General features: G+C 45.2%; 1 protein-coding gene across 1 annotated transcript; it reads left to right on the forward strand.

Annotated features, from left to right (window-relative positions):
* The first annotated feature begins 82,693 nt into the window (after positions 1-82,693).
* On the forward strand, positions 82,694-228,797 carry TMEM156 (transmembrane protein 156). Its single transcript, XM_069202097.1, has 7 exons — positions 82,694-82,859; positions 120,702-120,980; positions 147,472-147,729; positions 183,591-183,707; positions 193,551-193,664; positions 213,170-213,265; positions 227,828-228,797. Exons 1-7 carry the CDS (start codon positions 82,760-82,762, stop codon positions 227,890-227,892), a joined length of 1,029 nt encoding a protein of 342 aa, XP_069058198.1. The 5' UTR covers positions 82,694-82,759; the 3' UTR covers positions 227,893-228,797.
* Positions 228,798-243,793: the final 14,996 nt, after the last annotated feature.

Genomic DNA, 243,793 nt, shown 5'->3' on the forward strand with positions numbered 1-243,793 from the left:
CTATAGACTGGACAGGGCCTCAATCACAGAGCTGTGTGCCCAGTTGGAGCCTGACCTAATCTCATCTATCCGTCATCTGACTGGGATCCCCCCTCTTGTGCAAGTGCTATCAGTGCTCCATTTCCTGGCAACAGGTTCTTTTCAAGTGATAGTGGGCTTGGCATCAGGAATGTCACAGCCAGTGTTCTCAACGTGCTGGCAAGAGTGTTGTCTGCCCTGATAAAACACATGTGCAGCCACATTGCTTTCCCCCAGGTGGAAGATTTGGCCACTGTGAAGGCTGGATTCTATGCAATGGGAAATATCCCCAATATTATTAGGGCAATTGACGGTACACATATTGCATTTTAGCCCCCCCCTCCGCCAGGATGTACAGGTGTACAGGAATCGTAAGAGTTTCCACTCACTGAATTTGCAGACAGTGTCCCTAGCACACCAGTACATCTCCCACGTCAATGCTAAGTATCCTGGGTCAGTGCATGATGCCTTTGTTCTGAGGAATAGCAGCATCCCACATGTGATGGCCCAACTACAGAGTCACGGGGTGTGGCTAATAGGTGAGCCTTGCTCCCCACCCACTGTATGTTAGTGTATGCCTCTGGTGTTAACCCCATAGGATTGTGCGTGCCTAAATATTGTCCATAAATACTTGCAGGTGACTATGGCTACCCAAACCTATTGTGGCTGCAGACCCCTGTGAGGAATGCCAGGACAAGGGCTGAAGAACGTTATAATGAGGCACATGGGGAAACCAGACGGATCATCGAGAGGACCTCCGGCCTCCTGATGGCCAGGTTCAGGTGCCTCCATCTGACAGGTGGATCCCTGTGCTACTCACCCGAGAAGGTCTGCCAGATAGTAGTGGCATGCTTCATGTTGCACAATCTGGCCCTCAGACACCATGTACCCTTCTGCAGGAGAAGGAGACAGGAGATGCCCCTGTGGCAGCAGTAGAACCTGATGACAGTGAGGATGAAGAGGCTGAGGATGAGAACAACAGAACATCAGTTATCTGTCAGTACTTCCAATGACACACAGGTGAGACAGTGCAACTTCACATTTCTGTGATTATTGGTGTATTCTTGGTGGCTGTGGCATGATGACATTAACTTCCTTTTACCTCTACTTACTGTCACCTATGGTTTGTCATATTACAGGTGTTGGTGCTATAACAACGGTGTAGAGATGTGCTGGCTACAGCCAGCTACTGGTCATTATTTCTATGCTCTCACAATATACGGTTTATTTGCAATGGATGTAACTGTATCCATAAATACACATTCTCAACACATGACATACAAGTAGTCGAGTTGTGTTCAAGGGTGTTTATTGTAGTGCTAAGAAATTTAGGGGAAGGTGCAATGTAATGTGGTGATGATGGAGGAAAATCCAGGGTGTGGTTCCAGTCTGGTTGTAGCACAGGTCCAGTGTCCAAGGGGCCATAGGAAGGAGAGCAACAGCAGTTCAAAGTGGACAAGGTGACTGAGTGGGTCACAAGGGGGACAATCAGGAGAGTCTCATTTCCTGGCGGGGGTCTTGGCAAGTGTCTCTGGCTTCTGTCTGGGTTGCAGGGAACGTTTGGGGGTGGTTCACCAGGGCGCAGGGATGCTGGTGGCCTGGGGGTCCTGTGGCGGGGCCTCCTGCCAATTTGCGGCAGAGGAAGGGGAGGGCTGGTCAGTGGAATGGCTAGTGGTAGGGGCCCGCTGGTGTGCTGTTGCCTCCCTCATGTTGTTGGCCATGTCTGCCAGCACCCCTGCTATGGAAATCAGGGTGGTGTTAATGGCCTGCAAGTCCTCCCTGATCTCCTGATACTGTCCCTCCTGCAGCACCTGTTCTCCTGCACGTTGTCAAGGATCTGGCCCATCGTGTCCTGGGAATGTTGGTAGACTCCCAGGATCTCGGAGAGTGCCTCCTGGAGAGTCGGTTCCCTGGTCCAGTCCTCCCCCTGGCACACAGCAGTCCTCCCAGTGTCCCTGTTGGCCTGTGCCTCTGTCACCTGAACGGTGTGCCCACTGACACTGACCCCAGGTCCCTGATTGTCTTGGGGGCGAGGTGTGGCCTGGGGTCCCTGTACAGGTGGGCACACTGCTGATTGACGTGTCCTGAGGACAGAGTTGTGGGTTCACTGGGTGGGTGCTGTGGCGTTGGATCTTGATGGGGAGGATCTGTGGTGGTCTGCGATTGGGCTTGGGTGACCGGCTGTTCAGTGGTCCCTGATGGGCCAGGTAGGTCATCCAGATTCAGAAGTCCAGAGTAACTGTCATCACTGGGGGCATCTTCTGTTGGGGGTCTGGATAGTCATGGCACCTTCTCTCCACTGACATTGGCTGGGGTACCTGTGGGGACGTAAGTGATGTATTATGCTTCAAGTGTATGACATTTGTACTTCCCTAGGTTCCCCTCTATGGTTGGTGTTGCCCTGCCAGCTTTTGCTCGTGTATAGTGATGTATTGTGGGATTGTTAGTTTCCCTATGCTGTGCATGCTTTAGTGATGGGTGTCCATGCAGGGCTGGGAGGGGTGTCTATGCATTCGCATGGCATGCAGGGCTTGGCATTGGGGTTAGTGAGATGTGTAGGTGCAGTGTGTGGGATGGAGTGGAGTGATGGGAGTGAGGGTGTGGGTGTGAGATGGCATGCAGGTATTGGGGGGGGGTGATAGGTAATAAATATTGACTTACCAGTGTCCAGTCCTCCGGCTACTCCAGTGAGTCCCTTAGTATTGCCAGTACTTGCTCCTCCCATGCTGTGAGCCGTGGGGGAGGAGGTGGGGGTCCACCGCCAGTTCTCTGTACGGCAAGCTGGTGTCTTGCTGCTATGGAACGTACCTTCCCCCGTAGGTCGTTCCACCTCTTCCTGATGTTGTCCCCTGTTCTTGGATGCTGTCCCACAGCGTTGACCCTGTCCATGATTCTCCGCCGTAGCTCCATCTTCCTTGCAATGGTTATCTGCTATACCTGTGCTCCAAAGAGCTGTGGCTCTACCCTGACAATTTCCTCCACCATGACCCTTAACTCCTCCTCAGTAAAACAGGGGTGCCTTTGTGGTGCCATAGGTGTTGTGTTATGTGTGTTGGTGAGGGTGTGTTGGGTAATGTGGTGGGGTGTTTGATGTGGAGTGCGTGAGGGGTGCATGGGTGGAAGTGATGTGTGTGTCTAGTTGTCTCTGTGCTCTTCTTTTCAGTCTCCTGGTGGCAATTGGTGTTCGTAAGGGGTTGTGAGTAATGTGGGTGTGTGTTTTATAGTGGTGTGGGTGTGGTGTGTGTATGGGTGTCAGGTGTGTGTATTTGGTATTGGCCAATGTTGTGTTGTTTTGTATGTGGGTGTCCATTCTGTGCGCGGCGGTATGTATCGCCAATGGTTTACCGCCATTGAATGTCCACTGTGGTGATTAGTGGGTCATAATGTGATGGGCGTTGTTTTGTCGGCGTAACGGTGTGTGTTTTGGGACCGCCACTTTATCACTGACCTTTGGTCTGGGGGATTTGTGCATGTGGCTGTATTCTGTCGGATTGGTGTGTGTGTGTGTCATAGTATGGGGAACGGATATCCGCCACAGCGGCGGTATGTTGGCAGCTTTCTGCGTGGCGGTAAGTGGCATTTACCACCAATGTCATATTGAGGGCCGATGTTTTGGCAAGTTAAGGAACACAAGTTTACTGTACGTTCTGACAAAAATCAAAGAGATAGACAAACATATTACTATCTCCAATGGATGTTTTTGTGTTACTTATTCACTGTAACCTATTCGGCTCAAAGACAATTCAGAGTCTTTATGAATTCCTTTTGGGTGTAAAGATGATAAACTGAAAGTCTGTTTCACTTCCTTCTAGTGTAATAGCAGTTCTCTTTCTACATGACGTATATGTTCTATGTTCCTCAACTATATGTATTGCAGACATTTTAGACATATGCATCATTTAAAATACAAAGGGTTCTTTATGAGTTCGGCAGATGTTTTTTGCCGTCTGCTGAACTCCCGATGGGAAGGTTGTCCCCACACAAGGTATCTCCCCGCTGGCCCCATTAAGAGTTTCCCGCTAGGTCAGTGGGTGGAAACATGAGTTTCTGCCCCCTGGCCTAACAGGAAACAGGCTACAGCATTGTCTCTGGCTCGTAATCAAGCCGGCGGCAATGCTGTAGCCTGCAAGCTGCAGAAGCACTCTTGCAATGTTGCATTGCGGGGGTGCTGGCCAGGGGGGCCCTGCACTTCCCATGCCAAGTGCATGGGCCGCCTGCACCTGTTCTCCGCAAGCATTTTCATGGCGTGCACAGGAAGGCTTATTATTATTATTTATGATCTCTGGGAGTGGAGAACCCCATACCTCTGTTTGCGTGGTCAAGTGGTCCTCATAGGGAAGTGTAAGCCAAGTTTGCATAGGTTGCATGCCCCGAAGGGCATCTGTTCCCCAGACGTGTCAGCTCTGCTGGAATCCTCCTATCTAAAAATAAACACTAAGGGACCTAACTTATAACATTAGCTTGATACAGTTAAAAACTACTGTGTTATGTCTATAGGAGCCTGGAAACAATTGCTGGGCAGACAGAAAGAAACACCTGGCACTTCTTGTGTCCACTGATCAGTCAGAGAATGTTCAGACAACATCCCAGGAAAGAGGCTGCGCAGCAAGTGAAATTACTGTGTGTTTCAAAACAATGGCACAAAACAAAAGATGTGCAGTGTACAACAATGCAAGGCAAAGCCATAGTGATTTCTAGAGTGCTAAAAAATTAGACGTAGCTATAGTGAGTCCATGCACAGTCTTCATGTCAATATATGCCAGTAAGAAATGCTATCCAATGAACATTGACATCTACATAGGGAGGGGTGAAAGACTCATCATGCTACAAGAGAAATTAGAGAAAAAAATAACCTCAAGAACAGACAGCCCATGTAGTCTAGGAATGATTCATTCTGCACACAACACAACAGGCACCGGGGAAACCAATTAGGAACTGAGTGACCAAGACGTTTCTCATCCAGTCATCAAAACTTGAAAATCTAAACACTGTCAGGAATACAGCTCAGACTAACCAATTAACAAACTGCATTTTGTAGTACCTTTTGGAGTACTACTCCAATAGTGCTACTAAATGTACTAGAAAATGCTGTTCACAAACCTAAGTGCGAAGGTTACTCACACATCGGTATACATTTTGGTAGTGAATGTTGGAGGAGTGTCTGGAAAAGAGGAAATACTTACTACTAAAGGAGAGGTAGTGGAGGTCTAAGGAGGGTTAGTGAAAGGCTTAGGGAGGCACATGCACCCATCCACAAAAGAGTACACCCATACCTTTTCACAAACTGCACTTCTAAAGTTACTGCAGCTAAAAAGGACCCCAAACAGTATTAAGTGTACTCCAGCTCAGAGCTTAAATTATATTGGAGGTAGGGACTTATAATAAAACCCCATATGAAATCATGCTAAATTAAATGATTTAAAATAATTGAAATTATAAATAAGTGTAAATAATGATTAAAACATTTAACATATTTTTAGTTTATTTTTAACATTTCCTGATAACCTTTTTTGGAATTTCAAAATATTTTTTTTATTAAAATATAAATAAATTACTTAGTACTTTTAATGAATTATATACGTCACTGAAAATAATGCTGAATGCATAATAAAAATATAATTTTTAGTTTAGGTGGGAATATACTTTTATAATTTGAACTTTAGAAAAATAATGTTAGTTTTATTTAATATATTCAAAATAATAATTTTTTTAATTTAACTTAAGTTATTAATGCTGCAACTTTTTAATTTTTTTCTACATTTAAAATAAATATATACAATTAATCTACATTAATATTTAACAAGTTTAATGAATGTTTTTACTTTACCATAGGAAGAACTCCACCACACTCCCAATTAGGCCCTAAGTGATTCTTTTGGTTTTGTGGGACTTTAATGGAACTCCATTGCCCACAATACAGCTGAGCCTTGGTAGAGCAGGGGCTCCAACGATCCTGCACTTAAAAGTTCTTGACTTTCCCACGGAACGTGCCCGAGCTAAGACCGGGCCAAGAGTGGGTCTTTCTTCACCTGTCATTGTCCTGAAGAGTCTTGGCTGGGCCACCCCCCTTGTGATTTCAAACATGCCCTGTGGCTTAGTGGGCAGTCCACGCACCAGTTGAGCCAGAATGGGGAAACACAAGACTGTTGGCAACTTGTCTAAACCCCAGATAGGTTCTTCATTGGATGGGTTTCTTCAGCGCGCACTGGGAATTATCAATAAAGCAATTGAACTGGCTGAGCATTGTTTTTCCATTACTCCTACTTTACCCACATATCCTGGTTGCCATATAGCTGAGACACCTGCACTTGGGAGGTTTTACCAACATTGTTGAGATGGAGTATTTTTCTTCTCCCTGGCACATTTGTAATCATTACCTAATGTATGTAGTCCTTTACCAATGGCCAGCCTGCAAAAAGAAAAAAAGTTAAATTGCATGCAAACTCTAAAACCACCTGCCTATCATCAGCAAACCCAAAGGCAGACTCTGGCAGCCAGGGCGAGGCATTAATTGCTGAGGCTGCAGGGTTTTGTGCACTAAAAGAACTGATATTTTGGAGGCTAAACTAAAACTATTTTATGAAAGGTTGGGGTTCATCGAGGAAGAACTTTGCAAGTTGAATCTAGCCGTGTTACCTCAAACTTCAAACCTTTCACTGCCCACTTCCTCTGGTGTAGGTGTAATTTCTTCCACTAATTGCTTTGTCAATGATACTGAGAACATTGGACAGGCGTCTATTCACACCTGTACTAGGATGGGGGCTAGGCCAAAGGTTTTGATTAATCATATCCCTTCGGGCAAAGAGTGGGTTGACTGCCATGTGAGAGGGACAGGAAAGTGGGGGTGGTGGTTTGGGAAATGGAATGCCTCTCTCTCCATGGTAAACTTCCCTCCTGAGGCTAGCCCTTATGTGATAGTACTTTCCAATGTTCCCCGTTTGGCTCCTAACAATGCTGAATCTTTTGCACAGCTAAAAAACAACTTACTCTATTGGTTTCATACAAACGCCAATTTTCTACATTCAGGAGCATATGAAATCCTCATGGTCTGTTGGGTGGGATGGGTGGGCCCTTTGAAAAAGAGTACATTAGGTATGCAATTGTTAATTTTAATCACTCCATCATTAAAAATGATCTGTTGTTTAATCAGCCGCCATTCTGTGGGGCCCAAACTGCTATCACCTTTCTTCTGCTGGGTTATTTCTATCAACACCTGCAGCCGCTACCTGTGCTTTCTGTCCACAAGGTAGGCTCTCTACCAGAAATAGTTTAAGCATAAGCTTCCATTTGGTGTCATCAACTCTAACTGATGTCAATTGACTGAAGCCAGATTGTAACAATATGCAAGGTTTAATTATTACCCCAACCATGGGAACGCCTCTCTAATTGATTAATATCTATAACTGGAGTTTTGGTAACTGGAAGGAGTCGCCATCACTTGGATGAGATCCTAGTTTTCCATTCTAAGCCAGATCATGTTATTCTGGCAGGTGACCTAAATTTAATGTATGAACCGTATGGAACTGCTCGGGATTTGTGCAATGACGAAGATCTTGAATAGAGCAATCCTGCACTAACACCTCCAACGAGGCACCACTTTTCGAAGGATGCCCTCCAAATGATTGGTCTTATTTTAACGTTTGGCATGCATGCCTTTATGGCTGCTTGCCATCTGATGTCTCCCGTATCAACTTTTAAAAGAGGGGCTTATTGCAGCTACATTGATTATATTATTTTAGACCTTAGGATATGGCAGTTGAAGGTTGACATGAACGTCCTAGAGAGGGAAGAGAATGATCATAATCTTTTGGTCCATACTGTGAAGGATCTAATACCCCATGTACCATCACTTCTATCTCAACCTCACAGCCGAATTCTGGAGCAAAATAACCATATGAATATGAAGCTGTGTGCTCTTCTCTTGAGGTGCTAGCAGCTATGTACATTGATGTTGCTTTTCATATGTCGACGATGCATAATACTTGGGGAAGTACTGATATGGTTGTTGCTGAGCTTGGGAGATTCTTTCCTGGTCGTAAAAACCTCTTACTTAAGAATTTTAGGAAGGTTACTGACAAGGCTAGCCTGGCTGGGTGGTTCTCTCAACAGTCCTTTGAAGAAAGGAGTAAGGCATGCGATCAAGGACTGTAGAGTACCATATCAATCTGTTATAAGGCAAGCAAAGGCAAATTGTCAAAGGAATAAATGGGAAGACCTCTTAGAAGCTTCTGCTAGTAATAATCTAACCTAGCTGACCTAAAACAATGTGATATAAATGTAAAATGTTTTGTTGTTGAATTATCATGTCTCTAATGATCCCACACTTCAAGCTCTCTTTTTACTGACTTATCTGCATTAGAGCTTCGGGGTTTATTTTGAGAATGTTTTCGATTTTTGAAATCCACTGAGACATTAGGAAGAACATTAAAATCTCCAGCCAGTTTTATATTTTTAACCTAATAAGAAGACAAATGCATAGCCAAATAAAGGCTGGGTCATTAATGATTATTTAGCCATAAGACCTGGCTATAGTGATAGAAATTATTGCAAATGTGGCACCTACCTGTAACCCAGCAACCTTCTTGATATATCTCTGTAGATAATACTTTGTATTGAAGATAGTAACTAAACTTCCAACCCATTTATGAGATGCTGAAGCAGAGATGGTAAATTCTTATTAAATCCATCCACAATTAATATATTGATATTTTCCTTTCTGTCAGTGAATTTCTTGAAAGAAAATATTGACAGCTCTAAAACGTTTAATTCGTGCCATCACCAACACTTATTTGTTTTGGTTTAGAAAACCATTCAAATGTATTCTGACTATTTTCATTTCAGCCTATGGAGCTTATTTACTATACTTGAATTCGTCCCTACAAATGGTAGAGGTCCTTGGAATTTATCAAACACTTTCAGGCCTATGCATTTTAGTGTATTCATTTTTTTACTATGCACCCCCCGCACCACTTGACTTCCTCCAAAACCATCCCCTCTTTTGGGGAAACCTGGCACCCTTATACAGCTGTACCCGAATCCTCCTCCACACCACCACTCTGTAGTCTTTTTACTTAAGGGATGGCTGAGCAGATAATATCACAGGTTAATCTATTGCCAAATATCACATTACTTTAGCAGAGAACATACAAGTAAAAATTATTTTAATCATTCAGCCAAGTGTCTGGTCTCTGAGTTCTCTCAAAAAGTTGTTTGCTGTCTCTCTGCCAAAATATTTTTAATGTGCATAAATGTAAAACCTTAAGTTGTGACTGCTGAACTATCCTTGCCTGAATTATGCGGTGCTCAAACTGAGAAAAAAACTGTTTCTATTCCCAGCAATGTCTGGATACTTAATTTCTCATACCTGAAACAGCCCTAGTTTAAAATCTATTGTTTACTTCAAACACCTTCGCTTTAATTGCCTTCGACAGACTTTTTTCTTTACTGTGGTAGTCTGCAAAATTTATGGCCATTGTCACAGAGAAACTACCATATTATGGAATGGCAACTGTCATGTGCATAGACCTGGGCAATTGTGAGATCACCTTGAAAGTCGCATAAGGTAATATGAATCAATTGATGAAGGATCTCACATCGCTGTCTTTTCTCCAGCCTGTTGTAGTTCAGGGATCCCTACCAGTCTTAGATTATAGTGGTGTGAGGTATTTTGAAGGTCTACAAGCTTTATTCCTAAAGCTTCTATTTCTTTAGTCAGCTTTGGTTCGGTTACCTTTATTTGTAAGGAAATTGAACTTGTTATGGCTGAAGAGGGGGATAAATGGGAGATTCTTATTTGTAGCTATTGGGCTCAGATTTGGTTGGTGCCCTTGATACTTTGTACATGATGTTATTGTCCTGAGCATTGTTCTGAACCGTTTAAATTTTGATCTAGCATTTTTTGTTGTGAATGCTTCTGAACTCAAACAGCCTCAACAGGAAGCAATTTGTCTACTGTAACCTCAATTGAGACCACGGCTGAAGGGTAAGGGAAAAATGTTTTTTATCAACTCCTGCTATCTATGTTTGTTATATGTGTGAGTGAGATGTTTCCCATTGGGAGGGAGGTGTTTTGGCAAGGTTTTTGCACGCCTTTGTCATACATAGTACAGGTGCTAAGGCCACCAGCAAGCACCTTCATCTGCTCTCTATCAGATTGTTGTGAGTGTGTAACAAACAACAAGCGTTTGATATGAAGATATGTGTATGATGACACGGCATTGAAAGATCTAAATGTACAGAGAGCAGTCAGAAACAAAGACAAATACGTTGTCGATAAAAATGTTTCTTCTTCTTTAAATGATCTAGCCAAATGTAATGATGTACACATGCAAGAAAACAAGTGCCAACTAGCCTCCATGCTGACTCCCACTTACCTTGGCAGGCTATTATTAATAGTGAATTCAGCACCCCAAACCTACCTCTAGTTTCTCCCTTTCAACAGAGAGCAAGTCAAAGTTTTTACTCACTTTTTACTCACTTGAGAGTTGGGTCGGCATGAACACGCCTTCTGTATCCTAAATTTTTTACTGTGGTATTTTCAGAGTTCCAGGGTTCATGAGTGTTGGATATGTCTTGAAGGAATGGAGTTCCAAGAGAAGTTGCTGGCCTCCAGTTACCAAATGAAGACGTCCAGGTTATTCTTGTCAGAAGCGAGGGAGTTCTGATCCCAAAGACAGCACTGATGGGAGACACAGTTCTCTTTCAAGCCTAATTGACGAAGCCAAACAGGGAACTGAGTTTTAAAGCAGTATCTATAACCTGCCATTAGAGTGTTAATCTGGAGCCTTCTTGAAGATTACTAAGCATTTCCTGTCAATTAGAAGACTGGTTCTGGCAGGAGACTGGGCCCAGGGATATAAGGTTGAGTAAACAAACACATCAGACACTGGAGTCTCTTCCTGAATATTACTGAGTGTTTTCTGTCAATTAGAAGGCTGTCTCTGGCAGGAGACTGGGGCGGGAAATGGAGGCTATTAATTAGATAGCAGGGAAGCTGAGCAAAGAACAAATAAGCAAGCAAATCTGGTACCCTTGAGTTTAGCAGGGAACAGGGGCTTTTAACTGATATAGGGCAGGAAATGGAAGACTTAAATTAGATGGCATGTCAGGTAAAAAAAAATAAACACCAAACAAGCTTATGCAGCAACCTTGAGGTCAGCAGTAAATAGAGACTTTAAACTAATCAGCACCACCTGTTTGTTTTTCAAATATAAATTCCAAGCATTTGCATTTAAACAGATCTTGAAACAGTGCACTCAAGCTGACGTCTTCATACCTTGTTGAAAGCTGAGTGTGTGCAAATAAAGGCAGCATTTGCATTTACCAACATGGGCTGCTCCCACATTTTTACAGTGTGGCTTCACATGATTGTAACTTATAGGCACTGCCACCCTGCCCTGATTGCGGTTTGGTATTGGTCACCTTTCTAGTGACTGCTATCCCTTCATCTGGATTGTGTGGTTTCATTTATGTGCATCTGCTCCCCTAGCTGACTGAATGGATAATTGTGCTCTGTAGTGCTGGTATGCTTCTGTGTAGAATTGATGCTACTGAGCGGCTGTGACCATTCTTGGTCATAAACACTGCAGATGGTTTACTGCTTTTGTAATCACATCAGCAAAGTTCTTGAACAAGAAGATTACCAACTGGGAGGTGGTCAATCTTAATTGGAACAATTCTTAAAACCTTGATGTGCCCTCACTTCTTCTGGAGGTCACACTGTCCTGCAACTGCTGGTACGCTATGCACATAGGACAATACCAAAAGGTTTAACAAGATGTACATGCAATCTTCAAGATGGTGAAACCAAAGAACAATGTGCAAGCAGTGCCAAAGCAAGTAGGACTCATAACCGGCCTGCCAGGTGATGATGATGCGGATGCTTGGGGAACTGGACAGCTAGTTAATATGCATGTAGTTTCTCAAGAACCTATTGACAAGTTTGAGGTAAAAGTCACAGCATTTGAGGTAATAGTTGCAGCCTTAGCGGCCTACTTGAGGCACTGGAAATTAAAATTGGTTCTGTGGTTACAGATTTGAACTTTCTTAGGCCTGACCAAATCAAGCTTCCTGAGACAGTAGCAACGGCTGAATCAATGCTAGTTAGCACCAGACTCACAATGCAAGAACCTCAACAACGGATTACTGAATTTAAAAGACTAATGAAAATCCTGGAAGACAGGGCTGAGGATGCTGAAGACCGATGCAGGAGGAACAACATTAGGATTGTAGGACTAATAGGAAAGATAGAGGATCACAGCATGAAGCTCTTTCTGGAAAAAATGGTTGGTAGATCAGGTAGCTCCTTAAGGATTTCAATTTATTTCAGTTGAAAGAAAGAGTGTACAGACTGTCATAACATGACCTAACAAACCAGGCCCTCTCCCCCCACAACAAGGTTGAGTTGCAAAACTCTTGAATTTTAGAGATATAGACAGCATCCTGCAGGAGGCAATAAGAATAGGCCCAGTCTTTTTGAGTATCTGTCAGGTTCCATAAACAGAGAGCTTTGTTCTTTGAAGATAAAAAATACCTGCAGATGGTTGGGCACAAGTTTATACTGCAGTTTCCAGCTAAGCTCAGAAGCAGTGACAATAGGGTATCATACTTTTTTATGTCACCAGAGGAAGCTTTCACCGGGATGGAGAATAAGACCATGAACAGCAAAATCAAACTGGAGCCTCCAAAGGCGCGTGCTTAACATACAAGACGACAGAGCAGTTTGGCAAGATGGTCAGAACATAAATACATAACTAGCCCAAGCCAAGTCGAGCAACTGCAAGTGATACAGGAGTTAATAAAATGAGGGCATATGCATCAAGATTGCCCCAGTGAACAGTCAGATCCGGAGAATTAACCTTCTGGCTCCTGAATGGAATGTTATCCTTTTGAGTCAAATACTAATGGCAGACCAGTTGTAACTCCACAAATGGCAGACAATTTAACTTAAACAAAGATGGGACGACTGGAGGGACAACTAGGAGGGCTGGATGGGGAGTGATATGTTGGCCTGACAATGTGAAATAATGTGGTGGATGAGTGCTCTGAGACATGCAAATGGGATGTTGTTGATGCACTGTGGTGAGTTGCTGTTGAATAATGCTGGAGCTCTGACACACTGGATGGTGCCTTCCCTTCTTATCATATTTATTATATTTTCCTAATTTTTCTGCTCCTGCAGACCCACAAGACATTTAAAGGATGACTGTGCAGTCTGGAAATTATTGGTTCTTATAACAGTTTTGCTCTCTAGGATCAAGTTATAATGTATAACTTTTGCATTTTTTATATACATACTGTCTTTTTGGAAAAGGGCTCTACATATATCTATACCTGTATCTATATCTAAATCTATATGTGTATATATATATATATACATATATATATATATACATATAGATTAAGATATAGATATAGATATTTAATATGTATACCCAAGGCCAGGACCAAGACAAGACTAAATTCAAGGCAGCATAATGCACCAACTCAGGCATTATTATTATTATTATTATCATTAAGCATGCAGCCAATGATCACAATTACCATCTGCTGCAACTTGTTGGCCCAAAAGAAATGACGCGGATGGAAAAATCTGAACCCAGAACTCACTGCTATTAAAGGCTCACAATAGACCACATAATCAGATGATGAAGCAAAAACGTAATAAAGCTTATAGTAGGAAACAAGTTGAAAGGTCTGCAGGTACATAATGCAAAGTACCTGGTGCAGCGCACACCCAGTGGAAAGGCACTAGCCAGAAACAGAAACTGTGATAAATCCTTGCTTCACGGCAGGGACAGAAGCTCCAGGAAGAACGCAGGAGGGGTGTGCAGCCTGCAGTAGGGAGGAGACATGACCAGTATTAAGCTCAGAAACAAGAGTAATGTGGAAGCCAACCAATGGTAAGCATTGGTAAATAATGGGTAGGATCTAAGCCTGTTTTTAAGCTTTTTTTTTTTTTTAAAACCAATATTTTGCTGACAGCGCATGTGTATTGTAGGCATATCCTAAAACAATTGGGAGTGCAGCAAGAGATCGGGAAACAGGATGTAGATGATGAAATATGATAGTTGCCTACCCATGTACGGTTGCGCAAAACTATTAATTTATTGTAATCATAGTACATATTTAATCCGAAACAGACTAAGGGAGAGTGTTCAGGGACTCTGCGAATATGTGTCCTAGATGTTAATCTCCTTGTGCGGATCCCTTACTAATGTTATTTTCATTCCCAAAGCTCCTGATATATCGGACTAAGATCTTCACTTATATTTGCATAATCACTGATCATGAGTCAGCAATGTGCCCAAAGATACCCAGTCTCTGGCTCACTGTTTGGACAAAATATAGAATTTTAAATATTGAGCTGCAGAAATATCGGAAAAAAGATATTTTGATACACAAATATGGTGATGCAGAAATATTATTGCGAAGAATATCGATATTCTAGGTAAGCAAAATCCTTTTCAAGAATATCTTTGTTGTTAATATCATTTTCAATAATGTAGGTGTCTAAAATATTGTCTTTTAATTTTCTGTGTGTTCTAGTTCATATTTAAATTTTGTGTATTATTGTTTGTACAATTGTTAATATTTTTAAATATAGTTTGTAATTTTAAGTGATGTATAATTTTTAATTTAATTGCTAATAGTAATTTATAGTGCTGTAGTGAGTTGCTGGGTTTGTAGGGGTATAGAGTGGAGCATTAAGTAATAATGAATTAACAATTAATTATTTATGTTTAATTATTTAATGAGTATTTATTATGTGAATTGGGTAATTATATTTTTAGTTATACTATAGGTGTGGGTTACTGGGTTTGTAGGGGTATAGAGTGGGAAGTAAATAAATAATAATTAATAATTAATTGTTAATTTTTATTAATTACTTGATCATTCATCATGTAAATTGTGTAATAGCTATTCTTTTTGCATTTTATATTAGTTGTGGGTTGATGTGTTTGTAGGGGGTGGAGGGAGGGAAGTTAAGTAATAATAATTATTTTAAAATGTTTAATTTATTATTGTGTAGATTGTCTAATAATTATATTTTGTAGTTATATATTAGGTGCAGGTTGATGGATTTGTAGGGGTAGGATGGGAAGTTAATTAAGTAATAATTAGTTAACTAATTAATTTATTAACAATTATTTTATTGATAAGTAATTATTTAAATATGTAATAATTATAGTTTTTAAGTTATATAATGGGTGCAGGCTTCTGGGTTTGTAGGGGCATCGGGTGTGACATTATTAAAGTATAAATTAATTAATAATGATTACATTATTAATAACTATTTAATTGATTATTAATTGTGTTAATTGTGTTATACTTATTTATTTAAGTTATATTTTAAGTGTGGTTTGCTAGGTTTGTGGGAGTATAGTGTGGGAAGGTCATTTAGGAAAAAATATTTTTTACTTGCCAATTAATTGTTAAATTGTTTAATTGTGTAAATTGTTTAATTGTTTTTTATTTGTATACATGCTTTATTTATTGGTTAATTATGTTTTTCCTATTACAAGTTTTATATTTGTTGTAAATTAATAGGGCTATTTAGATATGTGTTGTGTTTAAAGTGAAGTACTTTCCCTACTGTTGCATAGACTCGAGTGGTAGTAGTAAATTTTACCCTTCTAATGTTCATTGCTTTCCCTAATGTTACACAAACTGGAGTGACAATAGTACATTTAACCCCTTTGAAGGCTTACGTTTTCTGTACTGTTGCACAGACTATAGATGGAATAGTAAATTTTACCATTCCGAAGTGCAATGCTTTCCCTACTGGTGCAGAGACTGGAGAGGGAATAGTACATTTTATCCTTCCGAAGGCCAACGCTTTTCTTAATGTAGCACAGGGTGAAGTGGGAAGAGTATATTTATTATTGTTAGATTTTTTCTAATATTTTTAAATATATCTGTTAGTTTTATTTGTTTATTTTTTACTTTTAAATTATTTAGATTATCTCTCTATATATATTTATGTACATATACATATGATACATACATAGTATTTTTATAAAAGTTTTTTATGGATTTTACTTTTTTTATTTTTATTAATTTACTCATGTTTGCAATTGATTTGTTAATATTTTTAATATATATATTTATATAAACATATATATTCATATATATATATATGTTTTTATGATAGTGCACTTAAAATGATTTTTAAAAGTGTGATGTAATGCAAAATATATGTTTTTAATAATAGTGTTGCTTTATATATATTTATAGGTATACACATTTGCACATGTGTGTGTACTTCTATATGTATATATTTTATATAGTATTCAGTATTTGTTAAATGTACTTAATTTCATTATATTAAGGTTATATATTGAAATGTTTAAGATTTACTATTTTAAACTATATATTTTTGTATGTTTTTTTAACAATATTAGTATAAAACAATATTTTTGACACAGTATCTTTGTACTTACCATTAAAAGTATAGAAAAGCGATATTTTTGTAATCAATATTTTTTACACAATATTTTGGTCACAATAATGTTGGGTCCCATATTGTGTTAGAATACCCTCTGGCTGTTTGCCCTCCTGCTATTCTCTCAATGCTGAGACCCACTAACCTGGAGTCAGAGTGGAGTTGTAGCCCTATTCTGTCATCACCACCTGCAGGCTAATAAATCCACAAAGTGCCTCCCCAGTGTGATCAGCTTCTGTATCCTCTGTGGACAGAGGGTACTGAGAAACTCAAGTCTGTCCGATTTACGTTGCAAAACCTGAGTACCGAAAAAGTATGAGGTGCTAAGAGAAACCTTATGTGGTCCCCACAAAAGATAAGCAGGAGTGTTTGCAGAGAACTGGATTCACAAAGAGGTCTGTATCAGGTTCTAAGTACTGATTAAGGGATGTGAGACAGCTTGCTTAGGTGATGGGTTTGGTGTCTGGGCATGAGGAAGAGCGCAAGTCACAAGATCAGCTGCACCACAAAAAACACTGCAAACTTCTTCACTGGTGCTGTTGCTGCCACTAATTACCTGGAAGGACATGCCAGTGTCGTAGATGCTGCTCCTGCATCAGTCAACTGAGCGGGGGTGAGGTACAGGTCCTCTGGGCTTCAGGAGCTGTGCCATGCACACCATGTAGAGCAGTGCAGGCCTGCTGAAATTCCAGCCAAATACACTAATTGGGAACTGTGATTCAAGTAGTATCTTATAAGGAGAGGAGCCAAAGCTGTTTACTTCCTTAAATGCTGAAGGGTATCAGTAATGGCCAATTTAATTTGCTGCTTCTGCAATATTAGGTAGGGTTTTGCATTCTGTGTCAATTAAGTAAAATACATTTTCCTTTTCAAAGAGTAAGCACTGGCTTAGCAATGATTTATGGCCTCATTACGAGTCTGTCGGTCTGAAACCCAGACCGCTAGACCCATGGAGAGGAGACCGCTGCGGAACTGGCAGTCTCCGACTCCACCCCCACCCGAATATAAGGATTCCAGTGGGCTGACCGGTGTAAACCTCAGAAATCTGAGGTTTCTGCCAGTCAGCTCAGTGGAAACTCATGGAGCAGAGGCCAATGTCGTTGCACAGAGGGTGCTCCCAAAACCCTCGGAATACACACTGTCTGTCAAAGCACACAGTGTGCATTCTGTGGGTGCTGGGAAGAGGGACCATGTCATGGGCAGTGCAAGGGCTCCCTGTAGCCCCCAGCACTGGCTTTCTGCCAGCCTTTTCATGGCGGAAAGTGAAGTAGTGATCTGCATGGTGGTGCTGCTTTAAGCAACGCCGTGGATGAGCATGACTTTGCCTGCTGCTTTCCCGTCGGGAACCATGTTGCTAGTGGTGGCGGCGGTCTCCTGGCGGTCCGACCGCCAGGGTCATAATTTGGCGGTTGGACCACCACCGTGAGTCTGGTGGTCTTAAGACCGCCAGACTCGTAATCAGGCCCTTAGTAACTTATTATTGACTACCCGAGGGTCAGGTACTGAAGTGGTCTAAATGAAGTTCAGTTTTGGGCTTAATAATACAGTCAAACCTCATTTCTTTGCCTGTCATTGGCAAGAGGCGTAGATTTAAACAGTCTTAGTCCAATAACCTCTGTCTGCCTTGGGACTCTTGAAAAAGTTTCCACAGATATCTATTTAATAATTTCAAGAATTTTTCCCCAAATATCAGTGTCAGTTTATGTAAATGTGCACCAATACACCCTTTACATTTTTTAACAATAAACATGATTCTGTCAAACAAAAGCTTATCTATTCTTGTAATAAATGTTCTGTGCTAAACATATTTTTTTCATTTCTATCAAGTACTCAGATGTACAACTGCCACACTTGGATAAACTACATTATATGCCCATGTATCATCATCTCATGCCATGGCACCTCCCAATATGCCAGGCATTACCACTATTACGATAGGGCCAGTAGTATCCTAATGGTGGCAGAAGGAATGGCCTCAATGTGACAACAACCACTAATACATTAGGGCCAGCATTTTACCGACAGTGCACACCATACTCCCAGGAATAGACACAAAATGACAAGAATTACCTCTGATTTTCCTTCTCTGGTCCCGAATTAGTAGCAGTATACCAGGGACAGTATTTTGTTCAGTGAGAGTACTGCCTACGATGGATAGTGCCAAAATGCTAGGAATTATCACCAATGCACCACAGATTCACTCAAATTGCTATAAACTAATGACCGAATGTCAGGACTGGTACTTTGTTTTAGTGGGAGTAAGAGTATTTTAGAGGTGATCACAGAGGGCCTCATTACGGCTTTGGCAGTCTTTTGGCAAGACCGCCGCTGTGGCAGCCAGCAAAAGACCGCCATGTTGGCGGTAAGCCAACTGCCTTATTCGACTCATGCAGTGAAGTCCTCCAAAATCCAGCCAAAATTCCCAAACCGCCAGGACACTGGATGGCGGGAAAGAGGCAGTCCCACCACCAGCACCCCCAGCCCACCAGAAAACCTCAGGTCCTATTACAACCCACAATTCACAATAGCGGTTCTTCCATGGCGGTGTAAACCATGGCAGTTGGCGGTCACATCAGTAATACACACCACATTGGATAGTTTGAAAACCCCACACCTGACACACATCCATACACTCGACATCCCTACAAACTGCACCATATAACACATTCCTTCCCACCCCACAATCCTTTGCAACCAGAACACCATACACTGCTGGATAGAGCCTGCAAAACAAAATTACTAATCATAGAATAGGCACCCCTACAGACTTCACATAGTACTCATCCCACACCTGCACAACACACCCAACACATACATTAGTACCCTACACATTCGACACCACTGGTCAACAACTCACATCATAGCACCCACACCTCATCACCAATTTATTTTTGTAGATTTTTTTCCACCTCACTGTCTCGTCCATAACTACCATGTCCCCACCAAAACATCTCCATTTCACAGATGATGAATTGCGGGTCATGGTGGACAAAATCATCAGAGTACAGCCACACCTATTTGGAGCACAAGTCCAGCAAACATCTGTGGCCAGGAAAATGGAGCTGTGGCAAAGAATAGTCAACAGGGTGAATCCACGCACAAGGGAGGACATCAAGAAGAGGTGGAACGACCTGAGGGGGAAGGTACGTTCCATGGCCGCCAGGCACCAGCTGGCGGTGGACCCCCCAACCTCCTGCCCCAACTTTCACATCATGGGAGGAGGAGGTCTTGGACATCCTGCATCCTGAGGGCCTGAGAGGAATACCTGGGGGAGTAGAGTCTGGTAAGTCACTACACCAGTGATGTCACCGGAAAGTTTTGTCTTGAATGCTCACTGATCATGGCATCTTAACAGGCAACCCACTCACCACCCCTGTGTCCAACAGTCCAAATATCCCTTTCTGGCATCCCACATGTCAACTAAACTCCCCTGGGGACACAGTGTCTGTTTATGGCATGGGTGGTACAGTGACTGACAGCACTACAACGCCCAGCATGCACTGTTCTATCATTAGGGAAACCAGAACAGTGTACAACAAGCTAAATAGCCTTGCATGTGAAACTAAAATTCAATGCAACCCACCTGACTTCTCCACTATTGTACAGTTCATTGGAATGACATCAGTGTTATGACTATGTGCCAGTACTATTACAAGCAACACACAGCTACAGCTGTGTTACTAAACCTACCTTTAAATCACCATCCACACAATGTCATGTACTCACCTGGGGTGACACCAATATAGGAAGCAGGATGTACTTGGAGTACACCCTTACAGAGGCCGAGGTATAATGGTTATACCTATACTGTTGGCCAGCTCTGTTACCATAGTACACTGTGGAGCTGTTAGTAGACTCAATTATGCTATACACCTAACTTGGAGATAACATGAAAAATGTCATCATTAATCCAACAAGATGTGAGTCAATGAACAGTCATCTAACCACCAAGATATACCAACATCTTGGAGCAAGGTGTATGCAATTGGAAATCTCTGAGTCCTTTTTAGCTCTAACCCAGTTTTAGAAGCAGGTGTCATTGCCATATCAGGGGATCAAGTAAAGGCTTTGTGTGCATGTCACATAGCATGTCTAGCAGTCAAACATTGATATCACTTGTTGCATTACTTTCAGCAAATGTGTGTTCCATTTCTCCTACAGGTAACCTAGCCATTGTCATCTTGGAAAGGACAACAGAGACTGCTGCTACCCCTCTGAATGAAGCCCACAGTGAGGAATACACCCCTGGATGTGTGAACATTGATTACGAAGTTGGCCCATCTGGGACACCTGGTCAGTGTACAACTGTGAGCCTCACCTTGCCCACATCAACACCGCCCAGCCCTGTTGCTTCTTCATTTCATGCAATCATTCACCCCAAGCCTGTGTTCTAAGGACAGTGTCTACCATCTTGTGCCCCCCGGTACAGGTACCTGAGTTTCCTGCCATAAACCCAGACAATGATGGACCTGGCACCAGTGGGAGTGGGCAAACTATGCCAGGGGCACAGGCACGTGGGGGTAGGGTGCATAGGAGGGATGGCGTAGGCCAGAGGATGGAGACTCCTAGGGACACAAGTGGCCAGGACCCCATCTTCCAAATCTTTGGAGCTTTCCAACTATCCGAAGGCGTGATGGGCCAGTTACTTATCATGATGGGGGAGATCAAGCAGCTGCAGAGGGACAACCACCAGGAAGTAATGCAGCAGTGGCAGGCCCAAAATGCCCACTTGGCATCCATTGCAGGGGAGCTGAGAGACATGCATACCACCCTGAGTAGGTTTTGTATACACCAGCTGGCCCCTTCCACTAGCAATGAGACATCAGCTCTTTCAACATATGTGGCTGGTAGTGGAATGGAGGACCTGCCAGGGGAAGGACAGGCCCCAGACACTTCTGCCTCTGTACCTGACGAATCCCCTCAAGCGTGGATGTCCCTTCAAAGATCCAGGAGGAGCAGACGCTAAGGCTTAAACCACTGCCAGGAAGTGAACCGCTACTGATTGTTTCCCCTTGTGTGGCACAGATACAGCCTGTTGACTTTTCTGAAACCTAACTCCATTTGCCTATGGTACAAGGACACTGGACTTGAGTCTCCAAAAGTTGTATCAGCTACCCTGATGATTTCATCCAGCATGACTGAACCCTTTGCGGTTTCCTTTGTATTATATTTGATCCAATTTACTACTTTTGCTGTGCACTCCTCAATAAATACTACGTAATCACAGATCATGTGTGAGAGTCATTTATCAACCATGATTAACTGTCATATATTACACCTCTTACACAAAAGAGTTTTATCTCAATGTATGACATTTGTAATGTTCCATCTCACATGTACTGTTTAATCAGGGTAGATGTTGCATTGAATATTAATGAAAGACATAACTCAAATCAATGTAATTGAACTTTCCCACATATAGGTTGGGAGAATGCCAATGATCACACAGTGGAGTACTGATGCTCACTTCAGTGTTTCAGCATAGGTGTCAATCACTACCACCCCCTAGACTACTGACATTAGGGACATGTCAGTCTTTCACTATCAGAATAGGCAAACATATTAGTTCAAGGTATCATCAGCTAAAGCCTTATCACATAAGGCTATAGCTCCCAAATGACCATACCCCATGATACAGAGAGAGGTCAGTACAAATGTCCCCAGTCAAGGAACCTTCCACTTACCATGGTCAGGTATCAATAGGCATGCCACTCACCTGGGTCAGTGTTGATTCACATGCATAATGGCCTGCAGTGAGGCAGCACAGTGACAGCTACATACAAGTTAGTAAATACCAATACAAACCATTCTGATGGTTAAGGCAATGGACAGCACAGGATGACCTGTGAGAGACAAATGAACACAAACACAGCACCATTTAACCAACCTCCAATGCCAAACATGCCTATTGAGTGGAATAAGAAACTACCATCCTACTGTCCTGACAGTCTAGTCATAAATCTAACACACCACAAATCTAACACCATAGAGTACCTTGATCAATCCATGCTCACTTCACTTGTCAGACTGCAAATCCCACCTGCCTGTGACACTGTCTGATATTACCAAATGAGGATGACCTTGTGAAGTAATCTGCAAATTATAAATGTCAAACATATGGTATAGGCTGTATTGAAACAAAGACATTATACAACCAATTACTATATACAATGTTAACTCTGACTGTGCATTGTAATAAATTTAGACTATGGTGATCAAAAAGCTGCACACTACTCCATGTAATATTCTGCATGCACATCTGAGTAATTGCCCTTTGAAGCTACTTATTACCTGTCTGATGGTCATACTAAGACCCTTAGCAAATATCCCTAACCCTCCAATACCCCACTGAGTTACTTAAATTACAAAACATCACATACCTAAAGACACGTGAAGTACTGATTGATGAGATCCGCCCTGATGTCTCCAGCTTCATCCTCATCATAGTCATCCTCACTTGGCAAATCTGCATTCTCACCGGCTGGACCTGCTGGCTGCCCCTCATCTGGTATAAATGGGATTTGATTTCTCAGGGTGAGGCTGTGGAGCATGCAGCAGACAACAATAATTTGGCGTACTTTGCGGGGTGACTAGGGGAGGGCTCCACCAGACTTGTCAATGCTGCGGAATCTTGCCTTCAGGAGCCCAAAAGTCCGCTCCACAACACGCCTTGTCCTTCCATGGGCCTCACTGAAGCTGACTTCCACTGGCGTGGTTGGGTACCTCACTGGTGTCAACAACCAGGGACAGTTTGGGTAACCTGAGTCCCCTGCAAAGAAGAGTTTAGACAGGCAAACATAAATAACGGACATCCACACATTTGTCAGCAGATAAAAGTTACAGACATACATGACATATGTGACTTACCTACCAGCCAGGCCCTCTCTGTGTATTGTTGTGTCATCGGCAGTGGGATATTGCTGTTTTGCCTGTTGAAGGAATCATGGACTGACCCCGGGTACCTTGCACAAATTTGTGAAATGTAGAGGTCAGACAAACAGACCACTTAGACATTAATGGAGTGGACGTTTTTCCTGTTCCTATACACCTGTTCATTGCCATTTGGGGGAACCAAGGCTACATGGGTGCCAAAGCATAAAAATCAGCCTTTGCATGGGCCAAATCTTCACATTGTGGAAATCTGATGTAGCTATCCAGGTGTTTCAACAATGCAGACATTACAGCTTTTAAGACCAGACTGAACATAGGCTGAGACACCCCAGCAGTTAGTACCACTGTATTTTGAAAGGAGCCTGTGGCCAGGAAGTGCAGGACTGACATAACTTGTACAATGGGTGGTGTGCTATAGGGATTATAAATGGCAGGCATCAGATATGGCTCCAACTGACGACAGAGATCCATGATTGTATGCCTGTCCTTGTGGTAGATCTTAATCATATGTCTCTCCTCCATGGTCTGCAGGTCTGCCAGTGGACAGTACACTGGAGTTTCTCTCACTCTTCTAATGCCAGGGTAACTATGTAGGAGAAAACCAAAATGTATGTGTATCACTCATTCTGTACATCATAAGTATGATCATACCTATGTCACATAAAATGCTCTAAAATGCCACATTAAACTGTTGAAACATTGTACACAAAACATACCTAGGCAAATAATGGCTTACTACTGCATTCACATCTCCTTTCCTCTATCTCTCTCTGACAATAACATTCTTAACATGTTGCACATATATGGGACACATATACCTTATCATATTGCCATTGTTCTGCTGACTATGCTACTACATTTACATTACTCAAAACACATCTATTTTGACTCCTGTATATAATTCCTGCATATTTCTACATGTTTGCTCAAAGACAGCAGTGAACACAGTGTCACAGATATGTTTCTCAGCTTGTGACACAACTTTTAAATTACTTTTTAGCACACATATGGGCCTTAAAATGGCAGCTACCTGACCTACTCTACTGGACATAAGGAAGTGACCTAACTCTACCGGTGGAGATCATCATAGTGGTAGGCGGATACAGCAGCGGTGTTCATTGCTATTGGTTCACATTGCTGCCTTTGGCAGTCTTGGGCCAATGGCGATGTCCGCCAGTGATGGCGGTCTTTTACGTGGCGGACATGACCACCATCTCATACCTCATCTCTCACTTGACTCCTGAAACTGCTGCCAGCAAGACCTCCACGACCTGAGCTGCTGTGTACTGCCTCTGGGAGCAGTCATGCCACGTTGTACAGGAGATAGGGCCCCTGCATTCTCTCTGGAGAACTCTATAGTGCACCAGAGGAACAGGTAATTGCAATGCATTTGCAACGAATGAAGGGTTAAGTGTAAGATGATGTCTAGGAAATGTGGTAGAATTAAGGATTGTGGTACTGTGTTGGTAGATGGGCATGTGCATATGTGTATATATTGATTTTGAGTCCTGAGACATAGTAGAGAGTGTGTGATGTATATACCCTGACCAAACTGCAGACTGCAATAAATGATCATTGAAGGTGGTGTGAAAAGATATTTGGAAAGATATACCATATTTAGAGAGATGCTTGTGGTCTGGTAACATGTCTCAAGCTGACACCTGGTGCCTGATATGCATGTTGTATGCCTATCTCAGCATCTCATATGGCCTGACTGCAGATGGTCATCCCTCATTGAAGGGGATGTTGAAGGCCGTCTGTGTGTGGTGAGTTGCACTAACTTTTATTTTCGCCCTGCTTGTTTTGGTATTTTGGTGTATGTGGACATGATATTTTCTTCTTGTCTGTGTCATTCATGCAGGTCAACCCCCAACAAAAAAAGGGGATTTGGCGTGCCATCGCCAAGAAAGTGCAGACCTTGGGGGTCCACAGCCCGCAGAGCCCCCACTGTAGTAAGTGGTGCGAGGAACTGATACACTGGGCCTGGGAGACCGCAGAGGCCCAGCTAGGGATGTCCTCTCAAGGAGGACGGGATGCCCGTCGGACCTTGACCCCCCTAATGGCCTGCATATTGGCGGTGGCCTACCTGGAGTTGGATGGGCGTTTAAGGGCAGTACTGTAGCCACAAGAGGGTAAGTACAGACTTAACACATTTTCATCCCTTTACAAGGTTAGTGTATGATGTGAAAGATTCTACAATGTGACAATGTGGTAAGTGCAAAGGGTCTAAGATCGCAAAGAAACACATTGATGTACAGTCCCCAACATTGGTACACAGGTGTGCACATACTAATTTGTATAGAGACAAATTACATTCCTATTTTGTCCCCTCTGTACAGAAGCATATGATAATGCACATTTGAATGTGTCATCTGTGTACCACTAAACAGCTTTTCAGACCCTGCTGGTTGTTCCTTTCCACCTGCAGGTCTATACTCCCAACATCCTGATGGTAAGTTGACCAGGTCTTTGCCCTCTGTCCATTCCAATGTCCCTTGAACCATGTCTGTGTGCAATATAGGGTATGACAATGTGAAGTATTTTTACTTTTCAAAAGATTTCTGATGAGTGACAGCATCATGTGAGGCTGTGATGTCCATCTGACATTTCACATGCCATACATTCAAAACTTATTCTGACCTGTTACAAGGTGATCCCAGTTGGTAAGTGAGGGATGTAAATAGGCCTCTGTAAGCTGTTATCTGAGTGGCCATTCTACATGTTGGTAACCATGGTGATATTGCTAGACTCATATTGCTTCACATACATTGGTTTCAGAGAATGTTAGTACCATGTTCATGTTCTGTATTTGGGAACTGGCTACACAGCTATTTCCTTAGCCATAGTGTTGTAGGCATTATAAAAAGGCGAAGACATCCTATTCAAGTTACAACCTTAACTGGTTCTTGCCAACATCATGTGTACATTGAAATGTTCTGTTATGAATGCACATTATCATGAGTTAGAAACATACTTTCTGTTGCTATTTTAGATATGTTTTGAGTCCTTGTATGGAAACCTATTGTTTGTACTGACACCAATGTGGTAAGGTTGCGATAGTTCACATACACATGTGAGTGGTATGGTATGTGTATTTAGGCATTTGGCTTGCATCATGTTGTGTGTACCTGTCATGATAACCTCAGGCTAGGCATGTCTAATGTGTGGATAGTGATGTTGCCACTCAGTCATTGGGCTATAGATGAAATAATTGCATGATACGTTGAACTGAGTGTCACCTTCATGTACATCACAGGTGTCCATTGACTTGTATGAGCAGATATACTACATGTGGTTATGTGTGAGTAAATGCTCTAAACATACTAGGCCCCTATAAGTGTGCTATATTTTGTTTTCAGGAGGACAGTAACTTAGATGACTTGCTCCACATAGTATGTATAATCCTTTCCTACATCACTATTGGTACATGTGTAAGTGACGTGTTCTGACTCTTTCATCTTCGAACATTTGGTTATGCCAGTAAGAGTAGCTGCATGTTTGCAAATTTCCATCATGAAGGGTGTGAACTCAGTGACATGAAGTGGGTATGGCTTATGTGCAACATGCTGTTTTGTGTTTACTTTACAATATGTTTCCTTGCCTGGTAGATGACATCAGGCCAAATTGTTAGTATGTGTTTAGTTTGTGTATGTGATATGTGGAAAACTCTATTTCCTCTAGCTTTGTTGTTGCTTGACTATGTTGCTGGGGATAGGGACCCAGTATCATATGGCCGAGTCACCTTGTCATGGAATGGTTAGCGTGATACTGATCTACCGATATCATGGTATTTTAGGTGTGAAATAGGTAGCCTAGCTGGTGTGTGACTATGTTATTATTGAAGGATGTACATTGTGGCCCTCATTACGACCCTGGCGGATGTTGTTAAAATGGCGGTAATACCGCCAACAGCCTGGCGGTAAGTACTGTCAAATTATGACCATGGCGGAAAGATCTCAAAAGACAGCCAATGTACCACACTGACCGCCAGGGCTGAAACAACAGCCACCATGGCGGTAGCCGCCTACAGCCAGCCAGAAGTCAATGTTCCGCCCACCATATTATGACCCTGCAAATTGCCACCTTTTCCGGGGCGATACCAACGACATCAAAAGCCTGGCGGAAACTGAGCTTAGAAGGGAAAGGACTCACTATTGGAGACTCAGGGAACAACCACGCCGCCATCGAACCTGAAATGCATGTCTTACCCATGATCTTCTATGTTCTGCTTCACTATGAACGCCAACGCCGGCTAAGACGACGACGGTGAGTACCGCTGCCTAGCACACAAGAGGGGGGAGGAAAAAGAGAGTGAAACACACACACACAAAACACACACCCCCAACACCATACACACCACCAGCGGCATTACAAAAACAATTTTAGCCCGTAACTCGGATGAATAAAGCAAGGACAAAACGATTTTGCAAAAGTGAATGTAATGAGATCAACACAGCATGAAAAGTAAGTTAGGCAAGATAATAGATATAAACATATGTACAGAAAAAGGGACACAGCCCAGTCCACTATTTGCGTAGTCCACATGGCCACAGGCCAAAGTCCAAGACAACACATGTCACCTGCTTCAACACGGAGAGATCACTCCAGGGGCATCAGTTGGTAAATAGGCAGGCACCTCAGGTGGACGGGGGGCACCTCAGCCGGGAGATGGAACAAGACCACTGGTTCTGGAGGGGGCAACATGCCCTGTGCTTGGTCCTGTGGAGTGCAAGGTCACAGTCTCTCATGTGGGTGTCTCAACCACTGGTTCTGGAGGAGGCAACCTGCCCTGTGCTTGATTCTGGAGAGTGATGGGCATGTGGGTATGTTACCCACTAGTTCTGGAGGGAGCAACTTGCTCTGTGCTCTTGGTCCTGGGAAGTGATGGGCCACAGTCTCTCAAGTGGGTGTCTTGCCCACTGGTTCTGGAGGGGGCAACATGCCCTGTGCTTGATCCTGGGGAGTGATGGGCATGTGGGTGTCTTACCCACTGGTTCTGGAGGGGGCACCATGCCCTTTGCTTGATCCTGGGGAGTGCAAGGTCACAGTCTCTCAGGTGGGTGTCATACCCACTGGCTTTGGAGGGGGCAGGCCGCACAGCAGCCCATGGAGGCAGGATTACATACCGACCGCCGGTGGTGAAGGCTGCACAGTGTTGGTGGTATTGCTGGTGGGGGGAGGCTCCTGCCTATCCCCTGCAACCCTGGACGGCTGCACAGTGGTGGTGTTGCTGCTGGTGGGTGGAGGCTCCTGCCCATCCCCTGCAACCTCCGAGGGCTGCACTATGGTGGTGTTGCAGCTGGTGCGGGGAGGCTCCTTTCTCTTCTTGCCTGCTGGTGCAGGCTCCTCGGTCTTCCTGGCAGCGGGGGCAGGCTCCTTTCCCTTCTTGCCTGCTGGGGCAGGCTCCTTGGACTTCCTGGCACTGGGGCAGGCTCCTTTCCCTTCTTGCCTACTGGGGCAGGCTCCTTGGTCTTCCTGGCAGCTGGGGCAGGCTCCTTTCCCTTGAGGCTGCCTGGTGCCGTCTTCAGGACATGTGGCCTGGATCCTTTTCCACCTAGAGCGTGTGTGGTGATGACTGGGCCCGTGGACTGTGTGGCTGGGGTGCTTGGCTGGGTTCTTCCTACCCTGACCATACGTGCAGGACAGGGGGAGGGGTAGGAAAGAGGTAAATGGTGGAAAGGGAAAGGGAAAGCTTTTTAGGGACATTGGGGCGGGAAGAGGGAGAAAGAATGGGAATGGAGGAAGAGGGAATGGTTGTTGGAGGTGTCTGTCTGCTGCTTTTGGGTGCATGGCCTGTATGCTGTTGTGAGGTAGATGGCTGTTGGGTGTCTGAGTGCTTGCGTTTGTGTACTTTAGGAGGGGGGGGGCAGATACAGTGGGAGAGAACACAGGTGACGTGTGCATGGCTGTTGTGGAGGTGTCTGCCCGTGAGGTGTGTGTTCTGCTTGGTGTGGTGATGCTGGTAGTGGATGATGATGTAGTCCATGCAGGTGTGAGTGTGGACAGAACTGGGTGGGAGGTGGTGGAGGAGGAGGAGACAGTGGAAATAGTAGATGTTGGTGTGTCTGCAACTGGATGGTGTTTGTATGAGTGCCTGTGGGATGAAGTGTGGTGCTTGTGTTTGTCTGTGACACTCTTGTGTGTTGTCTTGTGTGCATGCTCGGCTGCCTGTGTGCTTGGGATGGGTTGGGGTTGAGGAGAATGGGACTGGGCAGAGGAAGTTGGACAGTAGAAATAGGGACAATGGCTGCCATCAGAGAGGAGGCCAGAGCCTGGATCGATCTCTGTTGGGCCGCCAATCCAGTGTGAATGCCATCCAGGAATGCATTAGATTGTTGCATCTGGGCTGCCAGCACCTGGATGGCATTCACAATGGTTGACTGCCCTACAGAGATGGATCTCATGAGGTCAGTAGCCTCCTCACTCATGGTAGTAGGGCTAACTGGGGCAGGGCCTGAGGTACCTGGGACGAAGGAGATGCCCACACTCCTGGGTGACCTGGCATGGGAAACTCGATGAGGGGCTGCTGGGAGGGCAGTAGGGTGGCAGATGCACCTGTAGCTGGGGTGGTCACAGAAGCGTCCGCCACCACCAGGGAGCTTCCATCGGAGGAGGTATCTGTGTCAGAGCTGTCCCCTCCAGTCGCTGACGTGGTGCTCCCTTCGCCCTCCGTCCCACTGGTGCCCTCAGCGTCAGTGGACTGTGCCTCCTGGGTCCTGTGGGATGCAGCTCCCTCCGTCGTCGTTGCCACTGCTCCTCCGCTATATGATGGTAATGCCCATAAGAACAGGATGACAAAACAAAACGAGGGGGAAGAGACAAAGGATACATTTGGTCAATGGCTGCACCAACACCACTGTTGGCGTACACAGCACCCTCACACACAGGGAACAGGCCTACGCAATATGACATAGCACTACCAGAGAAATAGTTAGCAGCCAAGGCATGGGGAGCGGCACTCACCACCAAATGCAGCACACCTGGGACCCACGCAGCCCTGACCAGTTGTGGATGCCTATGAGCTAGGTAGCAAGATTTTCCCTTCAGAACCCTAGCCACCAGGGGACTACACTGCAATGTCAGGCCTGGCCAGGGGCACCTACTGACACACATCCACCACCTGGATACCATCCTACCATGCGTATGTTGTAATGATAGGCAATGTACTCACCCCCTTGTGGCTGCTGTGATGCCCATAAGCACCCATCCAGTTCAGGAAAGGCCACTGCCAGTATGAGGGCCATCAGAGGGGTCAGGGTCGATGGGCATCACTTCCTCATTGGGAGGCCATCCCCAGCTGGGCCTCCGCCGTCTTCCGTGCCCAGCGTCTCAGGTCCTCCCACTGTTTGCGACAGTGGGTGCTCCGCCAGCCAAAGAACCCCAGGGTCCGCACCTCCTTGGCGATGGCACGCCATATACCCTTCTTTTCATGGGCACTGACCTGCAGAGGCAATACACACAGGAAAATACCATTAGACAAACAGTCCTGCCTGTTACACATATGGACCACCATACCCATTTACATCACCATTGACACACAGATGACCCAGCACACAACCTATATGCCGCCCAAAGGATATCCACCCACCCCCTTACACAAGGCCTTCACACACACCACTTCATGCATTCATGCCACGTGCATCGTGCCCACAGTGTACTCACCTGTTGGTCTGGAGGCCCATAGAGCAGTCCATACTGGGGTAGGACCCCATCCACCAGTCTCTCCAACTCCTCAGAAGTGAAGGCTGGGGCCCTTTCCCAGGTCACACAGTGGATCCCTGTGCTACTCACCCAAGAAGGTCTGCCAGATAGTGGTGGCATGCTGCATGTTGCATAACCTGGCCCTCAGACGCCATGTCCCATTCCTGCAGGAGGAGGAGGCTGGAGATGCCCGTGTGCCAGCAGTGGACCCTGTGGACAGTGAGGATGAGGAGGCAGAGGATGAGGATGAGGATGAGGACAACAGAACATCTGTGATCAGACAATACTTCCAATGACACACAGGAAGGACAGTGTTACTTCACATTTCAATAACATTTGTTTTAATTTCTGTGGCACTGGCATGCTGATATTTCCCACCTCTATTCCCACTTACTGTTCCCTCTGGAAACTCATTTTGCAGATGTTGGTGACTTCACATATACTCCTGGTGTGATCACTGCAGCCAGCTACAGGTCATTTCCTGTACAGTTGATTTGCAATGTTTGTACCTGTTTCAATTAATACATAATTGATATACATGACATACTCCAACTGACAACTTCTTTTTTTGTTTATTTAAGTGTTAAAATATAGAGGGGCAAGTGCAATGGGATGCGTGATGATTCATGAAAGTCTGGGGTATTGTTCCATTCTGTTTGTAGCACAGGTGCATTGTCCAAGGGGATGTAGGAAGGGGAGAAATGGCATCTCAAGGTGGACATGGTGACTGAGTGGGACACAAGGGGGACAATCAGGAGAGTCTCATTTCCTGGTGGGGGTCTTGGCAAATGTCTCTGGCTTCTGTCTGGATTGCAGGGAATGTTTGCGGGGTGGTTCTCCTTCTGCAGGGGGAGGGGTGCTGCTGCCTGTGAGTCCTGTGGTGGGGCCTCCTGGCCACTAGCGGCAGTGGAGGTGGAAGGCTGTTCAGATGTCTGGCTAGTGGCAGGGGCCCGCTGTTGTGTGACTGCCTCCCTCATAATATTGGTCATGTCTGCCAGCACCCCTGCTATGGAGATCAGGGTGTTGTTGATGGCCTGCAAGTCCTCCCTGATCCCCTGGTACTGTCCTGCCTGCATCCGCCTGTTCTCCTGCACATTGTCAAGGATCTGGCCCATCATGTCCTGAGAATGTTGATAGGCTCCCAGGATCTCTGCAAGTGCCTCCTGGAGAGTCGGTTCCCTGGCCCTGTCCTCCCCCTGGCGCACAGCACTCCTCCCAGTTTCCCTGTTGGCTTTTGACTCTGTCCCCTGAACCTTGTGCCAACTGCCACTGACACCAGGTCCCTGATTGTCTTGGGTATGAGGTGTGGCCTGGGGTCCTTATAGAGGTGGACACACTGCTGATTGACGTGTCCCGGGGACAGAAGTGTGGGCACGCTGGGTGGGTGCTGTGGTTGTGTTTCCTGATGGGGGAGACTCTGTGGTGGTGTGTGACTGGGCCTGGGTAACTGGCTGTCCAGAGGTCCCTGATGGGCCAGATAGGTCATCTAGATCCTGAAGACCAGAGTTGCTGTCATTACTGTGGGCTTCTTCAGTTGGGGGACTGGATATTGCTGGCACCTCCTCTCTGCTGACATTGGCTGGGGTACCTGTGGGGATGTAAATGATGTGGTATGGTTTCTGTGTCTGACATATTGTGCATCCGTGGCTTGCCCTCTTTGGTTGAATTTGCCCAGGCAGCTTTCACTTGTATACGTTGGAGTATGGTGGGATGATTAGTTCTCTATAGGTGCATGCTTTAGTGATGAGTGTCCATGCAGGACTGTGAGTGGTGTCCATGCATTGGTAGAGCATGCAGGGCTTGGCACTGGGATGCGTGAGATGGGATGGTGGGGTGTGTGGGAAGTGGTGGAGTGATTGGAGTGAGAGTGAGGGTGGGGGTATGTGATGGCATGCAGGTAGGGGGAGATAGTAGTAGAGAGTTGACTTACCAGAGTCCAGTTCTCCTCCTACTCCGGCCAGGCACTCAGGATTGCCAAGACTTGCTCCTCCCATGCTGTTAGTTGTGGGGGAGGAGGTGGGGTTCCACCACCAGTCCTCTGTTCAGCTAGCTGGTGTCGTGCTGCAATGGAACGTACCTTTCCCCAAGGGTCGTTCCAACTCTTCCTGATGTCATCCATGGTTCTTGGGTGCTGTCCCACAGCGTTGACCCTGTCCACGATTCTCCGCTATAGCTCCATCTTCCTAGCTATTGATATCTGCTGGACCTGTGCTCTAAACAGCTGTGGCTCTACCCTGATGATTTCCTCCACCATGACTCTTAGCTCCTCCTCTGTGAAATGGGGGTGCCTTTGTGGTGCCATGGGTGTTGTGTGAGGTGTGTAGGTGAGGGTGTGTTGGGTAATGTGTTGGGGTGTGTGATGTGGAGTATGTGGGTGGTGTATAGGTGTGTATAGTGTGTGGCTCTGGTTGTGCCTGTGGTCTTAATGTCTCTCTGCTGGCAATGGTTTGGAATGGTAAAGGGTTGTGGGTAATGTGGGTGTGTGTTTTATAGTGATGTGGGTGTGGTGTCTGTATGGGTGTCAGGTGTGTTGTTTGAATTGTCCAATGTGGTGTTGTTTTGTATGTGTGTGTCCATTTTGAGCGTGGCAGTAAATACCACCAATAGTTTACCGCTGTGGTGATTCGTGGGTCATAATGTGATGGGCATTGTTCTGTTGGCGTAATGGTGTGGGGTTGGATACCGCCAGTTTATCACTGACCTTTGGTGTGGCGGATTTGTGTCTGTGGCTGGATACTGACGGATTAGTGTGTGTGTGTCATATTATGGTGAATGGATATTCGCCGCCACCGCTGTAAGTTGGCAGCAGTCCACATGGCGGTAAGTGGGATTTACTGCCAATGTCATAATGAGGGCCTGTGTCTTCTTGTGACATGATGTTGGCACTAAACTGGTACTACCTAGGTGTGTTGTGCAACTAGATATGATGTTACTGATGTGTACAATGCGATGTCAGCGGTATGTAAAGATTGTGATGACCCTACCCCACTTCCTGTTTTGTAGCATCAGCATCGGCAGGCAAAGGAGACGAGGCACATCCGATTGGGGAAGCTTCTGGACACGGGAACTCCAGTCACGAGAACACTGACCCCGAGGGACCCAGTGGCCTGGAGGGCGAGGGGAGTGCCACTGGGGAGACTGGATCAAGTTCATCATCTTCAGAATCCTCCTTCAGTGGACACTCCCTGGTGGTGGCAGACCCATCTGGGACCACCCCAGCACCATCTTTGTCCATCACCCCCCTTTCGATCACCAACCACCCTGTAGCTCCCCACCCACTTGGCCGTGCCTGCTCACCCAAGAGAGTGGGCATCTCCTTTGCCACAGGCACCTCTGCCGCGGCCCCTGTTAGCCCTGCTGCCCTCAGCGAGGAGGCTATTGACCTCCTGAGGTCGATCTCTGTGGATCAGTTGACCATTGTGAATGCCATACAGGGAGTGTCAACTCAGATACAACAGAGTAATGCATTCCTGGAGGGCATTCACAGTGCACAGGATGGCCTACAGAGAACATTTCAGGCTCTGGCCTCCACACTGACAGCAGCCAGTCACTGTTTGTCTACTGCCCCCCCTCCACCTTCCCAAACCCAATCCCCCCTTCCCTGACCCAGCCAAGGGATACAAACAGACAGGCATGGAACCACCTCAATATCCAAGAGTGGCGCAGACAAACATAAGCACCACAAGGCACACCATCGGCATTCACAAAAGCAACATACACCTGCACACACAGCAGCAGTCACAACTTGCCATGACAACCTCACCAGCCCCAGCCTCACAGACACAACACCTGACACACCTGCAGACACCACAACAACATTCATTGATCCAGCCGCCACACCTATCCTAACCGCAGACAGCACCTTAGCAGACCCTCAGACATCCACCGCAGTCACCACACCCGCAGACACCACAACCACTGACACGCCTGCATGCAAATCATCCACCATACCTGCAGTCACCACCCCAGCAGACAGCCACCCACTCACCACAGCATCTCCCTGCACCTCCACCACCCTCAGCCCAAGGCACATAAACACCCTCACTCACCCACCCAACAGACTTCTACCACCCACAAGCATACCTCCCACAAACACACACTTAAGACATCCACACCAACACCTCATACAACCACTCCCTCTTCCTCCACATCCAAGCCTCTTTGTTATTTCCGTCCCCTGTGTGTAAAAAAGCTTTTCTCTTGGAGTTTAGCCTTTTCCCTACTCCCTCCGTGACACCCCTAAACGATCGGTTTCCCTCCCCAAGGCCATCCCTTTCTCCTCCAAGGACTCACCTAGCCCCTTGCCAGTACCCATGCCCCTCCCCCACCAGGAAGTCCACCCCTCCCAAGAAGACCCAACCCTCCCCCAAGCCTGAACCAAACCCCCCGCCAAAGTCAAAACCCCCCTCCCCAGCCTAAGCCTAAACACGCCCCCCACCCCTCAGATCATCCCTGAGGGGCCTGTCTGCCCCCTTGATGCCCCTACCTGTGGAGGTTACATGTCAGTCAGGAGTCAAGTTGGGGCACCATATTGTGCCTTTGGTGCACCACTTTGTTTTTATATTGAACTGGCCAATGGCCTTGAACTTTTCCATTCTTTTAAAAAATATATATATTCAGTCCACCCCTTTGTTGGTTTTCTGGTTACATCTTTGTCCTGCTTTTACATTCCTAGGTTTGAGTTGTTCCTGTCTGATATTGGTTGTATGTGAGTATTTGTGTGTGTGTGTGGTGTTTGTGCTTCCTGTATTGTTTGGGCAGTATGTGAGGGTGTGTGCAGTGCTTTTGTCCCCAAGGGATAGGACGTGTGTTGCGCGATGGGCATGTGTATGTTGCAGACATGTTGTTCTCATGGTCTTGTGTGGTGTTTGTTTTGATGTGCTTGTTGTTTTGGTGTGTGGCTTTGTGTGCTTTGACTGTGTGAATGTGCATGTATCGTGCATGGTATGATAGGTATGATGTGCTGTGTATGTTGATTTCTAAGTTGTATGATTGTGTAATTGTGTGTGTTCGTTCCCTGCTGGTTGTACATTGTGCTGTATCTGTGATAAGTCCCTTGCCAGTGTCTGTTGTGAGCACTTGACAATGTATTTTTGATGGTGCTGTTGTGGTGTTGTTGTGATGTTTTGGTATGTTGTTGGGATTGTGTGAGGCTGAGCTTGTGTTGTGTTGTTGTGTGTGTAAGTGTGTGTTCTTGATGTGTGGTGTGTGTGTGTGCTGGCTGCACTGTTGGTGCTGTGTATGTGTGGGTGTCTTTGTTGTTGTATGTGAGTGTGCATGTCAGTATACTGTTACGTGTGAGTGTTGCTCTCGCAGCCCCCTCCCTATGGTATGTTCTTGAACTGTACAAAATTTTGCGATATACAACTGTAATAGTCGAGTGTGTGTACTTACGTTTGCTGTCAGCAGTGGCGAAGATTCCATTGTCTTTCTGCGAGCAGGAACAGCGGGATGACGTCTGGTTGTGGTTTCATGGCGGCTCTGGACGAATATGGCTTCCTGAAGGTGAGTGTCTCCTTTTATGCAGTTCATTTCCGCTTGGGTTCCTGTGGTGGTCCGACCGTGCCGGAAATGTTGGCGGTTTGCAACTCCATAATAAGTCCTACGGAAACTTGGTGTTTGCTGGCCTGCTGGTGCCTTCATTCATCCGCAGAGGCCTGACCGCACTAGCTGTGCTTTGGCGGGATTCTGTATGCATCACTGCCAAAGTCATAATTTGGCGGTCCTCTCCGCCAGCCTTTTGGCTGTCTGACCACCACCATCAACATGGCCAAACTCGTAATGAGGCCCAGAGTGTTGTTGAGGAATTAAGCACTTTCAGAGGGTTTCAAAATTATTAGAGGAACCCATAGAACATTATCAGGGCAAATCACAAACCACTTTTAACAAAAATTAGAGAGCAAATTTAAAAGTGTTTTTAGGACCAACTAGCCAGCACATTTAGAGTAGGGCGTTTTTTGGGGGACTCATGGAATGTTTTTCTACAATATAAGTGATTGATTTTTGAGGGACTCCAAGAGCACTTTAGTGGAGATTCAGAGAACACATTACAGAAATCTTTTTAAGCATATAAGAGCACTATTAGTGGCAAAGGAGGCACCAAAAGAGGGATTTAATATATTTATGGTGACTCGGATATCAGTTTAAAGAGAACATGAGATTACTTAAATTGACGCATCATGCGTATGCAAAAACCATCTCAGAGACTGGTAAACTCTTGTTTAAGTAAGGGTTCACCAGTCTGACTTATTTAGAAAGCAATAAACTATACAAAAGAGTGATGCTAACTTCGTCTCCCACCGCGACATTCACAATAGCACACAAAGGAGTTTTGCCTCCTCGTCTTTCTCATCCACAGCAGGTGTTGAAGTTTCGGTACAACCCAACTAATCAGTACACTACTGCCTTCAAAATGTAAGCTAGCAGAGAATAGTATTTTAGATTAGCATATGGTGACTTTGGTATCTGAAACAGAAAAGTATTATGCACAACTAGCAGAAATACAATGTTTATTTGAAAATGAAGTGAGGCACCTAGGCCAACTCGGGTCACCTTTTTCACTTAACATCTTTTTATTGACATTTTGCATCTTTACAGCAGTTATGCATCCAAAAGAAGGAAGAGCTAAGTGCTGAACCTCATCAATAGCAGTACAAACAAAGAAACAATGTTACAATGTACAATGTTGGAATGCTAATATTGTTCCAAGTATGTTGGGAGGAGAGAAGGAGGAGGAATTGATGGTAGCAAGTCAGCATTCCAGTGATGCGGCAATAGTATAGTGTTACATATTGAACTTTACACCACGTCTAAGCGTCTTCGCTTATGCACACGGAAGGGGATGCATTGAACAGGGGTAGAACTTACAAGGAAGGAGGGAACCGTAGGGAGAAGGGGGTCTTTGGTTTGCATATGTTCTGGCAAGAGGCATGGGGAACAGCCGGGATCAAAGCCTTGTGACCCTGGGGGTGCAAATTGGCCTGGTGGAAAGGTGGGGGAACTTGTTTTCCTAATCCGGTGGGTCAAAGAGGTGCAGTGCATGGAGTCTAGGGGGTTGGAAACATAGATGGGACATATGATTAATGAGAGGTGTCCAAAGGGGTAGGATCTTCTTATCCGTAAAGGTTAGTTTGTGTGTCATTTGTTTTGTAGCCATGGTGTGCCAGAGCTGCGTGAACCAGGACGTCACCGGTGGAGCGGTAGGAAATTTCCAGGCTCACGCTATAAGCTTCTTAGCCACTACAGTCATGTGGCTTACAAGACACCAGTCTGCATGTGTCATGTCCTCTAAGGAGGTTGGGTGGATTCCCAGTATGATTGTGTGGTAATCTACTGGTATTGGATAGACTAATGTGCTCTTGATGTGACTTAAAATCTCTTTCCAAAAGATGGTCAGAGAGGACCAGGTCCACCAGATATGCTGGAAGTCTCCCTTGTGTGTGCCACAGTGCCAACATAGTGAGGAGGTCATGGGGTAGATAGCGTGAAGGCGGACTGGGGTGTAATGCCATTGCAGTATAATCTTGTATGCTGTGTCTTGTTGGGGACATCTTCTGTGAATGTGCAGGATGTCTCTCCATATTTGTTCCCATTGTGGTTGGGCGATGTCTAGTAGAACATCTTGAGTCCATTTCCACTGGTAAGTGTGGAAGGGCAGAAGGGGTGAACGCTGAAGAACTTCCCAAGTTTTTGATATAAGGCTCTGGGTATCTTCAAAGTTTCTAACAAGTGCCTCAGAGGGGTTGAGGGGTTGGGTGGCTGCTATTGCATTCAGAAGCTGTAGAGCCCAGTGCAGTAACTGGAAATATTGGTGTTGAGCAGAGTCAGGGAATTAAATTTGACTTTCCATTGATTAAATGATTTGAGAGTCTCACCTTGGAATTGGTCTTGAAGAATAATCCATTTGCCCCTTACCCAATCCGGGAAAGAGCCTTGGGTAAGGGCTGGCATAAAATCAGGATTATGGGTGATGGGGGTGTTTGGTGATGGAAATGTGGACAGCCCTCGCGACGTGGCCAGTCTGTCGTATATCTCCAGCATTGTAGGCATGGGAGTGGCTATGTGGGCACTGCGAGGGCGGAGTTGCTTTGAGAGCCATGCTGTGTCCCACAACGGATGGCAGGCAAAGAGCTCTATCCATGTGCATCCAATATTTCACGCTTTCACTTACCACCCACTCACACATATAGGCCCTCGTTATGACACTGGTGACAAATCCCGCTTACCGCCACGCTGACGGCCGCCAATTTTCCACCGCGGTGGCAGATGTCCGTTCACCATATTATGACACACACACCAATTTGACAGAATACAGCCACATACACAAATCCGCCAGACCAAAGGTCAGTGATAAAGTGGCGGTACCAAAAGCCACAGTGCTACGCCAACAGAACAATGCCCATCACATTATGACCCACAAATCACCACAGCGGACATTCAACGGCGGTAAACCATTGGCGGTACATACTGCTGCGCTCACAATGGACACCCACATACAAAACAACACCACATTGGACAATTTAAACAACACACATCTGACACCCATACACACACCACACCCACATACACACACTACTATAAAACACCCACCCACATTACCCACAACCCTTTACGAATACAAAAAATTGGCCTGAGACTGACACCAAGACCACTGTGACAACTAGAGACACACACCACTCACACCCATACACACCTCACGCACTCCACATCACACACCCCATTCACATTACCCAACACACCCTCACCAACACACATCACACAATCCCCATGGCACCACAAAGGCACCCCCGTTTCACTGAGGAGGAGTTAAGGGTCATGGTGGAGGAAATTGTCTGGGTAGAGCCAGAGCTATTTGGAGCACAGGTGCAGCAAATATCAATAGCTAGGAAGATGGAGCGATGGCGGAGAATCGTAGACAGGGTCAACTCGTGGGACAGCACCCCAGAACAAGGGACGACATCAGGAAGAGGTGGAATGACCTATGGGGGAAGGTACGTTCCATAGCAGCAAGACACCAGCTTGCTATACAGAGGACTGGCGGTGAACCCCCACATCTTCCCCCACAACTCACAGCATGGAAGGAGCAAGTCTTGGCAATCCTGCATCCTGAGGGCCTGGCCGAAGTAGGAGGAGCACTGGACTCTGGTAAGTTAACTTAAAACAATTATCACCCCACATACCTGCATGCCATCAAATACCCTCACTCCCATCACTCCACTCCATCCCACACACCCCACCATCACATCGCACTAATCCCAATGCCAAGCCCTGTATGCTGTACGAATGCATGGGCACCCCTCTCAGCCCTGCATGGACACTCATCACTAAAGCATGTACAGCATAGGGAAACTAACAATCCCACCATACACCAACATACACAAGTAAAAGCTGTCAGGGCAACACCAGCCATAGAGGGGAAGCCAGGGATGTACAATATGTCATACACATAAAGTATAATAAATACATCATTTACATCCCCACAAGTACCCCTGCCAATGTCACCGGAGAGGAGGTACCATCACTATCCAGTCCCCCAACAGAAGAGTCCCACAGTGATGATAGTAACTATGACCTTCAGGATCTGGATGATCTAACTGGCCCATCAGGGACCACTGGACAGCCGGTCCCCCAAGCCCAGTCACAGACCACCACAGAGCCTCCCCCATCAGGAACCAACATCAAAGCACCCACCCAGCGTCCCCAAACCTTTGCCCCCAGGACACGTCAATCAGCAGTGTGCCCACCTGTACAGGGACCCCAGGCTATACCCCACACACAAGACAATCAGAGACCTTGGGTCAGTGGCAGTGGGTACCCCTTTCAGGGGCCAGAGGCACAGGCCACCGGGGACATTGGGAAGACTGCTGTGTGCCAGGGGGAGGACAGGACTAGGGACTAGGGAGGTCAGGAGGCACTCTCTGAGATCCTGGGAGCCTACCAACATTCCCAGGACACGATGGGCCAGATCCTAGACAACGTGCAAGAGAACAGGTGGCTGCAGGAGGGACAGTATCAGGGGATCAGGGAGGACTTGCAGGTCATCAACAACATCCGGTCTCCATAGCAGGGGTGCTGGCAGACATGGCCAACAATATGAGGGAGGCAATGTCACACCAGCTGGCCCCTGCCAGTAGCCAGTCAACTGAACATCCATCCACTTCCACTGCCGCTAGTGACTAGGAGGCCCCGCCACAAGACCAACAGGCCACCAGCACCCCTCCTCCTGGAGAAGTTGAACCACGCGTCAAACGTTCCCTGCGATCCAGACAGAAGCCAGAGACCACCACCACAACCACCACAGGCCAGGAAATGAGACTCTCCTGATTGTCACCATTGTGTCCCACCCAGTCACCTTGTCTACCTTGAACTGCCATTGCTCCCCTTCCTATGTCCCCTTGGACAATGCACCTGTGGTACGAATAGACTAGAACATTACCCTGGACTTCCCTCCATCATCACCCCATCCCATTGCACATTCCCCTCTATATATTAGCACCACAATAAACACCCTTTGTTAAAAATCGACTTCAAGTATGTCATGTATTTCAAATATGTTTTGAATGAAACACCTACAACCATTACAAATGAACTGTACATAGAATGAGCATAGAATTAATGACCTGTAGCTGGCTGTTGTGATCTCACCAGGAGTATTTGTCAAATCAACAACATCTGCAAAATTAATATCCAGAGGTAACAGTAAGTGGGCAAAGAAGTGGGAAATGCCAGCATGCCAACGCCACACAGAATACAACCAAAGTCATTGAAATGTAAAGTTGCACTTTCTCACCTGTGTGTCATTGGAAGCACAGACGGATCACAGATGTTCTGTTTTCCACATCTTCATCCTCTGCTTCTTCATCCTCACTGTCCACAGGGCCCACTGCTGCCACTGGTAGATCTCCAGTCTCGTCCTCCTGCAGAAAAGGTACATGTCGTTTGAGGGCCAGGTTGTGCAACAAGCAGCATGCCACTACTATCTGGCAGACCTTCTTGGGTGAGTAGCACAGGGATCCACCTGTCAGATGGAAGCACCTGAACCTGGCCTTCAGGAGGCCAAAGGTCCTTTCTATGATCCTTCTGGTTTGCCCATGTGCCTCATTATAACGTTCTTCTGCCCTAGTCCTGACATTCCTCACAGGGGTCAGCAGCCATGATAGGTTTGGGTAACCAGAGTCACCTGTAAATATTGAGGGACAACATTTAGCCACACACTATCCTATATGGCCAACACCATAGGCGTACACCAACATATTCTGGGTGGGAACCAGGGCTCACCTATTAGCCATACCCTGTGCCTCTGTAGTTGGGACATGACATTTGGGATGCTGCTATTCCTGAGGACAAAGGCATCATACACCGACCCAGGATACTTTGCATTGACGTGGGAGATGTACTGTCTGCCAAGCACACCATCTGCACATTCATGGAGTGGAAACTCCTACGATTCCCAAGCACCTGTTCATTCTGGTGGGGGGGGGGCAAATGCAATATGTGTTCTGTCAATTTCACCAATTATATTGGGGATATGTCCCATTGCATAGAATCCGGCCTTCACAGTGGCCAAATCCTCAACCTGGGGGAATACAATGTTGCTGCACATGTGTTTTATCAGGGCAGACAACACTCTTGTCAGCACTATTAAGAACATTGACTGTGACATTCCTGCTACCAAGCCCACTTTCACTTGGAAAGAACCAGTTGCCAGGGAATGGAGAACTGAGAGCACTTGCAGAAGATGGGGGATCCCACTGGGGTGACAGATAGCAGATATCAGGCCAGGCTCCAATTGAGCACACAGCTCTGTGATTGTTACCCTGTCCTCCAGTGTAGCCAAGTCTACCAGGGTCTGTACACAGGGATATGTCTCCATCTCCTATTCATCTGCAGCAGCAGGTCCCTAATGGACAAAAGAGTGAGGAGGCTGTCACAAACTGAACAAAGGAGCCACAACAGCAGTCTGATATCTGCAACATGTTATGGAACAGTGTAATTTGTCAAGTATGTGCCAATTTATCCTGTGACGCAGCAGTAATCCATAGGCCTGTTCCCCCCCTGTGAAATGGCGTCCGTCTGTCCTGTGTGGAGGAACAGGTGGAAGTGAGGTAATGCCACTGGTATTGTGCACCATGGCGGTAGGCGGTCACGAACCGCTGTGCAACTACTCATTGGTTATAATTGGGCCCTATGGGGTACAGTGGCCAATTGTGATCTATTCCGGCGGTGACGGTATGCACCGCCGCGGACATAGCCACCATTGTCTATCATATTCCTCACTTGTTTCCTGACCTTCCATAGGAGAGGACCTACACTGCATGTGCTTCTGTGACCTGTGTCTTGAACCTACCATGGCCCGTGTGACCGGGGAAAGGGCCCCAGCCTTCACTTCTGAGGAGTTGGAGCGGCTGGTGGATGGGGTCCTACCCCAGTACGGACTGCTGTATGGGCCTCCAGACCAACAGGTGAGTACACTGTGGGCACAATGCATGTGGCATGAATGAATGGAATTGCGTGTGAAGGCATCGTGCAATGGGGTGGGGGGATATCCTCTTGGCGGGGTACACGTTGTGTGTTGGGCTATGTGTGTGCCAATGGTGATGTAAACGGGTATGGTAGGTCATTTGTGTTACTGGCTGGACTGTTTGTCTAATGGTGTTCTCCTGTCTGTATTGCCTCTGCAGGACAGCGCCCATCAAAAGAAGGATAAATGGTGTGCCATCGCCAAGGAGGTGTGGACCCTGGGGGTCTATGGCAGGCAGAGCACCCACTGTCGCAAACGGTGGGAGGACCTGAAATGCTGGGCACGGAAGGCCGTGGGCCCCGAGCTGGGGATGGCATCCCAACAAGGGAGGGCTGCCCGTTGGACCCTGACCCCCCTGATGGCCCGCATACTGGCGGTGGCCTATCCTGAACTGGATGGGCCCTTGAGGGAATCACAGCAGCCACAAGGGGGTGAGTACAGTGGCCATCATTGATGCTTACGGCTGGAGGGGTGGTATCCGGGTGGTGTGTGCGTGTCCGTGGGTGCCCCTAGGCGAGGCCAGACATAGTAGAGTAGGTCCTCTGGTTGCTAAGGGTCTGAAGGGGAAATACTGCTTGCCTAGCTTGTTAGCATTCACTGCTGGTCAGGGCTGCATGGGTCCCAGTTGTGCTGCAGTTTCCTGTGTGTACCCCTCCTCATTCCTTGTTGAGTATCCATTTCACTGGTAGTGCAATGCATAGTGCGTAGGCCTGTTCCCTGTGTGTGAAGGTGCTGTGTACGCCAACGGTGGTGTTGGTGCAGTCATTGACCCTGTGTATCCTTTGTCTCTCTCCCCCACTTTCATGTTTTGTCATCCTGTCCTTATGTGCATTATCATCATCTGGCGGAGGAGCAGAGGCACTGGCGACAGAGGGAGCTGCATCCCACAGGACCCTGGAGACAGAGTCCACCAACGCTGCGGGCACCAGTCGGATGGAGGGTGAGGGGAACACCACAGTGGAGACTGGAGGGGACAATACAGACTCTGATACCTCCTCAGATCCGAGCTCCCTGGTGGTAGCGGATGTAGGAGGCTGGACTGGCTTGTAGTGAGTACCAAGGGGTACTTGCACCTTGCACCAGGCCCAGTTATCCCTTATTAGTGTATAGGGTGTCTAGCAGCTTAGGCTGATAGATAATGGTAGCTTAGCAGAGCAGCTTAGGCTGAACTAGGAGACGTGTGAAGCTACTACAGTACCACTTAGTGTCATATGCACAATATCATAAGAAAACACAATACACAGTTATACTAAAAATAAAGGTACTTTATTTTTATGACAATATGCCAAAGTATCTTAGAGTGTACTCTCAGTGAGAGGATAGGAAATATACACAAGATATATATACACAATAGCAAAAATATGCAGTATAGTCTTAGAAAACAGTGCAAACAATGTATAGTTACAATAGGATGCAATGGGGAAACATAGGGATAGGGGCAACACAAACCATATACTCCAAAAGTGGAATGCGAACCACGAATGGACCCCAAACCTATGTGACCTTGTAGAGGGTCGCTGGGACTATTAGAAAATAGTGAGAGTTAGAAAAATAACCCTCCCCAAGACCCTGAAAAGTGAGTGCAAAGTGCACTAAAGTTCCCCTAAGGACAAAAGAGTCGTGTTAGAGGAATAATGCAGGAAAGACACAAACCAGCAATGCAACAACTGTGGATTTCCAATCTAGGGTACCTGTGGAACAAGGGGACCAAGTCCAAAAGTCACAAGCAAGTCGGAGATGGGCAGATGCCCAGGAAATGCCAGCTGCGGGTGCAAAGAAGCTTCGACTGGACAGAAGAAGCTGAGGTTTCTGCAGGAACGAAAAGGGCTAGAGACTTCCCCTTTGGTGGACGGATCCCTCTCGCCTTGGAGAGTCGTGCAGAAGTGTTTTCCCGCCGGAAGGACGCCAACAAGCCTTGCTAGACGCAAATCGTGCGTTTGGCGTTTTTGGACGCTGCTGGGGCCCAGGAGGGACCAGGAGGTCGCAAATTGGACCTGAAGAGAGAGGGGACGTCGAGCAAGACAAGGAGCCCTCACTGAAGCAGGTAGCACCCGGAGAAGTGCCAGAAACAGGCACTACGAGGATGCGTGAAACGGTGCTCGCCGAAGTTGCACAAAGGAGTCCCATGTCGCCGGAGACCAACTTAGAAAGTCGTGCAATGCAGGTTAGAGTGCCGTGGGCCCAGGCTTGGCTGTGCACAAAGGATTTCCGCCGGAAGTGCACAGGGGCCGGAGTAGCTGCAAAGTCGCGGTTCCCAGCAATGCAGCCCAGCGAGGTGAGGCAAGGACTTACCTCCACCAAACTTGGGCTGAAGAGTCACTGGACTGTGGGGGTCACTTGGACAGAGTCGCTGGATTCGAGGGACCTCGCTCGTCGTGCTGAGAGGAGACCCAAGGGACCGGTAATGCAGCTTTTTGGTGCCTGCGGTTGCAGGGGGAAGATTCCGTCGACCCACGGGAGATTTCTTCGGAGCTTCTGGTGCAGAGAGGAGGCAGACTACCCCCACAGCATGCACAAGCAGGAAAACAGTCGAGAAGGCGGCAGGATCAGCGTTACAGAGTTGCAGTAGTCGTCTTTGCTACTATGTTGCAGGTTTGCAGGCTTCCAGCGCGGTCAGCGGTCGATTCCTTATCAGAAGGTGAAGAGAGAGATGCAGAGGAACTCGGCTGAGCTCATGCATTCGTTATCTCAAGTTTCCCCAGAGACAGAGACCCTAAATAGCCAGAAAAGAGGGTTTGGCTACCTAGGAGAGAGGATAGGCTAGCAACACCTGAAGGAGCCTATCACAAGGAGTCTCTGACGTCACCTGGTGGCACTGGCCACTCAGAGCAGTCCAGTGTGCCAGCAGCACCTCTGTTTCCAAGATGGCAGAGGTCTGGAGCACACTGGAGGAGCTCTGGACACCTCCCAGGGGAGGTGCAGGTCAGGGGAGTGGTCACTCCCCTTTCCTTTGTCCAGTTTCGCGCCAGAGCAGGGGCTAAGGGGTCCCTGAACCGGTGTAGACTGGCTTATGCAGAATTGGGCACATCTGTGCCCAACAAAGCATTTCCAGAGGCTGGGGGAGGCTACTCCTCCCCTGCCTTCACACCATTTTCCAAAGGGAGAGGGTGTCACACCCTCTCTCAGATGAAGTTCTTTGTTCTGCCATCCTGGGCCAGGCCTGGCTGGACCCCAGGAGGGCAGCTGCCTGTCTGAGGGGTTGGCAGCAGCAGCAGCTGCAGTGAAACCCCAGGAAGGGCAGTTTGGCAGTACCAGGGTCTGTGCTACAGACCACTGGGATCATGGGATTGTGCCAACTATGCCAGGATGGCATAGAGGGGGCAATTCCATGATCATAGACATGTTACATGGCCATATTCGGAGTTACCATTGTGAAGCTACATATAGGTAGTGACCTATATGTAGTGCACGCGTGTAATGGTGTCCCCGCACTCACAAAGTTCAGGGAATTGGCTCTGAACAATGTGGGGGCACCTTGGCTAGTGCCAGGGTGCCCTCACACTAAGTAACTTTGCACCTAACCTTTACCAGGTAAAGGTTAGACATATAGGTGACTTATAAGTTACTTAAGTGCAGTGAAAAATGGCTGTGAAATAACGTGGACGTTATTTCACTCAGGCTGCAGTGGCAGGCCTGTGTAAGAATTGTCAGAGCTCCCTATGGGTGGCAAAAGAAATGCTGCAGCCCATAGGGATCTCCTGGAACCCCAATACCCTGGGTACCTCAGTACCATATACTAGGGAATTATAAGGGTGTTCCAGTAAGCCAATGTAAATTGGTAAAAATGGTCACTAGCCTGTTAGTGACAATTTGGAAAGAAATGAGAGAGCATAACCACTGAGGTTCTGATTAGCAGAGCCTCAGTGAGACAGTTAGTCACTACACAGGTAACACATTCAGGCACACTTATGAGCACTGGGGCCCTGGGTTACCAGGGTCCCAGTGACACATACAACTAAAACAACATATATACAGTGAAAAATGGGGGTAACATGCCAGGCAAGATGGTACTTTCCTACAGCGGACACATCTGTGACCACCCCAGCTGCAGGTATAGCCTCCTCCCCTGTACCAGCACCGCACTCCCAGCAGTCCCTCAGCGAGTTGCCCGTGCCCGCTCACCCAGGAGGGTGGGCATCTCCTTTGCCCCAGGCACCTCAGGCCCTGCCCCAGTGAGCCCTGCTGCCCTGAGTGAGGAGGCTATTGACCTCCTGAGAGCCATCTCTGTAGGGCAAACAACCATTGTGAATGCCATGCAAGGGGTGGCTTCCCAGATGCAGCAATCTAATGCATTCCTGGAGGGCATTCACTGTGGATTGGCGGCCCAATAGAGATCGATTCAGGCTCTGGCATCTTCTCTGATGGCAGCCATTGTCCCTGTTTAAACCGTCCACCCTCCAGCTTCCACTTCCCAGTCCAATTCTCCTCAACCCCAACCCATCCCAAGCACACAGCCAGACAAGCATGCACACAAGACAACACCCAAGAGTGTCACAGGCAAACACAAGCATCACACTTCATCCCACAGGCAATCACACAAACATCAATCATTTGCAGACACAACAACATCCACTATTTCCACTGTCTCGCCCTCCTCCTCCTCCCCCACCTCCCTCCCAGTTACGTCCATACTCACACCTGCATGCACTACAACATCATGCACTACCAGCATCATCACCACACCAAGCAGAAAACACACCTCCCTGGCAGACACCTCCACAACATCCATGCACATGTCCCCTGTGTCCTCTCCAACCATGTCTGTCCCCCCCTAAAGTACACAGACGCAAGCACTCAGACACCCAACAGCCATCCACCTCACAACAGCATACCTCCCATGCACCTGCACCCAAATCCAGCAGACCAACACCTACAACAACTACTCCCTCATCCTCCACTCTCATTAGTCCTCCCTCCTCCCGTCCCTAAAAAGCTTTTCCTTGCCCAACTTGACCTCTTCCCTACCCCTCCATCCGTCCTGCATGTATGGGCAGGGTAGCAAGGACCCATCCAAGCACCTCAGCCAAACAGTCCACGGGCCCAGTGGTAGCACCACCTACTTGTGGTGGTCGGGATTCCAAGCCAACAATACTAAAGGGGAAGGAGCCTGTACTAGCCACTAAGAAGGGGAAGGAGCCTGCACCGGCCACATAGAAGGGGAAGGAGCCTGCACCAGCCACAAAAAACGGGAAGGAGCTTGCACCAGCCACAAAGAAGGGGAAGAAGCCTGCACCAGCCACAAAGAAGGGGAAGGAGCAGCTGTCACGGAGCCCCCACTGCCAGCCATGGTCGTGCAGCCATCAGAGAGTGCAGGGGCTGAGCAGAAGCCTCCCACAACCACCACCACAGTGCAGCCATCGGAGGGTGCAGGGGCTGAGCTGGAGCCTCCCACAACCACCACCACATTGCAGCCGTCACTGCCATCGGACACCATATAGTCCAGCCTTCATGGGCTGCTGTGCGGCCTGCCCCCACCAGAACCAGTGGGCAAGCCACCCACCTGAGAGACTGTGGCCTGGGGCTCCCCAGGACCAAGCAATGGGCTTGTTGCCCCCTCAAGAACCAGTGGGCAAGTTACCCACCTGAGAGACTGTGGCCTTGCACTCCCCAGGACCAAGCACAGGGCATGTTGCCCCCTCCAGAAGCAGAGGGCAAATCACCGACATGAGATACTGTGGCCTTGCACTCTCCAGGACCAAGCACATGGCATGTTGCCCCCTCCAGAACCAGTGGGGTATTCACCCACTTGAGAGACTGTGGCCTTGCACACCCAGGACCAAGCACAGGGCATGTTGCCCCCTTCAGAACCAGTGGGCAAGTCACCCACTTGAGAGACTGTGGCCTTGCACTCCCGAAGACCAAGCACAGGGCATGTTGTCCCCTCCAGAACCAGTGGAGTATTCACCCACCTGAGAGACTGTGACCTTGCGTTCCCCAGGACCAAGCACAGGGCATGTTGCTCCCTCCAGAACCAGTGATCTTGTTTCCGCATCTGGCTGAGGTGTCCCCCCCTTCCCCTGAGGTGCCTGCCTATTTGCCAACTGATGCTCCTGAAGTGTTCTCTCCGTATTGGGGCAGGATTCTAGTGGGGCCTTGGGCTTTGTCCTTTGGCCATGTGGGCCCTATGAACTATGGACTGGGCAGTGTCCCTTTTTTGAACATTTGTACATATCTGTTGCATTGCCACATCAACTTATTAAATTTTTTGGTGAACTGATTACAATTACTTTAGTCAATTCTTGTTGTCCTTGCTTTATTCTGACAATTATCGGGACAAATTGTTTTTCTTGTGCAGCTGGTTGTGTGTATGGTATGTGTATGTCGGGTGTGTGTTGTGCGTGTGTGTGTCGCTCTCGTTTTCCTCCCCCCCTTGTGTGCTAGGTGGCTGTACTCACTGTCGTCATCTTCGCCGGCGTTGGTGTTCCAGGTGGAGCATGACATAGAAGATCATCGGGAAAACATGCAGTTCGGTTTCCATGGAGGTGTGGTTCTTACCTGTGTCTCCAATCGTGAGTCCTTTGACTTTTGTGTTCTGTTTCTGCCAGGCTTTTGATGGTGTTGGTACCACCCCAGAAAAGGTGGCAGATTCAAGGGTCAAAATACGGTGGGTGGTACTTTGTTTTCCGTCTGTGGGCGACTACCACTGTGGTGCCTGTTGTTTCCGCCCTGGCGGTCGGTGTGGTACATTGGCTGTCTATCGGAGATATCACCGCCATGGTCATAATTTGGCGGTAATTACCGCCAGCCTGTTGGTGGTATTACCGCCAGGGTCGTAATGAGGGCCATAGTGTAGATGGTGTAGGAAGCTGGCCTGGTGTGTGTTGGACACCTATGGTGTTTGCACCTTATACCAGGTCCAGGCAACCCCTATTAGTGAGTGAGACAGTGTCTAGGAAGCCAGGGCTCTCTAGTGGTAGCTGTGGTGAGCAGCCAAGACTTATCTATGAGATGTGTAAAGCATTTGCAGTACCACAGTAGTCACACCACAACTTATCACACTTGAAAGGAACCACACAGTGTTACAAAATAAAGTTACTTTATTACAGTAGCACTGAACTAGATTACTTATAGGCAGTCCCCCAACTGAAGGTAAGTACACACAACATATATATATATATATATATATATATATATATATATATATATATAGATCAACAAGCATTAGCCAGAATTAGTGAAGAATAGCTAGGGCTCTGGAGGGGGGACCAAACCATACACTAAAACAGTGGAATGCAAAGTGAGGTCCCCTTTCCAAGAATGTGGAGGAGTTTGGAGGGAGCTGGGAGATCTCAGGACCCCAAGAGGTGAGTACCCAGGTGGCACCAGGCGACCAGAAGAGCAGAGATAAGTTACCCGGTCTTCCCAAAGACTAACAAGGGGACTTGGAAAAGTAAGATTGCAAGACCAGAACTAGTCCAGTGGAACCCAACAGTGATTCCAGAAGAAGAGGAACTGCAAAAGAAAGGGACAGAGTCCAGTCCACACAGGAGTGTCCAGGAGGGGCATGAGTCACTACCCACCCTTCTGTGGATGAAGATCCGGGTCGACGAGGGAAGATGCAGATCAGCTGTGAAGCCCAGGAGCTGCAGAGAAGTCCTTGGAGCCATGCACGTGATGCCCTATTTCGGTCGCCGGGTTGCAGATGGTCAGGAAGACCACCAACAAGCCTTGGCAAATACAAATCATGACAGAAAAGGATTTGCAGAGTAGAAGAGGACCAGCAAGGTCCAGGGGACTCGAACCTTGGAGGGGAGTCCAGGCTGACCCTCGGCAGTTGGGAGAGTGAGCTGAAGCAGTCGTAGCCCCCCCAGGCAAACCACTGGCAGCAGGCACAGTAAGATTCAGTGAGGCTCAATCAGCACACCTGAAGAGGAGTCTCACATCGCTGGAACAGCAGCAAAGAGACTGTCCTTGCAAGGATGAAGTGCTGGCGGCCGGGGGCTACTAGGAGCCTGAAGATCCCTTGGGGCAGGAATCAACAAGCCTTGGTTGCTGCAAGAGTCACGGTGGACAGGGGTACTGTCCTGCAAGAAAAGGCAAGGTCTCACCCTCTTCCAAGTTGGACAGCAGGTAGAGACGACAAAGAGGACCACTCCGAACCACCACCTGTGTTGGAGATTCTTACTGGAGCAGGATGGCAGAAGATCTCAGCAGCTTGTTGTCATTGCCCTAGGTGCCTGCGGATGCAGGGGAGTGACTCCTTCACTCCAAGGGAGATTCCTTCTTGCTTCTTTGGTGCAGCTGAAGTCTTGCTGACCCCAGAGGATGTACAGCTGTGGAAATGTTGTAATTGATGGAAGGAGCCAGAGAAACAGTGTTGCAAGGTGAGGTCGTCTTCGGAATTGCAGGCTTGTTTGGTTCCCATGAAGTCCAGTAGTGGTTCTGGGGGCTAGGAGCAGAAGAGGCTGATGCAGAGGAGTCCTGGAGGAGTCTTGCATGCCGAATCTGGGGACCCACCTGCAAGGGAGTCCCTAAATAGCCCGAACAGGGGACTTGGTCACTCTGCAGGGTAACCACCTATCAGAGGGGTTCACTGACGTCAGTCACTGTCCTGACTAACCAGATGCTCCCAGGGGCCTCTGCATATCTTTTTTCCAAGATGGCAGAAACAAGTGGCCACCTGGAGGAGCTCTGGACACCACCCCTGGGGTAGTGATGGACAGAGGAGTGGTCACTCCCCTTTCCTTTGTGTGGTTTCACATCAGAGCAGGGACTTGGGGTCCACTGACTGGTGGAAACTGGATTATGTAAGTAGGGCACCAAATGTGCCCTTCAAAGCAAACTGGTGGCATGGGAGGCTACCCCTCCCCAGACTTGAAACATCTATTTCCAAAGGAGAGGGTGTTGCCTTCCTCTCCCACAGGAAATCCTTTGTTCTGCCGTCCCCTGCTTGAGCTGGTCAAGCAGCAGGAGGACAGAAACCTGTCTGAGGTGCTGCAGCAGCGTGGGCTAACCGCAAACCCTGAAAGACTAATAGGAGCAATACTGGGGGGTCCTCTAAGGAGCCCCCACAGTGCATGGAATCATGCCACCAATGCTGGCATCAGTATTGGGATATTATTCCGACATGTTTGATACCAAACATGCCTTGGTTCAGAGTTACCATTATGTAGCTGGACCACAGGCAGTGGCCAGTACACGGATAAAATGGTTTCCTTGCACTTACAAAGTCCAGTGCATTGGAACTGGGGTTCGTAGTGGCACCTCTGCTCATGCAGGGGTACCCTCACACATTGGGACCTGCACCCTGCCCTCTGGGCTACGAGGGCCTACCATAGGAGTGACTTACAGTGACCTAGTACAGTGACCTGTGAAAAGGTGCACGCACCTTTTCATGCAGGCTGAAATGGCAGGCCTGCAAACACATTTTGCATGGGCCCCCATGGGTGGCATAATAGATGCTGCAGCCCAATGCCCAATGCCCTGGGTAGCTAAGAAACATATACTAGAGACTTACAGGGGTACACCAGTATGCCAAGTGTGAGGTGTAAAGGGTATCAAAGCAACCAAATTTGCAGGTGAGAGCACAATCACTGGGGTCCAAGTTAGCAGGGTCCTAGTGAAAACAGTCCAAACACACTGATAAACAGACAACAAGTGGGGTAACCATGCCAAAAAGAGTGGCTTTCCTACACAACCCTCCCACCCAAAAGAAGGACAATAAGACTAACCTTGCTCAGTTGAGTCTTCATTGTCTAAGTGGAAATATATGGAGAGTCCATCTGCATTGGAGTGGTTACTCCCAGGTCTATGTTCCACTCCACAGTCCATTCCCTGTAGGTAGATTGACCATCTCAACAATTTGGCATTTTCTCCTTTCATCTGTTTAAGCCATAGGTGGGGCTTGTGGTCTGTCTGAACAAGGAAGTGAGTGCCAAACAGGTATGTCCTCCGCGTCTTCAAGGCCCAGATCACAGCAAAGGCCTCCCTCTCAATGGCTGACCAACGCTTCTCTCTAGGGGTCAGTCTGCTACTTTTAAAAGCAACAGGTTGATCCTGACCCTCTTCATTTTGTTGTGAAAGAACTGCCCCTATCCCTACCTCAGAAGCATCTGTTTGGACAATTAATTATTTGGAGCAATCAGGGCTTCTTAGAATGGGAGCAGAGCACATGGCCTGTTAAGGTCCTCAAACCCCTTCTGGCGGCTAGCTGTCTACAAAACTTTCTTGCAAAAACAACAGATGATGGACGGAATGCAGAGCAAATCAAACATTCACTCCCTGTCACAGATCTGGGTTTAATCCATCAGTTTTTGTGCTTGCCATTCCAGTTTGGACCCAGCCATATGCAAATCAGTCTTGACCCTGTTCCCCATGGGAACAGTCCAGCCCGAACTGCTAGGCCAGGTCCTCCCTGGACCAGAAACAAGCATCCTGGGACCGGTTTCATGGGATCACCCTTCATCAGCCAGGCTAGTTTGATTCTGGTGGCATAGCAAGCACGGGACCCACATCTGGGCATACCCTTCCCACTTGCGGCGACAAATGCAAAAACAACAGATGATTGACAGAATACAGAGCAAACCAAACATTCACCCCCAGTCACAGATCTGGGTTTAATCCATCCGTTTTTTTGCTTGCCATGCCATGCCATTCCAGTTTGGACCCAGCCATATGCAAATAAGTCTTGACCCTATTCCCCATGGGAAAAGCCCAGCCCGAACTGCCAGGCCAAAACTTTCCTTGGCATCCGTTTGGATGTAAGGTCATTTAAGGGTGCTACAATGGAACCATACCCTTTAATGAACCTTCTGTAGTACACAATCAGAACCTAAGAAGGCTCTGACTTGCGTTTGAGTAGTAGGGGCATCCCAATCCATGATTGTCTCGATTTTGCCCTGGAGTGGCTGAATTTAGCCTCCACCTACCAGGTGGCCCAAATAAACTACTTTGTCCTGCCCTATCGGGCATTTTGATGCCTTGATAGTGAGGACTGCCATTTTCAAGGCCTTAAGTGCATTTCCAAGGTGGACCAGGTGATCCTCCCAGGTGGAACTGGAGACAGCTTTATCATCTAGATATGCTGCACTAAAGCTTTCCTGGCCTTGGAGATCTTTGTTCACCAGCCTTTGAAATGTTGCAGGGGCATTCGTCAACCCAAAGGTCATCACTGTAAAGTGATAATGCCCACTTGGTGTTGAAAATGCTGTTTTAGGTTTGGCATTCTCTGATAATTTGATCTGCCAGTAGCCAGCAGTCAAAAAAAATGTGCTAAGATACTTATCAGCAGCCAGAGTATCTATTAGCTCATCCGCCCTAGGGATTGGATGAGCATCAGTCCTGATGACTGTATTACCCCTCTGTAGTCAACATAGAACCTCATTTCTCTCTTACCCTTTTGAGAGTGGGGCTCGGGCACTACGACTACAGGACTAGCCCAAGGGCTGTCTGAAAGCTCAATGACTCCTAGGTCAAGCATCCTCTACACTTCTGCTTTGATGCATTCTCTGACATGATCAGGCTGCCTATATATTTTGCTTTGTACAGGCAGACTGTCACCTTTGTGATGGTGTATTCACACCAAGCGGTTTGACCAGGGGTCAGGGAAAACAGTTCATAGAACTGACCCAGGAGATGTCTACAGTCATGCTTTTGCTGGTCAGAGAGGCAGTCAACAAGAACTACTCCCTCTACTGAGCCATCTACTGGGTTGTGGGGGAAGAGGTCAGGGAGAGGGTCACTCTCTTCCTCCTGACCTTCATAAGATGCCATGAGCAAAGTCATGTCAGCCCTGTCGTAGGAAGGCTTAAGACGATTCACATGACCCACCCTACGGGGGCTTCTGGGAATGCCTAGGTCGACCAAGTAGGTGACCTCATCTTTCTTCTCCACAATAGTGAGAGGATCACTCCATTTATCTTAGTGTGCCCTGGGAGCCAAAGTCTCCAGAACCCACACCTTTTGTCCTGGCTGATAAACAGTCAGTACTGCCTTTGTGGTCATGCCAGTGCTTTTGCAGTTTTTGGCTGACCTCAAGGTTATTAGATGCCCTCTTCTTGTACAAAGCCATCTTGGATCTTAGGCCTAGCACATAATCTACTATGTCCTGTTTGGGGGGTTGAAAGGTTGCTCGCAACCTTCCCTCACAAGGGCAAGTGGACCCCTAAGAGGATGTCCAAACAAAAGCTCAAAGGGGCTATAGCCCACTTCCTTTTGTGAAACTTCCCTGTAGGCGAAGAGGAGACAAGGCAATAGTACAGCCCATCTCCTCCTGAGTTTCTCTGAGTCCCATTATCATGCTTTGAGGGTTTTGTTGAATCTCTCAACTAACCCATTTGTCTGTGTGTAATCAGGGGTGGTGAATTTGTATGTTACACCACACTCCTTCCACATGGCTTTACGATATGCAGACATGAAGTTGGCACATCTGCCTGACACCACCTTCTTAGGAAAACCCACCCTGGAAAAGATTCCCAGGAGGGTCCTGCTCACTGCAGGATCTGCAGTAGTCCTAAGGGGAATTGCTTCTGGGTACCTGGTGGCATGGTCCACCACCACCAGTATAAACCTGTTTCCAGAGGCAGTTGGAGGATCCATGGGGCAAACAATGTCCACCCCTACCCTCTCAAAGGGTACCCTAACCACTGGTAGTGAGATTAGGGGGGCCTTGGAGTGCCACCTGTCTTGCCACTAGCTTGACAGGTTACACAGGAGTGGCAAAACTCCTCTATAGCCTCAGACATGTGGGGCAAGTGAAAGTGTGGGAAAAGTCTGTCCCAAGTCTTGCTTTGCCCCAAATGGCCTTCAAGGGGATTGTCATGGGGCCAAGATCAACAAAAGCTCCCTAAACTTATGAGGAATGGTCAACCTACTGGTGGCTCACTGACATCCCCTGTTTCCTGAGCTGCAGCTTGCTACCTCAGACTCTCTAGAGTAGGACAGGACTTGTGCTGTAGGCTACGTTATTCCCTGGTGGGTCCTCCTGCACCTAAGAGCTCAGCTGTATCACCTTTAAGCTCCTTTGTTGTAGGTTCCACCCGAGGGGCAGGTTCCTCTCCCTCAAGAGTAGGATCCTCGTTGGAAATCCGAACAAGGGATAACTTTTTACCCTGCCTGCTTCTCTTTTTGGGAGCTTCCTGGGCCATTTTTCCAGGCTCCAGTGCTCCTTGCTCTCCCTGCTTCTTGGCCTGTGCTCTTATCAAAGCAAATGTCTGCCCAGGGGTACCCAGTCTTGCTTCATGGGCTTCCAACTCCCAAGCTGAAGTCTCCAAATCTTTCCCTAACAGACACTCTACAGGTAGATCAGGGGATATCACAACTTTCTTTGGGCCAATAACCCCCCCACCTAAAGTCAACTACAGCCATGGGGTGGAACCGAGTGTTGTTGTGAACGTCAGTAACTTGGTAAGTGTGACCAAGTAGGCGTTGTTCAGGTGATACCAGTTTTTCAGTCACCATTGTGACACTGACACCTGTGTCCCTGTAGGCCTCAGCCTCAACACCATTTATAAGTGGATGCTGCCTGTACTTATCCATATTAAGGCGACAAGCAGTTGGATGGCAAGTTCAATGCCACCATCAGAGACCAAAACTGCCTCACTGGTCTCTCTGACTAACCCAGAGTCCACTACAGTCCCCATTGCTGTTACTACTGCCAGGGACACTAGGAGTAGAATTTGTAGTGGTAGTGGCAGGCGTGGTGCTGTTTTTAGGACAGGTGCTGTCACCTGCCCTATGTCCTTTTGGTCCACATATGTAGCGCCAAGGTTTCTTGTGGGAAGAGGAAAAGACTTTGACCTACCCTCAGAAGAATTTTGTGGGCCTGATGAAGCCTCTTTCTTGTTTGATTTGTCCCCATCCTTGTCCTGATTTTTGTGGAGCCCCCCCTATGGACATTTTCCTACCCACCCTGGTATGAACCCATTTATTTGCCATCTCACCCAATTCTTGGGGAGTGGTCAGATCTGAGTCCACCAGGTACTGATGCAGTTTATCATACGTGCAATTGTTAAGAGTGTGCTCTCTCACAAGATACACACCCTGACAATCATGAACATTGCTGCCATGTAACCAGTGTTCCAGGTACTTGACAAAGCAGTCCACAAAAGCTACCCAATCTTGAGAGGACTCCTTTCTAGTCTCCTTGAATTTTATTCTGTACTCCTCTGTGGTTAAGCCAAATTGATCAAGGAGTGTATTCTTAAGTGCATCATAGTTATCTGCGTCCTCTTCTCTGACAGTGAGGAGTTTGTCCCTGCCTTTATCAGAAAAAGAAAGCCACAAGATAGCTGCCTACTGTCTTTTAGGGACTCTCTGAACTTTACAGGCCCTCTCCAAGGCAGTGAACCACTTGTGGATATCATCACCAATCTGGTAAAGTGCGGTAATTTTACTTAGGTTCCTGGAGTTATAGGAGTCCTCCCTGACCCTGGTCTCCCTAAATTTGTTGCTGCCACGATGGGGTGTTAGGCCCAGATTCTGCAGTTCCCTTTCTATTGCCAAGGCCTCCCTATCTAGGGCTAATTGTTGCTGCTGCAGCCTCAGTCTGGCCTCCTCTAGCCTCAGTTTGATGAATTGCCTATCTCGGGAGTACACCCTCCTGAGCTAGAGTGGTTAGTCTCATCAGATACTGCTGAGACATGGGTATGGACAGATGAGGAGGACCTATCCCTCCACCTGGAGACTTTTTGCACTAACCCCCAGGAGTAAAAGTGGGCCTACTGGCGTGTCCTCTCTTTGCACTGCCATGAGTGCTCCCTGCAGGACTAGTGTGTTCCCCAGTTTCTTCCTGACCGTCCCCAGTGAAGTCTGGGTTTTATTTAGCTAGGAGTGGGGGGTCAGTCTCTTCCTCCTGTCCCTCCTGGTCTGTAGTGTTCTGGCTATCAACCTGAAGGAGCAATCCTAAGAGGAGAGATTTGTTTGGATTTTTCCCTGTCTTCAGCTTCTTAAAAGCACACATCTCCCTCAATTCCTGACAGGTAAGATTCTCATACCGAGAGTCAGAGACCTGAGCTGTGTTTTCTACTGAATGCATTCTCCTAGAGTAGCGTGGGTGCACCTACCTACTTTAAGTAACTAGACTTTCTACAGAGTTTAGAGAAAGAGCTATGCTAGAACCCCAACTTACCTGAACTAGAAGTCTAGTGATTCTAATTACTAAGTGTAGTGTACCCTATAGACTAGTGATGGCCTTTCCTTTCGAAAGTTACCAGCGACAGAGTGGTAAGGCATTTGCAAGTGTCTTATCCCACTACTTCACCACCAATGTAGGAAGCTGGCCTGGTGTGTGATGGACACCTATGGTGTTTGCACCTTATACCAGGTTGAGGCTACCCCTATTAATGAGTGAGACAGTGTCTAGGAAGTCAGGGCTCTCTAATAGTAGCTGTGGTGAGCAGCCAAGACGTATCTAGGAGGAGTGTACAGCACTTGCAATACAGTAGTCACACAGCAACTTATCACACCTGAAAGGAACTACACAGTGTTACAAAAATAAATGTACTTTATTACAGTAGCACTGAACTATATTACTTAAATAGGAATTATCATATAGAATAACAAGCATTGGCAAGAATTTGTGAAAAAGAGCTAGGGCCATATGGGGAGGGGGGGGCAAACCAGTTACTAAAATAGTGAAATGCAAAATGAGGTAAACCCATCCAAGGATGTGGAGTAGTTAGGAAGGAGCTGGGAGAACTCGGGACCCCGAGAGGTGAGTACCTAGGTGACCCCCAGAAACCAGGAGAGCAGAGGTAAGTTATCTGGTCTACCCAAACACTAACAAAAGGAAGATTACAAGACCAGGACTAGTCCGCTGGAACCCACATGTGGATCCCAGAAGAGGAGGACCTGCAAAAGAAGAGGATAGAGTCCAGTCCACACAGGAGTGTCCAGGAGGGGCAGGAGCCACTACCCAACCTTCTGTGGATGAAGATTCGGGTCGACGAGGGAAGATGCAGATTAACTGTGGAGCCCAGGAGCTGCAGAGAAGTCCTTGGAGCCATGCAGGTGATGTCCCACGTTGGTCGCCGGGCTGTAGATGGTCAGTGGCCAGAAGGACCACCAACAAGCCTTGGCAAATGCAAATTGGGACAGAAAAGAATTTGCAGAGAAGAGGACCAGCAAGGTCTGTGGGACTCAACCCTTGGAGGGGAGACGGAGCTGATCCTCAGCAGTCAGGAGAGCCATAAGAAGCAATAACAGCCCCCACAGACAACCCACTGGCAGCAGGCACAGTAAGTTGCAGTGAGGCTCAATCAGCACACCTGGAGAAGAGTCCCACGTTGTTGGAAGAGCAGAGGAAAGACTGTCCTTGCAAGGATGAAGTGTTGGAGGCTGGGGCTACTTGGAGCATGAAGGTCCCTTGGAGCAGGAGTCAACAAGCCTTGGTTGCTGCAAGTGTTGCTGCAGCACAGGGGTACTGTCCTGCAAGGAGAGGCAAGGGCTCACTGTCTCCCAAGTTGGACAGCAGGTAGAGGGGACCAAGAGGACCACTCCAAACCACCACCTGTGTTGGAGACTCTTTCTGGAGCCGGAGGGCAGAAGATCCCAGCAGCCGGTCTTCATTGCCTTAGGTGCCTGTGGATGCAGGAGAGAGACTCCTTCACTCCAAAGGAGATTCCTTACTGCTTCTTTGGTGCAGCTGAAGTCTTGCTGACCCCAGAGGATGCACAGCTGTGGAAATGTTGCAATTGTTGAAAGGAACCAGAGAAACAATGTTGCAAGGTGAATTTGTCTCAGGAGTTGCATGCGTGTTTGGTTCCTGTGAAGTCCAGTAGTGGTTCCGGTTGCCAGGAGCAGAAGAGGTCAATGCAGAGGAGTCCTGGTGGAGTCTGGGGACTGAAACTGGGGACCCACCGGCAAGGGAGTCCCTAAATAGCCCTAACAGGGGGCATAGTCACTCTGGAGGGTGACTAACTATCTGAGGGGGTCACTGACATCAGTCACCTGTCCTGACTAACCACATGCATCTAGGGGCCCCTGCACATCTTGTTTCCAAGATGGCAGAATCACATGGCCACCTGAAGGAGCTCTAGGCACCACCCCAGAGGTGGTGATGGACAGGGGAGTGGTCACTCCCCTTTCCTTTGTGTGTTTTCGTGCCAGAGCAGGGACCAGTTGTCCCTGGACTGCTGCAGACCACAAGGAGGGCACCAAATGTGCCCATCAAAGCAAACCAGTGGTGTGGGGAGGCTACCCTTCTCCAGCCTTGCAGCACCTATTTCCAAGGGAGAGGGTGTAGCCTCCCTCTTCCCCAGAAAATCCTTTGTTCTGCCTTCTTGAGCTGGCGTACCAATGCTCTGGGTACCTAAGTACTTACAGGGGTACACTAGTGTACCACTTGTGGGATGTAAAGGATACCAAAGCAACCCAATTTAGAGGAGAGAACACAGTCACTGGGGTCCTGTTTAGCAGTATCCCAATGAACACAGTCTAAACACACTGATAAATGGGCAAAAAGTGGGGGGAACCATGCCAAAAAGAGTGACTTTCCTACAGATGGGCTGCCCAGTAATAATCTTGTAAATTAGGGCAGGCTAGGCTGCCCCGATCTTTGGGGAGAATAAGGATTGTTGTGGCTATCCAATGGTTTTGGCCCTTCCAGATGAAAGACCGTAGGTCACCCAGCTTCTTTTTGATGTCCTCAGAAGGGACAGGGGTAGGCAAGGATTGGAAGAGGTGGTGAAGAATATTCATTTTTACAACATTTATGCACCCAAACCAAGAAATCTGGGGAGGCCACCAACGTCGGATATCTTCCAATATTGTTTTGTGGTAGCGTGACCAATTGGAAATGGGTAAGCACCTGTAGGCATTGAAGGTGCGCCAAAGGTAAGGTCAGACTGAGCGCATGGCATTTGGTCAGAAACATTTTGTAACCAGAGACCTGTTCGTAGAGGTGGAGAGCATGGATCACAGCGGGGAGAGAGATGTCTGGTTCTGTTCATGCAAGAAGGAGGTTATTGGCATAGAGAAGAACCTTATGGTCTTGTCTCCCAAATGAGATACCCTTGATGTCCGAAGATGGCCTAAGATATATGCCCAAGGGCTCAATTCCAAGAGCAAAAAAGCAGGGGGTAAAAGGGCACCCCTGTTGGGTGCCCCTACAGAGTGGAAAAGATCAAGTTGTTGGGCCATTAACTCAGATAGAGGCAGTAGGTGTTGTATATGAGGCCATGATCCTGCTGATCATAACAGGTCCTAGCCCCACCTTTAGGAAGACAGATTTCAGGAACGTCCAACTCACCCTGACAAAGGCCTTTTTGACATCAGGGGAGAGGAAGAGTGCAGGGATAGTATGCCTATGTGTCTTCTCAACCAAATGGGCTAGCCAGCAGATGTTGTCTGATCCCTTTTTGTAGGGTCTGAAGCCCACCTGGTCAGGCCCTATACCCAGCCTTGTAGTGTGAAGCTTGGTATCCATTTTTTAATAGTACTATCGGACCATAAGAATAGCAGAGTATAGGATCTTTGCTGGGCTTGGGAATCAATGTGATCTCAGCATTGAACATAGTCAGTGTAGGCCTCTGGAGTGCGAATAAGAGTTATAGAGCTTAAGTAGTGGTCTTGGAGGTGTGGGAGGAATATCATATAAAAGGAGGCTGTGAGGTCTTCAAGGCCAGGTGATTTCCCCTTGGGCTTTTCAGGGCTTTATGGAGTTCTGCCACGGTGAAGGGCTCCTCCAATTCCTCAACCAGGCTGGAGGGCAATGTCTGCCAAGGACAGGTCTTCTCACCCCGAGGTGTAGAGGCCTTGATAGAAGGCCAAGAAGGCATCTTGTTTATCTGATTCTCAAACAGCCCATCCTTCACTGTCCGTTTGAAGTTTGGCGACGTGCCCCCTGCCTGTTTTTGGCGGGGCTTGCACGCAAGGAGGGTGCCCACCTTATACCCCCTCATAGTACCCCTGTTTTAATGTTAGGAGGGATCGCTCTGCTTTATTAATCCTGTGAACTCAAAGTTGTTTTTGCAGAATAGTGAGTTGGCGCTTCACGCTTTTCGTGGGATGGTGTTTATCTGAACGTTCTAGGGTGAGGATTTCGTCTGTAAGCTTTGCCTCAAATAGGCAAGTTTCCCAAGCTTTAGGGATTGAAGAGATAGCACCTCATATGGTGGCTTTGAAGCCATCCCATAGGGTATGAGGAGAGGTATCTGGGAGAACATTTATGTCATAGTGTTCAGTGTTAGCATCTTTTATTTTCTGTCTTTCCACTGAGTCGCACTAAAGCTGGGGAAGAAGGTGCCAGCATGGGGTGGGGCGGTGCTCCAGTTCTTACGTTGGGTCCAAGAAAGCTCTTTGTGTGCGTGGTCTGATATAGAAATATTGGAAATTCGGGCAGATGTTAAAGTGGGCAAGAGGGATGAGGTTACAAAGAGAAATCAATACAAGAGTAGGAATGGTGGACATTTGAATAGAAAGAATTTTCCTTTGTGTTGAGGTGTAAGTAACGCCAAGCATCGACTAGTCCAGAGTCTGACAGCTCCTTCTTAAGCAATTTAGGCTTAGCTCCTGTGCTGTGAGTGTTTGTAGGGTTCCTGTTGAGTTCTGGGTCCCAGACCAGATTAAGATCACCACCCACAATGATATTGCCAGCTGGCGAGCGCAGTTGATACTTGAGAGTCTGTCGCAAAAAAGGCATCTTGCACTTGATTAGGGGCATAAAGATTGAGGAGTTTTAAGGCAGCTCCGCCCCTTTGTATCGTAAAGGAGAGAAAGCGCCCACTAGTGTCCCTAGTTGTATTGATAACCTTTGTGTGAAACCCTTTTTTGCAGAATATGGCAACACCCAGGAGTGTAGAGTCCCTGTAGGCCTAATGTTGATGTGGCTATTTGGGATGGGCCATGCAGAGAGTGTCTAATTTAAGCAAATGTGTTTCCTGCGCAAAGATTACACCTGGGTCTTGCTGTATAAGGTAATGCCAAACTTGATTCCCTTTACTGGGAGAGAAGGCCCAAGCATGTTGTGAAGTAAATTTTGGAAGTACTGAAATCAGCAAAACTGTTTGTTTGGGACTCAATTGCCCAGCCCAATTCTCAGTTGGACTCCTGACAAACAGCATCATACAGTCTTCTCCAGATAGTGCACATAGCAACTGAAAGCTACCCCAAATTGGCCCACTACCCCAGACCTCTTCCCTGCTGCCACTCGATCAATAAAATGCAGGCCCCCGCAAGCATAGTCACAAACCTTGTAATCACTCTTATGAAGATGCTATTCCCTTGAAGTCCCAAGGCCACAAAGTGACAGAACTTGGTTGGAATGTTTTAAAATATTAAACAAGCAGTGGCAAAGCCAAAAGGTCTGGCATTGATCACCGGCCTTTTGGCTTTGTCACTGAGTTTTCTCATGTTTTTTGCCAAATGTTTGTTAGGGAACCTGCCAGGCCCATATAAATCTAAAACAATAATTTTCTACAAACAAACATACTTTAAGTATCAAAAAGCAGACATCTCTACACAAGTCCTTGGCTTTTGTGGGAAATCCTTTGTATGTGGACGTGTTTCTTGTGAAAGGGAAGAATGCTGTCACTCAAAAAGAAATACTTCTCAACGCACTGATATAATCTGATGTACTAAGGTGAATCGGTTTTGCATGTTGATGAAATACAGTTTGTGAATTTTGAAGAGACTTTATCAGACTTTTACTGCAAGATGTCTTTAAAAATGTAGGTGTTTCTAAAGTTTCGCAGTGAAGGGCACCCCTGTCACTTACTTTCTTAAACTTCAAGTAACCTTTAAATAAATTCTTGCTCATTTAACTTTTTTTTTATGTTTGTGCTGCGTCAACTAAACAGCAACCCAGTGATGCTGTTAACAGGGGGGCCCGCATGTAACCCTTGAGCTCTACTGCGAGCATTACTGCATTAGAGGGTTGTGGATGGTAAGTGCATGTAAGGTAGAGGTCCTTTTAGAACTGAGTCTTTAGTTCTTTCCAGAAGTAGAGCAGCACTGGGGTGGTTTTCTCGGATATGGGGATGTTGGTAGAGACATCAGATGTAAAATGGATGCTGTCTTGTTTTTTGTTTTTTACACTTAGTCATTGCATGACCTGTCATTGTTTGCCCTGTCCTTCCCACCCTATTGTCTCCGCAATCCTCACGTTGTTGTTGGCCCTGTCCCTCCCGCCACCCTCCCAAGCTCTTGCTTGCCCTGTCGTTCCCTGCCAATAGGTCTTGCCTATGTTAGTGTTAATGGTTTTATCAATCTTTCGACCATTCTGTGCAGCATGACAGAAGCTTGGAAAAAAAGAAGCTCTGTAGCATGGCCGCTGCTGACTACGTCAAGAAGCTCTCCTGCAAGTTATCTACTCTACGTGTTCACTCACCAGTGCCAGTAGCCAGATGGTCTGGCTGTCTTACCTGGTCACAGGGCTTAGGAGAAGGCGGTGATAGATACCAGCTGTGCCCTGGATCATCAGGCTAATTTAGCTGTGGATTGGTTATTAGGGGTATGATTAAGAGTTTGGCATATGCGGTACTCAATCACAAACATGAGAGATTTCCAGTCTGCGTTTTTACAAGTGTGTTTAATCCTATGCTGCTTGAAATAAGATGGACAGGAAACCTTACTATTTTTAATGCAGTAACCAGTCCACCAAGCTCCTAATTGGGCCCTAAACAGCACCATTCAGCAACTCGCAGTACTACACTGCTGCATCAGCAAAAACTGATAACACTCACAGAACTAATTGTTTATACCATTGACTCCCATCATCCAGTGATACCTGTTGAGGCACTAAACACATGAGATGCAATATCCATGGCCTCCATCACCCGTTCACTGACACTTCACAACACACATTCAGTTGCATGCATAACCAGTCATCCCTTCAGAACACCACCATGGGACACACACTCAGCACGATCTACTGCATGAGTCACCCACTCAACTCTCTAGCCTTCAGGCAGTTGCAACACTACTTTCAGCACCAACCATAAACATAATAACTTGTCCACATAACTACCTGTCATTTCAACCTCTAACTTCACCAGTCACCACCTTACTTTGGCATGTGTATCCCTTGACCATTCATAAAACGACTTTCACTCCGTGCATGTTCAATAGCCATTCACTTCTGCTTCTTTACTACTAAGTCATCACAACACTCCTCAAGAACTCTCATCACTTGCGTACTACCTCAAAGCTTATAACTCCTTTTAATCTAACCACTCTTCTTCAGCTACATGCATCATTCATTCTCCACTATTCACATTCACCAGTCATCCATACCACCCACCAGCAACCATAGGCACAATCACATCCGTTTACTCACACCAGCAATAAGCTGCAGGCACTCACTGTCCAGCTTACTCGCACCATTCACTTACCTCACAGGTAAGTAAACTTCATTTGAGAGTTCCTTAACAGATGCATTGGGGCAAGTGTACACTGGGCTGGTGATTGGAGTTGGCAAAACAGGACCCATTGTGCTGTACATTCAGGTCACTCCAACTAGCTTCCAACACTAGAGAAATGTTATCCTCCCAGGAGAGCACACTTCCATTGTGAATTAACGAACAGAAGTATTTGGACAGGTGTACACTGGGCTTGTGTTTGGAGTTGGAGAGGCATAGCCTCCTGCCCTTAGCAGTCATGTTCATGTCGCTCCCTCTACTTCTGCACTTGAGAAATGTTCCCCCCAGGTGGGTACACTTCTTTTATGATTTCCCAAACAAGAGCCTTTGGAGAAGAGGACACTGGCCTGGGGGTTGGAGTGACAGTAAGAAACCCTCCTGTGAGTTGCAGTCATTTAACCCCCTGTACTACACACACTGTACAAATGATAGCCTCTAAGGTGAGTACACTTCAATAGAGAGTTGAGAAACAGCGGTCCTTGGACAAGAGAACATTGTGTTAGTGTTTGGTTTTCTAGGAACAGGGTCTCCTGGGATTGGCAGTCATGTAATTCCCTGCACTACAAACACTATACAAATGGTATCCTCCCAGGTAAGTACACTTCCATTGGGAGTAGACAAACAGGGGTGTTTGTTGCAGAGGACACTGGGCTGGTTGAGTGGATTAACAGTAACAGAGCATCTTGGCCTTAGCAGTCATGCCAGTTCCTGTAGTACACATAGATTAGAAATGTTATCCTCCCAGGTGAGTACACTTCCATTGGGAGTTGACAAACAGGGGTGTTTGTTGCAGAGGACACTGGGCTGGTTGAGTGGAGTAACAGTAACAGAGCATCTTGGCCTTAGCAGTCATGCCAGTTCCTGTAGTACACATAGATTAGAAATGTTATCCTCTCAGGTGAGTACACTTCAAATGGGAGTTGACGAACAGGGGTCTTTGTGCAGAGGACACTGTGCTGGCTGGGTGAAGTACCAGCAACAGGGCCCCACGGCCTTAACATTGGTGTCAGTCCCTGTACTGCACATAGTATAGAAATGTTATCCTTCCAAGTGAGTACACTTCAATAGAGAGTTGAGACACAGGGGTCCTTGAACAAGAGAACACTGTGTTGGTGTTTTTTTTTTGTAGGGACAGGGCCTCCTGGCATTGGCAGTCATGCAACTCCCTGCACTACACACATGGTACAAATGGTATCCTCCCAGGTGAGTACACTACAATTGGGAGTTGACAAACAGGGATCTTTGTTGCAGAGGACACAGGGGTTCCTGGTGGGGGGTACCAGTAAAAGAGCCTCCTGGCCTTAGCAGTCAGGTCCGTTCCTGTACTACACACAGTATGGAAATGTTATCCTCTCAGGTGACTACACTTGAACAGAGAGTTGAGACACAGGGGTCCTTGGACAAGAAAACACTGTGTTGGTGTTTTATTTTCTGGAAACAGGGCCTCCTGGCTTCGGTAGTCATGTAACTCTCCGTACTACACACACTTTACAAATGGTATCCTCACAGAAGAGTACACTTCAATTAGGAGTTGACAAACAGGGGTCTCTGTTGCAGAGGGCACTGGGCTGGCTGGGTGGAGTACCAGTAACAGTGCCTCCTGGCCTTAGCAGTCATGTCAGTCCCTGTACTACACACAGTGTAGAAATGTTATCCTCCTAGGTGAATACACATCAATTGTGAGTTGACTTACAAGGGTCTTTGGAGCAGAGGATACTGGGCTGGTGAGTGGAGTAACAGTGAAGGTGGCACAAGGTGAGCAGTAAGCATACATGACATAACATTTTGGTGACATTTTTCTTGCTGTGACTTACCAGACTCCACTTCCCCAGGTATTCCTGTCAAGCCCTCAGGATGCAGAATGGCCAAGACCTTCTACTCCCAGGTAAAGAGTTGTAATGGGACACTGGGAGGGCCATCGCTAGTCTTCTTGGCCTGTAGATAGTTCCGGGAGACCAGGGAATGGACCTTGCCCCTGAGGTTGCTCCACCTCTTCCTGATGTCATCCTTTGTGCGCAGGGTGGTGCCAACAGCATTCACTCTGTTGATTATCCTCTCCCACATTTCCATTTTCCTGCTGAGAGGAGTGTGCTGGACTTGAGCTTCGAACAGTTGTGGCTCTACTCTTATGATTTCATCCACCATGACTATTCGCTCTTTATTGATAAAATGAGGATTTTTAATATGTGCCATGTTGGAATTAAAATAAAAATGTATTACAGGTGACAGTGACTTACTAAAGAGGGGTCGTGCAAAAGGGTGTGACTGGACAAAAGTGTGTGCAGGGTGTTGTATGGGATGGTGGAAAAAAGTGGTGCCTAGTATCTGTCCTGTGTGGTAAATATATCACTCTAGTTTGTGTGTTTTGCGTTGTAGGTGCAAAGGATTGTGGTGTGTGAAGGGGTGTGTTTTATTGTGTGATTTGCAGGTATGTTGAGTGTAGCAATGTATGTTAGCTGTGTTTTTTTCAAATCCATCCAATGTGCTGGTGTACATTACTTTGTTGACCGCAGACTGCCGTGGTTCGGACCGCCATTGGCTGACCATTATGGGTGCCCACCACTGTGACTTTGGACTTGTAATACGGTCAGCAGCTGGTCGCGGGACTGTCGGTGCTGGAGTTCGGACCGCCTATTTCTGGGTATCTGTGCCACTGCTGGTCTGCCTTTTTTGATTGGCAGTCGACGGTCCTACCTGTATAACTAGTAATAGGAGGTCTTATTGGGACTGCCAACATGGCGGTCTGGCGGTCCGACCGCCAAACTCTTAATGAAGCCCAAAGAGTGAGATATGCATATGAAGGATTTCAGAAAGATGTGGGAAGAAAAAAAAGGTATTTCTAATGGAAAAACTGCAGAGAAGAGTGGTGTGAAGAGAAAACAGGAGGGTTTGAGACACTCTGAAGACCACTACCTCTTACACAAACCAGTTGCTCATTTATCTGATGCGGCTAACAAACATTGGCAAAGCCAATAGTTCTAGCTTGTTTTAAGTGCATGTCCGTTCATTTATCTGACACTTCTAACAAGCATTTGCAAAGCCAATAGTCGGGCTTGTTTTAGGTATATGTTTGTTATGATGTAATGAATTATATTGGATGCAGTAGCAGCAATCTCACAGAGAGGGACCAAAATTGTGGTTAGGTGGCACACTATGGGGAGCTAAGAATGTTAATGTATTCAACACATGTTTCAAGACATTCCCTCAAATACATAGAACACGTTTCTTAGAAAGGATTCCTAGTGATGCTTATAGGCCATGTCCTTTTTAGAGATCTTCCACTTTTTTCATCCCACTTTAAGCCTTGATCCCCACCTTGGTGAGCAACAGCTTGGTGAAATGGGCCCTTTTCTGTGTGGAAAGAAATCTTTGAGGCAGGGTGAAATGCCACAATCAACTAGAGTCAGCAAAGAAGATGCCTAGAGTACGAGGAAGAAAGTCACTGTGGTTTCACACCCTATGCCGTATTTGCAAGGGAACACCACAATCCAGTAACTAAAAGATCAACTAACATGAAACATTTATAGAGAGCATGCCACCACACACAAGATCAATACATTAAGGGCACCCAAGGCTGTAAATGTGAAAAAATGGCACATGCCAGGAAGGATGCAAGCATTCATAGTCATGTGGTTCTTTGGATGTCCCAATGGGAGAGTAATATCTATTCCATGAAGCAGTGCATGGGAGACCGATAATATTACTTGACACATAATTGTGATAAAGCATAAGGATTTCAATTGCACAACACATCACAGATTTGTAGCACTGTTTTTGGCCAGGGTCCACAGTGCAACTGTCTATAATACACACTGTTACCAATTTGTTTGAAAAAACATAGGCTTAGAGTAGGCTTTGGCTCCACACAGTGAATAGCATTTGTAGGAGGCTGGCTGTCTATATAGTGTACAAAAAGGATGTGCACTGTGCTGAGAGTCCAAGCAACCCCACTTTGGTATCCAGAGGTAAAAAAGTAGACCACCTAATGCTCTGTTTCTTTGGTTCTGTGGGCAAGCAGTTAGGCTTATCTTGGAGATGTGCTAAGCATTTGTTGTACTCACAGTATCAATAAATGTGGACACACACTTGGAAGAATAACTCAAAACTAATTTACAAAAATACTTCAGATTTTTATAAAATATTTAAGACCAAGATCGTCAATTTATGGTAAGTACTTTTTTTGTTATGATTTTTCAAAGTTTGGAAAATATATGCTTTTTGTGCATAATTGCGCACTGTAGAATTGAATGGGAAAATCTTGAAAATGCATATAAAATCAGGCAATGCTCTCACAAGTGTCACCTTCTATTTTAAGGTTGAGGCCATTGAGATGTCCTGTGGGCCAGCTGGAGAAGTGCGGGCAGTTCCTGGTTCAAGCAGGAGCAGTGGCTGAAAGTCTTGGAGATGGTGCGCAATGGAGAAGGGGACCACTTGGACACACACTGCACAGGTGGACTTAAAGGTAAGCCTGGTGGGTTCCCTTGGAGGGTACAGGCCACAAGGCATTAGGGACCCCTAGAGCACAGCTGGTTTGACGATGCTGGGGCCAGGAAGGCTGGGTGCAGTGCAGATAGGTCAGCCAGGAGTCATGCGTCTTTGAGTCCTTGGAGCCAGGATCAGGTCACTGGGAGGGTAGATTGCAGGTCAGCAGGGCCAGTCTGGGGGGTGGTTCTTGGGTGTCCTGAAGTCTCTCGACTGATGCTGGCTTTTGGGTATCTGAAGTGGACTTTGCTTCTGGTTCTCCAACATTGGGGGTCTAGTACCCAGGGCAATGGTACATCTCAGGCCCTGAAAGTCCCACTCCCACCAAGTTTGGCGCACTGGTAGGGTATGTCCTTTGGGTCTGTTGTGTGGATTTTGGTTGGGCTGCTGGGTCCTGTTCGTTGGTCAGTGGTCGGTCAGTGAACTGGACTTCACTGCTTTCTTGCTTGCAGATTGTAGGTGAGTGATACCTTCACACTGAGAGAGGTTTGTGACAATTTTCAGATGGCTGGAAGTGATCTGGGTTTTTGTAGAGTCCTTCAGGTTTCTAGGCAACACCTGAACTGCAATTGTCGAGTACTATGAGCAGCAGGCAGGGGGTGGCACCTTTTTCTTTGTGCAGCATGACTTCTGTTCTCATGCCTTGGGTCTTCTTTGTTCCTGGTCTTCTTGTGTCTGTCGAATCTGATCTGTTGATCTACAGAGGCCCACTAAATACTTTTTATTAAGGGTTGTTAGGGGGAGTATATGATAGAGGCCACTAAGTGTTCACTTCCTGTGGGAAGGGGTCACACACTTACCCTGATAGGATATTTTCCTGCCATCCAAGATGAAGGAAAGTTAAATGGAGTGGTCACCTCGCCTGCCATATCTAAGGGGTGGTGCAGGCTGGGGATGGCTACTCCCCCTGTCCTTACTAGTTTTCCCGATGGTTTTCCCACCCAAAGTGGGGGAAAAACATTGGGCAGCCATCTGAGGTGAGATTTCAAAGGTGGTAAAGCCTTTGAAGCTGACCGTTGGTGCAAGGTGCCTGCCTGGGGGAAGAGGTGTGACACCTTGACCCAGGAACAATTTTGTGTTCTGGCTTCTGAGAGCAAAAGTCTCTCACCTCAGGAGTCCAGACTTGTGTCTGGTGGAGGCAGGCTGGATAGGACCATTCAGCATCCATGCCAGGGCTGTTAGGTTTTGCAGGGGGCACCTCTAAGCAGTGGCGGCCCGTCCTTTAGGGCGGAGGGGCCACGCCCCCCCACCCCATGGAGAGTGTCTGTCAGGCTGAACAAAGGTCAGCCTGACAGACACTCTTCATGTTCAGGTCAGGCAGCCAGGAGCAGACATGCGCGATTTGCGCAGACTCCTGGCTGCCTGAGCTGAACTTTGCTGGGCTGAGGAGATCACGACCCCTATGGGCGTGACCTCCTCGGCCCAGCAAAGGTGCCTCGAGGCCCTCCCCTGGGTGACGAGGAAAGCGTCACCCATTGACACACTCCCTGGGCGCTTCAGGTTTAAGCCCTGAAGTGCCCAGGGCGAGTGTCAATCAGTGACACTTCGTCACAGAGTGGGGTGGGGTCAGCAGTCTCACTGACCCCATTCCACTCTGTGACGAGGCTGGGACTGCTGCCTTCCCTCATTGGCTGACCTAAGGTCAGCCAATGAGGGAAGGCAGCAGTCCCAACCCTCCTGGGACCTGGAGGCTAAAGTTAAGTGTGTGTGTGTATGTATGTATGTATGTGTGTTATGTTTTACATTGAATGTTTGGTGCGCGCGTGCATGTTTGAGTGTGATGATTGTTGTTAATGAATGTGAGTGCGTGCGTGCGTGCGTGTGTGAAAGAATGAATGTGTGTGATCGTGTAAAATGAATTTTTGGTGCGTGCGTGCTTGTTTGAATGGAATGAGTGTTCTTAATGGATGAGCGTGCGTGCATGCGTGTCTGTGTGTGAAAGAATGAGTCTGTGTGTGTGTGCGTGTGTGTTTGTGTGTGTGTGTGTGTGTGCCTCGCCCGCCCCCCTCCCTCCCACAGCTGCCGGCCGCCACTGCCTCTAAGGTGCCCACTAGGTACACTTTATAATAAATCCAACACTGGCATCAGTGTGGGTTTATTATTCTGAGTTGTTTGATACCAAACAACCCAGGGTTCAAAGGGGCCATCATGTAGCTGGGGAACTCATAATGACCAGTGTCCAGCACATGGATTGTCTATGGCTCCCCTGTACACTTAGCATGTCTTAAAGTTTAGAAAAGACACAGCTAGGGCATAGTCACTCATGCACACATGTACCCTCACATGCATTATAGTGCACCCTACCTTAGGGCTGCAAGGCCTGCCAGAGTGGTGGCTTACCTATATTGCATGCAGTGTTAGTGGGCTGGGCACTCTGGTTGAGTATCATGTCGAGTTTGCAACTTTTGAATATGACAATGGCAGTCTGCATGAAGCTGGTGTGGGGCCTCTCAGAGTGGCAGAATTAATACTGCAGCTATGGGGGGCCCTCTTTAGTACCCATGCCCTAGGTACCAGGGGTACCATTTACTAGGGACTTATAATGGTGGCTGAAGTTCCAGGCATAGTACAGTTTTGGGGAAAGAGATCTGGCCTTGAGAACCTGTTTAGCAGGAACCCAGGGCAATTATAGTTTGAAACCACATCATTTTCCAGGCAAAAAGTGGGGGCCCACCATGTCAAAAGAGGCCCTTTCTCACACTACCCTTCCCCTCCCAAACGAAAGGGGGTGAACTTATCCTTCCCCTGGGGATTCTCCATTCTCTGAGTGGAAGGACCTAGAAAAACCATCTTCATTTGCATGGGCAGTCCCAGGTCCATTCCCTGTAGGGATATGGACCACCTGAGCAGTTTGGAGCTTTCACCTTTTATCTGTTGAAGCCACCTGAGAGGCATGTGGGCCTGTGGTCTGTCTGAACTATGAAGTGAGTGCCAAACAAGTTTGGCCTCAGCTTCTTCAAGGCCCAGACCACAGCCAGTGTTGTTCCCTGGGGAATACTCTTCTGCTTATAAAAGCAACAGGCTGCTCATACCCCTTATCATTTGTCTGGGCTATGACTGCTCCTATCCTAAGTTCTGAGACATCTGTTTGACAATAAAGTTCCTTCAGTAATCTGGAGCTTTCAGGACTGGGGCAAAGCACATTGCATCCTTCGGAATGTCAAAAGCCTTTTGACAACTCACTGTCCACTTGATCTTTTTGGGCATTTTCTTAGAGGTAAATTCTGTGAGGGGGGACGCTATGGTGCAATAATCCTTCACAAACCTCCTGCAGTACCCAGTCAAGCCAATGAATGCTCTGACTTGAATCAGGGTGGTTGGAGCTTCCCAATCCAGAATTGTTTGGATCTTGGGCTGTAGTGGCTGAACTTGGCCTCCACCTACTAGGTGACCCAAATATATAAACTTTCCCTGCCCTATATGACACTTACTGGCCTTGATAGTGAGACCTGCCTTTTGCAGGGCCTCAAGGACCTTTCCAAGGTGGATTAGGTGATCCTGCCAGGTGGAGCTGTAGAGAGCAATATAATCTAGTTAAACTGCACTAAATGATTCTACCCAGGACTTGGTTCACCAACCTTTGGAAGGTGGCAGGGGCATGCTTTAATCCAAAGGACATCACAGTGAACTGATAGTGCCCACTTGGGGTGGAGAATGCTGACCTCTCTTTTGTTCCAGGGGTCGGGCCAATCTGCCAGTACCCATGTGTAAGATCAAAGGTACTCATGTATTTGGCTGCCCCTAATCTGTCTATGAGCTCATCAGCTCTTGGAATTGGGTGTACATCAGTTTTTGTTACAGAGTTAAGACCCTGTAGTCCACATAGAACCTAATTTCCTTTTTGTTGCCCTTTGAGTGAAGCTTGCGGACTAAGGGGGTGATTCCAAGCTTGGCGGGCGGCGGGAGCCGCCCGCCAAGCGGGAACTGCCAGAAGACCGTACCGCGGTCAAAAGACCGCGGCGGTCATTCTGGGTTTCCCACTGGGCTGGCGGGCGACCGACAAAAGGTCGCCCGCCAGCCCAGCGGGAAACACCCTTCCACGAGGAAGCCGGCTCCGAATGGAGCCGGCGGAGTGGAAGGGGTGCAACGGGTGCAGTAGCACCCGTCGCGAATTTCAGTGTCTGCTAAGCAGACACTGAAATTCTAAGTGGGGCCCTCTTACGGGGGCCCCTGCAGTGCCCATGCCATTGGCATGGGCACTGCAGGGGGCCCCAGGGGCCCCACGACACCCCATACCGCCATCCTGTTCCTGGCGGCCGAAACCGCCAGGAACAGGATGGTGGTATGGGGGTCGGAATCCCCATGGCGGCGCAGCAAGCTGCGCCGCCATGGAGGATTCCCCTGGGCAGCGGAAAGCCGGTGGTACACCGCCTACTTTCCGTTTCTGGCCGCGGCGGTATGCCCAAAAGAGCACCGCCAGCCTGTTGGCGGTGCTCCCGCGGACCACGGCCCTGGCGGTTTTTACCGCCAGGGTCGTAATCAGGCCCTAAATGTACTAGGCTAGCCCAGGAGCTCTCAGAGGGTTCAATGATACCCACATCCAGCATCTTGTTGACCCCAACTTGGATGCTTTCTCTGACATGTTCTGACTGCCTATACACTTTGTTTTTTACATGGAAGCTGTCTCTAATGTCCACATCATGGGCACACCAGTTAGTCTTACCAGGGATCAGAGAAAATAGTTCAGCATACTGGTTAAGGACTTGTTTGCAATCAGCTTGCTGTTGTCCTGTGAGGGTATTTGACAAGACCACTCCATCCACAGAACCATCTTGTAGGTTGCTGGAGAGGAGATTGGGGTGAGGTTCACTCTCTTCCTCCTGACCTCATCTGTACCAATGAGCATGGTCACATCAGCTCTGTCATAATAAGGCTTCGGGCAGTTGACAGTTATTATCCTTTTGTGAGTTTTTCAACTGCCAAGGTCAACCAAGTAGGTGACCTCCCCTTTTATTTTAGGTATGTAGAAGGTCCAGGCCACTTATCTTGGAGGACCCTAGGAGCCACTGACTCTAATACCCAAACTTTCTGCCCTGGTTGGAACTCCACCATAGCCGCTTTTTGGTCATACCAGTGCTTCTGAAGATCATGGCTGGCCTGGAGATTTTTGCTGGCTTTTTACATATACTCAGCCATCCTGGACCAAAGCCAAGTTCATAATCCACAATATATTGTTCAGGCTCTTTGTGAAGCCTCCTCCAGCCTTCCCTCACAAGACTCAATGGACCCCTAATAGGATGCCCAAACAAAAGTTCAAAGGGGAAAACCCCCACTCCCTGCCATGTAGGCAGAAAGCAGACATGGAAGTAAGACATCCTATCTCCTTCTGAGTTTTTCAGGGAGTCCTCCAATCATGCCTTTCAATGTCTGGTTAAATCTTTCAACCACCCCATTGGTCTGTGGATGGTATAGGGTAGTGAACTTATATGTCACACCACATTCCTGCCACATGTGTTTCAAATATGCAGACATGAAATGTAAACCCTTGTCTGATACTACCTCTTTAGGAAAGCCAACCCTAATAAAATACCCAGGAGGGCCTTGGTCACTGCAGGGGAAATGAAGGTCCTAAGAGGAATGGCCTCAGGATATCTAGTGGCATGATCAACTAGCGCTAGAATATATTTATTTTCTGAAGCTGTTTGATGGTCAAGGAGGACATCAATGTCAACCCTTTCAAATGGCACCCCAACCACAGGTAGTGGGATTAAGGGGGCCTTCAGGTGGCCTTCTGCCTTGCCACTGGCTTCACAGGTAACACAGGACTGACAAAAGCCCTTCACCTTCTGGGACTTTCCAGGTCAGTAAAAGTGATTAGCTAGCGTCCTCCAGGTTTTGTTTTGGCCCAGATGTCCATCTAGGGGAATTTCATGGGCTAGAGAGAGGAGAAATTCTCTGGCCTGCGGGGTACTACCACCCTCCTGGTTGCACGAGGCTAGAGGTCTCTGGCCTCAGTGCACAGGAGTCCATCCTCCCAGTAAACCCTGTGGGTACCAATGACACTACCCTTTTCTTCCTGTGCAGTTTGCTGCGTCAGGCTTTCAAGATTGGGACAGGTTTTTGTCCCTGGCACAGATCCTCCCTAGTGGGGCCCCCTGGTTCCAAGAGCTCTGGGTGATAAGGCCCAAGCTCTTCAGGCTTAGTTCCCTCAGTTCCTGGGAGGAGGGATTCTGACTTGTGGTCTGTTCAGAAGCTGGTCCCCCAGACTTCTTGCCTTTTCCTTTGGAGGGTTGGTCCATTCTTCTGGGGTTGTGTCAATGGAGTTGTGTCAAAACAACAGAGTGCACCTTTTGTTCCCTTTGTTGTTTTGACACAACCCCATTCTGGGAGCCCAAGCATTGCTGCATAAGTCCTCAGTTCAGCTTCAGCCCAGGGAGATTGCTCCAAATCACTTCCAAGCAGACAGACTACAAGGATGGATGGGGACACAGCCACTTCCTTTTGTCCAACTACCCCCCGAGTCAGAAGATACCATTGCCATGGGTAGAGCTTTGTGACATTGTCAGGACTGGTGACAGGATGTGTTTTCCCACTTAGGTACTGATCTGAGTGGACCAGGAGCTGGGTCACCATGGTGACACTAGCCTCAGTGTCCCTCAAGGCTTCTACCTTAGTCTCATAAATCAAAGGGTGTTGCCTGTATTTTTGCATGTTAGTAGGTCATGCAGCACATGATAAATCTACCCCTCCATCAGTAACTACTGCTGCCTCTGTGGGTTCACTCACATGGTCAGGCCACAACTGTGATCCCATCTGGAGTTTTGGAACTGTAGATACTGCAGGTGGACTAGGGGCATTTTTCTTCTTTTTACAGGTAGGGTCTCCAATTTTGTGCCCTCTGTTTTTGCAATCATGACACCAATCCTTGTTGGGATCAAAGTGCCTTCCTTTGTACCCACCCTTAGGCTTTGAGGAGTCTCGGGCCCACCTTCCTGAACAGGTTTTTGGGGGCCTGATCAAGACTCTTTGTTTTTATATTGATTCCCATCTTTCCCTTGGGAGAACTTTTTGGCCTCTTTCTTTTGGTCTCCCCTCCAGGAGTTGTTTTGGTCACCCTTGTCTTAACCCAGTGGCCTGCCTTCTTCTCCAACTCTAGAGGAGAATGTGGACCTAGGTCTACCAGGAGCTGATGTAGTTTCTCATTGTAACAGTTACTCAACAGATGCTCTTTCATAATTAACATATAAAGCCCATCAAAATCTTGTACCTAGTTACATTCTAATCAGCCACCCAGCATTTTTACTGAATATTCCACAAATTCTACCCAGGACTGACTCTGGGTTTTTCGAGTCTCCCTGAATTTAATTCTGTATTCTTCAGTTGTAAGTCCAAAGCCCTCGATCAGGGTAGCCTACATGGCTTAGCATCTGCCTCATTTAATGTCAGAAGTCTATTCCCTGCATTTTCCTGAGAACAGTTCCCACAACAGAGAGCCCCAATGTCTTCTATCCATATCCCTGGCTATGCAGGCTCTATCATAAGGAGAAAACTACCTGGTGATATCATCACCCTATGTGTAAGGTGGGACAACTCCTTTGAGGAGTTTTAGGTTGAAAGACCTCCTTCTACCTAGTTATTTGTATGCTGCCACCAGAGATGGGTCCTAGGCCCAACACTCTTCTTTTATCTCTATTTCCAAAAGTTGAGCTTCTAAAGCCAGCCTTTTGGTCAACCTAGCCAGAGCCACATCCTCCTCTGATGGGGCGCCTACTTCTGAGACAGAAGATCCTACCTGCCCCTCCCCAGCTTCTTCTGAGTTGCCTGGGTTTTCTTTGTCTGAGGTCTCACCCTCCTCTACTGGGTGTGTAGTCTCCTATTCTGCCACAAATCTCCTAAGAGTTTCTGCGGTATTGTGAGCACAAGTGTAAATTTGGTATCCTTTGCAGAGAGCCCTTAGTCTAGGGTATTTCAACCCCAAGCAGGGGGTCAGGTCGTGCTCCTGAGTCAGGTTCTCTGCAGCTGACATTTTTTTCACTATAGTTGGGATCTTTTTAACTTCTGGAAAAACTTTTTAAAATGTTTGCAAACTTTTGAAAACTTTTTTTCTAAGGTCTAACTATAGTAAAGACTAACTATAGGGAAGAACTAACTATGGTAAAGTTACTAATCACTATTTTAGGTACTTAACCAGGGCCCTAGCAATAAACTTAAAAAAAAAAAAAAATAGTCAAATTGCAAAATACAACTAGGCTAAAGACAATTTTTAGAGTTATTTGTATGATCATTTAGTGAAGAAGTGATATCAGCAAATGCAAAGTCTTGTATCCCACTACTGATCCACCAAATGTAGGAGGCTGGTCTCTATATAGTGTCCGGAAATGACGTGCACTGTGCAGAGAGTCCAAGGAACCCCACCTTGGTATCCAGAGGTAAAAAAGCAGACCACCTAATGCTTTGTTTTTGTGGTAGTGTGGGCAGGCAGTTAGGCTTATCTTGGAGATGTGCTTGTCATTTGTTGTACTCACAGTATCAACAAATGTGGACACACACTCAGAAGAATAACTTGACACCAATTTACAAAAATACTTCAGCTTTTTATAACATTTTTAAGACCAAGATCATCAATATACGGTAAGTATTTCTTTTGTTATGATTTTTCATAGTTTAGAAAATATATGCTTTTGTGCTTAATTATGCACCATAGGAATGAATGGGAAAATCTTTAAAAATGCATATAAAATCAGGCAATGCTCTCACAAGTGTCACCTTCTATATTTAGCACGAGGTCATTGAGAGGTCCTATGGGCCAACTGGAGAAGTTCGGTGGTTCCTGGTTCAAGCGGGAGCAGTGGCTAAATGTCTTGGAGCTAGTGCACAACGAAGGAGACCACTTGCAAACACACTGCATAGGTGGACTTAAAGGTAAGCCTTGTGGGTTCCCTTGGATGGTAGGTCACGAGGGGCTAGGGAACCCTAGATTACAGCTGGTTTGATGATGCAGGGGCCAGAGAGGCCGGGTGCACTACAGATAGGACAGCCAGGAGTTGTGCATCTTGGAATCCTTGGAACCAGGAGCAGATCACTTCGAGGGTAGATTGCAAGTCAGCAGGGCCATTCTGGGGGGTGGTTCTTGGGTGTCCTGAAGTCCCTTGACTGGTGCCTGCTTCTGGGCTTTTGGGCATCGAAGTGGACTTTGCTTCTGGGTGTCCGACATTGGGGGTCCAGTACCCAGGGCAATTGTATGTCTCAGGCCCCGAAAGTCCCTGTGCCACCACACTTGGCACACTGGTAGGTTTTGTCCTTCAGGTTTATTGTGTGGATTTTGGTTGGGCTGCTGGGTCCGGTTCATTGGTCAGCAGCCGATCAGTGAACTGGACTTTACTGGTTCCTTGCCTGCAGAATGTACGTGAGTGATACCTTTTTTCTCGGGGATGTTTTTGGCAATTTTCAGAAGGCTGGAGGTGCTCTGGGGTTTTGTAGAGTCCTTCAGGTTTCCATGCGACACTTCAGCATAGATTGTTGAGTGCTAGAACCAACAGGCGGGGTTTGGAGCTTGTTTCTTTGTGCAGCAGGGCTTCTGTTCTCATGCAAGGAGGTCAGCCTTGAAAGGCGGTAAAGCCTTTGAAGCTGACCGCTGGTGCAGGGTGCCTGCCTGGGGAAGGAGGTGTGACAGCTTAACCCAAGAAAGACTTTGGGGGTCATTCTGACCCTGGCGGCCGGTGACCGCCAGGGTCACCGACCACGGGAGCACCGCCAACAGGCTGGCGGTGCTCCCGAGGGCATTCTGACCGGTTCGGTTCAGCCGCGGTCAGAAAGGGTAAACCGGCGGTCTCCCGCCGGTTTACCACTGCCCTACAGAATCCTCCATGGCTGCGGAGCGCGCTCCGCAGCCATGGGGATTCTGACACCCCCTACCGCCATCCTGTTGGAACAGGATGGCGGTAGGGGGTGCCGCGGGGCCCCTGGGGGCCCCTGCAGTGCCCATGCCCATGGCATGGGCACTGCAGGGGCCCCCGTAAGAGGGCCCCGCAAAGTATTTCAGTGTCTGCAAAGCAGACACTGAAATACGCGACGGGTGCAACTGCACCCGTCGCACCCCTGCAACTACGCCGGCTCAATTCTGAGCCGGCGTCCTCGTTGCAGGGGCATTTCCTCTGGGCCGGCAGGCGCTCTTTTGGAGAGCGCCCGCCGGCCCAGAGGAAATGTCTGAATGGCCGCCGCGGTCTTCTGACCGCGGTGCGGTCATTTGGCTGCGGTACCTTGGCGGACGGCCTCCGCCGTCCGCCAAGGTCATAATCAGGGCCTTTGTGCTTTGGCTCCTGAGAGCAAAAGGCTCTCACCCCAGGAGTCCAGACTGGTGGAAGGCTGGATAGGACCATTCAGCAACCATGCCAGGGCTGTTAGGATTTGCAGGAGGTACTTCTAAGGTGCCCACTTGGTACACTTTATAATAAATCCAACACTGGCATCAGTGTGGGTTTATTATTTTGAGCTGTTTGATACAAAACAACCCAGGGTTCAGAGGAGCCATCATGTTACTGGGGAACACGTAATGACCAGTGTCCAGCATAGGCATTAGCTATGGCTCCCCTGTACACTGACCATGTCTTAAAGTTTAGCAAAGACACAGTAGTGGCATATTTGCTCATTTACACATATGCCATCACATACATTATAGTGCACCCACCTATATTGCATGCAATATTAGTGGGCATGGCATTCTGGGTGAGTGTCATATCGAGTTTACAACTTTTGAATATACCTTGTCATACACTTGCAATGGCAGTCTGCATGAGGCGGTGTGGGGCCTCTCAGAGTGGCACATTTGGTGCTTGTGCTCTGGGGACCCCTCTTCAGTACCCATGCCCTAGGTACCAGGGGTACCATTTACAAGGGACTTATACATACCACACATACAAACATAGTACAGTGTTGAGGAAAGAGATATTGCCCTGGGAACTTGTTTATCAGGTGCCCTGGGCAAACACAGTTTGAAACAACATCATATACCAGGCAAAAAGTGGGGGTCTACCATGTCAAAAGAAGCCCTTTCTCACACTATCACTCTTTCACCTTGTACTATTGGCTGTTTAGTGTATAATTCTGCCATCCACTAAGTGCTTCCATTGTAATGCAGCAGCATCACACTGTTCTTTATCAATTCTATATCACCTATATGTATTCTATACAAAATTAATTTTCCGCTACTTTATTCCAGTATTGCCAAAGCCAGTAGGGCAGGCTTTATTGTGATATTTGCACATGCAATGAAGAAAACCTCATTTGTGGAAGCCCCTAATTTTATACGATGGCATTATTAAGCCAGTCCTACTGGCTTTGTCAAAGTTTGTTTTTCACTGTGGCATTTTATTTATAACAGAAAAGCACCCTTTAACCGGTAGTCGTGTATAAACAAGGAACCCCGTGATTAATTCTAACGAGTCACTTTTGACGTAATTGGGCATATTCTAGTTAAGCGGCCCATTTCATAATGAGCCCTTAGCGCCGCTCTGCTCTAAAACTCGTTGCCTTGTGGTGACCATAATTCAAGATTACTTCGTGTGCTCGAATGGAAAGTCTGATACACACCATGATAACACGGAGGTGTGTATGCTTTACCGCTACCGGGTCAAATCGTAATAGCAACTGACAAAACTTCACATTATGTGTTTGGACGTTGGTGCTCTTGGAACAATAATTAGGTCTGCAGTGTTGCTTTCGTTTATAATGATAGTGCAACTGTGCAAAAAACTGCATTGAGTCAGCCAGTCAGTGGAAAAAAACACCAATTGGTACCGGCCGCGTAATGTTGGTTCAACGCAGTTGCAAAACTGCCCAGCACTATTACGAAAGGTCTGCCACTGGTGCATTTTATATAACCTGACACTATATTCATAAATATTTCTTCTATGAGTAGTCGTGACTTACTACTTACACCTGCAAATTTGGCAGGTGTAAACCATATCTATTTATAGGAAAACGTTGTTTTGTGAGTAGGCCGTGATCTTTCACCTCAATGTACGTGTTTAACTTCTACTGCCCCGTTGTTTTTTTTACTATTTAGTGACTGTTCAGCGGAATCAGCGTTCTGTAAGATGTTTTTATTTTATTTGGGACCATGCCTCCAGTAGGACAACGCGCATGATAACCTGTAGTTGGCTATGCAGGAGGCATGCGATGGTGCTTAGACTTTTTTCACTATGCTTCTGATCCTAAAATCATATTTTCATTTCTGTTGCTCAGATAAAAAAAACAAAATGGTTATGAAATTTGGCTATCTTCGTGGAAAATTGATGACGGTAAGAAAGAAACCTTAGCTGATGGAACTCGATGCAAAAAAAAGCTTAGCTGTGGACACAAAAAAAAAGTTTCGCTCAAAAAGGAAATGACTTCGAACAAAGCGGCGGCTTCGACTTCACTTAAGACACTTGCTGAAACAGGAAGCGCCTTACAGTCTCACAGCGTAACATGTGCAGGTCCGGCGCCAAGTCCACGCTCACAAAACTCCTCACTGCAGTAGGCATCATGTTCATCATCTGCCTGCCCGAGCTGTTCAAGACGCACCAAGGTAGGGTTTGATGCCACAGGCCGCCTCTCACTCGAAGATATGTGCTCTGCGTGGCAAGCAGTGGGCAATTTTCCAGTCCGCGCGCCGCGGAGTGCAATGGGGGAACGGGGCGAGCAGGTTTGGAATCTTCTGAAACCGCTATCTTCTTGCAAAATGCCGGCCTTTGTTTTGTTACATTGTGGTTCTTTTCCAGTCACTGGCAGGTGGACCCGCTGGTTGAGCTGACTATTAAATGCAAGCCCATAATATGTACCATACATGCCAATATTTGGGAAGAGATAGATGAGTGGGGAAATTTAGAACAAAAATCAAAGGAAGTTATTTTCTCACTTGGGCTGGTACTGAAGAGGGGGTTCTTTTTAGCAAGGGGAATGTAAACAGTGTGATTGCTGGGTTAAACAGTCTCCCGCCGCAATCGGGAGTGCTGGGATGAAAAAGTGATTCCGTTATTTTACTCTATGCTTTTAACTGTTAACATGCTGCAATAGCCGATCGTATACGGAGTACACGTTAAAAACTTTACAGTTTTATGCCTTAAAAACATTAAGGTTAATAAGGTTGTCGAGACCACAGCCTTGACCTGAGCTGTGGAGAGAGACCGCTTCACACATTAAGATGTGAGGTGAATCCAGCTCAGAGGCAGGGTGTTGCGAAAGAAGGCCCAACGCCCCCCCGGTAGCCCATTACCTGGCCCTCCAGTTGTTTATGTGCTACAATTTATGGTAGAGGGCGGGCGGCACTTTACATCCCTCCCGGCTTTTACTATTGTGAAACAATAACCGGTTATTCACTTGACTGGGATGTAACATGCATGGTCTCTCGTGGTTTTCTGCTTTTCTTGTGCGGCTTGGACGTCACTGACTGCAGAGCTCCAGATGGGCCTAGCCGGGGTGATTTCTCGAGCACATTTCCTCAGGAGCAGGTAAATTGGGGCACACCCTGTGGTGCTGTGTGGGATTTGCCGGTAGACTTTCAGGTACCGGTGCAGGCAGCACTCTAAGGTGGTCATTACGACCCTGGCGGCTGGCGGTACGGAGGCCCTTATTACGACTGCGGCAGTAGAGCCGCGGGGTCACCGCCGGGGCCGGCGGTTTCCCGCCGTTTTAGCCCTGGCGGTGATAATCCGCCAGGGCAGCGCTGCAAGCATCGCTGCCCTGGGGATTATGACCCCCCTACCACCAGCCTGTTTCTGGCGGTTTGCACCGCCAGGAAGAGGCTGGCGGTAAGGGGTGTCCTGGGGCCCCTGGGGGCCCCTGCACTGCCCATGCCCTAACAGGGCCCCGGCCAGCTTTTCACTGTCTGCATAGCAGACAGTGAAAAGCACGACGGGTGCAACTGCACCCGTCGCACGGCCGCAACACCGCTGGCTCCATTAGGAGCCGGCTCCTATGTTGCGGCCTCATTCCCGCTGGGCCGGCGGGCGCAAACTTGGTTTGCGCCTGCCAGCCCAGCGGGAATGTCATAATGAAGGCCGCGTGAGTGCGGCCGCATTGGCGGCCACACGGCCGCCCGCCAAGGTCGTAATGACCCTCTAAGAATTCTCTGCGCTCTACTGCGATCCGTAGTGCTCTGTTCTGGGTGTGTATAAAGCACTCTACATTCCCATTAGCCTGGGGCTGCTGCTGGGTCACCTTTCGATGTCTTATGTTCAAACTGTGGAGATACGACTGTAATTCCTGCCCCTGGAAGAGGGGTACATTGTCTGTTTTTAGGTTGTTGGGAATCCCCAGTAATGCAAATATCTTTTCCAACACAAGCTCTGTTTTTATCTCGTCTGGAATTCTTAGTAATGAAAATATCTTTTCTGGCGCAGGCTTGACAAATGCAAATGCTCTAGATCACACTAGCTCCATCACATGGTGTTTGGTATGGCTGTCTGCCACTACAGCTGCGAGCCTGCTACCAGGAAAACTGCTAAAGTCCACACTAATACACGACCATGGTGTTAGACAGGCTTCTTTGGTAATTACTGGGGCAGCTGGTGGATCCCTACTCATGATGGCTCAGGATTGGCAGCCTCGGACCATCTTATCAACCCATTGTCCCATGCCAGGGAACTACACCTTGTCTCTGAGATGGGCTTTGTTCTTTTCAATGCCTTGGTGTCCCTGGTGTGCCAACTTGACCGCTTTTGCCCACAGGCTTCTCAGCATCACAGTCTGTGGTCCCCAAATTAGTAGACTCTCTTTGTTCATGGTTAGCTCATCTTGTATTCTCCACATTTGGCTGATCGCCGCTTGCTCGTCAGCAGTAAGGGCTTTTGCACTGTCTAGGAAGTTGTGCCTTTGTCATTTGTGGAGTGCCACTTTTGCTTTGGAGATGCTTGTAACGCTTTCAGTGGCTTCTTGGATTTCTTCTAGAGAGAGAGTTCTTGGGCAGTCCTCATGGGCTATCATTCTCACAAATTCTTCAGCACCTTTGTCTTTCTCCGTGGTGCTGCTGCGACTTGGTGTTACTGGGTACCTGGACAGGTAGCCTGCTGGGTTATTTACCCCTGGTCCGTTGGAAATGCATGGCCCATTGCTTGATGCACGGTGGTCCGTTTCTGGCAGTGCCAGCAAAGAGGGGAATCAATGGTTTGTGGCCGGAACTTCTGCCCACAGAGATACAGGTGAAAATGTTGGCAGGCCCATCGAATTGCCAGAACCTCACGATTGATCTGGACATACCGGGTCACTGTGTCAGTGGAGGCCCTGCTGGCATAGGCAATGGGAACCCATGACTCTTCTTGTTTTTCTTGCAGCTTTACAGCACCAACGTTCAAGGGGGACATATTCACCACCAGTTCTGTTCTGTGTCTGTGGTCGAAGTACACCATTGTTGCATCTTCTAGGAGCACCTCTTTCACCATCCTGAACGATGGTCGGTTCTGCTGTCCCACTCCCAGGGACAGTGGTGCTTAGTCAGGGCCCAGAGGGGTTCTAATAGAGCAGCCACATTGGGGATAAACCACCCACAGTAATTGACCATCCCCAGGAAGCTCCTCACCTCCGACGCATTTTGTGGGACAGCCGCTGTTCTAATGATGTCTCCGTTCTTTAGGGCAACCTTCAGTCCATTGCTGGAGAAGTGGTATCTGAAGAATTCAACAATGTTTGTGTAGAATGAGCACTTTTGTGTGTGGAGGAGCAGCCCACAGTCCGCTATTCTCTTTAGTGTATCCCCTAGCCTCATCTAGTGGTCTTCTAAGGTGTCAGAGTATATCAAGATGTCGTCATTCACATTCAGCACGTTGACTAACCCGGACAGGGTTTCCCGGATGACATCCTGAAAGACTTCTGCAATGGATGAAATTCCATATTTGAGGCGTTCATATCTGTGAAGACCTGCATGAGTTGAGAATGTGGTTACCTAAGATCTAGCTTTGAGAACCAACGAGCTCCATTAAGATTCTCCACTCTTTTCACCCTCTACCCATGGTAACGCAGAACCAGGGCCTTTTCAGGATGTCTGTGATGCTATCAGGTACCACTTATCAGTACACTCTCAGTTACAGTCTTTAAAATGCTTTTGTGCTGTCAGACCCTTTTTCTCCCTCCTTCAACACTTCACCAGGTTGGTATGCTGCTTGTGGATCAACTTCACAACAGATCTAGTGCCATGTCCTTACTTCATTACACCTGGCTTCCAGCAACTCAGGCATCTGGAAGTCTCACACAGGTTCCTCCAGGGTGGGCTTTGCCTCGCCCTAACACGCCCTCAGCAGCACCAGCCTGCCTGCATCCTCTGGGCTTCACCACGAGCCATGTGCTTCATCTGTCGACTTCAAGGCTGGGATGCGGTGCAGCTTTCAACTGCCAGGTGGCTCTGCGGTCACTACTGTGGGGCCACAGCAGTCTCCTTGAGGCCCCGGGTTGTGCCGCCCACGTGGGCATTGCAGAATCAAATGCAGAGTGGGGGCATACAATGCAGGCGCAGTCTCGGACCCTGGCTGCACTTCACCCACCTGCGGGTGGGGCGCCATACAAGGGCGGCTGCTCCTCCATAAGGGTGGAGGAGCGTTGCTACCCTGCCAGCAGCAGCAGCTGCAAACCTTTACCCAAAAAACGATCATAAACTGCATTTATGATCGTTTTTTGGGAAAAGGGGCTGGGCCACGCGAGTGACGTGCACTGAGGGGGAGTGTTATACACTTCACCTCAGAGAGCATGTATGTTTGGCTGGCCATCTTGGGCCGGCCAAACACACATGTGCACAGGGCTCTGTTGCTGGGCTGGAGAGAGCCTGCACAGGCTTACAGTCTGCCTGGGAGCGCTCTGGCTGGGCACTCCCAGCCAATCCTGATGCTGCATTGAGCAGTGTCAGAATTGGCCGCAGGGCAGTCTGGGAGACTGTGCCTGCAGTCGACGAGGAACAGAGAGAGGAGCGGTGCGCGACAGAGGAAGTAAGTGTTTGTTTTTTTAAATGATTTTTTATTTAATCTAATTCTCCCCCAGCGCGTGCTGCCCGCCCCTTCAGCTTAGCACGAGCTGCGACTGGCACCATAGCCTCTTGTTGGCAGACGGGTTGTGTGGCGGAGAGGTCCTTGTCGGGCCACAGCACTGATCTTAGTGCACAGCTCAGCCAGGACATCGGCTTGATGCAAAGTCCCCTGCAAATGTGGGTTCCACCGACCTCATTGCCAGTGTAAGGTTGTGCAGCAGGGGCAAAAGGCTGCTCAAGGTATTGCGCGCAGTACCTCTAATCACTGCACACAGACACAATGCACTGAGTATGTCTGAGTAAGTCATATGCGACCACTCAGCATTTATTTATACCTTCGGGTGGCACCTGGCCCTCCGGTTGTGTATGTGCTACTATGTATAATAAAGGCTGGGTGGCACTCTATGTAGGAAGTTGGCTCTGTATGTACTATTTCAAAGTAAGAAATAGCATGCACAGAGTCCAAGGGTTCCCCTTTGAGGTAAGATAGTGGCAAAAAAGAGATAATTCTAATGCTCTATTTTGTGGTAGTGTGGTCGAGCAGTAGGCTTATCAGAGGGTAGTGTTAAGCATTTGTTGTACACACACAGGCAATAAATGAGGAACACACACTCAAAGACAATTCCAGGCCAATAGGTTTTTGTATAGAAAAATATATTTTCTTAGTTTATTTTAAGAATCACAGGTTCAAGATTTACAATCAATACTTCAAATGAAAGGTACTTCACTTAGGTATCATAGGAACTTTGAATCAGCAAAATAGCATGTACAGTTTTGGCAAAAATGGCAATAAGCTATTTTAAAACTAGACACAGTGCACTTTTCAACAGTTCCTGGGGGAGGTAAGTATTTGTTAGTTTTGCAGGTAAGTAAACCACCTACAGGGTTCAAAGTTGGGTCCAAGGTAGCCCACCATTGGGGGTTCAGGGCAACCCCAAAGTTACCACACCAGCAGCTCAGGGCCGGTCAGGTGCAGAGGTCAAAGTGGTGCCCAAAACGCATAGGCTTCAATGGAGAAGGGGGTGCCCCGGTTCCAGTCTGCCAGCAGGTAGGTACCCGCTTCTTCGGAGGGCAGACCAGGGGGGTTTTGTAGGGCACCGGGGGGGACACAAGTCAGCACAAAAAGTACACCCTCAGCGGCACAGGGGCGGCCGGGTGCAGTGTGCAAACAGGCGTCAGGTTTGCAATGGAGTTCCATGGGAGACCCAGGGGTCTCTTCAGCGAAGCAGGCAGGCAAGGGGGGGCTCCTCGGGGTAGCCAATACCTGGGCAAGGGAGAGGGCCACCTGGGGGTCGCTTCTGCACTGGAGGTCGGATCCTTCAGGTCCTGGGGGCTGCGGGTGCAGAGTCTTTACCAGGCGTCGGGTTTTTAGAAGCAGGCAGTCGCAGTCAGGGGGAGCCTCTGGATTCCCTCTGCAGGCGTCGGTGGGGGGGCACAGGGGGGTCAACTCTGGCTACTCACAGGGTCGCAGTCGCCGGGGAGTCCTCCCTGTAGTGTTGTTTCTCCACAGGTCGAGCCGGGGGCGTTGGGTGCAGAGTGGAAAGTCTCACGCTTCCGGTGGGAAACGTGCAGTCCTTTAAAAGTTGTTTCTTTGTTGCACAGTTGTTTCTTCTTTGGAGCAGAGCCGCTGTCCTCGGGAGTTCTTGGTCCTTTTAGATGCATGGTAGTCCTCTGAGGCTTCAGAGGTCGCTGGACCCTGGGGGACGCGTCGCTGGTGCAGTTTTTCTTGAAGTGGGGAGACAGGCCGGTAGGGCTGGGGCCAAAGCAGTTGGTGTCTCCGTCTTCTCTGCAGGGCTTTCAGGTCAGCAGTCCTTCTTCGTCTTCAGGTTGCAGGAATCTATCTTGCTAGGTTCTGGGAGCCCCCCTAAATACTCAATTTAGGGGTGTGTTTAGGTCTGGGGGGTTAGTAGCCAATGGCTACTAGCCCTGAGGGTGGCTACACCCTCTTTGTGCCTCCTCCCTGAGGGGAGGGGGGCACATCCCTAATTCTATTGGAGGAATCCTCCATCTGCAAGATGGAGGATTTCTAAAAGTCAGAGTCACCTCAGCTCAGGACACCTTAGGGGCTGTCCTGACTGGCCAGTGACTCCTTGTTTTTCTCATTATCTCCTCCGGCCTTGCCGCCAAAAGTGGGGCCGTGGCCGGAGGGGGCGGTCATCTCCACTAGCTGGAGTGCCCTGGGGCGCTGTAACAAAGGGGGTGAGCCTTTGAGGCTCACCGCCAGGTGTTACAGTTCCTGCAGGGGGAGGTGAGAAGCACCTCCACCCAGTACAGGCTTTGTTACTAGCCACAGAGTGACAAAGGCACTCTCCCCATGTGGCCAGCCACATGTCTGGTGTGTGGCAGGCTGGAAAAACTAGTCAGCCCACACTGGAAGTCGGGTATGTTTTCAGGGGGCATCTCTAAGATGCCCTCTGGGGTGTATTTCACAATACAATGTACACTGGCATCAGTGTGCATTTATTGTGCTGAGAAGTTTGATACCAAACTTCCCAGTTTTCAGTGTAGCCATTATGGTGCTGTGGAGTTCGTGTAATGCAGACTCCCAGATCATATACTCTTATGGCTACCCTGCACTTACAATGTCTAAGGTTTTGCTTAGACACTGTAGGGGCATAGTGCTCATGCACCTATGCCGTCACCTATGGTATAGTGCACCCTGCCTTAGGGCTGTAAGGCCTGCTAGAGGGGTGACTTATCTATGCCATAGGCAGTGTGAGGTTGGCATGGCACCCTGAGGGGAGTGCCATGTCGACTTAGTCATTTGTCTCCCCACCAGCACACACAAGCTGGCAAGCAGTGTGTCTGTGCTGAGTGAGGGGTCCCCAGGGTGGCATAAGACATGCTGCAGCCATTAGAGACCTTCCCTGGCATCAGGGCCCTTGGTACCAGGGGTACCAGTTACAAGGGACGTACCTGGATGCCAGGGTGTGCCAATTGTGAAAACAAAGGTACAGTTTTAGGGAAAGAACACTGGTGCTGGGGCCTGGTTAGCAGGCCTCAGCACACTTTCAAATCATAACTTGGCATCAGCAAAGGCAAAACGTCAGGGGGTAACCATGCCAATGAGGCATTTCCTTACAACCCCCCCCCCACACACACAAACGAAAGAGGATGAGACTAACCTTTCCCAAGAGAGTCTTCATTTTCTAAGTGGAAGAACCTGGAAAGGCCATCTGCATTGGCATGGGCAGTCCCAGGTCTGTGTTCCACTATAAAGTCCATTCCCTGTAGGGAGATGGACCACCTCAACAGTTTTGGATTTTCACCTTTCATTTGCATTAGCCATCTGAGAGGTCTGTGGTCAGTTTGAACTACAAAGTGAGTACCGAAGAGGTATGGTCTCAGCTTCTTCAGGGTCCAAACCACAGCAAAGGCCTCAATCAATCAATCAATCAATCAGTGAATTTATAAAGCGCGCTATGTACCCGACAGGGTTTCGAGGCGCTGGGGAGGCGTGGGGGTGCTGCTAGCGTTCGAAGAGCCATGTCTTGAGGAGTCTCCTGAAGGTGAGGAGGTCCTGGGTCTGGCGTAGTGAGGTGGGAGAGAGTTCCAGGTCTTGGCGGCGAGGAAGGAGAAGGATCTGCCGCCAGAGGTCTTGCGCTGGATTCGGGGGACGATGGCGAGGGCGAGGTTGGCAGAGCGGAGTTGACGTGTGGGGACGTAGAAGTTGAGTCTGGTGTTCAGGTAGGTGGGTCCGGTGTTGTGTAGTGCCTTGTGTGCGTGGGTGAGGAGTTTGAAGGTGATCCTTTTTTCCACGGGGAGCCAGTGGAGGTCCTTTAGGTGGGGGGAGATGTGACATCGGCGGGGTATGTCGAGGATCAGGCGGGCGGATGCGTTCTGGATGCGTTGGAGTCGTTTGATATCTTTCGTTGGGATGCCTGTGTAGAGTGCGTTGCCGTAGTCAAGTCTGCTACTGACGAGGGCTTGAGTCACCGTCTTCCTGGTTCCTGTTGGAATCCACTTGAAGATCCTGCGGAGCATGCGGAGGGTGTTGAAACAAGAAGAGGAGACGGCATTGATCCCTCTCAATGGCACTCCAACGCTGCTCCCTGGGGAGTAACCTCCTGCTAATGAAAGCAACAGGCTGGTCAAGGCCATCATCATTTGTTTGGGACAAAACTGCCCCTATCCCATGTTCAGAGGCATTAGTCTGTACAATGAACTGCTTGGAGTAATCTGGTGCTTTTAGAAGTGGTGCTGTGCACATAGCTTGTTTCAGGGTGTCAAAGGCCTGTTGGCATTCTACAGTCCACTTTACCTTCTTGGGCATTTTCTTGGAGGTAAGTTCTGTGAGGGGTGTCACTATTGATCCATATCCCTTCACAAACCTCCTGTAGTAGCCAGTCAAGCCAAGGTATGCCCTGACTTGAGTCTGGGTTTTTGGAGCTGCCCAATCCAGAATAGTCTGGATCTTGGGCTGGAGTGGCTGAACTTGGCCTCCACCTACAAGGTGTCCCAAGTAAACCACAGTTCCCTGCCCTATCGGGCATTTGGATGCCTTTATAGAGATGCCTGCTGCTTGCACGGCCTTCAAAAACTTCTTCAGGTGGACCAGGTGATCCTGCCAGCTGGAGCTAAAGACAGCAATATCGTCAAGATAAGCTGCATTAAAGGACTCCAAGCAAGCAAGGACTTGATTCACCAACCTTTGGAAGGTGGCAGGGGCATTCTTTAAACAAAATGGCATAACAGTAAACTGATAGTGCCCATCAGGTATGGAGAATGCTGTCTTTTCTTTTGTTCCTGGTGCCATTTTGATTTGCCAGTACCCTGCTGTTAAGTCAAAGGTACTTAAGTATCTCGCAGCACCTAGTTTATCAATCAATTCATCTGCCCTTGGAATGGTATGGGCATCTGTCTTGGTGACAGAATTAAGTCCTCTGTAGTCCACATAAAACCTCATCCCTCTCTTTCCATCCTTGGTGTGAGGTTTGGGGACTAAGACCACAGGGCTAGCCCAGGGGCTGTCAGAGTGCTCAATGACTCCCAATTCCAGCATCTTGTGGACTTCCACTTTGATGATTTCCGTAACTTGGTCAGACTGTCTGAAAATTTTGTTTTTGACAGGCATGCTGTCTCCTGTGTCAACATCATGGGTACACAGGTGTGTCTGACCAGGGGTTAGGGAAAAGAGCTCAGCAAACTGTTGTAAGACTTTCCTACAGACAGATTGCTGTTGGCCAGAGAGAGTGCTGAATAGATCACTCCATCATCTGAGCCATCTTTAGGGTCTGGAGAGGAGATCAGGGAAAGGTTCACTCTCAGCTTCCTGGTCCTCATCTGTTACCATCAACAGATTCACATCTGCCCTGTCATGAAAGAGTTTGAGACGGTTCACATGGATCACCCCTTTGGGGGTCCTGCTAGTACCTAGGTCTACCAGGTAGGTGACCTGACTCTTTCTCTCTAGCACTGGGTAAGGGCCACTCCATCTGTCCTGAGGTGCCCTGGGAGCCAGAGGCTCCAGAACCCAGACTTTCTGCCCTGGCTGAAATTCAACCATAGCAGCCTTTTGATCATACCACATCTTCTGGAGTTGTTGGCTGGCCTCAAGGTTTTTGTTTGCCTTTTCCATGTACTCTGCCATCCTGGAACGTAGGCCTAGTACATAGTCCACTATATCTTGTTTAGGCTCATGAAGAGGTCTCTCCCAGCCTTCTTTTACAAGAGCTAGTGGTCCCCTGACAGGGTGGCCAAACAGAAGTTCAAAGGGGGAAAACCCTACTCGCTTCTGATCACCTCTCTGTAGGCAAAAAGCAGATATGGCAAGAGGACATCCCATCTCCTTTTGAGCTTTTCAGGGAGCCCCATGATCATGTCATGCCTTTCAGTGTCTTGTTAAATCTTTCTACAAGACCATTGGTTTGTGGATGGTATGGTGTGGTGAATTTGTAATTCACCCTACACTCATTCCACATATGCTTCAGGTATGCTGACATGAAGTTGGTACCCCTGTCAGACACCACCTCCTTAGGAAATCCCACTCTGGTAAAGATACCAATGAGTGCTTTTGCTACTGCAGGGGCAGTAGTGGACCTAAGGGGAATTGCTTCAGGGTACCTAATGGCATGATCCACTACCACTAGGATATACTGGTTCCCTGAGGCTGTGGGAGGTTCAAGTGGACCCACTGTGTCCACACCCACTCTTTCAAAGGGGACCCCCACCACTGGAAGTGGAATGAGGGGGGCCTTTGGGTGTCCACCTGTCTTACCACTTGCTTGACAGGTGGCGCAGGAGACACAAAACTCCTTTACTTTCTGGGACATGTTGGGCCAATAGAAATGGTTAACTAACCTTTCCCAAGTCTTGGTTTGTCCCAAATGCCCAGCAAGTGGAATATCATGAGCTAAGGTTAGAATGAACTCCCTAAACTCCTGAGGCACTACCACTCTCCTAGTGGCACCAGGTTTGGGATCTCTTGCCTCACTGTAGAGTAGCCCATCTTCCCAATAGACTCTATGTGTTCCAATGATCTTTCCTTTGGTCTCTTCAGCAGTTTGCTGCCTAAGGCCTTCAAGAGAGGGACAGGTTCCTTGCCCCTTACACAACTGTTCCCTTGTGGGTCCCCCTGGGCCTAAGAGCTCAACCTGATAAGGTTCGAACTCCATGGGCTCAGTTCCCTCAGAGGGCAGAACTTCTTTCTGGGAAGAGAGGTTCTCTTTCTCTTGTTCTGTTGAAGCTGGTTCCCCAGTCTTCTTTCCTTTTCTCTTGGAGGGTTGGGCCCTTTTTCCAGGCTCCAACACCACTTTTTCACCCTGAGCCTTGCACTGTGCCCTTGTCTTGACACACTCCAGTTCGGGGATACCCAGCATGGCTGCACAGGTTTTGAGTTCTACCTCAGCCCATGCTGAGGACTCCAGGTCATTTCCAAGCAAACAGTCTACAGGGATATTTGAGGAGACCACCACCTGTTTCAGTCCATTGACCCCTCCCCGCTCTAAAGTTACCATAGCCATGGGATGTACTTTAGTCTGATTGTCAGCGCTGGTGACTGGATAAGTTTGTCCAGCCAGGTATTGACCAGGGGAAACCAGTTTTTCTGTCACCATGGTGACACTGGCACCTGTATCCCTCAGGCCTTCTACACTAGTCTCATTAATTAAGAGTTGCTGCCTGTATTTTTGCATATTAGGGGGCCAGGCAGCCAGTGTGGCTAAGTCCACCCCACCCTCAGAGACTAATGTAGCTTCAGTGTGAACCCTGATTTACTCTGGGCACACTGTTGATCCCACCTGGAGACTGGCTATTCCAGTGTTAGCTGGAGTAGAGTTTGAAGTGGAACCTTTCTTGGGACAGGCCTGGTCTCCAGTTTGGTGTCCCTGCTGATTACAGCTACGACACCAGGCCTTTTTGGGATCAAAGTTTTTACCCTTGTACCCAAAATTGGATTGTGAAGAGGCTTTGGACCCTCCCTCCTGAGCAGGTTTTTGGGGCCCTGTAGAAGACTCTTTGCTTTTTCCCTTGGATGTCTCAACACTCTTCCCCTGGGGAGTCTTTGTGACCCCTTTCTTTTGATCACCCCCTGTGGAAGTCTTGGTCACCCTAGTCTTGACCCAATGGTCCGCCTTCTTTCCCAATTCTTGGGGAGAAGTTGGTCCTAGGTCTACCAGATGCTGTTGCAGTTTATCATTGAAACAAAACAATTACTTAACAGGTGTTCTTTCACAAATAAACTGTACAGCCCATCATAATCATTTACACCACTGCCATGAATCCAACCATCCAGTGTTTTGACTGAGAAGTCAACAAAATCAACCCAGGTCTGGCTCGAGGATTTTTGAGCCCCCCTGAACCTAATCCTGTACTCCTCAGTTGAGAATCCAAAGCCCTCAATCAGGGTAGTCTTCATGAGGTCATAGGATTCTGCATCTTTTCCAGAGAGTGTGAGGAGTCTATCCCTACACTTTCCAGTGAACATTTCCCAAAGGGGAGCACCCCAGTGAGATCTGTTTACTTTTCTGGTTGCACAAGCCCTCTCAAAAGCTGTGAACCATTTGGTGATGTCATCACCATCTTCATATTTAGTTACAACCCCTTTAGGGATTTTCAACATGTCAGGAGAATCTCTGACCCTATTTATGTTGCTGCCACCATTGATGGGACCTAGGCCCATCTCTTGTCTTTCCCTTTCTATGGCTAGGATCTGTCTTTCCAAAGCCAATCTTTTTGCCATCCTGGCTAACAGGAGGTCATCTTCATTGAGGCTGCCCTCAATGCTTGCAGAGCTGTTGGACTCTCCTGTGAGAGAATCAGCATCTCTGACTATCACTTGTGAAGACAGGGTTTGAGAAACCCTGGCCTCCCTATCTAGGACTGGAGGTGGGAAATCCTCCACATCACTAGCTTCCCCCTCTGTGAAGATATCACCAGAGGGGTTGTTTTTAGCAAACTCTGCCAAGAGCTCCTGGAGCTGTACTTTGGTAGGGTTTGAACCAGTCTTTATCTTTTTGATTTTGCAGAGAGACCTTAACTCTGACATCCTAAGATGCAGGTAAGGGGTGAGGTTGAGTTCCATCACTATCTCTTCTGCAGCATACATTATGTTTCTAAAAGTTGGAATACTTTTTAAGAACCTAAAACTATCTCTAGAACTTAATTTAAACTTTTACAAAACTTTTAAACTCTAAAACAAATGCTAACAGGGACTAACACAAGGCCCTAGCAGGACTTTTAAAAATGTAGAAAAATAGCTCAAATTTCAAAAATCAGTTTCTAATGACAATTTTTGGAATTTAGTCGTGTGATCAGGTATTGGCTGAGTAGTCCAGCAAATGCAAAGCCTTGTACCCCACCGCTGATCCACCAATGTAGGAAGTTGGCTCTGTATGTACTATTTCAAAGTAAGAAATAGCATGCACAGAGTCCAAGGGTTCCCCTTAGAGGTAAGATAGTGGCAAAAAAGAGATAATTCTAATGCTCTATTTTGTGATAGTGTGGTCGAGCAGTAGGCTTATCAGAGGGTAGTGTTAAGCATTTGTTGTACACACACAGGCAATAAATGAGGAACACACACTCAAAGACAATTCCAGGCCAATAGGTTTTTGTATAGAAAAATATATTTTCTTAGTTTATTTTAAGAATCACAGGTTCAAGATTTACAATCAATACTTCAAATGAAAGGTACTTCACTTAGGTATCATAGGAACTTTGAATCAGCAAAATAGCATGTACAGTTTTGGCAAAAATGGCAATAAGCTATTTTAAAACTAGACAGTGCAATTTTCAACAGTTCCTGGGGAGGTAAGTATTTGTTAGTTTTGCAGATAAGTAAACCACCTACAGGGTTCAAAGTTGGGTCCAAGGTAGCCCACCGTTGGGGGTTCAGGGCAACCCCAAAGTTACCACACCAGCAGCTCAGGGCCGGTCAGGTGCAGAGGTCAAAGTGGTGCCCAAAACGCATAGGCTTCAATGGAGAAGGGGGTGCCCCGGTTCCAGTCTGCCAGCAGGTAGGTACCCGCGCCTTCGGAGGGCAGACCAGGGGAGTTTTGTAGGGCACCGGGGGGGACACAAGTCAGCACAAAAAGTACACCCTCAGCGGCACGGGGCGGCTGGGTGCAGTGTGCAAACAGACGTCGGGTTTGCAATGGAGTTCAATGGGAGACCCAGGGGTCTCATCAGCGAAGCAGGCAGGCAAGAGGGGGGGCTCCTCGGGGTAGCCACCACCTGGGCAAGGGAGAGGGCCACCTGGGGGTCGCTTCTGCACTGGAGGTCGGATCCTTCAGGTCCTGGGGGCTGCGGGTGCAGTGTCTTTACCAGGCGTCGGGTTCTTGGAAGCAGGCAGTCGTGGTCAGGGGGAGCCTCTGGATTCCCTCTGCAGGCGTCACTGGGGGGCTCAGGGGGGTCAACTCTGGCTACTCACAGGGTCGCCGGGGAGTCCTCCCTGTAGTGTTGTTCCTCTGCAGGTCGAGCCGGGGGCGTCGGGTACAGAGTGGAAAGTCCCACGCTTCCGGTGGGAAACGTGCAGTCCTTTAAAAGTTGTTTCTTTGTTGCAAAGTTGTTTCTTCTTTGGAGCAGAGCCGCTGTCCTCGGGAGTTCTTGGTCCTTTTAGATGCAGGGTAGTCCTCTGAGGCTTCAGAGGTCGCTGGACCCTGGGGGATGCGTCGCTAGTGCAGTTTTTCTTGAAGTGGGGAGACAGGTCGGAAGGGATAGGGCCAAAGCAGTTGGTGTCTCCATCTTCTCTGCAGGGCTTTCAGGTCAGCAGTCCTTCTTCATCTTCAGGTTGCAGGAATCTATCTTGCTAGGTTCTGGGAGCCCCCCTAAATACTCAATTTAGGGGTGTGTTTAGGTCTGGGGGGTTAGTAGCCAATGGCTACTAGCCCTGAGGGTGGCTACACCCTCTTTGTGCCTCCTCCCTGAGGGGAGGGGGGCACATCCCTAATCCTATTGGGGGAATCCTCCATCTGCAGAATGGAGGATTTCTAAAAGTCAGAGTCACCTCAGCTCAGGACACCTTAGGGGCTGTCCTGACCGGCCAGTGACTCCTCCTTGTTTTTCTCATTATCTCCTCCGGCCTTGCCGCCAAAAGTGGGGCCGTGGCCAGAGGGGGCGGGCATCTCCACTAGCTGGAGTGCCCTGGGGTGCTGTAACAAAGAGGGTGAGCCTTTGAGGCTCACCACCAGGTGTTACAGTTCCTGCAGGGGTAGGTGAGAAGCACCTCCACCCAGTACAGGCTTTGTTACTAACCACAGAGTGACAAAGGCACTCTCCCCATGTGGCCAGCAACATGTCTGGTGTGTGGCAGGCTGGCAAAACTAGTCAGCCCACACTGGAAGTCGGGTATGTTTTCAGGGGGCATCTCTAAGATGCCCTCTGGGGTGTATTTCACAATAAAATGTACACTGACATCAGTGTGCATTTATTGTGCTGAGAAGTTTGATACCAAACTTCCCAGTTTTCAGTGTAGCCATTATGGTACTGTGGAGTTCGTGTATGACAGACTCTCAGACCATATACTCTTATGGCTACCCTGCACTTACAATGTCTAAGGTTTTGCTTAGACACTGTAGGGGCATAGTGCTCATGCACCTATGCCCACACCTATGGTTTAGTGCACCCTGCCTTAGAGCTGTAAGGCCTGCTAGAGGGGTGACTTATCTATGCCATAGGCAGTGTGAGGTTGGCATGGCACCCTGAGGGGAGTGCCATGTCGACTTAGTCATTTTTCTCCCAACCAGCACACACAAGCTGGCAAGCAGTGTGTCTGTGCTGAGTGAGGGGTCCCCAGGGTGGCATAAGACATGCTGCAGCCATTAGAGACCTTCCCTGGCATCAGGGCTCTTGGTACCAGGGGTACCAGTTACAAGGGACTTACCTGGATGCCAGGGTTTGCCAATTGTGAAAACAAAGGTACAGTTTTAGGGAAAGAACACTGGTGCTGGGGTCTGGTTAGCAGGCCTCAGCACACTTTCAAATCATAACTTGGCATCAGCAAAGACAAAAAGTCAGGGGGTAACCATGCCAAGGAGACATTTCCTTACACTCTACACTTGTCAAAGCAGGCTGCAGCTAGTTGTGTATTGTAGTGGAAGGCAGATTAGTTGAGAATTGAAGAGTACAAGTTCCACATTAGAAGTTTTTTAAGGGTAAATCCTAGCAGTTTGAAAATTAAAAGATGATATGCATCATTGCAACATTAATGCTTGTGTTCAATATTATACTGAAATCGAGGTGTATCATTTGGCTTAAACTGCAGTACTATGCATAAACGTTCTTGTGTCTCAGTGCAAATTGTGAACTGGGTTATTAGAAAAAACTGCAGATTCTCCTAGCCAATTGTGAAGGAGAGTCCTGATTTTATTAAATACAAAGAGGCAAATAGTATTCAGTCTATTGTGTTGCTGTTTATTTTCAGAGACATTTAAAGAACTACAATTCCCATAATCCTGTTCTCAAACAGGAAATGACAATGAGCAAAACAATTAAATCCACACTAGATATAAACAAAACATATAAAAACATAATTCCCAGGGTGGGTACATTGACTGTGATGAGATACTACCAGCCGCTTTGTCTTTAATAAAATCAGGGCTGTCCTTCCCAACAGGCTAGGAGAATCTGCAATTTTATTACAAGAAAGAAACTCATATTATGCATGTTCAAAGGATATTAACTACTGTCATTGCTGCATGTTCAACGGGTTAACAACAAAAGATCTTAAAAGTTATTACCCTAGACCAATCTGTATAATTCAGAATACCCTACATTTTAACTCCAACTAAAAGGTTTAGAGGGCATAGCTTCCCTAGCTGAATAAACTCTAAAGTAAGCCTAACCTGCCTCTGGAAACGCCATTACTCGTTTAACCCATTTTCTCATGCAGGCTTATATACATGGGAGGATACATTGGTCATCTGAAACAGGAGGGTAAAAAGAAATAAATGATGTATAATAAAATTTGTATGCAAGCCTATATGAGTGTGTGCATGTCTGTGCATTAAAAACTAAAATTATATTTACAATTTGGAGTCATTACTGGATTCCTGTCATATTGTTTGGGGATAGTTATGCTCCTGTTGAAAGCCACTTGACTACAGAGGCAACACAATGATGGCCGTAACATGTAGACCGGAATAAAGGATGCAAAGATCATTGATCAAGGTGGCCATCATTAAAAATACTTTATATGATTGCACACTAGATAATTTTATGTCTCTCCATTCCTACAATATCCAAGAGATCCCAGACTTCCTGGTTGAGGCTAGCCAGATGTACTATCATTTTTGGGTGAGAGGACTCAGTGATGAAGCATGCCACAAAGACTGTATGTGAGGACCCCTTTATAACCTTAATTGGTTGGTTATGCAAGGTCACCAAACTAGAGTACTCCTCCGGAATTGGGGCTGAGCTGGGATAACTGAAAGATTCCAAGCCACCAGACCTAACATGCCCTGAATACCAAGACCGTGATTGTTTCCATAAAGGCTTCTCAAAATTTGTGTGAAGAATGGGATTAGAGATGAGCTGGGAACCAGGCTGGCTGCTCCACACCACTCACTGATTGCCTGTGTATCTGGGCCAGACATCTGGAAATCATTGCAAAGGGAGGAAACGCATACTGAATCCCCCATAACTAATCTTGGAGAAAATCGTCCGAAGTAAAAACTTACGGATCTTGTCTCCAGCTGAAAAATCTCTTCAACTGTCTTGTTAGCCTGGAGGCAAAGTGATCTACATTGAACGGTCCACAAATTATTTGTAGTTTTCTGAAGACTTGCACATCTAAACTTTACTAGCTGCTGTTGTAAAGACTCTGCTAGTACCGTTCTAGAACCAGGTACGACTGTCCTATAAGATACTCTGCTTTCAATGAATTTCCCACCTAGAAGCAAAAGCGCCTTGGCTAACTCCACCAATAGTTTTGCTCTTGTGCCTCCTAACTTAATGTCCCTACCAGCAGTCATATTGTCTGTAAAAGGAGGAGTATTACTCATCTTATCCTGCCTTTCACCAGACTTTGTATTACAAAATGAACTGCTGGATGCTCCAAATAATTTATGTGCATTAACAACTTTCTCCTGGACCATCTTCCTGTAGTTCAAAATGTATCACATTTTGCACCCCATCCCTAGAGACTTGCATTTGACTGTAATACTAGATCTAGGTATGATGGCTTGCCCGTTGCATACCTCTGTGTGGCTTAACCACCAACCTGTTTCCCCCTTTGCTACTCTGTCTAACTGAATAATCTGAGAATAAGACAGGCCCTTTTACAAGTGTTTTCTTTTTAACCTCTGCATTGCTCTATAATGGAAAGGCCATGGAAAACTGCCTGGTGAAGAAGGCAGGAAACACACCAATCTTGCTAGGTGTGTGAGGGAAATGTGAGGGTCAGTCAATGTGGCCCTTTGTGATCTTTTGCTAATTTTGACCTTTGAGTTCAGGAGCATCAACACCCCTTTGTCTGAATCCACCAACAAACATAAGAAATTAATTTTCTTTGATGGTACTAGGCCTAACTTCTCCATGTTTATGATGAAGTCCAATTTTTTTATTGTCTATTGCTTTTTGAACCTGTTTCACCAGAAGATTATTCTCCTGACCCAAGAAAAACATATAACCCAGAAAAACTACAATTCTAAGGCCGTTGGGCTTGAGACATGCAGCAATTGGTTTTAACGTGTGTGTGAAGTACCAAGGAGCAGAGGGGAGACCACTAAAGGCAGGGACCTGAACTTATACACTTGATCCTGCCACAGGAATTGGAAATACTTCTGGTGACCCTTAAAAATAGGCACCATTAAATATGCATCCTTTAAATCCAACCTCGTCATCCAGTCCTTGGAAGAAGTATATCCTGATTACTGTTTCCTTCGTAAAATGTCTTTAAAGCACAAATTGATCAAGACCTCTCACGTTTATTACCTGCCTCAATTTCTTGTTCTTCTTTTGCACCAAAAATATATTGCTGATAAAGCCTATAGGATGTCTGCAACAATCTTATATTGCTTCTTTAAAAAAGAGCACACCTACAATTCTATAGAAGTAAATTATATTCCCTCTTGAGAAAACTGCTTTGGAACAGGGAGCTAATCCGGAAATGGAATGGCATAAAAGTCTATGTGAATTCTGCTCACTGTTTCTATTTCTAGTACCCAAGCTGCCACTTCAAAACAAAAAGAGACAACCTGCCCCCAACCTTTTGCTAGGGGAATGGAAGGAACCCTTACCCTGGGCTATCACTCCCCTTTGTTTGTCCTACAAAGAAGCCAAAGCATGTTCCTCTTCTTCTTTGTGGGAAGTACACAGGTCTGGAATAATTAAACTGACAGTTGTCGTAGAGTCTGAAGAAGCTTGACCAAGTAAAGAAGCGACCGCTGCATCCACCAGCCCTGGGGAAAATCCGACTAAATACCCTCATTAATAAGGAGGGCACTTGGTCCAAGGAAGAAAAAGCTTGCCTGTACCAACCCATTTCGCTTATAAATTCATCGGTAAACAGGAAACCCTGAGCAGATAAGCCAACCTCCTATCCAGTCAAGTTTCTCAATTTAGGGTGCTTCCTCAGTAATAGCCCCTTCTGTCTCTCAAGATAATCCTGCGTTGGTGTATTTTAGAAAATACCGCCATCTGGGCTTATTTAGAATTTTGTTCAGGGTATAATATTACCCCTGAATTTGTTCCTGCTCAGCAGAGCAGGGAATCCTAGCTGGAGGACCAAAGGTATCCAGCATTTTATACTGGCAAGAAGACAAGGTCCTGTCCTCTCCTTTCCTGGGGTCATTTCCCCCTCCACCTAGAAAAGTCAGACTTTTTTGATTCAACACTGGAGTTCTGGAGTTAAACCCACCTCCTCAAAATGCTTGTCCTAGGGCACTCTGCCCACATTTTGGTCCTAGTGGCCCTATCAATAGGAGATATTACCCTGGCCTTAATATAATTATCTGTGAAAGACAGAGGAAACTACTCTGCAGAAGTAGGATGTTAAATCAACTGAGGGTTGAACATTGGGTTATCCTGTGTACACAGAATTACATCTCGCAGTTTATCCACCTTTACTTTCTTTGCTACATTTCTAATATTGTCATCTTTATAATATATATGCCATCAAAAAAAATCATCCATACACAAATTATTTGTGTATTTATAACGCCTTTTGGCTTGATCTGCACCTGAATTCATATGAGACTCAACCCAAGGAATGCGGATCCATTTCACCATGCTGAATTAAACCACAACCAGATTCATGCTCCTGCATCTTATGTTGCTCTACCATCTACTTACCTTTTGGCACTTTTTTGCCTCCCTTGGCACAGTGAAGGAGCTAGATATAGCAGATCCCACAGAATGGCAAATATCTGAAACTATTTGTTGAAAGGAGGTTGACACTGCTTCAGAAAGTGCGTTGGACGCTGAAGAGTGCTAAAACTCACAGACGTTTCTTTTAAAAATGTCCTTCTCTGATCCATTAATGCCAGTACCTTCCCCAGTATCAGTTTGATCACTTAATTTCTTCAGGGAATGGAACTCCCACAATTGGGTTAACTAGTGACAACCCCAACTATTGAGGAAATACCTCTTGCCTTTGTTCTGCAATAGAGCATAGCATTCAATAAAGTCAGAACGTCACAGAATAACATAACATGCGTGAAAATATTCATTTGGTTTCTTCTTTTGAATTTCTTTGCAATCAAACCCAAAGACAAAGTGCTTAAAGATGCTAGGCCAGAAAACCCCATGTTTCCTGAGAACAATGTAACATTTTAACATTCAAGTCGGAGGGTTCTCTCCGGCAACAAACAAAGCCGGCGGGATTGCTGTGCCTCCTGTGTGCATCCTGCTGGCAACAATTGCGCAACTCCGTGCTCGTACAGTTCTAAACAGCTGAACTTTAATCAAAAGCAGGACCACTCGTTCACCGTGTCTCCAACAGGAAAGAAAGAAAGTATCAGCCACCAAACACCTACTTACGACAAGAGTTATAATCATCGTTGCACACGACGGCAATGCTACTAAACACACTGCCAACTTGCAAAGTGCCACACTTTATCGCATTAACAGACACTCATTTTTAACAACAACACATGTACAAACATCTCAGTAGCAAGAAAAGAGGGGGTATTTATGCCCTATTTATACTCTGCTTTTAACTGTTGCATGAATTGTCTTCTCCTATGTAAAACAACAGGATTATGGGAATTGTGGCTGGGAAAATAAACAGCAAGAAAAGAGATTGCCATATATAAGCCTCCATCTTGTAATAAAATTGAGTATCTTTAATGTCAGTCTGTAACTTCAAGGTATATGTCATATGAGCTGTGTACACTGGGTCACAGGATGTGAGCTGGGGAACGCCTACTAGCAGGGGGGCATGTTTCTATTAGCAACAGGTATCAATTAAGTGCTTAGGGCTCGGTTTAACCTGATCCCTGGTGTAAATCAAACTTGTGTCTGAAAAAAAGTAATTTACGCGTGGGCAAAATGCACGTGATAGTGCACGGTGAAGGTGCAAGTGCATATTCTGGCATATCAAAGTAAACGATCTGTAATTTACACACATGTGCATTACTTATGTTTATTTCCTACTTTTACATTTGCGGGTTTTACCAGGACTGTGTCAGGGGAGTGGTTAGTGAATTCCTGCATAGATAATGTGACTGAGGTCACAAATATGTGCAAATGCATTTCTCACCCTTTTTTAGCGCATACATGGCACGCTTAATACCCATATGAAGGTGTGTGAAAGTGCATCAATTGCCCATTTTTCACAGTGTGAGGTAATAGATAGAGGGGTATAGTAAGGCTGTACATGTTAGAATAAATATCTAAAAGTGGAATGTAGACAGATTTAAAAAAAATGAAAATCTATTTTGTTGGTGTCTATTCCCGTTCATAAAGCTCAGACCAGTACCAGGACTTAGCCAAGCTTCATCACAGAACTAATATGAAATGACACGTTGCAGCAGATATCAGCATATAATTACACACATATATACAATTAATCACTAAACAAGTACAATATACAAATGCACAAAAACAGTTACAAAATTCAGCAGTAACGTCAGTCATCTACAGTGCACCCCAAAATATGTAGCCTTAGATCAAATGGAGGTCACATTATACAGAGTACTTTTAGACTGACCTGTGTTTTCATGGTCAGTCATCCGAGTTAGTCACATGGTCAAAGCCTCAAGACGTTGTGGTGAATTAACTGCCTTCCTACAGTCACCTACTCTCAGCAAGAAAGGGGGATTACATTAGGCTAGGGTTATACACCAGTATCCTAGCTCAGCAGTACATAAATGAGTTTGAAGGAGAGTGCAATTTTTCCATATCAGCAATATTGAGAAACAGTTTTCAGGTGCTGGGTTCCCCAGATCCATAGTAATTTTATAGACATTCTCTCAGTTTCAAACTGTATTGAGTAGTTATAACAAAGATCAGATTGTCACACATACACAGCTATCAGTTATCAACATATGTGTGCAAATGCAACACACACTCCATCCCTCGTTTTAGTAAAACATGTCCACTATTACCTCGTGATCCATCTGACCTGTCACAGTTCTTACGACTTGAGGATTGTTACAACTTTGAACTTCCTGGACACAGGTCGTTTTACCTGTCTCCAATAGGACGGACATAGCAGGCATATTGGCCCATTTCAACTTTTAGGTTCAAGGCTTAGTCTTACTAAAGCATCCTTAATACACATCACTACTGCCCTAGCAGTGTGCTTTCTCCTCTATCAGTGAGCAGGGAGATATGGCTGGTGCAGGAGTTCATTGGGAGACCATGCTGAGACGCTTCTCCTCTTTGAAGTACAAGTGGATGGAAACGTTTCCATTAAGGTGGTCTACAGCCTGCAGGAGGGCAACAAGGTGGCTTATTTGCCAACTAATTGACCAGTAAGTAAAACTAGAGGGTGTGTAGTAGTATTTACAGCTTTTCATAGCAGGCTTCACTTGTGATCTGCAGTCTCTATGGGAAGACACATGTTCATGGAAGAAAGTACATGCAGACACTGAAGGAGAAGAAATAACAACCTTGTCTCCTGTTGATTTGAATCAAATAATTGATATAGCTCCATGTTCAGCTTCATAAAAAACGAATCAAGAAATGCTGTTGCTAATTGGCCCACTGATGAAGGTAGCACCAACGGGGCAAAGTGATGCATGGTACCCAGCAGACCAAAGTAATTGCCCCATGCAATTCAAAAACATTTACTTTACATGATGCAGTGTAGGATATCCTTCATAAAGCATGGAATGTAATGAAGAAGATGAAATGTCCTACATTCCTTGGCAGAAGGTATCAATTGGATAACTTTAGCACACAACTTTGTCAGCTGGTCAATGTAACCTCATTTTTTGCTAGTATGTCATGTATGCCATCGCCACTAGCCACTGAAGACTGTCTTCTGTCTAATCCAATTGACAAGAAGATATAGGGCCTGATTCTAACTTTGGAGGACGGTGTTAAACCGTCCCAAAAGTGGCGGATATACCACCTACCGTATTACGAGTTCCATAGGATATAATGGACTCGTAATACGGTAGGTGGTATATCCGCCACTTTTGGGACGGTTTAACACCGTCCTCCAAAGTTAGAATCAGGCCCATAGAGAGCTTTGAAGTGGGGCCATGGTGCAACCAACTTTGCTTTCAGGGTCAGTTCTTATGTTGCATATGTAACACAAATGCTATGAAGGGACTTTCAGATCTTATAAGAGGGCTTGCAAAAAAGCAAGATTGAGCTGACATTCTAGTTCTAAAACCAATCATGGGGTTGACAACACAATTTCTTTCAGATACTACTTTTGACATTCTGGGTGCGTGAGCTTTCACCACAAGCAAGTGCAATTACACCTGGAAGAAGAAACCCTTGGCTAGGATCAAGGAAGCTGGGAAGACTTCAAAATGTTCTTATTTTTCATCTCCTTTTAAGTGCATAGAAACAATTTGGTCAAGAGTTGTTAGAGAACATAGTCGAAAGATAAGCTGAGGAAAAGAAGCTGTTTGTGCCCTTGAAGAAACAAACCCGTATGCCATGATCTTTCTTGTTTCCAAAAGGCTAGCAGTTCCTGATGCCACCCCTTCATATGTGGACTTGTGGGTGGCAGGTCACCCCAGCAGGAAAAACCTACCCTTCAGCATCTTTCTTACCTTCTCATCCACCCAATGCTTAGCAATGCCCAAAAATCCTCTCGTCTGGTGGGAGGTCATTTTTGCGGAGCTTTCGAGGATAAAAATGAAGGGGCAATAGAAGTAGTGTTGGAAGGATATGTGGTGGAGCTCAAACAAGCACCTCCACAGTCATGGGTTTGTCCAACCCTGCTACCAAGAGACATTGATTCAGAGGTAAAGATCCTGAAGGAGAAGAAAGCTATAATGGAGGTTCCCCTAGACCAAAGAGGAAAAGGCATATACTTGGTATTTTTTCACTGTGAAAACCTTAAGGATTAACAAGGATGAGATTGGATCCGAAGGGAGTGAATCAGTACTTAGTCTCAGAAACTTACATGATTGTGTTTCTGCAGACAGTAATTCATTCAATTTCATCAGGAAATTTTCTGACCACCCTCGTCCCACAAGATGCTTACTTATGTATAGAAATTCACCCCTTATGCCAGAAGTATCTCCAGCTCGCTCTAGACAAAGATCAGTTCCATTTTACCGATCTACAGTCTGATGTATCACCAACATGAATAGTCTTCACGAAGACTAGCACCAACAGTTACCTATTGACAGTTGCAGAATATTTAAATTTAGCTCTACTTACAAAATGTGATAATTTGTACTAATGCTCTTTTGAAGGCTCAAGCTGAGTGTGCAAAGGACTTCATGAGTTAGAATTTCTTCTCAACCAGACAAAGTCGCATGTCTGCTTAGGATCATGTGTTTTTTAGAAGCTAGTTCCTAAATCTATATGGGGATGTTCTTCTAGAAGAGAGGATAATCACTCTGTAGGATCAGTTCTAGTCTCTATTAAGCAAGGAATTTGCCTCAGCGGGGCACATTCTTTGAGTTGAGGATTACATCTCTGCAACAACAGTATTAGTTTTATGTGTCAGACTGCACCTAACGCCAATAGTATGGTATCTTTTACAATTGTGGGATCCAACAAAGATATGACATACTTGATATCTTCGACAGAAGGATTGAAAGGAAAACTAGCTTTGTGGTTGATCAAGGATCATTTGAGCAAAAATGTCAATTTGTATCTTAGAAACCAACAGTAATAACTGCAGATGCCAGTTCAATAGGCTGTGAGCAGTATTGGGACCTCAAACAGTTCAGAAGAACAGAGGCTCTCATCAAACTGGAAGGAGCTATCTGCAGTTCTCCTAGCCTTTAAAGACTTGTCCCTCGTAATAGTCTTGGGTGAATAGTGTGCTATGCAAATCAATATAACAAAACATAATCTGGGGCAAATGTATTACTACAGATAGATAATCAAGTTGACATAGTGTTACATAAATTGGCATGGAGGCGTGGGGACAAATAGTGTACACATAGCCCAGAGGGTGTGAGATATCTGATGAGCAGAGGCACATTAGTGAGATCTGAGATCCCTGGAATAGATAATATTGTTGCAGAACAAGTCAGTCATAATTTTCTGTCTTTACTGGATCTGCAGCTACATGTGAATATATTTAAAACACAACAAATACCTTGTGGATGACCTTGATAGATCTCTTTACATCAAGGAACAGTGCATTACTTCCAGAGTTTGGCATAAGGAATTCATGTGTAGAGCCCTGGGTAGTGGATGCATTGGCGATCAGTTTGCTGAATGGTACACTTTATACATTCACTCTGATTTCCCTCCTCCCAATGGTGCTCAATAAAATTAGGAGGAGAGCACTCAGGTTCTGCTGATTGCTTATTTCTCATTAAGGAGGAAGTGGATCCTGCTACTAAAACATTTATCTGTGGAATTTCAGATTGTCTCTCTGTCAACCCCAATAATCTGAGGAAGCTGAAATTACCTTATCGTTCTATTCTGCTTCTCAGGCTAATAGCATGCAAAATGAGAAATTAGCCCTAATAAATTTAGATTGGTCAGGTGGAGTGCCTGGAGATATTCAGGGGAGAATGTTTTGTTCAACTTCATACAACTAGGACATCTTAGTCAAGACACTGGAGGAATTGATCTATCTTGTGCAATACTAGAGACCCATACCAAATTGTGGAATTTCTTAGGGATGGATTCTTGAAGAATCTTTCTGTACCAAAATTAAAAGCTCAATAAGAAGCCACTAAATCAGGTAAACAGCACACAAGTCCTTTATCCTTCATTGACTAACTGGGTTCTAGACTACTGAAGAGTTTTATTTTAAGACTGCTTGTAACTCATACTCTTAGAGAAGTGGGTGGACATGGTCCCACAGGATAAATGTCCCAAAGAACACAAGGGCTGTGAAGGCTCACAGTGGAATGGCTCTCAGTTTGGGAGATGGCACAGAACTGAGTAGCTTGCCTTGGAGCCCCCAAAGTGAGGTTTCAGTGAGCTTGAAATTGGAGTTGCCTGAACAGGGGGCCCCATTACAAGCAGGCAAAGCAAACAACAAGCCAGGTGCAATCACCATCTATGTAGCTAGCACTGCTGGAGCTAAAGTCACTATTACGGATTTAAAGAAAGCCACAGGAGAAAAGGGGCAATTGTGGATTCACCCCAGCACACAGGCATCCAATCAAGTGTCAAAAGAGGGACTGAATCTTGTGCTTGATTAGCAAGACAAACCTAGATAGGGATGAGACGCTGGAACAGGTGGTGCTGCCTCAGTTTGTTACTGGCTCATCAGTGGCCAGAGAGATGGAGGAGCTACAGATCGGAGACCTTGCTTGACCGCCAGCAACGGCTTTGGAAGCCACCACCTCTTATTACCAGCATTGGAAAGCAAGTTAGTGATAGCACTATGGCAGTAGTGTGTGTGGCAGCAGATCGGTCCACAGGGGGTCAAGCCTTCGAGGCCACATGTTGCCCGGGAAGCAGTACGGAAGTGCTTTCCGTGGCAAAATCCATCAGTGAGTCCATCAATTGTGAAGGAAAGGAGGCGGCCCAGGGACTAATCAGTGCATCTCCATCTCTACTAGACTCGTAAGCCAGTATTGCATTACCTATGGCAGGGGAAACAGTGGGAGTTCAGAACAGACTGGGTGACCAGCATACAGACTGTAGTCAGTAAACAAGGGAAGGTGGACCTTCTCGGCTAGGAGGGCATCTTTCATCATAGGGGTACCTGCCGGAGTAAAGCTGGTAAAGGAGACCAAAAGAAGAAGGCAGGAAATACTGCTAAGGCTGACTCAGATACTGAGGTCATGGAGTGTTTCTTTTCAATGTCGGGCAGGTCAAATAATAATTCAGATATCTCGGAAGGGAACTGTGGGAGTAGCTTACTTAGTGAGATGAGTGATGCTGCCCAGGTAGGCATAGAGGATGAGTATACCTGGTTAATTGTACAAAAGGCCGGGGGCAGAGATCTGGTATTGAGGAAGGCTTGAAACTGGACTATGCTACCCTACAGCATGCCTTTGACGTGGCTGTTCGAGCAGTAGCAGCACCTCTACCATTCACCCCCCCTCCTCAGCGCCTTGAGACCCTCACAGGTGAGTAGTGCGCTTTACAAATTCCTAATTGATTAATTGATTGAGAGCATACCCGGACCCTGCAGTATCCCAGAGCAGGTACAGGTGAGGATGGATGAGACACCTATCCTCGATGCCATATACAGAGTCATAATGCTACATAGGGAAGAGACTGAGTTTGACAACCGAAGAGCTAGTGCTATGGCAATGGCTAGGAAGCTTCAGGGTGCAGTGCAGAGAATCTCAAAGCATGGTCTGAGATTGCTGAGAGAATCTCTGCAGTGGAGGTCCAGGCCACAGCTCTAGAAACATCAGTCACTTCGATAAGGGACCAGTCTGTTGCACATGAGGCACAACTAGTGGACATTCAGTGGAAACTGAAAGAATTTGAGAATTGACAGTGCCACAATAATCTAAGGATTTTGGACATAGAGGAGGGTGTGGAGAGTAGTGATATAAGGATGCTTGTGGTCACGTTATTTCAGAGTGCCTTCCCAGAACTTGAAGACTTGCCAGTCTGAAAGTCAGGTCTTTTTTGGTAATTTCCTTCTTAGACAGTCGGTGTTCGAAAAGGTGCATCCGGGTTCTAAACGTTGTATAGATGGACATTCTTTTTTCATGAGACCAGACTTTTGACATACAACTGTAGAGAAGCACTTGAGGCTGAAGCAATTTATAAAGTTGTTCCAAGACAAGGGGGCACAAGCCTATTTAATTACGAGAGACAAGTATTTTTGTCAGAGATTAAGACAAAAGAGGACCTTGAGAACGTGCTGAATAGCATGACATGAATGCCATGGGACATGCTAAAGGGTGATGATTCGGATCATTAAATGAGTTTTGTAATATCTGACCTGTGGGGTTTTTCACGTTTTCTTTCTTTTCTTGGCTCAGGGAAAAGTGGGTCACAAACTATCACACAGACTAGCATGAGTCTGATAGCGTCACGTGGGAGGAAATGCGTGGAGGGGTTGGAGGGCGTATGGGGGTGTGGCAATGGGGTGAGGGGGAAAGTCAAAAAAGGGAGCAAAACAAGGAGTTTAAATGCTAGGACGGATGAGGATCTTCCAATTGGCATCATCCAAATAATTGTTCTAAGGAGTAAAGATGATTGGGAAAAACGAGAGGCTAACCCATGTTAAGTACGTTGTGTTATGCAGTATAGTTAGCTCATATTTAAATCAGCTATGGATAATCAGCTAAATTGCAATGAGATTTCTACCCATCTGAATGGCACGAACAAGGAAACTGCATGTATGTACAGTTAATGTCTGTGGTTTACACAATTGGTCTAAGAGGGCTAAGATGGCGGAGGGTTTGAGAACTTTGGGTGCAGACATAGTTTGTCTTCAAGAGACACATACAGAGGGGGAAAAGAGGAACCTGCATTTACAAGGCAGTGCAGCAGCTTATGAGGGATCATGGACTTATTGATGTTTGGGCTAGGTTAAGGGCACCTAGACCAGGTTATACCTTTGTCATACTCCCACAAAAGATTCCCTTGGTTGGATTATGTTTTTGTTTCATCTGGGTTTCTGAGGGAGGTATGCATTGCGAAACACCCAATGATGTTCTCAGGCCACCTGATTGTAGAGTGTCAGGTAAGGGCTATAATCGGGCAGTTTGAAACATGGACTTTTGATAAGGGGTGCTCTTTAATCCAGACTATATTGAACATATGAAGGCATAGCTGACAGAGTTCATGGAAAGTAACAGAAGTTCACCAATAGTTGTAGTCTGGGATTCATTAAAAGCAGCAATTAGGTGGGGAGCTCCTCAGTTTTAGTCTATGCATTCAGAGGATACAGGCTGGCAAGTGAGGGCACTGTATAAGGAACTAGGGGATCTTAAAGCTCTGCTTCTCAAAGCGTTAGTGGAAGGGCATGAAGAGTATGGGATCCTTCAGAAGATTGCTGTGCTCAAAGCTAGCATCAATATCCTTTATTCCAAGAAAATAGCAAAGATGTATCAATTCAGGTAGGTGGACAGATATGAATACAGTCAGAGTGTAGGCAAGCTTCTGGCACAGAGTACATGCCAGAAGGAGGTACATAGTGGGATTAGTGTTATATTGGATAAGGGGGGGGGACTTCCTTAGAACCCTGGAAGCTATTGTTATAGTCTTTAAGGACTTAAGATGAAACACTTTATGAGGAAGATCAGTCACTCCCCCCCCGGTTGATGTTGAGCAGTATTTAGACATAGTGAGAAGAGGGGTCTTAGATGTAGAGGAGCAGGCAGCTTTGAATGCCTTTTACTCTGAGAAAGTTAAACTAGCTCTCAGCTCTTTAGCATTCAGAAAGGCAGTAGGACCAAGCACAATACAGCTCAAATTTGAAAATGTTTTCTATTCTGTATTGGCTGGGGGACTTGGTTAACACATTTCTTGAAGCCCAGTGGGTGTTTTCAGCCCCAGCCTCATGGACAGCCACTAACATTGTGGTATACATGAAAGAAGGGAAGCCCCACTGAATCTAGGCTCATGTAGGCCTATGTCACTAGCCCCTGTGGCCCCCAGCACTGGCTTTCTGCCAGCTTTTTCATGGCAGGGTCCTGCCATGAAAAGGCTGGCAGAAAGTGGGGTTGTAATCAGCCAAGCGGTGCTGAGTTCAGCGCCGCCCTGGCTGGTTACAACACCGACCGCTGTCACCACGACTGAAAATATGTTCCTGGTGGGGATGGCGGTCTCTAGGTGGGTCCGCCCACCAAAGTTGTAATTTGACAGTTGGACCGCCTGGAGTGCAGCGGTCTGACTGCTACTGCGAGGCTGGCGGTCTTTTGTGTTGTTAAAACCCTGCATGGCCTGTAATGATAGATAAAAGGGTTGTAATCAGATGTCATATTAAGTACTGTACAATTGCATAAACCTAATGAAATACAATACATAATGAAGTCGCTCAAGGCATGCAGTCTTAGGTTATCAAATGAAGTTTGAAAAGCCAGATTACAGGTACAGGTTCAGTAAAAACAGTACTGAAAAGAAACAAAACAATAGCTACAAATATACTCATCAAACCCAAACTTCCAAAAGTTGAAACTGTGGAAATATAGCCATAACCAATTAACTTTGACCAGTCACAAGAGCAAAAAAACGCATGAAACATATGTATTCCTATGTTCCTTCTCTATTAATTTCAGGCTCTCTGTATGTATATATGTCTAGTTGTAAGTATATGGTATTTCTGTAGCTCAAACGTAGGCAAAAAAGCACTGCATATGATCAAAGACTAGCTTAAAGTTAGCGAGTAATAGCTGTACATTCAGGAATAGCCATCTTTAAGTGTAGGTCAAGGGCAGGATCAACATTAATTAGGAATAAAATGCCCCAAATATACTCAAAATCAGTTAGCTGATCGTTTAGCTTGTAATTCATCTGATGCCATGACCATTAAGTTGCTCATCATGGATGGGTGGCTTTTTTGTCTTCTCCCACCAAAGTCTGCAGATCTTCACCACTGCCAGAGCTGAGTAACCCACCTTTTCATGAGGTGAAATACCCCCAATTGTCCAGTTTGCCATTTAGGATCACTAGCCAAACAAATTGCCATAAATGGCATAAAGTGGGTGCACAACCAAATAATATGAACCATGTCATCTTCAGATTGCGCGCATCACCAGCAACAAGAATTTTGGGCCAGGTTTGCCCTATGGAGCTATGAGGTGTAGACCACTCTTCCTCTCTGTAATCCTGACATGTTGCCTGCCTTTTGTTACTGGGAAAGCATTCTGTGGGTTTTGAGTACAGTCCTCCAATCATTGTTTCATAGAGACAATTAACTTTTTGTAATTGTCCCATTTCTTCACATACACATGGAGAGTCTCACCGGTTGAACAACACCTTCCAACAACATCTTCCCCAATTTGTTTCAGAAGTAATGACATATTTGCATGTATTACTATTGTCGGATGACGTTGATGTAAAATTCACTGTGTAAGTCTGAGAAAGGATTCAAGAATCCACCAGTAGGAATCTTTACAGTGTTGCTTTGGTAGACCTGTATAAACAACTAAACAGTATACCTGCAGTTGGTAATTCAGTATTATTTCAGAATGGGGTACATAGACGTAGGAAGCCATTCCTGCCCAGTAAATTATATGTTGATGAATATATCTGCGCCATTCCTTGTATTTGTTGGTTAGCAGAACCTCCCACATATTTCTGCCCTCTATATATGACTCGAGCACCTGTGTTATCGTTTTGTAGATACTTTTGAAAAAGCACCCAGTCGGGGATCGTTAGCCCCAAGGTAAAATGGTATACCATTTGTGCGATATGCTGGGCTCTATAATAGGTATTCATGCAAAGCAGATGCTTGCCACCCAAAGTAGTCGAGGCAAACAGGTAGAACATTTTCAACCTTGGGGTGTAGTCCATCCATGTATGTGCCCTGTTAAGTCACTCAATGCTTAAATGACGACAAAGTGAAGTCCTTATGCCAGTCATGGCAAGAACATAGTTGTACTTGGAGCTTTTCCACTTTATATTGTCTGGACACTATGGGGGTCATTCTGACCCTGGCGGTAATTACCGCCAGGATGGCGGTATGGGGTGTCGAGGGGCCCCTCAATGGCATGGGCACTGCAGGGGCCCCCGTAAGAGGGCCCCACAAAGATTTTCACTGTCTGCTTTGCAGACAGTGAAAATCGCGACGGGTGCCACTGCACCCGTCGCACCCCTTCAACTCCGCCGGCTCAATTCTGAGCCGGCTTCCTTGTTGACGGGGCTTTCCCGCTGGGCCGGCCGGCGGTCTTCTGGCAGTCGCCCGCCGGCCCCGCGGGAAAGCCAGAATGACCGCCGTGGTCTTTTGACCGCGGAGCGGTCTTTCGGCGGGAATCGCCGCGGTCAGAATCACCCCCTATATCATATAGACGGTTGCAGAGTTTTCCACATTACAAATTCCTATTTACTCCAATCCATCAGTGCAGTAAATATTGCCTTGCATAATGTGAATTATGTTACCACTCACTACAACAGTATATTGTCAGTGTAATGCATAAGTTGTTTCTCACGCTACAACAGTAATTTCTTTAGAGTGTCTAATTGATATTGCTAGTGGTTCTAGTGCCAGCAGGAAAAGCAACAGGGACAATGGGCAACCCTGTGTGGGGCCCTACTTAATAGTGAGCCAGTCTGAAATTAACCCGTTTCAGTTCACCATTGTAATAGGTATCAGGTACAACCATCAAATCTTGTAAATAACCAACCACCATTCGAAAAAGATATCCCCAATTCACTGATCAAATGTTTTTCCAAGCACTAGCACTAAGGGAAAGAACTACCTTCTCTTCATCATTTTTCATCTCCCACATAAGGTTTAAGAGGATCCTCATATAGTTCTTAGATGATCTCCTCTGCACAATGCCCACCTGATTACAACGTACAAGCAGTGGTACAGTGCTACTTTGCTTCATAGCTATTATTTTGGCCAGTATTTTGACATGAAAATTAAATAGAGAGATGGATTTATGGCTTACACAGGGGAGTGGGTCCTTGTCTAGTGTAGGGATTAAAGAAATATGGGCTATATTGAACTCCCAAGCGGATACCCCCAATTTCTGCACTCTCCTGAAATACCCAAGATTTGATACAATTCCAGCAGAAAGCTCAAATATGTGAGCTTTTTCTTTTCACAACATTCCTATATTGCTGTCTCTTCAGCTTGCACAGTCCAGCTAAAACAGTTTCTAGAGATAAAAATGTTAAAACAGGGTAAGGGTATGAAGCTGAGGGAGAAGGGTAGCAGATCACCAAGGAACAGTAGACTTTGTGAGGACATGCCAGAGAAACAAAGAATGTCTTTGAATTTTTTCTTGAAAGCTGGAGGTGAGGATATGGTCCATATGTGAGGCCCAGATTCTATTTGCACAGCCTAAGAAGGTTTATCTCAGGGTATGCTTTTTCTTAAAGACAGGAAGTACAAGAAAAAGAGAGTTAGTGCCGCGAAGTTGACGAGTACTGCTGCAGAACTTCAGTTTCTTGGCCAGATAATGTGAATGGTCTGTACGTATGGTCTTATAAATGAGGCATGCAATTTTATACCATGATCTGCTTTCAGTCAGAAGCCAGCCAAGGGTTGACAAAATAGGAAAGATGTGATTAAAGCAAACAGATCATTTAGCCAGACGAACAGCAGCGTTCAGAGTGGCTTAGATGGGGGCTAGATGATTTTTAGGAATGCCAGGACGAATGGCAATCCCATAGACAAGAGTTCCAGAGTCTAACCTAGTGTTCACGTCTAATGTTCCATACAAGGCCTATGCATAAACTGAAAAATGACAGTAAAATATGGATTTTTTTTTAACCTCACGCTTGAAAACCAATGAGGTACACAGACACTTCCTAAATACCTATCCACCATTCCTAATCAGGCAAGAAATAAGAAAACTGCTCCTAAACCTTTCTTTCAATCCTTCCAGTAGCATGATACATAAAGTGCAGGTTCATAGCAGATGTATAATCTCTGTGGTTTAGTTTACAAAGTGCTACAAAACGTTTAGCACTTTCCTCATGTTTGATTGCATCTGTTTTTAGAGCAATTTCCAACTATTTAAAACATTACAGTACATCCTGGTGAGTGCCCAGGAGTCTGTCACTATTAAAGCTATCCAAGAGTACCCACTTAGGTAAGAGTTTCCAGTTATGGAAAAGTAACCGGTGTATTTTTCCCCAAAAAATTATTGTAACACAAAAGTGAATCAGTATTTTGAAATTTTTTACTTCCTACTTCGAGGCAATAAATAGTTTTTCCCAGAAGGAGAAACCTTTTGTCCTTAAATTACATACATTTTGGGGATGCCCATCAATTTGCCTCATTTACACCCTGAAAATACTTTAACTCCCTTTTTTGACAGGAGTCATATCTAAACTGTTTTACGATAAGAAACTTCATGTAAGATTTTGATGAATACCCACAAATGTCTGAAATTTTGAATGGTCACCAGCCTTTACAGATGAGTTATCTGATAAATGCCCACAAACCAACCCCTAATAGGACATTTTCTCACTGCAAATTCCACATTTGAGCAGAATATTGGTGTGAGCAAATTCATTTACAACTGTATTGTCGAATACTTTTCCTGACCCTTAAAAACAAAGAATGGAGTTGTAAGAAATTGGATTATTATTTGGGATGGGTGACTACCCACCTCAAGGAACAATCACAATCTTTGTCAGGGTGAACCCTCAAAGTCACTATTAACCTGAGCTCAACCCCCGATAGCTATGGCACAGTGCAGACAGGCTTAACTTACAGTAATTTGTAAAGGGTTTATGCAGGTTCAAAACAGTAATAAAGTTGAAATGCAAAACAATATAAATCTCAAGCCAAACTAAAAAAATAGAGTAAAATTCAGTAAACAAAGTGACATTAGAATGACAAAAATCCAATAAGTAGGATTAGTGCCAACAGAAACAAAGTGCCCATGAAAGTCGGTGATCTGAATAAACTGTGACATAGGTGTAGTTTGATGCTGACCACGATAGAGTGTGCGTTGAATACACCAACCAGGGTCTTCCTGGTCAAAGATTTTACCTTCTGACTTTAGTCCTTAAAGTCCTACTCCACCCAAGTAGGACACTTCTAAAGCTCCCCAGGACCTCAGGGGAGGCACTTATAGACTTATAGGGTATCAGGCAGAGGTCGAGCAGCAGGGTCCAGTCCAAATCCAGTTGCCATTGGTCAGCTGGGTAGCTGCATTAAAAAGCTTCATGTAGCTTGTTGAGTCCCTGTGGCTTTACCAGGAGGCCAACCTTACGACCTTTGGAGTCCACTTATTTGTCCTGGGTATAAAAAAAGACCAAGGTCCATTCTCTTCAGGACTCATCTCAGGTCACAGACTGCAGGTTTAGTTCTTATCTGTTCTTCTTCAGGTCCAGGAGTGTTCTGAAGTGGGTGCTTGGAGATGCCACATTTATGCCTTACACGAGCTAGTAGGTGTAAATAACTCACACGTGCGTGCTAACCAAAGGGGTGAAAGTTCCTGGGGCCAACCCTACCCACTTTGGACTGTTTCAAGATGGCAGAACTCTTTGGCTACAACGATGGCTGGAGTGTGTGTGGGGAGTGCACTATGCTAATCCTAGTGTCCTCCCACATCCAACTCTAAAATCCAGTTTGTGGCAGTCTTTGCACACCTACCAAATGCAGACAGAAATCTGGTAGAACAAAGGAGTTTCCAGCAACCAGACAGTGAATACACAAGAATGATTTTGGCATCCTGGCCCCTCCCTTTGAAGTGTGTCCCAAGTGGTATATGTATAACCTCAGCAGACCTGTCAACCATGATTTGACAGAGCAATGCCAGAAAGGATGCTCAAAGCCCCAGCCTCCATATTCTGTAAGGTTCAGAGGGGTCATCTCTGCCCAGTCAGATCAGCCTATTCGCTTCAGTAAGGCATTTCCCACCCATTAATACCTATTCAAATGCTAATTACTGGCTTGCATGAGTGGGAGAACAAATGGCAATGGGCCTTCAGGGACTTTAGGCAGGTAAGAGGTAACTTTCTAAAAGTCCTATTCATTAATGGTTATCAAAAATCCAACTTCACCATAAAAACAAATTTTAATAACTATTAAAAATAGTAGCTCAGTCATTTTTGTCTGTTTCCTAACCAAAATTAGCATTATAAACTATAATAATGTAGCCAAGTGTTTTCCTTTGGAACAGCCACCCTTGCTACTCTAAAAATAGTTTGCGTGAATTTTTCACTGTAGAGACATTTAACATTAAGTTACCACATGACCTACTTTTAAATACCATACACCATGCCTTATTAACAATAACGCCTACTTTGGGAGAGGTAAATATTTAAAAGGAAGATTTTGACCTGTTAAAAAGGGCAATTTAGTTTAAAACTTCAATAGCCAGTCAATAAATGATGGGTCTGCAGTCATGTTTGCTCTGTCCCTGTAGTAGGTGGCACGGTGCTTGCAGTCCACTAGTGCCATTTACAGGCCCTGGCTACACTCTGTACCATATACCAGGGGCCTATAGGTAAGTTAAATACGCTAGTTAAGGGTACGTCAATTTCACCATGTTGAAAGAGGAACACTGACACTTTATCACTGGTTAGAGGAAGTAAAGTGCACAGAGTTCTACAGCCAGCAAACAAATAAGGTCCAGCAAAAGCCAAAAAGTCCTACAGAATGTTTTCCATTGAGTGTTAGGTTTTGGGTGAACACAAGTCTGTCTGAATTGAACCCTATCTGAGGATTTTAAAAAAAGGACATGATAGACAAAAGTTCTGTAATAAGAGGTGGAAAAATTGCTCCTTCTTTCTCTTACTGCATGATCGTATTTTCTACATATTAGGAATTGCCAAAAAAATCATGGTGTATGTCTGGAAATCTGCAACCCTTGCAGGTGCCCAGGAAAACTCATGTGTGAGTATTTCCCTATACCGAAATGTGACTTGTTCAATTCCATCCATTGAAATGTACTTAAAAAGTGATTTTGCACTTGAAAGCTTTATTTGACTTCTTTCTTTCATAACAAATATTTATCCCCATGGATAAACTATTTCCTGTAAGTCTCTCACAGACCATCTCACGGCTGGCCTAAGGTTATCTCCTCTTCAGCATTAGATTGCTTTATTTCAATGCCAAGTAGTCTGACACTGACCTGCTGGTAACTATATTGACCATCTTGCCCCACAGTGTTAGCAAACATGAACAATTGCATTGGAAAAGCACATTTCTACCACCATATCATTGACCTCCTGCTCATGTTGATGCTATGGTTTGTTTGCAGATGGTGATGCATTTGTGACTTTTGTCTTTCTGCCTGTACGTACAAAATGCTGTATAATTAGAACAGATAGGATTGGCGTCTTCTGCGTGGAGACGGATGGAAGTAGCCTTGTTAAAACATAGACGATTTGTGCCATCATTCTCTGACAGTGCTACGCTTTAGAACCACCTGCTACAAACCAAGGAGGCCTTACAGTTTTGGTGCCAAAGCTAGATTACATCTTACACAATAAAATTATCCTTTCGTCTTTAAAGCTCATTTGCACTTCAAAAGTTGGCTTCAGCTCCTGTACTTGTGAGTATGCTAAGGGCACAGGCACACAGTCACTCAGTGCACACACAGTCATGACCCCAGTAAAATGAAGGGTGAATTCAAGTATTTCAACTTCTGAAGTCACCATGGGATGGGCCAACATTTTGTCACTTAAATAGTTTGAACAGATCAGTGGGAACTTTGGTCAAGGATTTAGAAGCACCGTGAATTGTGCAAGAGGACGAGGGATCTAGCCTCTGACATTGATCTTGGCTTGCTGCTTACTCCAACTTTCTGGATATTGAATCACCAATTTGTTTCTCTCTTCTCACTGTTAATCACAGATGTTAATATTATCATTGAAACACTCCTCTCTTTCTTTTAGGAAGCACAAAGGTTATAATATGCTCAGAAGACTGCAACCAGGATAAGATCTCATACCTGCTCTCTTCAATAAACATTGACTCCTTGGTATGCCTCCTGCAGCAAATACCTCCTGACAAAACGGTGTTTTTGAGAATATATATGAACTACACCTATACTGCTACACACAGGGCTTCTGGTGCATGTGGAAATACAAGCCATGACATACAACCTTCTGACTGGTTTGTCTGCGAGACGGAAGGGAGTGTAAACTCTCTTTACCATCAGCTGAGATCACAAGGTAATGAAACCACTGCAAAAATGATACAACTTAATAAGGGGTGAAGTATCTTTTTTTATCTTAGGGCTATTTAAATTTTACTAGCAAAGCACTAACCTCAGGTGAGCTAAAATCCAAAGCAGACCTAAATGTTCTGCATTAGCAGTTCCATATTGCTGAGACCGGATGAGATGAGATAGTGTGCTATGAAATGGGTGTTTTGTAGAGAGCATACTCACCACTAGTGACTTCTTGATGGTATCAGTTGTGATCAACAATACTTGGTGGCATCACTTGGCCTCATCAACAGCACAAGGTTAGGATGGACAGTCAAAGGTCTTCAGGTTGTCTCTAAGGGCTGGTGGTCTTCAGTATAGCGGGTTGCCATTGACAGCTTATTTCTAAAATGTATTGTGTGGACAATAACATTCCTGTCAACTGATGCAGATTCAAGATGGTATGTATTTAGCCATACACACCAGTATATTTTTAAAAAGGGATGTAAAAATTGCCTCTGTTAATGAGTTTCTGATAGAGCCTGACTGCAAAGAGAAGTTACAAGACCTTTGTAGAATGGACGCAAGTGTTTTAAAGGCTGCTTTAGGTCAAGAGTCTAATAGAGAACCTATGCATTTGTGGTTTTGAAGAAGTAAACTGATTGGGCAGTATTGCAAAGCAATCTAAGGTGGTGATCATGCCACACCATTAATAGCCATGGGCTGCCTGTGCGGTAAGATCGGACCGCCAACTCCGCTAGTTTTCGTCTGCGTGACGGTCTGGCGGTCCTAATCCGCCAAGCCAGCGCTGCAAGCAGCGTCACCCTGAGGATTATGACTCCCTTCTCCGCCAGTGGTTTCATGGCAGTAACCAGACAGTGAACATTGTGACGAGTGCTGGTGCACCCTACGCACTACAGCAGTGCCGCTGGCTCTATTATAAGCCTGAGACAATGCTGTAGGCCGTTTCCAGCTGGGCCAGCGGGCGGAAACTGTTTGTGCCCGCTGACTCACCGGGAAGCTCATAATGGCCCCGGTGGGGAGGCAGCCACAATGGCGGCAGCCTCCCAGTCAGAACTTCGGGGACGGGCTTTTCCGTCCACTGAAGTCATAATTAGAGACTTAGGCCCTCATTTCAACTCTGGCAGTCGGTGATAAAGTGGCGGTAATACCGCCAACAGGCTGGCGGTAACAACCGCCAAAATTATGACCATGGCGGTGAAATCTCCCAAAGACAGCCACTTTACCACACCGACCGCCAGGGCAAAATCAAAAGACAATGTTGCATGACAACCCAATCCGCCACCTTTTCCGGGGTGGTACCAATGCCATCAAAAGCCTGGCGGAAACAGACCTCAGAAAGGAAAGGCCTCACCATTGGAGACACAGGGAAGAACCATGCCGCCATGGAGCCTTAGCTGCTAATATTTCCGATTATATTTTACGTCCTGCTCTACCACGAACACCAATGATGGCGAAGACGACCACGGTGAATACAGCCGCCTAGCACACAAGGGAGGAGGGGAGGAAAACGACAGTGACACACACACACGCAACACACACACACACACACCTCCAACACGATACATACAATCAGGTGCAGTAAGAAAACATATTTACCCTGTACCCCTCAGGAATAATGCAAGTACAACACGAATAGATGAAAGTGAGTGTAATAATATAAATACAGTAGAAATACAAACATCCAATCTAAAAGTATATACATATGTACAATACAAGGGACACTGCCCAGTCCTCAATGTGCATGGGCCGCAGGGCAACATGACAAAGTCCAAGGCCCCACTTGTCTTCTGCACCAACACGGAGAGAACACTGCAGGGAAATCAGTTGGAAAATAGGCAGGCACCTCAGGGGCAGATGGAACAACACCACTGCTCCTGGATGGGGCAACATGCCCATTGCGCTGTCCAGGGGAGTGCAAGGCCACAGCCTCTCAAATGGGTGACTTGTTCACTGGCTCTGGAGGGGGCAACATGCCCTGTGCTTCTGATTTTGGGGAGTGCAAGGCCACAGTCTCTCAAGTGGGTGTCTTCCCCACTTGTTCTGGAGGGGGCATTGTGGCCTGTGATCTTCATCTTGGGGAGGATGGGGTGAGTGTGTGGCTTCCCCACTGGTTCTGGAGTGGGCACCGTGCCCTGTCAACTTCATCCTGGGGAGGATGGGGTGAGTGGGTGGCTTCCCCACTGGTTCTGGAGGGGGCATCGTGCCCCGTGAAGCAGATCTTGGGGAGTGCAAGGTCACAGTCTCTCAGGTGGGTGTCATACTCACTGGATTTGCATGGGGCAGGCCACACAACAGCCCATGGAGGCAGGTCTACAGAATGTCCGCCGGCTGTGACGGCTGCTCATTGGTGGCAGTGGTGCTGCTGTTGGTGCGGGTGGTAGTGGTGGGGGGAGGCTCCAGCCTATCCCCTGCAGCCTTGGACGGCTGCCTACTGCTGGTGCTGCTGCTGCTGGTGGTGGTTGTGGGGGAAGCTCCTGCTCATCCCCTGCAGCCTCAGACGGCTGCCCACTGGTGATACTGCTGCTACTGGTGGTTGTGGGGGGAAGCTCCTGCCCATCCCCTGCAGCCTCGGACGGCTGCCCACTGGTGGTGGTACTGCTGCTGCTGCTGGTTGTGGGGGGAAGCTCCCGCCCATCCCCTGCAGACTCGGACGGCTGCACAACCATGGTTGGTGGTGGGGGCTCCAACTGAGTCCCAGCACTAGGCCCCTTGTCCTTCCTGCCTGCTGGTGCAAGCCCCTTGCCCATCCTGGCAGCAGCTGGGGATGGCTCCTTTCCCTTCCTGGCAGCAGCTGGGGATGGCCCCTTGCCCTTCCTGGCAGTAGCTGGGGTTGGCTCCTTGTCCTTCCTGGCAGCTGCTGGGGGTGGCTCCTTGCCCTTCCTGGCAGCAGCCGGGGTTGGCTCCTGGCCCTTCCTGGCAGCAGCTGGGGATGGCACCTTGCCCTTCAGGGCAGCAGCTGTGGAGGGATCCTTGCCCTTCTGGGCAGCCCTTGGGGCAGGCACCTTTTCAGTGAGGCTGCCTGGTGCTCTGGATCCTTTACCACCAAGAGGTGCTTTGGACATTACTGGGCCCGTGGACTGGATGGCTGAGGTGCTTGTCTGGGTTTTTGCCACCCTGGCCAGTTGTGAAGGATGGGGTTGGGGAGGGGTAGGGAAGAGGTCAAAGGTGGAGAGGAATAGCTTTATTGGGACATTGGGGCGGGAAGAGGGAAAATGTTTGGGAGTGGAGGAAGAGGGAGTGGTTGTGGGAGGTGTTCTGTCTGCTGTCTTTGGGTGCTGGTGCATGGCCTGGATGCTGTTGTGAGGTAGATGGCTGTTGGGTATCTGAGTGCTTGCATTTCTGTATCTTGGGAGGGGGGGACTGACACAGTGGGAGAGGACACAGGAGACGTGTGCATGGCTGTTGGGGTGGTGTCTGCCAGTGAGGTGTGTGTTATGATAGGTGTGCTAGTGATGGCGGTAGTGGATAAGCATGTAGTGCATGCAGGTGTGAGTGTAGATGGAACTGGGTGGAAGGTGGAGGAGGGGGACAGAGTGGAGGCAGTGGATGTTGGTATGTCTGCACCTGGATGGTGTTTGTGTGAGTGCCTGTGGAATGAAGTGTGGTGCTTGTGTTTGCCTGTGACACTCTTGGATGTTGTCCTGTGTGCATGCTGGTCTGCCTGTGTGCTTGTGATAGGTTGGGGTTGAGGGGAATGAGACTGGGAAGAGGAAGTTGGAGGGGGTAGGGTGGAAACAGGGACAATGTCTGCCATCAGAGAGGAGGCGAGGGCCTGGATTGATCTCTGTTGGGCTGCTAAGCCAGTGTGAATGCCCTCCAGAAATGTATTGGTCTGTTGTATTTGGGCTGCCAGTCCCTGGATGGAAATCACAATGGTTGACTGCCCAACAGAGATTTATCGCAGGAGGTCAATAGCCTCCTCACTCAGGGCAGCAGGGCTGACTGGGGCGGGGCCTGAGGTGCCTGGGGTGAAGGAGATGCCCACCCTCCTGGGTGAGTGGGCATGGGCAACTCACTGAAGGGCTGCTGGGAGGGCGGTGCTGGTAAGGGGGTGGCGGCTGTACCTGTAGCTGGGGTGGGCACAGAGATGTCCGGCACCACCAGGGAGCATCCATCGGAGGAGGTATCTGTGTCCGAACTGTCCCCTCCAGTCTCCGCTGTGGTGCTCCCCTCGTCCTCCGTCCCACCGGTGCCCTCAGCGTCGGTGGACTCTGCCTTCTTGGTAAAGTGGGATGCAGCTCCCTCTGTTGCCGGTGCCTCTGCTCCTCCGCCAGAACATGCTAATGCACATAAGGACAAAGTGACAAAACAAAAAGGGGGGGAGAGACAAAAGATACACTGGGTCAATAACTGCACCAACACCACCGTTGGCGTACACAGCACCCTCACACACAGGGAACAGGCCTACTCACAATGCTATGCACTACCAGTAACAATGCTAGTCACCAGGGCATGGGGAGGGACACATACCACCAACTGCAGCATACCTGGGACACACACAGCCCTGCCCAGTAGTGGATGCCTACAAGCTAGGTAGGAGGAATATCACATCAGAACCCTGCACAACATGGGACATACTCTGCTATGTCAGGCCTGGCCTAGGGGCACCCACTGACACACATCTCCCACCCGGATATCACCCCACCAGGCGTAAGTAGTAATGATGGGCACTGTACTCACCCCGTTGTGGCTGCTGTGATGCCCATCCAGCTCAGGATAGGTCACCGCCAGTATGCGGGCCATTAGGGGGGTCAGGGTTCGACGGGCACCCATTCCTCGTTGGGAGGCTATCCCCAGCTGGGCCTCCGCCGTCTTCCGTGCCCTGCGTCTCAGGTCCTCCCACCGTTTACAACAGTGAGTGCTCCGTGTGCCATAGACCCCCAGGGTCCGCTCGTCCTTGGCGATGGCATGCCATATACCCTTTTTTTGATGGGCACTGACCTGCAGAGCAAATACACACAGGGAAAGGTATTAGTCAGACCGTCCTGCCTGTTACACTCATGGCCCACCATACCCCTTCCCATCCCCATTTGCACAGACATGGCCCAGCACACAAGCAGCCCGCCGCCCAGGGAATATCCACCAAGCCCCCCCCCACACGAGGCCTTCACACATACCACTCCATGTATTCATGCCCCATGCATAGTGATCACAGTGTACTCACCTGTTGGTCTGGAGGCCCATACAGCAGTCCGTACTGGGGTAGGACCCCATCCACCAGCCTCTCCAACTCCGCAAGGTGAAGGCAGGGGCCCTTACCCCAGTCACACGCACCATGTTAGGTCCCAGACACAGGTCACAGCAGCACATGCAGTGTAGGTCCTCTCCTGTTGAAGGTCAGGTAGCAAGTGAGTGAACAAATAGAAAATAGCAGTGATGTCCCGTGGCGCTGCATACCGGCACCACCGGCGTACATCACCATTGGCCACTGTACCCCATAGGGCGCAATATTATCCAATGCACAGCGGTTCCCGACCGCCTCCTGCAACGGCGCACAACGTCAGTGGAATTACCTCACTTCCACCTGATCCTCCACACAGGACAGGCAGACGCCATTTCAGGGGAGGGGGGGCAGGCCGTGAAATATAACTGCGTCACAGTTCACATTTGGACATACAGCACAAATGCACTTATACATTTCAAATTATCATCATGCATTGTACTCTTGTGGCTACAATGTACCTTTTGTGACCGGCTCCTCACTCTTTTGCCTCATAGATTGCTCCTGCTGCGGATGAATAGGAGATGGAGACATACCCCTGTGTACAGACCCCTGGTGGACAGGCACATTATCCTCACCTACAGACTTGACAGAGCCACAATCACGGAGCTGTGTGCCCAACTGGAGCATGACCTGATATCTGCTATCCGTCACCCCACTGGGATCCCCCCTCTTGTGAAAGTCCTATCTGTGCTCCATTTCTTAGCAGCTGGCTCTTTCCAAGTGACAGTGGGCTTGGCAGCAGGAATGTCACAGCCAATGTTCTCAATAGTGCTGACCAGAGTGCTGGCTGCCCTGATTAAACACATGTGCAGCTACATTGTTTTCCCCCAGGTGGAGGATTTGGCCACAGTGAAGGCTGACTTCTATACAATGGGAGATATCCCCAACATCATTGGGGCATATTGCATTTGTCCCTCCCCGTCAAAATGAACAGGTGTTCAGAAATCAAAAGAGTTTTCACTCAATGACTGTCCAGATGGTGTGCCTGGCAGACCAGTACATCTCCCATGTCAATGCAAAGTATCCTGGGTCGGTCATGATGCCTTTATCCTGAGGAATAGCAACATTCCAAATGTGATGGGCCAACTACAGATGCACAGGGTGTGGCTAATAGGTGAGCCCTGGTTCCCACCCAGTGGATGTTGGTGTATGGGTATGGTGTGGCCCATATGGCATAGTGTGTGGCTAAATGTTGTCCCTCAATACTTGCAGGTGACTCAGGTTACCCGAACCTATCATGGCTATTGAACCCTGTGAGGAATCCCAGGAAAAGGGCAGAGGAACGTTACAATGAGGCACATGGGTGAACAAGAAGGATAATTGAACGTACCTTCGGCCTCCTGAAGGCCAGGTTTAGGTGCCTCCATCTGACAGGTGGATCCCTGTGCTACTCACCCAAGAATGTCTGCCAGATAATCGTGGTATGCTGCATGTTGCATAACCTTCCCTTGAGATGCCATGTGCCTTTTCTGCAGGAGAAGGAGGCTGGAGATGGCCGTGTGGCAGCAGTGGACCCTTTGGACAGTGAAGATGAGGAGGCAGAGGATGAAGATGAGGACAATAGAACTGCAGTGATTCGATAATACTTCCAATGACACACAGGTAAGACAGTGTAACTTCACATTTAATTGTCATTTTTTTGTTTCATATTGTCACTGGCAGGCTGTGATTTCCCACTTATATGCTCACTCACTGTACCCTTTGGCAACTCTTTTTTCAGATGTTGGTGCCCCACTATCGCTCCTGGTGTGTTCACTGCAGCCAACTACAGGTCTATCTAATGTGAACATTACTGTACATTTGATTTGCAATTTTTGAACCTTATTAAACAAATACATCCTTCAATCATTTCACATACTCCATACTTGTATTTTTTCAAAGAGTGTTTATTGAAGTGCTAAGAAGAGGGGCAAGTGCAATGGGATGGGGTGATAATGGAGGAAAGTCCAGGGTATTGTTCCAGTCTATTTGTAGCACATGTGCATTGTCCAAGGGGACATAAGAAGGGGAGCAATGGCAGTTCAAGGTGGACAGGGTGACAGAGTGGGACACAAGGGTGACAATCAGGAGAGTCTCATTTCCTGGCAGGGGTCTTGGCAATAGTCTCTGGCTTCTGCCTGGATCGCAGGGAACGTTTGTGGGGTGGTCCTCCTTCTGCAGGTGGTAGGGTGCTGGTGGCCTGGTGGTCCTGTGGCGGGCCCTCCTGTCCACTAGCAGCAGCGGAGGTGGAAGGCAGTTCAGATGTCTGGCTAGTGACAGGGGCCCGCTGTTGTGTGACTGCCTCCCTCATAATGTTTGCCATGTCTGCCAGCATCCCTGTAATGGAGACCAGGGCATTGTTAAAGGCCGGAAAGTCCTCCCTGATCCCCTGGTACTGTCCCTTCTGCAGCAGCCTGTTCTCCTGCATGTTGTCCAGGATCTGGCCCAGCGTATCCTGGGAATGTTGGTATGCTCCCAGGATCTCTGTTACTGCCTCCTGGAGATTGGTTCCCTGGGCCTGTCCTCTCCCTGTCGCACAGCAGTCCTCCCAGTTTCCCTGTTGTCCTGTGCCTCTGTCACCTGAACCGTGTGCCCACTGCCACTGACCCAGGTGCCTGATTGTCTTGGGTACGAGGTGTGCCCTGGGGTCCCTATGGTGGTGGACACACTACTGATTGACGTGTCCTGGGACAGAGGTATGGGTACGCTGGGTGGGTGCTGTGGTGGTGTTTCCTGAGGGGGAGGCTCTTTGGTGGTGTGTGAGTGTGCCAGGGTAACTGACTGTCCAAAGGTCCCTGATGGGTCAGGTTTGTCATTCAGATCCAGGCGACCAAAGTTGCTGTCATCACTGTGCGCCTCTTCTGGGGGGGGACTGGATTGTGTTGGCACCTTTTCTTCGCTGACATTGGCTGGGATACCTGTGGGGATGTAAATACAGTGTTATTGTTTCTGTGTGTGACATATTGTGCATGGGCAGGTTGCCCTCTTTGGTTGTATTTGCCCTGGCAGCTTTCACTTGTGTAAGTTGGTGTATGGTGGGATAGCTGATTCTCTCTAGTGTGCATGCTTTAGTGATAGGAGTCAATGAAGGTCTGTGAGTGGTGTCCATGCATTGGTGTGGCATGCAGGGCTTGGCATTGGGATGAGTGAGATGTGATGGTGGGGTGTGTGGGAGTTGGTGGAGTGAGGGTGCGGTGGGGGTATGTGATGGCATGCAGGTAGTGGGGGTGATAGTAATAGAGAGTTGAATTACCAGAGTCCAGTCCTCCTCCTACTCAGGAAAGGCCCTCAGGATGCATGATTGCCAAGACTTGCTCCTCCCATGTTGTTAATTGAGGGAGAGGAGGTTAGGGTCCCCCACGAGTACTCTGTACAGCGAGCTGGTGTCTTGCTGCAATGGAACGTACCTTCCCCCGTAGGTCGTTCCAACTCTTCCCAATGTCATCCCTTATTCTGGGGTGCTGTCCCACGGTGTTGACCCTGTCCACGATCCTCCGCCATAGCTCTATCTTCCTAGCAATGGATATCTGCTGCACCTGTGCTCCAAAAAGCTGAGGCTCTATCCTGAAGATTTCTTCCACCATTACCCTTAGCTCCTTCTCTGTGAATCTGGGGTGTCTTTGTGGCGCCATAAGTGTTGTGTGAGTAGTGTGGGTGAGGGTGTGTAGGGTGATGTGTTGGGGTGTGTGTTGTAAGGTGCGTGGATGGTGTATAGGTGATGGTGGTGTGTGGCTCTGGTCTTGTCTGTGGTTGTGGTGTCTCTCTGGTGGCAACTGTTTGTAGTCGTAAAGGGTTGTGGGTAATGTGGGTGTGTGTTTTATAGTGGTGTGGGTGTGTGGATGTGGTGTGTGTATGGGTGTCAGGTGTGTGTAGTTAGAATTGTCCAATGTGGTGTTGTTTTGTTTGTGTGTGTGTATTTTGAGCACAGCGGTATGTACCGCCAATGGTTTACCGCCGTAGAATGCCCGACCGTGGTGATTAATGGGTCATAATGTGGTAGGCGTTGTTCTGTTGGCGTAACGGTGTGGGTTTGGATATCGCCAGTTTATCACTGACCTTTGGTGTGGCGGACTTGTGTCTGTGGCTGCATAGTGACAGATTTGTGTGTGTGTGTCATAATATTCTGAGTTCTAGCAGAGTACAGAGCTTATTTAAAATACAAAATATTCTTTTTGTGCAGATGACAGATCAAGTATCCCTGTTTCAATTAAACTTGTTTAACACTTTGAATGAGAGTCTTCAAGGATGAAAAATGTCTTAGAGGTTTGAAAATTGGATACCATGTTGTAAGTCCGTCACTAAAAGCATTTCAAACATTTTATTTTCAAACTTTGTCTCTGCTTGACCATGTGACCTTATGATAACCTCTTGTTGGCAGTGTTTTTAGGAGAGGTTGAGCATGTTCCTTTAAACTCGTTTATTGGCTTCTTAGTAATAACATAGGTACATGAGCAGTATCATATCTCTGCAAGGCCTTTAATCGGTGAACAATAAATGTATGTATTACAGTGTAGGTGTAGAAGGTGAATAACCAACAATCACATAATTGCTAGAACAGTCCCATGAAAGTTGAAAGGCATAAAACCCTGCTGGAAAGTAGTAATGCATGTTTTCGGTCCTTCTCTTGAGCACATCCACTAGACCACCCCAGGCAGATTCCTTGTGATGGTGGAAGTTGTATATATCCCATGTGGCCTATAAGACCCTGGGACAGGAGGTAGGGAAGGGGGAAACATGGAAAGTAACCAAAACCGTAAAAGTATCTTCAGCGTCAAAATCCTCTTCAACGTGTGTGGGCTCCAATACCATTCTATGGTGCTCCACTTGGGCCCTCATTAACCACTTTAGATTTCTCATCTGTGTTCAACCCTGCCTCATTCCCCGGTTGCTTCCAAATCTCCAACACTTTTGCCTATAACCCCTCTATGGGACGTTTTCTCACCCCTCAAGCAATCTTCCTTCAGTAACGTCATCTCCTCTGCTCTAGCGCACATAGTAACACCTCTCACCCAGGTCTCCGGAACAGGCCCTGTTGCAGACTTCCATGTCATTGCAATGCATCTCATGGCCAATATGAGGGCCAGATCTAAAAACCTGGAGCCCACCTTCTGAGGTTTGAGTCTTTGGACCGTCCCCAAGAGGCAAGTCTCAATCGAACAGGGAAGCATGCGACCCAGTGAAGTATGTAATATGAGGACCACCGCATTCCAAAATAACTGGAGAATGGGAGATCCCCAAGTCATATGGCAGAAGTCTGCATCCGGATGTCTACACTTGGGTACTGTTCTCCCCCATAAATGACCTGAAGTCTGTGGGGAGTCAAGTACATCATATGGACATAATTAAACAAGATCTATTTCAATCTAATTTTCCTGGAGACTTTCTTCCTCACCATGCCATTCAGGGCTCTGTAAAACCAAGTTACCAGGTGCAGTGCGGATCCCATAGATATCACCAACTGGAGTATTGTGTGGGTCGCTGGCTCTTACTCGGCCATTGCCACAGAGATTCTCAAAAGTCCATGCCGAGGCTGCCTATGTCAGGAACTGGGGGTCGGTTGTGCTGGGCTGCCAGATCCTCCAAGGGGATGAGAGTGCCCAGCTGGTAACAGTCACCGACTGTTGCAAGCTTAGCCTCTGTCCAGTTCAACAGTTGCAGAACTGTAAAAAGGGAGATAGGATCTCCCTGAGGTAATCCCACTAATGGCAGGGCCGGGGTGTAAAGTGGTACACCCTTAGTCTTCACCAGACAATGTTACCAGCATGTGACCACCGCTGTCAGCAAGGTGCCAGGCAGAGTAATACCCACAGCTGGTCAGAGCAGTCATGCCAGCAGCACTACCTGATGCAGTGTCACTTCCATAAGATTTAGCCCATCCTGGGGAGCCTTATCAAGTCACTTGGCGACCCACTGGAGCTGAGCCACCAAGAAATGAATCCCCCCTCATTTGGTGGATGCCATAGTACCTCCAGGGACACTCTCTGTCGGCCCATATCCCAGATCAGTTCTCTGAGTATGGTATCTGATTGCAAGAACCAGGTGGCCAGTACCTTGACGGGGAGATTCACAGAGAAGTACAGTAAGTGAGGAAGCATCGCCATCTTGGAGATGGATATCTGGGTAATAATAGGGAGCCGTAAAGATCTTCAGAAAGGGACACAGGTATTAAGATAGCAGAGCACCCCCGTTCCCTCACACCCCCTAAGGTCACCCTCAGGCAGAGCTTCCAGGGTACACCTGAATAACCAGGTATTTAAAAGACAAAAAAGACCAGGTTGGACCCAGAGGAAAATTAGGTGGCTGTTGTGACCCTTATATTATTGTGAACAAGCAGGTTTTGGCCTAATTAACACAAAGGCCCAAAAGGGTCCCAGACTCCTCCAGCTTGAATTGCATTAGTGGCAGTAGCAGCGCCACCAGCTAAGTAAAGGAGGAGGTCGTCCACATAAAGCGAGATTATATGCTCTTGGCCTTTAACAATTATACCACCACCTCTGCCGTCCCAATGGAACAGTTCTAGCAAAGGCTCGCTGGCTAATGGAAATAGGAGGGGGTGTAAGAGGCAGCCCTGTCCTGTGGCCCTAAAGATACCGTATTGGCAAGAAATTGTGGATCCCATCTGAACTCTGGCTGATGAGTTGAAGTACAGCAATATAACCCATTTGGTTCAACCCTCTCCCAGCCCCATCCTGTGCATGACCACAATTAGGAAAGCCCACCTAACTGTGTCAAAGGCCTTTTCAAGGTCCAGTGACATAAGCATAGCCCTTGGTAAGGACTGCACCGTGGGATTATATTGCATGTGATAGAGCCACCTGAGATTAAGTGAGGTACAGCGGGTTGGGATAAAGCCATTTTGATCCTTGTGGCTCAGCGCTGCATATGGGGAAGCAGTCGAGAGGCCAGAACTTTACTGAGAATATTGAAATCCATGTTGAACAAGGACAAGGGCCAGAATGTGGTTGTAGGTGGACCTGCAATCTTGGTCTTAGAGAGAGGCACCACAATTGCACTTCGTGTTGACTTGGGCAAGGCTCCTAATCATAATGACTCTGCATCGAGCACTCCAGTTTCCCCGCCAATTGGCCTAAAAACACAGAATAAAACTCTGCGCGAAAGGACCTCTGGGCCCGGGGGTTTGCTAGGAGCCATTACTTTAATGGAACGTTGAATCTCTTGTACTGTCACTGGACCACCCAGGCCTTCCCGGGCTGTGAAGTGGTAGTCCATTCAGGAAATCTGCTTGTAGCCCCTCTGGCAGTAACTCCGGGCAACAATGAAGCATTTCATAGTAGTACTGAAACGTGTCAATGATGGCCTCTGGGGAATAGAGTTATGTACCGTCAGCGTTTGGAACTGGGTGATTGGTGCTCTTCTAGTCTCATGGCTGATAAGCCAAGCCAGGAGTCTCCCTGACTTCCCCTGCTTCTTGTGTTCTTGTGCGACATAATTCATATAGTCATGGCTGCGAGACGCTCCAGAGGAGCTTGATAATGCTCTTTCACCTCAAGAAGTCTACGGAGCGCTGTGGGTCCAGTCCCCAGGTCATTATCAAGCTTATGGAGGGTGTCGTCCAGAGTTCATATTTCACCATCCAGTTCCCCTCCTGATTCCCACTGACTGACCCCAGGAGCAATGAGCTGTGATCAGACAAAGTGCGGCCAAGGGACTCAGAGTGTGTTGCATATTGACTCAGCCTGTCGAAGCATACAAACTTGTCCAGTGAGGTATATAGTGCGTGGATGTGGGAGTCGTAGGAGTAATCCTTCTCTACCCCATGCTGGATGCGCCAGATGTCAGCCAACACCCAGTGTTGCAACCAGTCTTGGAGGCCTACAGCCATTCTGTGTGCCTGGGCCCCAGGTAGAGTAGGGTGGAGCAGCCCTACAATACGTCTGTGATACAATTAACCCCCCCCCCCTCAGGAGCAAATCATCAAATGCTAGGTGACCCAGTGGGGCAGAGAGGGAGTGGAAAAAGGCTACCTGGTCCTGGTTCGATGCATAGATACTCCCTGTATTGAGTTCTCTACCCAATAGTCTACCCTTGATCAAGACATATCTCCACCTCTTTATCTATGGAGGAGAACTCCACCTCAAAAGGAGTCCCAGACCTAATCCACACCAAGACCCCTCGGGCATATGCGGATCAGGAGGTGGCATACAGCTGACATTGACATGGGTGCTGAAGGCACCTCTACACCGCTAATATGGGTTTCCTGTAACAAAGCAATGCGTCTAAGGTACCTATGGATGTTGTGTTGCTTGATGTCAGACCCCATCCTCCGGATGTTCCATGTCATAATCGCGAGACCCTGGCAGTGAGTAGCCATCTATATAAATGGTGTATGTGTCCCATGTGCTCGACCCTTAACCATCCCGCATCCACATCCTTTACTATAGCACTCACCGCAATCCCAGAGACAAACAACAAACACCCCAACTTCAAACTCCCCAACCCAAGAGCAGCCCAGCACAGGCTGGCCACCAAAGCACATGATATACGAATATTGTCATAGGTGTGACCCCACCAGCTTCCTGGTAGGGACCAAGTGTTGAGGGGCAGGCAAAAGTAGACTGTCTCCTCCAGACATGCTCCGTGCCAGATAGAATGTGGCGACCAGGAAACAGGTCACAGCTCAGACTAGGTCAGCCTGGTACCCCCCTTCAAGGGGTTCAGATCCAAGCACAATGGTGATCTGCCTGGGCCCCTCACTCGCCGCAAAGGCAGGAGACAGCAAGGTCATCAGTAGACTTGGGATAGGGGCCAGGGCCTCTGCCTTTGTATCTGTACCAGGTGAGGGGGGATCAGGAGGGGAGAAGAACCAAACAGTCAGACCCCAAGACAGTCCCACTTCAGATCAGGTCTTCTGCAATCTGTGGGGTCACCTTCGAGGGACCCCTGTCATCTATTTTTGACCTCTCAGAATATGACTCCATTGACTGGCATTCTGAAAGGGGAGCCTGTCTCAGAGCCAGACCACGTGGCGCTGTGATTTTCTCTGCTGCCCAAAGAGCAGCAGCCTAGTCCTTCTCCGTCTGTGAGCCAGATGCCTCCTCAGAGATCTCCTGCTGGTGGCACCTCGAGTTCACCTCCTGGGTCTGTGCTTCACCTCAGTCCCCAAAGGCCGAGGGATTGGCAGGGCCCATTCCGCTCTGTAGGCATCTAACCACTCCCATGCAGCTTTAGGATTGTCGCAAAAGTGTGTGGTACTATCCAACATGATTTTCAGTTTGGCCGGGAACATTAACGAGTATTGCAGACCTTCTTTCTGGAGCTCATTTTTCACTTCCAAGAGCATGGCAGAAGTGAAATCCGTAACCAATGATACTCTCCCATTGCTATGGTGAGCGGGCCGCTCGCTCGTACCGTCTGCAGAACACATTTCTTTCTCTGAAGTGAAGTAAATGACCCACCACAGGCTGGGGTGGGCAGCCAGGTGCGGCGGCTGAGCAGGAACCCTGTGTGCCATTTCCAGGGCAAAGAAGGGGGACAGGTGATTCAGGGCTGTGGGGGGTCCGCTTAAGCACAGTGATAGCTTAGCTTAGGCTTGTGGCCTGCGGCCTTTTATCTAGTTTTTATGCTCTGTATCCCTGGTTTCCTTTTTGTTCATTTTATTATTGCTTCTTTTAGTAGCATTGTTTTAATTTCAGCCACTTTTCTGCGAAAGTGTCACTATCAGTGCTATGGATAACATACTTTGCATCATGCTCTTTTCCTCAGATTTACGAGAACAGAATGCGGGGCACACAGAATAATGTTTTGTATTGCCGGCCCCAAGACTGCGTAAATAGTCCAGCGCTTAGATACATACTCACGTCAAGCTTCTGTTCATGAACATAAACATGTGCCCTATAAAAACATCTTGTGGGACAAAGGACATTAGAGGGGGCTCCAGACAGAATTTCCATTCGAGCTGCATGTCGGTTTTCAGTCTGCCTCAGCCTCAGACTCGTGTCTCCACGGTTCCTGATCTGGAGACTGGGGACATTACCTTGAACCAAGGTAACATGGGGGGGTGTGCTTCTCATGGACACTATACGGACAGATTTGGCTTACATCGCTACGCTCTTGCTAAGGGGCTAGAGATTAGGCTTTTAGGTATGAATTGTATACTCATATTATGACAATTTGTTGGAGTTGTTCATATTTACATCTCTAATTTTCACAATCCTGATTTTGTTATTCTTCATTATCCTAATCATTGCACCTCATGTAATTTTTTTTGTAGATTGCAGTCTTTTCAATAAAAGTATTGAAAACTGTCCTGCATCTATTTTCTTGTCTTTCTTTGTGCAAGAGACTTCTATATGGAGAGAAAAGGGTAAGGCTTGTCTCACCATGATTTTCTTTGAGGGGTTGTCAGAGTTCCATGCCAGGCTGCCACAAATCACCTTTACTGGTTGCCTTTTGGTGAGGTGCTGTTAGGAAGCCAGGAGGGTTGGGCTGACTGGTGCTGACTGGTGTAGGAGTGACTCATTTGTCAACAATGCAGAGGTGCTGCCGCCCCCAAATCCAGCAGTCTTGTTATAATGCCAGAGTCCATATGACAGGGCTACTTTGGTCCACAACCGCTGTTCAAGATAAGAGCCCATGTCTCCTCCCTCCGCTCCCTCATGGAGCCCCACAAGTCGTACATTGTTCTGGCAGTTGCAGCCCTCAGCATCTTCAGTGCGATGTTCAAGGATGCTTACTCGGTCACTCAGGGCTGTCACCTGCTGGGTCGGAGCCCGATGCTCTGGTTGCAATTCACCCACCACTGGCTATACAACTTTCACCCTGTCTGCCAATTTGTGGTGGTCAGCTCACAATAGCCCCAGGCCAACCAAGACAGCACTAATACCCTGTGAAAGGTAGTTCTATCATCAGCATTGGCTGCAAGGATCTTATCTTGTTGGAGCTGTAGTGTCAGAAGCATAGGCTCGGTCCCATCCATATCAGTTGGCATAGGCTGGGATGGGTCCCCTGCCTTAGGTTGTGTGCCCGGTACTCTGCCAGGTATCTCAGGCTGGTCCACCACAGTATCCAGTCATCCAAGTAGGGACCCTGTGGTAGGCCAGACCAGGCAGCACCACAGACAGAAATCCAGCACCCAGCGGGCTTGGCCCCAGCCACTAGCAGTCAGGAGCGTAATGTGTCTCCGGTGGAATGGTGTCTGGCCAAGACCACCAGTCCTGCAAGGCAGTACAGCTGAACAATCCATAGACGCCAAGTGGCCCACTCAGGGGGGTTTCAGTCCCCAGTGGTTGTTGACGTGCTATAGAGGCTCCGTTCTACAGTCTAAAACATATGAGGCCGAAGAGGGAGACAAGCAGTTCAGGCCCAGCCACAGAATCCTCTGTCATTCGGGTCAAGAGAATGCACCACAGGACCCCTGGGGGCACACTGCCCTCCAGGCCAGCACAGTGACCCCCCATTATCTGTGGCGTGGCCCGCCAAGTGCAGAGTGTCAAGGTTGTGACCTGGGCCCTCACTGGGCACCGGCGCACACTCCGACACCTTAGACCCTGCTCTCCACAATCATCAGGCAGGGCCACAGACCTGCTGCCCATGTCAATGGTCCAGGGGCCACTCAGCCCTCAATTGGCAGAGTCGACACTCAAGAATGTCCAGGAGGGGTAAGCTGCTTCACCCCAGCACCGAGTACCGATATGTACACTGGGAATGCCTGCTCACATGGTGCCAGTCCCTCAGGCAGGGCTCTCGACCCCCACCCCTCACTTTTATTTGTAAGCACAGCAGCAGTGTTCCACAGGAGGGGGGTCCGATCTCAGCCCCCAAACACCTCTGATATAGATGCTCTTTTCAGATGGCTTCCTCACTTCCACAGGGCACTGCCAGCACTCACCGCACCATGTCATTTAAGTCAGGGGAAGCATTTTCACGCTGGGAGGCTGTACCTCTGTTCATTCGGCCGGGTCCAGCAGCACGCCTGCAGGCACCCAGCGGGGCCCCCATCCTGTACCCTGGAAAGGCCCAGGCACTCTAGGCCAGCACGCCACGACAAAATAAGGCAGATATTGTCCCTCATGAGGGCAGTGCTGTGGGAGGGCCGCGCCCTCAGTGTTGATATTGGCTTCCGGGGCTCACCATCCACCGCTAAGCAACATGCGGCGCAGCCTCCGCTTGGCCGGAAGCCGCCCCATCCTTAGGGATCCATCCACCGGGGCCCAGCTCCGGTCTTCAGACACATGGGGAGGTTGCCAGAGAGGGGCCTCCTCCTCAGTAGCACCTCTGCTCCCCCAGGGCCCGCAGCCAACCGCCTCCGGTATTGGTGCATGCTCTGGGGCACAGCCAGAAACTATGCCGGCCCAGCAGCGGTCTCTCTAGGCCTAAGGGTTCCCTGGCGGCCTCTTGAACACCCATCAATACGGGAAAGCCGTCCTCGGGGTTGCTGCTGCCAGAATTCACAGGAGTCAGGGGACCGATGTGGCCCCTAGGCAGTCGATGTCACAGGATAAAGTATGGGCTGAAGTGGAGCCGAAGGATTAAGCATCTACCATCTTCGGCTGTCAAGCCACGCCCCAGGTTGTGCATGTTTTTAGAAGAATAATCTGGCCCATGCCTGAGAGTAGTCTGCTAAAGGGGATTTGGAAGAGGGCTTCATATTCTCTCCTTGACAAAGTTTATAGAAAAATATTGTCACACAGTAAATTCTCATGTTTCTAGATATTTTGGCCAAAAGCCATTGATCGTAGAATTTGTCTATAGAACTTCTAAAATAAATGAATACTTTAAAGTGTGTTAATTACCCGAAATGGGTGTTTGGCTATTGTCCTGCAGCAGCAGCAAATACATGTATGTGTTGACCAACAATGTGATGCTTACAGGAACATGGAATGAATATCCGAATTTTTTTTTTGCCTCAGGATTAACAGTCCTTAGTAAAAATGTGCCCCAACAGAAGAGAGATCTGTTGGAAACCCTGTCGTATTTGTAAATACCTTGTCCCAGAAGATAAAAACATATCATTGCTCATGTGCAAATGGACAGTGCAAAAATGCTACAAGTATTGCTGCTATCCGAGTAAGGACATGCCTTCATTTGACATAGTTCTGATTACTTCTTTCTAGGGGCAAATCACAATATTCACGTTGCTTATGTACATATGATTTGCTATAGCACCACTATACTTAAGAAGGCGTTAAGCGTGCTTTGCAAATATCCAGAGGGATACGGTTGCAATAGAGGAAATCTGGATGAAGTGAAAAGAATCAGATAATAAGACAATAGTGGAAGGGATTTATCCGTGGGCAGATTGTGAGTGAGTTTTAATAGCTTCCTGAAGGATGGCAGATAAGTTTGAGTTCTGAAGGAAGGAGGACGATAATTCCAAAGACTAGGACTGGCACCAGAGAATGTGTATTAGGATTTCTTATCAAACAAAGGGGGTCATTCTGACCCTGGCGGCCGGTGACCGCCAGGGTCACCGACCACGGGAGCACGGCCAACAGGCTGGCGCTGCTCCCGGGGGCATTCTGACTGCGGCGGTTCAGCCGCGGTCAGAAAGGGTAAACCGGCGGTCTCCTGCCGGTTTACCGCTGCCCCAATGAATCCTCCATGGCGGCGGAGCGCGCTCCGCCGCCATGGGGATTCAGACACCCCCTACCGCCATCCTGTTCATGGCGGGAAACCCGCCATGAACAGGATGGCGGTAGGGGGTGCCGCGGGGCCCCTGGGGGCCCCTGCAGTGCCCATGCCAATGGCATGGGGCCCCGTAAGAGGGCCCCGCAAAGTATTTCAGTGTCTGCTTTGCAGACACTGAAATATGCGACGGGTGCAACTGCACCCGTCGCACCCCTGCAACTACGCCGGCTCAATTCTGAGCCGGCGTCCTCGTTGCAGGGGCATTTCTGCTGGGCCGGCGGGCGCTCTCTTGGAGAGTGCCCGCCGGCCCAGCGGAAATGTCTGAATGGCCGCCGCGGTCCGCCAAGGTCTGAATCAGGCCCAAAATGATGATGTTTCGCTATAATGAGGAACTACAATGACCACAATGCATTGTGATCAAACAATTTGACCTATGGAAACATTAAGTTGTGATGTAACAGATGAGCTGTGAAGTATACAGCTACAAGTTCTACAATGCAGTGGAAGATAACGGTCAGGCTGTTAAAGCCAAGTTATAGACCTGGAATACACTGATGCACTTTACCAAGTACAACCATTTCAAATACTATTCTGTGGTCTGTAAATACTCATATCACATAATTGTTATAATCCTTCCATTCACTTCGGTGTTTCAGGTTGTCTACTGAACACGCTAAACAATGCATAAAAAACGAAAACTCAGTCTTATTTAACACCAGATATTAACACATGTGTTTGATAATAGCAGCATTCTATAAAAAAAAGTTCAAATGTCCACACTACAAATTATTCTAGTTACTGAACATCCAGGGAAAGCAGTTCACCATAGTTTAAAAGAAGTGTTGACGTCATCAGATTTATTTTTAGAGTCTATTTGGGTTACATTCTCATAGTATTTATTTTTCGATAGAAACAAAGTAGAAGAGGTTAATGAGTTAGAGGCCCATTGAGATTTCTGAAGAATAAATGTAACCCAGATTTTGATTCCAGTAATTAGATCAAGGGAGGGCGTATGACTGAACACAGTGTATAGTTTATAAGGTTAGCCACTTTAAATGTCTTATGAACTCATACATGCTTTTCTTGTCTTTCACTTGGTATAAAGACACACTTGAACACAGTGCATGTGCTCTGCATTATACAGTGAATTCCAGCAACTTCAGATGTTTAATTACATATAGCATGAATTTGAATAATGTTCACACCTACATCTGCTTCAGAAAGAATATATATTTTTGTTTCATGAATGTCTTACTTGTAAAATTAATTTGTCGTTGAGGGCATGTTGTAGCTTGTGGCCACCTCTTCTCTTTTGGTACTAGCGCTTCGGGTCTTTGGCTGGTACTCATATGAAGGAACCTGCTCACCACCTGAATCTTGGGGCCCTGTGAGTTCAGACCCCATCTCCTGGGTCCTCCACAGTCAGACACGCCACAGCAGAGGAAGATGTAGAGACACGCCGTGCCTGATTTGTAAAAGATCGAGTGCCGGTGTCCAAAACTGTGCTCAAAAGCCCGTGGCCGGTGCTACTAAATGCTGGTTTGATAAATATCAAGGTTGCAGTGGCTTCAATCCACCTGATGCCTCTTTAATCCACTTCGAGTAGCCCCCAACCCTTTTACTTTACTCTTGCATGTGTTCCCACTTTCTCCCTTTTTTTATAGTTTTCCATATTTGAGATAGTAACTCAAAAATTCAACATAAATTGGGTAGCAGGCAATCTGAGGTTTGCTGTTCTAAGAGTATAGACCTGACCCTACAACATAACATGGAAGGCTTGCTATAAGAAATTACTCAATTACTTGTTATTCTGCTGGATGTAAATGCTATTTTTAATAATCTGGATCTGTCCATCATACTTGTAAGATTACAACAATGGATATTTTTCTCTTGAGCAACGGGATGAAACTTTTTCAATCAATTTTTTCAATTTAATCAAATCAGCAGAGTCTATAATCTTAAGAGGAGTGGCACAAACATTGTTACAATTTCCCCTCTTCAACATATATGTTGTACGGCTAGCTAACATTATGTGCTGTTCCATGGTGTCATACCACATGGTAACTATGCTCAGCTGCACAGAACCATCAAAAGAGGTTGCTGTTTACCTCATAATTCACAAATTATCTACTCCATAAGGTGGATGAAAGATCGCTCCAAGTGTTAGAAAGGATCTGGAGGGCTCATAGATGTTCTTCACTAACACTGGTTTGCTATAAATATCTTAGCACATGGGAACAGTATAGACAATTTAGAAACCATTGTTTCTACACATTGGACTTGGCCCTGTCTGTGGCATAATTCCTAAAGTTTTTACCTTAACCCTTCTGTTTTCTTAAACCGCTTTTGTTGTTTGTTAGAGCTTTGTGCACTTTACTGCTGCTAACCACTGCTAAAGTGTTTGTGCTGTCTCCTTTAAACATGGTAAAATTGGCTTACACCCAAGTGGCACATTTAATTTACTTGTAAGTGCCTAGTAAAGTGGTACTGCATGCGCATTAAATGCTACTAGTAGGCCTGCAACATGTATTGTGCCACCCACTTAAGTAGCATGTTTAGACTTGTTTTAGGCCTGCCATTGCAGCCTGTTGATACAGTATAAACTGCCATTTTGATCTTAAAAATAAAAATTTCATCAGGGCTAAACCTTCTTTTTTAATGCATATAAGTCATATAAGTAGGCTCTAAAGAGTCTATAAGGCTGGGTGCATTGCATTTAAACAATCTGACAGTTCTTAAATTCATTTTTCACTACTGGAGGGCCTACCTCTCCCATTTAATAAATGAAAACATTTTCGGGGGGAGTAGGTAGAAAAGTAATGTTTGGTGTCTGAGGAATTGTAATTTAAAACGCTCTTTACCCGTAAAGTTGGATTTTAAGTCACAATTCTGAAAATGGCACTTTTAGAAAGTTGGTATTTTCTTGTCCTAACCATTTGGTGCCGGCAGCCTGTTCCTGGGTCACATGACTAGGTGTAGTTGGCAGTTCTTCTTTGTGAGTTCCTCCCAGACAGCATCACAATAGAGGGTCTGGGTGTTGGCAGGATAAGCTGTCTCTGGCAGAATTGGAGGGGGGAGGGGCAATACTGATACCTCACTTGCACTTCAAAGGCACCGGCCCAGCTCACACACAAAAGACTTGACACTAACCAATTGTGCACCCAGACAGACTGGGACCAGGGCAGGAAGGCAGGAAATTCCAGACACCTCTGTAGGGGGAAACCACAGAAGTTTCTCCCACTTTAAAGTGGGCATCAGGTATAAAAAGGGGAGCCTCAGACCAACTCTTCAGTACACTCCTGGGCCTGGATACTACAGAAGAAGGACACTCTGCTGCTGGAGGCCTGCCCTGCTTGCTGAGTAGGAACACCGGACTTGCACCCTTCATTACAGGCTGAAGCAAATCCATGGACCAGCTAACTTATCTCCTGTTCTGAGGTACAGGGACATAACAAGCTCCAGACTCCTCCCTGCATCTGCCCAGCAGACAAGGTACCTGGACCTGCAGCTCGGATTGCCTGAGCCCTGCTGGAGTGAGTTCCTGATCTCAAAGAGGTGCTCCTCCGCTTGGGTCCTTGGTGGGGCATCATTTGAGCTGCTCCTTGAAGAAAGAAAGAAATCCTGAATTTTTAGTCTCTTTGCAATTGCAAATGAGCTTGTTCATGCCATGATCTTGCCACCAGTGCCCACTCAAAACTCAACTGTTCATGCTACAGAGACTGCCAATGTTGATCGGCAATGCAAGATCTGCACTTCACGCTACAGCATCAACAGCATGCGATGACTGCCAATGCGAACCGCCTGCAACGACCATGTGCGGCGCCTGATAGGATCCTCGCTCTACAGCAATGACCATCTGTGACGGCCGGCCTGTTTTTGTGCTACAACAATGACTATCTGCGATGCTCTCCCTTTTCCTTGCGGCCTCCTCCACCGTGAACGGAACTCTTCATGCTGGTCTGTAGAAGACTAACCTGGTTACTGTATCTGGCCCACACTCCATTGCAGTCAGCCTGAACTTGTGACTTTAACCCAATATCGCATAACCAGAGTAGCGCAAGTGGCACTTTACTTACCTTAAAATTGCATATCTCCGGTTCTACTGATTGGAATTTGTCATTTTGGTGCAAATTGACTCTGTTTTTCTAAATTGGTTTGGGATTCTGCTTGTGTTGTGTATTCACTTTATTACTGTTTGACTGCTTCATTAATTCTTTACACATTGCCTCTAAGTTAAGCCTGACTGCTTTTGTGCCAGGCTAACAGAGGTTTAAGGACCGGTCGATTTAGTGTTTGTTTTTGGTTCCCTTTTTGGTTCCCCCTGACAAGGATTTAGGTTGTTGCTTGAGAAGGACTCACACCCCCCATCAACGAACAACACAATTTCTCACTCTACAGAAATATATTATCACACTATTGTGGTTGTTGCTAGATGTGTTGGTGGACCTAAAGAATAAAACAGTTGTTGTGTAGGTCTTTTATTGGTTCATATGATTAAAAAACAGATCCTTTGAAACCTCTTAAGAAATAGTTTGGAGCTCAACTTAATGAAGATAAGTATTAAGGCCTATTCCATGCAAAAGTTGTGACCATCCTGCTCGTGGCAAGCTGTCTAAAATGTTCCCTTGTTTTTAGCAAAAAGTGTAAGGCACTAAGTTATATGAGAACTAAAAAAATATAGGATCCTTTTTTATCCAAGGTTAATTTAAAAAATATTGTTTGTGCTCTCTTGAATATAGTGATAACAAGACCAAGTTTCTTCAGAACATTGCAGAAAGTCTTGTATTTTTGCTGATATAGTTAATGAGAACATTAAATCTTATATATTTTGAAAAGAGAAGCGTTTTTTGTAATCTACCAGCTAGTAAGCAGCTATGAATTGAGTAACTTGTCTTGGGACCGGAGCAATCCCAATAACAAACATATTTTGCTCTTTTGGTAAAAAAGTGACATACATAATGCTATTTAAGAATATTCAGAGTGTATTTGTTATCTTTGAATATCTTTACAAGTTCCTGTCTTTTCTAAATTCCCCCATCATTGGTTTATTCCAGGGGACTGATAGTAGGAAGACCATTGTCTAGAAGCAGAGCTGCAAGGGCGTTGGAGCCAAAGCTACCCTCGCTGATTAGAATGATCAGTAATTTACTGTTATGGAATTCCAACAAATGGTGGTATTTAAAATGTGCATGTGTGCCCATGCCTTAAAGTGAGAGGTGCTTTTGTCTTCAAAACGCCACCAACAAAGAAAGTCTACATATTTAAATATATTTAGTGGAGAAATTATGTCATTTTGGGAAATGAACGTTTCCGTGAAACATTTAAACAAGAAGTCAGTGCTTAGAGCTTATAAATACTGATGGAACGTGGACTGGAAAATAATGCATGTGCTGTGTACGTAAATGCTCGCTGAAGTGAATACAAAAAATAGTCGGTTGGTGACACTTGTATTGTTCCAATTTATGTTTTTCTTTCTTTTTAACAAGCTTTTTACAACAACGTTTTATTACACTTCCATTTCTTTCAATGTACGGTCTACCTTTCCAGACGGATTGCTTAATAACACCGTTGGAAAGATATTTAGGCGTCTAACTTGCAAGCATCTGCTCAGACCAGTTGGGTATCTTTAAACATGGTAGTCTGGTTCCTAGCATTATTCTTGGTTTAATCTATGTATTTTCACCTTGTCAGGCTTCATCCTCTATAGGATTGCCAGTGAATTATGATGTTCTTGATTCTTTATACGTTTCTCAGGTGAAGTCAATTTATGTTGAATTACAATGTGTTCAAAGCAGCAGTTTTCTCCCGAGTGCAGTCTGGATGTAGAAAACCACCTCACGATTTTATGTTTGTTCCGTGATGATCAATGCCTTCTTTAATCCTGATGGGGTTTACAGTCCCTTATTTTGAGTCACTTACATAGTAAACAACTTGCAAAACTGCAGGGCTGTTGCTTGTGAGAACGGGGCCCTCCCAGTAGACCCACAGTGTGAACACAGAGTAATTCCTCACTCACATGAACAAGGCAGGTTTGGACAGGATACAGACTGAATAATACCTTAAGTATGGTGCCCCACTGCCTGCCTCAACAAGGGTGAGTTGTCAGAACATCTCTCTAAAGCAACTAGGAGCCATCCCTAGAGGGTCAAACTCAAAACCAAAGATAAAGAGCACAGACACCGATGTGGGACTGGGGCACGCGCATTTCTTAGTGTGTGGCTGGGAACCACGGTGGGACTCAAATGTAGGGACTAAGGTGTAGGAGTACTGGGTTATCTCAGCCTTAGACCTGGAGATGCACTCCTGTCCATCTGAGGTCAAATGCAGGTAATAATAGTTCTGCTACACACTGCCACAGAAAGCTGAATAAATCGGATTATCTCAAAGGATGTAGTCAAAGGTAGACTATATGGAATTAGCCAATGATTCTTCTATCAAGCAGAGGTGATGGGCAGGAATGCGGGATCCACTAAAATATGTTTTTACCAAGAAAGGGTGCATTATTGTCTGTCTTTCTATGCAGGAAGGAGCTCTAGATTAGCCGAAAGACCAGGTGGGTAGGAAGGGAGCTTTTAACATTAAGGCCCTTATTTTGAGTTGAGCAGAGTGGAGTTCCCATGCGGCAAGTGTTGCTGCACCGAGGTTTACTGGATGTGGGAACAACGGGCCTGATTTTACTTGGCAGAAAATCTGGTCGGCAAAAAACATCTTGGAAAAAGGGTTGATTTTCAGACTGAATTTCTAATCTGGTCCCTGCCCAACTCCCCGTCAAAGCACGAGGGAACATATAACGCTCCTCTTTGCCAACCAACATTTTCTCCTTTCCTCCTCCCTCAGCCCCATCCTTTTACTCCTCCCATCATCCCATTCCTCACAACAACCCCTGCACACAATCATCACCACCTCAGAGCGGCTGGGAAGAAAAGGAGCTTGGAATGTTAAGTCCCTGATTATGGTTTGAGTTGAGTAGAGTAGGTGGTTAACGTGAGTGTTAAACCTCCTGGAAAAGTGAAGACTGTGCGGAATTCCGGCTGGAAATTCTGGTTGCACACATTTGTTCCATATTGCATTGAGTGTAACTTGTAATATGAGTAAATATGTGCATAGATGCCGGTCGGACACAATAATTGCAGCCACCTAGACTCTGCATATATTTACTCTTCACTTGTAGTTGAGTCCTAAGACAATGTGGGCAAATGATTCAAGATTGTGTATATCATTCTGGGATTTCAATGGTAATTTAAGATCCTCCAGTATCTGGAGGAAGAATCTAAATAGAAGGGCAATACCCCAGCTACATTTCCTCTGTCATTGGGATATAGAGTCGTTGACAAAATTAAGCTTGTGCATTGTATTTAGCATTCAGAGTTTCCTTCTGAAAGTGGGACTTTTTCATTTACCACCAAACTCTACGTGAAAGCCGGAGTTTCTTCTGTGTTGTGTGCAGATGGCTGTGGGAGCTGGACCTCACTTTGTCCTGGATAGGATGCTGCTTTAAGGGATGTGTCTTCAGCTCCTTTGTGCACTGCAGGGGCAACGAGCCAAAGTTCTTTTGTGGAGTGAATTTCTTTTGTCCACACAATGAATTTATGGTAGTTACCTTTAGCTTCCATCTCTCTGGCACCGAACTTGCTAAGGCAAGCAGTAAGGCTGTACCAGGTACATCATGGGTAACTGTTATCCCCACATTTCTTTTTTACAGAATCAAAGTCAAAAGGGTCATTGGAACTAAACAGGAAAAATGCCCTTCCAGTGCTCAAGCATTTCCATTTCACCATGTCTTCTGCTGAAGAAACAATATGTGAATCATCTACTACACTACTGCAAATTGACTTCAGCAATTCAACCAAAAGTGTACAAGCACCCATGGAAAATTCGAGTTTCTCACGGGTGACGACTATGATGGAGGATGGATACGATTGCATAAATATTTCGCTTCACCTAGAAAGCAGCATTTCAGGTAAGCCATGAAAGCAAAGCGGGTAAGGACTATACACACATAAAACAAATCAACAGTTTAGTGTCAGCCGCAGCTTCTAACAGGATTGGTACTCCCATCAGAAGAGCATAGGAGCCTATTTACAAGCCCCTTGCGCCGCCGGTGTTGCACTTTTTCATGTGGGGAAAAAAGAGCCATTACTTATCATGCTGTAAACGCCTTATCTTTAACTTGAACCATTCATTTTGCTGATAATGTGCTGCATTATTATGGTTATCTAATACCTAACTTACATTTTTGTCTACAACAGCACCGTTTATAAGTGCGAATACAATTATTTGATTAATAAAATGCGAATTTGCTCATCCAGTTAAATGTGTACTCCTTCACACAATTACAATAGAGCTGTAATTTAACCCATTGGTGGTTTATGGGTGGTCGGGGCAGGGGCACTTACACAAGGAACAGAATACGCGCAAATTCCAAAGATTGTGGTTTTTAATGCACCTTTAGAGGTAATTTGCCTCTCTGGTAAGGGTTAAGTAGTTTTTCCTGGTAAAATGAAAGATGTTTTCATTATGGAAGAAGTAAGTAAGAGCTTCGACATTGGTGTGGATATAGAGTAAGAGGAAAGAAAAAAAGTTATACAGTGCCAACACAGTAAGGTGCTAAAAACATTACAGTCAGATGGCACAGGGCTATTTCTTGACAGGGTTGGACCTCCCAAAAGCCCACAGTGTGAACACAGAATAATTCCTCACTGATGTGAGTAAATCTCATCACAGGCATAAGTTGTGGGCACCTTAGGTTAGGGTTACCTGCTAAAGTCGTTGAACACCCACAACTGATGCTTACAAAACAAGGATTTCCTAGTAGCTGTCTTGAACTATTAACCTTGTCCTCTGAATTCAACGAAGCAATGCATACTTCCATGTCTCACCACCTCCACAAGGACGACCGATGAGAGCCAGTGAAAGAAGTGTGCAAAAGTGACCAGGGTAAGGGAGATAACAAAAAGCCTGGACTCCACCACTCATTCTCATCGTTTCTACTGCTCAGTGATATCTGCGGACTTTAGTGCATATCAAAGGCAACTAGTTATCTTCGGTCACATGAAAGTTCTGCATTTAAGTGAAATAGTGAATTAGGTACCTTGGCAATATCTCTTTGAAAGCAACTCGCTGTACTCTGGTGTGAAGCTTGTAATTCTGCATTTTCTGTGGAAGATGAACTATAGTTTGTTCTTGGCTCATGTAACAAATGTTAAATATTATGTGATTCATTTTCTAACAATTTGTGGAAACATACAAGAACTTTCCTACCTTTTGCTCTTATATTTATACATAAAATGAGTACATAGTCCTGGTTTAATAGTTTTTCCTTTTTCATCACAGGAAACGTTTAAGTGGAATGCAAAAAACTTACAATCTCATAAGAGTTCCAATACACGTTCACATAGTTTAAAGTTTATTTTTGCTACCTTCACTTCATTACAAGCCAGGAAAGCAACTGGTCTTTAACAAAATAAATTCTGGATCAGTGTATCAAGGCAAGGCTTGTGGCTCCAGCAACATTATATTACAATAGAGTTGCAAAGATGTGTGGGCCACAAGGGAAGCTATTCCCAGGTGACCAAAATGGCTGCCGCGTGGGAGTTCATGGTGTGCTTGGAAATGTAGTTCTTTTTATTGAAGCTGTCACATAGTGTATTTTCCACTCATGTAAAGCCTCAGTCCAGATATTTTCGACACTGCAGGAACCCCTAGCTTTTTAGTCCCTTGGATAGGCTCAGTGTGAGTGGGTTGGAGTCCCTCGTGCTTGCCAAGTTATAAACAGTAACTAATATCTCTAGTGCTGCTTCCTGACAGTACCTATCTGGATACTAATATATCTATAAGCAGTAGGTGCAGATAGACCAAAATTGTCCCCTCACCATTAGATGAGGGAACTATGATCACTTCTGTACCACAATATCCAACACCAACATATTGTTCTGCAATAATAATATAGGAAAAACATTGCACAGAAATATCATTTTTTAGTATGGTCTATTGGTTTTACCATACAATTATCTGCATTTATATTGTATGACATAAAATAATGTTTTGTAAATACAGCCCTAACCCTTAGCTAGCCTTAAACTCTGCCTGAGAACTAATCCTATCTCTGAATCTTACCCCATCTGAGAACCAGACCGTAGACTTAATCCTGACCTAATACTTACCCTACATCTTACCTGATGATATTACTGCAGATGATATTTGACCCTTGATATTTTTGTCCTCACAGTATAGTGCCTACAATCATTTTGTTGCTTATACATGAGGTATAACCTGTCACATGCTGGTGGAGGTGGATTTAAACATGTATTTAAAGGTAAGGAACCTTCCACTCAGCCAAAGATCGGACAGTCCTTTCTTAAGTAGGAAAAAGATGTTGTGATCATGTAGACTCTGGACAGCAAATTGACAGGGATGAGAAGATTAGAATTCACGATACACAAGTACTAGTAGGTGGAACGCAGTCTTCATCAGGAGGCACATTACAATTTTTAGCTGGGGGCCAAGAATCCGTAGTGGCCTGATTGTGGCAAACCTGGGGGTCAGAAGTATACTCATTATCAATCAGTGGCCTTGTTAGAGCAATGGTTCACTGTTCCACTTTCTGCGTGGTGCACCCTTAAATGTGTGGGCCGGGCACAGAGCAGGACAATGTGCTGTATCACAGAAAATGTGCTGTTCCCAGTTCTAGTGCAAACCTGCACTGGGAACAATGCATTAGTGAATGGCGGCCCGGATGTTGGAAGTCAACAGTCTGCTTTTTACTTTGCAAGTAGTAATCTGACCTGCTGAAAAGGGCACAGATTTTCTCCTGCAGGTGGATACAGTGGGTGACTGCACCCATCTGCATAGGGTTCCTGTAGCTTCCAAACCCTGCTTCCAAGAAACGCTCCTGAAAGACACACTGACTATGGGGTGCACAGTGTGCTTCTTGGTGGCCTTTTTGTGTCTGTGCCTACATCTGTAATGGGCAAAAGATTCCTTCATTTACAAAGGGCAGCACACTGATTCACATGAGGTAACACCTCCTTTAGATCATGCTGGTGCAAATTTGTTGCCAGCTCGAGCCATATTCAGAGTCTGCACCCCATCCTGTAATACCAAATTTCCCAGAGGTGCCAAAAGAGAGCACATGCCCAGAATAGCCTGGTTGTAGAGCAGAGTGAAGTCGTGAGTCATAAGGTGAAGTACTTTGAGTGCATGGCACAGTCGGATCAGGAGGCAAATCAGAAATCGTGAGAGGTGTCATGAGGCAGGAAGATCACAGCTCGTAGAATTAGGACACCGGTTGAGTTTTAACAGAAAGCTTTAATCTTGTATGGAATCAGTTTAGGTAAGAACAGAACCTTCTATTATATTACTCACTGTTGTGATGGGAATGTCCCCTGCATGATGTACCTTTGTGTCCTGTTAGAATTGGGGTCTCTAGTTGGCAATCAGTTTGCACCCTGTCCAAGTAGGGACCCTCACTCTAGTCAGGATAAAGGCGATACCCAGCTCAGATAACCCCTGCTCACCCCCTTGGTAGCTTGACACAAGCAGTCAGGCTTATCTCAGAAGCAATGTGTAAAGCATTTGCACATAACACACAGCAACACAGTGAAAACACTACAAAAGGACAACACACCAGTTTTAGAAAAATAGCCAATATGTATCTATATAAAACAAGACCAAAATGAATCAAGATATGAATTTTGCAAGATTTCACTTAAAAATACAGTTCCTTGAAGTTGATAGCTCCATCTGGGGTTATCATGGTGTCTTAATCAACAAAACCAACAGTTCAGGCCGGCCGTGGCGTCACGGGCCAGCTATGGTGTGGGGAAGACCTGCAAACAGTAACTTTGGATTTGCAGGGCGCCGTGATCCTTGCGGTGAGCTCCGGAGAGCAGCGTCGCTGGCGCCGCAGTGTCCGTGCCGGAGTCGGTGCGGGGTCATCGGGTCCTTGAAGTCACATGCGTTGCAGATCGAACTCCAGGCTGATGAAGTCAGGAGCGCTGGCGTGGATGGCGTCGGGGTTGTGTTGCGAAGCGGGATGATGCGACATGTGGTGCCCACAGGTTACGATGCAGGCAGCGGCTTGGTGACGGCATCCAACAGCGTCGGTGAAAAAAGGGCTGCGGTGTGGAGCAGGGCAGTGCAACATGTGGTGTCACCAGGTCACGGTGCAGGCATTGCTAAAGTGCTGTCGTCGATAGGCCCAATTAGGCAGTGCAGCAGGGACAGCTCTGTGCAGCGTCTACGGGTTGTGGTTTAGACAGGGACACCTGTTGATGACACTGGAGTCGATTTTGCTGCCGTCGGTGGGCCGGGACTACGGTGTGGGACGGGATGGCGCTTCGTGTTCCTCACAAGCAGTGTCCACAGGCCACGGTGCATGCAGCGGCGCTGGTGTCAGCAGGAACGTCATCGTCGGGGAAGCCTAGGCTGCGGTGTGAGCAGGTGATGCGGGAGTGCGGGGCCCTTAGGTCGCAGTGCGAGCAGCGGCTCGGTGAAGTCATCCAATGATGGCGTTGGTGATACCAGTGTTGCTGTGCGAAGCGGGGCAGTGTGGCTCCTTGTGGTGTTGGCAGGTTATGGTGCGAGCCAGCGGCTTCATTGACGGCATTGCAGTGGTTTTTGTTATCTTACAGCTCAGAGCACATAGTTCCCAGTGCTGCATGTCGAGGAAACTGAAGTCTTTGATGTCCCTGAGACTTCCAACAGGAGGCAAGCTCTACTACAAGCCCTTGGAGAACTTTCTCAAGCAGGATACACAGCAAAGTTCAGCCATTGCTCCCTTTTAAGGTAGAAGCTGCAACTATAGGCCAATCCAGCAAAACAGCACAGCAAAGGGACAGTACTCCTCTTCCAGCTCTTCAGCTCTTCTCCCTGGCAGAGGTTCCTTTTGATTCCAGAAAGATTCTAAAAGTCTGGGGTTTTGGGTCCAATACTTATGCCCCTTTCTGTCTTTGAAGATGGCAAACTTCAAAGGAAAGTGTCAGTTTTTTTTTTTAAATATATCTTTTATTGCTTTTGTAAAGGAGATAACAAAAAACAAACATCTTAAGATATTCCCGAACTACACAACCCCTCCCTCCCCCCATCGTGCACTAAGTACATCAAATAATGATCTAATTACGACATATCTCTAAAGTCCTAATATAAGGTATTGTTCCTAGATATTTTATACAGCTTTTATGACTATCTGTTCCGGGCCGAGTCCGAAGTTGAGTCATCTTCCCCCTTGGATGAAGCATCGATAGTCTTTAAATTTTCCAGCTACGAGTCCCATTGTGTGGTATTGTCTCTGGGTCTTTGGCCCCGTAATGCTTCCTTTAGTAACACTGTGCCCTCTGTTTCGGCCCATTTTACCAATGCACCGTGCCATCTATTTACTAGCGGACCACCTGGGCCTTCCAGTGTGAAGTTATCTCTCTCTTCACAAGTATCAGCGCCAGGTCTATGAATTTGTTTGAGATTTTATGTGTCGATGGGCGAGGGAAGTCCCCTAAAATTGCTGCTATTGGGGTTGGCGATAGTGGTTTTTCAGTGCAGACAGCTGTTTTCCTGAATACTTCTATCCAGTATGTGCTAATATGGGTCAGTTCCATAGCATGTGCATTAGGTCTGCTGCCAGTTCGGCACATCGCGGGCATCGTGTGTTATTTGTGTTATATATTTTGTTTATCATTTGAGGTGTTAGATAGGCTCTATGATAAATAAACAAGTTTATCAATTTAAATCTTGCATTCCTAGATATTGCCAAAACATGAGAAGTGATTCTGGCCCATTGGGTATCTTCTAATGTAGTGCCAAGATCTGTCTGCCACTTAGCCTTGAGTTTATTTAGTGGAGTGCAAGTACTGTTCTGTATAAATTTATAGATCCCTGAAACTATCCCCCTCTGGTCTCCAATAGAGCAAATGAGGCTGCAACCCCCGTGGATCGGGGGCTCGCAGAGTCCTGCACCCCACAGTTTTTGAATGGTTTTAATAAGAGCACTGTGAGTGAGGAATAATCCGGGTGGGAGGGTGAATTGATCTTGGAGTTCTGCATATGAGCAAAGTTTTCCTTTAAGAAACAAATCACCCAATTTCGTTATATTGTATGGAACTAATTTGTTAACATGTTTGGAGATTTGATTTCCTGGGAAGCGATTCAATGATTTCAAAAGAACTTCCATTGCATAGGCGGTCTTTGTATGCAAGCGTTTTAAGTATTGATCCCAACAGTGTCTAGCCGCTTCCCACTCCAGCGGAAGTGGATCTTTTGGTTTTCTGGGGTTTAGTACTATACGAAAGATCTTTTCTAGTGAACAGTTTAATGGTATCTGTGAATCTTCTGCTGTTGTGGGTCCATTAATCAGCTTCATTAACCATTGTACTTGTCCCGCCCAATAGTAGATCTCCATATTCGGTGCGGCTAATCCTCCCTCCTTGGTAGGTCTTTGAAGAGTGTGGAGTGCTATTCTGTGTCTGCTAGGTCCCCATATAAAGTTTGCAATTATGGAGTCTAAGTTCTTGAATATCGATTTCGGGATTATGAGTGGGAGTGTAGAAAAATAATATAGTAGCCTGGGTAGTACTATCATTTTGAGTAGAGCGACTCTCCCCGAGACTGTGCTCCAGGAGTGCATGCTAGCTTTAATTCCCCTGATTGCTCCGTGTATGTTCCCCTCGAGTAAATCTTCTATTGAGTGATAAATATTGACTCCGAAATATTTAAATGTATTCGGTGACCAGGGTAAACCCCTAGTGTCATAAGGTCTCGGGGTACCCTTGATCACTGGGAAAATGGAGGATTTTCTCCAGTTAATCCGAAGTCTCGAGGCTGTCCCGAAGTTCTCTAGCATCTCTATCGCCCCTGGTAGGTCCATAACTAGGTTCCTAGGAAAAAGTAGCATGTCATCTGCATATAGGGCGATATGGTGCATCCAATCATTGATTAGGATGCCCTCGAAATACTTTTTGGATCTTGCTGTTTGTGCTAGGGGTTCTACCACTATGGCGAATAAGAGAGGGGAGAGTGGGCAGCCTTGTCTTGTTCCTCTTCCCACTGTGAAAGGTTCGGAGATAATGCTGCCTGTGCGTACTCTTGCTGTGGGGTTTGTATATAATAGTTTTGTCCAACGTGTGAAACCGTCCCCTAAACCTAGCTTTAACATAACTTGTTCTAGGTAGTCCCATCTTAGACTATCAAAGGCTTTTTCTATATCTATAGAGATTATTGCTGCCTGAGGTAAAGTAGAAGGCACTGAGTGAAGCACTGAGATTAAGCGTCTAATGTTTTGTGCTGTACTGCGTAGTGGAATGAAACCTTACTGGTCCTGGTGAATCAATGAGGACATGAAGGGTAGGAGTCTATTGGCTAGAATCCGACTTAATATTTTGTTGTCTAGGTTCAACATAGATAGTGGTCGATATGCACGAACATCAGTAGGTTTTTTTTCTGGTTTTAGTAAGGGGATCATTATGGCCTCGTTGGAAGATTGAGGTAGGCTGTTATTGTGCCATGCTTCTGCGTATAGTGTGCAGAGTATTGGAGCTAGTGTGTCCTGATATAATTGGTAAAATTCTGAAGGAAGTCTGTCTGCTCCTGGTACTTTACCCTTCGCCATGCCCTGAATTGCTGTTTTGATTTCGGCTATTGTTATGGGGGCAGCTAGAGTTTCCCTATCTCCGACTCCTAGTTTGGGGAGATCAAGTGCTTCTAACTCCCTAATCTGGGTGATATTGATTGTGTCGGTGGGGGCTGCATATCGGGAGGAGTAATATGCGAAAAAACAATTGTTAATCTCTTTTTGGCCAAGTACTCTGACAGCTGGGCCTTTCTCTATTTCGAGTATGATAGTTTGCTGTTTAGATGGTTTGGCCAGCCATGCTAGAAGGGCACTTGCCTTGTCTCCTTCGGCGTGTTGTCTACTTAGGTAATGTTTATAGTCGAAGCAGGATAGTCTAGTGTTTCCTTCAGTTATTTTCGTTTTATTTTCTTGTAGAAGGGGGGCTAGTTCAGGGTGAGTGGGGAGCCTACGTTCAATGTCTCTGAGGGAGTCCTCAAGTTTTTAAAGTTCAGATTCGATAGATCTACGGACTCCTACACTTTCCCCAATACAATTGCCTTTGGTTACTATTCTAAAGGATTCCCATTCAATTGATCTAGAGGACGCTGTTCCCGTGTTTAGTGTGAAATAGTCCTTAATACTATTGAGCAGGAAATGTTTGAAGGCTTCGTCCTCCAGAGCTTCTGTTCTAAGTCACCAAGTAGGAATCACCGGGTTCTCTCTGTTCCAAGCCAGAGAAACCAGTAAAGGGTTATGATCAGAGATAGTACGGCTCAAGTACTCGGCTGATATCACCGTAGCTTGTATCTCCGGGGACGCTAGAACTGTGGCAAGTCTTACATGAAGGTATGTATTGTTGAATAAAAGGAGTAGTCTCTATTATGTGGGTTAAGGTGTCTCCAGCAATCTCTAATTTGCCAGTGTTGTTGCCATTCTGTAAAGGCTTTTGCAGTTTTTAGAGTTTGTGTTTGTGAAAGGGGAGGGTGTGATCTATCCATATTAATATCAGCTATGCAATTAAAGTCACCACCTAAGATTTTCGGGCTCGTCAGAATTGGGGCTAGTTCTCTGGACAGTCTGTCAAAGTATTTTTTTTATCCTGATTCGGGGCATAGAGGCCTCCTATGGTTATTTCCCTCCCGTCTAGTCTACCAGTGATCATAACATACCTTCCGTCTTTATCTAAGTTTGTGTGTAGGGCCTGGAATGGGACGCCGGGGCGAACCCATACCAGAACTCCTCTTGCAAATGCCGAATAGTTGGTAGCGAATATTTGGCCTCTCCACCTTTTCTTTAATGCTATAACCTCCTGCTCGATTAAGTGTGTTTCTTGCAGTATAGCTATGTGTGCACCTCTCCGTTTGAGGTAGTTATACACCTTGTATCGCTTGGCTATATGTTTAATCCCCTGACATTCCAGGTTATTAATTTATATTTTTAGGCCATAGTTTAGGTTTGATGGTTGTTGGGGATTATTATGGGAGGGTCCTAAGGGCCATTTGCTGTTGCAGCTACTAATCGAGTGTCTGAAACGAGAATCTAATATCACTCTTGGACTCAGTGCACGAAGTTTCCCTAAAACTAACTGAACGAACAATTGTCCCAACTCCCCAACCCCAGGACCGGCTGCTGAAACTCTTCCCTTCCAAACAGTGAAAATTCTTATTGTAATATCCTATAGGTGGGTGGCGCGACAGGGCCGAGAGCACGTGCCCGAGCCGCTCTCGGGGCCCGGCCACTTCATGTTTTTTTTTTTCTTAGTAATATCCGCTTTTGACGCTAATTTTTCAGCAATTTTCCGGTGCGGTAGCCATCCCGGGATCACAGTCAGGTTTAATTACTTTCACTGAAGTACTCACGGACAGTTTAGACTGTTTAACGTAAGATCATATCATTTCTTCGGAGGTTCCAGGTGTTATTTTGGGTAAGCTGGTGGTCGTGTTCCGTGAAAATATCGATGAGCCCCCGCAGCTGGAATCAAGATCCGAGAGACTGCCAGAGGCCCGAGGGTCAGGGCTAGCCCCCCCGCTCATGGCAGCGGCTGCAACCACGGCATCCCGCATCTCCCTGAGGGATTGGTGTTTTGGGGGGGCCACCTCCGTAGTCCTTCTGGAGGATCTGCTGCGTTTCTTTCCCAGTTTGCGGGGGATCTGTGAGAAGGGGCCGAAGCGGACATGTTCATAGAATCCAGCCACTCCCCTACTGCCTGCGGCGATAAGAAGAAATGCGTTTTCCCTTCAAATTCGATTCTGAGCTTGGCTGGGAAGAGCATTGCATACTTTATCCCATCTTCTCACAACGTACGTTTGTGTTAAAAAAAGGAGGCTCTTTGTGTCTGGGTTTCTTTTGTGAAGTCAGGGAAGATCTTAACCCGCTGGTTATTACATAGAGTTTCGCCTAGTAGCCGTGATTGCGAGAGTATATAGTCTCTATCTTTGTAATGCAGCAGTTTTGCAATGATAGGGTGTGCTCTAGCTCCCAGTGGTGGTGCCTTACTGGGTATCCTATGAGCTCTCTCTATTGTGAAGTAGGCCGAGAGGCCCTCGGAGGCCACTGTGTTCCTAATCCAATTTTACAAAAAGGATTCTATGCTGTCTGCTGAGGACTCCGAACCTTCCGGTACCCCAATAAGTCTGATGTTGTTCCTGCGAGCACGATTTTCTGCATCTTCTGCTCTAGTTTCTAATGTTTTGATTCGAGAGGTGATATGCGCTATTTCTTTAGTTGTTGTTTGGTGTGCGAGGAACACTGTGGAAAGAGATTTTTCATTCGTCCCCACTCTCTCTTTCAGTTTACGGTGGTCATCTTGCAACAATGAGAGGTCCGACGATAGCTTGTCGATTTTTTCTTCAAGTGCTTCGCGGGATTCTTTAATGGCTAGGAGGACCATGTCCAGCGTTGTTTCTTGAGGAGTCAGATTGTCTGTGCTGGCTAGGTTAGTGGGTTGAGAGGGGTGTTTTGCATTTGTAGCCTCCGTTTGGCTGTGATCTTCGCGTTTTTTAGGTTTCCCCATGTTTCATTCAGTGCTGTAATTGGGAGGGATGAGTTATATGCCCCAACCACCGAGGAGGTCCGAGGCGCCCGGCCCCGCTCAGCCGGGTCCCAACCGGGGGGTGGTGAGAATCTCCCACCCCACTCTGGGCCCCTCATCACACACCCGGACGAGAAGGGGAGCCCGGGCCGCAGAGCACCGTCACTGGCCCGCTCTCCTTCGGCACAGGTGCTGCGGTATCGACTCTCAGAAATAGGTTCACACGGTTCATGCGCCTCTAAGTTCAGGGTTGTGTATTTTTCATGGCCCACCTGTGGGTCAACCTCAGTTCTCAAGATTGCACCTTAGGGATTCCCTGGTTCTTCGGTGTTTATTCTCCATTTGTTAGTTTGTACTCGCCCTAGCAGGTTGGTGAGCTCTACGCGGCAGGTCTTGTCCGATTCCAATGAAATACAATCCGTCGTGTAGGCAGGGGATGCAATTTATCTTCTTCCTGCGATAGCGGTACTCTGGGTCCAAAAATTCACTGACCGGGGGGGGGGGGGCCCGGGTCAGGAGCGTCTCCGTGGCCTCCGTCCACCGGAGCCCCCGGGACCAGGAGGTCCCGCCTCGCGATCCCCGAGGTGGCATTTCTTCACAGCCTTCCGCTCTCCAGCCAGGAGTGCGCCTGGCCAGCAGTCAAGAGAGGGCCCCCCGTCCTCCAGCAGGCGCGTTTTGTCTCCCCTGGAGGGCTCGCGGGCCAGCTGACTCGAACGACCAGCCCCCCGGGTGCCCGCTCTCCGCTCCGTGCCCGGGTGGGGGTCCACAACCCCTCCCTGCTCGAGCCCCCACACTCACCGGGCTTTCTCCGATCCGCCCGGGGGGGGGGGCGCTCCTTCCGAGCCCTCCAGGCCCCGACACCCCGCTTTCAGCCGCCACGGAGGCTCCGGGCTCACGTCTCTCCGCTCCTCCCTCAGTCGACCGCTTCGGTAGATGCGGCCGCCATTTTGTTTCCCCTGGTCCGACAGGAGAATCCCTTAAAGCAACTGTTACGGGGGTGGGATCCCCAAGGTTGCGATCTCTTCTGCTGCCCGTTATCCGCCAGCATCGATTCCGGCTGCCATCTGGCGGTATAGTAAGCTTTATGCAGTGATATTAAAGGCCGGGCCCCGATCCCAGCCCCGGAGCTCTGCGTTACGCTTGCAGCCTCATCGGCTGCCGGCCGTGCCCCGTGAAAGTCTCAGTTGTTTGCATGATCCTTCCTTGTACAGGTCAGGCCTCAGACACACACCAGGGGGTTGAAGACTGCATTGTGTGAGGGCAGGCACAGTCCTTTCAGGTGTAAGTGACCACACCTCCATCCATTCTAGCTCAGATGGCTCATCAGGATATGCAGGCTACACCCCAGCTCCCTTCGTGTCACTGTCTAGAGGAGAAGTGTAAACAGCCCAACTGTCAAACTGACCCAGACAGGGAATCCACAAACAGGTAGCATCACAGGATGGTTTAAGCAAGAAAATGGCTATTTTCTAAAAGTGGCATTTTCAAACTAACAATCTAAAAAACAACTTCACTAAACAATGTGTTTTTAAATTGTGAGTTCAGAAACCCCAAACTCCATATTTCCTCTGTTCTCAAAGGGAATCTGCACTTTAAAGTTATTTAAAGGCAGTCCCCATGTTAACCTATGAGAGAGATAGGCCATGCAACAATGAGGACTGAATTTAGCAGTATTTAACTGTTAGGACATGTAACACATATCAGTACATGTCCTATCTTTAACATACACTGCACCCTGCCCATGGGGCTACCTAGGCCTACCTTAGGGGTGCCTTATATGTAATAAAGGGGAAGGTTTAGTACTGGCAAGTGGGTACACTTGCCAAGTCGAATTGGCAGTTTAAAGCTGCACACACAGAGTCTGTAGTGGCAGGTCTGACACATGTTTTCAGGGCTAATCGTGGGTGGCACAATCAGTGCTGCAGGCCCACTAGCAGCATTTGATTTACATGCCCTGGGCACCTCCAGTGCACTTTACTAGGGACTTACCAGTAAATCATAAATGCCAATCATGGATAAACCAATCAACAGTACAATTTATAAATTTATATAGGGAGCACTTGCACTTTAGCACTGATTAGTAGTTATAAAGTGCGCAGAGTCAATAAACCAGCAAAAACAGAGTCCAGTACACCATAAAAACAGGGGGTCAGAAGGCAAAAAGACAGGGGAGACACACCAAAAAGCTGCCAGGTCTAACATGTCCACTGCCCTTCATGCCTAAACTGAGAGAATGTTTGTTCCTGGGTTTTAGATTTTGGACTCGCCGCAGACTGATCTAGTGTGTGTGCGAAGGCCTACTTTTTGACTATGATAGGTTCCAGCCTTGTCCTAAACCTGGAGGGGTGCCCTAATACTGACACAAGCACTCCTGTCCCTATCACGGATTGAATGTGTATAGTGCAGTGGTGACAGCATACCGTGTTTTGTAAATGATTATAGTGAGCAGGCCTTTTTACCTGCATCTTGTGAATGCAAGCCTACCGGTCCATTCGACCAAACATTCAGCTGTTCATGGTGAAGTCAGAATCCTTGCACCAAGATCCCTAGCGCTGAACATGTGCTAGTTTGCAGTACATATGTGTCTGAATGAGCCAGGGTGAGAACACCTGGACAGTGACGTAGGAGCTGGAGACAGTCTAATAACAAGGAAGGAGAGTACTGCTGTGGTGCCCACTGTCTTTTTAAAAGCAGGCATGCCTTGCTGGCTGTTTTAAATTAGAGTTAACCCCAAATTCGACTTTGGAATTAAAAGTACTTCCAAAGTCCTAAACGACCTTATTTTTACATGTAAGTCAGCCCTAAGGTGTGCCCTAAGTGCCCCTTTTGCTGGGTGCTATGTAACTATTAGCGGGGACTTCATAAAATATGTTTTATAAGCCCTGGTTATGGAAAAATAACCACATTTGTTTCCCTCATTGTAGTGAATGGGCTCCATGGGCTAACATTGGGAGACTTAATTTTAAAGTAATAAGGTGTCAAAATGAGCTAACTATTTCAAGTTTGATATCAAACGGGTTGTTAAAATAAATCCAACAACTTCTCATTGTTGAATTTAATATAACTAACTCAGGAAACGTTTTAAAACTCTAACTGAAAATTTCCATTTTCAGCACTGTAGTGCCCTTCTGTGATTGGCCAACCTCTGAAAGCCTATCCAGGCTGCCTTGATGAGCTATGAAGTGGCCTGGGCTGAACACAAAGGAAGTGCCTGGGGGAGGAGATCTGCCTCAGCAGATGGCAGAACAAGATGGGGGAGAGCAGCCAAACAAGTATTCAAAGGAGGGAAGTACATTTGTGGCAGCTCTGGACCTCCCCTCCCCCATTTCCTGCAAACTCAGTCAACCAGGTGCCCCTTTAATTAGATTAGGAGAGGGCAGGAAAGGGGTGTACTAAGGAATTTTAGCCACACCAGTGGGTGGGCTCAGCCAGATCTAACCTCTGAGATTGAATTTCTGCCATTTTGGATTTTTGGAGACTGATGCTCCCTGGGATTGATTTTTGCCACACTTCCCAGGAAGTGATCATCTAAGAGGATGAGGCCTGCCTGTGATAAGACAGTTGCCCCCCGCTTTCTACCCTATGAGGAAGAATAAATATGGCAGAGCTGCACCCACACTTCTGATCCTTACAAGGAAGAAGACAAGAAGAATGACTGCCCTGCTGGACCCCTGACCTGCAACTGGACACTGCACTGCGAAGGACTGCACCAGCTACACACTTGGGATTCACCACTAAAATGATTTTGTCTGTCTTCTACTGCTTAAAGAAGGGACTCCCTGTTTGCTACAGGTAGAAAATAGCTGTCCAGAGTCTCCTGCATCGAGCCCTGAAGGAACTGACCAGTGGCTTGTGGTCATTTTTGGATTTGTGCCAGGTACATTCTGGGAGTTGGAGTCCTAACCTTTAAGGAGCAACTCAGAACTTCTGGAACGTTGGGGTGTGTTGTGGACCCCTAAAAGACCTTCAAAGACCTTCTGGAAGAAGATCCACAAGTTTGGAGAATATTGGGGAACTTTTGGGAAAAAAGCTCCATGAGTGAACCGACCCGACGTTGTGAGTCAAGCCAGCTTACTTTGACCACGACCCGGCCTGACTTGCAGGTTTGTCCCGCTGAAAAGCTCTGGAGCCCCAGACTTCCAGAATTTCACCGGGGGCTCGTGGAAAGGCAGTCAGATGACATTGACTCAAAATCGGCTTGCTGTGGAGGGCCGTCTGACATCAGCGAGAAAAAGCTCCAAAAAAGAGACAAAGTCCGAACGTAAAAAGCTGACCGAGGCTTCCCAAGCAGCGGATCTGAAGAGGGCTCCAGGGAAGTTGGCTTTAATATCAAGTTCGTCCCTGGACAAAGATTTCCATCACAAATAATTGACTAAGTCTTGAGGTAGAATTTGTCACCAAGGTCTCCTGCGACTCGTATCCGAAGAAGGCTCCAGGGAGGTCAGATCCGACTTGAGTCCCAGTAAAGAAACTTGTTCTGAAAAAAAGACTAAGTCAGAAGGTAAAACTTTGAATGAGGCCTCCCTCTTGCTGTAACCGAGCAGGACTCCATCGTGGTCGGCCTCAAACTTTGACTTAGCCCCGATCGATGTGCAACCAGATGTCCCAATTGGCACTATTTGTTTCAATGCGCTGAAAAACAGTTATTCATTAAAAATTTGTATCTCCGGTTCGCCTTATCCAATTGTATTCGTTTTAGTGTCAAATTAAAGATAAAAATAGTTCCTAATTTTATAAATTTGATGTGAATTTTTAAACTGTTTCCTGACTTTTATTTTATTACTGCTTTGTGATGTCTGAATGCTTAACACACTTTTGTCTCCTAAATTAAGCCTAACTGCTCGTTGCCAAGCTACCAAGGGTTGAGGTGGGATTAATTTATTGAGACCTAATTGGACCTGGTGGGGTGGAGTGGCCTGTTGCTAAGTGTAGGTTCTTACCTGTCCTTACCAAGAATCCACTTTCCAACATTCAAGGAAACAAACTTTCTGAATCAGGTCTAGGATGTGGCTGTTTTAGAAGCTTTTGTAATAGTGTTAATTGCAGTTGTCCATTCCCCACTGAAAAACAGCAATACGTGGTAGAAAGGGAAGTAAGTGGGTGTCAATGCTCAAGAGAAATGCTGTTGGAAGAAGCATCACAGAAGTCAGATGAGACAGATTACAACTGCTAGAATTTACTTTCTCAATAGTAGCGCTACGAAAGACAAAAGAGTTGTTGGATAAGAATGAATATCCTTCCCAGGGATTTAGCTCAAACTGATAGCAGCAATCTTGACCCCAGAAGGTTACTCATGTGACCACTAAGAAAACATCACTTTTCTGGTTACTTTTGTGGTATATGGATTTAGTCGAATATCATAGATTTCGCAGAAGATACCTGTGTTTGAAGAGCATCTACAGTTCATGTGATTTTTCTAGTCACTTAGGCCCTCATTATATGTAGCTCAGTGTTAAGGGGCAGCAGTACCACACTTGTGTTACTCATACGTGTGTGGGAGACACGTTTTGGTAACACCTGTGAGATCACAACTATACCCCCTGTATATCAGTATGAAAAGGGTAAGGGTTTCCTGTTTATGCACCTCTAAGTCACAGTTTTTACTTTGGACAAAATCTTCCGTGGATGGAACTGGTGGATTTGTCCCCAGTTAATTATATATGCATATTTCCTCCACGTGTGAACACCGGGTGCTGTAGCACTGCAACTTGTAATCCCATTTTGTAAGTTTTCAGTCAACACAACATTACCAGACATTAATAAAGTGGAGGGGGAGATACTTAGAGGTTTGTGGACTGATCTGGCAGTTTTAAAATGTCACCTAAACTCAATTTTTGGATCAAATTTTCAACCAGCAAGATACTAATGCAACACTAGACTCACAACTCTCCTGCCTTTTCACAACACAAGATTCACTCTCTTCAACCTTTTCAATGTATGTAAAAGTAACTTCCTAGACCCGGGGCTGAGACTTATTGAACTGTTTCAAAATCCCTTGTTGAGAATGCCATTTGTTTAACAGTTTCTCAGAATATGCTATTTAGACCAGGGTTCTCCAACCTTGTCAGTTATGAGAACCACTTGTGTTTAATGAAACTGATCCTGAGCTATTACTACTAGTGTTGTAATGGTGACCACTTAAGACAAGACTAGTGGTTACCCTATGCAAGATTACCAGCAGTGATCACACCAGTGCATCAGGAGGGTTGCAAGCAGTAATGCAAAACAGCTTTGTCAATTTGAAATGCCTTCACATGGGTAATACATAACAGTCACAGCTGCAGTGCCTTGTGCATAAAGGTATTACTGTTAGTAATAAGGCCCATATTCATACTTTTTTGTGCCGCATTAGCATAATTTTTTTGACGCAAAAGTGGTGCAAACTTACAAAATACAATTATAATTTGTAAGTTTGCACCGCTTTTGCGTCATAAAATGACGCAGATGCGGTGCAAAAAAAGTATCAATATGGGCCCAAGTTTCCCCATCATCACATGATTTATCACCTAAATATCAACTTTAAATACATTATTAAAGTTCAATCTTTTTTCTCAAGCATTAGCTTATAAGTTCTGAAAATACATTTTCGTTTCAGATATACACTGTAAATTTTGTTATCCATCGATTAATCCAACCAAACAAAAGCGTATAACTTAGAAAGCTGGGCTGTAGACAGGAGAGCTACTTGCAAGTAGTTGGAGGGCTACCAGTAGCTCGTGAGCTACTTGTTGGAGAATCCTGATTTAGAGTGTTTAGGAAATCTCTGCCTCGATTTCACCTCATTACTTTTTCCTGCTATGCAAAGCCTGCACCTGTCCTTGTTTATTAGTGACATCGTAAATAAGCAGATGTAAAAGTGGGTGTGCCCACGCACTTTTCATGCTGTATTTCAGGAGGATCTGGTTTTCTAATTGCAAAAACAAGCAGGTTAAAGACAGATTTAGAATGTTTTACAATGCAGACCGAAGTCACACTGAAGTCAGGGCATGTTTCTAGGAAAAATGGCGACGTCACCTCAAGACTTGTATATTCTTATGTGGTCACTATGGGCTACGTAAGGTGGTTGATGCCTTAAAAGTGTTTCAATAATGTCGGTCTCTCCTGATGAATCTGTATAAGAATCTACCAAAATGCTGCACGGCATCTCCTTCTACTCGCAGGCTTGAGATGCTTGATCATGGCCGATCGGTATGGTGCGGAGAACACCTCGAGTGAAAAACAACGTTACCTGAAGCTGCTACTTGAAACTTGGGTTAACCGAAAACGGAGATATGGGTGTAACTCGGCTGGAGCTCTTAAAATAGACTGAGAAACGAAACGCGTCATCTGGAACACATTTAACCCAAGATTAGCAATTTGCCAAGAATTCCGTTTACCAAACATGTTTTTTAAAGTGGAGCAGCAGACATTGTGAGAATTATTTCCGAGTGTGTTTTGTTTGTTTATGCTTTTTCTTTTTACTGGTCCTGTTTACTATCACGGTGCGTTTCTGTCAACAATTAACATTCTCAGGGCCATATTGTACAACCAAAAATAAGATTGCCTACGAAAGAGATGTGCATTTGAGTTCTGCGTTTAAACTAATGAATACACGGTAAAAGGGCTGTTTTGCAAAATATGAATACAATATATTATGCAAAGTCCACGACTTTATGAAATAAAACGTATGCATTATTTAAAAAAAAAAAACAATCTTCTGGTGCTCGAGGGCTGAGGCCGCCATCTGTAAAATATGCCCCTCCGGAGTGTGTTCACGCACATCAGCACTAGAATTATTTTCTCTGATTTAAATCAAACATCATTATTGCCTGCACCTCTTTCCAAGCCATACCGCCATTCCTCCAGGGCCACATGTACCAAGATCCAGTTTTGTGACTTGCAACTGCAGTTTTTTTCAAATCGCAAAACCAGATGTAGAACAGAGTCAATGACACTGTCTGTGATTCACAATGGGGTCGCAAACCTCATGAATATTCATGAGGTAGGTTGCAATTTGCGACCCCATTGGGAATGGCGGCACTCACAGGGATGGTGGTCTGCTGGTGTCAGCAGACCACCATGTCTGTGACAGCTTTTAAATCAAGCATTTTTTTTTTAAATGCAGCCCGTTTTCCTTAAAGGAAAATGGTATACATTTCAAAAACAAAAATGAAAAATTTTATTTTCATTTTTTCAGAGCAGGCAGTCCGTAGGACCACTGCCTGCTCTGAATTTTTTTTTTTGCATGCATTCACAAAGGGGAAGGGGTCCCATGAGGACCCCTTCCCATTTGTGAATTGGTTAGCACCAATTTGAAATTGGTGCTGAGATTGTTTTGCGACCTCATTTGCGGTCACAAAACAATCATACATACCCATTCGATTCGGTATTAGGAAGGGGCACCCTTGACACGCCCCTTCCTAATACCGAATCGCAAAACCCAAACTGCAATTGAATCGCAGTTTCTGATTCTGCAAATTGGCCCCTTTGTGACTTGAAAAATGCTTTGCACATCTGGCCCCAAACGTACCCCACATTTGCGAGTTAATGTAGGTACACAGCTTAATCAATCCAGTCACTAGACTGTGGGGGGTCGACCATCAGGATTTGGAGGACTTTTTTAGGGTACATTTGAAAGCTGAACGGTTGATAGGAGATTTTTCAGGAAGGTTATGATAGAGGATTAGATAAGGATGGTATTTGCACCTTGTTAACTTGGTGCAAACTGTGAACTCCTCTGTGTCCACCAGGATGGATCTATAACTTGAACTGAGGCTGGAATCACAAAATTATTAACATTGCATTGGCAGTGTGAATCAGAGTTTGCCCCAGAATGACAAAGAGGAGTAACTTACAAACCAAAAGGGTTTATTAGCAAATTAGTAAAGTTATAGTATCCAATCAAATGAATTAGAACTAAATCGAAATTCACCTCAATACAGCATATATGAATATAATTCAAGTAGTTCAGTTAGTAATGCAAACATTGTATTGTTAAAGGCAACATATGTGAAGCAAGGCAAAGTCTTGTTTCCGTAAAGGAAAATGCTAAGATAAGGTTATGTGCAGGTCAGGGAAATCCAGAAGCAGCATTTGTCAGTAAATACAGCATTGAAAGTAGAACCAGGAACATGTTCCCAAAAGAATGAGGAGAAATGTGCTTGCTCCTGAGAGTATCTCTATGAGCAGAGAAATAAGGAGCATTGTTCTCAAGAGGAAGAAAAGGACGCTCTCCTGCAAAGGTCGACAGGGCAAGTGATCTAACTTTCCAACTAGCTTCACACAGTACAAACATCAGTTCCATCCAAATGAAACAATCTTCAGGTTCCCACTGGGCAGGAACTAATCAAACAATGCTCTTTCTGTACTTGGGTGGGTCTCCTTCTCACAGATAATACAATACTAACTTCTTCTATAATTGCGACCTTCACAATGGGCCATATTTATACTTTTCGACGCACAACTGCGCCAACGCAGTTGTGCGTCCAAAAAGTTAATGCCGGCTAACGCCATTCTGAAGCGCCATGCGGGCACCGTATTTATTCAATGACGTTAGCCGGCGTTAGCCGGCGGAGCTGCCTGGTGTGCGTGAAAAAAAATTACTTACACCAGGCAGCGCCGGCGTAGGGGAAAATGGAGCTTGGGCGTCACAAAATGGGGAAAGTCAGGCTGAGGCAAAATTTTCGCCTCAACCCGATTTGCGCCATTTTTTTAGACTCCCAACCCCCATTGAAATGACTCCTGTCTTAGCAAAGACAGGAGTCATGCCCCCTAGCCCAATGGCCATGCCCAGGGGACTTATGTCCCCGGGCATGGTCATTGGGCATAGTGGCATGTAGGGGGGCACAAATCAGGCCCCCCTATGCCACAAAAAAAAACAAAAAAATACTTACCAGCACTTACCTTAATGTCCCAGGGGTGGGTCCCTCCATTCTTGGGCGTCCTCCTGGGGTGGGCAAAGGTGGCAGGGGGTGTCCCTGGGGGCATGGGAGGGCACCTCTGGGCTCCTTCCGAGCCCACAGGTCCCTTAACGCCTGCCCTGACCAGGTGCTAAAAAACGACGCAAATGCGGCTGGACGTCATTTTTTTTGACCCGCCCACTCCCTGGCATCATTTTTGCCCGGGAGTATAAATACGGCGCACATGCCTAGGAGTCATTTTTTAGACGGGAACGCCTACCTTGCATATCATTAACGCAAGGAAGGTGTCCACGCAAAAAAATGACGCAAACTCCATGAACTTTGGCGCTAGATGCGTCTAACGCCAAAGTATAAATATGGAGTTTGTTTTGCGTTGAATTTGCGTAAAAAAAAACGACGCAAATCCGGCGCAAACAGAGTATAAATATGGCCCAATATGTCCCAAAGGAATATTCACCTCCTCAGTTTCTCACCCCATGAAGGTGCTGACGTCACTGTACAGACCAACTTGTTGCTACTTTATGACGCTCAAAATGTAAGCTAACAAATAGTAACATTTCTAAATTAGCACACAGTGACTCCGATATCTGGAACAGAAAAAGTGTAATGCAAAGCAAGCAGAAGTGCGTTTATTTCAAACATAAAGTAAAGCACTAGGGTCACTCGTGTCAGTGTTAAATAACACATACACTAGTGAAAGATCATCAAAATATATGGTTCATTCAGTCTGCTAAACCTAAGTATAAAACAACATGGAAACATGATGTGAAATCATACTCATAAATATTATTATAATAAATCGTGCGTAAATCATGTGGGCTATGGTTATGGGAGTCACAGGTGAACATATTATTTAGCGCAAATAAGTGATGATGACACTGCTTCATCAGTCGCATCGGGGTTTTGGTATTCTAGGTCCTTGCATGTTTTTTCATCAGGATGCTAAACATTCTTCTGGGATATTATTTTGGTCTATGTAGAGCACAGGGACACCTCGAGATTGAATGAGAGTGGAAGATAAATTCAGCAACTGTACTGCAGAGGGAACACAGAATCTGGGGATGCTAAAGTGCAAGGCGAGCAAGGGTACATGATACTGGCATGATGCGAACGTGGCGTGGAACATTGACAACAATATGGAGTAGAGAACAATACTGTATGTACTGAGATGGCTGTAGAGAGCATAGAGTGGACGTGCAAAGAGTTATGATAGAGGGCAGGCAAGAGGTGATTATATGAGACGGGGACACGTATTTTGAAAATGATGGGACATATGCTGCAAACAGCAGAGTTGGAGCATGGAATACTGAAGTAATCATCACAAACTCACATGGCGAATTAAGTTATCTAGTGTTATGCACCACTATCACAACCTTTCCTAATAGTGCCAAGCTCCATCTGTCAAGAGGTTATAATTCTGCAAGGAAACTTCAAGGCTGCACCAAATGTTCTTGTAAACTGGCTATAGGGACTGTACAAAATTACTCTAGTGATTATATGTCTTCCGTACAGAGTAAAACACAGGTAATGGAAACAATGGTAATCTGCATGTGGGATATTGTAATTAGGAAGAAGAGAAGACAAATATAAAACAAACTGAAATTCCATAAAATAAATAAAAATTGTTCCTAGAATAAACAGTGAGAGTGTTATCCTGCTCTAAAACTTTGGTTCTGGCTAAGCCCCTTTTGGTGAGACCATCACAACTAATCAGCCTTTTTTACCACTACATAAGCTCCTCTCACATGAACAGCATCACCTGAAGTTTCCTTCTTCCACCCACCACTAGTTATACTGCCATAGACTCACTATCCCTCTCTATTCCACTTGGCATCAATATTCATACTCTCTTGCTTTTCTTTCCACTTTATGACTAAACTCTGCCTACCTCCATTATCCTCACCTCTGGTCCCACCACACACTCCGCACTAGAACTCCTTCAAAATACCATGGTCAATGATTATACTGCCTAGAGTAAGATATAAATCAAGACTTGATTGCTTTTGCCTACCCAGGCCAAACTGATCCTTTCCTACTAACATGATAACTCATTCTGTAGCCCAGCAGTTTTTTTCCCAACGTCATCATGCCCATGGAAGTGAGTTTTGTAGCATCAAGATGCAAGACACTGGAGAATAGGAGAAAGGAGAAGGTTCGAAAGAGAGACACAAACACTGATGGGAGACCTCAAGAGCACTGGATAAATAAAGTTATATTCTGCAAAGAAAATAAATGGGCTAGCACAAGAACACACAGGCCAGGAGATGGTTTTTTGCCATTGTAACACTTGAGGATTTGTGCAGCAGGAGACCTTTAGAACTCTACCTTAAAGGAAGAGTGCTAACAAATCATGGCTAGACATCAATCTTGTTAGTGATTTACTGACCACTGAAGATGAGAGTTCTATTCTGCAGCATAGTTTGAAATTGCTTTTAGGGTCCTGTGTATGGAGAGTACTTTCTTAATGATTTTTCCAATAAATAAAACTGTTCAAGTTCAGGATGGGAGTCTTTGGGGGGAGAGGGAGGATTTGTTCTGTCTTGAGGTCATGTTTTGAGATCAACTGGGAATCTTCCTTGATGGAGAAAATAATTCCACTTTGATGAAACATGTTCCTAAGTCAACCACCCAGGCCCTCTCCACCTAATAAATATGTTCATTTATTTTCATTATTCCAGTGTGGATATACAGTCCTAATGAAGATAATTACACCCATCACAGGTGTATGTCATCCATCGAATACATCAGGAGTGGCATTAGTGATAGGGGACATGGCTACAATTGCTTTGGTTCATTGTGAAAGCTGTAAAAAAGCAAAAGTTGACAGACAGAAACAATGTTGTAGCTTATCAAAAGTCATGGAATTACATCTTTCAACAAGTGTTGAATAAGTACACTTTCTTTTTTATTCGAATCAGAAACTGTGCAGTTGGCAGTACGAATCAACTTAAGAAACTATGTAGAGGATGACTAACTGCTGTTGCCAATACAGTTAGGAGATTTAATGGAGTTAGAATAGATTCTAGTACTGAAAAGCAAAGGAAGGGAGTGGAGCTCTTGCCAGTTGATCTAGCAATTTTTTCCAAAGGAAGAGAGTTCATCATTTCCAGCTCCTGATCCATCCAACATGGGCTGACCTCCTTGAAGTACCAATGTTGTCGATCGCAAACACCTTTTGAATGAGAGTGTCTACTACCACTTTAGTCCCTGCAATGCAATGACTGATATTGATGAAAGGAGAAGCAACAATTACAGAAGGGTTGATAAGCTGTTCAATTACATTCTGGAGTCAGGAAAGACTGCTATATTCCCCACCCTACTTGTGCCTTGTGCTTATAGGGTACTTGTATCTACTTCATTCATAACTCTGTAGGGACCTGGTGACACAGGGTCTTCCTTCCCTAAACTCACATCCGTCGTCTAGAGAAGGTAGTCCTGAATCTGAAATAGGTTGAACCATCATTTAAGGCTCCAAAGATATTGCCACTTTAAACCTTGGCTACTTTTGAGCCTAAGAAAAAAGTGTCCAGTTGGTCCGTTAACATAACATTGGACTCCAGTTACTGGATTGTGTCCCTTCCTCTGGGCACTGGTAATAAGACACAAGGTCACCCAAGACCTCACCAGAAGTACCCAAGACTTTTCTTTTGGGGGTAGTCAAACTGAAAATCCCACCACACATTTTTGTTTGTGTGGTGGGATTTTCAGTTTGAGAAATTCAGATTTTTTGGGTTTTTTGGTTTGAAGCATTTTTTGATTTTTAGGTGTTTTCCCTTTTATCCAGGTTCCAAGACTAATTATAGCCATGGTATCAGCACTCATACATGTATGTAGTCGTTCTGACCCATCTGTTCTAAAGGAATGAGAGAGCTTCTGTCCAAAGTTCGGTAAGCCTGAAGCATTCCACCCAGATTAACATTGACCATGCATCTCAAATCTAAACAGAATTCTAGTGCCTAGCAGTAAGGAGTATTTGGGCCCAGAAGGTACTGGTACTTCCTGTTTTTTGATGTCGATCATTTTTTAAGTATACTGTTTTATTTACCTTTTTGTTTTGCTTTTCTTTTCATAAAGTAAATAACTGACTAGACTTTGACATTATAAAGGGCTATCTAGGCTATCTAATGCCTTAAACTGTATTCTGAGCTCCAAGACCTTTGCTTTCACCTTGCTCTCTAGGAGTAGGCCTTGGCTCACAACCTCAGAAGCCTGAATCAAGTGCCTATAGTCTTTTGGCTATCCAATTTGGATTTGGATTCTACCAGTATTATAGTCCAGGAACACCTGTGGTTATTGACCAACATAGTGCTTCATTGCTTCAATGCCCCAAAAAACGTTACCACTATGGGCTTTGTCAAGCTCAGCAACAAAAGAATTAGAACATTAGAACAAGGGTCATTGAAGTTTGGCAGTGCATAAGACAGTCTTTATCATTTTTAGGGACTTCAAGATCCCCTCAATTTCCAGCTATCAACTTGCTCTACAGTCTTCTCTGAAAGTGCCTCTCTTAATTGCAAAAAGTATACTATGATAGAATTGGCAAATAAATCCCTTAGTACTAGCTTTTTGTCAACCTCCGCACCAAGCTGGAGTTACCAAATGAATTTTTGGAGCAATGATTATGGATTACACAGGTTTTCATCTGCCAGAACAATGTTGGTGCAAAGGCTCGTTAGTAATGCCATTCAATTTTATAATTGTTTAAACAGTGGCCCAAAATTTTGAATTTGTCATGGAAAAAACCTTGAACTTTGCATGGAAAGGAGCAGGAAACTTGACATCTGCACTTAGCTGTCTCCAACATACTATATGCTGTTTCCATAGACCGTATAAAAAGCACAGGAGATAAAAGGACTTCCTGCTTAGCTCCCTCCAAAATAACCTGTAAAAACTGCCCTTGGAGAAACTCATGGTTTTGGTTCAAAGCCCAGGAGACACACCAAGAATATGAAGTAAAGTCTGATGCCATTCCACTATAACCGTCATAGAAGTTCAACCTACACTATTAAAGACATTTTCTCTGTACCTAAGGCGGTTGATGTCCAAACAGCATTAGATCTTGTGGTGAAACTAGGGAGGCCACAAAATACCTTTTTTTAAAGCAGTGTGCTCCTACTCATGGTGAATAAGGTCTCAGACCACCTTCTACAACCTTGTTGCAAGAATTAAAAGAAAAGCCTAACAAACACTAATAAATACTTATGTAAATATGTAGCTTTTAGATAGCAGTGGCTGTTTACTTGGTATAGGATGCATGGTTACCATAGATCTGTTAAAGGTCCTTGAGCCCCTCTATAATGTACAACTAATGCCATCAGTTCAGGTACTGAAATGGTGCTAAGGGATTTCTAAAACCTCTAGACCAATCGTATGGCCAAGCGCCTTCTCCTTTATTGGAATTGGCTACCTCCCTGCGTACAGAGCCCTCTCACCAAAGAGGCCCCCTGTCATTAAGTTGTCACTTTATTTTATTGAGGCTTTTTAGTATTCAATTTACTTTAGAGTTGTCTAATTTTGCAAATGAGGACCCATTTAGAATGCTTCTGCTCCTTTCTTCCCATCTTCAATATAAGCAAATCTCAAAGAGGTCTAGTAGGATAAATATAATTACTCAGCGCAGCAGCCAGTTATAGCTCCACCTACTGCTAGTTTTCTCCTCATTCCCAATGTTAAATCATTACAACTGAAGCATATGAGATAGACCTCATTCTAAAGAATAGGCTGCTTTGCTAGTTAAGATATAATTAAACAGGGATATACAACAATGCTTTGTGCATAAGGAGGTACCCATGTACACATTGTTACAAATATTCCGCATTTCCTACATATGTGCATTTCTGGCCCAACTGTCCTGCAAGTTTTGTCCGAAGAGAACCTTAGTGGCTGGTGCAGTGCTGGTTGCAGTGACTTTTTTTTATGAGAAAGCTACTATGGACATAAACTCCATTGTGTGCATTGTATTCATACATGTCTATTTTTTATTGCTAAACTTATTTCAGCTAACATACTCATATATCTTAGTCCTGATCTCAGAATAACCCAACATTCAAAAGGTCAATATGAAGAGGGCAGTCTGCCACAGTACCTAAAATGTAGAGAAATGAAAGAATATGTTTATAAAATATACCACTGCAACTAGGAATAGTTATGTGTTGGGTCTCATAGGCTTTAGGGCAGTCCCAAGTTCTGACAAAATCTATGAAAACAGAAGACAGATTTAGGATTAAGATAATAGAGTGAAGAAAAAAGATTGAAGCGAAAGAAAGGAAGAACATAGAAGGCAGACTAGACAGAGACAAGAAACAAGTTTAAATACAGAAGGACTGGGAATGTGTCAATAAGTGGAGAAAGAATTGCATATCGTCCTCAACGCTAAGGAAGACTTTGAAAGACCTGAGAAGAGAACACCCTAACATAAGTTCCAGGTGCAGTGTGAACCTGCAGGAAATTCTAGCAAGGACAAGGATGAGTCCAGTCATTCAGATCAAAGACAGGCCATGAGGATGCGGATTTTGTGAAGGCCGAGGAGACTGATGGCTCTTGGAGTGAAGAGTATGGCACCCTCCCACCAGTTAAAGTCACCCCTCTTGCCACTGTCATAGGACAAATTATGGTCCAACCAGGTATATAACTCAAAAATTGTGTTTTGGTTACTGGTGAGAGAACAGGCTTAAAAGCAAAAAAATTAGATCAGGCGTGTGCCTAAACAGGAATTATGTTGGACAGTGTGTAGTAAGTGGGTTAAAAGCCACAGAACAGGCAACATTTTGTTTTCCCTTCTCTTCTTTTATTTTTTCATTAGAAGATTAACATAGGTTGATAAGGACTCCTAAAGTTCGTAGGAAATGTTTTATTGGCCTCTTTAAAAGACTAGGTAGGAAAATGGTATTCTAACATAATGTTGTGTCAAAATTATTACGAGACACAAATATTGGGTCAAAAATATCATGATGTTGAAAATATCGTAGGGACAAAATATAGAACATAAGAATATTGTTTTTTTAAGCCTTTGCTATTTCTTTTTTAACGTAGTTGTACATAGTGTTGTTTTTAATTATTAAGTTAAGTTTTATCAGTCTTTGTGTTATAGGTTCTTATTATGATGCTAAGTATGTTTAATTATGTTTTACAGTTTTTTTTAAATTTGGCAGTAAATGTTAAGTTTTTTAATGTCACATTTATTGTTTTGGATATGTGTTGGATTTGTAGGGGTGGGAAGTTTTTACAAAAATGTTGACTTCATGATAACATATTTTGTACACTTCAATTTGTTAATTAGGTATTTAAATATACAATGTTATTTAATAGATAATTTTAACAATTAATTTCAATTGGTTAATTGGCTTGGTTAATTATTTAATTTTTTTTAATAATTTGAATTTAATAATTGTATTATGGTTATGTTTGTTTTCCTCATTCCTGCAGGTCAGTAAGGAGGAAATCATGAACACAGCAAAAACCGTGAAATCAAGCTCCCCCTAGGGTCCGGCACCCCTCAAAAGCTATAGGCCCATTTCCCTCCTCCCTGGAGTTAACAAAATCCAGTAAAAAAACCATAGCATCCAACATACAGTTTTCTTAAAATCTCATAATATTTTACACCCCCATTCAAACTGGTTACTGGCCTGAGTGAAGGAACGGACAAGGGTCCCCGACCAATGTGGATCAGCTGCTGTCATTCTGTTTGACCTGAGTGCAGCATTTGACACTGTCTCCTATCTACTGCCTAGATTAAAAGAGGCCAGGATTATGGGGAGTGAGCTAAAATGACTTTCATCCTTAAATAACGGAAGCTTTCAAGTGAGCAAACGGTTATTTCTTTCTGCCACCCATCACCTGATGTGTAGTGTTCCCCAAGGCTCTTCTTTGACCCCAATGTTTTTAAGCTTTATGTTTGTCCACTGTCTGAACACATTTGCAGCTTAGGTTTTGCTATGATGTCTAATGCGACGACACACCGATCACTGTCTCCCTCACTCCCGACACAGGATTAATTTCACAACAACTCAACTCTTGCTTAAAGCAAGTTGCTAACTGGATGGCTGCCAGTTGCCTGGAGTTAAATGGCAACAACCCATCATTCTGGAATTAGCTCAGCTGCCCACCTTCCCTGGGAGAACCCCCATCTCCCAAAACAGAAGTTTAAAGCTTGGGTGTTATACTGGACAGCAAACTCAACATGGAGCTCAGGCCAAAAAGCTGTCATCCAGTTGTTTTAGCCTCTTACGGGCCCTCAGAAACATGCTTAGCTGTCTATCAGTATTTGTTCAGGGAGTAGTTGTTCAGGGCCTGGTACTCTCCCATCTTGATTATGGGAACTCTCTCTATCTGGGAAGCCCACTCTCAGTTATTAAAAGACATCAGGTAATACAGAATACTGCAGCTTGAATGCTTTTAGGCATCCCCAAACTGCAGACTGCTTCCCCTGCACTTTCCACTTTCCACTGGTTACCTGTACACAAGAGGATTCAGTTTAACACTCTTTGCACTGGCCACCACGCTAGGCACACAAAGGGGCCTTGAATCCTTCATCATCTGGTCTGCCCATGCTGCCCCAAAGAGAGCTAAGATCTAGCAGCCTGAGCCTTCTTTCAATCCATTAGGTGAAGAAAGCTAGGTGTGGTGGACGTGCTTTTGCTTACCTTGCCCCCAGAGTGTGGAACGCCTTACCCCTAACCCTTAGAATGACTGACAACCTACTCAGCTTCAGGAAACAACTCAAGACTTATCTGTTTGCTTAACATTATTGTATAGGGGCATGACCTGTCCTCATAACATGGTAGTCGCTCCTTAGATGAGCTCCGGCATCCCGCACTGAATCTATTTTACATCTGAAGGAAATCATTCCGACATGCTGCTGATCTCAGCACGGAGCAGACGTGCACATTGAGAGACAGTGGCTGCCACCTGTTTCTGTCCCCAAAGTGGTGGATTTGCAGAGTGCGACCGGTCTGGCCCATGCTCACGGCCTCGCTGCCTGGTGATTGCTGATGGGACCCACTAGTGGACTCTCCCACAGGCAGTGCATGCGGGCTTGCCCTGCCGTTTCTCTGAGGCCCTTCACCGGAGGTGAGTGCAGAGGGGGCAGCTTCTGTAGTGGACTGCTGCCTGGGATCTGTTGGGCACTTCTGTTTGGCCTGGAGACATCCAACGAGTGCAGGGGCGCGGTGGCGACGGACCTTCACTGCCTTCACAGCAGTGTGGCTGCACCCCTCAGCTGGGGACCACACTCCGCCCCCAATCACTTCCCCTTATCCCTCAGCCCAAGAGCAGCATCTCCTGAGGATCATCGGCTGCATAGGACTGCGGACAACTTTGGCCCCATCTATGATGGCGCAGTTGGATCGGACCAAGAGGGATAGCATGCATTGGGGCAACCAGCACTGACTGGAGTTCTGTTGTGGGGCACTCCTGCCCTGAGCCACCGTGACTAATGCAGGTCTCCCTCTCCCCTGATCAGCTTCCCCCTATTGCAGCCAAATTGGGGTTTCTTCTTTGGGGTGACGTGGAGGACTGGTGATTCGCCCCCACTCCCTCTGCACTCCTGCAATAATCCGCCTACTGGGCCATGGAGCAGCTGGGCCAAAGGTGCTGCAGAATATCTGGCAGCCCATTTCGGGCTGTGGTGCGGGGGTCCTTGGTTTTTAGACTTGCCTTGGTGCTTGGTGGAAGGACAATGCTGGCTTACCTTCCATCGGGTGATGACCCTGCTGGGCAACATGGGGCAAACTGAGGGATGCTGGCACCTACTACCCTCCCCCTCTGCATACAATGAACTTGGCCATATTGGGCCAATCTAGGTATATTACCTGGACAGAGTGGGGGGAACTCCTTGATGTCAGTGGATGGAGGTAATGGCACTGTAGAGTGCCTCCAATGTGGCTCCTTCTCTGTGACCTCCTTTGTGGGTGGGGTGCTATGCCTGGAGTAAAGGCTTTGTTGGATCCTTGTACATACTCAAAGAGAAGCCCCTGAAGTCTCTGTCTGCTCTTGCCTTTTCGATGTGTGGAGGCTGACCTCACTCCTAATTATGGGGAAGGATAACCACCGAGCCCTCCATGCAAGGCAGAAATGACAAGTACACCAAGCCCATGTCTTTTGTGGAGCCAAGGCCATTATCTACTATCACCGGAGGGAGTGTTCTCCTGAACCCGAACAACTCCCCTATCTTACAGGCGATCATGGGCCTTCGAACATCTGTGGAGGGGAAGTATGGGGAGCTCCGGGTGGCTCTCTCCCTGATCCAGTAGGACGTGCGCAATATGGCAGACAAGGTGGCTGACCACAAGACCTGGTTATTCGTCACAGAGGGTTCCCTTCAGTTCTGCCAATCTGTGGTGACGACTTTGCGGCGCACGGTGGCCCTGCCGGAGGCATGGATGGAGGATATGGAGGGGAGCTCTTGAAGAAACAATGTTCATATTGTGGGCGTTCCAAAAGGAGCGGAGAGAGGGGAGGGCCCAAACACGACCACCTTTATCACCAGTTGCTTCAGTCCTGGATACCCCTGGATGCCGTCTCCCAGTGCTTCATTTTGGAGTGTGCCCACAGCCACTGGAGGCCCCACTGCAGCCCATTATTGCCCGCTTATTGATCTATGCCAACTGTGACACCATACCACAGGTTTCCGGCTCCCCCAACTCTTTACTCTATGACTCCACAAGGGTTATGATATACCTGGACTACACTCTGCATGTCCAGCAGCAACGTTGCTCCTTTCAGGGGTGATACAGAAATTCCGGGACTTAGGAGTGCAATACATGTTGGTCTTCCCGGCATGCCTAAAATACTGTTTGGGGGCAAAACCTTGTTTTTCGATACCCCAGAGGTGACCTGGGAGTGGGCGGAGTAGACTCCTTGCATGGACCGGGTAGACACCCCATTTAGGGTGGAGGTCCCCTCAAATCCAGACACTCCTCTGGAGAAGATTGTGGCCTCACTACCAGCGGCTGTGCTATAAGTGTGACTCCTGTTGATTCGAGACAACAGCCGCTCCAACTCATCGAGATGGATTTGGGATTGCCGAACTCTCCTCCCCTGTCTCAGAATCCAAGTCTGACTTGGGCCCACCTGACTCTGTACACTTGACAGGTATTGCGTTTTCTTCATGGCATCTCCTATTGTATCATATTCCACTTTTGTTTGCACATCTGACGGTAATGACGATTGTTGAATAAGTATTGACTTTTCTTTTAGGTTGCTACTAAGCCATCTTGCCTACTCACTTGCCTTATGTGTATTATGTTCACTAATACGTTAACGCTGTTTTCCTTTACAACCATGTTTGTTGGATGCGGGGCGGGTGCATGATATTGTCTGTGGGCTATCTGCTAACATTCCCTACTTTATGGGTCGGGTTTTAGTTGGGTTCAGTTTTGTGCGACAGTCAGAGAGGGACTCGGTCTCCAGTTACCCCTGCTGGCAGGATTCTGATGTTCGTGGATACTGTGGTGCAAGTCTTTTACCCCCCTTTTTTTTAAACTGTGGTCGGTGGCTGGGCTAGCAGTGGAAGTTTTAGTTTTTTGTTAATATGATGCCTGCTTTTTCTCATATGTCAGTTTTTGCAAGATGGTCGATGATGTTTATATTTAGTCATGTGATTAAGCTGGACAACTCTGATATATTAACCATTTTGTGGATATGCCTCTTATTGCATGATTATTATTTTCATTTTATTGCTTTTCTTATTATGGCAAAACTAATAAAAACATTTTAGGAAAATAAAGATTACTGCATAAAGCCTGGTAGTCCTCCCAGCACTGGGAAGCCCATCGGGTAGCAATGCTGTTGTTTAATAATTAATTTTATAGTTTTATTGCGTATTTTAAAAATACGTATTATTACTTTTTTCTGTTATTAGTTAATTTGTTTTGTGGTTGTTGGAAGTTTAGAGTAATAGGGTGGAAGTAATTTTAATCTATTTTTTAAATTTTCTAATTGATATAGTTTTAAAATATTATTTTATGTAGATTTTTTTATATATATATATATATATTTTAGTTTTTAAATACTTTTTTTATATATTATAATGTTATACATTGTTTTTGTAATTTGTTTATAGTAATATATATTTTGTTTTTTTTATTTTGAGTATATGTAATCTGTTTTGTATTAAAATAGGATAGGAAGAATGAAATCTTAGCTTTCTAAAGTTTAATTTTTCCTTGCTGTTGTTTACACTGAAATGGGAATAGTAGTTCTCACCCCTCCAAATTCCAACACTTACCCCTGCTGTTGCTTATGGCATATGGGAACACCAACTCTTACCCTTCCAGAGTCCACAGTTTTCCTTACTGTTGCTCACGTTGGAGCGGGAATTGTAAATCTGATCCTTTCAAAGTACAACGCTTTCCTTGCAGTTGCTGGAGTGTGGTTAGTAAATCTAACCTTACCAATGTCCAGCACTTTCTCTAATGTTGTATATTTTGGAGTGGGAATAGTAAATCTGACCTCACCAAACTTCAACACTTTCTCTACTGTTGCTCAGGCTGAAGTGGGAATAGTAAATGTAACCCCTCGAGAGTCCAACACTTTGCCTACTTTTGCATACATTGGAGTGGCAATAGGAAATCTAACCCCTCTAGAGCCCAACACTGTACATACTGTTGCTTACATTGGAGTGAAAATAATGAATCTGATCTCGCCAAAGTCCAATACTTTTGCTAGTGTTACTCAGATTGGACTAGAGGTAGTGAATTTTACTCCACAAAACCTAATATTTTATCTGGGTTTTTCAAATTTGTTTAAATCTATATTTTGTGTTTTAATTTGAAAAGTTAGTTGAATTCAAATTATTTTTTATTCTTTATTTTTGTAGTAATTTTTCATTAAATTACTGTTTTATTATTATGTTCGTTTATTACATATATTTTTATTTTTTTTACTGTATATTGTTTATTAGTAATGTTTATTTGGGTTTTATTATTTATATTTAAATAATTTCATTTTTAAAAGATTATGGGCCTGATTTATGAAAAGCTAGCACCACCTTTATGTCATTTTTTGATGCAAAAGTGGTGCACACATACAAAATTGAATGATGTTTTGTCAGTTTGTGCCGCTTTTGCATAAAAAAATGACATAAAAGCTGCGCTAACTTTTCATAAATCAGGCCCTATGTATATTGTTTGCAAGTATTTAAAAGTATATATTTTATTTTATTTGTAAGTTATAATTTCATATATTTTTTTAATTATACATGTATGTTTAATGTAACATTTTTAAAGTTAATATATGTTTTAAAGATAATATAGTATGTTTTAGTTCAAATATAAAATACCCCTTTTTTGACAATATTGTAATCTCACATTTTGACTTTTTTCAATATTTTTGGGGCGATATTTTTGTTGCTGATATTTGTTCCAGCTACTTTTCATCATACAACCAGGAAAATATTACGAAGGACAAAATGTAGGAGGATAGGGACCATGAGAATGAAAAAAAGAGAGAGAGAGAGATTGAAAGAAGATTTAAGCTCACAGAGAACAAAACAAGATGAAAAGGAAAGAGAGGATCCAGATATCAGGAAACAAAAACTAGAAAGGAAGGGATAAAGAATGAAGTGAGAATTATTTGTCCGAAAGAAGACTAGCTATCTTGTGCCAGTCGGGTGGAGATTCGTTGTGTTCTTTACTTTGAATTTTTCTTTACATTTTTATTAATACCTCATTGTGTTTCGAGGTGTAATATTCACTGGTGGGATAGAAAAGCCAAAGAGTTTGACCATCCACTAAAGCCCAAGAAGAAATAGAGGAGACCATTTGTGAGAATCTTGTTACCTTTTGACTGAGCAAGAAAGACTATCTAAATACAAAGGCTTTTAAGTAAGAAGGACTTAAATATTTCTAACCCATTTGGTCTTCTGTTGTTTTAAGATGCACATCCCACAATAAGAAACAAATTAACACATACAATGTTTCTGGCTGTAATAGGACATGGCACATGAATGTTTATACACAACATGCAGAAGGTCGGTGTACCAGTAGTAAATAGGTGACATGCAGTGTACATAGCAGAAACTATACCGAGATTGAAACTATATGCTACTATGGGAGTATAGTAGTTAATCCATCACAAAAGTTCCTTTTTATCCATGATATTCTTTGCCCACATCTTCTCTGATCATTTCCTCTGACTCTCTTGCACAAGAAGCATGGGACATGTGGATTGCCTGTGTGTATGTGTTCCCACATCTACGTAGGCATCTTTGAGACTATTTCTACCCTTCACCTAATTTATCAATTAAATGTTCTCTCTATAACTATTGCTGGTGATGTTCACTGTGATTTAGTGCCAAACCTGTGTTACCACTTCGTGCAAATTTTGGGCCTATAAATTGAAATCCTCAGCTGAGACTAGTCAACAATAACATGAAGCACCTTAGGCTCCACAAGGAAGACGGAGAGTATTTACGTTTTCAAACCATAAAGGTTTAGTAAAGGTTAAAGGGTTTGCAAATTCAAAGTCATTATATTAGTGTCAATCAATAATCAATTCATGAATGCATTTAGTAATTATGAATTTCAAGTCAGTCAAAGTCACATAAGTAAGAGGACAATTTAGTATAATGTTGTCTCAAAGGAGAAGGAAAGAAAAGGAAAGGCTCTCCCATAAAGAGTGCACCCTACTCTACTTTGAGCTGTCTTGAAAGTGAATAATAGCAGGTATGGAAAGGTCCCAATTCTGCACTAGCTTAAATCACAGATTTGCAAGATTTACGACACCTAGATATGGTTCCCATAAAAAAGCATACAGCTACAACCTGGAGCGCATTCGTTTCTCAGGTTACTACATAATTCATTTTCTCTAAATGTCCGTCAAACTTAGTCACCTGCAACAAACGAGATGCATTGGGCCAGCCTGGATTCTGCAGGTGTACTGTAGCAACTAATTAGGACATTCTACGGTTATTATGTAAAGGAAACATTTCACATGACAAAGAAAGCAAAGACACTTCACATTTGTTATTTGTAAGTTCAGCTTCTTCTAGAAATAAAACACAGGTGACATGAAGCAAGATGGCTCCCGAAGGTTAGCCATACTGAACACAGGCCTGCATTAGCTATGGTCAGTCTAAACATGAATAACACAGAGTTAATAGCATTTGGGTGTCTACTTGTTAATGTTGGCACAATGCGAAAACATTTAGTACAAAAAAAACTTTTCTCCTGTGTTGCTTTTTCAGATGCAGTTTTGTGCTGCATCGTCTCTCAGTGATGTTGCGCTATTTGTGAGGTGATGTTTTCAGAGAAAAAATGTTTCCTTCTCCTTTGTCTGCCCTTCCGTTTATTTGATTTTTTTCCTTACTCATTAAATATGTACTTATTCTGGTCATTTTTCTTTACCGGCAGGTTCCATTTGTACAGTTTGGGTCGTTTGGTTGGTTCTGATTCTCTTTGTTTTTCTACTGGCACTAAACATCATTACCTACAAAGTGCTGCAAGACAAAGAAAGCCTGACACGTACACGTGAGTTTTTAAGTAACTGTTGGCATGTTTTTAGTTAAGCCCTGTCTGCATTAGTGGCATGACTGCCAAGTGGCCCCATGTCATATGTACCACCATGTGCTTGTCTGGCCCTTTAACCTACAGCACTTTGCGTGTCGAGATCAGTGTGCACTGCGCAGATGTTTACAGTGTTAGAAAATAAACTACAAATCCATGCCTAAAATATGTTGCTAATTAACAAGGCAAGTCTAGTTGAAGGAGGGAACACATGACATGTGCTGCTTGACAGCTAAAATGAAATCTACTTGGACCAAAATACATAAATTGCTCTGGTGCTGGTAGAGTTTGCATTATCAAGCAACATTTTGTTTTGGATTGATAAGATTACGTAGTAATTTACAACCCTTTTCATTTTGCAAAAAGTAGTAACATCTGTCCATTTGCTCAGACTATTCATAGCATATGCTATAAAATTCAGGCATAGCCAGTGCTACATATCCTTTTACACCTGAAGCCATGTTTTGGACGTCAGTTACTTGTCAGGAGGGAGCAGTCTCTGGGCCTGATTATGAGGCCCTTGGTGGTCGGATGAGTAATTCCAGCCCCTAAAGTTACCGTTACTGATACAGTAACTTCGGGTGCCAGAAAAAACGTGTCATTACGGGTTGGACCGTGAAGGCCCTCTAAGAAATAACTGGTGGAATTAGATTAACTGGAACCAGATCAACCGTGTATTCCTCAGTCAAAGTTGCATTTTTGCTCCAAGACTTTGGTTGCTTTGAGCAGTCGGAGTCCCTGGGGGGAAACTGAAGACCTGCGGTGATTCTGCATTATGTATTCAGCCAGGCCCTAGTTAGTTTAAGTTGTCCGATGCAGTCTGCGTTAAACACTGCCTGTTATTCTAAATTGTTTGTGTACAGCAATGCGATGAGTAGAACAAGTATCCTGCTCATGATTTGAGAGATATGCTCTGTAGTTTGTTTCACAAATGGCAAAATCTTAGAACAAGTAACCTGCATTTGTGTTAAAATGGCCTCTTCTTTCAAACATCCTTGATAGTGGGAGATACTGAGGGGGATACAACTGATAGACTGAGAAGAAGTGTAATTTAGCTGGAATAAATATTATTTTTATGGATAGACTAAGTGGCAGATGTATCAAAGGGGTTTGCCCATTTTGTGTCTATGGGAAAAAGCTGTAGTACAAGTTATCTATCAGTCTCTGCCTTTGGTATTTCACCATTAATTATTTACCCTATTGCCCTATTTCTTAGGTATGTATTTAAGTCACAAAAACAGGTGCTTCCATGGAACTACAAGGTAGGCAGAAATCATTTCTCGAGTTAAAGAGATCTAAAAGACTTGACTGTTTGGAAAGAAGGTGGTGTACGGCTGCTGGACAGACAGTGACTGTAATTTACTCACGCATCTGGTTTATGAGATCATTGAAAGCATTGCCATCTTTAGCGTAATTAGATGCAGTGAAGACCAAATTAAGTTCCTATTGAGTCTTTACAAATGGCATTGGCAGGAACAAACCGCATCACAACAGGTGATTTGAATAAAAAATGATTGATCTGAAAAAATGCAAGAAGGCTGAAAGGGCAAATTGATAACCTTTAAGTGTTGCCAAAGCAAGGGCTTGCTGTGCTAGTGAAAAACAAACCAACAGTGTGCCAGACAGCTTTGTAGAGGCGAGATATTTCTGGAGGAACACCAGACAACAAATATATCCCAGTGTCCTGCATAAATACTTTTATTGAAGGAACACCTAGCTGCCAAGATAATACCTACTACTCCAAGAGGAAGGTCAAACTGCATTAACTGTTACTGCTCAATATCCATGCTTGGAAGTGGGGGTTGTGTAGGCTTGGTTGCGGGACCCTGTTTTGCTGCTGCAACAGGACGTTTTTCCCGAAGGGGCAGGCGGATCAGAGGATAGATGCTCATGACCAAATGTTCCAGGTACCACACTCTCCTTACCCAGTCTGAAGCCACTAGGATGACTTTGGCCTGATCTTTCCCAATCTTTTTCAGAATCCTGGCAGGAGAAGTAAAGGCAGACAGGCATACAAGAACCCAGAGCTCCAATCCAAGTGAAAGATATGCCTGAGTAAAATTTGAGTTAGGGATTCCAACATGTAGAAATTTGGACAGTGTGTGATCTCTGCAGTGGGAAAAAATGTAATCCAGGGTTTAAGTCAGCCATTGCTGGGAGATGCCCTGTGCCACCTCCGAGTGCAGCCGCCATTCGTGATATTCTAAGCAACGATGGCTGAGTTCGTCCACCCTGGTGTTTAAAGATCCTGCTTCTGATGAATGATCAGGGAGATGCTCCAACGATGCAGCCACTTCTGAAGGTGCAATGCTTCTTGGCACAGGACCTACATTCCCACTCTGGCCTTTTTCTTGCAGTACCTTATGGCAGTAATGTTACCCGTGAGAATCCTCACCTATTCCCATTTGATGGATGGGAGAAATTATTTCAGTGCCAAGTGAATTGCCCATAGTTCTAACAAGTTGATGTGGAGATGGGCTTTCATTGGAGACCAGAGTTTTCTGCCACCTCTCCCAGATGCCTTGCCAACCCAGCAATGAGACATCCCTCATGACCACTAGCTCTGGGTGAAGAAGGGAGAGGGGTCTGCCACGGGTTTAACTGTGGTCTAGCAGCCAGCCACCACTGCAGGTCTTTTGCAGTCCCACGTGACGCCTGAATGTAATCTGGCAGGGTTCTTTCGTGTTAAGCCCACTAAGACTTCAAATCCTTCTGCACAGCCTGCATGTGCCACATGGCATGGCACATAAGTAAGATGCAGGAGGGCAAGAATCCCCAGAGCCACTCTCACCAAGGTTGAAGGTTGAAATGTCGGGATCATAGCCTGAATATCTTGGACCTGCTGAGTCAGAGAAAAGGCTCAGAAAAGCATTGTGTCCAGAATGGCTCCAATAAAAAGGAGCCTCCTTAAAGGAGTCAGGTGTTACTTCAGCACGTTGATGGAAAATCGCCACAATGTCAACAGGTTGGCTGGCTTCTGGAGGTGGTTCAAGAGTGGGCTAGGTCGTCTTCAGCAACCATTCATCGAGGTGTGGGAAGACCAATATTCCCAGCCTCTAAAGATGTGCAGTGACAACCACCATCACTTTTGTGAGTGCCTGAGGTGCATTGATAAGGCCCAAGGGGAGCACTGAGAACTGAAAGTGCTTGTGTCATGCTCAAACCATAGGCAACACCTGTTGGCCTGTAGGACGGCAATATGGAAATAGGAGTCCGATAGGTCCAACTCTACCATCCAGCCTTCTGGGTCCGGGGCAGACAGACCTAGGACTATAGAGTGGAGTGGCATCTCATAGAGTGGAGTCGCATGATGTAGAGTGGAGTGACGTGTTACTGTAGGAAAGTACCATCTTGCCTGGCATATTACCCCCATTTTCACTGTCTGTTTGTTTGTTTTTGCCCATGTATCACTGGGATCCTGCTAGGCAGGACCCCAGTGCTCATAATGTATGCCCTGTATGTGTTCCCTGTGTGGTGCCTAACTGTATCACTGAGGCTCTGCTATCCAGAACCTCAGTGTTTATGCTCTCTCGGCTTTCTAAATTTGTCACTGCAGGCTAGTGACTAATTTTACCAATTCTCATTGGCACACTGGAACACCCATATAATTCCCTTTTATATGGTACCTAGGTACCCAGCGTATTGGAGTTCCAGGAGATCCCTATGGACTGCAGCATTTCTTTTGCCACCCATAGGGAGCTCAGACAATTCTTACACAGGACAGCCACTGCAGCCTGAGTGAAATAACGTCCACGTTATTTCACAGCCATTTTTCACTGCACATAAGTAACTTATAAGTCACCTATATGTCTAACCCTCACTTGGTGAAGTTTAGGTGCCAAGTTACTTAGTGTGTGGGCACCCTGGCACTAGCCAAGATACCCCCACATTGTTCAGGGCAAATTCCCCTAACTTTGTGAGTGCGGGGACACCATTACACGAGTGCACTACCCATAGGCCACTATCTATGTGTAGCGTCACCATGGTAACTCCGAACATGGCCATGTAACACGTCTAAGATCATGGAATTGTCACCCCAATACCATTCTGTTATTGGGGGGACAATTCCATGATCCCCCAGGTCTCTAGCACAGAACCCGGGTACTGCCAAACTGCCTTTCCTGGGTTTCCACTGCAGCTGCTGCCAACCCCTCAGACAGGTTTCTGTTTTGCTGGTGCTTGTGGTTCTTGCAGAATCCCCTATCACGACTATTCTGCCTTTTTGGGGTAGTAGGGTAACTTTACTCCTACTTTTCAGGGTCTTGGGGTTGGATATTTTGGACACCCTTACTGTTTTCTTATAGTCCCAGCGACCCTCTATAACTTCCCATAGGCCTGGGGTCTATTTGTGATTTGCATTCCACTTTTGGAGTATATGGTTTGTGTTGCCCCTAGGCCTATGTCTACCTATTGCATCCTGTTGTGATTCTACATTGTTTGCACTACTTTTCTTACTGTTACTTACCTGTTTTGGGTTTGTGTACATATAATTTGTGTATATTACTTACCTCCTAAGTGAGGGTATCCTCTGAGATACTTTTGGCATATTGTCACTAAAATAAAGTACCTTTATTTTTAGTAACTCTGAGTATTGTGTTTTCTTGTGATATTGTGCTATATGATATAAGTGGTATAGTAGGAGCTTTGCATGTCTCCTAATTCAGCCTAAGCTGCTTTGCCATAGCTACCTTCTATCAGCCTAAGCTGCTAGAAACACCTCTATTCTACTAATAAGGGATAACTGGACCTGGCACAGGGTGTAAGTACCACAAGGTTCCCACTATAAGCCAGGCCAGCCTCCTACAGTCACAGAGTGCAGTGACGTAGAGTGATGTAGAGTGGAGTGGCGTGTGGTAGGGTGGAGTCACGTGTCATTAAATGGAGTACAGTGGAGTGGCATATAGTTGAGTGGAGTAAAGTGTAATGTCATACAGTGTTGTGTCATCAATTGTCGTGGGATAGAGTGTTGTGGTGTAGAGTGTTGTGGCATAGAGTCCTGTAGTACACTGGAGTGGCGTAGAGTTGAGTGGTGTACAGTTGAATGGCATGTCATAGAGTGGAGTGGCATGTCACAGAGTAGAGTGGCATGTTGTAGAGTGGAGTGGCATGTTAGCGTGGACATCACTCTCATACATAGTTGATCGAATCAAGACTATATGGCAAAGCACCACGCTGGTTTTGTCTGCAATGCTCAAGCAGTCATTAGTGTTCAGGCCAGAGTGAATGACATGCTTCATAGCATCCTAACCATTCTGGACAGCACACTGGCGGTTGCTTCTAAAGTTTTCCGGGACTGCTGGCAAGGTCTTCGCCACCATACCCCTTAACGCTAGTGAGCATATGCTCAAAAGGCAACTGGAGTCAACTGGTGGTAGGGCCAGACTAGCGGAGTAGAAAATTTGTTTGGCAAAAGTTTCAAAATGTTTTGACGCTCTGGCTGGGTGATTAGAATTGCAGTATGGTTAAATCATCTTGTAGATGCCTGAACCACCAAGCATTCTGGTGTGGAAGGAGAAAGAGAGGGTCTTATCGAGCAGGTATGTGTCTTCTCACTATTTGACTGTTTACTGGTGGGCAAGATCCTGGTTTTGCCCAGGTGCTCAGCAGTGTGTCAGTAAGGGGCTGAATAGCAGAGAAGCTCCTGTGACAACTGTTCTGGCTGTAGGACCTCGAAGAGGATGTTAGTTTTAATCTCAGTGTCAAATCAAAGACCACTGCTGCTCTCCTTATTATCATTCCGAAGGAAGCAGAATCTTCTGTAGCTGGTCCTAGAGTGAGTGAAAGGAGGCCAGAATCAGGAGAGGTATTGAGTCCGCTGGCATTCTGTAGGTCTAAAAATAGATGTTCATCATCTTAGACCTGACTATCATTGTCGTTGGCATCATTGTTATCATAGTGCTGTAGTAGCATTTTGGAATTGGAATACGCAGCAGACCAGGGTGGTTGTAGCTTCGGTGGAGGTCTTGGCGGATTTGCCTCTGAGTCCAAAAGGACTTTTGGCTTCCCTCCAGCAGGGTCAGTGCCACTGTTGACGCGTGGGGATACACATCGGTCTCGGCTTAGTGGATGGTAAAAGGCTTGGTGCCAACCCTGGGTTGGGACTGATCCTGGCAAGGGGTTGAGGGGCACATTTGGAAACAGATCTGCTGGTGGTAATCCCACTAAGGCCACTGCAGATCCTCAGGGCCCATAGATGCTCCAGAAGGATCCTGTAGGGTACCAAATATTTACAACATGGTGTCTCTAAACTACTGGATCTGCTATGGCATCAGAAATGGACCCAGCAATGTGGGTTGCATCTGCATGAGGGTCAGAGGCGGTTCATATGACCCGACTCTTAACCTGGATGTACAAGAGACGTTATTGACTCCACGCTGTGGGAGTGAGGAGATAATGGGAAGCCATGTTTGCATTTTTTTGTTCTACTTCTTCTTTGACTTAGCGGATGACTTGGATGTCAAAAAATAATTTTCACGGGATCACCCTCAAAATCAATAATGGGCCTCAACTTCCAGTGGGTCCTGGCCTTCCTGGCCTTCCGTTGTTGTTCTGTGACATATATAGGCTTCGCCATCCCGAATGACCTTCGGATTCATCTTTGCGCACTTTTCACACTAATTCAAATCGCATGATGATCCTAGACAACAGGGACAAACCTCATGTGGGTCCTTTACTGACATCTGCCTGTAACAATCTTTACAGGGTTTGAACCCTTTGATTTTGGGAGGGGACATATCCCTTGCATTCTGGTGAAATCTGGTGGAAAATGTCTGGCAAGCCTGACCAAATTCAAAGGAGTGAGGTCTGGATCCACGTCGGGCAGGCGTGTAAAAAAGAAACTGATGTCTGCGACAGAGGTGGTGACTAAGAAGCGGGCCTAGCATCACATCCAAAATGGGACAGCTCTGACGCAGAGCTGTACAACGCTACCTACCGAATCTAAGGAATTGCTGAGAAAATTCTCCAGATCAAGTCTGAAACCAGCAGGTACTTACAAGTTGAGGAATCTGTGAATACAGGGAGTGCAGAATTATTAGGCAAGTTCTATTTTTGAGGATTAATTTTATTATTGAACAACAACCATGTTCTCAATGAACCCAAAAAACTCATTAATATCAAAGCTGAATATTTTTGGAAGTAGTTTTTAGTTTGTTTTTAGTTTTAGCTATGTTAAGGGGATATCTGTGTGTGTGCAGGTGACTATTACTGTGCATAATTATTAGGCAACTTAACAAAAAAAAAATATATACCCATTTCAATTATTTATTATTACCAGTGAAACCAATATAACATCTCAACATTCACAAATATACCTTTCTGACATTCAAAAACAAAACATAAACAAATCAGTGACCAATATAGCCACGTTTCTTTGCAAGGACACTCAAAAGCCTGCCATCCATGGATTCTGTCAGTGTTTTGATCTGTTCACCATCAACATTGCATGCAGCAGCAACCACAGCCTCCCAGACACTGTTCAGAGAGGTGTACTGTTTTCCCTCCTTGTAAATCTCACATTTGATGATGGACCACAGGTTCTCAATGGGGTTCAGATCAGGTGAACAAGGAGGCCATGTCATTAGATTTCCTTCTTTTATACCCTTTCTTGCCAGCCACGCTGTGGAGTACTTGGACGCGTGTGATGGAGCATTGTCCTGCATGAAAATCATGTTTTTCTTGAAGGATGCAGACTTCTTCCTGTACCACTGCTTGAAGAAGGTTTCTTCCAGGAACTGGCAGTAGGACTGGGAGTTGAGCTTGACTCCATCCTCAACCCGAAAAGGCCCCACAAGCTCATCTTTGATGATACCAGCCCAAACCAGTGCTCCACCTTGCTGGCGTCTGAGTCGGACTGGAGCTCTCTGCCCTTTACCAATCCAGCCACGGGCCCATCCATCTGGCCCATCAAGACTCACTCTCATTTCATCAGTCCATAAAACCTTAGAAAAATCAGTCTTGAGATATTTATTGGCCCAGTCTTGACGTTTCAGCTTGTGTGTCTTGTTCAGTGGTGGTCGTCTTTCAGCCTTTCTTACCTTGGCCATGTCTCTGAGTATTGCACACCTTGTGCTTTTGGGCACTCCAGTGATGTTGCAGCTCTGAAATATGGCCAAACTGGTGGCAAGTGGCATCGTGGCAGCTGCATGCTTGACTTTTCTCAGTTCATGGGCAGTTATTTTGCGCCTTGGTTTTTCCACACGCTTCTTGCGACCCTGTTGACTATTTTGAATGAAACGCTTGATTGTTCGATGATCACGCTTCAGAAGCTTTGCAATTTTAAGAGTGCTGCATCCCCCTGCAAGATATCTCACTATTTTTGACTTTTCGGAGCCTGTCAAGTCCTTCTTTTGACCCATTTTGCCAAAGGAAAGGAAGTTGCCTAATAATTATGCACACCTGATATAGGGTGTTGATGTCATTAGACCACACCCCTTCTCATTACAGAGATGCACATCACCTAATATGCTTAATTGGTAGTAGGCTTTTGAGCCTATACAGCTTGGAGTAAGACAACATGCATAAAGAGGATGATGTGGTCAAAATACTCATTTGCCTAATAATTCTGCACTCCCTGTAGAAGTATCAATCAGAATTGGAGTTTTATTAACTATTAAAATAGTTGTTTAATCATTTTTCTAGCTGGTCCCATTTCCAAGGTAAAGAATTAGAATTTCAATCTACACTCCATAGGACATTGAAGCCTGCCACAGTGAAACCAGCTTTTGGGTGCTAGTCACTGTAAGGACATGTTAACATTAAATATCTACATGTATTAGGCTTAAATGCCATGCACCCTACGAGACTTATTAGTGTTTAAAAGGAAGGTTTTGTCAAAAGCGTTTATTTTGACACGTCAAATTACAGTTTTTACACTGCTAGTCATGCTTGATTGGTAGGTCTGAAACCATGCTTGCCCTGCCACTGTAATGGATTGTACAATAGGTGCTACAGTCCATTAGTGTCACTTATGCTCCAGACAGTGTATACATTTTGTACCATATGCCGGGGACTTATAAGCAAGTTGATTATATCAATTAGGCTTCTGCCAGTTCAACCCTGCTTAAAAGGCGAAGCACACCCACTTTACTACTAGTTAGCAGAGGTTACGTACACATAGTCCTACAGCAAGCAAAAATAAATTGGGCAAAAATATGGGGTTAAACCACACAAAATACTGTAATACCCTCCACTTACTGTCTATCATGGTTAAAGCACTGGACATAGAGAAAGTATAATGGGTCTACTTTTTGTGCCTACTTGTTTGCCCTAGGAAAGGGTGACTTCTCCCAGCTGCCACAGCCCACCCTGCAGTGTGTCAGGATTTCAAGAGAGGATGTCAGATAGGAGGAAAAAACCCAGAAAGGGTTAAAAAATCTTCTTGGCAATTTTGTAGCTCTTGATTGAAAGATGGAAATAAATATAGAAGTTATTATTCTAGCACAAACGACCCCTGATAATGAGGAAGAGAAAAGGGTGCCAGACAGGCTTCTCCTTAATGGCTGCAATCTGTGGTTGCTGTTATGGATGTAGTAATTCTGATGAAAGGCAAGGACTAAGTCATTCACTTATGCAGAAGCCATTTATGCATTTTTATACTTATTTAAGTGACCAAAACAAGGAGCTCAATTATTGAATTTTCACAAAAAGCCTTAATTCACATCATAATGAAAGACCTTGTGACTAGCACCATATGAAAATGATTTCTCCTTTCGTATAAAAGTAACATTGTTCCTTACAAGAATGATTCCAAGGAGGCTTACTTGTTTCCACTATTCTCACTTTGTTCACTGTCTTCTGATTATTTAGAGTATGGACAAAGATTAGAATTGGCAGTGAGACACACAAGTGTCACAACAGACAACACAGAACACAGACCCACAACCGACATTAGGCGTGCAAAAACTATGCAGGTCCTTTCAGGTAGGTTACCTAGTGTGATTTTGATGAAGTAAATCATTTAAACTAAATAAATAAATACATAAATAAGATAAAATGAAATGTGGTCTTTTTAGTTTTTGCATTGAATAAATTGAAAATTATTTAAAACAAATGTCATTCCTGACTAATAACATTTATTTGGAATCTCTGAGCCTCAGATGCTTACATAATTTTCCAGGTGCTGCGACATCTCTCGAACCACTGCACTCTTCAGATGACCATGCCATTCTATTCCATGAAGCACCAGTTTTTCTCAAGTTCCTGCTGCTCTCATTATATTAAAAACAGAAACAGCGTGCACTAGCTGGTCAGAGCACATTCTAACAGCGTATTCCAGCCCTCTGACTTTTAGGTGTTTGTGCATTGTGTGTTTGGCAAATCTTGGTGACTTTTCAACCCATACAAATTAATTTATGACACCCTGAAGATTCCTCAGTGTATTGTATAGTACTGGCAGCAGAGTGACCTGAAAGAGCTAGTAGGCCTGTGTCATGACAATAATTTTGATTGCTGTGAGTCTGCTGCACCGGGAAAGGACTCTAGAATACCAAGTTGGCACATCATGTTGCACCGCATGTAGGAGATGGAAGCAATGAACCAGTCTTATCTGGTCTACTCATAGTGCTCCCATTTTTCATAGTGAGATCGGCATAAGCACCTCTTCTTATTGTGTACATATTGAAATGGGAGGATGATAAGGAGAGGTGGTTATGCCAATCAAAGATTAGATTGCAAAAGCCCTGTGCAGTGAATCCAATTTTGGGATACTACGCAATAGAAGAATGAGAGGGCTTATGGATACAATGTCACCTGAGGGGTATGACATTTGAAGAGTGTGTAGGAACAAAGAATGGGACTTTTGGATCCTGGACCTGTTGGGTACTAAGAGTTATTCCAGAACACATCTATGCCACAATTTGATTGAAGAATAACCAGTCAATACATCTGTTATCCTGATGAAGGCTTAGGAAATAGGCAAGCAGAAATATGAGATCTTCTGCAATATATGGGTAATGGGTGGGAAATTAGGAATCTTTCAAAGAATTATTATTAAAGACTCTACGGATGGTGAAACACATACTGCTGAACTTACTCCCATTATTATGTATTTTTAATGTGAATAATGAATACAAGGATGTATGTTTTTGTGCTTAGGAGGGCAGTTGTGGGAATCTGGTGTGTCAAAATTGTATTTGATTGAAAATATATGTAATAAATTACCTTTGTGAGCCTAGATATAGTCCCATACACTCTGCTTATTTGGTGTTAACCATACCATTGCTGTTTTACTGTGATACTGTTAAGTGCCTAGGTTTAAGGCAGTTATCTGCTTTCAGTTAGGGTAGGTTGGTGCCCGTCAGATATTCTTTTGAAGACTAAATGTTTTTGGTCCTATTGTAGGGCTTATATTTAGCCTTCATATTAGCTTTTGCTTTTAACTTGGATTATTTTTCTAATGGTGGTATGCACATGTTTTTTTCTAGTACGAGAATATGCCCCCAACACACATTTATTTTTGGTAGGTATTGCCACTCTGTAGCCTGCACAATTAGTTTCACGGCTGTACAATTAGAATGTGATGCTCTTGTTAAATTTTGTGTTTGTAGCAGATGACTCTTTCTCCCTAGACCAACTAAAGATGCTGTTCTGAACCTCTGGCACAGTACAATAAGGAAAGTGTTTTATTTTTTTAAACAACGTGTGCTGATCAAGGTGAGAGGTACTTTGTGCCAAGGCTGTCATGGAATTGCTGTGAGTTGTGACTGAGATGCAGCCATGCTGGCCCCGACCTACACCCTGAGAAGGAGGATATCCTTGCAGAGAAGTATGCAGGCCAGCACACCTAGACGAGTGCATTTGTTAATGCATTAAGGCCTGCTTCCTGACACCTAATGCTAAGATATGGGGTTAGAATATTCCAACAAGTGTCCACTATGCTCTCAGTGTTGTAGAGATATTAGTGACAGAGAGGAGTAACCAAAATGTATTTTTGTATATTTTCTTTGTGACACCTTGAGCATGCAAAAGTAACAAATGAAAGGATTAGGTCTGTTTCCACAAATTCCTTGGGAATCAGGGTACTCATGTTTGAGGTTAGCGATGTCTATCATCCTGAGAGGTTAGGGGTTTTTAGATGTGGCTACTGTGAGCTAGCATAGTATACCAACATTTACTAATAATATAAGTTGCCTCAGTCCCTATATTGTAACAGTTTTGTTGACCTAATATACACTCCTACTAAATTTGTAGGAACCATGTAACATAAGGAAACTAATCCAGACCCAATCACTTTAAAAAAGTGTGCCACTCCACTGGTGTTAGAAGCATTCAAAATGTGGTGTACAAGCTCTCCGAAATGCTGTGGGAATTGAGTGCGCAGCAGTGATTCTACCTCACACGAGGAGCAGGCCCCTTGGAGATCAAAAGTTTCTGGGCCAGATGTTAGCGCAACATCATTTTGAAACAATAAGGCTTTCAGTCTTGTCAATTTATCAAAGTTGATTTGTGAAACAGGGACCTCCAGCCACAAATTAATTTCCCCAGTTGAACATGTGGGTGGATATAAGATATTCATACAACAAGTCACAACCTTGGAAACAGTGACTACATAAGGGCCACCTGGTTTCATTCCACAGCACCTCTGATCTTTTAGAATTATTTAATGCTCTCTGGACCCCATACAGGTGATGGATCCAACTACAATCTGAACCTAATACTCTAGCTCTTACAGACTGCTTTAAGTCATGGTTCTTCCGTTCCACTATCGAATTTCCCTCAGGATGATATGGAGTGGAATAATACATGCAACACCTAGGGTGCCCGTAGTATCCCTTACCATGAGTGCTGCTACTGCATAGGTAGGGCTAAAGAGTTGCAAATCTTTAATAACAGTTCGAGCATCAGTCGATCGCTGTGGCCACACCCATAGAAATTGAGAACAAGAATCAAAAGCCACTAAGACACATTTAAAGGCACCATCCTTATGGAGTGGTCCACAAGGATCTAAATAGACACTTTGTAATGGCTCATTTTAAACTAAAAATGGTATTGGTGTGGGCATGCTACAGTGGAGCTTTTAATTTGTTGACAAAAGTCACAGCAAAGAACAGATTTTCTAGTCTGTTTATAAAGACCCTGCCACCAGTAGTGTTTCTGTAATAAAGAAACGGTAGCGACCACACAATCTTGGGCAGGCACCAATCCCTCAGGAGCAGCTATTATCGAATCTAACATGCAGTCCTGGTTCGGATTCACTTGATCACCCACCCCAAAAATGCAGGCAAAAGGAATATTTTGAGGACTCACTAGATAGGAGTTTTTTGCTGAATATCCTTTAATAGGGGCTTGCCACTAGCCAAAGCAGTGACCGCAGCCATGATATCATCATCAATCCTCATATGTAAATGAGTAATTGCAGCTACTAAGACTGTCTGAACAGCCACTTTGGCAGGTTTATCAGCCAACAAATGTCCTGCAGTGTGTACACCAACAAGTTGATGACTCAATGTGTGGCTCACATGAGCCTGTGACAAAGCATCTTTCAGTGCCTCCACCTTCCCCAGAGAAGCTTATGTTTGATAGCGTTAGCTTCAGAATCTCTGAATCCATTCAAGCACTAATAAGGTAAATTATCATTAAAGGGCTTGATGCAGTAATAGGAATCACACACTATATGTGTAGGGAATTATGAATCTTTATTCTGCAGTGCTAGAACCAAAGCTTTCAATTCAGCCACCTGAGCAGTACAGTCACCCAAAGTTTCTGTAAATGTTTTCTGTGCCTAAAATACACCATCTTTCATGGCACTTTTTACTGCAGCATATGCAGCTAAGTACTTGTACTTAGTACCAGCCATGGGCTGGGCTGAACCATCAGTATTGATTGTGAAAGCATACTGACCTAGAGGCAAACACAAGTTTTCCTTCAGCCAATGGATGTTTCTTCGGGACAGCTGTTTGAACTGCAGTCTGTCTTTTCTATTGATGCTAAATAAATTTATTTATTGGAATTAAAATGCAATTAATAAGCAATCTGCACTGTTTACCATTCATTGAATAAAACATGTGTAACCATTGGAACCCACTAATTATGCAGATCACTAATTAGTAGTGTTAACACAAGCATGTAAGTATTTAGACTCAAGCATGTCTGTAAGTTTCTAAGAATATCAGTTTGATCAGTAGTTCAATGTTTATGAGAAACATCAGGACTAATGAAATCGTACAAGGTTTAACCCATTGCGCATAATTTGGTATGTAAGTTCTACAAAACATTAAAAAGCCCAAAAGTGACTGAAGCTTTTCAGGTATTTGGCGGTTACAATAGAGCACACTTCCCTAAGAAATGTGGTGCTAGGCTTTTGACTTCCTTTAATCATTTATATCTGAAAAGCAGGATACTGAGAAAGGCAATTTTAGATGTTGGAAAATTGAATTTATAGCCATGGTCAGCGAATCCCACAGTTATGTGAGACTCTCTGGTCAAATGCGAGTTTAAATCATAATCTGTGAGATAAATGCCATCAACGTAAAACAAAGCTTTCTTGTCAAATTGACGTCACTCAGGCAGCAAACAGACCTGGACTGTTCTTATACCTCTGCGGGAGCAGACAGGACCATTGTTATATTCCTATTGCTATGAATGCTATCAAATTGCGGCTTTTAGGCAGGAGCAGTTCCTTATTAGGGTGCTGGGACATTGACCCTCTTATATTTATTGCCCTGCTAGCCCCTGTATTAAAAAATGTAAACTACTTTTAAATGAGTAAAAGTTGTTTTTTTCCCTAGTCACATGCCAGCAGTGCTTTTATTTCAGCTGCTGCCACAGGATGGGTCAGGTGCTCAGATCACACTGCGTGTGGGCAGGGCAGGGTGTAATTATTGGCAGCTGGCTTGCTGTATCTGCACTTAACTGAAATATGCATGTCGGATTTGGCGGGTGTCTTTCTGTGACTAACCCAACATGCGCACCTGAGGTCTTATCTACCCCGCAATGCTAGTGAGCCAAGGCTCACAAGCACAGTCTCTATGGCCTCTTAGGATGTGCTGGTTTTTGCTGCTCCAGACAATCCTACTACTGCTGTCATGCTGTTTGCTAAAATAAACAGCAAGGCAGCAGAGTCTGGATTGGCTTTAGAGACACTCGTAATAAGCCCAGTCTATACGAACGCGTCACTTTTGGCATGATTATCCCCCCCCTAAGTTTTGCCTGATATTGATGCTGACTTGACTGAGAGTGTGCTGGGATCCTGCTAGCCTGGCCCCAGCACCAGTGTTCTTTCCCTAAACTGTACCATTGTTCCCACAATTTGCACACCCTTAGCACACAGCTACATCCCTTGTAAAAGGTACCAGTGGAACCAAGGACTCTGTGTCCAGGTAGGGTCCGAAAGGCTGCAGCATGTATTGTGCCACCATAAGGGACCCCTCACCGAGCACATGCACACTGTCATTGCAGATTGTGTGTGCTGGTGGGGAGAAAAAGGCAAAGTCAACATGGCATCCCTCTCAGGGTGCCATGCCCACCAACCACTGCCTGTGGCAAAGGTAAGTCACCCCTTTAGCAGGCCTTACAGCCCCAAGGCAGGGTACACTATACCACAGGTGAGAGAATAGCTGCATGCAAAATATGCCCCTACAGTGTCTAAGTTCATTCTTAGACATTGTAAGTGCAGTGTGGCCATATTAAGTACATAGGCTGGAAGTTTGTCATTACAAACTCCACAGCTCCATGATGGCTTCACTGGAGGCTGGGAAGTGTGGCGCCAAACTTCTCAGCACAATAAACCAACACTAATGCCAGTGTTGGATTTATTGTACAATATACCCAGAGGAAATCCTAGAGATGACCCCTGAAATTTAACCAACCATTTAGTATAGGGCTGAACAGTCTGTACTAGCCTGCCACTAAAAGACAAGTTTTTGATCCCATGGGGTGACAGTCTGTGCTTTCTGGAGTCAGAAACAAAGCATGCTGTGGGTGGAGGTGCTTCACACTTCCTCCCTGCATGAACTGCAGCACTTGGCAGCGAGCCTCAAAGGCTCAAGCCTCCTGTCCCAGAGCACTCTAAGTAGTAGAGATCCCCCCCACCACTGGACGAAGCCACATTTTTGGCGGCAAGTCCGGCGGGAACATTAGGTAAAACAGGAAGGAGTGACCACTCCAGCTAGAACCACCCCTAAGGTGTCCAGAGCTGAAGTGACCCCCTCCCTGCAGAATCCTCCATCTTGTTTTGGAGGACAGGGTCCAATAGGGTTAGGAGTGTGCCCCCTTCCCCAAAGGAAGTGGGCACAGGAAGGGTGTAGCCACCCTTAGGGAAAGTAGCCATTGTCTACTGCCCTCTGACCCCCTTGTAATGCCCCTAAATCTAGGATTTAAGGGCACCCCAGAACCTAGCTCACCAGATTCCTGGCGACCTCAAGAAGAAAAGAAGCAAGAAGAAGGTTGACCCCAGCAGAGAAGACTCCAGACACCAATTGACTCCTGCACCAAAAAGGTGATGCATCCTGCAGGATCAGTGACCTCTACAGAGCCCCAGAAGACTGCCTGCCCAGCAGAAGACCAAAACTTCAGAGGGCAGAGGCACTGTTCACAAGACACTCCAATAGGGACTCCAGAACCGCCCTGAATCTACGAGCCCTGCCCACAATACACCTGACATCCACGGCTCGTGTCCAGGTGGCCCACTGGTCCAGAGCACGTCCGCAGGTGATTCCAACCTTGTGTCCACCCTGGGCTGACCACTCATGGAATACACAACAATGCCTGCAGCCTGAAACCAGAGGACCCCCCAGACCACGACCGGATCCGCCGAAGATTCTGGATACCTAAAGGTACCCATGCACCCACAGCCCCCAGGCTTTGGGGACTCCAACCGACAGTCTAGTGACGTTCAGCAGGCAACCCTCGTCCTTGTCCAGCCTGTGGTTTTCCAGGACCAACCCCCTGGATCCAGCCTGCAGCATCTTTTGTGACCCCGGGGTCCCCATATTGAAAAGCATTGGGCACCCAACCTTGTGTTTGCACCTTGCACTCAGCCACCCCTATCCCGCTGAGGGTGTGTGAATGGTGCCTACCTGTGGCCCTCCTGGTGGTCACCTAAACCCCTCAGGTCTGCTCTCCGAAGACATGGGTACTTGCCTGGAAGCAGATATTTTCCAAGCACCCCCAGTTGTCATAGGATTGCATTGCAAACCTGATGCCAAATTTGACCTCTACACCCAGCCGGCCCCATGTTTAATTTTTGGGTCAACCTAAGCGTCGACCTATGGACATCCTAACCTCCGAAGACTGAAGTTGTAAGTCGTGTAATTACCTGTTTTCCATGCTAACACTTTCCCCTCCCAGGGCTCTATGGACTCATATGGAAAATTGCACTGTGTCAACTTTTGAAATAGAAAATTGCTACTTACTTGTAAACTGTTTTATCTGCTAAAAACAAAGTACATTTGATACATATACTTGATACCTACTTACAACTGTACTTACCTGCAACAGAGGTCCTGTCCTAGTAATAAAGTAACAAAATATATTTTTGCTATATAAATACTATTGGCCTGGAGTTAATCATTGAGTGTGTGCCTCATTTCTTGACTGTGTGTGTACAACAAATACTTTGCACTACCCTGTGATAAGCCTAACTGCTCAACCACACTACCACAAAAGAGAGTAATAGTATTATCTACTTTAGCCTCTGTCAAGCCTCTGAGAACCGCTGGGCTCCCTGCACACTATATCTCATTTTGACATAGTATATACAGAGACAGCTACCTACACTGACTACTAGTGAGAGAGCATGTGGGTGGGAGGTTTGTGTTGAAAGAACATGGCCAATCACTGTATAGCTGCTGAGATTGGTCATTTTCTATCTCTTGCTAGTATCTCCTCTTCCCTTTTCAGGCTCAGTGTATGGTGCACAATGTGAGGCATTAGAAAACAGGGATACAAGGGCGAGGCATGACTGAGAGTTATTCGTATTTTACCCCTACACACAGTGTCCCACATATATGCGGAGCGTAGTGGTAAGTACTTCATGGTATTTGTTGCTATTACCTTTTTTCGTAACAACATTCTCTGGGCTGGACTTTCAAAGAACTGGTCACTCCCCAAGACTCCCCCTGGAGTTCCCGACCAAAGAAGCCTCTGGCCCAGGGACAGTGCAAGGTAGGCACCCAGCCAGGTTTAAACCCATGTGCTACTCTGTTTGTATGGATAGCGCTCTGTGTGTGGGAAATGCTTCAGGGTGCGTGTGTGTGTAAACATTCAACAGAGCACAATATTCTGTCCCGTAACATGTGTAAACTGCAAAACGCGTGAACTGCCGATAGCAGTCTTGGTTTGCAGCAGCCCCTTTTGCCGGCTTCTTTTTTCTGGGTGGGTGAGATAAAATATTTGCGTACGGTCACACAGTTTGAGTGGGAAAGCTGCACTTTATCCTGGATTCCTGGCTCCGCTTTGTGCAAAACAGCCACTACAAGTCCCAAAGATCAGTGCCAAACTGGTAGCTCACTTATTCACTAGCCGAATTACAAATGCAACTCCGTGTTGTCACGATGCTTACACTGGTGCTGAGTCATTGTACTGTAAAAACACACACATATTCACTACTGCTACTAAGCAAATGTATCCAAGTTGGAAAACTGACCATGTCGTGCACCAGGCTCTTCCTCGCATTAGGTGAATGTTTTGTCATCTACCCCTCTCTTTTCTGATGGTAGATTGAGACATCTTTCCAATTCTACAGCAAGTCTGATTTGAACACCGTATTGGCTTTTTGTGGAATAAAAGGAGTGCCTCTTTATTTGTCTGCTGACATTCAACAGACTTTGCTTCATCCATTTAGCCTTCCAGGGCCTCTGCCTCTTTACAGGCCAGCCCATGCCTGCATATGTGTGTCATAAAACTGTATTTTTAATGTTACCCTTTGTCAGTGCTTAATTTATGCTTGTTGTTTCCAGAGCTGGGCACCGGCACTTATTTTTGAGGGCCGGCGCTTATTTTTCTGCCTCAAGCATTTAATGCGAGCAAAAGACACATATGGGAAAGACGGAGTTAGAGAAAAACGAAAAAGCGTCACAATGGGAGAAAGTAGAAAGCTGCAGGTGTGAGCTGACGGGGCAAGATATGACTTTAAATGGATTGAAGAGGCCCGATATCGCTTCAGGATTACGGTCAATCAGTCTTCCGTGCTCGCACATTTAATTGCAGCAGCCCGCGTGTTTAAGAGGAGGACTTTGGGCACCGGCACATGTTTATTTACAAATTAAGCACTGCCCTTTGTCCAATGTTATATAGCGCGAACTGGACCTGACGGTATTGGAGCACTTTATGCGTGCACCAGTCACAATTCAAAACGTCAAAATCATTTTTATAGGCACAGTGAGAGTAAGTGATTTATCTAGAATTGTTGAGCAATGCTGAGACTCGAACCAGATGCCCTGATTCCAAAGTTGGCAGTTCTGGCAAGATCTCCACAACGTTGGGGAGAGGGAGAGTTACAGACAGATTAAACCACTTGAAGGCTTGGCTTTGCTTGAGGCTTCAACAAGACCTCAAACTAAGCCCGGCTTCTCGCTTGAGCCTGGCTATAGCTTTTACTGGCTCACCCACCTTTGGAGTATAACCACTGATTTTAAAGGAGCAAGCTGTCCAGTTGAAGAATAGTTTGTGGTATTAAACACATTAGGGCTTGTAATAAAAAAACAAAAACATAAGCTTGTCATTATGAACACTTTCTTGTGAATTAAGAAAGTGTGCAGACCTGGTGGAGTTGAGCCAGAATCCTGCATATCAAGATGGAAAGCAGTTGGGAAAATGACGCTGTGCCTCCTTGGCTCCTCGGGTACCAGCCACTCATAGCATAAGGAGTCCGCCGCTCCCTGTAAACGTGAGAGCAGCAGCATTGCTTACAAATGCCAAATGCACTGTGCTAGCAACAATAATGAACTAAAACGAATGATAGCATTATGTAAGTGGAAATGTAATCTCTCTGACATAGCCCACGTTCCTTTGAAGTTGAATAAGATTTGCGCTGCAAAGAAAACATGCATTTGATTTCAGGAAAGCTGCTGAGCTATGAAGGGCCTACTGGAGATGTATGCCAGTCCAAGATAGCCAACTATAACACATTTCCAGTTGGTTGGTTTACGGGGAGCGTAACCTTGTAAATGATGCAGCTGGTTTTGATGATGTAGTATTCCAGCAAAGGGAGTGAATGGAGTTTCATCAGTACGGGGGTGATGTGATCATATTTCTTCGGGCTCTGGTCCCTGGATAAGATGTCCAGTGACTTGTAGAATGCCCTTTGAGGCCTATCTCTGGCTGTCTCATCATTGTGTCCAGTCAGACAAACCACACATAAGTAGGCCTTGTATTGATTTAATTTGTAAAGGTAATTAAATAAAGAAATATGTGAGGTACTAAGCACATGGGACAGTTTTTAATGTGTTTAAATGTTTCAACACAGCACGTTGACAATTGCTTTATAACCTTCTTACCTTCTCAAATTTGCTTTACAATGCATTATTACTCTAATAGTACGTGGAATGTAACCCTCAATTTGTATATCCAAATCATAACGTCTGTAAGGAGGGCTTAGCCGCTGATCTGGAGTTTCAACCTGTACATAGTCTTAGTCGGTGTCGCCACCAGAACTCTGAAGAGTCTGGTGAACTATTGTGATCTCTGCTGCGCTGTTGAGAAGAGTTCTCACTCACATCTTGTTCAGAAGAAGAGTTCTGAGTATTTGTGGCATATTTACTGGAAATTCCTGCCACTTTCTTCTTTTTAAATTGTGCATTGTGTTGTGGAAATTTCTCTTCCTTTTTTATGATGAGATCAGAGGAGCGCCGTGAGTCAGTTTTCAGTTTCGCATAACTCGTCCTGCCTGCGGTCGCCTTGCCCCCTCTCTCTGACCACTTGTCTGTAGAGACCTGAAAAGAACGATAAGGATGTGTATCAGAAGACTGATACCTGTCAGGCTGTTTAAATGTATCAGAGTTATGTAGATTGCAACGTTGTTCGGAAAACTCTAGTTGTGAAGATCCAGTCTGTGTTTCTAGTTTGAGCTCTGCCTTTATTTTTATCCCTGCACTTTTTAGAAGTCTCAGGTGTCTGCTTGGCTTTATCAAATATCAGATGTTAAGTTGTGGCTCCCAAACTATCATGACCTAGAGATGTATACATTTCTGAAATTATTTTAGGGAGCTCACGTTCCTGAGCCACAGTGGGAACTGACGTGAGCCATTGGTGTATCGCAAAAGAAGCTGCCTCCCCTTTGATATTACTTAAAATTATTGAGGACACTGTGGCAAACTTGCTAAGGTGTTTCATCCCCAAACCCAGGGCAGGGGCCGCTCCATGTTCAGCTTGAATCTGTTTAAGGACTTCAGGTAAAACTGCAATTCAAGGAGTCCCATGCATAATGGTGTAAATTACAGCAAATACAGTGTTCCATGTATTACACTTCTTGACAGGGGGAACCATACCAAGTGGATGACACATAGTGAGAATTCTAAACAACTTATCTTGGGGTCCTGTACAGAGAAACACTGCTTCATACTAATTTGTTTTTTGTGCAATGCAAAATGGAATTTCATCACATTTGGTCGAAATTTTACCCATAATGGCATTAATAGTAACTGGACTAATTGCCGGCACAGCTAACTGTGCCTAATGAGCTTGAAGAGCCCTTGCTGTAGCAGTAGTTAATGTACGCATGATGTACTGCATTAGACACCGATACAGCCTAACCAAAAGATTTAATAGAGCAAGCGTTTCACATTGGTTTAAATTATTTTTATGTGAGTAAGGTGTATAGCCTGCTAAACCTGGCCAGGTTGCCCCTTCATTACAGAGAGGGCCAAGTGTAACATTTTGAACTGCATGTAGGTGGGCAACTTGGAACCAACTGGTAAGTTAAAGGTACCTCTAAATATTCATAAGATGTACATGAATCCAGCACTGCAGCCACAGTGTATGTGAAATGCTTGTGAACTGGCATCGACGGCAGGAAAATTAACCCAGGAATAAAAAAACGTCACAATTATAACTTCTCCACCTCCACTGGTGAGCCCATATTTTGTGAAATGATTAGTGACTGCTTCTCTGCAATTAACAGCAATAACCACTGGTTGCAGCATATTTAATGAATGGAATTCAAAGAAAGGAAACACTATACAGAGGCAATCCTTTGAAAAGATCAAGCTTTCTTAACCTATAGACATAAATACGTTTTTCCTATTAAAGCTGAGGAAAATAAATCCTTATCACCACAGACTTGTCCGAATAGTTGTGAAAAAATAGCCTTGTGCACACAAGCAAACTGCTCAGGAGACCCATTAATTAGGTACCAGACCTAGATCGTTGGAGGTGCCATGTTATACGGTCTCTACGAATTTACTATGACTGCGTAATACATCAACACAACTTTCACAATATAGAGTCTAAGGGCCTAATTTAGAACTCAGGGGACGGGTTACTCCATCACGATGGTGACAGATACCCTGTCCGTCGAAATGTAACTCCAATAGGACATAATGGGATGTAGATTTCAGAAGATGGGATATCTGTCACCTTTGTGACGGAGTAACCTATCCGCCGAGTTCTAAATGAGGCCCTGAGTCTGCTTATATTATCAGTATATGTTGGTTTATTAGACTAGCTCACAGTACTACGTTTAAAAGCCCCTGACCTCACAGGGTGATAGACTTTGTTGGTAACCTCTGATTACTGTAATAGTACCTGGTCACCCTCAATTTGTCCCCTTACTGTCCTTGGCTATGTACTTCTCAGTTATCTCATGGACTTTATTCTTGACATCTTTAAAGCACAATAACACTTCTCTCAGCTTCTAATTGCCCTTCGTCACAGGATCTACCCAATCAAAAAGCATAAAGGAGACCTGGCATGGTCTGACAGTTCTATATGACCAATTTCTGACTGACTGATCATCAACACCAGTGAGTGCGAGACCAAAAGATGATCCAACCTTGCATATACATAGTGAGCTGCCGAAAAGTGGATATAATATATGTCAGTTGGTTTTTGGCTGAGCATATTTTATCCAGACCCACCTCCCAGAGCGACTTGCTCCCCTCTGCCTGCCATGTGCCCTTCGTGTTGAACGAACACTGAGGCTCTCGATCACTAGAGTAAAGCCCCCACCTAAAAGGACCTCTTCTGTTTCTCATGCCCCCTCTGAGGAATGGCTCTTGACTACTGTTAGAGGCAACGAGGCTGGCCGCTGTGAGTTTGACATTACCAATCTGTAGCAACACCAATAAGGACCTGCCCTCCAAGTCAACTTTAATCTGCTGTCTTGGGGTCTCAGGCTATGGCTCTGCTCTCATGCATGACTTTGGCAAGGCATCCAGTGCCGATCCCCTTTTCCCCGACACTCCCTTTCAAAGTCCACCCACCCCCAAGTACCTCCTGACCACCATATCCTGGAGGGCACAGCATTAGAGTCTGATTTAGGTCGACAGATAGATCTCCATATGCCTCACCTTACTGCCATCTTGGCCACCTACAATGGAATGTAATTTACTCAGTAATTATAGAAGAGCAACCAGATTTGTATGGGAAGAACGAAGTACAATCACTAGACATCCATATTGGAGTGGGAGTTATCAGACATGGAGGTCAAAATATATATATATACTATATAGACTGTTGCATACCATGGCCCTAATCATGAGTGTGTTGGAGTGTTCTGTCAGAATACCAAGTTTTCCACACCCGGTAATTACAGGGTGTGATAAAGACCTCACACTTTGTTAAGTTTCAGCAGGTCCAACCAGGGTTCGAGTAGAGTAAGAGTTAGAGTAAGAGTGAGTTATTTACTGTGACATGTGGAGTTTGGTTTGTTAAGCAGCAAAACTGCATGCTATTCCCCAAAACTATGAATAGGAGCGGTTTATCGCACCCAATAAATTCTGTACCCAGAGGAGCCAGATTTTTTGGGATGTGATGAGTAGCACCTACAGCTCTGGGGCACCCGTACTAAGGGCCAAAGGAGACTATTCTCAAAGGCAGTTAAGACTACGTAAATGAGTACTCCTATAGTACTTCTGCCCATACTCATAAGTACTTATGTGAATTGGCCTCTAAATGTGGATGTACGTTTTAGAATATTTTTGTACATAGTTTTATAATTGTTTTATTTGTATTTATTGATCTGGTAGAAAAAGTTCATAGTGGTAATACAAGGATACATCCAGATTCGAAAATCCATAAAATACAGGCAGAAGATTAAACATCCATCAAAACGCTCCTAAACAAAATACGGGAATATAAAATTCCATAAAGTGCAAGACGTCTCATCGCCCCAGCATGATACACAGTACAAACGCAGCTAAGGGGACAGGTGAAACTAAAAAGATTTCCCACTGTTCCTCAAATCGAGTGAATTCTGCCATATGTCCCCATATTTTTTAAGAGTACCCACCTTTTTGAGCGTACTACTCTTCATAACATTTTACCGACTTCATCTTCACCAACCACTGACCAAAGGTAGGGACTTCGTGAGATCTCCACTTATGCAATATTAATGCTTTAGCTGTCAACATAGAAATGAAAAATAATTGTTGTTGCCGTACTGTAGTTTGAATTGACACGGCCCATGCCGAATAAGAGTCCATACTGATCTGGGCCAATCCTAGTTTGCTGCTTACCGCTAATAAAACCGAATATTCTCTGCCAAAAATGATAAAGAGCGGGGCAAGTCAGGCAGATATGGGGCCAGTCGCCCTTCCCATGGCCACACCTGAAGCAAGCTGGTGAAATGGTCGAGACCATTTTTTGCAACCTAAAAGGAATAAAATTTGGCAACAATTTGGAATAAAAGGCCATCCTTTTAAAATATGCACCCCGGACAGCTTTATGGGCCATTTGATTTTTACCAGAGCCATATCTGGCTGTCGATCTTGCATTCTGTAGGGCCTGAATGTTAGTCAAGAAGACAGAGAGCACATCCTCGCTTAACTCCTGCAATGAAAACCGATACCAATTCCCTATCCCCATAAGGCCAGTCGCAAAATAAGCTCAACTGATATCCCTGAATACTGAATTACGAGGTTGTACATAACTCATTAAAAAGTGACTGATACACAAATAAGAGAATACTAGTATGGAAGAAATAGTTGGATTAGTACTAGTGAACTGTTCCCAGGATTTCACAGTCAACATAAAGTCTTGAAGCTGAAAAATCCCACCCTTTCCCATTGTCTTTTGGCTGCGGTCTCTAGTTGCAATCCCAGCCAAGGGCAGTCTCTCAGACGAATGTGGGAATGAAAGAGGGGGATCTGATTTTCCTCTTTGAGTTTCGCAAATGTAAACACAACTATATGAGGCAGCTTGCATCTTGTGCTTTTAAGACATTTTTGTATTTTTAAAAGGATGGGAAGCTGGATGTCGGCCTCACCTAACATCTGCTTGAGGTAGAAGTGATGGGACTGGTTGCTCATATTTGCCGCACAAACAAGCCAGTCAAAGGGCGCAGCCTAATAATATTGCGGCTAGTCCTCTATCCTCACTGTTCAGCTGCAAAGTCGTCAACCTGGTATGTGTTTTCTTCCCCTGCCATAAACAATGGCAAAGCATGGAGTCTAATTGAATGAAAAAGATTGAGGAATTTTAATCATAATATGAGCAAAGATGAAGACAAACAAAGGAAAGACTGCCATCCTAACTAAGGCTACACGTCCTAATATGGTGAGAGGCAACGAGTACCACTGCTGAAACAACCCATACACTTTGTTGAGTGGTGGTATAGTTTAATCTCTACAGATCTGGAAAATCTTGTGTGACATAAATGCCTAAGTGTTTAATAGGGCGAGCGCTGTAATAATGGGTTCTGAAAGTGACAACTAAGACCGCAGGGGAACTATTAAAGAGGAAGGCTTCAGACTTAGGCCCTCATTATGAGTTTCGCGGCCTCCCAAACTCATAATGCCACTACACCGCCATTGCGGGCTAAACCTAGCAGGCCCTATTTTGAGTTTCCTCCTTGGCCGGCCGGCAGAAACAGTGTTTCCACCTGCCAGCCCAGTGGGGAACAGGGTCGTAACATTGCAGCCGGCTCATAATCGAGCTGGCTGCAATGTGGCGGTGTGGTGGGTGTAACAGCACCCATTGCGCATTCCACTGCCCATAACTTGGGCAGTGGAATGCGCAAGGGGGCTGTGCATGGTGGCCCCTGCACTGTCCATGCATGGGCAGTGCAGGGTCCCCCGATGCCCCCATCCCGCCAACCTTTCCATGGTGGTGTGAACCGCCATGGAAAGGCTGGCGGATGGGGACTCGTAATCCCCAGGGCAGCGCTGCCCTGGCAGATTACAGCCGCTGGGACCACCAGGCTGCAGGCTGGCGGCAGCCTGGTGGTGTCAGCGGTTGGACAGTGGCGGCTCCACCACGGTCATAATAGGGCGGTTGGACCACTACTCTCATAATGAGGGCGTAAGTATGATTTATTGTATAGCCCTAAATATCTGTAAACGCCTGAATTTTACCAGTGCTTTGCAGATATTTTGCTCCTCGGCAGCCAAATAAAGGATCATGTCATCTGCAAAAAGTTTTATCTTGGGTGCGCCTTGAATAGGAGCTCTGATCTGTACATCTTGCATTAATGCGGTGGCCATAGGTTCAATTAACAGGGCGAACAAGACAGGTGAAATAGGGCACCCTTGCACCTCTTTTGATGGTAACAAATCTAAATTTGTAAATTGATTATAATCTTTGCCTGAGCCCTCTTGTACAAATTTTCCAGCAGTCCAAGCATTAGCTAAGGGAAACCGAAATTCAATAAATTGGTAAATAGGACCTTGCATTGAACTAAATCGAAGGCCTTTTCGTCATCAAGCATAATAATTGCCGACTTTGTGCAATCATTAGACTAATAGTCTACTGCTTGTATGCAAAAATTGATGTTGGATTAAATAAATCTAGCTGGTAAAAACCAGCATGGTCTTGGTGGGCCAAATATTGCGCTAAGGAAGCTGTCCTGGTCACAGCAGTTCTGCTGAAGATTTTGTAGTCGCAATTCAGCAATGAGGCAATAAGAGCCTGGTTTGTTGGAGGGCTTATCTTTTACAAGAAACTGATAATCACTGCTTCTGTGAATAAACTAGGAAGTTCACACCTTTCAAAGGTCTTATTGAACAAAATAATTACAAACTTAGCCACTTGGACATTAAACACCTCATAGATTTCAGCTGGTAGGCCGTAACATCCACAGGCTTTTTGTATTGGGGAAAGATCTTAAAGCCTCTTGTACTTTGGCTAGACTAGTAGGTGGTGTAGCCATAGCTTGTAGCTCACTGGACAGGGCCGGCAATCGGATCCAGTGTAAACATTCCTCAATATGCGCAGGAGGAAAACTATTAATTGATGCATATAGCCTTGTGTAATGCTCAACATTCACTTTGCCTTTTAATTATGATTGGGTAACCTCTCTGTCTTCTGTTTCATCAAAGATTGACTTAATAACTTGATTATTCCTCTTTTCTGACCAAGCCAAGAAACGTCCTACGAGCTCGCTCTCTTCGTAGAAGTTTTGAAAGAAAGTTTTTTGATTAACAATTTCCTTAGACGTATAATAGTCTTTTAGGTTTTGACATGCCTGTTGGAGCTTGGTGCTAGTACTGAGTGAGGGGACCGTGGAGTGAATGAGCGTGGCCTGATCAAGTTCATATCACAGAATCGCAGCTTGTTTTTTTCTAAGTTTATTGATTTGCGCTCTGAATGATATTGCTTCACCCCGTACACATGCTTTAAAGCCCCCCACACTGTACCTATTTTTTTTTTTTAATTGTCTATACAGATCACATAATCATAACCCAGCTTTCATCAAAACTGAATGATTTGAAAAGGGATGAGCTAATATACCTGAACCTATTCTGCTCCACAGATGGGAGATAAAAAAAAGTCGATTCTTGAAGCTGAGTTGTACCTTTTCGAGAAACACCTTTATTCTTTCCCTTGCATGTCATAAGCCTGATTAGGATCTACATTTTTGTACATAGTTAAAGTGAACTGCATTAGGCATTTTTCTTTATGAAAAAAGGTGAACGGAAAACACACGTATTCTCACTTAAATGTCTCTTTTCTCTCTGCACTTTCAATGTAATATTGAAATAGTAACTCTCTGCATACATATGTCCTTCTTTGCAGTGATTCCATTTCCCAGCCTGTTGTGATTGGTGTGACTTTTGACTGTAAGTTTGTGATTGTTTATTCAGTGAACACATTTAGGTCGTCATTATGACCATGGTGGTCTACAGACCTCCAGGGCCGTGGTCTGACCACCCCCAAAGCGGTGGTCCGACCGCTTTTGCAGCAGTCGTGCTGCCACATTGTGACCATGGCGATACGGCCACGGTCGAACTGCCAGCGGTGCTGGTGGCCCTAATCCTCCAGGGCAGTGCTGCATGTAGCGCCACCCTGGGGATTACAAGCCTCCTCTCCACCAACTTTTACATGGCCATTGCACCGCCATGTAAAATCTGGCGGCAACGGGGTGCAGGGGGCTACATGGGGGCTCCTGCACTGCCCATTCACTTGGCATGGGCAGTACAGGGGCCCCCAATGACATCTCCGTCGGGCTTTTCACTCTTTGCTATGCAGACAGTGAAAAGCACAACGGGTCCTGTTGCACCATATACACTGCAACATTGCTGTCGGCTCCATTATGAGCCGACGTCAATGTTGTGGACTGTTCCCCGCTAGGCCTGTGGGATGAAACAGTTTACTTGTAATGGGGTCTGCGGGAAGGCGGCTGCACTGGTGGCAACCTGACCGCAGGAGTTTGGCGGGTGGGTGGGCGGTCGGACTCTTCCACTTGCCAAGCTCAAAATGATCCCCTTAGACATTTACTGCAAACATGCAAACTGCTGAGAGAAATGTTACATCAATGCAAATTTTCTGTAGTTAGTATTACTTTGATTATAAACATGGAACCATTTATTTGCGCAAAGATGAGAACTGTACTTGGCTATTTACTTAAATTGTGATGCACAATGTTTACGAAACGTTTACTATGATCTGTGGCTAGGGTTATTTCAATGACATCTGAAGGCCTGGTAGGTACGTGCACAGTTGGAAAGTGAACCTCAGTTAGAGCCTTAACCTCTCCTTTTCAATCACATCCCTCGGAGGGGCCCATCCTTCACTGAGACCCTCACAGCTGAAAGGTTCTGACTAAGTGCTTAAAAAATTAGGAAGTCTAATCGAGATTCTCCTTTCTGAGGGACCAGTAAGAAGAAGCCCTTAAATCATAGTGGTCTTGCATTAAAAAAATGGTCCTTAAAGACAATCTGCCTCTAGGATAACAAAATGCACCCTAAGGAGGTAGGAGTTGTAATTTGCCAGAAGTGTTATGTGAATGTGTGGCTGTGATTTTTCCATGAAGTTTCTGTCGAATAGATCATTGTGGGCTACTCTGAGTAGCTGATTATTTCTGTTGATTTTAAAGGTGTTTTGTGTTTGTATAGGAGAGACCCATCGAAGACGATCTTCATCTTTTGCATATTTGAATCACAATCTTGCTCCAATTCCTGAGTGTGAATCTCTTCAATGCATCGAGTCTGGTAAAGTACCTTGGTAAATAGTACCATGCATCAGCAAAGTGAATATGCTCTTTATATTTTTGGTTAACATCAGTTTATCGAATTGTGTTCGAAGGACAATATACCAATGAGCTAATTAATTAGAAATATGTTTCAGCTTGATGAGGCGAAGCACTGGGTAGCCTTCTCCTTCTTCCTAATGCACTTCAAACCCTCCTAATCTTCATTTAATGACTCACTAGGGACATATCAAGACCCCAAACTAGGTGTTAACTTAAAGAATGACAGTCTACTTGAACAATATGGCTCACAAGTAAAAACAAAACAAAAAACTCTACAATACTCTGCAGCAATGACCAGATGTACAAAAGGTAGGAATAGTGATTTCCTAATCACAATTCTTATTAGATGTCAGAAAACTTACATCCTGTAAGTAAAGATTCCTGGAGAGTCACACATTCACCTACCTCATGAATAGTAATGAGGTAGGCTTCAGTTTGCAAACCATTAGGAATTGCAGCCATCACAGGTACGGTGGTACAGGTACGGTGACCTGCTGCATCTCTATGAAATGCTTTTAATAAATCATTTTCTAAATGCAGCCCATTTTCCTTGAAGGAAAACTGGATGCATTTCAAAAAATAAAATTAGACATTTACATTTCCTTTTTTTAAGAGTAGGCAGTGGTTTGTGGGACACTGACTTCTCTTAAAAAGTATTTGTTTCAACATTCGCAAAGGGTAAAGGGTCCCCTGGGGTACCATTGAGATGGTAGCAAGATAACCTACCAGACAGCATAATGATCCAGTGCTTCCCCTTGGTACCTACCACTGAGTACTTCTAGCATTATTAGCTACGGGTTGTGACTTGGGAGATATCATGGGTCCACACTGGCTTTTCTATACCTTCTGTATCTGACACACGACTTGAGAGACCTTAGATGCCAGTCTTTGACACTAAGACATGATGGGTACACTATGCCCGTTGTGGGAACATCTTTTTAATGTATCAACTGGCTTATATTTGTGCCTAGATACGCCTTGTTGACATTATGATATGATGAGCATAAGCTGCCCTTTTGAAGAGCACCTTTTCACATACCTTGTTTGCAACTTGTCTTACCTTGGCACATAGTTTCACATTTACGCTAAGGAGCTGCACACTGCCCTTGTGAAGAATTCAATATAATTAATTATTTTCTCTGTTTTCTTCTTTTGTGCCCTAATACTAATACAAAAGCCTTTTTTGCAAAATTAGGGCTGAAATGTAGATAACACTCCATGCCATTTTTAGATGGCAGCCCCATTGAGGACTATATTTCAATTTAATAAAGGTCTTCACATTTGTGCCATAATTATACGATAGGTACTTGGACAACATGAGGGCATTAGATTTGGTATCCACCCATTGGGCTCCAACATGGTGGCCCTTTTTCCTATTGTAACGTAACCATGTGGGACTAGCCCACTGTCTGCTCCTCTTTTCATTACTTCTTAACTTTTTTAACAAAGACACCCTGCCTCGCACTGCTGCGCTTCTGTGTTGCAGTGAGGGCTGCGGAGTCTGATTCCTAGCTCCTGCGCTTGTTGAGGGGTTCTGATATACTTTGCCTGCACTGATGAGTGCAAGGCTGCCGGCTCCCTCTTCCGGCTTCCACACTTGTTAAGGGGATCAGACATACATTGCCCGCTACCTCAGATGGCGATGGATTTGCCCTCTAAAACGCTCTGGATGGCCGTTTCAACAAACCCCATCCCTTAATCACGCTCACCTGTGAGCCAATAATACCTAGATGTCCAGCATACATGACCTCTGAGTCTGCTCACTCAGTACCTCCAGGGAGCAGAGAGGGGTAGGTCACCACTTACTGAGCGTGCAGGACTCCATGTGTATTTTGGTGCAATTTTTACTCCTGTATTATTTTATGTTAAATTGAGGTCTAATCTCAATACTTTTTCCATAAGTTCTGTTCTGCTGCTAGTGCAGCCTCTGCCACCACCTAAGGAATCATTAGCGCAGCAGATTTTGGTAGGCTGCACCACAGTTGTGGCTCACACAGATACATTTTTCCCCCTCAGTGTGATCTATGGAAAGTGTGGTGGATTACCTCACTAGTGTGTCACCTGCCTGTCTGTTTATTTGTTTGTATACACAGTGACTTGGCACATTCACCAACAGAAGTGATTGTACTCTGGCATGTAACTATAAAAGACCCTTAATGCTTTTCCACGATTATCATGGATATGATGTTTTTAATACCTTGATTGATACTTTTACTTTGCTCGTTTCTAGACAGCCGTGGGTATACTACATACATTAAGGGCTATGTTAGTGTTTTAAGTGATTGGGTTCATTTGGTAATAACTCACTCACACTTCCCCAATCACCAGTAAATTAGGTTGTTGGTCCTGAAGATGTGCCCCAATCGATAGCAACAAACATTGGCAAGTAACATGTTGACCCTTTTAACACCACTTTATGACCTGCATTGGACCACTGTCTCCATATTCAGGCACTCACTACTTTTAATCATAACAGGAGGACCCCGATATCAAATTCACTCGGGTATCTTTTAGTTATTCTTAGGGATCCCGGTTTTATGGTATTTATGTTTTGAACATTTCCGTCTGTATTTATCCATATTTATTTTTTGGTCATCCTATTGGTATTTATCCATATTTGTTTTTTGTTTTGTGACCAGATAAGGTTATAACCTGTATATGTCCACATTTCTTTAACAGATAAATGTGCACACATAATTTGATGCCTGTCAAGTTTTAGCGCATTACACTGCCAAAAAAATAAAATAATAAAACTACATGAAAACAATAGCATAATAGCACAAATGCATGTTGAGAAATGCAGTAATTTAAGCAAATCTCATTCTCGTTTTAACTCCCCATGCAGCCAATATGTACAGCTACTGGTCTAAAAGTCAGTAATCGCAGCACGAAGAATCACTCAAACGAAGCCAAATGATCTGTATTTTTCTCCTTTTAAAAATTAATACAGTCAGGAAACACAATTGTTTCTGTCCGTATTTATCAGTAAAAATGGAAAACAGGGAGCCCTACTTATTCTTAACTCACTTTACACCAATCTACACTGAGAACACCTCCTCCTCCATGTCACAACGGCATCATATTTCAAAAGACCTCTGGCAAAGAGCCCCCTCGAGGGGCCCGTTGGGCATTGCAGCACCGCCCAAATGAGGAGCTGCCTGAGGATAAAGCATGACACCCATTTGAGTGTGTGAGGGCTATTGCTTCTGAACAATCAGATCCGTCGATCTGAGTTTCAGCTGTTATCCAAACTCATTCCTCTTTCTCTTTTTCCTTTTCTTTCTTCTTGGAGACCAAAGAGGAACTGCAAACCTTACTGTATTAGATACCCTGAGCCCTGCATAAGTCATTAGCAGTGTGTTAGATAAATCTTCTCAAGTGCACGTTGATGTCACTTGAAACACATACTAACATCGGCATGACCCTGAACAAAAAGGCTTCTTATGGAATACAACAACTGCAATGTGGTAACAAAACAAATATTTAATAATATGCCACCCTCTTGGGATCCGCAGTGCCATGCTTGTTGACAGCCCAAGTATAACTGTTAGAGATACAAGCCCTTGTCTAGCTCTCCTGTTTGCTAATGCTGATGACGAACACATCTACTACAAGATGTGTAGAAGTGCTGCAAAAGCTGCTTTAAATATCGAAGGTCTACACAGAAGTTCTACATAAATGTTAGAGCTCAAAATATTTAAGCCGAAACTGCCTCCCTCACACACTTAAACTTCATCACCTGCATTCCAACTAACCCCTAATCAACAGCTATTGCTACTCTAAATACTCTAAACCTCAGCTGCCCTATCCTACCTCCCAACAAAACCCTCCTATCCCTGATTCCTGGCAGGTACATTCTACTGCCACAGTCTGCCCAACCACCATTTAGCCAATACGTCTCACTGTACTCAACCCACATTACATAGCCTATTCCCTACATAAAACTTCAGCTAAGAATAACGCTGTGCACTACTAATCACCCTAACACCAGCTATGTACACTTAGCAAAGCCTTTGCAGATCAAAGTCTACATCTTTTTGCAGGGTTTGTCCTGTCTTGAGCAAATGGGCTGAACAAGAGGCATGGTGAGGAGGTAGTTGGGTGTAGTGGGACTGCTCACCTGTCCATGGCCATGCATTTGTAGGTACAACATCCATTCCAAATGGCTGTGCTGAGTCATGGTTCTGTGCCCCTATAGCACTCAACATGGCTAAGTGTCGGTCAGCAGTGTGGCAGGCAAATTCATGTATGGCATGTATAATGCATCTAATTGACTTTCAGTAGGCCCTCTCCTTCACCCAAATGCAGGACATGATACCTCAGTTCAGTACGCCTAACCTGTCCTGACACATCTGATCGCAGTGTGTAAAGGCTGAATGGGCTTCTGCACACTAGACCCTTACCAGCTGTGCGATGTCTTCTCTGAATTGTATTGGAATGCAACATGTCCTGCTTCCTTTGTCACAATCCTCACATCCATTTATAGCAGGGGCTCTGCCATGCTGATTGTGTGCTTGCCTTCTGCTGGAGGTGTTACTGATTCTATAACTAATCACCATCAAATGGGCCCAGGCCCCAGTGTCTTCACCAGCCTTGTCTATGGCAACATGGTGTTAATTTTAATTTGTTTCAAATTAATGCCCTCTGCATGCCTCAATATACCTCTTCGTCCTTACCCTCCCAAGATGGGATCAGAAGAGACAAAGCAGCTGTGGTGACAGGGATGTTTGTGCCCCCAACAGCAACAAAAATCATTGGAGTGGTGGTTGGAACGCTTATTACAGCAGTCTCTATGAGAGAGGGCTCAGTTGTTGGGGGGCCATTGGCAGCATGGCTTGGGGTAATCGCTGTTGGTCCTTCTGCAGTTGCTGCTGTGGCCGCAGAGCTGGAGGGTGTGATGCTAGTGATGACAGGATTGCCAATTTTGGTACCTGCGATAACCACAGTGATACCAGTCTCAGAACATTTTGTTGGCCTGTCCCTCCCTCATCCCTTTGGGTGGCAGTGCAGGACTAGTAGAGAGATTGCTCATAAGGACCAGTCTGCATGTCAGCTGCAATAAGATCATGGGTTCATAGTCAGTGATTGCAAACTTGACACTGTGGGCACACAACAAGAGTAAGATGTTAAGAGGTGAGTGAGCTTCCCCAGAGTGTGTCCTACCAAAGGGAAAAACTAGAATATGAATGGAAAGAGAATGGATTTACTAATAAAGGAAGAGAGCTACAAAAAACAGACAACATTACAATCATTACTCAGCATCCTGCAATATGTAAGAAAATCAAACAACTAGTCAATAAACGTTGGAAAGTTGATGACAAGAAATTTAAAAAACATTCAAACAAGAGCATCATTTAAGTAAAAAACCACATCAGGAGACAAACAATTTGTCATGTTTCCATAGCCTTCATGCACAAACTATGGAAGCTTCATAAAAGGTATGTGATTATGCACCTACCAACAAAAAAATAAATTCAAGGTCACAATACATGTGGAAGTAATTATGTAAATTATAGTCTAAAATGTCTATGTGGCTTATTAGATGCTGCAAAGACAACTTGAAAAGCCAAACTACGGTGAAATGAACAGATCACATATAGAGCAACAAGACCTGAGACCCACTTCAGCCTGACATTTTAAGTAGAAACCGCATACATTTGCCCATATGACTTTACATGGACTGGTATTGGAACACTCCCTCCCATGGGTAGGAGATGTGGTAGGAATCATTTATTGGACCAGCGAAAGAACATCTGGATAAATTAATTAGTTAAATTGTGACCAAAAGGACTGAATGAATTTGAGAATTTAAAGTGTTTTATTCATTTAAGAAATTCACATCTGACTAATTGCTAAATGTATGTGATGAAAGAATAGAAAGCAACTTTGGAAAAAAACATTAAACTGAATGAATAAAAAGAAACAAAAGAGGCATGGAGAAAAAGCATAAAGTTCCCTATAAAAGTTATGTGATAAACCAGATGGAGTGACAAACCATGGTAACCTGACAAACGTATATTAAACTTAGTTTTACATTTAAATACATTGTATAAAGGAGACGTTCCAAGAAGGCAACTGTGAAAATAGGCGCAATGAAGTTTACAATTTCTGGGTGACAACAACATAGAGTGCCAGAACCACAATAGAAAACATAAGCTGGGTTCAGAGGACTATAGACAAGGTGTCAGAGTTAATGTTAAAAACAAATTGTGACTGTATAATCGAGGAAAGGCTATGGTGAACAGTTAAATGATTTTGAAAGTTTTGCTCAGTTGTAAGAGACTGTTTATCATTTAAGAACCGGCTAATGAAAATTGAATTGATAATTATTTGTTAGGCCATGTAGAACTCTGAGGAAGCAGACAACTTCTGAAATGCATTTGACACTAAATATTCTTATGACTACAATTAAAGGAATTTTCATAAATTAGTGGACATGAGTAATTGCACTGTGAATTTGAGAACTTTGACACTTATGATTATTAGTACCTAAGGAATGGATTGATGAATTGATATCAAAAACAAATTATTATACATTTTGAACCTTTTTCGGGCTATGGAGATAAGCTGACAAGCAAGAGATTGTAATGTTTTATGTGTAAAAATCTTTAATAAAAAGTAATAAAAGGAATCAGCATAAAACATTTTTTTCCTGGGAATAGTAGCCTCTTTAGACACCAAAACTGTGTTGTCACTCAGCTACATTTGCATAGGCACAGTTCTGAATGGAGGGTGTCAATAAACTATGAACATCATAATATATATTTCTTATCTCTTTAAACATTTGCTTAAAAACATAAACTTAAACAAAACCATTAGATTGAGTAATCTTGACATAGTTAAGTCTTCCGACTGAGATAAGCAATTTTTGATTTGGTTGACTATTTCTTTTATCTCTTCTCAGTTGTTCATGCTATATTTTCCATATATTCATCAGTTTATTCATATTTGAAAACACATAAAGCTTTACAGTAGTTACACCATTTACAATCACTAAGAACACACAAGAATTACAAATTAATGTGCAACATTTAAGAAATTCTGTAACGACACAAATTATGTTCAAGTAATTTGTATTCCTCAAATTACTGAAAGTCCCCCACCAGGTAATTCTGAATACTTATATTTAGAGAGAGTTCGGTTTACAAAGTTATGCTATAGTACATACTGTAGTACCCCTGCAATGCTCCTAAATGCTTTTTTAAAATTAGATAAAAATGTGAGGATTCAGGGAATGTTCATATATAGTTAGTACAAAAAGAAAGCACTGTGGCCTTTTTCATTTTTACTAATTTGCAGTTGGACATTTTGCGGCTTACTCACAGAGGCATGCAAGTTTACATAAAAGACTGTCATTGTAGTACAACTACCCTAACTCATAACTGCTTTTGTGAATCAAACCCATATGGTGCAATAGTGATTAACATTATAGCTACAAGTGCCATGCAATAAAATAAAATATGTACCAAGGTGGTCATTTTCTTGTACAAAATTGACAGCCTCGATCATTCTTGAACTGCTTTCTAAGTCAAAATAAACTGTAAGTTATTAATGCAGCCAAACCTAAATTACATGCATTTCTTTCTGAATATAGGATTTTCAACTTGATCTGTGTACGTCAACATCCTACCTTGTTATCAGAGCATCAGTATTTAGCATAAGATGGTTTGTCTCATATGTTTTGAAATTTAACATTTCATAGTATAACATTTATGGACCACTTTAGCCCAAAAGGTTAGAGATGAGGTTGCTTCATCCTGGCACTGTCCCTCTAGATCGAACATCTCCATTCAAAGCCTGCAAAATGATCTGTGGTCAGTATTATAAATCCCTGAATGGCTACCACTCTCCTAATAGATCAATCCCTGCAGTGCACCAGGGATAGCCCTGGCTAAAAAAAACATGTGTTACCTCTTGAAAGAGCTGCAACTATCTTCATCAATAGTCAGGTTAGTTGTAAATGATCACAAAACATTTCAAAACAAGTCGACTTGTGAATCCCAATAAACTCCCTACATAAGCCCTTCTATTACAATAAATGTCAACAGATGTCAAATAGGTGCCCCTGTAGATTCTGGACAAATGAGGTGTTATATACATTTATCGTGTAATACTCTCAAAGAAGTGTGCATTCAAACTGATATCAAGCTATTTGTAGGATTCAGAGTGGATGCATTGCTTGGTGCTCAGGCACAATATTCCCATGGAGGAAGAAAGAGCAAAGGCAGTTGTCTGGAAATGTGTTAAATTAATGGCCAAGTGATTACCGTGAATACTGGTTCAATACCTCCAGAGATCACTGTAGACTTTTAGCGGTATGGTCACAAATGACAATGTCATCAGCAAAAAATCAAACTGTCATTGGTTTAAAGAGTCACTTTTTGGGTGTCAAACTTACAAAACTCCTACTCAAAAACAATTATGTATAATGTTGGCCAGAAAAGTGCCAGAACACAACCTTGGAGAACAGCATTCGTGTTACTGGATTGTCATGGGCCCAGAAGCTAGTAGATGCTGTGGCATTCTGATAGAATTCATGTATTAACTATCAATGACCTTGACCGGTAACTTTCAAGCCATTTCACCCTCAAAATTGACTTGTTAACACTATCAAATATGAAAAAGACTACAAATGCACAGCGTAAAAGCACTGCATTCTTTTCATAGATGACCTGACCATGCACATAGGTGTGACCAAAGTGTGCATCGTGAAGATGCCTTTCCTACAGCCAGCATGGTACAGAGACATTTGGGCAAATGCTTACGCTCAATTTTAATCTCTTAAATTGGGACTTTGACATTAATCTTACATATCAACATTATAATTTATTATCACATATTAACATTATCTTTCCTAAAACTTTGACCAGCATATAGTAACCAGCGGCATACAGCACAGATCTGCATTAAGATACCTTGATAGGAGTGTGGGTGCTGTGTTTTGGTAGTTAGCTCAACATGTTCCACCTTCTGCAGGACAAAATATAAATTATTGGCTTTATTCTCATATCAACATCAAACAAAATTAAACCAGGAAATAGTTTTACATGTGTGAGCCCTTGTATAGGCAGGGAACTTAAAGGCTGTCCTTCCATTTCCTATTTTTTATTTTCAGTGCACCTGCTTGGTTGTTATCACCATCTTGGACTATCCTTATTCCAGGGGCATAACACAAGTCCCTGCAGTCCCTGCGTCACAAGCCGGGCCCCCAACCCTCCAAGGGGTCCCCATACAGCCCAAGGTCAATACATTTCAGTGAGATATGACAGACTCAAGGGCCCCAACATTTTGCATTACACCACTGATGCTATGACCATCTCTTACATCAAAATTGTATTAATCAAAAATAGTAATTTTTTTGTAATTCACTGTGTATCTTATTATCATATCCAGGACTCAGCATTGTAACAGGAAGAAGCAATCTCATTGGATAGTCTGTTTTCATACCTGTTTGCAATCAGAAGTGGTGAAAGATTGGAATAAGCACCTCTTCATGTGGAAACTTCTTTCATCAGATATCTCACTTGTTCCAATAGGTAACACAGATGAAGAGATATATTCCCTGCCCACTGATAACATACCTACTTGCAAGCCCAAATTCACAATTATATTTATGACCGTAAACGTATGTGTAATGACATAAATGGCTCAATTTACAGCTCTCATGCATCCGTAAAAAGATACCTAACAGGCATAAATGGTTTTACTAATGTATAATTGTACATCACTGTGTGCACAATTAGGCAGATTAAAGTGTGATTTGTCTTGTTAGTTTGCAAATGTCCACACACTTGTACATTTGTTGTCAGTCACGGACTACTCTCTGACCGTCCTTCACTACCTTGGCTGGAGTAACTCCCCTTCCAGGTTCCAAAGAGGAATGCAACACCTCCAAACTTTGACACCATGCAGGAGAAGGGTGTTTCTCTTTGGAACAAATGTTTTCTATGTAGGGAAAGCAATGAAAATGAAAACATGTGCATTTGCACAGTGGCTCTGTTTGCCCAGTGCAGTTATACTCTGTGTACAACCCTGGGTTGGGAAATAAATGGAAGTTTGGAAAAATGTCACTTGACATTCCCAGCAGTATGCCTTGAAACTAGTGACTGGTTTTGGAGAAAGTTTATGAATTTGCAAAAACAATATATTTACATCCATACATTAAATAATTTATGTAAGGGTATACATTTATACAGTTCTTTGTGAACTAGGGCTGTGGAAGTTAGGGCAGCTCCCATGTCCTGAGGCATCAGTGCTTCTTTCCTGACACAAAACAATCTTCTTCATCTTCATGTTGTTTATTGATCACCAGCCTACTATTCTTGGTCTGTGGCTTGGAGCAATTGTCTATGGCAGAGCATGAAATCCAACTATGGTCTCCCGCACTGCAGCACATTGCAGCATTTTTTCTCACTCTTTAAATGGGCAACATATCACACATTCATCTCTGGTCAAGCGTTTCTCCCACTGTGCACCTACACTGTCGAATGTAAACCCAGTTTTGATTTGGCAGAGCACAGCTATTTTCTTCTTCCAGAAGGAGACTCATGTCTTCAGACAACTCCTTGTTGCAAAATAAGTTGTTCACTGCCGTTCTCTAAGGAGCAGCACCAGATTGCGATTTTTGTGACTCTCCCTGCCCCAGTGTATTCGTCTAACACCCCATAGACCAGCAGACTTCCCCTCCTACTGTCTCTCTTTCCTATCCCATGCCTCTGTGCAAGTAGTATACACTGATCTCGTGGGTAGCTCTCTGATGCTTTGCAGCTATTGTTGGTGCTTTGTACAGATGAATTCAAAGGGTTGATTAGCTGGATTGGTGCCATGCGAGTTCCAAAGGATGATGGCTCAAGGCAAATAAAGAAAACCCACAGAAGACAAAATGTATTCTCCCAGGCATGAAGGTTTATTTTAAAAGTTAAGAAACATTACAGAAAGCAAAAGGACTAGTTAGTCAAGCAGTGCAATAGTTCATAATTAGCAAGAGGATAACATAAGATTAACCTGCAGGAAATATCCTAAGTATAGAGTCAAATGACAATCGGACATAGGGACTGCCCAGTAAGAAAGCGAGGAAAAGTTCTGTAAATCTCTAAGTACAAAACTAGCAAGAGGACTGACATGGGGTCTGCCTCTGGAGAAATAGGAAAAGGTTCAGGCACACATCTCAAAAGAGTAGCTTTTTATAGTTTCATAGTAGTAGAGAATTGTGACCCTTGATATAACATGGGGTGGTATCATGGGCTGAACTAATAAAGATACATGATATACACCAATCAGCATTACACCAGCATACCAGAAATTGTTACCCTAAAGACCACCCAAATTAGGAATAATAAGTTGTCCTCTTTACCATTCGTGCAAAGGGAAATCACATTGGGTGTTTGACCAATAAACCGCTAACATGAATTAACAATACGGTTGTGGCTGTAGGCAGCAGCAGCCTTGAATCTGATACACAGGAGAACATCTCCAGCAAGCTTCCTCCCATGCGCATTAGTTCATACAGCAGGAGTAAACATCACCACTAAATATTTCACATTTTCGTCTTTTTTACGAAAAAGGAAAACCCAGAATGAGAGAGAAATCATACATGCAGTACAACTTTTAAAAGGCTGTTTTCTACCTGCCAGTGCAACCAGACCACAGGCCCAGTAAAGTAGTCTTTTGTGGCATACTCACGCTAACTTAAAAACAAGAAAAAGAACATTAATAAATCTGCTGTAGCACTAGCTTCGAGTTGTATATACACATTTATATTAGGTATACGATAGACATGACCAAGCTAATAACAAAGTTTCAATGGGTCTATTAACATCTGTGATGCCAATATCGTTTTTGAACTTTTGTTGCATGTAGGATGTCAAATCAGACATAGCCAATGATGCTCTTTAAATTTCAGTCATGCAGGCACTTCTTTCAACCAGATCGCAAAAACTTTCAGAAACACCTAGGCCCATATTTATATTTTTTTAGCGCCGCATTTGCGTCATGTTTTGATGCAAAAACGGCTCAAACTTGCAAAATACAACTGTATTTTGTAAGTTTGCGCCGTTTTTGCGACAAAAAGCGGCGCAATTATGTTGCTTTCTCCGCGAAACAGAAGTTGGTTTAGCAGGATTTGGCTTCATAGCCACTGGCGGTGCATCTATGACACTGCTAGGTCCTCTGCTGCACAAACATGAAATCATAGTACAAATTTTCTCTGGTGATGGCAGGAATATGGTTCTGTGGTGCAAACGTTTATCATTATCAGTGCTGGTTTAACTGTGCGCTCCTAGATGAGTTGGATATTTAAGGAAGATTAGTTTAAGCCAATACCTATATTTTGGCAGTTAAAGATACTATGTACACACTTTATTTGGTGGCTGAAATAGCGAAGAATTGCTTCAAACCACAATGGATCTGATTAATAAAAAATGTCTAAATCCATGCATATATGAGATACTGCTACAGTTTGTGTAGTTTTCATTGCTTTTTTGCCATTCACAAAACTCACAAATGTATTGCAGGCCAACCCTACGAAGTCTGATTGCCAGCCCACATGTAGATGGTTAGATTATATGTTCACTTGCAGGTTTATTTATTTTTGTCTTTTCATTCACTTGTAAAATGTTGTGCAAACTCCCTTGCTGTAGATCCCTGAAAACGTGCATGTACGTGGTACTTTCCCAGATTTATTGCACTCACCACAGTTTCCAGTGAAATGACTGTGGAAAAAGGCACTATGGGGCTCATTACAAGCCCCTTGCACCGTTGTAGTGTCATTTTTTACGCTATGACAGCGCCGAGCAGTCCCCCACCCCGTGCCATATTTACAAACTTTGTAAACTCTTGCGCCACCTTATACCTGCACCAGGTATAACGTATGCAAGGGAGGCGTTCCCCTGCTGGGAGGTCCACAGGTATGCCGAAGTGAAATCCAAAAGATTTCACTGTCATTCTAGTGTTATTTTGTAACACCTGCTCAGGGCATGCGTTAAAGTGGCACTGTGCTGTTTTCAATGGTGTCCCCTTAGCATTGCTGAACTAGCGTCAAAACTTTTAATGCTAGCCCAGCAAAGCGCCACAACTGTGTCATAAATTCTGATGCAGCTATGCTAATGAGCGTCATGGTGCCATGCATTGTAAATACAAAGCTACCATGATATTGTTAGGGGGGCACAGAGCGGCGCAAGAAAACTGGTGTATCGTGATCGATGCACCATTTTGTAGTAAATGAGGCCCTATATATTTTAATAAACACCTACAACTCACATAGAACTCCCATGACACTTCTATGACTTAGAAAAATCCGCCACTTAGCAAATAGAAAAAAATCTGCCAAACAGGATCATTAATTTGAAGACATATGGTAAAACATTATGCACATGTAAGTGTGACATACATGCGAAAAAAAGTTATGCCATGGTTTGTGATCAGCTGAAAACAAAGCAGTTCAATAGCACATTAATATGTTCATATTTTTTTTCAGGTGTTGCCCTGTGTCTCTTTTTACATAACACAAGAAAGACACTGGCTGTATATCCCAGATGTCATTGATACTTTGGCGTAGCATCAACACATGAGTTTATAGCACACAATTTATTTCTCTAGACATGTGCCATTGTAAAAAGCTTTCTTGCCCTTAAGCAGTGGTAAAGTAGCTCAAATGGCTGATCTACTGCTGTATGTGTAAGTTGTAAAGACAGGCGTCATGCCCACCACCCCAGTGACCAGCTCAGGGGACCAGTGTCCCCTGGGCAAGGCCATAATACCCAGTGCCAGGCAGGGGTCCCCATGTAAGGGGCCCCCAATGGGACAGAAAAAAGAAAACTTAACTAGGACCCCCATCCTATGGCATCCCTCTGATGTGGGTGGGGGTGTTCCTGGGACTTGGAGTGGGCATCTGTGGGCCCATTCCATGGTACATAGCCATGGAAATGGGTCCACAGGTCACCTAACGCCTGGTCAGAACCAGGCTTTAAATAATGGCGCCAAGCAGGCTTAGTGCCAATATTTTGGTCCGCCTATTCCTTGGGTTAGCATGATATTGTGGACGGGAACCCCCTACCTTGCATCTAATTAGCGCACAGTAGTTTGTTGCAAGGTCGTTTGATGCGAACCCCTATATTTTGACGGTAGACAGGTCTAGCGTAAAAATATAAATATGGAGTTAACTATGTGCCGTTTTAGCGTCAAAAACTTTGACGCTAAAACGGCACAAGCCAAGTATAAATATGCACCTTGGTGTATCTAAGCCTCTGTGAGACAAGCATTGAAAAGTCAAAAAATATACCTGTCTTTCGACGTTCGGATGATGATTATAATAGTAATTAGGGGAAAGAGGAAATAGCAAAGTATTGGAAAAGGTCTAATATTTGGCAATATTGTTGTAGATAATAAGATGGTGCTGCCTTTGCTCTGATGAAAAGAATGACAGGAAAAGGCACAGCAGAATTTCGCTTTAAGTGTTCTGCAGTTTTGTGATTAATTTGTCTATGATGCCCTGAGTCTGACATTTGTTTTCATAATTTCACAGAGATGACTACAAGAAGTTCAGTCATGCATTACTCAGAGCAGGACCTGGAGGAAGGATTTGGTTAGAGAAGGTCACTTGGGAGAAGATACAACTTTGTGCTGGTCACTTCTAAAGAAGGCACCGCACTGGAACCTCATAGAGTACTTTATGGCCGGCTGGGAATTAGCCATTGGCAGAGAAGAAGGACGTGTCAGCCCTCCCAAGGTGACTTATTCACCTGTAATGTGACATAAATCATGTAAATAGTACTTTGACCTGAATTTAAATTCTAACGGAAGCAATATATACGGTTCACTGCAGCCATTCCCGTTACCCTACACAGACTCTTTGAAGGGCGATCGTTCCATGTTCAAGGATCCTCCCTCTGGAAATTGGTTCCTTCATGCTGAAAGACATTTTCCTCATATTCAGCAAATCACTGAAGAATTATCTCTGCCATTCTGCTTTCCAGCTTATATTCAGACCTTGACTTCTATATATAAATGTACTTTCCTCTAAGTTAAATGCCCTTTTAGCTGCATTTTGTAAACTCAACCTTAAAGTGTTTTGAAGTGACTGAATTGTCCTAACCCTAGACAAAATGGTGGAAAGAAATCAAAATAAACGAACTTCAGCAAGTGAATCTACAGTCAGTGTATAACATGAAGTATCAGTTATTTTTAATAATGAAGAAAGAGAGTCATTTCTGACTAATGTAAACTGATTACAGTACTTTATTATTCCATGTAATTGAAAAATGACAAACCCATGCCATTGATTGTTGAGGTTTTTGTTTAAAAAATCATTTGGTGATTGAAAAACACCTACAACATTTTGTTTCTTATGAAATTTGAAAGTGGTAAGAATGTATTCGGTCAGCCTTGTCTAATTCATTTGTAGTCATTACTTACAAAACTTAGACATTACCAATCCAGATGTTTGATTCCTCGTTAATGCTGTAAATCCTTTACATAAAAATACTGAAATCTGAGTCATATAATGTTGTATGTAGAAATGTATTTTTTAGGGATTTGTATTTGTTTCCTCGGTTTCCCGAAGCATTACTATCGACCCCCCAAAACTACTTTTGAAGTTATGCATTCGGAGTGGTAGTTTAAACGCAGTTGAAGAAGTTGTTGCCATCACTTCTTGCGTCGCCTTCATTCATATGGACCACGGACCTGTACTCACAATCACAAGGTTTGAACAGATTTACACTTTAAACGGTTGCCACTCTGGTAATGGAATAGCCTTGTAATATTTAAAAGTTGGAAAAACATCTTAGAATCCATAATGATCAGAGTGGGGTAAAAAATACCTATTTCATGTATGTTTTTTAATTAAACAGATGACACCTGTCAATACAGGACAGATTTCCTAGTTATAGTAACTATGAAACATAGGGAAAACACCTATTACAGTTCATTGTGTGGGATAAAAATGCAAGTTTGGCAATGTATTGAAAGAGAAAACATTCATTTCTGCGTGTTTCATTTTTTCTAAACGTATTTTATTGTGAGAGAGAGTGAAATAAAGGCTCAGGAGAAAACAGGAAAGAAGGGGCAAAGTGTAGTGTGAGTTGTCGCTTTAACTGTAATTCACAGCAACAGTGGTAAGGAGAGGGAAAATGAGATGCAAATTGTCAAGTTGTGAACACACTTCTATAATACAAATAGATGAAGAGTTCTGCATCTCTCATTGGCTTTGACCACTTCACAGCAGTACAAATGTGCCACCTAGCATCTTCACATGCACCAGCTGGCCCACACACAACTCCTTGCTTGTCAACTTTCCTCTCTTAACACTCATGCTCAGTGTCACTTCCTGCTTGTACCTATTCACTCTTTGATGCAGTTTCACGTACACTCAGACCATAATGCACGGGTCCACTTGAAATACCCACCTTACTTCCGAGCCACCAGCGAGCCAAATATGGCCTAGCTTGATGTGTCCTAAATCGTTCAATGGAGAGTATCCCATAACTGAATTCCGGGTAACTCTGTAAGAAAGCAACACTGCTTTAAATGTTTTCCTTAATTTATCCCTCCTACAGCAGCATTATGCATAGCATTCTTAATTGCACAGTTAAAGCATTCAGTATAACCACCAGCTTCTGGGTATCCCACTCAAACCCTTTTCTGCAAAGCACTTTGGGGGTCATTCCGACCCCGGCGGGCGGCGGAAGCCGCCCGCCTGGCGGGAACCGCCAAAAGACCGTACCGCAGTCAAATGACCGCGGCGGTCATTCTGACTTTCCCGCTGGGCCGGCGGGCGACCGCCAGAAGGCCGCCCGCCGGCCCAGCGGGAAAGCCCCTTCATCAATGAAGCCGGCTCCGAATGGAGCCGGCGGAGTGGAAGGGGTGCGACGGGTGCAGTGGCACTGAAAATCTTTATGGGGCCCTGTTAGGGGGCCCCTGCACTGCCCATGCCTGTGGCATGGGCAGTGCAGGGGCCCCACGACACCCGTTCCCGCCATCCTGTTCCTGGCGGTATTTACCGCCAGGACCAGGATGGCGGGAAGGGGGTCGGAATCCCCATGGCGGTGCTGCAAGCAGCGCCGCCATGGCGGATTCCTTGGGCCAGGGGTAAACCGGCGGGAAACCGCCGGTTGCCCTTTTCTTACCGCGGCTTTACCGCCGCGGTCAGAATGGCCCTGGAAGCACCGCCAGCCTGTTGGCGGTGCTTCCGCGGTCATGGACCGCCAGGGTCGGAATGACCCCCTTTGTCTTCTCAAGTAGGTCTGACATTTTTCGCTGAATGTCTTGGTTTCAGTTTTCTGAAACAAGAACATCTGCAGACTGTCCCTGTAAAACACATCCTCCAAGAAACCTTTAACTATATCAGATGGTAAGCCATCCACAACACTCACATCATACCAGTCAGAGTAATAGTCAATTAGAACAATACCATAATCTCCCTCTGGAGCGAAACCCACAGTGTCAATACCAGGTTTCTTCCACGGACCATGACCTCCCTTCATGGAGCACGGAAGATGAGGGATCGGTAACTAATACTGTAGTGACTTTGTCGCTCTGGCTATAAAACTCACACCTCCTTATCGTACTGTCATTCATGTCATCCACACCTCGCCACATAAGGTACTCTTGCACTCCTTTTGGCAGATTTACCAACGTGACCTTCTTCTATTATTTTCCTCACTCCAAAATGTGCCATAATTTGGTCCCCTCTCGTGAACTCTCCTACACAACATGAAAGCTCCTCTTTGGCTCTATTAAAGGGTTTAACCTCACCTGGTAGCCAAATATCACCTAACCTTGCAAGGAGCAGGATAAACAGTATTTCACTTCCATTCCTCCTCACTGTATACCCACAAGATACGAAATCTTTAACCGAAACATCTGTGATACTAAAAACAACCTCTCTCTCTTTTCTATTATTTTTCTGGTTCTACCATAGGCAAAGGAAACCCTGACATGTAATCTGCATGTATGTTCCATTTCCCTGAGATGTGCTCAATTCCGAATTTAGACGTGTGAAGTTTGGCGACCATTCTAGCTATCCTACATAACCCTTCTCCTTTCAGGTTCCAACATATTTACTAAGATATTTTGGTAGGTTCTGATGAAACCGTAGTCACACACATGCAAATATGTTCTGCAGGCCGCTTTCATGTTAATAACTCTTTCTATGTTGCAGAGTAGTTCCTTTCAGGGTCACGCAAATCACTGGAAACATAGGCCTCAATACATTTCCTATATCTATCCTTCTGTTAATACTGCTCCCAAACGAGACATGATAGCAGCCACAGAGATAACATACAATTGTCCCACCATAAACAGCTTGAAAGGAGAAGCCAGAGAAATTTATATATTTCTTTCAGCCAAGCAAAAGACTGCTTCTGGGCATCCTCCAAAATAATTCCACATAGTTTTAATGAGCGATCTCAGTGGCTGAAGTTTGAACACCAATTGTTCTCTTGAAGTTGGAACAGGGGCTTCCAGAATACCACTGATATAGGAATGCTTGGCAAGATTCCATCCTTAGAGACAGTAAGGCCTATGTACTCAACACTATTGCATCTAAAGGGACATTTTTAAAGTTTGAGACCAATCCAGTGGCCGATAATGTCTAGAGAATGTTTTTATATCTTAATTCATGTCTTTCCCAATTACTAGGATATCAGCCATTGACTCTTCCATCCCCTCCAAGGCTCCATTCATGATCCTTGGAAGACACAAGCACAACTAGCAAATACAAGAGGCATCATACTGAATTGCAGCATGCCTTCTGAAATAACAAATGTGGTCAAGTGTCTAGCTATCCTTTCTAAAACTACCTGATAATATGCACTGGCAAGATCAAAGGATGAGAACACAACAGGACCCTCCAAGGTGGGAATCATTTCATGCAGACATGGCAGAGAAGGCTGAGCACTCTTTGCCACATTTGCATGAAATTATTTCATACAAATGTTGCAAAGTGTGCTGATAAATCCAAATGACTTAGTTCAGACCGTGAAGATCTGCATACAGCCGGAGCTTGCCTGAGTTCTTCAATGAGACACCCAAGGCAAAGATTCACTCCATCTCTGACATATCCCAAACCTCATTCTACTATTATGATCTCCAAAATAACCCTTTCTGCACTCTGCCCTCCTCTATCCCTCCTGTCTCACCCCAAACCTCATTTGACTACTAAGATCTCCTAAACAACCCTTATAATTTCTTCCCTTATGTACCTCTCCTTCGACTCGTCTTTCCCAATTACTAGGATAGCAGCCATTGACTCTTCCATCCCCTCCAAGGCTCCATTCATGATCCTTGGAAGACACAAGCACAACTAGCAAATACAAGAGGCATCATACTGAATTGCAGCATGCCTTCTGAAATAACAAATGTGGTCAAGTGTCTAGCTATCCTTTCTAAAACTACCTGATAATATGCACTTGCAAGATCAGAGGATGAGAACACAACAGGACCCTCCAAGGTGGGAATCATTTCATGCAGACATGGCAGAGAAGGCTGAGCACTCTTTGCCACATTTGCATGAAATTATTTCATACAAATGTGGCAAAGTGTGCTGATAAATCCAAATGACTTAGTTCAGACCGTGAAGATCTGCATACAGCCGGAGCTTGCCTGAGTTCTTCAATGAGACACCCAAGGCAAAGATTCACTCCATCTCTGACATATCCCAAACCTCATTCTACTACTATGATCTCCAAAATAACCCTTTCTGCACTCTGCCCTCCTCTATCCCTCCTGTCTCACCCCAAACCTCATTTGACTACTAAGATCTCCTAAACAACCCTTATAATTTCTTCCCTTATGTACCTCTCCTTCTACTCATCCCCAACCTCATATTACTAATATTATCTCCCTAATCCCTTTCTACAACTCTTCCCTCCTCCATCTCTCCTTTTACTCATCCCAAACCTCGTCTTACTACTATGACCTCCCAATTAACACTTTTTAGATTCTTCACTCTTCTGTCCCTCCATTATTCTAATCAATCCAACGAATGAGCTCACATGTCCTCTGCTCCAATGAACTCATATTTCCCTATACTAATCCACCGCTAATCCTTTTGGGTTCTGGAGTGGCGTGCTACTCGCCAAAAAGTGTTTTGACGCCTCGTCAGGGGTAGTAAGCACTATATAAATATAATTACAATTACATCAGGCTCAATAACATCCTTTGAACACAATTCCTTCATCTTATCCAGCAGTTTTCCCCTGGATGTAAATAGGACATTGCTCACTCTATGTCTAACTGGAATTGCTCCTTTAAGAATAATGTGGTGCTTGAAGTCTTTAAAACATCCTATTTTTTCTGTGAATGCTTCATCAATTTCTTCTGAAGAGATAGAATGTACTGCTCCACAAGAATACGACTCCTATTCGACAACTCTTGAGATCCCACTATTTCTGCTTTAGACAATTTGTACTCAATTATATACACTGGAGATTGGCTCTGAAGTCAAATTTGATTCTCATCCCCCCTGGTGGGGCAACCCCAGAATTGTATTCCTTTTGTCCACAATATGGACCTTCTAAAGTATCCTATATCCCTAATGGGTCAAATCTCCCCAAAATAGCCCATTATGTTTAGACCGTGTCCAGTACAGCTACCAATCTGGCTATCTGTAGCTTGAAATTTTGCTCATCCCAAAGTCTTTGAACTAAATCGTGGCTAACCAAGCACAATAATCTACTATTACCTCTACTCTCTTACCATCAATCATAAAATCACATTTAGGAAGTCCCACACATTTTCTCTTTGCCAATACATTTGAAACTATCTTACGGTTCATGCTGAATGCCTCCCCCTCCATATCCTCTGAAGCCAATACACTGTTTTCCCCTTTGCAGAGCCTTTTAAAATGGTAATTTTTCTTACACCTATTGCAAACGTTATTGGCTGTCTGTGATTAAAAAATACGATTTCCTGGAATTCCATTACTGAGAAACCATTTCACTTAATGGAATTTTGCTTGATGAATGGCTTTTACCATTTTATTGAAACCAATTCATGTAATGTTTTCTGTTTCAAAATTGGCATTTTGCATGCTGATTTTTTAAGGTGTAACTGCATTGTTTGCAGTTCTTACTTTCAAAAACTTTGTTCAAGGTTTTTATTTCACAGCTCTACTTCAGGGGATAGTATTTCAGATTTACATATTGTATTTTGCTAAACAATTACTTTAGATGTTTTTAATTTGCTGACCCCTCATCACCCCAAAACACTATCCATTCCTGCACGCTAAAACACTCACCATGCCTAACCGACACCCATCCTTGACCCCTAATTATACCCATTCATGAAACATAAAAGCCCTTTCGACCCCTAAATTCCACTCAGCCTTGAATCATAAAAGGCATTTGTACCCCTAAACTCCACCAATTCCTGACCTCTAAGACTTCTCACCACTCCTAAATTCCACCCATTCCTGAATGCTAAAAACCTTCATGATGACTAAACTTCACCCATCACCTTAAAAACTCTCACCAGCCCCAAACTCGTCCAATCCATCAACCCTTATCACCCTCAACACCCCTGCACTCCACCTATCTCTGAAGGCTAAACACTCCCTTGAGCTCCTCTAAGCTATACTCATTTACTGACCCTATACATCCCTCATACAGCTAAACTTCATCTATTTGTGATCCAGAAAACAACTCACCAAATCATAAACTTCATGCTTCCGTGAAACCTAAAATGCTTGAATTCCAACCATCCTTGACACCTAAAATCCCCTTATCACCCCTAAACATCACCCAACCCATTAACTGCAAACTTCTTAGTACCCCTGTATTCCACCCAAGTTTAATGTAATTTGGATTGTTCCTTAAAATTATCTTTCTTTTAAAATATTCCCTTCAATTTTCATTCTATTTGTATTTTCTTTAAATTGTCTTTCCTTAAGATTTTGCTTCCTCCTATGTGATTTCTCAGTTTTTGATGTATTTTTGCCAGAGGAGATTCTTCTTTCTGAAATATGAGGCATAATCATCAAATAACCCCCATCATTGGTCATATGGACCTTTGTTAGTTAACTAGGAGGGTAGATAAGGAGCTATCATTTACATTATTTCCATAACAGTGAATTGTGGTGTCACAGACAATGACAAGGAGAAATAAAGTGAGTTTAAAGAGATTTATTATCAAATTAATTCAAAGCATATCATTAGTTTATTAAACATTCCAATTTTTGTGATTTTGTTACAGATTCAAATAATCTAAAAGTTGACATTTCAAAATGAGATAAAATAGCACATTTTGTAAGAATTACAAATAATATTCAAAATATGCAGCAAGCGCGTTCCATTAAGGAAATTCGCTAATCTAAATGAAAGAGGATTAGGGCAAGAATGGCATTTAAATTGAGTAAAATATGCAAGGATCCTGATGAGAGAATAGGAATGCACAGGCTTTAAGCCTTAGCACTCAGGCAGTGGAGATTAGCAGAGGCCAGAAGGCCTTCTAAGCTCAAAGTCATCATGCAACTCTAAGAACTGCTCTCGCTAGTCTAAGGACACACAGGCTATTGTAATTCAACAAAACTCTTCTAGTTACAACGTTTCTCCTCATTCTCACTCATGCAAACCAATCAGTTTTCACCAAACTCTGAGAGGAGATAAACTTGCCATTTTCACACGTATTTACAATGGTTCATACATAGCTGAGTCCTTGAGTTGTTACTCTGAACAGGATTTTGTGGTTCAAACAGCTTTTCCCACGAGTCACGCTTCCTGGCATCTCCCTCTCCTCCATGTGAGAACTGTCCTAACCAGTGCCTATTCAATAGCTAACAGAAGTCTTTGGGAAAAATACAGCATAGGCAGTGGGAAGAAAAAGAAAAACATCTTGTGCAAAGCAACTGTATAAATGCCTGAACAGGCCTATTGGCTTTACATGTGTAAAGCCAGCATTCAAAATAGCATCAGCATTTTAGCTAACTTATTTCAATACAATATGTTGACTCAAGTGTTTGCTTATAATGGCTAGGTGTGGTTACCTACTAGAAAGTTTGTGTTAAACGTGTGTATATTATTTAACTTTGTGATTTGCACTTTGCTGTTAAATGTGTTTAATTTGCAAAATGAGAAATTTCCTCTATCAGCCCCCCCTGTCAGATGGGTAGAATAGCCATCACATTTCAACACAAATGAATCTTCAAGGAGCACCTCTTCCCTTTGCTGAGTCATCCATCTTGTTCTTTGAGTTTTGCATTTCTTTCAACTCCTGGTAAATGTTACTCTTTCTCTCTTCCATTTCAATTTCTTCTTTCCTTTGCCTTTTTTTCTTCCTTGCTAAATAACATCTAAATCCCTTAAATAGAGCCAACAATCCAACCAAGCAAATGGCAATAATCAAGATAAGCTTTAAAATAACACTTAAAAATCCATTACGAATGTTCCCAAGCCAACTACCTATAGCAGAAACTCCTTTACATAAGGTTCCTAAAACACTAATTGCTTCTACATTATCTAATTCAGTATTTTAAGTCAGAAAAACTCTATGCAAATTCTTCTATCTCCTTGCTCTTGTCTGGTATGCATGATCAGCAGTTTTGCACTTTAAACATCTTACAGACCCTAACTTTCTCTGCTAACAATATATATCCAAAGCTAATCTGTCTTGCAAAACCATTTGTCTAAGAGATTAGATAAGTCTGTATTTACTGCTAGCAAAGCACCATATGTACTAGAGGTTTACGTATCCACTATGGTAGAAAGCTTTCTGATTTTCTCATCATTTAGGACTACTCCTACTGGGGGAATACTAGTGTCAAAAAAGATTTCCCACTAATTGTGTCCTGTTATTAGTACTACGTCTATGACTGTAAGATGGACACATTATCGAAGCTTCTACACTATTCACAGTATACATTTTTAGGAATATTAAAGTTCAATAAAAAACATCTTCTCAATTAGCAGGCTGTTGAAAATAAGGGTCTTTTCTGCATATAAAGTATACTCCAGGAATGACTTTTCTTCTCCAGTTAATATTTCAACGGGCCCTCTAAGAACTTCAAATGTGGGTTCACAGCTACTTATTATCATGTGTCTAGTCTGATGTGCTATGTAAAAGCATAGCTTCCCCTTTCTGGTGTATATCTAGGATATACCACTTCCCCTTTGTACTCATCTTCCTACTTTTTCAACACATTAAAACATATTCATTTTCTGTTGCCTTATGACACACACATATGCTCTCCTTTCGTCTAAAGCTTGTATGAATTTCTTTTCTACTGGATTCATTAAATATGTCAAATTACATTCATATGATTTTACTGTGTCTATTTTAATAGGGGATCTAAAGAAAAAACAAGCTGTTTCAGCTTCCTTAGCCTGTGGGTGAGGATTAATTCTTTTGTGACGGGGATCTTCAGACTGGATAAAGTTATAATTGAAGAACTAATATTAAAAACGATTTGGCCCATAAAATAGACTAGGCAATTTACTACATGTAACTGCATAAGGAAGTGGAATGTGGTGATAAGTTGCATACTCAGTAGCCAAAGCCACTAAGGCCCTCATTACAACTTTGACGGGCGGCGGAGGCCGCCCGCCAAAGTTGCGCTGCAGGAATACCGCACCGCGGTCTGAAGACCGCAGCCGGCATTCCAAGTTTTCCCCTGGGCTGGCGGGCGGCCGCCGAAAGGCCGCCCGCCAGCCCAGGGAAAAACGACCTTCCCACCATGAAGCCGGCTCGTAATCGAGCCGGCGGAGTGGAAGGTGCGACGGGTGCTACTGCACCCGTCGTGTATTTCACTGTCTGCTATGCAGACAGTGAAATACAAGCGGGGCCCTCTTACGGGGGCCCCTGCAGTGCCCATGCCATTGGCATGGGGACTGCAGGGGCCCCCAGGGGCCCCGCGACTCCCCCTCCCGCCATCCGGTTCCCGGCGGGAGAACCGCCAGGAACTGGATGGCGGGAGGGGGAGTCGGAATCCCCAAGCCGGCGCAGCAAGCTGCGCCGGCTTGGAGGATTCCTTGGGGGCAGCGGGAAACTGGCGGGAGACCGCCGGTTTCCCTTTTCTGACCGCGGCTAAGCCGCCGCGGTCAGAATGCCCCGCGGGGCACCGCCGGCCTGTCGGCGGTGCCACCGCGTCCCGCGGCCCTGGCGGTTACAAACCGCCAGGGTCGTAATGAGGGCCTAAGTGTTCAAAAACATTGCAATACTTGGTATATAAAGTGTATGTGTATTCTTGAACTAATCTAGAATAAATGTTAAATGTGAAACCTCCCTCTGAATAATCTATAATTGAAGCCTTTAATCTTTTCTCAGCTATTATATGTGCAGGTGATGTAAGTGCAGATGTAGTTCTAAGGGTAACTATATCTGGAGCAATACTCATAACAACTAAGAGGGTTATGAATACAAACACAATAACTGTTAATGTCACAACAATCACTACCTTACATCTAGCCTTAGTAAGTAAACACAGTAGAGTATAGTCAGACGTTGAGTAGAATATAGCAGCAGGCAGACTTAAAATATTCTGAGCTTGATACCACTTGTACAATTTTAGAGAAACTTGTTTCTTGTTAATCTGCGGTTATTTCATTCAGCTTCTTTACAGCAATAGTTTTCGTGAGCCATCCCAACCCCTACTGCATCTTGTTTCAAAAAGGTAACCCTATTTGTCTACTGCAATCTTGGCCCTAGGGAATTCTTCTTAATTATTTTTGTTTTGTTTTATGTTTCCTAAGTAATAACTGTTATGTTTTTATATTAGTTGTCAGTCTATTCAGAAACTTAGTTCAGATACAGTTCATTGTTAGAAAAGTCAATTATATTGTTGAATCAAATGAATCAAATGTCAAATGAGCCAAGCTTAATTATGAATTAGTTTCAAAGATTTTAATCGTGTACTCCGATAATGTGGCATATCATGGGGATTGGCCACACTGCAGGTATAATAAGTCCACTGAAGTGCAGAATGCCGGCAATATGGTATTCTTGCTCTGTTAGATCTCCTAGGTGTTTCTTGATCTCCTTATGTGTAACTAACATCTCTTAATTCTCTTTCTTAGATGATGGTCTCTGGGATAAGTTCAGCTGACACACTAGATCTTAATGACTCTCTGCTCCATGGCCGTTCTTCTCTCTTTTCGAGCTCTCACACTTCTTGCACTTGTTCCTTCACCGAGGTCAATTATTTGCACCTGTTGTGGTTCAGGAGCATCCTCAGTTTCAGGTCTTGGAACTTCCTCCTTTGGAGATGTTTCCACACTACTCTGCAAGATTTCAAGATCTTGGATAGATGGATAACTCTAGTGCGCAACAACACCTTCCCCCCCCCCCTCCCATGGTCTTTCAGGGCATGGAAGGCCTGTATCCAATTAGATAGTCTACCGCATTTAACAGCAGTGTTGGTGATTAGGATCACCTTGTAGGGTCCTTTCCAATTTAGCTCCAAACAAGATTTCCGAACAAGGAACAATATTTCACTAGGACCTAGTCACCAGGGCTAAGGTCATGACACTACTCTTTAATCGGGATGGCAGTAGCAGCTCCAATCTGATAAGAGACAGAATGTGCCACATCAGCCAGTCCATTGACGTGTCGAGAATCATATTTAAAAGTGCATTCGAAGGCAGCTGCATGGCCCGTTTCATGAGTATTTCATATGGTGACAATCCTGTTGTTCTGTTAGGTGTACTGTGAAGGGTCATCAACACTAAAGGCAAAGCATCTGCCCATTATAGAGAAGTGGATGCACATACTTTGGCCAAAAAGGATTTCAGTGTCCCAATAAGATGTTTGAATATTCCTGAAGCTTCTGGTCACTATCTACAATATAACCTCTGCTCTACTTGCAGTGCCAGGCAGCATTCTAAGGATCACATTATTAAAACGAGTTCCTTAATCTGGCTCCAGAGAAACCGGAAATCCAAACCTTGATATGAGTTCTCGCAACAGCATATTGGCTACAGTGAGACTATTGTTCCTCTGTGTTGGGTAGGCTTCCACCCATCTGGAGAAAATGCACACTATGGCCAAGGTATATCTCAGCTCGTGACAGACCGGCATAAAATCCAAACTGCATTCTATTAAAGGGTCCTCATGATCTACCTATGTGCTCATGGTCTTCTCCCTACATTCATTTACTGACAGGTGACACATCTGTGGCACAATTCCTCAGCCCAAACTGTAAATCGAGGTTTAAACCGAGTGTGCCTGAACAGGCTAACCATGGCATCCCTCCCAATGTGTGCAGGACCATGGAAATGTCTTGTTGTGAGGAATAACAGGCTATCAAGTAACACAGAACTTGTTGCTCTGTCTCTGATACTTGCTCCAATCTCTTGATTTCGTCCCAGGTATCAGCTACAGACAACACCATTGAAAAGGTAGTGTCTTCATCAGATTCATTTTCATACTTTCCATAAAATGTACATGCCACAGTGGCCCAATATCAAGCAACTTTGTTGGTGTATCCCGTTTCCAATGTTTACATGGTCATTTCCACTCCTGTGGGCTGCACATTTAACAACTGCAATTTCTTGTGGCAACTATAAAGCTTCCAACAATCTCCTCACATATCTCCTATTCCAAATAGATATCTGGACGATGTCATGAATCCCCTTTGCGACTGTACCTATCTAAAGTCATGGATCACACCAAAGCCATATTGACTGTTGGTAAATGTTGTCACCATCGATTGACCCAAAAGATAACAATCTCTGGCAAGGGCAACCAAATCTGCCACTCGAGCAGAGATGACACGTTAAACTCAGAAGGCTTCCACCACTTTCTGCCCTGTACAGATAGCATAAACTGCTCTTACTTTCACATTATTATCTTCTAAACATGAGCCATCAACAAACATTACATAGTCGGGCTCATCAAGGGATTCATCTTTAATATCAGATCTTGGCTTTGTGCACAAATCCGTAACACTGAGGCAATCATGCTCAAATTCTTCCCCGGCAATTTCATTTTCGGGCAATGGAAACAGTGTAGCTGGATTAAGAGTGTGACATCTTTTTACAATGACATTTTCAACAGCAAGAATCAAGTGTACAGATTTTGTGAGTCTGCTATTTGTTATGTCTTGAGTTGTGGCACGTGTCAGCAAAATCTCCACAGAGTGTGGGACCATGTCTGTAAGATGATGTCCCATGACTATGCTCTCGCTTCTGTCAATACTGACACCAACCGCTTGAATGCATCCGGGCTGTCCTGCAGCTACAGGGTCAAAGGTAGCTCAAAAAGTACACCACAGCTCTTTGAGAGTCTCAATGCAATTGAGTAAACACTGAGAGAGCGCTGCACTCTCTCTCACTACAAATCAAAGTAAACATTTTACTGTAATCAGCATTCCTTGTGCCTTGGCATGGCAGAGAGTTTCTCTCAGCTCTAAGAATACTTTTGAGCAATCATTGTCCCATGGAAGCAGATGAAGCACATCTTTGTGTGTCAGCCTCAGTGAAGACTTGGCTTATAGGGAAAAGTTGGGTATCTACTGCCTACAGTAGCCCACCATACCCAGAAACAATCAGACTTTTCTCTGCATTTCAGGTGGATTCATTGTCAAATTTCAGTTTTCTCTCCTGTGACACCTTCCTTGCTCCCTGTTCAATGAGATGTCCTAGATACTGCATCTCTTGTTGACAGTATTGCAACTAACTCGAGGACACCTAGCGCCTGATTCACAAAGGTAAGTGTACATGTTTGTGTAAGTTTGCTATTTTTCAGTATTCACAAAACTATGAAAATAGATTTTTTAAGGTTAAGGCCTGCTTGTGGCATTGGGGTGGGAACAGCCACAATGAAAGCAGAAACAACCAGGGAAATTACAGTAGTAACTATTTCAGCAGGTGCAGCTGCAATTGAAAGAGTTGGAAGAGTTCCTTCAATCTGAGTTACATTCGGGTTAGCTGGGGCTGTGGCAACAGTACCACTAGATGTTATATCACTATCTGAATCTGATGATGGAGCAACACAAGGCAGTGAACATGAGGACAATAGATCATCTAAGAAATCATCACCAGAATCACTATCAGTTCCAGATTTCTGTGTAGTGTCAGCATTTTAATTTCCGATTCTTTTTGGACTTCTCTGTGGTCAATGCAGATTGCATTATTGCTCCCTTAACTACACATTTCCTCTTCCTATTCTGTTCTTTGTCCCATTTAGCATCAGTGTAATTATGCACTGCTGTCTTTGCCGTATTCTGATTTTTTCTCTTTTGCAAGCACTGCACACTCCCAAGCATATAGTGCTTCATATCGTGTAGGTCTAGGAAGTGGTTTCATGGCATACAATATTCCCCTCAAATTCTCAGTCACCTTTCAATCAAATGTGCCATATTGTGGAACTATTAATGTTCCTTCCTTTTCCATGATCTTGTGCCATTGACTAACCCACAATCACGTTTGAAGCCATACACTTGTCGCCATGTAAGGACCTTTTCGGTGGAGATTCCTCGCCTTCATGGACAGGAACCCGAACATCACCCCTAATGAAATCTCTAAGGGCTCTGGAACATTTAATGAATGCAACAACTTAGCAGTAAAATGAGCAGATTTCAAATCAAAATATGCAGTGCTTTAATCCAAATCAGTACATATCAGCACTTGTATTTAATCCAAACAGGGCTCCTGTGGACCTATCACAGTTCAAAACTTGATGACACAACAAACAATCCCAAGCGCAACACTTCGCACCAGTTGACCTATCCCAACGCTGTACTCTTTGATGCAATTCTCATTCCTCAGAGCAGTTCACAATTCTTTACAATTTACTAAGACATTGTTTTTCACAAACCCTAAGCAAGCACAATAAACAAATAACTCTTGTCGCTTCCACTAAGGAACTCAAAGTAATCACACACACAAGAATCAGCCAGAAATATCACTTTCCACCTTCCACAGACACATAGAAAATCACGACCCGCAGAAATCACCCTGATTGGTGAAGCTTCCCCTTTGCATAATAGGGGCTACCAGCACTAATCACTATTAGTACAATCACAACAATCTGTTACAGTCCCTATATCAATTGTGCGGTCAATGGCACCTCACAAACCACCATCACAAAACTTAGCAGACAAGTAACATTACAATTTCTCTTATCCTGGAATCTTGGACTGCGACGAGCTCAATAACAACTTTGGCTGCTCAGCATTAGAAAGGTATACACATTTACTCAACTAAACTATAGACATCCCTAGAACGTAAAATACAACAACTTCAATAGAACACCGCAAGGACGACATAAGCAATTGTGATGCCCAACCTTATTAATACTCACCCCTGACCTGCTTTGGGCCAGGAGTACACTTCGGCTCCACCAGCCTGCCTCCCTGCCCCTGACCCTGACGATTTTGCTGCAAAAGAAGTTTGAGGCCCTCCACCACCCGCAGGCACCCACCTGCGCCTCATCCCTGGTGCCTAGTGGTAGGCATGTCTAGTATACCATGTATTTAGTTCCATAGCTCGTATTTCATTTCTTGTATTCATTTTTTTGTTTTTCATACTGTTTTTACCCTAAACTGTGCCCATTTTGTGCT

This window comes from Pleurodeles waltl, chromosome 1_2, assembly GCF_031143425.1.
Source record: "Pleurodeles waltl isolate 20211129_DDA chromosome 1_2, aPleWal1.hap1.20221129, whole genome shotgun sequence".
NCBI lineage: Eukaryota > Metazoa > Chordata > Amphibia > Caudata > Salamandridae > Pleurodeles > Pleurodeles waltl.

What these genes read in the sequence shown, in the direction of transcription:
- TMEM156 (XM_069202097.1), top strand. Translation starts at nt 82,760, where the DNA reads ATGTGCAGGTCCGGCGCCAAGTCCACGCTCACAAAACTCCTCACTGCA. An exon ending in GCTGTTCAAGACGCACCAAG is followed by an intron (nt 82,860 to 120,701) that starts GTAGGGTTTGAT and finishes TCTTTCTTTTAG; the next exon opens with GAAGCACAAAGGTTATAATA. An exon ending in CCTAGAAAGCAGCATTTCAG is followed by an intron (nt 147,730 to 183,590) that starts GTAAGCCATGAA and finishes CTTTACCGGCAG; the next exon opens with GTTCCATTTGTACAGTTTGG.